Source organism: Heptranchias perlo, chromosome 42, assembly GCF_035084215.1.
Source record: "Heptranchias perlo isolate sHepPer1 chromosome 42, sHepPer1.hap1, whole genome shotgun sequence".
Classification (NCBI taxonomy): domain Eukaryota; kingdom Metazoa; phylum Chordata; class Chondrichthyes; order Hexanchiformes; family Hexanchidae; genus Heptranchias; species Heptranchias perlo.
Genome location: NC_090366.1, coordinates 13,780,319 through 14,015,042, shown reverse-complemented (window position 1 = coordinate 14,015,042; position 234,724 = coordinate 13,780,319). Strand labels below are relative to the sequence as shown.

The window sequence follows — 234,724 nt, the reverse complement described above, 5'->3', positions numbered from 1 at the left end:
TTTATCACCTCGCTGTTTGTGGGATCTTGCTGTGCGCAAATTGGCTGCCGCGTTTCCTACATTACAACAGTGACCACACTTCAAAAAAAAGTACTTCATTGGCTGTAAAGCGCTTTGGGACGTCCTGAGATTGTGAAAGGGCGTGAGAGAAATGGGAGTGTCTCTTTTCTCCTCTCTTTCCCTCTCTTCCTTTCTTTCTTTGTCTCTCTCTTTCTCACTTGTTTTCATTCTTTCTTTCCCGCTCTCTGTGTCTCTGGCCTGCCCTCTCTCGATCTCTGTCTGTCTGTCTCGATCTCTGTCTGTCTGTCTCGATCTCTGTCTGTCTGTCTCGATCTCTGTCTGTCTGTCTCGATCTCTGTCTGTCTGTCTCGATCTCTGTCTGTCTGTCTCGATCTCTGTCTGTCTGTCTCGATCTCTGTCTGTCTGTCTCGATCTCTGTCTGTCTGTCTCGATCTCTGTCTGTCTGTCTCGATCTCTGTCTGTCTGTCTCGATCTCTGTCTGTCTGTCTCGATCTCTGTCTGTCTGTCTCGATCTCTGTCTGTCTGTCTCGATCTCTGTCTGTCTGTCTCGATCTCTGTCTGTCTGTCTCGATCTCTGTCTGTCTGTCTCGATCTCTGTCTGTCTGTCTCGATCTCTGTCTGTCTGTCTCGATCTCTGTCTGTCTGTCTCGATCTCTGTCTGTCTGTCTCGATCTCTGTCTGTCTGTCTCGATCTCTGTCTGTCTGTCTCGATCTCTGTCTGTCTGTCTCGATCTCTGTCTGTCTGTCTCGATCTCTGTCTGTCTGTCTCGATCTCTGTCTGTCTGTCTCGATCTCTGTCTGTCTGTCTCGATCTCTGTCTGTCTGTCTCGATCTCTGTCTGTCTGTCTCGATCTCTGTCTGTCTGTCTCGATCTCTGTCTGTCTGTCTCGATCTCTGTCTGTCTGTCTCGATCTCTGTCTGTCTGTCTCGATCTCTGTCTGTCTGTCTCGATCTCTGTCTGTCTGTCTCGATCTCTGTCTGTCTGTCTCGATCTCTGTCTGTCTGTCTCGATCTCTGTCTGTCTGTCTCGATCTCTGTCTGTCTGTCTCGATCTCTGTCTGTCTGTCTCGATCTCTGTCTGTCTGTCTCGATCTCTGTCTGTCTGTCTCGATCTCTGTCTGTCTGTCTCGATCTCTGTCTGTCTGTCTCGATCTCTGTCTGTCTGTCTCGATCTCTGTCTGTCTGTCTCGATCTCTGTCTGTCTGTCTCGATCTCTGTCTGTCTGTCTCGATCTCTGTCTGTCTGTCTCGATCTCTGTCTGTCTGTCTCGATCTCTGTCTGTCTGTCTCGATCTCTGTCTGTCTGTCTCGATCTCTGTCTGTCTGTCTCGATCTCTGTCTGTCTGTCTCGATCTCTGTCTGTCTGTCTCGATCTCTGTCTGTCTGTCTCGATCTCTGTCTGTCTGTCTCGATCTCTGTCTGTCTGTCTCGATCTCTGTCTGTCTGTCTCGATCTCTGTCTGTCTGTCTCGATCTCTGTCTGTCTGTCTCGATCTCTGTCTGTCTGTCTCGATCTCTGTCTGTCTGTCTCGATCTCTGTCTGTCTGTCTCGATCTCTGTCTGTCTGTCTCGATCTCTGTCTGTCTGTCTCGATCTCTGTCTGTCTGTCTCGATCTCTGTCTGTCTGTCTCGATCTCTGTCTGTCTGTCTCGATCTCTGTCTGTCTGTCTCGATCTCTGTCTGTCTGTCTCGATCTCTGTCTGTCTGCCTCGATCTCTGTCTGTCTGCCTCGATCTCTGTCTGTCTGCCTCGATCTCTGTCTGTCTGCCTCGATCTCTGTCTGTCTGCCTCGATCTCTGTCTGTCTGCCTCGATCTCTGTCTGTCTGCCTCGATCTCTGTCTGTCTGCCTCGATCTCTGTCTGTCTGTCTCGATCTCTGTCTGTCTGTCTCGATCTCTGTCTGTCTGTCTCGATCTCTGTCTGTCTGTCTCGATCTCTGTCTGTCTGTCGTCTCGATCTCGTCTGTCTGTCTGTCTCGATCTCTGTCTGTCTGTCTCGATCTCTGTCTGTCTGTCTCGATCTCTGTCTGTCTGTCTCGATCTCTGTCTGTCTGTCTCGATCTCTGTCTGTCTGTCTCGATCTCTGTCGTCTGTCTCGATCTCTGTGTCTGTCTCGATCTCTGTGTCTGTCTCGATCTCTGTGTCTGTCTCGATCTCTGTGTCTGTCTCGATCTCTGTGTCTGTCTCGATCTCTGTGTCTGTCTCGATCTCTGTGTCTGTCTCGATCTCTGTGTCTGTCTCGATCTCTGTGTCTGTCTCGATCTCTGTGTCTGTCTCGATCTCTGTGTCTGTCTCGATCTCTGTGTCTGTCTGTCTCGATCTCTGTGTCTGTCTGTCTCGATCTCTGTCTGTCTGTCTCGCTCTGTCTGTCTGTCTCGATCTCTGTCTGTCTGTCTCGATCTCTGTCTGTCTGTCTCGATCTCTGTCTGTCTGTCTCGATCTCTGTCTGTCTGTCTCGATCTCTGTCTGTCTGTCTCGATCTCTGTCTGTCTGTCTCGATCTCTGTCTGTCTGTCTCGATCTCTGTCTGTCTGTCTCGATCTCTGTCTGTCTGTCTCGATCTCTGTCTGTCTGTCTCGATCTCTGTCTGTCTGTCTCGATCTCTGTCTGTCTGTCTCGATCTCTGTCTGTCTGTCTCGATCTCTGTCTGTCTGTCTCGATCTCTGTCTGTCTGTCTCGATCTCTGTGTCTGTCTCGATCTCTGTGTCTGTCTCGATCTCTGTGTCTGTCTCGATCTCTGTGTCTGTCTCGATCTCTGTGTCTGTCTCGATCTCTGTGTCTGTCTCGATCTCTGTGTCTGTCTCGATCTCTGTGTCTGTCTCGATCTCTGTGTCTGTCTCGATCTCTGTGTCTGTCTCGATCTCTGTGTCTGTCTCGATCTCTGTGTCTGTCTCGATCTCTGTGTCTGTCTCGATCTCTGTGTCTGTCTCGATCTCTGTGTCTGTCTCGATCTCTGTGTCTGTCTCTGTGTCTGTCTCGATCTCTGTGTCTGTCTCGATCTCTGTGTCTGTCTCGATCTCTGTGTCTGTCTCGATCTCTGTGTCTGTCTCGATCTCTGTGTCTGTCTCGATCTCTGTGTCTGTCTCGATCTCTGTGTCTGTCTCGATCTCTGTGTCTGTCTCGATCTCTGTGTCTGTCTCGATCTCTGTGTCTGTCTCGATCTCTGTGTCTGTCTCGATCTCTGTGTCTGTCTCGATCTCTGTGTCTGTCTCGATCTCTGTGTCTGTCTCGATCTCTGTGTCTGTCTCGATCTCTGTGTCTGTCTCGATCTCGCTGTCTGTCTGTCTCGATCTCGCTGTCTGTCTGTCTCGATCTCGCTGTCTGTCTGTCTCGATCTCGCTGTCTGTCTGTCTCGATCTCGCTGTCTGTCTGTCTCGATCTCGCTGTCTGTCTGTCTCGATCTCGCTGTCTGTCTGTCTCGATCTCGCTGTCTGTCTGTCTCGATCTCGCTGTCTGTCTGTCTGTCTGTCTCGATCTCGCTGTCTGTCTGTCTCGATCTCGCTGTCTGTCTGTCTCGATCTCGCTGTCTGTCTGTCTCGATCTCGCTGTCTGTCTGTCTCGATCTCGCTGTCTGTCTGTCTCGATCTCGCTGTCTGTCTGTCTCGATCTCGCTGTCTGTCTGTCTGTCTCGATCTCGCTGTCTGTCTGTCTGTCTCGATCTCGCTGTCTGTCTGTCTGTCTCGATCTCGCTGTCTGTCTGTCTGTCTCGATCTCTCTGCCTGTCTGTCTGTCTCGATCTCTCTCTCTGCCTGCCTGTCTCTGTCTCGATCTCTCTCTCTGCCTGCCTGTCTCTGTCTCGATCTCTCTCTCTGCCTGCCCGTCTCTGTCTCGATCTCTCTCTCTGCCTGCCCGTCTCTGTCTCGATCTCTCTCTCTGCCTGCCCGTCTCTGTCTCGATCTCTCTCTCTGCCTGCCCGTCTCTGTCTCGATCTCTCTCTCTGCCTGCCCGTCTCTGTCTCGACCTCTCTCTCTGTCTGCCCGTCTCTGTCTCGACCTCTCTCTCTGTCTGCCCGTCTCTGTCTCGACCTCTCTCTCTGTCTGCCCGTCTCTGTCTCGACCTCTCTCTCTCTGTCTGCCCGTCTCTGTCTCGACCTCTCTCTCTCTGTCTGCCCGTCTCTGTCTCGACCTCTCTCTCTCTGTCTGCCCGTCTCTGTCTCGACCTCTCTCTCTCTGTCTGCCCGTCTCTGTCTCGACCTCTCTCTCTCTGTCTGCCCGTCTCTGTCTCGACCTCTCTCTCTCTGTCTGCCCGTCTCTGTCTCGACCTCTCTCTCTCTGTCTGCCCGTCTCTGTCTCGACCTCTCTCTCTCTGTCTGCCCGTCTCTGTCTCGACCTCTCTCTCTCTGTCTGTCTCTCTCTCTCTCTCTGCCTGTCTCTCTCTCTCTCTCTCTCTCTCTCCGTTTGCTGTTTATGAAGTGGCACTGGGCGGTGAATGTGCTGTGGGGCTGGCAGCCAGCTGCTGCTGGATTTGCATAACATCTGTATGCCAGTCACTCTGATACTGGCGCTCGTTCAGTGTGTCGCTGCATCAGATGGCACGCCTGACGGACACAATGCATGGCATTAAGAACCTGGCACGTCATGTGAATGTGGGATTGGCAACAGATCGCGATACGGAAACTCCTGATTTATGGGGGGCGGGGGGGCAAAAAGAGCAGTGAAACTCCACTGGGAGCAGTTTTCAGTTGCTGAGCTCCCTGCGGGGTTGCTCCCTGTGGGGTTCTGTGCTTCAGGTGCAGTCTTGAGAGAGAGGGCGGAGAAGATGAAGCAGAGAGATGGGCGAGCAGGAAATGGAAAAGTTGTAGATTGTATTTCATTTTCGTTCTCATTGAATCATAGAAAATTTACAGCACGAGAGAAGGCCATTTGGCCCATCCTGTCCGTGCTGGCTGAAAATGAGCCACCCAGTGTAATCCCACTTGGTCCGTAGCCCTGTAGGTTATGGCACTTCAGGGGCACATCCAGGTACTTTTTAACTGAGTTGAGGGTTTCTGCCTCTCCCACCCTCTCAGGCAGTGAGTTCCAGACCCCCATCACCCTCTGGGTGAAAAAAATTCTCCTCAACTCCCCTCTAATCCTTCTACCAATTATTTTAAATCTATGCCCCCTGGTTATTGACCCCTCTGCTAAGGGAAATAGGTCCTCCCTATCCACTCTATCTCGGCCCCTCATAATTTTATACACCTCAATTAAATCTCCCCTCAGCCTCCTCTGTTCCAAACAACCCCAGGCCTATCCAATCTTTCCTCATAGCTAAAATTCTCCAGTCCTGGCAACATCCTCGTAAATCTCCTCTGCACCCTCTCTAGTGCAATCACATCCTTCCTGTAATGTGGTGACCAGAACTGTACGCAGTACTCAAGCTGTGGCCTAACTAGTGTTTTATACAGTTCCAGGTGTCTCAGGATGTGGGCGTCGCTGGCCAGGCCGGCATTTATTGCCCCTTGAGAAGGTGGTGGTGAGCCGCCTTCTTGAACCGCTGCAGTCCGTGCGGTGAAGGTTCTCCCACGGTTTGCGTCCCGCAAAGAGAATGGGCAAAGGGTCAAAGGCAGGGTGACGCAGGTCAAAGGGTGACGTGGGGTCAAAGTGGGTCACGGGGTCAAATTGAGCAAAGGGTCAAGGTGGGCATGGGGGGGGCCTCCCAAAGCGCTTTACAGCCAATAAAGTACTTTTGAAGCGTAGTCAAAATTAAAAAGTGTCGTTTTAGAAGGGATTCGGAGGGCGAGGAGGGGCCTGAAAGGTAGGTCGGCCTCTGGTATTGGAGCAGAGGAAGGGCGGGAGACGGGCTCCCAGATGGGAATAGGGTGTCGGCCTTGGCGGGACTCGAGGGCGAGGGTGTTGGAGTTGGTTTGCTGGGGGTGGGTTTGAGGATTGGGGAGTTGGTTTGTGAAGGATTGGTTGGGTGAGGAAGTCATTGGGAGAGCGCTGGAGAATTCACCCTTTTTTTTTTCCCCCCACATCGCTGCTGGCGTGGATGTGGGCAAGTCCAGTACCTAGAGACTGGATCCACCAGACTTAGCGATGGAATAAAACCTGCTTTTCCCATTGTTTGAAGAATGATTGATTTTAAAAAAGAAAGACATGCAAATCAGTCCTAACAATTCAGTTGGCGAGAGGTGGCGATTTATAGGAACTGCCCAGGACAAGTCCCAACATGTCCTCACCTCATCCCTCCCTCCCTCCCTCCACTCCCATTCTTTGTATGGCTCTGGTCAGCTGCCCCGTGTTCTGTACCTGACGGGGGCAGGTCTGTAACTCCCTCCCAGAGCCCTGGCTGCCCTCCCACTGCCTGCTCAGAGTGTCCACTTTCCATCTTTTCATCTCTTCACTTTTTTTTTTTCGTTTTTATATTCTCGCTTGCTCTCCATCTCCCGCTCCCTCCCTCCCTCCTGGGTGTGTCAGGAGCCTGCCAATTGGCCACCTTTGAATTTGGTACATGTTTCGCTTCCCCCTGGCTGCGGCCAGGCCTCCCGAAACCCAAGGCCGGTTAAACCTTGGCGATCCTCGACCTTTCACTTCTCAATTTCTGTTCCACAGAGAAAGGAAACTTCAGAACCTCCGGCCTTGCCCCTCTCAGGACTGCCCTCCCGCAGTGGGTCGGGAGGGCGGAGAGGGGGTGGTGGTGGGGGGGTTGTTAGACAAGAGCCTGTAACTGGAACGCACACAAGAGGGGCTTCTGTAGCACTAATAGAAAGACTTGCATTTCTATCGCGTCTTTCGTGACCTCAGGACGTCCCAAAGCGTTTTACAGCCAATTAATTACTTTAGAAGTGTGCTCACTGTTGTAATGTAGGGAACGTGGCAGCCAATTTGCGCACAGCAAGATCCCACAAACAGCAATGTGATAAATGACCAGATCATCTGTTTTAGTGATGTTGGTTGAGGGATAAATATTGGTCCCAGGACCACCGGGGAGAACTCCCCCTGCTCTTCTCCAAAATAACGGCCGTGTGATCTTTTACGTCCCACCTGAGAGGGGCAGACGGGGCCTCTGTTTAACGTCTCATCCGAAAGACGGTACCTCCGACAGTGCAGCGCTCCCTCAGTACTGACCCTCCGACAGTGCGGCGCTCCCTCAGTACTGACCCTCCGACAGTGCAGCGCTCCCTCGGTACTGACCCTCCGACAGTGCAGCGCTCCCTCAGTACTGACCCTCCGACAGTGCGGCGCTCCCTCAGTACTGACCCTCCGACAGTGCGGCGCTCCCTCGGTACTGGCACTGGGAGTGTCGGGCTGGGATTACGGGGCTCAAGTCTCTGGAGTGGGGGCTCGAACCCACGACCTTCTGACTCAGAGGCGTGAGTGCTCCCCAGTCAGCGATGGTTTGCGTCTATAACACTGGACTGACCTGGTTGGACTGGATTTATGTGTAAATATAGGGTCAGAAATAATCTTTGTCTGTCAGGTTTCCAACTTGTTTAAAAACTCCCAATAAAATGCAAGATACGTGGCAGATGTGGATGATTTGAAGCAGCTGGAGATATTGGCAACTGTAATAAAGTCCGTGGTAAAGCATTCAACGGAGGGGAGGCGTTGGTCAGAGCAGCGTCTGAGGTCGGGGAGCGGCCGACAGCAGTGAGGAGCGGTCGGGGAGTGAGGTCGCGGGGACGAGTCTTCGCAAATGGCCGCTTCAAATCGGCAAGTGTGAAGTGGGCAGTCTCTGCTGTTACCCTTGGAGTCCGAGTGAGTCAGTCGGGGGGGAGGGTGATGCCTATGAGTGAGCCTGTGTGTGTGCCCGACCGCCTGCCTGCGTGCGCCAGCCTGCGGGCTTTGCCCCATTGCGGTCCGGATCACGTGTGGTGACTGAGGTTAGAAGGCGGCGAACTGGAGTTGGTTGGAGACGAGGAGACGTGAATGCGAGGCCCGAGAGTGCCACCACTGGCCGGAGGGTGTAATCACAGCGTGACTGTTTACATAGGGAGTTCCTGTTATAAATGTGGACATTGGAAGATATAATGGGGAAAGTTGACAAAAGGAAAAAGTGAACAATAACTTGCATTTATATAGCGCCTTTAACATAGTAAAACGTCCCAAGGCGTTTCACAGGAATGATTATCAGACAAAATTTGACACTGAGCCGCATAAGGAGATATTAGGACAGGTGACCAAAAGCTTGGTCAAAGAGGTAGGTTTTAAGGAGCGTCTTAAAGGAGGAGAGAGAGAGGCGGAGAGGTTTAGGGAGGGAATTCCAGAGCTCAGGGCCCAGGCAGCTGAAGGCACGGCCGCCAATGGTGGAGCGATGGAAATCGGGGGATGGGCGAGAGGCCAGAGTTGGAGGAGCGCAGAGATCGCGGAGGGTCGGAGGAGGTTACAGAGATAGGGAGGGGGGGGCGAGGAGGCCATGGAGGGATTTGAACACGAGGATGAGGATTTTAAAATCGAGGCGTTCCCGGACCGGGGGCCGATGTAGGTCAGCGAGCACAGGGGGGGTGATGGGTGAACGGGACTTGGCGCGAGTTTAGAGAGTGATGCGAATGCCAAACGGAATCCAGGCAGGAAACTAAACTGAACAACAAAAGATTTAGAAAGAATGCTTCACTGGCTGCTTCACGCGATCGAATGAGAAATGTTTTTTTCCCCCGCAGACTCCAATTTTGGAAATCTATCTGCCGATGATCACAAGCTTTCCCGCATGTGACCTGTCTCCCCGTTAATCCCCCCGCAGCCCTGTAATTAAATCCAGACGCAGCGAGGTCCTGGCTGTGGATAATTCCGAGGCTGAAACTCTTGAACTCTCTGACTTTGCGGACCCCCCCCCCCCGCAAACAGTTCGAACGCTGATCCGAGGCCCCTCATCTCAGCTGGGGTGGAGGTGGAGGAGGTGGAGGATGGCTAAATTCAGCCCCTCGTCACCCCCCACCCCCTGGGTTTGGAACGGTGCCCCTCCCGATCGCTAGCCAGCTCTCCCGAATGGACTGTGCATCTGTGTGGGACCACAGGTCTCCCACCCGCCCCCCTCGGTCGAATATCCCCACGGGTGCCGGGGGGGCGTGGCTCCGTCCCAACTCTTGTGAAGTTGGCAAAAACGGGCGATGGTGATGGAGGGGGGAATCGTCTCACTTCAACCTTGGGATTAAATTTCCACCCTCTCACTAGGTTCCATGTGAATTGTTAAATTCGAGAATGAGAGGAGGGAGGGAGTGAGGGAGTGAGGGAGGGAGGAGGGGAGGGGGGGAGGGGGGAGGGAGGGAGGGGGGGGAGGGGGGGAGGGGGGGGAGGGAAGGAGGGGGAGGAGTTTGTCCTGACCGGCCAAACGAAAAAATAAAGACCAAACTGGAGAGAGCAAAAAATAGTTGCTTCCGACTGTTTGCTGTGTACTCCTCTCTCCCTCCCTCCTCCTTCTTCCCCCCCCCTCCTCCTCCCTTCTTCCCCCCCTCCTCCTCCCTTCTTCCCCCCCTCCTCCTCCCTTCTTCCCCCCCCTCCTCCTCCCTTCTTCCCCCCCCTCCTCCTCCCTTCTCCCCCCCCTCCTCCTCCCTTCTTCCCCACCCTCCTCCTCCCTTCTTCCCCCCCCCTCCTCCTCCCTACTTCCCCCCCCTCCTCCTCCCTTCTTCCCCCCCCTCCTCCTCCCTTCTTCCCCCCCCTCCTCCTCCCTTCTCCCCCCCTCCTCCTCCCTTCTTCCCCCCCTCCTCCTCCCTTCTTCCCCCTCTCCACCTCCCTTCTCCCCCCACCTCCTCCTCCTTCTTCCCCCCCCTCCTCCTCCCTTCTTCCCCCCCTCCTCCTCCTTCTTCCCCCCCCTCCTCCTCCCTCTTCCCCCCCCTCCTCCTCCCTTCTCCCCCCCCACCTCTCCCTTCTTCCCCCCCACCTCCTCCCACTTCCCCCCCTCCTCCTCCCAACTTCCCCCCCCTCCACCTCCCTTCTTCCCCCCCCTCCTCCTCCCTTCTTCCCCCCCCTCCTCTCCCTTCTTCTCCCCCCTCCTCCTCCTTCTTCCCCCCCTCCTCCTCCCTTCTTCCCCCCCCTCCTCCTACCTCTTCCCCCCCTCCTCCTCCCTTCTTCCCCCCCTCCTCCTCCCTTCTTCCCCCCCCTCCTCCTCCCTTCTTCCCCCCCCTCCTCCTCCCTTCTTCCCCCCCCTCCTCCTCCCTTCTTCCCCCCCCTCCTCCTCCCTTCTTCCCCCCCTCCTCCTCCCTTCTTCCCCCCCCTCCTCCTCCCTTCTTCCCCCCCCTCCTCCTCCCTTCTTCCCCCCCTCCTCCTCCCTTCTTCCCCCCCCTCCTCCTCCCTTCTTCCCCCCCTCCTCCTCCCTTCTTCCCCCCTCCTCCTCCCTTCTTCCCCCCCCTCCTCCTCCCTTCTTCCCCCCCTTCCTCCTCCCTTCTTCCCCCCTTCTCCTCCCTTCTTCTCCTCCCCTTCTCCTCCTTCTTCCCCCCCTCCTCCTCCCTTCTTCCCCCCCTCCTCCTCCCTTCTTCCCCCCCTCCTCCTCCCTTCTTCCCCCCCCCCCGTCCTCCTCCCTTCTTCCCCCCCCTCCTCCTCCCTTCTTCCCCCCCCCCTCCTCCCTTCATCCCCCCTCCTCCTCCCTTCTTCCCCCCCTCCTCCTCCCTTCTTCCCCCCCTCCTCCTCCCTTCTTCCCCCCTCCTCCTCCCTTCTTCCCCCCCCCCCGTCCTCCTCCCTTCTTCCCCCCCCTCCTCCTCCCTTCTTCCCCCCCCCTCCTCCTCCTTCATCCCCCCCTCCTCCTCCCTTCTTCCCCCCTCCTCCTCCCTTCTTCCCCCCCCCTCCTCCTCCCTTCTCCCCCCCCTCCTCCACCCTTCTTCCCCCCCCTCCTCCTCCCTTCTTCCCCCCCCCTCCTCCTCCTTCTTCCCCCCCCCTCCTCCTCCCTTCTTCCCCCCCCCTCCTCCTCCTTCTTCCCCCCCCCTCCTCCTCCCTTCTTCCCCCCCCCTCCTCCCTTCTTCCCCCCCCGTCCTCCTCCTTCTTCCCCCCGTCCTCCTCCCTTCTTCCCCCCCTCCTCCTCCCTTCTTCCCCCCCCCCCGTCCTCCTCCCTTCTTCCCCCCCTCCTCCTCCCTTCTTCCCCCCCTCCTCCTCCCTTCTTCCCCCCCCCCTCCTCCTCCCTTCTCCCCCCCCCCCTCCTCCCTTCTTCCCCCCCCTCCTCCTCCCTTCTTCCCCCCCCCTCCTCCTCCCTTCTTCCCCCCCCCTCCTCCTCCTCCTTCCCCCCCCCTCCTCCTCCCTTCTTCCCCCCCCCCTCCTCCTCCCTTCTTCCCCCCCTCCTCCTCCCTTCTTCCCCCCCTCCTCCTCCCTTCTTCCCCCCCTCCTCCTCCCTTCTTCCCCCCCCTCCACCTCCCTTCTTCCCCCCTCCTCCTCCCTTCTTCCCCCCCCGTCCTCCTCCCTTCTTCCCCCCTTCCTCCTCCCTTCTTCCCCCCCTCCTCCTCCCTTCTTCCCCCCCCCCTCCTCCTCCCTCTTCCCCCCCCTCCTCCTCCCTTCATCCCCCCCTCCTCCTCCCTTCTTCCCCCCCTCCTCCTCCCTTCTTCCCCCCCCTCCTCCTCCCTTCTTCCCCCCCCTCCTCCTCCCTTCTTCCCCCCCCTCCTCCTCCCTTCTTCCCCCCCCTCCTCCTCCCTTCTTCCCCCCCCTCCTCCTCCCTTCTTCCCCCCCCTCCTCCTCCCTTCTTCCCCCCCTCCTCCTCCCTTCTTCCCCCCCCTCCTCCTCCCTTCTTCCCCCCCTCCTCCTCCCTTCTTCCCCCCCCTCCTCCTCCCTTCTTCCCCCCCTCCTCCTCCCTTCTTCCCCCCCCCTCCTCCTCCCTTCTTCCCCCCCCTCCTCCTCCCTTCTTCCCCCCCCTCCTCCTCCCTTCTTCCCCCCCTCCTCCTCCCTTCTTCCCCCCCCCCCCTTCCTCCTCCCTTCTTCCCCCCCCCTTCTCCTCCCTTCTCCTCCCTTCTTCCCCCCCCCTCCTCCTCCTTCTTCCCCCCCCCTCCTCCTCCTTCTTCCCCCCCCCTCCTCCTCCTTCTTCCCCCCCCCTCCTCCTCCCTTCTTCCCCCCCCCCTCCTCCTCCTTCTTCCCCCCCTCCTCCTCCCTTCTTCCCCCCCTCCTCCTCCCTTCTTCCCCCCCCTCCTCCTCCCTTCTTCCCCCCCTCCTCCTCCCTTCTTCCCCCCCCGTCCTCCTCCCTTCTTCCCCCCGTCCTCCTCCCTTCTTCCCCCCCTCCTCCTCCCTTCTTCCCCCCCCCCCCGTCCTCCTCCCTTCTTCCCCCCCTCCTCCTCCCTTCTTCCCCCCCCCTCCTCCTCCCTTCTTCCCCCCTCCTCCTCCCTTCTTCCCCCCCTCCTCCTCCCTTCTTCCCCCCCTCCTCCTCCCTTCTTCCCCCCCTCCTCCTCCCTTCTTCCCCCCCCCCCTCCTCCTCCCTTCTTCCCCCCCCTCCTCCTCCCTTCTTCCCCCCCCCTCCTCCTCCCTTCTTCCCCCCCCCTCCTCCTCCCTTCTTCCCCCCCCCTCCTCCTCCCTTCTTCCCCCCCCCCTCCTCCTCCCTTCTTCCCCCCCCTCCTCCTCCCTTCTTCCCCCCCCTCCTCCTCCCTTCTTCCCCCCCCTCCTCCTCCCTTCTTCCCCCCCCTCCACCTCCTTCTTCCCCCCCTCCTCCTCCCTTCTTCCCCCCCCGTCCTCCTCCCTTCTTCCCCCCTTCCTCCTCCCTTCTTCCCCCCCCTCCTCCTCCCTTCTTCCCCCCCCTCCTCCTCCCTTCTTCCCCCCCCTCCTCCTCCCTTCTTCCCCCCCCTCCTCCTCCCTTCTTCCCCCCCCTCCTCCTCCCTTCTTCCCCCCCCTCCTCCTCCCTTCTTCCCCCCCCTCCTCCTCCCTTCTTCCCCCCCCTCCTCCTCCCTTCTTCCCCCCCCCTCCTCCTTCCTTCTTCCCCCCCCCTCCTCCTCCCTTCTTCCCCCCCCTCCTCCTCCCTTCTTCCCCCCCCTCCTCCTCCCTTCTTCCCCCCCCCTCCTCCTCCCTTCTTCCCCCCCCTCCTCCTCCCTTCTTCCCCCCCCTCCTCCTCCCCTTCTTCCCCCCCTCCTCCTCCCTTCTTCCCCCCCTCCTCCTCCCTTCTTCCCCCCCCTCCTCCTCCCTTCTTCCCCCCCTCCTCCTCCCTTCTTCCCCCCCCTCCTCCTCCCTTCTTCCCCCCCCTCCTCCTCCCTTCTTCCCCCCCCTCCTCCTCCCTTCTTCCCCCCCTCCTCCTCCCTTCTTCCCCCCCCTCCTCCTCCCTTCTTCCCCCCCTCCTCCTCCCTTCTTCCCCCCCCCTCCTCCTCCCTTCTTCCCCCCCTCCTCCTCCCTTCTTCCCCCCCCTCCTCCTCCCTTCTTCCCCCCGCTCCTCCTCCCTTCTTCCCCCCCCCTCCTCCTCCCTTCTTCCCCCCCCTCCTCCTCCCTTCTTCCCCCCCCCCCTCCTCCTCCCTTCTTCCCCCCCCCCTTCCTCCTCCCTTCTTCCCCCCCCCCTTCTCCTCCCTTCTTCTCCTCCCCTTCTCCTCCCTTCTTCTCCTCCCCTTCTCCTCCCTTCTTCTCCTCCCCTCCTCCTCCCTTCTTCCCCCCCCACTTCTTCCCCCCCCTTCCTCCTCTCTTCTTCCCCCCCCCCCTTCTCCTCCCTTCTCCTTCCCTTCTCCTCCCTTCTTCCCCCCCCTTCCTCCTCCCTCCCCCCCCGTCCCCTCCCCCTCCCCCCCCACCCCCCCGTTCCCTCCTCCTCGCCCCCGTCCCCTCCCGCCCCCCGCCCCCCCGCTCTCCTCCTGTGGCCAAAATTTATCCCTTAACCAACATCAGTTTTAAAAAAAAAACAGATGATCTGGTCATTTATCACATTGCTTGTTTGTGGGATCTTGCTGTGCGCAAATTGGCTGCCGCGTTTCCTACATTACAACAGTGATTCAATAAAGTGTAGCGCTTTGGGACGTCCTGAGGTGGTGAAGGGTGATTTATATTAACGCAAACTCTTTTCTCTGCCGTACGGCCTGTGTCGAGGGTGCTGACCTTTGGACCGTGTTTGTTTTAAAGTTGTTACTCGGTTTCTGTTGGTTTTTCTGTGGCTGAGCTAGGTTGGAAGAACATGGCGTCGCCCTTTTTAATCAAAACTCCTTGTGCAGGAGTACAGTTTTATTTTTCTGTGGGTAAACGTGGAGGCTCCTGTCAGCCTTTCACTGGGCACTGAGTGATTAAAACGTCGCAGCCTCAGCCCATCTGCTGCTGAAACTCTCGTCCATGCCTTTGTTACCTCCAGACATCGATTTATTCCAAAACCCCCTCCTCCTTCCACCCCCCACCCCCGCGGCCATCGGCTCATCCAAAACTCTGCTGCCCCCCCCGTATCCGAACTCGCACCGAAGTCCCGTTCACCCATCACTCCCTGTGCTCGCTGACCTACCCTGGCTCCCGGTCCGGGAACGCCTCGATTTTAAATCCTCATCCTTGTCTTCAATCCCTCCATCGCCTCGCTCCTCCCCATCTCTGTAACCTCCTACAACCCTCCGAGATCTCTGCGCTCCTCCAATTCTGCCTCTCGCCCATCCCGATTTCCATCGCTCCACCATTGGCGGCCGTGCCTTCAGCTGCCTGGGCCCTGAGCTCTGGAATTCCCTCCCTAAACCTCTCCGCCCTCTCTCTCTCCTCCTTTAAGACGCTCCTTAAAACCTCCCTCTTTGACCAAGCTTTTGCTCACCTGTCCTAATATCTCCTTAAGTGGCTCGGTCTGAAATTTCACTTGATCGCTCCTGTGATGTTGGATATTTCACTAAGTTAATGGCGCTTTATAAATGGGAATTGTTTGTTCTTGTCACGGCTTCCCTAGTTCAGGAATGCTGAGACCAATCGCCAGGAGGTTTCAGGGTGTATCTTGGCAACGTAAGGGAAGTCAGAGTGAAAAAGTCTGCCCGTCTAGACGGACTGCTGTGGTACAGTACCAGCGTTGTGTTGTGGACAGGACCAAGTGAATTTCAAAGTTGAATACCTGGCGGGAGGCAAAGAAGGAGAGGGGGGGGAGAGGCGATGGGGAGCAGAGGGGCATTTATGGTACCGAGTCATAGAAACATGGAAAAATTCACGGGGCAGGAGGAGGCCATTCGGCCCATTGTGTCCGTGCGAGTCGCGAAGGAGCTACCCAGCCGAATCCCACTGTTCCGCCATCCAATTAGATCGCGGCTAATCTGTATCTTAACTCCATCTTCCCGCCTTGGTTCCGTAACCCCCAATATTCTCGCCCCAAAAGAACGCTCTCAACTCAATCTTGGTTTTCTTCTTAAACCCACCAGCCGTTCTTCGTGGCTGTATAATGTCAGACAACATCTTGCATTTATATAGCGCCTTTAACGTAGAAAAATGTCCCCAAGGCGCTTCACAGGAGCGTAAATCAGACAAAATTTGACACCGAGCCACATAAGGAGATATTAGGACAGGCGACCAAAAGCTTGGTCAAAGAGGTAGGTTTTAAGGAGCGTCTTAAAGGAGGAGAGAGAGAGGCGGAGAGGTTTAGGGAGGGAATTCCAGAGCTTAGGGCCCAGGCAGCTGAAGGCACGGCCGCCAATGGTGGAGCGATGGGAATCGGGGGGGATGAGCAAGAGGCCAGAATTGGAGGAGCGTAGAGATCTCGGAGGGTTTATAGGGCTGGGGGAGGTTACAGAGATCGGGAGAGAGGGGGCGAGGGCCATGGAGGGATTTGAACACAAGGATGAGAATTTTAAAACTGAGGCATGGGAGCCAATGTCGGTCAGCGAGCACAGGGGGTGATGGGTGAACGGGACTTGGTGCGAGTTAGGATACGGGGGCAGCAGAGTTTTGGGTGAGCTGGAGTTTACTTGAGAAGGCAAATGGAATATTGGCCTTTATTTCAAGGGGGGATGGGAGTATAAAAGCAGGGAAGTCTCACTACAACTGTACAGGGTGAGGTCACATCTAGAGTACTGCGTACAATTTTGGTCCCCTTATTTAAGGAAGGATATTCTTGCATTGGAGGCAGTTCAGAGAAGGTTCACTAGGTTGATTCCGGGTATGGAAGGGTTGCCTTATGAGGAAAGATTGAACAGGTTGGGTCTATACTCATTAGAGTTTAGGAGAATGAGAGGAGATCTTATTGAAACATACAAGATTCTGAGGGGACTCGATAGGGTAGATGCTGAGAGGATGTTACCCCTCATGGGGGAATCTAAAACTAGGGGGCATAGTCTCAGAATAAGGGGTCGCCCGTTTAAGACGGAAATGAGGAGAAGTTTCTTCTTTGAGGGTTGAGAATCTTTGGAATTCTTTGCCTCAAAGAGCGGTGGAGGTCGAGTCATTGAATACATTCAAGGCCGAGTTAGACGAATTTTTGATCAGCGAGGGAGTCAAAGAACACGGGGAGAGGGCGGAAAAGTGGAGTTGAGGCCAGAATCAGATCAGCCGTTATCTTGTTTGATGGCAGAGCAGGCTCGAAGGGCCAAATGGCCTACTCCTGCTCCTATCTCTTATGTTGACGGAGGGTGGAGGAGGGTTTGGTTCTAACTGGCCTGACCTTGATTCCTTGGGCAGCTGGTTTAGTCAGCCTTTGGTTGAGGGTACGTCCCAGGGACTGGTGAACGCGGTTTGCTCCGGTGGAGATCACTGACCTCTTCCTAGAAAGGAAACCAGACCCGCTTTACAGCCAACGAAGTGCTTTTTTTTTTTGCAAGTGTGGTCACCGTTGTAATGTAGGAAACGCGGCAGCCAATTTGCGCACAGCAAGATCCCACAAACAGCAATGCGATAAATGGCCAGCTGATCAACTGGAGTGGGGCGAGGGCCATGGAGGGATTTGAACAGGAGGATGAGAATTTTACTGGTGAAAGCGGGAGCCAGGGTTTCAGTGAATTAGCGATGGGAAAGGTTGTGACAGAAAGCTAAGCTTTTTCCGTTGGTCATTCCATGCCTGTCATAGCAGCAGGAGCTATTATTTAAGTCTTGCTGTTAGTGTTTATTTCAAAGGCTCCTCTGAGGCGATGATTCAGCAGAAAATGAGTCATCCAACTTTACAATCGCCTGACGTCGTCACATGCTGGCAACTTTTGACCCCCGTTGACTTGGGCAATATCAACAACTTGCAATTATACAGTGCCTTTTTAATGTAGTGAAACGTCCCGAGGCTCTTCACAGGAGCGATTAACGAGCAAAGATTTGAGACCGAGCCACCTAAGGAGATATTAGGACAGGCGAACAAAAGCTTGGTCAAAGAGGTAGGTTTTAAGGAGCGTCTTAAAGGAGGAGAGAGAAAGGCGGAGAGGTTTAGGGAGGGAATTCCAGAGCTTAGGGCCCAGGCAGCTGAAGGCACGGCCGCCAATGGTGGAGCGATGGGAATCGGGGGATGGACAAGAGACCAGAATTGGAGGAGCGCAGAGATCTCGGAGGGTTGTAGGGGCTGGAGGGGGTTACAGAGATAGGGAGGGGAGGTCGAGGGCCATGGAGGGATTTGAACACGAGGAGTCTTGGGGTATCTAATGCTGATACTCCTCGACAAGCACTGATCTCTCTCTCTGCCCCCCTCCCCCACCATGGGGCTTGTGGGGAATAATATGCGCCCCCCCCCAGGGCAGGGGCAGGCAGGATTTTACCTCTTGATCTCATTTATTGCTCGAGTCTCGTTGTGTTCTTGTCGGACTGGAGGAAAAGCTGTTCTGGGGAGTGTATGTACCGTCATGTAATAATAGCTGGGCGATGATGAGCTCTGTCTAGTCTCGCTTGCTCGCTCTCGCTCTCCCCCGGGCCCCCATTCCTCCCTCAACTGACCCCACAAGATGTTCTCACTGTTTGTCTCGTCGCTTGTAATGGGATCTTGCTGTGCGCAAAAAAAAAAGACTAGGCTCTCTCTGTCTCAGTTCATCTGCTGCTGAAACCCTCATCCGTGCCTTTGTTACCTCCAGACTCGACTATTCCAATGCTCTCCTGGCCGGCCTCCCATCTTCCACCCTCTGTAAACATCAGCTCATCCAAAATTCTGCTCCCCCGTATCCTAACTCTCACCGAGTCCCGTTCACCCATCACCCCCTGTGCTCGCTGACCTACATTGGCTCCTGGTCCGGCAACACCTCGATTTTGAAGTTCTCATCCTCATTTTCAAATCCCTCCATGGCCTCCTCGCCCCCCCTCCCTATCTCTGTGACCTCCTCCAGCCCCTACAACCCTCCGAGATCTCTGCGCTCCTCCAGTTCCGGCCTCTTGCGCACCCTTCGATTTCCATCGCTCCACCATTGGCGGCCGTGCCTTCAGCTGCCTGGGCCCCAAACTCTGGAATTCCCTCCCTCAACCTCTCCGCCTCTCTCTCTCCTCCTTTAAGACGCTCCTTAAAAACGACCTCTCTGACCAAGCTTTTGGTCACCTGTCCTAAAATCTCCTTATGTGGCTCGGTGTCTCATTTGGTCTAAATTCATTTTGTCTGTGAAATGCCTTGGGGTGTTTAACCAATGTTAAAAGACCTGTATTAATACAAGTTCTTGTTGCTTTTCAAAGTATGCCAGGGAGATGGATGAGATCTTTTCGTCACCTCCTTGTTACCCTGCATTGTACAAATAATGGCACAAAACTCCTTCAAAACACTTGTACCTTGGCTCAATGTTTCTCTCCACATCTGATCCACAGAACAATGCTCTCTTTGTTTCTGTGTTTCTGCTCTGGATGGGGCGAAGCTTCTCAAGCTACTGGTTGCTCTCTGGAATCTTGTGTCACCAGTCTGTCCTCCTCCTTGCACCTACATGGGGAGATTCTGTCTTCCCCCTCGGGCTGCCCAAGTTTGGAGAACAGTTGGGGGGCCGCTGGCATCGAAAACTTGGCGTCCAGATGCGTCCAGGGCGAGGCCTCGGACACTTGGTTGTAACCCAATCTTACCCTGGCAAGAATCAACGCCCTGTGGGGTAGGAAAAGAGAGAGTCATTCGATAATTTTCAGTCAGATGTTATCAGCATTAACCCTTTGATAACTGCCCACAGCCTGAGCTAAGTAATTTCGGTGGTTGGACCTATATTGGGGGAAGATGAAGACTCTCATTTCTATCGTGCCTTTCATGACCTCAGGACGTCCCAAAGTGCTTTACAGCCAATGAAGTCCTTTTTGAAGTGTGGTCACCGTTGTAATGTAGGAAACGCGGCAGCCAATTTGCGCACAGCAAGATCCCACAAACAGCACTGAGATAAATGTCAAGATCATCTGTTTTTTTTTAGTGATGTTGGTTGAGGGATAAATATTGGCCCCAGGACACCGGGGAGAACTCCCCCCTGCTCTTCTTCGAAATAATGGCTGTGGGATCTTTCATGTACACCTGAGAGTACACCTCCTCCCCCCTCCATAGACCTGAGCCCGATAATCCAGGCCAACGCTCCCAGCGCCGGTACTGAGGGAGCGCCGCACTGTCGGAGGTGCCGTCTTTCGGGTGAGTCGTTAAACCGAGGGCCCCGTCTGCCCCTCTCAGGTGGGACGTAAAAGATCCCACGGCCACTATTTCGAAGAAGAGCAGGGGGGAGTTCTCCCCGGTGTCCTGGGGCCGATATTTATCCCTCAACCAACATCACTAAAACCGATGATCTGGTCATTTATCACATTGCTGTTTGTGGGATCTTGCTGTGCGCAAATTGGCTGCTGCGTTTCCTACATTACAACAGTGACCGCACTTCAAAAACACTTCATTGGCTGTAAAGCGCTTTGGGACGTCCTGAGGTCATGAAAAGCACGATAGAAATGCAAGTTGTTCTTTCTTTCCCACACAAGATGGTAGCTGAGTTGGGTGAAAGACATCAGAAACGTGATCCGCAGTGCTCCCTTCTGGCCGAAGCCTGCAATTGCACCGTTACCGCCAGATGTTTACATACAGGATTCCCATTCTATATGTTCATACGGGCAGGTTCAATGTTAAATGCCAACATGACCAGAAAATCGTGACAGCAGGACGTCGGACGATGTTTTAAGGGAATTGGTTGGCCTGTTCTCACTGGAAAAAGAGAAGGCTGAGCAGTGATATGATTGGGTGTTTTTAGGATTCGAAAGGGACCAAATTTCAACCTTGACCAGTAGAACCAAAGGACACGGCCCGCACTTGAAGGGGAGGAAACTCAAAGCTAATCTGTGGAAGCAATATTTCAGTGAGTGAGTGGTCAATCTCTGGAACAGGCTCCCTGGGAAGAGGGTCAAAACAGTTAGTATTGATTTGATTCAAGTACAAATTAGACCGACTTCTCTCGAATATTTTGGGACACAGTCGATGAGTAATTGGAGCCGTGACGTGGTGAGTGTGACGGGCTCAGGAGGAACAGGTGACTTTGGACCTCTGGCTCCCAAAGCTCTCCACCACTGGGGGGGGGAGGGTTTCCCTTGCCTCATGTCTGGGGCCGTTGTAGACTCATTGATAAGAGATTAATGGCCACAATTAGTCAACGCCTAATTATCATTACATCAGGCGACTAGCAGAATGGTAGAGGGTGGAGAATTCGATGGATCTTGTTCCTTTTGCATCCAGCCGTTCCTCCGTTCCAAAGGGAAATTTCCAGAGTGACTCAGTAAGATATTTAGTCTTCTGTTTCTGGTATTCCCCCCCGTCCAATCTTGGTTAGTCCACTCTTGGAGCACTGTGCACCATTCTGGTCTCCATATACCTTGGTTAGACCACACTTGGAGCACTGTGCACCATTCTGGTCTCCATATACCTTGGTTAGACCACACTTGGAGCACTGTGCACCATTCTGGTCTCCATATACCTTGGTTAGACCACACTTGGAGCACTGTGAACAGTTCTGGTCTCCATATACCATAGTTAGACCACATTTGGAGTATTGTGCATAGTTCTGGTCTCCATATACCTTGGTTAGACCACACTTGGAGCACTGTGAACAGTTCTCGTCTCCATATACCATAGTTAGACCACATTTGGAGCACTGTGCACCATTCTGGTCTCCATATACCTTGGTTAGACCACACTTGGAGCACTGTGAACAGTTCTGGTCTCCATATACCATAGTTAGACCACATTTGGAGTATTGTGCATAGTTCTGGTCTCCATATACCTTGGTTAGACCACACTTGGAGCACTGTGCACAGCTTTGGTCTTCATATTATAAAAAGGATATAGAGGCACTGGAGAAGGTGCAAAAAAGATTCACAAGGATAATATCAGAACTGAGAGGTTATAAACTATCAGGAAAGGCTGAACAGGCTGGGGCTCTTTTCTCTAGAAAAGAGAAGGCTGAGGGGTGACCTGATGGAGGTCTTTAAGATTATGAAAGGGTTTGATAGGGTAGACGTAGAGAAGATGTTTCCACTTGTGGGGGAGACTAGAACTAGGTGCCATAAATATAAGATAGTCACTAATAAATCCAATAGGGAATTCAGGAGAAACTTCTTTACCCAGAGAGTGGTGAGAATGTGGAACTCGCTCCCACAAGGAGTAGTTGAGGTGAATAGTGTAGATGGATTTAAGGGGAAGCTGGATAAACACATGAGGGAGAAAGGAATAGAAGGATATGGTGATAGGGTGAGATGGAGTAGGGAGGGAGGAGGCTCGTGTGGAGCATAAACACCGGGATAGACCAGTTGGGCCTGTTTCTGTGCTGTACATTCCATGTAATTCTGTGTCCAGGTGCAGACGGTACAGCCTCGAGCGAGGAGAGGCCCCCGTTGAGCAAGGTCCTGGAGGGAAGGCCAACTCTCCAGAGGCAGCACGTCATGCAGGAGGATGGGGGCAAAAGAAGCTGGATTGTCCCTTGGGTCAGATGACATGAGCAACATTTGAGCCAAGGTGTAAGTGCAGGCATGAATATTAAGGGGTGATTTGGTCGAAATTTCCAAGGTATTAAGGGGAACTGATAGGGTCGACAGAGAGAGACTATTTCCGCTGGTTGGGGAGTCTCGGACAAGGGGACACGGTCTAAAAATTAGAGCCAGACCTTTCAGGAAGAAACACTTCTACACGCAAAGGGTGGTGGAAGTTTGGAACTCTCTTCCGCCAATGGCGGTTGATGCTCGCTCAATTATTAATTGTAAATCTGAGATTGATAGATTTCTGTGAACCAAAGGGGTATTAAGGGATATGGGGCTAAGGCGGGTATATGGAGTTTGGTCACAGATCAGCCATGATCTCCCTGAATGGCGGAACAGGCACGAGGGGCTGAATGACCTCCTCCTGTTCCTATGGGCATTGTGCCATGATTCATAAGGGCAGCTCGGTGATGCACGTCCAACACAGTTCGACGGGCGTGAGAACATAAAACGAAATCACTCCTCGAGCAAACTTGGCCGAGGAAACTCTCTTTTTCCACTCCGTATATTCCTTTGTCTCAATTCCAAGATGCAGTGGGTGTGACGCCAAGGCCGCAAATGAATTGCTTTTTAGCTAAGCATTACCTTCGAGTGTACCTCTTAGGAACAGGAGGAGGCCATTCAGCCCCTCGAACCTGTTCCCCATTCAATTAGATCGCGTCTGATCTGTATCTTAACTCCATTTACCCGCCTTGGTTCCGTAACCCTTAATCCCCTCACCCAACAAAAATCGATCAATCTCAGTTTTGACATTTTCAATTGACCCCCGGCCTCAGCTTTTTGGGGGGAGAGAGTTCCAGATTCCCACTCCCCTTTGTGTGAAGAAGTGCTTCCCGACATCACCCCTGAACGGCCTGGCTCTAATTTTAAGGTTCTGCCCCCCTTGTTCTGGACTCCCCCCACCAGAGGAAATAGTTTCTCTCTATCGACCCTATCGAAACCTTTAATCATCTTAAACCCCTCGATTAGATCACCCCTTAATCTTCTACACTCGAGGGAATACAAGCCCAGTCTGTGCAACCTGTCCTCGTAATTTAACCCTTTTAGCCCCGGTATCATTCTGGTGAATCTGCGCTGCACCCCCTCCAAGGCATTGGCCTCAGACACAGTGACCAGAACTGAACGAAGTATCTCCAGGTGGTGTCTGACAGGGCATTTGGTTTAACGTCTCTTCGGATGTGCGGTCGCTGCTGAGTAGCAGCGAGTCTGGGAGGGGTTGAATGTTTTGCTTTGAATGAGCTACAAGAACCCATGCGTGCCCAGTAACGACCAAGAGGGGAAAGGTGTGAAGAGCAGATAAGCAGCTGGCCGCATGAGGGAGATGGTTCCTGAAACCACTTCACCTCCTCCCTCCGAGCCTCCTCACAGCTCCCATGGGCGCTGACTCTTGCTTGTGTGAGCGTTTGCTCACAGCCTGGATCGTTGCCGGACTATTTGACTGCAGGAGGCTCAGGGCTAAGTCTGATCCCTTTGTCGATGGGCACCAGCAGCTCTCTGAAACTTTGCCTACAGTGGCCATTTTTCATCTGAGAGTCTGGGCAGGGAGATAATTGACCCTGGAGGGCGACTAGGCCGAGACCTGGTTCATGTCTTCACCCAGCTCTACACGTTGGGAGTGAATGGGAAGGGGTTTGGTCCATTGGGATTCTAGATAATGGGAGTGAATGGGAAGGGGTTTGGTCCATTGGGATTCTAGATAATGGGAGTGAATGGGAAGGGGTTTGGTCCATTGGGATTCTAGATAATGGGAATGAATGGGAAGGGGTTTGGTCCATTGGGATTCTATACAATGGGAGTGAATGGGAAGGGGTTTGGTCCATTGGGATTCTGTACAATGGGAGTGAATGGGAAGGGGTTTGGTCCATTGGGATTCTACACAATGGGAGTGAATGGGAAGGGGTTTGGTCCATTGGGATTCTGGACAATGGGAGTGAGTGGGAAGGGGTTTGGTCCATTGGGATTCTGTACAATGGGAAGGGATTTGGTCCATTGGGATTGTGCACAATGGGAGTGAATGGGAAGGGGTTTGGTCCATTGGGATTCTATACAATGGGAGTGAATGGGAAGGGGTTTGGTCCATTGGGATTCTGTACAATGGGAGTGAATGGAAGGGGTTTGGTCCATTGGGATTCGATACAATGGGAGTGAATGGGAAGGAGTTTGGTCCATTGGGATTCTGTACAATGGGAGTGAATGGGAAGGGGTTTGGTCCATTGGCATTCTGCAAATTGGGAGTGAATGGGAAGGGTTTGGTCCATTGGGATTCTATACAATGGGAGTGAATGGGAAGGGGTTTGGTTCACTGGGATTATGTACAACGGGAGTGAATGGGAAGGGGTTTGGTCCATTGGGATTCTGCACAATGGGAGTGAATGGGAAGGGGTTTGGTCCATTGGGATTGTGTACAATGGGAGTGAATGGGAAGGGGTTTAGTCCATTGGGATTCTGTACAATGGGAGTGAATGGGAAGGGGTTTGGTTCACTGGGATTGTGTACAATGGGAGTGAATGGGAAGGGGTTCGGTCCATTGGGATTCTGTACAATGGGAGTGAATGGGAAGGGGTTTGGTTCACTGGGATTGTGTACAATGGGAGTGAATGGGAAGGGGTTTGGACCATTGGGATTCTATACAATGGGAGTGAATGGGAAGGGGTTTGGACCATTGGGATTCTATACAATGGGAGTGAATGGGAAGGGGTTTGGTCCATTGGGATTCTATACAATGGGAGTGAATGGGAAGGGGTTTGGTTCACTGGGTTTGTGTACAATGGGAGTGAATGGGAAGGCGTTTGGTGCATTGGGATTCTGTACAATGGGAGTGAATGGGAAGGGGTTTGGTTCACTGGGATTCTGTACAATGGGAATGAATGGGAAGGGGTTTGGACCATTGGGATTCTATACAATGGGAGTGAATGGGAAGGGGTTTGATTCACTGGGATTCTGTACAATGGGAGTGAATGGGAAGGGGTTTGGTCCATTGGGATTCTGTACAATGGGAGTGAATGGGAAGGGGTTTGGTCCATTGGGATTCTATACAATGGGAGTGAATGGGAAGGGGTTTGGTCCATTGGGATTCTGTACAATGGGAGTGAGTGGGAAGGGGTTTGGTCCATTGGGATTCTGTACAATGGGAGTGAATGGGAAGGGGTTTGGTCCATTGGGATTGTGTACAATGGGAGTGAATGGGAAGGGGTTTGGTCCATTGGGATTCTATACAATGGGAGTGAATGGGAAGGGGTTTGGTCCATTGGGATTCTGTACAATGGGAGTGAGTGGGAAGGGGTTTGGTCCATTGGGATTCGATACAATGGGAGTGAATGGGAAGGGGTTTGGTCATTGGGATTCTGTACAATGGGATGGTGAATGGGAAGGGGTTTGGTCCATTGGGATTCTGTACAATGGGAGTGAATGGGAAGGGGTTTGGTCCATTGGGATTCTGAACTTATATGTCGGCAGGTGTTCATCAGGGTCTTCAATGTGTTCTTTCTTCTCAGACGAATGCATTTACGGCAGACCTGGTGCCCAGTTGGTTAACCCGTGCCCGAAAGCACCAGATGTACCAGCGATTGCCTCACCCTGTGCCTATCCAGTATGCGCCCACGGACCAGCGCGGCTATTCCTTCGACAGGCCGTGGTAACGCCACGTAGCGACACTTCCTCCTCGACGGCTGCATCAAATCGCTCGCAATCGGAACGCAGGCCCCGAAAAGCCTCACGACCAGAGAGAGGGGAAGGCCGCTGGCGAGCGATTTTTTTTTTTAATATATATATATATATATAAAAAGATAAAACTGGTTCGACCTCGACTCTCGAGATCCAAAGGGATGTTTCGGGGAGCTGTGGTCAGCTGAAGACAGAAGAGGAGACCCACAGCAAAAGCCAACGTGGGGGAAGACTGGTTTATTTATCCACTGTCAAAGCGAGCGGAACGGGACAGGACGGACGGAACATGCTGGCGAAACTCCCGGCCAAAGCACGCTACCTCATGCTCTTCCTCTCTGTGCAGCTGATGGTGATGGTGGTGCTGTACAGGAGGGGTCCCGGCGGAGAGTGGCCCACATCGTGGAGGTGCTGTGGTACGGGGGGAGCTCCCCCTTGGCCAACGCCCACAACACCTCCCGAGTTGGAGACGTTTACTTGAACCTGAGTCTCATCGTGCGGCCCCCTTCTCGGAGAGGACCAGCTGCCGTACTGCCCGAGGGTCTCGCCGTATCTAGGTAACCGAGGGGATGGGAGTGGGGGGGAGGGGCGGGGAGCTTCTTGGTAATGGATGGGAGGAAATGACTGTGTTCCCCTCCTCCTTCCTCCGTCCCCCCCCCTCCCTCCTCCTTCCTCCGCCCCCCTCCCTCCCTCCTCCTTCCTCCGCCCCCCCCCTCCCTCCTCGTTCCTCCGCCCCCCCTCCCTCCTCGTTCCTCCGCCCCCCCCTCTCTCCTCCTTCCTCCGCCCCCCCCTCCCTCATCCTTCCTCCGCCCCCCCTCTCCCTCCTCCTTCCTCCGCCCCCTCCCCTCCACCTCCCTTCCTCCGCCCCCCCTCCCTCCTCCTTCCTCCGCCCCCACCCCTCCCCTCCTCCTTCCTCCGCCTCCCACTCCCTCCTCCTTCCTCCGCCCCCCTCCCTCCTCCCTTCCTCCGCCCCCCCTCCCTCCTCCTTCCTCCGCCCCCCCTCCCTCCTCCTTCCTCCGCCCCCCCTCCCTCCTCCTTCCTCCGCCCCCCCTCCCTCCTCCTTCCTCCGCCCCCCCTCCCTCCTCCTTCCTCCGCCCCCCCTCCCTCCTCCTTCCTCCGCCCCCCCTCCCTCCTCCTTCCTCCGCCCCCCCCTCCCTCCTCCTTCCTCCGCCCCCCCCCTCCCTCCTCCTTCCTCCGCCCCCCCTCCCTCCTCCTTCCTCCGCCCCCCCCTCCCTCCTCCTTCCTCCGCCCCCCCCTCCCTCCTCCTTCCCTCCGCCCCCCCTCCCTCCTCCTCCCCGCCCCCCTCCCTCCTCCTTCCTCGCCCCCCTCCCTCCTCCTTCCTCCGCCCCCCTCCCTCCTCCTTCCTCCGCCCCCCCTCCCTCCTCCTTCCTCCGCCCCCCCTCCCTCCTCCTTCCTCCGCCCCCCCCTCCCTCCTCCTTCCTCCGCCCCCCTCCCTCCTCCTTCCTCCGCCCCCCCTCCCTCCTCCTTCCTCCGCCCCCCCTCCCTCCTCCTCCTCCGCCCCCCCTCCTCCTCCTTCGCCCCTCCTCCTTCCGCCGCCCCCCCTCCCTCCTCCTTCCTCCGCCCCCCCTCCCTCCTCCTTCCTCCGCCCCCCCCTCAAATGGCTAAATATCATGTGCCAGTCTAGAATAGTTGGGCTGTTCGACCAAGACAGAAAAAGAGTATTCCCATTTCTACAGTGTCTTTCACCACCTCAGGACGTCCCAAATGTCTCTCTCTCTCTCTCTCTCTGTCTCTATCTCTCTCTCTCTCTGTCTCTATCTCTCTCTCTCTCTGTCTCTCTCTCTCTCTCTCTCTCTCTGTCTCTCTCTCTCTCTCTCTGTCTCTCTCTCTCTCTCTCTGTCTCTCTCTCTCTCTGTCTCTCTGTCTCTCTCTCTCTCTCTCTGTCTCTCTCTCTCTCTCCCTCCGTCTCTCTCTCTCTATCTCTCTCTCTCTCTGTCTCTCTCTCTCTCATCTCTCTCTCTCTCTGTCTCTCTATCTCTTTGCCCTTGCCTCCGCCCCACCCCACCCGGTCTCTTCCTTTTCTCTCCATCCCTTCATCCATATTTTCGGAGAGAATGTTAATGTGCGTAGCCGCATTTTATCAATTGTGCAAACGATTAATTATTTTGCCAAGGAGCGCTGTGCTGTCGGAGGGTCAGTACTGAGGGAACGCTGCGCTGTCGGAGGGTCAGTACTGAGGGAGCGCTGCGCTGTCGGAGGGTCAGTACTGAGGGAACGCTGCGCCGTCGGAGGGTCAGTACTGAGGGAGCGCCGCACTGTCGGAGAGTCAGTACTGAGGGAGCGCTGCGCTGTCGGAGGGTCGGTACCGAGGGAGCGCTGCACTGTCGGAGGGTCAGGTCTCTGGAGTGGGGACTTGAACCCGCACTCCTTCTGACTTGGAGGCGAGAGAGACACTGCGGAGGACAGGGATAGACTTCAAGAGGATATAGACAGGCTGGTGGAATGGGCGGACATGTGGCAGATGAAATTTAATGCAGGAAGAATGAGGAGAGGCAATATAAACTGAAGGGTACAACTCTAAAGGGGGTGCAGGAACAGAGAGATCTGGGGGTATATGTGCACAAATCGTTGAAGGTGGCAGGACAGCTTGAGAAAGCGGTTAAAAAATCATAAGGGATCCTGGGCTAATTTATAAATAGAGGCATAGAGTACAAAAGCAAGGAAGTCATGACGTCCAGTTCTGGGCACCGCACTTTAGGAAGGTGTGAAGGCCTTGGAGAGGCTGCAGAAGAGATTTACCAGAATGATTCCAGGGATGAGGGACTTCAGTTATGTGGAGAGACTGGAGAAGCTGGATTGTTCTCCTTGAACAGAGACGGTTGAGAGGAGATTTGATCGAGGTGTTCAAAATCATGAGGGGTCGAGACAGAGTAGATAGAGAGAAACTGCTCCCATCGGCGGAAGGGTCAAGAACCAGAGGAATAGATTTAAGGCAATTGGCAAAAGAACCAAAGGTGACATGAGGAAAAACTTTTTTACCCAGCGAGTGGTTAGGATCTGGAATGCACTGCCGAGGGGTTGGTGGAGGCAGATTCAATCATGGCCTTCAAAAGGGAACTGGATAAGTTTTTTAAAATTCGTTCATGGGATGTGGGCGTCGCTGGCGAGGCCGGCATTTATTGCCCGTCCCTAATTGCCCCTTGAGAAGGTGGTGGTGAGCCGCCTTCGTGAACCGTTGCAGTTCGTGTGGTGAAGGTTCTCCCACAGTGCTGTTAGGAAGGGAGTTCCAGGATTTTGACCCAGCGACGATGAAGGAACGGCCGATATATTTCCAAGTCGGGATGGTGTGTGACTTGGAGGGGAACGTGCAGGTGGTGTTGTTCCCATGTACCTGCTGCTCTTGTCCTTCTAGGTGGTAGAGGTCGTGGGTTTGGGAGGTGCTGTCGAAGAAGCCTTGGCGAGTTGCTGCAGTGCATCCTGTGGATGGTACACACTGCAGCACGGTGCGCCAGTGGTGAAGGGAGTGAATGTTTAGTGTGGTGGATGGGGTGCCAATCAAGCGGGCTGCTTGATTGGCACCCCATCCACCACACTGTCGGAGGGTCAGTACTGAGGGAGCGCCGCACTGTCGGAGGGTCAGGTCTCTGGAGTGGGGACTCGAGCCCGCACTCCCTTCTGACTTGGAGGCGAGAGAGAGACTGCGGAGGACAGTGATAGACTTCAAGAGGATATGACAGGCTGGTGGAATGGGCGGACACGTGGCAGATGAAATTTAATGCAGGAAGAATGAGGAGAGGCAATATAAACTGAAGGGTACAACTCTAAAAGGGGTGCAGGAACAGAGAGATCTGGGGGTATATGTGCACAAATCGTTGAGGTGGCAGGACAGCTTGAGAAAGCGGTTAAAAAAGCATACGGGATCCTGGGCTTTATAAATAGAGCATAGAGTACAAAAGCAAGGAAGTCATGACGTCCAGTTCTGGGCACCGCACCTTAGGAAGGATGTGAAGGCCTTGGAGAGGCTGCAAAAGAGATTTACCAGAATGATTCCAGGGATGAGGGACTTCAGTTATGTGGAGAGACTGGAGAAGCTGGATTGTTCTCCTTGGAACAGAGACGGTTGAGAGAGATTTGATCGAGGTGTTCAAAATCATGAGGGGTCAAGACAGAGTAGATAGAGAGAAACTGCTCCCATCGGCGGAAGGGTCAAGAACCAGAGGACACAGATTTAAGGCAATTGCAAAAGAACCAAAGGTGACATGAGGAAAAACTTTTTTACGCAGCGAGTGGTTATGATCTGGAATGCACTGCCCGAGGGGGTGGTGAGGCAGATTCAATCATGGCCTTCAAAAGGGAACTGGATAAGTTTTTTAAAAATTCGTTCATGGGATGTGGGCGTCGCTGGCGAGGCCGGCATTTATTGCCATCCCTAATTGCCCTTGAGAAGGTGGTGGTGAGCCGCCTTCTTGAACCGCTGCAGTCCGTGTGGTGACGGTTCTCCCACAGTGCTGTTAGAGAGGGAGTTCCAGGATTTTGACCCAGCGACGATGAAGGAACGGCCGATATATTTCCAAGTCGGGATGGTGTGTGACTTGGAGGGGAACGTGCAGGTGGTGGTGTTCCCATGTTCCTGCTGCCCTTGTCCTTCTAGGTGGTAGAGGTCGCGGGTTTGGGAGGTGCTGTCGAAGAAGCCTTGGCGAGTTGCTGCAGTGCATCCTGTGGATGGTACACACTGCAGCCACGGTGCACCGGTGGTGAAGGGAGTGAATGTTTAGTGTGGTGGATGGGGTGCCAATCAAGCGGGCTGCTTGATTGGCACCCCATCCACCACACTGTCGGAGGGTCAGTACTGAGGGAGCGCCGCACTGTCGGAGGGTCAGGTCTCTGGAGTGGGCCTGCTGCTCTTGTCCTTCCTAGGTGGTAGAGGTCGCGGGTTTGGGAGGTGCTGTCGAAGAAGCCTTGGCGAGTTGCTGCAGTGCATCCTGTGTACTTGAAAGAAAAAATTTGCAGGGCTGCGGGGGAGCGGGACGAGCCGGATCGCTCTTGCAAAGAGCCGCACGGACTCGACGGGCCGGATGGCCTCCTTCCGTGCTGTAACCTTTCTATGATTCCACCCACTGAGACTTGTGTGTGTTTTTTTTTTGGTGGGGTCGGTGGTGGGGGGGTTACAGATTGCTTTGGCCTAGTGGAAAAGGCTTTGGAGTTTTGAAAGGCTTTCCATTCCCTCATCCCCAGGGGGCCCAATTCGAGTGAGTTTCCCCAAGGAGCTCACGATGGAGGAGGTTGCAGAGAAAGAACCCGTACGTGACGTCGGGCGGCAGGTATAAACCGCCCGATTGCGAGTCGCTCCACAGCACCGCCGTTATAATTCCGCACCGTAACCGTGAGCAACACCTCAAGCACTTGCTGTACTACCTGCACCCGTTCCTACAGCGACAGCAGCTCAATTATGGGATATACGTCATCCACCAGGTACCGAGGGGTTTGAGGCGCAAAGGGTCACGGGTGGGGCTTGCGACCGGAGGGGGCACGCGATGGGAAAGGAGGGGCCGGGGGGGGGTGGTGCGGTGGTGCCTGGGACTGGGCCGCACAGAGTACCCAGGGCCCAGGCTCCAGGGCCCACGTCCCCAGGGCTCCCAGGCCAGTCGGTGTCAAGTTATCTGTTCCAAAATGGGGCAGGGATTTTCTCTTCTCTTCGCCACCCTCCCCCACTTCTTGCATTCTTGTCTCCCCACCCACCCCCACCCTTCTTGCTCTCTTCTCCTTCCCCCCCTTCTTGCTCTCTTCTCTTTCCCCCCCCTTCTTGCTCTCTTCTCTTTCCCCCCCTTCTTGCTCTCTTCTCTTCCCCCCCTTCTTGCTCTCTTCTCTTCCCCCCCTTCTTGCTCTCTTCTCTTCCCCCCCTTCTTGCTCTCTTCTCTTCCCCCCCTTCTTGCTCTCATCTCTTCCCCCCCCCCCCCTTCTTGCTCTCTTCTCTTCCCCCCCCCTTCTTGCTCTCTTCTCTTCCCCCCCCTTCTTGCTCTCTTCTCTTCCCCCCCTTCTTGCTCTCTTCTCTTCCCCCCCCCCCACTTCTTGCTCTCTTCTCTTTCCCCCCTTCTTGCTCTCTTCTCTTCCCCCCCCTTCTTGCTCTCTTCTCTTCCCCCCCCCTTCTTGCTCTCTTCTCTTCCCCCCCTTCTTGCTCTCTTCTCTTCCCCCCCTTCTTGCTCTCTTCTCTTCCCCCCCCTTGCTCTCTTCTCTTCCCCCCCCCCTTCTTGCTCTCTTCTCTTCCCCCCCTTCTTGCTCTCTTCTCTTCCCCCTTCTTGCTCTCTTCTCTTCCCCCCTTCTTGCTCTCTTCTCTTCCCCCTTCTTGCTCTCTTCTCTTCCCCCCTTCTTGCTCTCTTCTCTTCCCCCCTTCTTGCTCTCTTCTCTTCCCCCCCCTTCTTGCTCTCTTCTCTCCCCCCCCCCCCCCACTTCTTGCTCTCTTCTCTTTCCCCCATTTTCTTGCTCTCTTCTCTTCCCCCCCCCTTCTTGCTCTCTTCTCTTTCCCCCCCCTTCTTGCTCTCTTCTCTTCCCCCCCCTTTTTGCTCTCTTCTCTTTCCCCCATTCTTGCTCTCTTCCCCCCCCCTTCTTGCTCTCTTCTCTTCCCCCCCCCCTTCTTGCTCTCTTCTCTTCCCCCCCCCCCCCTTCTTGCTCTCTTCTCTTCCACCCCCCCCCTTCTTGCTCTCTTCTCTTCCCCCCCTTCTTGCTCTCTTCTCTTCCCCCCCTTCTTGCTCTCGTTCTCTTCCCCCCCTTCTTGCTCTCTTCTCTTCCCCCCCCCTTCTTGCTCTCTTCTCTCCCCCCCCCCCTTCTTGCTCTCTTCTCTTCCCCCCCTTCTTGCTCTCTTCTCTTCCCCCCCTTCTTGCTCTCTTCTCTTCCCCCCCTTCTTGCTCTCTTCTCTTCCCCCCCCCCTTCTTGCTCTCTTCTCTTCCCCCCCTTCTTGCTCTCTTCTCTTCCCCCCCTTCTTGCTCTCTTCTCTTCCCCCCCTTCTTGCTCTCTTCTCTTCTCCCCCTTCTTGCTCTCTTCCTCTTCCCCCCCTTCTTGCTCTCTTCTCTTTCCCCCCCTTCTTGCTCTCTTCTCTTTCCCCCCCTTCTTGCTCTCTTCTCTTCTCCCCCCTTCTCTTCCCCCCCTTCTTGCTCTCTTCTCTTCCCCCCCTTCTTGCTCTCTTCTCTTTCCCCCCCCTTCTTGCTCTCTTCTCTTCCCCCCCTTCTTGCTCTCTTCTCTTCCCCCCCCCCTTTCTTGCTCTGTCTTTCCCCACCCCTCTCCACCTTTGGGACAGTTGGGGAGGGGGACCGAGGTGGAGAGGGGTGGGGAAAGACCGACGGTTTGACAGTTGCGACACTGACTCCACACTAACCTCACCATCCCTCTCTCCTCCTCCTCCTCCCCCTCCTCGCTCGGAACAGGCCGGGAATTACACCTTCAACCGAGCCAAGCTTCTCAATGTGGGATTCAAGGAAGCCATGAAGGAGGAGGACTGGGGCTGCCTCTTCTACCACGACGTGGACCTGATCCCCGAGGACGATCGCAATGTGTACGTGTGTGAGAAGAACCCCAAGCATGCGTCCATCGCCATGGACAAATTCGGATACAAGTGAGCAAAGCCTGTTACCCTCGGGGAGCGGGGTCGTTGATTGGATTTTGATTTCTGGCACCAGGAGTTAAGCGAGTCCGCCAATCCATGTCAACTTGTTAATCGACACCCCCCTCCCGCACCACTTCCTGCCTACCCGTTCCGCTGTTTATCACCTTCAGTGCGGCGCTCCCTCAGTGCTGTCGGAGGGTCGGTGCTGAGGGAGCGCCGCGCCGTCGGAGGGTCGGTGCTGGAGGGAGCGTCGCGCTGTCGGAGGGTCGGTGCTGAGGGAGCGCCGCACTGTCGGAGGGTCGGTGCTGAGGGAGCGCTGCACTGTCGGAGGGTCAGTACTGAGGGAGCGCCGCACTGTCGGAGGGTCGGTGCTGAGGGAGCACCGCACTGTCGGAGGGTCAGTACTGAGGGAGCACCGCACTGTCGGAGGGTCGGTGCTGAAGGAGCGCTGCACTGTCGGAGGGTCAGTACTGAGGGAGCGCCGCACTGTCGGAGGGTCAGTACTGAGGGAGCACCGCACTGTCGGAGGGTCGGTGCTGAGGGAGCGCTGCACTGTCGGAGGGTCAGTACTGAGGGAGCACCGCACTGTCGGAGGGTCAGTACTGAGGGAGCGCTGCACTGTCGGAGGGTCAGTACTGAGGAGCACACGCACTGTCGGAGGGTTGGTGCTGAGGGGAGCGCTGCACTGTCGGAGGGTCAGTACTGAGGGAGCGCTGCACTGTCGGAGGGTCAGTACTGAGGGAGCGCTGCGCTGTCGGAAGTGCCGTCTTTCGGATGAGACGTTAAACCGAGGCCCCGTCTGCCCCTCTCAGGTGGATGTAAAAGATCCCACGGCCACTATTGGACGAAGAGCAGGGGGAGTTCTTCCCGGTGCCCTGGGGCCAATGTTTATCCCTCAACCAACATCACTAAAAAAACAGATGATCTGGTCATTGATCACATTGCTGTTTGTGCGCAAATTGGCTGCTGCGTTTCCTAAATTACATCAGTGACCACACTTCACAAAGTACTTCATTGGCTGTAAAGCGCTTTGGGACGTCCTGAGGTTGTGAAAGGCCCGATATAACTTTGGTTGTAAAAACAGAGACAGATTATTATCTGAATGGAGATAGATTGGGAAAAGGGGAGGTGCAACGAGACCTGGGTGTCCTTGTACACCAGTCGCTGAAAGCGAGCATTCAGGTGCAGCAAGCAGTTAGGAAGGCGAATGGTATGTTGGCCTTCATTGCAAGAGGATTTGAGTACAGGAGCAGGGATGTCTTACTGCAGTTATAGGGGGCCATGGTGAGACCACATCTGGAGTATTGTGTGCAGTTTTGGTTTCCTTATCTGAGGAAGGATGTCCTTGCCATGGAGGGAGTGCAACAAAGGTTTACCAGACTGATTCCTGGGATGGCAGGACTGACGTATGAGGAGAGATTGGGTCGACTAGGCCTATATTCACTAGAGTTTAGAAGAATGAGAGGTGATCTCATCGAAACATATAAAATTCTAACAGGACGAGACAGGCTAGATGCAGGGAGGACATTCCCGATGGCTGGGGAGTCCAGAACCAGGGGTCACAGTCTCAGGATACGGGGTCTGCCATTTAGGACTGAGATGAGGAGAAATTTCTTCACTCAGAGGGTGGTGAACCTGTGGAATTCTCTACCACAGAAGGCAGTGGAGGCCAAGTCATTAGATGTATTCAAGAAGGAGATCGATATATTTCTTAATGCTAAAGGGATCAAGCGATATGGGGAGAAAGCGGGAACAGGGTACTGAGTTAGACGATCAGCCATGATCATTTTGAATGGCGGAGCAGGCCCGAAGGGCCGAATGGCCTACTCCTGCTCCTATCTTCCAAGTTTCGATAAATGCAAGACTTTTCCTCCCTCTCTCCCTCTCTCTCTCTCTCTCTCTCTCTCTCTCTCCCTCTCACTCTCACACTCTCTCTCACTCTCTCTCTCTCCCTCTCACTCTCACACTCTCTCTCACTCTCTCTCTCTCCCTCTCTCCCTCTCTCTCACTCTCACACTCTCTCTCTCTCTCCCTCTCCCTCTCACTCTCTCTCTCACACTCTCTCTCTCTCTCTCTCCCTCTCACTCTCTCTCTCTCTCTCTCTCTCTCCCTCTCACTCTCACTCTCTCTCACTCTCACTCTCTCTCTCTCTCTCCCCCTCTCCCTCCCCCTCCCCCTCTCACTCCCTCACTCCCCCCCCCCCCCCCCTCTCCCCCACCCCTGACCCCATGGGTCAGTACACTGCTGTCCCCCTCAATAAAGGAACAGCCACAAACAGCACCCCAGGGCAGCAGGGCGAGAGTGAGGGGGTGGGAGGTTGGGGTTGGGTCGGGAGGGCAGGGCAGGGTAGGGTGGGCGTTGGTGGTGTGTGGGTTCAGGGGGGTGGAGGGTGGAATCAAATTGCCAAAGGGCCTCCATCATCTGAGCGGGCCTTGTGGGTGGTGACCTCTCCTCTTTGCACTCTGCAGGTTACCGTACAGAAGTTACTTTGGCGGAGTTTCAGCCCTCACTCCGGATCAATACATGAAGATCAATGGATTCCCAAATAACTACTGGGGATGGGGGGGTGAGGACGATGACATCGCTTCCAGGTGGGTGAAGGCGCCTCGGGACTTTTTACCACGTTAAAGGCCCTGTATAAATGCACCTTGTTGAGGCAAATGCGAAGCAAGTCTCATCGCACAAAACGTCTAGGATCAGGGGGAGGCCATTCAGCCCCTCGAGCCTGTTCCCCATTCAATCAGATCATGGCTGATCTGTATCTTAACTCCATTTTCCCGCCTTGGTTCTGTAACCCTTAATCCCCTCACCCAACAAAAATCGATCAATCTCTGTTTTGAAATTTCCAATTGACCCCCGGCCTCATCAGCTTTTTTGGGGGAGAGAGTTCCAGATTCCCACTCCCCTTTGTGTGAGGAAGTGCTTCCTGACATCACCCCTGAACGGCCTGGCTCTAATTTTAAGGTTCTGCCCCCTTGTTCTGGACTCCCCCCACCAGAGGAAATAGTTTCTCTCTATCGACCCTATCGAATCCTTTAATCATCCTAAACACCTCGATTAGATCACCCCTTAATCTTCTACACTCGAGGGAATACAAGCCCAGTCTGTGCGACCTGTCCTCGTAATTTAACCCTTTTAGCCCCGGTTATCATTCTGGTGAATCTGCCCTGCCCCCCCTCCAAGGCCAATATATCCTTCCTGAGGTGCGGTGCCCAGAACTGGACGCAGTCTCTCCAGATGGGGGTCTAACCAGAGCTCTCTATTGTGGTATAAGTTCCACCCCTAGCGTCTAGGGTGATGCACTGATGTGGGTGGGATGCATCTTATACACTCTGCAGCAATGTTCGATTATTTTACTGAAGAAATACGATAGCTCGGGAGAAAGTGGAGAAGGTTAGAGCAAATTAAAAGATTCACAATCACTGTCGGGGGGAAAGACGAGAAGCAAAAAGGAAGAGAGGGATAGAATTGAAAAGCAGGGAAGTTATGTTAAACTTGTATAGAACCTTGGTTAGACCACACTTGGAGCACTGTGCACAGTTCTGGTCTCCATATACCTTGGTTAGACCACACTTGGAGCACTGTGCACAGTTCTGGTCTCCATATACCTTGGTTAGACCACACTTGGAGCACTGTGTACAGTTCTGGTCTCCATATACCTTGGTTTAGACCACACTTGGAGCACTGTGCACAGTTCTGGTCTCCATATACCTTGGTTTAGATCACACTTGGAGCACTGTGCACAGTTCTGGTCTCCATATACCTTGGTTTAGACCACACTTGGAGCACTGTGCACAGTTCTGGATTCCAAATACCTTGGTTAGACCACACTTGGAGCACTGTGCACAGTTCTGGTCCCCAGATTACAAAAAGGATATAGAAACACTGGAGAAAGTACAAAAAAGATTTTCAAGGATGATACCAGAACTGAGAGGTTATAACCATCAGGAAAGACTGAACAGGCTGGGGCTCTTTTCTCTAGAAAAGAGAAGGCTGAGGGGTGACCTGATAGAGGTCCTTAAAAATTATGAAAGGGGTTCGATAGGGTAGTCGCAGAGAAGATGTTTCCCCTTGTGGGGGAGACCAGAACTAGGGGTCATAAATATAAGATAGTCACTAATAAATCCAATAGGGAATTCAGGAGAAACTTCTTTACCCAGAGAGTGGTGAGAATGTGGAACTCGCTCCCACAAGGAGTAGTTGAGGTGAATAGTGTAGATGGATTTAAGGGGAAGCTGGATAAACACATGAGGGAGAAAGGAATAGAAGGATATGGTGATAGGGTGAGATGAAGCAGGGAGGGAGGAGGCTCGTGTGGAGCATAAACACCGGGATAGACCTGTGGGCCGAATGGCCTGTTTCTGTGCTGTAAATTCGATGTAATTTTATGTATCTGCTGTTTGCTCTGGGACTAATGCTGTCTCCCGTTGCTGGTTTTCCAGAGTCTATCTGAATGGGATGATGATTGTCAGACCTGCTGTGCAGGTTGGCCGATACAAGATGATCAAACATGACCACGACAAGGGAAACGAGGAGAACCCCAAAAGGTAACCGCCCACCCTCTGCCTCAGTAACCCTGCTCAATGAGGGCGCGATAGGGAAAACGGCGCATTGCCTGAGGGGCCGGGGTTAAGGTTTAGTGAAGACTATCTCACTGGTCAAGGGTTCGGAAGGAGGGATACCCATTGAAGAATGTCCCAGGACTTGAGGGTTAAAGGTGCAGATTAGTGAAGAATGTCTCATTAGTTAAGGGTTGGGGGAATGAAGATTAGTGAAGACTATCCTATTAGTTAAGGGTTGGGGGAATGAAGATTAGTGAAGACTATCCCATTAGTTAAGGGTTGGTGAGGAAGATGAGTGAAGACTATCCTGTTAGTTAAGGGTTGGGGGAATGAAGATTAGCGAAGACTATCCCATTAGTTGAGGGTTGGTGAGGAAGATTAGTGAAGACTATTCCGTTAGTTAAGGGTTGGTGAGGAAGATTAGTGAAGACTATCCCGTTAGTTAAGGGTTGGGCGAATGAAGATTAGTGAAGACTATCCCATTAGTTAAGGGTTGGTGAGGAAGATTAGTGAAGACTATCCCATTAGTTAAGGGTTGGTGAGGAAGATTAGTGTAGACTATCCCGTTAGTTGAGGGTTGGTGAGGAAGATTAGTGAAGACTATCCCATTAGTTAGGGGTTGGTGAGGAAGATTAGTGTAGACTATCCCGTTAGTTGAGGGTTGGTGAGGAAGATTAGTGAAGACTATCCCATTAGTTAGGGGTTGGTGAGGAAGATGAGTGAAGACTATCCCGTTAGTTAAGGGTTGGGTGAATGAAGATTAGTGAAGACTATCCCATTAGTTAGGGGTTGGTGAGGAAGATTAGTGTAGACTATCCCGTTAGTTGAGGGTTGGTGAGGAAGATTAGTGAAGACTATCCCATTAGTTAGGGTTGGTGAGGAAGATGAGTGAAGACTATCCCGTTAGTTAAGGGTTGGGTGAATGAAGATTAGTGAAGACTATCCCATTAGTTAAGGGTTGGTGAGGAAGATTAGTGAAGACTTTCCCATTAGTTAAGGGTTAGGGACACAGACAGAGTCCCATGAAGTCACTTCTCTTTCTTTCTGATCCCGCACCAGGTTCAACCTTCTGGCAAAGACTAAACGGTCCTGGAAGGAGGATGGAATGAACTCCTTGGAGTACCTTGTCCTGTCCAAGGACCACCTGCCACTGTACACCAACATCACCGTGGATATCGGCACCAGAAATGGTCTCCGGCATGGGACGTGAGTGCGGCTCGCCCCTGACCTCGGGCGGGCGGGCGAGGGGTGGGATGGGCGGGCGGGCGGGCATCGGAGAAGGAAGAGGAAGCCGAGAGACTTTCGGAACCTACGAGGCGAGCGAGCGAGCAAGCGCTTAAACACCGAGGTGGTGAAGATCTGGAGAGCGAGAAATTGTTTCTCTTTTTATGCAAACAAAAAAGAAAATCAAGATTTTTTTTTTAACCAAACACTTTATCACTGGACAATTTTGAGGCGAAAATTCACCAAATACCAGCAGCAAGATCTTGTTCACTGCGTTTGGATTTCTTGCGTTTTGATACCATCTGTTACACCTTGACTTGTTCCAGTGAGAATTCACCACAAAGGCCTCCCCTGTGTGGAATTGTGTTTCTCCCTTCCGAACGCAGAAAGGTCGTGCGTTACGGAGATCGGACGGGCCTTTGGGTTTATTTTTTTGTGTGTGTGTGTGTGTGTGTACGATAGCAATTTGTTTCAAAGGAAGAATGATCTGAATGGAGGGGAGGGGAAGGTTTTACCGGTGGTCGGTGGGTATCGTGCGGCAGCTTGACCTGACAGCTCGTCCTCCCTCCCTCCCTCCCTCCCTCCCTCCCTCCCTCCCTCCCTCCTCCTCTTCCCTCCTCCGGGATCCAGTGGGAGAATCGCCCTTTCTTTTGTGTGGCGGAATCTTCGATCTTTAACAATCCCCTTTTTCCAAATTCCGCTGCCGGGTTAAGCAGCGGCCAGTTTCCTCGGATTGAATTTCCAGCCGGGCTCTTCAATTCCGGGCCTGCGCGGCGGACAGAGCGATCTCGGCTCTTAACCACTGGAGCCACGCTCTGTCCGATTTCTCTTCGCCCTCCGATTTCCACCTCCCCACCCACTGCTCCCTAGTTCCCCCAGGCCGAGATAGGGCACTCTGCTGGACTCGGGCCTTCTATCTCCGCTCGCCCTGGTTTTTTTTTTAAAAGGGGCAAATTGCGGGCAAGTTGGGGTGGTGGGTGGGGGCTGGTCTGAGGGGAGAGGAGCCTCGCGTCTGTTCGGACAGCCGCTCGAGCGGAGTGATACAAACCGGTCAGGAACTACTTTTTTTGTTTACAGCTGCGGTTCGGCTCCAGTAGGTGGCGCTGTTGGCGTCGTTTAACGGGGGCAACGTCGCCACCTGCTGGCAGAATGGTTGCATTACACCAACGCCCCACCCCCCCCCCTCAACCCCAGGGCTGTTTCTCCCCCTCAATGTAATGTAGGGTGAGCAGTGGGTTAAACTGAATATCCCCCCCTCCCTCCCCCACTAATTTGCTCCTCGTTGTGCCTTCTCTCGCGATTCCACGTCTATTTAAAAAATGTGTAGATGCAAAGCTTTAGTCATTTGATTATTGAGCGGAATTAATTAAAGAAACACTTTTTTTTTTACAAAAAAGAAAGAGAAAACTCTTAAGTTTGGAAATTCCCGAGGGGAAAGGTTCTTGCAGCCGGGCCGTTCGGAGCTGGAGAGATCACGACGGGGGCAGGCAGTTCAACTTGGAGCTAATGTTTCAGAAGGTGTCCGCGCCCGCCCGCGTCCGCGCCCGCCCGCGTCCGCGCCCGCCCGCGTCCGCGCCCGCCCGTGTCTCCTTGTCGGTCTGTATATCCGTGTCTGACGCCCTCAGTTCCCCCTGGGCAATCTGCACTGCACCCTCACCAGCCAACGCCTGCAGTCCGCGGAGATCCGGAATGTTCTCTGATACAACGCACTTCTGCCGGATGGTGGACGTCTGAAATCAAAATTGTTGGGTGTTGGTCGAGGAATGAACGGGGGGTCCTGGGACCCAGAGATCTTTGAATAGTCCCATGGGGGTCGACCTGAATCATTGGAGTCGAAAGGTGGAAGCTCAGTGTTGGTCTCACTTGAAAGACGGCACCTCCAACAGTGCAGCACTCCCTCGTCGGCCCTTGTCGGCCTAGATCATGTGCTCAAGTCTGTGGCATAAAAGAACGAATTTGCATTTCTATAGCACCTTTCTCGACCTCAGGACGTCCCTAAGCGCTTTACAGCCAATTAAGTACTTTGTGAATTGTGGTCACTGTTGTAATGTAGGCAATGCGGCAGCCAATTTGCGCACAGCAAGATCCCACAAACAGCAATGTGATAAATGACCAGATCATCTGTTTTTTGTGATCTTGGTTGAGGGATAAATATCGGCCCCAGGACACCGGGGAGAACTCCCCCCTGCTCTTCTTCAAAATAGTGGCTATGGGGTTTTTTACGACCGTCTGAGAGGGCAGACGGGGCCTCAGTTTAACGTCTCAGCTGAAAGACGGCCCCTCCGACAGTGCGGCGCTCCCTCAGTACCGGCCCTCCGACAGTGCGGCGCTCCCTCAGTACCGGCCCTCCGACAGTGCGGCGCTCCCTCAGTACCGGCCCTCCGACAGTGCGGCGCTCCCTCAGTACCGGCCCTCCGACAGTGCGGCGCTCCCTCAGTACCGGCCCTCCGACAGTGCGGCGCTCCCTCAGTACCGGCCCTCCGACAGTGCGGCGCTCCCTCAGTACCGGCCCTCCGACAGTGCGGCGCTCCCTCAGTACCGGCCCTCCGACAGTGCGGCGCTCCCTCAGTACCGGCCCTCCGACAGTGCGGCGCTCCCTCAGTACCGGCCCTCCGACAGTGCGGCGCTCCCTCAGTACCGGCCCTCCGACAGTGCGGCGCTCCCTCAGTACCGGCCCTCCGACAGTGCGGCGCTCCCTCAGTACCGGCCCTCCGACAGTGCGGCGCTCCCTCAGTACCGGCCCTCCGACAGTGCGGCGCTCCCTCAGTACCGGCCCTCCGACAGTGCGGCGCTCCCTCAGTACCGCCCTTCCGACAGTGCGGCGCTCCCTCAGTACCGCCCCCCCGACAGTGCGGCGCTCCCTCAGTACCGACCCTCCGACAGTGCGGCGCTCCCTCAGTACCGGCCCTCCGACAGTGCGGCGCTCCCTCAGTACCGGCCCTCCGACAGTGCGGCGCTCCCTCAGTACCGGCCCTCCGACAGTGCGGCGCTCCCTCAGTACCGGCCCTCCGACAGTGCGGCACTCCCTCAGTACCGACCCTCCGACACTCCCTCAGTACTGGCACTGGGGAGTGTCGGCCTGGATTATGGGGTTCAAGTCCCTGGAGTGGGGACTCGAACCTACGACCTTCTGATTCAGAGGCGAGAGAGAGAGAGAGCTACACACTGAGTCACGGCCAACACCACAGTCAGACGTTGAGATGCCAATAGTATTTGGGTTTTAGAAAGAGATGCACAGAACATAAAAGCAATGAAGTAACAACAAATTTGGGCAAAGTTGTTTCATTAAAAGGGGCATCAGCGCGAAGCCTGATCTTGCCCCCTCGTCCCAGTATCCACCACACACTTTGCCAAAGGGATCCCTGGATAAAGATCATAGGAACAGGAGGAGGCCGTTCAGCCCCTCGAGTCTGTTCCATGGGAGCAGGAGGAGGCCATTCAGCCCCTCGAGCCTGTTCCGCCATTCAATTCGATCATGGCTGATCTGTAGATCAGAAGTATAATGTTACATAAATCCTATTTAACAGATTCTCAGACCCATGAGACAGTGCTACATTGTCAGATGTTTATTGATATTTGACAGCATATCGAGATTACTCGGAACTGATGGACCTCTATATACTCACAAGTAGAAGGTCCATCGGGGAAATACAAACGATACATCTCATGGCTATTTGCAGTGCTGGGACTCAACTTGTTCGAAATCAGCTCATGTTTACACAGGTTAACAAACAATCACAATTATTTAACTCTCCGTCTCATTCCCGCTCTGTCCTCGGCCTCTGACTCTGTTCCAATGAAGCTCGAGGATCAGGCACTTTACAACTTTCCAAACTCAACACTGATTTCAATAACTTCAGATCAGAACCACTGCTCCCATTTTCTCAGACAGCGGGTGCTGGTAATGGTTCTGCTGTTGCCTTTTACACCTCCTCTAGACCCATCTCTTGTTTCTCTACTTGTCCCGTTCCCACCCTCCGTGCCTTGCACCATCATCCCCTTTTGTCATTTAATCACTCCTGCCCCCCCACCCGATCTGCAGACCTCTTTCCCCCCCCCCCCTGCCTTTTGTTCTTTCCTTTCTCTGGCTCTGTACTTGCTTATAAACTGCTAAATCACTAACTTCTTCCAATTCTGACGACAGGTCATCGACCTGCAATGTTAACTCTCGTTTCTCTCTCTCTCTCTACAGATGCTGCCCGGGTCTGTAGAGAGAGAGAAACGAGAGTGTTTCTCAGCGTTTTTTTCTTTGCTAGTTCCGATTTCCAGCGTCCGTGTTTGACTCCCTCTCACCTGCTGCCTTTGCCTCTTGCTCTGACCTTCTCTGTTACCTGAGGGTGCCAGCTCCCTCGTCTTAAGGCCATTCTTTAATATGTTCACCATGGACTCATCGTTCTATCTTTTCCGTTACCTTTAAACTAGATTGTCCTGTTGCTAGGCTTTGTGTTGAGAGAATCTTACAGCACAGAAGGAGGGCCGTTCGGCCCATCGAGTCCGTGCCGGCTCTCTGCAAGAGCAATCCAGCTAGTCCCACTCCCCCGCCCTTTCCCCGTAGCACGTTTTTTTCCTTTCAAGTACTTATCCGGTTCCCTTTTAAAGGCCACGATTGAATCTGCCTCCACCCACCCCCTCGGGCAGTGCGCTCCAGATCCTAACCGCTCGCTGTTCGGGGCCCAGGGCCGCTATGTTAAATGTAACGACCTACAGGGGGAGGCGATATAAACTCAATGGTACAATGTTAATGGGAGTGTAGGAACAGAGAGACTTGGGGTCTTGTAAAAAGAACGTAGAGGCACTGGAGAAGGTTAAACGTTGACATCGAGTCTCAAGTCCCTGTCTCTGTCCCTTTAATACATTTTAGAAGTATCGTACACAATGAGTTACTTTTATGGAGGGCAGCCGACTCCCCCTACTCTTCCTCCAGCAGGTCTGGTGGTGTTGCCAACACCTCCTTTAAACAGGGAGCAGCGACGCCACCTCGCGATTACACTTCACGCGGTGAAAGTTGAAGAGGCGCATAGTCGGTGTTTTCGAACCCGTCGCTGACGGGCGGTTTGGAGCAGTCGAGATTGGCGTAAAGTTGGGTTTCCGGCTCGTCCTGCCAGCCGTTCCCCTGTCCAGAGCTTTCCTGAGGATTCTCGTAAACCCAAGCATCTGCCGCGGTGTCCTGCACAATCTGGAAATCGTAGAATCGTAGGATCTTACAGCACAGAAGGAGGACGTTCGGCCCGTCGTGCCCGTGCTGGCTCTTTTCCCCATAACCCTGCAAATTAGTCCTCGTCAGGTACATGTCCAATTGCCTTTTGAAACTTCCCATGGAATCTGCTCCCACCGCCCTTTCAGGGAGCGCGTTCCAGATCATAACGACCCTCCATGTGAAAAAAATGTCTCCTCATCTCCCCCTCTGGTTCTTTTGCCAATTACCTTAAATCTGTGTCCTCTGGTTACCGACCCTCCTGCCACTGGAAACAGTTTCTCCTTATTTACTCCATCAAAACCCCTCATGATTTTGAACCCCTCGATTAAATCTCCCCTTAACCTTCTCTGCTCCAAGGAGAACAATCCCAGCTTCTCCAGTCTCTCCACGTAACTGAAGTCCCTCATCCCTGGTCCCATTCTGGTAAATCTCCCCCGCACCCTCTCCAAGGCCTTGACATCCTTCCTAAAGAGAACGATAAGTTGAATTTGTTCCCATTTTTCCTCTTCTGTCCTGGAGATGTGGAACCACAATCATGATTAGACCACACCCTGGGACATGGGGTATATACCCTCACTGGGGTTTGGACGCTCAATGGGGCGTCTGTACCCCAGGCAGGGTCCGTGAATCCTCGGTCATGTTCAGACACTCGCTGAGTACAGACTGCCACTGGAGAAGATACCCAGTGAGTATTCGATCCTCATTGGGCGACTGATCCTCACTGGGAGACAGATCCCGAGTTTCCAGCCCCTTCCCCCCCCCGTATCTCGCCCATGTGCGAGTCTAGACCGGGTGTGCGTTTGCCTCTGTGGGACCCTCGCCCGAAAGCTGCACGCATCACGAGTAGATCCCCCCTCTGGTACATTCATTCCCTTCCCTATCTCAGAGGAATTAAAGTTAATTGTACTCCCCGTCCCCCCCGGCAACCACAATCCCCAACTAGGTTCCTCAAACTCGGCCATGAGCTGCGACCCTGGTAACTCGCTGCTCTCAATTTCGCTGCAGCTGGCGAGCCATTGAAGGGGCAGCTTGCAGTTTTAAGTAAATACGCAGCCTCTTACTGTGCTTACCTGAGGCACAGGATCGTGTCTGGCTGTGTCCATCGGAGCTCGGTTACACTCCCTCACTCTCCTCTTTCTAGAACACAGGCAGGAGAAGGTGAGCACCAAACTCCCACAGCCCCTGTAAACTCGTTCCCCACCCTCCCACATTTAATCTCCTCCCACAGCCCCTGTACACTCTCCCCTATCACTGACTCTCCCCACCCATTTAATCTCCCCCCACAGCCCCTGTACACTCTCCCCTATCACGGACTCTCCCCACCCATTTAATCTCCTCCCGCAGCCCCTGTACACTCTCCCCTATCACGGACTCTCCCCACCCATTTAATCTCCTCCCGCAGCCCCTGTACACTCTCCCCTATCACGGACTCTCCCCACCCATTTAATCTCCTCCCACTGCCCCTGTACACTCTCCCCTATCACGGACTCTCCCCACCCATTTAATCTCCCCCCACAGCCCCTATACACTCTCCCCTATCACGGACTCTCCCCACCCATTTAATCCCTTCCCACAGCCCCTGTACACTCTCCCCTATCACGGACTCTCCCCACCCATTTAATCCCTTCCCACAGCCCCTGTACACTCTCCCCTATCTACCCACTCTACCCCTCCTCCCCCATATTCTAATGTCAGAAACCCTCGGGAACAATCATTTACTCCCCCTGCCCCATCACACGCCCCATACTCCGTGAATGAAACAATCAGGGTACTTACTGCAGAATGACCATCAGTAGACACAAGCTACACATAATGCCAGCTGTGACCAACCCACCGTACAGTCCTTCTTTAATCATCATCCATAGAGGGTCGCCCACATCTACAAGAAGAAATGGGCAGTGATTGGGATTGTAATATCACCTGGCTCGACACATGTGACAATTTTTCCTTGGTTCCAAAACTTTCTAACCCTGGGAGTGTTTGATGGGACAGTGTAGAGGGAGCTTTACTCTGTATCTAACCCTGTACCTGCCCTGGGAGTGTTTGACGGGACAGTGTAGAGGGAGCTTTACTCTGTATCTAACCCTGTACCTGCCCTGGGAGTGTTTGACGGGACAGTGTAGAGGGAGCTTTACTCTGTATCTAACCCTGTACCTGCCCTGGGAGTGTTTGATGGGACAGTGTAGAGGGAGCTTTACTCTGTATCTAACCCTGTACCTGCCCTGGGAGTGTTTGATGGGACAGTGTAGAGGGAGCTTTACTCTGTATCTAACCCTGTACCTGCCCTGGGAGTGTTTCATGGGACAGTGTAGAGGGAGCTTTACTCTGTATCTAACCCTGTACCTGCCCTGGGAGTGTTTGACGGGACAGTCATAGAGAGTCATAGAGTCATACAGCACGGATAGAGGCCCTTCGGCCCATCGTGTCCGCGCCGGCCATCAGCCCTGTCTACTCTAATCCCATATTCCAGCATTTGGTCCGTAGCCTTGTATGCTATGGCATTTCAAGTGCTCATCCAAATGCTTCTTGAATGTTGTGAGGGTTCCTGCCTCCACAACCCTTTCAGGCAGTGAGTTCCAGACTCCAACCACCCTCTGGGTGAAAAAGTTCTTTCTCAAATCCCCTCTAAACCTCCCGCCTTTTACCTTGAATCTATGTCCCCTTGTTATAGAACCCTCAACGAAGGGAAAAAGCTCCTCAGTATCCATCCTATCTGTGCCCCTCATAATTTTGTACACCTCAATCATGTCCCCCCTCAGCCTCCTCTGCTCCAAGGAAAACAAACCCAATCTTCCCAGTCTCTCTTCATAGCTGAAGCGCTCCAGCCCTGGTAACATCCTGGTGAATCTCCTCTGCACCCTCTCCAAAGCGATCACATCCTTCCTGTAGTGTGGTGACCAGAACTGCACACAGTACTCCAGCTGTGGCCTAACCAGTGTTTTATACAGCTCCATCATAACCTCCTTGCTCTTATATTCTATGCCTCGGCTAATAAAGGCAAGTATCCAATATGCCTTCTTTACCACCTTATCTACCTGTTCCGCCGCCTTCAGGGATCTGTGAACTTGCACACCAAGATCCCTCTGACCCTCTGTCTTGCCTAGGGTCCTCCCATTCATTGTGTATTCCCTTGCCTTGTTAGTCCCTCCAAAGTGCATCACCTCGCACTTTTCCGGGTTAAATTCCATTTGCCACTGTTCCGCCCATCTGACCAACCCATCTATATCGTCCTGCAGACTGAGGCTATCCTCCTCGCTATTTACCAACCTACCAATTTTTGTATCATCAGCGAACTTACTGATCATACCTTTAACATTCATATCCAAGTCATTAATGTAGACCACAAACAGCAAGGGACCCAGCACCGATCCCTGTGGTACCCCACTGGCCACAGGCTTCCAGTCACAAAAACAACCTTCGACCATCACCCTCTGCCTTCTGCCACTAAGCCAGTTTTGTATCCAAAGTGCCAAGGCACCCTGGATTCCATGGGCTCGTACCTTCTTGACCAGTCTCCTGTGCGGGACTTTATCGAAGGCCTTACTGAAATCCATGTAGACCACATCCACTGCGTTACCCTCATCCACACGCCTAGTCACCCCCTCAAAAAATTCAATCAAATTAGTCAGACATGATCTTCCCTTGACAAAGCCATGTTGACTATCCCTGATTAATCCTTGCTTCTCCAAGTGGAGACTAATTTTGTCCTTCAGAATTTTTTCCAATAATTTTCCTACCACTGATGTTAGGCTCACTGGCCTGTAGTTCCCCGGTTTTTCCCTACTCCCCTTCTTGAATAATGGTACTACATTAGCGGTTCTCCAGTCCTCTGGCACATCCCCTGTGGCCAGAGAGGTTCTGAATATATGTGTCAGAGCCCCCGCAATCTCCTCCTTTGCCTCACACAGTGTAGAGGGAGCTTTACTCTGTATCTAACCCTGTACCTGCCCTGGGAGTGTTTGATGGGACAGTGTAGAGGGAGCTTTACTCTGTATCTAACCCTGTACCTGCCCTGGGAGTGTTTGATGGGACAGTGTAGAGGGAGCTTTACTCTGTATCTAACCCTGTAGCTGCCCTGGGAGTATTTGACGGGACAGTGTAGAGGGAGCTTTACTCTGTATCTAACCCTGTACCTGCCCTGGGAGTGTTTGACGGGACAGTGTAGAGGGAGCTTTACTCTGTATCTAACCCTGTACCTGCCCTGGGAGTGTTTGATGGGACAGTGTAGAGGGAGCTTTACTCTGTATCTAACCCTGTACCTGCCCTGGGAGTGTTTGATGGGACAGTGTAGAGGGAGCTTTACTCTGTATCTAACCCTGTACCTGCCCTGGGAGTGTTTGACGGGACAGTGTAGAGGGAGCTTTACTCTGTATCTAACCCTGTACCTGCCCTGGGAGTGTTTGATGGGACAGTGTAGAGGGAGCTTTACTCTGTATCTAACCCTGTACCTGCCCTGGGAGTGTTTGATGGGACAGTGTAGAGGGAGCTTTACTCTGTATCTAACCCCCTGTACCTGCCCTGGGAGTGTTTGATGGGACAGTGTAGAGGGAGCTTTACTCTGTATCTAACCCTGTACCTGCCCTGGGAGTGTTTGACGGGACAGTGTAGAGGGAGCTTTACTCTGTATCTAACCCTGGGGAGTGTTTGATGTTGACACCGGGTGCCTGAAACGGAGACCGTTTGATTCCCAGCAGCGACGTTCCTCACAATCCCAAAATTTGCCCAAAATTCCAAAACACCGCAAAGAAGTCCCGTGTAATCGGACGAAGGTGAAAAAGTATTTCTTACCTTTCGAAAATAAATAGAATTTCAAAGTGTCCTTTCCCTGCCGATTGCTCCCCACACACAAAGCATTAAAGTTCCCGTCGCTCCTTTTCACCGTCAATGTGCTTCTCGCCTCTTGGCCTCTGACCTCTGAAGAAACTTTGAATTCCTTCCCGGTGTAGTTGCCGTGGATGCTCCTCTGGTCAAGAAGCCACCAGGTCCTTGCTGGCGGGTTGGCCCTGACTGAACAGACGCAGGTAACCGCTGCTGCCCGGGTGCAGTTGGAGTGCAGGAGAACCTTGGGTCTGTCTGTGGACAAGTTAAGTCGCAATCGTGATTTCTTACCGGTTGCTATGGCCACTGAATATCGAGGAGATGACTGCACAGCTGCATAGTAACGAGGCCTGTGTCTATACAGCCATGTTATCAGATCCAAACCTCGTGATCTGCATCGTACAACGATATATTGCTGATTCACTCCCACGAGGAGTGGTTGAGGCGAATAGTGTAGATGCAATTCAGCGATAAACACATGAGGGAGAAAGGAATAGAAGGATATGGTGATAGGGTGAGATGGAGTAGGGAGGGAGGAGGCTCGTGTGGAGCATAAACACCGGGATAGACCAGTTGGGCCGAATGGCCTGTTTCCCAGCCAATTTGCGCACAGCAAGGTCCCACAAACAGCAATGAGATAAATGGCCAGTTCATCTGTGACTTTGGTTGAGGGATTAATATTGGCCCCAGGACACCGGGGAGAACTCCCCCCTGCTCTTCTTCGAAATAGTGGCCGTGGGATCTTTTACATCCACCTGAGAGGGGCAGACGGGGCCCTCGGTTTAATATCTCATCTGAAAGACGGCATCTCCGACAGTGCGACGCTCCCTCAGTACTGACCTTCCGACAGCGCGGCGCTCCCTCAGTACCGACCCTCCGACAGTGCAGCGCTCCCTCAGTACTGACCCTCGGACAGCACGGCGCTCCCTCAGTACTGACCCTCCGACAGCACGGCGCTCCCTCAGTGCCGACCCTCCGACAGCGCGGCGCTCCCTCAGTACTGACCCTCCGACAGTGCGGCGCTCCCTCAGTACTGACCCTCCGACAGTGCGGCGCTCCCTCAGTACTGACCCTCCGACAGTGCAGCATTCCCTCAGTACTGACCCTCCGACAGTGCGGCGCTCCCTCAGTACTGACCCTCCGACAGTGCAGCGCTCCCTCAGTACCGACCCTCCGACAGCGCGGCGCTCCCTCAGTACTGACCCTCCGACAGTGCAGCACTCCCTCCGTACTGGGCACTGGGGAGTGTCGGCCTGGGATTATGGGGCTCGAGTCTCTGGAGTGGGGGCTCGAACCCACGACCTTCTGACTCGGGGGCGAGAGAGAGTGAGAGCTACCCATTGAGTCATGGCTGCCACTTCCTGGGCGAGTATTTTCTGTATTTTCGTGACCTTCTGTGAAGATGTTAATTCTGGATTTAGCTCAAGATAAACATCCCCACACAACATTTTGTCTGTGTCTTTACGTTTCTAATTCCACATATCCCATCTTCATTCCACATCCCTGAGCAGAACACTCAAACCCCCAACTTGGGGCCCAATCTGTAAATGTTGATATCTGTACAAACATGTCGGATGATGCCCATAAATGCTTTTATATTCCAACTCACCAGAGGTTGGCCAAAACCTGTACAGGAAGAGGAGATCTATCCTCCTACTGCAATTTGCATTTATATAGTGCCTTTAACCCAGGGCGCTTCACAGGAGCGTAAATCAGACAAAATTTGACACCGAGCCACATAAGGAGATATTAGAACAGGTGATCAAAAGCTTGGTCAAAGAGGTAGGTTTTAAGGAGCGTCTTAAAGGAGGAGAGAGAGAGGCGGAGAGGTTTAGGGAGGGAATTCCAGAGCTTAGGGCCCAGGCAGCTGAAGGCACGGCCGCCAATGGTGGAGCGATGGAAATCGGAGGATGCGCAAGAGGCCAGAATTGGAGGAGCGCAGAGATCTCGGAGGGTTTGTAGGGGCTGGAGGAGGTTACAGGGGTAGGGAGGGGGGCGAGGAGGGATTTGAACACAAGGATGAGAATTTTAAAATCGAGGCGTTCCCGGACCGGGAGCCGATGTCGGTCAGCGAGCACAGGGGGTGATGGGTGAACGGGACTCGGTGCGAGTTAGGATACGGGGGCAGCAGAGTTTTGGATGAGCTGAAGTTTACGGAGGGTGGGAGATGGGAGGCCGGCCAGGAGGACATTGGACTGTGTTAACTTGGGCTGGATTGGATTCAACTTATCTCTCCTGACATTGGATATCCCATCTCCGTTGTGCATAAAACACTTACACTCCACACTGACGAAGAACAGGGTGGAGTTGCTGGAACCCAGTGTGTTTCCCGCCGTGCAGTAGAACCAAGCATCGAGCTCCCGCGTTACAAGACCCAGGTTGATGGACGCTGTCCTTGTGTTTAACTCAGTCCTATTGCTCCCGTCGATCCTGAACCAGCTGTAGTTAGTGGCCGGCGGGTTACTCTTGCTGAAACAGGATAATGTTACGTTGTCCCCCTCTTTTATTCCATGCTCGGCCCCGACGACCCTCACCGCTGTTTCCTTGGGAGGATCTGAAAGAAAATAAAAGCAGTTCGGCTAGAAAGTGGTCTGTTTTAAGCCCCTCCCCTCCTTATGAAGTTCTCAAACGTCTGAAAGAGGGTTGGTGATCAACTTGATCACCAAGATCCTGGATCTTGTTCGGCCCCCGGTGAAGGGCCGAGGTTGAAAAGAGCCAACAAACAACTCGCATTTAAATAGAGCCTTTAACAAAGTAAAAAGGACCCGAGACGCTTCACAGGAGCAATTATCAAAATTTGGCACCGAGCCACATGAGATATTAGGAGAGGTGACCAAAAGCTTGGTCAAAGAGGTAGGTTTTAAGGAGCAGACAGAGGTGGAGAGAGAGAGGCGGAGAGGTTTAGGGAGGGAATTCCAGAGCTTAGGGCCCAGGCAGCTGAAGGCACGGCCGCCAATGGTGGAGCGATGGGAATCGGGGGATGGACAAGAGGCCAGAATTGGAGGAGCGCAGAGATCTCCGGGGGTTTGTAGGGCTGGAGGAGGTTACAGAGATAGGGAGGCGGGGAGAGGGGTTGGTGAGGCACGAGGAGGCCATGGAGGGATTTGAACACGAGGATGAGAACTTTAAAATTGAGGCGTTCCCGGACCGGGAACCAATGTAGGTCAGCGAGCACAGGGGGTGATGGGTGAACGGGACTCGGTGCGAGTTGGGATACGGGGGCAGCAGAGTTTTGGATGAGCTGAAGTTTACGGAGGGTGGGAGAAAGGAGATTGGCCAGGGGGACATTGGACTTGTAACCAACTGTGTTAACTTGGGCTGGATTGGATTCAACTTATCTCTCCTGACATTGGATATCCCATCTCCGTTGTGCATAAAACACTTACACTCCACACTGACGAAGAACGGGATGGAGTTGCTGGAACCCAGTGTGTTTCCCGCCGTGCAGTAGAACCAAGCATCGAGCTCCCGCGTTACAAGACCCAGGTTGATGGACGCTGTCCTTGTGTTTAACTCAGTCCTATTGCTCCCATCGATCCTGAACCAGCTGTAGTTAGTGGCCGGCGGGTTACTCTTGCTGAAACAGGATAATGTTACGTTGTCCCCCTCTTTTATTCCTTGGTCGGCCCCGACGACCCTCACCGCTGTTTCCTTGGGAGAATCTGAAAGAAAATAAAAGCAGTTCGGCTAGAAAGTGGTCTGTTTTAAGCCCCTCCCCTCCTTATGAAGTCCTCAAACGTCTGAAAGAGGGTTGGTGATCAACTTGATCACCAAGATCCTGGATCTTGTTCGGCCCCCGGTGAAGGGCCGAGGTTGAAAAGAGCCAACAAACAACTTGCATTTACATAGAGCCTTTAACAAAGTAAAAACTTCACAGGAGCTTAAATCAGACACAATATGATATGATGAGGGTGGGTTTGAGGGATGTGATGAGATGGTAGGTGGGTTTGAGGGATGTGATGAGATGGTAGGTGGGTTTGAGGGATGTGATGAGATGGTAGGTGGGTTTGAGGGATGTGATGAGATGGGTAGGTGGGTTTGAGGGATGTGATGAGATGGTAGGTGGGTTTGAGGGATGTGATGAAATGGGTGGTTGGGTTTGGGGGATGTGATGAGATGGGTAGGTGGGTTTGAGGGATGTGATGAGATGGTAGGTGGGTTTGAGGGATGTGATGAGATGGTAGGTGGGTTTGAGGGATGTGATGAGATGGTAGGTGGGTTTGAGGGATGTGATGAGATGGTAGGTGGGTTTGAGGGATGTGATGAGATGGTAGGTGGGTTTGAGGGATGTGATGAGATGGGTGGTTGGGTTTGGGGGATGTGATGAGATGGGTAGGTGGGTTTGAGGGATGTGATGAAATGGGTGGTTGGGTTTGGGGGATGTGATGAGATGGGTAGGTGGGTTTGAGGGATGTGATGAGATGGTAGGTGGGTTTGAGGGATGTGATGAGATGGTAGGTGGGTTTGAGGGATGTGATGAGATGGGTGGTTGGGTTTGGGGGATGTGATGAGATGGGTAGGTGGGTTTGAGGGATGTGATGAAATGGGTGGTTGGGTTTGGGGGATGTGATGAGATGGGTAGGTGGGTTTGAGGGATGTGATGAGATGGGTAGGTGGGTTTGAGGGATGTGATGAGATGGGTGGTTGGGTTTGGGGGATGTGATGAGATGGGTAGGTGGGTTTGAGGGATGTGATGAGATGGGTAGGTGGGTTTGGGGGATGTGATGAGATGGGTAGGTGGGTTTGGGGGATGTGATGAGATGGGTAGGTGGGTTTGAGGGATGTGATGAGATGGGTAGGTGGGTTTGAGGGATGTGATGAGATGGGTAGGTGGGTTTGAGGGATGTGATGAGATGGGTAGGTGGGTTTGGGGGATGTGATGAGATGGGTAGGTGGGTTTGAGGGATGTGATGAGACGGGTGGGTGGGTTTGAGGGATGTGATGAGACGGGTAGGTGGGTTTGGGGGATGTGATGAGATGGGTAGGTGGGTTTGAGGGATGTGATGAGATGGGTAGGTGGGTTTGGGGGATGTGATGAGATGGTAGGTGGGTTTGGGGGATGTGATGAGACGGGTGGGTGGGTTTGAGGGATGTGATGAGATGGGTAGGTGGGTTTGAGGGATGTGATGAGATGGGTAGGTGGGTTTGAGGGATGTGATGAGATGGTAGGTGGGTTTGGGGGATGTGATGAGACGGGTGGGTGGGTTTGAGGGATGTGATGAGATGGGTAGGTGGGTTTGAGGGATGTGATGAGATGGGTAGGTGGGTTTGAGGGATGTGATGAGATGGGTAGGTGGGTTTGGGGGTTGTGATGAGATGGGTAGGTGGGTTTGGGGGTTGTGATGAGATGGGTAGGTGGGTTTGGGGGATGTGATGAGATGGTAGGTGGGTTTGAGGGATGTGATGAGATGGGTAGGTGGGTTTGAGGGATGTGATGAGATGGGTAGGTGGGTTTGAGGGATGTGATGAGACGGGTGGGTGGGTTTGAGGGATGTGATGAGATGGTAGGTGGGTTTGAGGGATGTGATGAGATGGGTAGGTGGGTTTGAGGGATGTGATGAGATGGGTAGGTTGGTTTGAGGGATGTGATGAGATGGGTAGGTGGGTTTGAGGGATGTGATGAGATGGGTAGGTGGGTTTGAGGGATGTGATGAGATGGGTGGTTGGGTTTGGGAGATGTGATGAGATGGGTAGGTGGGTTTGAGGGATGTGATGAGATGGTAGGTGGGTTTGAGGGATGTGATGAGATGGGTAGGTGGGTTTGAGGGATGTGATGAGATGGTAGGTGGGTTTGAGGGATGTGATGAGATGGGTAGGTGGGTTTGAGGGATGTGATGAGATGGGTAGGTGGGTTTGAGGGATGTGATGAGATGGGTGGTTGGGTTTGGGGGATGTGATGAGATGGGTAGGTGGGTTTGAGGGATGTGATGAGACGGGTGGGTGGGTTTGAGGGATGTGATGAGATGGGTAGGTGGGTTTGAGGGATGTGATGAGACGGGTGGGTGGGTTTGAGGGATGTGATGAGATGGTAGGTGGGTTTGGGGGATGTGATGAGATGGGTGGTTGGGTTTGGGGGATGTGATGAGATGGTAGGTGGGTTTGGGGGATGTGATGAGATGGGTGGTTGGGTTTGGGGGATGTGATGAGATGGGTAGGTGGGTTTGAGGGATGTGATGAGATGGGTAGGTGGGTTTGGGGGATGTGATGAAATGGGTAGGTGGGTTTGAGGGATGTGATGAGACGGGTGGGTGGGTTTGAGGGATGTGATGAGATGGTAGGTGGGTTTGGGGGATGTGATGAGATGGGTGGTTGGGTTTGGGGGATGTGATGAGATGGTAGGTGGGTTTGGGGGATGTGATGAGATGGGTGGTTGGGTTTGAGGGATGTGATGAGATGGGTAGGTGGGTTTGGGGGATGTGATGAGATGGGTAGGTGGGTTTGAGGGATGTGACGAGATGGGTAGGTGGGTTTGGGGGATGTGATGAGATGGGTAGGTGGGTTTGAGGGATGTGATGAGATGGGTAGGTGGGTTTGAGGGATGTGATGAGATGGGTAGGTGGGTTTGAGTGATGTGATGAGATGGTAGGTGGGTTTGAGGGATGTGATGAGATGGTAGATGGGTTTGAGGGATGTGATGAGATGGGTAGGTGGGTTTGAGGGATGTGATGAGATGGTAGGTGGGTTTGAGGGATGTGATGAGATGGGTAGGTGGGTTTGAGGGATGTGATGAGATGGGTAGGTGGGTTTGAGGGATGTGATGAGATGGTAGGTGGGTTTGAGGGATGTGATGAGATGGGTAGGTGGGTTTGAGGGATGTGATGAGATGGGTAGGTGGGTTTGAGGGATGTGATGAGATGGGTAGGTGGGTTTGAGGGATGTGATGAGATGGGTAGGTGGGTTTGAGGGATGTGATGAGATGGGTAGGTGGGTTTGAGGGATGTGATGAGATGGGTAGGTGGGTTTGAGGGATGTGATGAGATGGGTAGGTGGGTTTGAGGGATGTGATGAGATGGGTAGGTGGGTTTGAGGGATGTGATCAGATGGGTAGGCGGGCTTGAGGACTGTGATGAGGAGATCAGTAGGTGGGGTTTGCCTATCTGAAAGGAACAGAATTCTTAGCCCTGAAGACCTGGCCTAAAGATTCTCCCACCATATTTCATTGAAACACATGTCCCTGATTGGATGAAATTAAACCCAATTCACCTACAGACCAGATTTTCCTTACGTTTAATATTTAAGGTGATGTTTTCATAAGACAAGACACCAGAGTTTTTAACTTTGCACCGAATAACTTTGTTCTGGTGACTGAAGGAGGGAACGAAGGTCAGAATAGTCGAGAACACCCAACTCCTGTTCTGTTGTTCAGTCTTCATTTGTGAGGCTGATCCATGCAAAGCCCCAATCAAATTCCATTTCAGAGTAGGTTGAATCCTATCACAGTTACTGACAAAGGTGCAGCTTATATTCACAGGGTCACCTTCAATTATATCCTCAGAGTGTGAGATGATCGGTTTATCTGGACGATCTAATGAAGAGAAAAACATTCATCACCAAGGGAATATTATTACTTTGCTTAACGTCACAGCTCTTATTTCAGATGAAGCTTTGTCCTGATCAAGGTTTCAATGCTGAGGAATAGAGGAGAGGTCCCTCTGCACTGTCCCATCAAACACTGTCCCATCAAACACTGTCCCATCAAACACTGACCCATCAAACACTGACCCATCAAACACTGACCCATCAAACACTGACCCATCAAACACTAGCCCAACTGACCCATCAAACACTGACCCATCAAACACTGACCCATCAAACACTAGCCCAACTGACCCATCAAACACTGACCCATCAAACACTGACCCATCAAACACTAGCCCAACTGACCCATCAAACACTGTCCCATCAAACACTGACCCATCAAACACTGTCCCATCAAACACTGACCCATGAAACACTGACCCATCAAACACTGACCCATCAAGCACGGACTGGCTTTGGGAAGACCCAGGGTCAGAGGGTCAGCTATTCACTGCATCTTCTGAAACTTGTCGGATTTTCGATTGTAAAAAAGAGGGAAAGACAGGAACAAACCTGAAACCAGTAACTGGACATTACTCGGGTAACTGTACTTGAAAGACGCTCCCAGCTCGATCCTAAAGCGATAGAGACCACGGTCAGACAATTTGATGTCGTTTATGACCAAGGAGCAGTCTCTGCTCCTGAGATCACCTCCCAGCTTGATCCTGTCGTTGACTTGGTGAGTTTTGTTGCTATCGTAAACAGGAGATGGTTGACGATTCTTGTACCAGATACCCACGTATTTTGTTGGTTGCACATTTGAAGGGAAGTGGTACGTGCATGGGATTACCGCGCACAAGCCTCTCTGCGCTGTTACCGTGGTGGGTATTGATGCAGACCAGTCCAGACACCATGCACCTAGGCAGGCAAAAGATGTAACGTTATCTGGTTGACTCCACCCTTCTGTTCTGGCTCACGTTCACATAAAATTACATCGAATTAACCGCACATAAACGGGCCATTCGGCCCAACTGGTCTATCCCGGTGTTTATGCTCCACACGAGCCTCCTCCCTCCCTACTTCATCTCACCCTATCACCATATCCTTCTATTCCTTTCTCCCTCATGTGTTTATCCAGCTTCCCCTTAAATCCATCTACACTATTCACCTCAACTACTCCTTGTGGGAGCGAGTTCCACATTCTCACCACTCTCTGGGTAAAGGAGTTTCTCCTGAATTCCCTATTGGATTTATTAGTGACTATCTTATATTTATGGCCCTTAGTTTTGGTCTTCCCTAAAAGTGGAAACATCTTATCTACGTCTTATAACTTCTCAGTTCTGGTAACATCCTTGTAAATCTTTTTGCACCTTCTCCAGTGCCTCTATATCCTTTTTAAAGTATGGAGACCAGAACTGTGCACAGTGCTCCAAGTGTGGTCCAACCAAGGTATATGGAGTCCAGAACTGTGCACAGTGCTCCGAGTGTGGTCTAACCAAGGTATATGGAGACCAGAACTGTGCACAGTGCTCCAAGTGTGGTCTAACCAAGGTATATGGAGATGAGAGCTGTGCCCAGTTCTCCAAGAGTGGTCTAACCAAGGTATATGGAGACCAGAACTGTGCACAGTTCTCCAAGAGTGGTCTTACCAAGGTATATGGAGACCAGAACTGTGCACAGTGCTCCAAGTGTGGTCTAACCAAGGTATATGGAGTCCAAGTGTGAGATTCCTACTTGACATGGAATTTGCTTGACATACGATTTGCAGCGACAGTAGCGATTCCCCAAAGTCTCTCTGCCGTCTGCAAAGCACAAGTCAGGCGTGTAATGGAATTCGATCCACTTGCCTGGGTGGGTTGCTTTCTGTAATAACACTCGAGAAGCTCGACACTATCCAGGACAAGGCAGTCCGTTTGATCGGCGGCCTGTCCATCACCTTAAACCCCCACTCCCAACCCCACTGGCGCACAGTGGCTGCAGTGTGTACCATCCACAGGATGCACTGCAGCAACTCGCCAAGGCTTCTTCGACAGCACCTCCCAAACCCACGACCTCTACCACCTAGAAGGACAAGGGCAGCAGGCACATGGGAACACCACCACCTGCACGTTCCCCTCCAAGTCACACACCATCCCGACTTGGAAATATATCGTCCGTTCCTTCATCGTCGCTGGGTCAAAATCCTGGAACTCCCTTCCTAACAGCACTGTGGGAGAACCTTCACCACACGGACTGCAGCGGTTCAAGAAGGCGGCTCACCACCACCTTCTCAAGGGGCAATTAGGGATGGGCAATAAATGCCGGCCTCGCCAGCGACGCCCACATCCCTAGCATGAATTTTTTTAAAAGGTGACTGAGAGCGGATCTAACAGAGGTGTACAAGATCTTAATTAGATTGAAACTGATAATTACTTCATCTCTGTGACAGTGGGACAAGTGGGTACAGGATCACATTGGGGAAAGGGGAATTAGGGATATTGGAAGGAAGGTTATTTTCACAAGATGCATGGTGCCCAATCCTTTGAGAAGCAACTGGAATCTGTGACAGCGGTACGACGATATCTTTCCAGATAGCTGAGCAACAATAAATTGACAGGGCTCCCACACCCATGTTTACCTTGTGTCCGCCCCCGCCTCAGCCCATCTGCTGCTGAAACCCTCATCCGTGCCTTTGTCCCCTCCAGGCTCGACTATTCCAACGCTCTCCTGGCCGGCCTCCCATCTCCCACCCTCCGCAAATTTCAGCTCATCCAAAACTCTGCTGCCCCCCCGTATCCTAACTCGCACCGAGTCCCGTTCACCCATCACCCACCTGTGCTCGCTGACCCACATCGACTCCTGGTCCGGCAACACCTCGATTTTAAAATCCTCATCCTCGTGTTCAAATCCCTCCTCGCCACCCCTCCCTATCTCTGTGACCTCCTCCAGCCGTACGAACCCTCCGAGATCTCTGCTCCCCTCCAATTCTGGCCTCTTGCACATCCCCCGATTCCCATCGCTCCACCATTGGCGGCCGTGCCTTCAGCTGCCTGGGCCCTAAGCTCTGGAATTCCCTCCCTAAACCTCTCCGCCTCTCTCTCTCCTCCTTTAAGATGCTCCTTAAAACCTACCTCTTTGACCAGGCTTTTGGTCACCTGTCCTAATATCTCCTTATGTGGCTCGGTGCCAAATTTCAGTCTGATTTACGCTCCTGTGAAGCTCCTTGGGGACGTTTTACTACTTTAAGGGCGCTATATAAATGCAAGGTGTTGTTGTTAGTGTTGACAGGGCAGTTCAGACTCTCAGTCGGATTTGTACAGTGGTGGAAATCAAACCCGAGGAATTGCACATTGATTGCACAACAATTCACAAGCGCAGCCAGTGTGATGGACACATTCTTACCTTGCACTAGTGCCAGGAAACATGCAGCTATTTCTGGTCGGGACATGGTCACATTATCAGAACTGCCCAGAACTTCTGAAAGGGAAATGAAAGTTATTTATGGTGCAATGAAATCAAACATGGTAAATTGACTCACTTTGAGCTGTACGACTGGGGCCCTGCTCGGGGGCTTCAACAAAATATTGAATGCTCATCAAAGAGAGGGACATTAACATTGGACAGTGAAGCACATTGATATTTCAGGCACCCAGTGTCAGCATCAAACACTCCCAGGGCAGGTACAGGGTTAGATACAGAGTAAAGCTCCCTCTACACTGTCCCGTCAAACACTCCCAGGGCAGGTACAGGGTTAGATACAGAGTAAAGCTCCCTCTACACTGTCCCATCAAACACTCCCAGGGCAGGTACAGGGTTAGATACAGAGTAAAGCTCCCTCTGCACTGTCCCGTCAAACACTCCCAGGGCAGGTACAGGGTTAGATACAGAGTAAAGCTCCCTCTACACTGTCCCATCAAACACTCCCAGGGCAGGTACAGGGTTAGATACAGAGTAAAGCTCCCTCGACACTGTCCCATCAAACACTCCCAGGGCAGGTACAGGGTTAGATACAGAGTAAAGCTCCCTCTACACTGTCCCATCAAACACTCCCAGGGCAGGTACAGCACGGGTTAGATACAGAGTAAAGCTCCCTCTACACTGTCCCATCAAACACTCCCAGGGCAGGTACAGCATGGGTTTCAGGCAGTGCATTCCAGATCATAACAACTCGCTGCATAAAAAAATGTCTCCTCATCTCCCCCTCTGGTTCTTTTGCCAATTACTAGAAGTAAAGGGAATTAGGGGTTATGGGGAGCGGGCAGGAAATTGGACATGAAGCTGAGTTCGGATCGGTCAATGCCCTGTGGGTGGCGGAGAGGGCCCAGGGGCTATGTGGCCGGGTCCTGCTCCGACTTCTTGTGCTCTTTAGATTTGTGGTTGGGATCAGATCAGCCATGATCTTATTGAATGGCGGAGCAGGCTCGAGGGGCCGATTGGCCTACTCCTGCTCCAATTTCTTATGTTCTTATGTTCTTATCTTAAATCTGTGTCCTCTGGTTACCGACCCTCCTGCCACTGGAAACAGTTTCTCCTTATTTACTCTATCAAAACCCCTTCATGATTTTGAACACCTCGATTAAATCTCCCCTTAACCTTCTCTGCTCTACGGAGAACAATCCCAGCTTCTCCAGTCTCTCCACATAACTGAAGTCCCTCATCGCTGTTATGGTACCATCTGACACGGGACTTTTACAGAACCTTAGAAGCCACAGTGATTTCCTTCCCCATTGAACACCAAACACAATTGCCACGTAATAATGGGGAGTGTGAGCTCTTACTCAATGTGTAGCCCTTTCGCCTTTGAGTCCCACTCTAGAGACTTGAGCACATAATCTAGGCTGACACTCCAGTGCAGTGCTGAGGGAGTGTCGGAGATGCTGACGTTCGGGTGAGTCGTTAAACCGAGGGCCCCGTCTGCCCCTCTCAGGTGGGACGTAAAAGATCCCACGGCCACTATTTTGAAGAAGAGCAGGGGGGAGTTCTCCCCGGGGTCCTGGGACCGATATTTATCCCTCAATCAACATCGCCTGAACAAATTATGCGGTCGTTATCAAATTGCCGTTTGTGGGATCTTGCTGTGCGCAAATTGGCTGCCGCGTTTCCTGCATTACAACAGTGAGCACACTTCAAAAAAAAAAGTACTTCATTGGCCGTAAAGCGCTTTGGGACGTCCTGAGGTCCTTACTTTCTTTAAATGATTTGCCAGCCGCTCTCCACGGTTACTGGACTGTCCCTGTCAGGAAGAAATACAGGAACTGCTCGCAGGTGAATGCTCAGAATAAAACCCAGTAGAGACGGCCTTCACTCAGATGAAGTTAAGGAAGTGGGGCAGATGGAGAAGGTTCGAGATGTAACAGCAGAGCGCTGGGACCGCAGAGTGAGTAATTGGTTTAGAGAAAAAACGTGCATTTCTCTCGCACCTTTCACCCCCTCAGGACGTCCCAAAACGCTTTACAGCCGATGAAGTACTTTTTTTTTAATGAAATGTAGCCACTGTTGTAATGTAGGAAATGCGGTAGCTGATTGGCGCACAGCAAGATCCCAAAAACAGCAATGTGATAAATGACCCAGATCATCTGTTTTTTTTAGTGATGTTTGTTGAGGGATAAATATCGGCCCCAGGACACCGGGGAGAACTCCCCCTGCTCTTCTTCAAAATAGTGGCCGTGGGATCTTTTACGTCCAACTGAGAGGGGCAGACGGGGCCTCGGTTTAATGTCTCATCTGAAAGACGGCGCCTCCGACAATGCGGCGCTCCCTCAGTACTGACCCTCCGACAGTGCGGCGCTCCCTCAGGACCGACCCTCCGACAGTGCGGCGCTCCCTCAGTACCGACCCTCCGACAGTGCAGCGGTCCCTCAGTACTGACCCTCCGACAGTGCGGCGCTCCCTCAGTACTGACCCTCCGACAGTGCGGCGCTCCCTCAGTACTGACCCTCCGACAGTGCAGCGCTCCCTCAGTACTGACCCTCCGACAGTGCGGCGCTCCCTCAGGACCGACCCTCCGACAGTGCGGCGCTCCCTCAGTACCGACCCTCCGACAGTGCAGCGGTCCCTCAGTACTGACCCTCCGACAGTACGGCGCTCCCTCAGTACTGACCCTCCGACAGTGCGGCGCTCCCTCAGTACTGACCCTCCGACAGTGCAGCGGTCCCTCAGTACTGACCCTCCGACTGTGCGGCCCTCCCTCAGTACTGACCCTCCGACAGTGCAGCGGTCCCTCAGTACTGACCCTCCGACAGTGCGGCGCTCCCTCAGCACTGACCCTCCGACAGTGCGGCGCTCCCTCAGGACCGACCCTCTGACAGTGCAGCGCTCCCTCAGTACCGACCCTCCGACAGTGCGGCGCTCCCTCAGTACCGACCCTCCGACAGTGCAGCGGTCCCTCAGTAATGACCCTCTGACAGTGCGGCGCTCCCTCAGTACTGACCCTCCGACAGTGCGGCGCTCCCTCAGTACTGACCCTCCGACAGTGCGGCGCTCCCTCAGTACTGACCCTCCGACAGTGCAGCGGTCCCTCAGTACTGACCCTCCGACTGTGCGGCCCTCCCTCAGTACTGACCCTCCGACAGTGCAGCGGTCCCTCAGTACTGACCCTCCGACAGTGCGGCGCTCCCTCAGCACTGACCCTCCGACAGTGCAGCGCTCCCTCAGTACTGACCCATCGACAGTGCAGCACTCCCTCAGTACTGACCCTCTGACTGTGCGGCGCTCCCTCAGTACTGACCCTCCGACAGTGAGGCGCTCCCTCAGTACTGACCCTCCGACAGTGCAGCGCTCCCTCAGCACTGACCCTCCGACAGTGCGGCGCTCCCTCAGGACCGACCCTCCGACAGTGCAGCGGTCCCTCAGTACTGACCCTCCGACAGTGCGGCGCTCCCTCAGTACTAACCCTCCGACAGTGCGGCGCTCCCTCAGTACTGACCCTCCGACAGTGCGGCGCTCCCTCAGTACTGACCCTCCGACAGTGCAGCGGTCCCTCAGTACTGACCCTCCGACAGTGCGGTGCTCCCTCAGCACTGACCCATCGACAGTGCAGCACTCCCTCAGTACTGACCCTCCGACTGTGCGGCGCTCCCTCAGTACTGACCCTCCGACAGTGAGGCGCTCCCTCAGTACTGACCCTCCGACAGTGCGGCGCTCCCTCAGTACCGACCCTCCGACAGTGCGGCGCTCCCTCAGTACCGACCCTCCGACAGTGCGGCGCTCCCTCAGTACTGACCCTCCGACAGTGCGGCGCTCCCTCAGTACCGACCATCCGACAGTGCAGCACTCCCTCAGTACCAACCCTCCGACGGTGCGCGCTCCCTCAGTACCAACCCTCCGACAGTGCGGCGCTCCCTCAGTACCGACCCTCCGACAGTGCAGCACTCCCTCAGTACTGACCCTCCGACAGTGCGGCGCTCCCTCAGTACTGACCCTCCGACAGTGCGGCGCTCCCTCAGTACTGACCCTCCGACAGTGCAGCGGTCCCTCAGTACTGACCCTCCGACAGTGCGGTGCTCCCTCAGCACTGACCCATCGACAGTGCAGCACTCCCTCAGTACTGACCCTCCGACTGTGCGGCGCTCCCTCAGTACTGACCCTCCGACAGTGAGGCGCTCCCTCAGTACTGACCCTCCGACAGTGCGGCGCTCCCTCAGTACCGACCCTCCGACAGTGCGGCGCTCCCTCAGTACCGACCCTCCGACAGTGCAGCGCTCCCTCAGTACTGACCCTCCGACAGTGCGGCGCTCCCTCAGTACCGACCATCCGACAGTGCAGCACTCCCTCAGTACCAACCCTCCGACGGTGCGCGCTCCCTCAGTACCAACCCTCCGACAGTGCAGCACTCCCTCAGTACTGACCCTCCGACAGTGCAGCACTCCCTCAGTACTGGCACCGGGGAGTGTCAGCCTGGATTATGGGGCTCGAGTCTCTGGAGTGGGGGCTCGAACCCACGACCTTCTGACCTGCTGCAGGTTGTGCTGAGTCCAAACAGATGTGTCAAAGGGACAGAAAACGCATCGTGTGAGGGAGAAGATTATTGTCTGCTTAAACTTACCCGATCTCGACTGGCTGTTCCTCAAACTGATGGTCCAACAGTGTGAGACTGGATGGGAGACTGCGTTGATACAAAAAAAGGACCTTGCTTGCAACTAGCTGAGATTAGTGCTGAAACAGCCCATTTCGTCGAGTTAAAACGGGAACTGCGGCTGGGTCACAGAGTTCAACACTGGGGCGAACCCTATAGCACTCAGAATCGCCCCGCAGATCAAGACTGGACCTCCTGGAGGATTAATAACTTGCATTTCTATCGGGCCTTTCACCACCTCAGGACCTCCCTAAACGTTTCACAACCAATGAAGTACTTTTTGAAGTGTGCTCACTGTTGTAATGTAGGAAACGCAGCAGCCAATTTGCGCACAGCAAGATCCCACAAACAGCAATGTGATAAATGACCAGATCATCTGCTTTTTTTCGCGATGTTTGTTGAGGGATAAATATTGGCTCCAGGACACCGGGGAGAACTCCCCCCTGCTCTTCTTCGAAATAATGGCCTTGGGATCTGAGAGGGCAGATGGGGGCCCTCGGTTTAATGTCTCAGCTGAAAGACGGCACCTGCGACAGTGCGGCGCTCCCTCAGTACCGACCCTCCGACAGTGCAGCGCTCCCTCAGTACTGACCCTCCGACAGTGCGGCACTCCCTCAGTACTGACCCTCCGACTGTGCGGCGCTCCTTCAGTACTGACCCTCCGACAGTGCGGCGCTCCCTCAGTACTGACCCTCCGACAGTGCGGCGCTCCATCAGTACTGACCCTCCGACAGTGCGGCGCTCCCTCAGTACTGACCCTCCGACAGTGCAGCGCTCCCTCAGTACTGACCCTCCGACAGTTCAGCGCTCCCTCAGTACTGACCCTCCGACAGTTCAGCGCTCCCTCAGTACTGACCCTGCGACAGTGCAGCGCTCCCTCAGTACTGACCCTGCGACAGTGCAGCGCTCCCTCAGTACTGACCCTCCGACAGTGCGGCGCTCCCTGAGTACTGACCCTCCGACAGTGCGGCACTCCCTCAGTACCGACCCTCCGACAGTGCGGCGCTCCCTCAGTACTGACCCTGCGACAGTGCGGCACTCCCTCAGTACCGACCCTCCGACAGTGCGGCGCTCCCTCAGTACTGGGCACCGGGGAGTGCCGCCCTGGATTACGGGGCTCAAGTCTCTGGAGTGGGGGCTCGAACCCACAACCTTCTGACTCAGAGATGAGAAAGAGAGAGCGAGGAGAGAGAGAGAGAGAGAGAGACAGAGAGAGAGAGAGAGAGACAGAGAGACCAACTGGCACCATTTCATTCCTACATTACAACAGTGACTACACTTCAAAAGTACTTCATTGGCTGTAAAGCGCTTTGGGAGCTCCTGAGGTCATTAAAGGCGCTTTATAATTGCACGTCTCTTTTTTAAAAATACCTCGTCTGAAAAACCCAGTCTTGCCAGCAGATGGTGAAGTCACATTACACTCACAGCTATAGACACTCATACTGGGAGCAGGATAGTGGCCCCCAGCTCTTAAAGAGGAATTACCATCTGACTAACGTGCTCAAGAGGCACTTTAAAGGATCTGCAAAGGGGCGAGTGAGATTTTCAATCCTTTGGCTGGCAACTTTTGTTGGGTGAGGGGATTAAGGGTTACGGAACCAAGGCGGGTAGATGGAGTTAAGATACGGATCAGCCATGATCTAATTGAATGGAGGAACAGGCTCGAGGGGCTGAATGGCCTCCTCCTGTTCCTATGTAACTCCAGAGCAATAACTGTCTTGCTGGATGAATGCTTTTTGGAGATTTTGGAGGCCATTCAGCCCCTTGACTCTGTTACATAGGAACAGGAGGAGGCCATTCAGCCCCTCGAGCCTGTTCCGCCATTCACTTAAATCATGGCTGATCTGTATCTTAACCCCATTTACCCGCCTTGGTTCTGTAACCCTTAATCCCCTCACCCAACAAAAATCGATCAATCTCAGTTTTGAAATTTCCAATTGACCCCCGGCCTCAACAGCTTTTTGGGGGAGAGAGTTCCAGATTCCCACTCCCCTTTGTGTGAGGAAGTGCTTCCCGACATCACCCCTGAACGGCCTGGCTCTAATTTTAAGGTTCTGCCCCCTTGTTCTGGAGTCCCCCCACCAGAGGAAATAGTTTCTCTCTATCGACCCTATCGAATCCTTTAATCATCTTAAACCCCTCGATTAGATCACCCCTTAATCTTCTACACTCGAGGGAATACAAGCCCAGTCTGTGCGACCTGTCCTCGGAATTTAACCCCCTTTAGCCCCGGGTATCATTCTGGTGAATCTGCCCTGCACCCCCTCCAAGGCCAATATATCCTTCCTGAGGTGCGGTGCCCAGAACTGAACGCAGTCTCTCCAGGTGGGGGTCTGACCGAGGCTCTGTGCAGCTGAAGCTTAACTTCCCCCTCGAGATAAAGGCCAACATTCCATTCGCCTTTTAAATTATGTTTTGTACCTGTCCAGTCGCTTTTAGTGATTTCTGTACTTGGATCTCCGAATCTCTCCGCTCCTCCACAGTTCCGAGCTTCTCACCATCTAGAAAATGCTCTGATCTATCTTTCTTGGGTACAAAGTGGATGACCTCACACTTTCCCACGTTGAACTCCATCTGCCCCAGTTTTGCCCACTCACTCAGCCTATCCATGCCCCCGTGTAATGGGCTGTTATCTCTCCGTGCGTCGGTGTGAAATCCGTGGCCCAGTGGTTAGTAACTCTCATCTCTGAGTCAGAATGTCGAGGGTTCGAGCCCCCGCACCCAGAGACTTGAGCCCCATAATCCTGGCCCCGTCTAATCTGCAGGTCGCTACATTGGTGTCCCATTGTGGGCGCCAAAAGCTGAGAGAGACGGCCTGGTCCAGGGAGACTAGAATTTCCCCGAGAAATGTTTGGACTGCGCTCGATTCAGTGTGGCTGGGCTCTCTGAAAGAATGATGGTGTAATTCTCATTATAAATTTATCAATAGGATCGTGTAATGCAATCAAAAGGGATGTCAGGGCCTTCGCTTTGTTATGTGGAGAACTTTGCTCTGTTCCAGTACGCACTGTCAAAACCCTCTCGCTTCTCATTTCTGTTTGGGGTTCATCCTTACTCCGTCTCAGCCATGTCTAGACCTCTCCCCTTTGCTGTGACTCAGTGAGTAGCACTGTCTTGCCTCTGAGTCAGAAGGTTGTGTGTTCAAGTCCCACTCCAGAGCCCCATAATCCAGTCCGACACTCCCCCAGTGCCCAGTGCTGAGGGAGCACCGCGCTGTCGGAGGGTCAGTACTGAGGGAGTGCCGCGCTGTCGGAGGGTCAGTGCTGAGGGAGCGCCGCGCTGTCGGAGGGTCAGTGCTGAGGGAGCGCCGCGCTGTCGGAGGGTCAGTACTGAGGGAGCGCTGCGCTGTCGGAGGGTCGGTACTGAGGGAGCGCCGCGCTGTCGGAGGGTCAGTACTGAGGGAGCGCCGCGCTGTCGGAGGGTCAGTACTGAGGGAGCGCCTCACTGTCGGAGGGGCAGTACTGAGGGAGCGCCGCACTGTCGGAGGGTCGGTACTGAGGGAGCGCCGCACTGTCGGAGGGGCAGTCCTGAGGGAGCGCCTCACTGTCAGAGGGGCAGTACTGAGGGAGCGCCTCACTGTCGGAGGGGCAGTACTGAGGGAGCGCCGCACTGTCGGAGGGTCAGTACTGAGGGAGCGCCGCACTGTCGGAGGTGCCGTCTTTCAAATGAGACATTAAACCCAGGCTCCCGTCTGCCCTCTCAGGTGGATGTAAAAGATCCCACGGCCACTATTTCGAAGAAGAGCAGGGGGGAGTTCTCCCCGGTGTCCTGGGGCCGATATTTATCCCTCAACCAACATCACTAAAAAAACAGATGATCTGATCATTATCACATTGCTGTTTGTGGGATCTTGCTGTGCGCAAATCGGCTGCTGCGTTTCCTACATTAAAACAGTGACCACACTTCAAAAAGTACTTCATTGTCTGTAAAGTGCTTTGGGACGTCCTGAGGTGGTGAAAGGTGCTGTAGAAATGGGAGTTCTTTTGCTGCAGTCCAGATGTAAAATTCACCTTTCGATGTGTTTTATTTAAGCAGAAGGGGACAAAAATTTGTTTGAATATGAAACTGAAATAAAAGTCAGTCGCTTCACAGCCTGGGATGGGGGCCCAGTTACTGCTGGTGTGGGGGTGAAACCTTGGTCAGTGAAGGCGGAGGGAAACAACGGGCTCCCGTTCCCAGGCCTTTGCTGTGCAGTTGTGCCGGGGCTGAAATATCCACAATCGAGGAAAGGGAGGCACCGTCTGTGTCTTCCTGCGTTCAGGACGTGACCGGGTCTGTGGAAGTGAGCAGAGAGCAGACAGCATGTCTCACCCACAGTACAATAATCACTGGGGCACTCCTCTCACTCGGTCTCTCTCTCTCTCTCTCTCTCTCTCTCTCACTGTGTCTCTCTCTCTGTATCTCTCTCACTCTTTCACTGTCTCTCTCTCTCTCTCTGTCTCACTCTCAGCCTCTCTGTCTCTCTCTCTCTCTCTCTCTGTCTCACTCTCTGTCTCTCTCTCTCTTTCTCTGTCTCTCTCTGTCTCACTCTCTGCCTCTCTGTCTCTCTCTCTCTTTCTCTGTCTCTCTTTCTCTGTCTCACTCTCTGTCTCTCTCACTCTTTCACTGTTTCTCTCTGTGTCTCTCTCTCTCTGTCTCACTCTCTGCCTCTGTCTCACTCTCTGCCTCTCTCTCTTTCTCTCTGTCTCACTCTCTGTCTCTCTCTCTCTTTCTCTGTCTCTCTCTCTCCCTCTCTCTCTCTCTCTTTCTGTCTCTCTCTCTCCATAAGAGACCATAAGACCATAAAAGATAGGAGCAGGAGTAGGCCATTCGGCCCCTCGAGCCTGCTTCGCCATTCAATGAGATCATGGCTGATCTGATTTTTACCTCAACTCCACTTTCCCGCCCTTTCCCCATATCCTTTGACTCCCTCGCTGATCAAAAATTTGTCTAACTCGGCCTTGAATGTATTCAATGACTCGGCCTCCACAGCTTTTTGGGGTAAAGAATTCCAAAGATTCACGACCCTCTGGGAGAAGAAATTCCTCCTCATTTCCGTCTTAAACGGGTGACCCCTTATTCTGAGACTATGCCCCCTAGTTTTAGATTCCCCCATGAGGGGTAACATCCTCTCAGCATCTCCCCTATCGAGTCCCCTCAGAATCTTGTATGTTTCAATAAGATCTCCTCTCATTCTTCTAAACTCCAATGAGTATAGACCCAACCTGTTCAATCTTTCCTCATAAGGCAACCCCTCCATACCCGGAATCAACCCAGTGAGAGACTGTCTCTCTCACTCTCTCTCACTCTTTCTCTCACTGTCTGTCTCTCTGTCTCTCTCTCGCTGTCTCTCTCATTCTATATCTCTCTCTCTCTCTGTCTCTCATTCTGTCTCTCTCTCACTCTCTCTCTGTCTCTCTCTCTCACTCACTCTTTCTCTCACTCTCTCTCTCACTCTCTCTCTCTGTCTCTCTCTCTCACTCTTTCTCTCACTCTCTCTCACTCTCTCTCTCTCTGTCTCTCTCACTCTGTCTCTGTCTCTCTCTCTCTCTGTGTCTCTCTCTCTCTCTCAATCTGTCTGTCTCTCTCTGTGTCTCTCTCTTTCACTCTGTCTCTCTCTCTCACTCACTCTTTCTCTCACTCTCTCTCTCACTCTCTCTCTGTCTCTCTCTCTCACTCACTCTTTCTCTCACTCTCTCTCTCACTCTCTCTCTCTGTCTCTCTCACTCTCTCTCTCTGTCTCTCTCACTCTCTCTCTCTGTCTCTCTCTCTCACTCTTTCTCTCACTCTCTCTCACTCTCTTTCTCTCACTCTCTCTCTCTCTGTCTCTCTCACTCTGTCTCTCTCTCTCTCTCAATCTGTCTGTCTCTCTCTGTGTCTCTCTCTTTCACTCTGTCTCTCTCTTTCGCTCTCTGTCTCTCTCTCTCACACTGTCTCACTCTGTCTCTCACACAGTGGGGTAGATTTTGACTTTGTGCGATGGTGTAAGGGCAGTGATAGTGAGACAGCAGCCTGTTTTACATCTCTCCCGGTTTTTATTTCTATTGACTCAGATACAGTGTCTGTGTCTCTTTCTCTCACAGGGTCCATGAGACGCACAGTGTCTCTCACTGTCTCAGTCTCTCTCTCACACAGTGTCTCTCAGTCTCTCACAGTCTCAGTCTCTCACTAGCAGTCTCTCTCTCACAGTGTCAGTCTCTCACAGTCTCAGTCTCTCTCTCACAATGTCTCTCTCATGGTCTCTCTCTTTCTTAATCAATCTTTCAGTGTCGCTCTCTCACAGTCTCTCTCTTTCTCAGCCTCTCCCACAGTCTCTCTCACAGTCTCTCTCTTTCTCTCAGTCTCTCTCACATCTCTCTCTCTCAATCTCTCTCTTTCTCTCAGTCTCTCTCACAGTCTCTCTCTCTCTCTCAGTCTCTCTCACATCTCTCTCTCACAGTCTCTCTCTTTCTCACAGTCTCTCTCTCTCTCTCAGTCTCTCTCACAGTCTCTCTCTTTCTCTCAGTCTCTCTCACATCTCTCTCACACAGTCTCTCTTTCTCTCAGTCTCTCTCACATCTCTCTCTCTCAGTCTCTCTCTTTCTCACAGTCTCTCTCTCTCTCTCAGTCTCTCTCACAGTCTCTCTCTTTCTCTCAGTCTCTCTCACATCTCTCTCTCTCAGTCTCTCTCCCACAGTCTCTCTCTCTCCGTCTGTCTGTCTCTCTCTTTCTCTCGGGAGGAGGAGATCTTGAACACTGGTTTTTAAAATGAAGAACATGACTTCATCATTTACAGTCACAGAGCCTGTGATGGAACAAGGAACACCAGAGGAAACCGTTATTTCCTGATCCTGTAGTTTAAACATCGATGCAGGAAATTTCAATGTGTAGCGGAGGGAGATTGTTGGTATGTGAGGGACAACTGGGCTGGCCCATGACAGGACCTTCCGTGCTTGGAGATTCCTGCAGTATGGAGGCTCTGAATAAACCCCACCGTGTCTCACTTAATGCTCCGTTTTCCCAGTGACCCTGGGTCCCTCGCCCTTAGTCTCACACGGTGTGAAGGACCTGAGAACACTGAGACCTTCAACAGTTCCCTCCTGCGGTACAGAAACGCCCGCCATCTCTCTCTCGAGAGAGAGACCAGGGGATTTAGCACGATGAGTTCGACCATCGTGGGCTTCACATCCTTTTAAAGACACGTGAGTATAAAGATTACTCGTTTTCGGGCTCTTACTCTCTGCCTCCCGACCCTTTCCCTCTCCTGCACTCTACCCTCTCCTACCCCCCTCCCACCCCTCTCCTTTCCCTCTCGTCAACCTCTCCTACTCCTCTCCCTCCTGTGCTCTAAACTCTCTCTTCCCTCTCTCCCACCCCACCTCCTTAACATCTCCTTATCCACTCCCTTCTCTGTCTTCTATCCCTCCCTCCTGCACTATAACCTCTGTCCCTTCCCCCAATCTCTTCTCTCTCTTCCCCCTCTTCTGTTCTCTTCCCTCTCTCTTCCCCCTCTCCTGTACTCTTCCCCCTCTCCTGTTCTCTTCCCTCTCTCTTCCCCCTCTCCTGTACTCTTCCCCCTCTCCTGTTCTCTTCCCTCTCTCTTCCCCCTCTCCTGTCCTCTTCCCTCTCTCTTCCCCCTCTCTTGTATTCTTCCCCTCTCCTGTTCTCTTCCCTCTCTCTTCCCCCTCTCCTGTCCTCTTCCCTCTCTCTTCCCCCTCTCCTGTACTCTTCCCCCTCTCCTGTTCTCTTCCCTCTCTCTTCCCCCTCTCCTGTCCTCTTCCCTCTCTCTTCCCCCTCTCCTGTCCTCTTCCCCCTCTCCTGTACTCTTCCCCCCTCCTGTTCTCTTCCCTCTCTCTTCCCCCTCTCCTGTCCTCTTCCCTCTCTCTTCCCCCTCTCCTGTTCTCGTCCCTCTCTCTTCCACCTCTCCTGTACTCTTCCCCCTCTCCTGTTCTCTTCTCTCTCTCCTGTTCTCCACCCTCTCCCTTTTGCATCTCCTGCATCGTACCCTCTCTCTTTATACTTGAAACATAAGGAAACATCCCAGAGTACTTTAGAAACGGAGGGATCTATTGCAAGTCGCAGCAGGGTGGAGAGGGAATGAAGAGATAGCCAGAAAGCCCATTTGAAGAGAGTAGGGGGCGACTTAGCCGGGCAATTTCAGCAAGAGAGCTCTAAACGGTGGGGAGACGGTGTCCGTGTTTGTGTCAGTGGAGATGGGGAGGAGTAAAGTGGGGGTTTGCACAGGGAATCATAATTGGAAGAGCGGAGGAATGGAGATTAATTAATGGCGATGTGTGTGGGGGAATGTGTAAGTGGGAACGTGGGCTGCTGAGGTGAGTCCGGTGTTGTTGGAGTGGCTTTTCAACAATTCATTCTGGGGATGTGGGCGTCGCTGGCGAGGCCGGCATTTATTGCCCATCCCTAGTTGCCCCCTGGGAAGGTGGCGGTGAGCTGCCTTCCTGAACCGCTGCAGTCATAAGAATATAAGAAATAGGAGCAGGAGTCGGCCATTCGGCCCCTCGAGCCTGCTCCGCCATTCAATCAGATCGAGGCTGATCTTCAACCTCAACTCCACTTTCCCGCCCAATCCCCATATCCCTTGATTCCCCAAGAGTCCAAAAATCTATTGATCTCAATCTTGACTATACTCAACGACTGAGCATCCACAGCCCTCTGGGGTAGAGAATTCCAAAGATTCACAACCCTCTGAGTGAAGAAATTCCTCCTCATCTCAGTCTTGAATGGTCGACCCCTTATCCTGAGACTATGCCCCCTAGTTCTAGACTCTCCAGCCAGGGGAAACAGCCTCTCAGCATCTACCCTGTCAAACCCCCTCAGAATCTTATATGTTTCAATGAGATCATCTCTCATTCTTCTAAACTCCAGAGAATATCGGCCCATTCTATTCAATCTCTCCTCATAGGACAACCCTCTCATCCCAGGAATTAATCTAGTGAACCTACGTTGCACTGCCTCTAAGGCAAGTATATCCTCCCTTAGATAAGGAGACCACAACTGTACACAGTACTCCAGGTGAGGTCCCACTAAAGCCCTGTACAATTGTAGTAAGACTTCCTCACTCTTGTACTCCAGCCCCCTTACAATAAAGGCCAACATTCCATTTGCCTTCCTAATTGCTTGCTGTACCTGCATGCTAACTTTCTGTGTTTCTTGTACCAGAACACCTAAGTCTGTCTGGACACCAACATTTAATAGTTTCTCATCATTTAAAAAATATTTTGTTTTTCTATTCTTCCTACCAAAGTGAATAACCTCACATTTCCCCACATTATACTCCATCTGCCACCTTCTTGCCCACTCACTTAACCTGTCTATATCCCTCTGCAGACTCTTTGTGTCCTCCTCACTGCTTACTTTCCCACCTAGCTTTGTATCGTCAGCAAACTTGGATACATTACACTCGGTCCCTTCATCCAAGTCATTAATATAGATTGTAAATAGCTGAGGCCCAAGCACTGATCCTTGCGATACCCCACTAGTTACAGCCTGTCAACCTGAGAATGACCCGTTTATCCCTACTCTCTGTTTTCTGTCCGTTAACCAATCCTCTATCCATGTTAATATGTTACCCCCAACCCCATGAGCCCTTATCTTGTGTAACAACCTTTTATGTGGCACCTTATCGAATGCCTTTTGAAAATCCAAATATACGACATCCACTGGTTCCCCTTTATCTACCCTGCTAGTTACATCCTCAAAAAACTCTAATAAATTTGTCAAACACGATTTCCCTTTCATAAAACCATGTTGACTCTGCCTAATCATATTATGATTTTCTAAGTGCCCTGTTACCACGTCCTTAATAATGGATTCCAGCATTTTCCCTACTATTAATGTCAGGCTAACTGGCCTGTAGTTCCCTGTTTTCTCTCTCCCTCCTTTCTTGAATAGTGGGGTTACATTTGCCACCTTCCAATCCACTGGGACCGCTCTAGAATCTAGGGAATTCTGGAAGATCAAAACCAATGCACCCACTATCTCTGCAGCCACCTCTTATAGAACCCTGGGATGTAGGCCATCAGGTCCAGGGGATTTATTGGCTTTTAGTCCCATTAGTTTCTCCAGTACTTTTTCTCTACTGATAATAATTACTTTAAGTTCCTCGCTCTCATTAGCCCCTTGCTTCCCATCATTTCTGGTATGCTTTTTGTGTCTTCTACTGTGAAGACAGATACAAAATATTTGTTTAACGCATCTGCCATTTCCTTATTCCCCATTATAATTTCTCCCGTGTGGTGAAGGTTCTCCCACAGTGCTGTTAGGAAGGGAGTTCCAGGATTTTGACCCAGCGACGATGAAGGAACGGCCGATATATTTCCAAGTCGGGATGGTGTGTGACTCGGAGGGGAACGTGCAGGTGGTGGTGTTCCCATGTGCCTGCTGCCCTTGTCCTTCTAGGTGGCGGACGACGCGGGTTTGGGAGGTGCTGTCGAAGATATTAAGCCTGAAAGTGACAAAGGCATGGATTAATAAATCTGTTGCGATTGTTTGAGGAAATTTGTCACCAGAATTTATTTGCTTGTTTCTCTGGTGCTCCATTGCTACACTCCACCCTATCTCAGCAATCTCCTGCAGCCCCACCTTCCATCAGACATTCTATGCTCTTCCAACTTGTGTGTCTCTCCCTCCTTCTGCTCAGCGGCAAAGCGTGAGGCAGCAGCACCCAAAGTTTCTTTCTACACCTCTCCCCTTTGGTGCGTCGGCCGTGACTCAGGTGGGTCGCAGCCTCTCTCCTCCGAGTCACAAAGTCTTGGGTTCGAGCCCCCACTCCAGAGACTTGAGCCCCATAATCCAGGCTGACACTCCCCGGTGTCAGAACTGAGGGAGCGCCGCACTGTCGGAGGGGCCGTCTTTCGGATGAGGCGATAAACCGAGGCCCCGTCTGCCCCTCTCGGGTGGGACGTAAAAGATCCCACGGCCGCTATTTCGAAGAAGAGCAGGGGGGAGTTCTCCCCGGTGTCCTGGGGCCGATATTTATCCCTCGACCAACATCACTAAAAAACAGATTATCTGATCATTACTACGTTGCTGTTTGTGGGATCTTGCTGTGCATAAATTGGCTGCCGCGTTTCCTACGTTACAACAGTGAGCACACTTCAAAAGTACTTCATTGGCTGTAAAGCGCTTTGGGACGTCCTGAGGTGGTGAAAGGCACGATAGAAATGGGAGTCTCTTTCTTTACCACACCCTCTTACTTGCTGTGAAAGCCTCCTCTCTGTGGGTGCCCACCACTCAATCGTTCTTCCTGCTCGCAGACCCCGTCCCCGCCCCCTTCCAACTTGTGGGCTGCGATATGGGCGTGAGTGGGCCGTCATTTGCTGCCCCCGTGCGGGCGCCGAAAGCTGAGAGAAATGGCTTGTCCAGAGAGCCTAGGATTTCATCGAATCATGCAACCTGACAGCACAGGAGGAGGCCATTCGGCCCATCGTGCCTGTGCCGGCTCTTTGAAAGCGCTGTCCAATTAGTCCCCACTCCCCGCTCTTTCCCCATAACCCTGCAAATTCGTCCTCGTCAGATACATGTCCAATTGCCTTCTGAAACTTCCCATGCAATCTGCTCCCACCGTCCTTTCAGGGAGCGCGTTCCAGATCATAACTACCCTCTGTGTGAAAAAATGTCTCCCCATCTCCCCCCTCTGGCTCTTTCGCCAATTATCTTAAATCCGTGTCCTCTGGTTACCGACCCTCCTGCCACTGGAAACAGTTTCTCCTTATTTACTCCATCAAAACCCCTCATGATTTTGAACGCCTCGATTAAATCTCCCCTTAACCTTCTCTGCTCTAAGGAGAACAATCCCAGCTTCTCCAGTCTCTCCACATAACTGAAGTCCCTCATCCCTGGTCCCATTCTGGTAAATCTCCTCCGCACCCTCTCCGAGGCCTTGACATCCTTCCTAAAGTGCGGTGCCCAGAATTGGACACAATACTCCAGCTGAGGCCCAACCAGTGTTTTATGAAGGGTTTAGTATGACTTCCCTGCTTTTGTATTCAATGTTCCTATTTACAAAGTCAAGTATCTCATACACTTTCTAAACCACCTTAACAGCTTGCCCTGCCACCTTCAGAGATTTGTGAATATGCCCCCCACTAGCGTCTCTCTGCTCTCGCACCCCCCTCAAAATAGTATCTCTTAAAAGGGTTAATCAAATGTTCAGACTGTGCTAGATTCAGTGTGACTGGGCATTGTGTAAGAATGATGGTGTAACTCTCATTATAAGTAAAATAGGATTGTGTAATGCGATCAGAAGGGATGTGAGGGCCTTTGCCTTGTTGTGTGGAGAAATTCACTTTTTCCAGTACGCACTGTTAAAACCCTTTCACTTCTCATTTCTGTTGGGCATCATCCTTTCTCCGTCTCAACCACGTCTAGACCTCTCCCGCTTTGGTGTGTCGGGCCGTGTCTCAGTGAGTAGCGCTCTCTCTCTCTCTCTCTCTTCCCCCCCTCTGGGTCAGAAGGTCGTGGGTTCGAGCCTCCCAACTCCAGAGACCGGAGCTCCCATAAACCCAGGCCGACGCTCCCCCAGTGCCAGCACTGCACTGTCGGAGGCGCTGACTTTCGGATGAGACGTTAAACCGAGGCTCCCGTCTGCCTTTTCGGGTGGGCGTGAAAGATCCCACGGCCACTGTTTCGAAGAAGAGCAGGGGGAGTCGGAATGGGGGAAACGCGGCAGCCAATTTGCGCACAGCAAGATCCCACAAACAGCGATGTGTTAATGACCGGAAAATCTGTTTTTTTTTTTTCAGTGATGTTGATTGAGGGATAAATATCGGCCCCAGGACACCGGGGGAGAACTCCCTCTTGCTCCTCTTCGAAATAGCGGCCGTGGGATCTTTTACGTCCCACCCGAGAGGGCAGACGGGAGCCTCGGTTTAGCGTCTCATCCGAAAGGTGGCCCCCCCGTGGTTGAATATCTTGTCGACAGTCAGGGTTCAGCGATGAAGAGCGGCCAGTGTGTGGGTGGGGGAGGCGTTGCCTGTCGTGTCCTCTGATGTCTAAGCTGTGATTTTCTTTTCCAGGTTCGTGAATGATTTAGGGTGAAACCCATCTCTGAACATGTGTGGCCCAGGGACGGCTGTGTTGTCCTTTGTGGCTTTTCTCCAAGGTACGAAAAAGGGCGTCATTAACCGGAGAGAGAGAAAGGGATAATGGGGGGTGGGGGGTCTGAATTAAAATCATAGTGGGGCTAAAACACGAAGGAAGGAGGAAGGAAGGGGGGAGGGAGGGAAGGAGGGAGGGAGGGAGAGAGGGAAGAAAGAGGGAGGGAGGGAAGGAGGGAAGAAAGAAGGAGGGAGGGAAGGAGGGAGGGAAGAAAGAGGGAGGGAGGGAAGGAAGGAGGGAAGAAAGAGGGGGGGGAGGGAGGGAGGGAAGGAGGGAAGGAAGAAAGAAAAAGGGAGGGAGGGAAGGACGGAGGGAAGGAAGGAAGAGGGGGGGAGGGAGGGAGGGAACGAGGGAGGGAAGGGGAGGGAAGAAAGAGGGAGGGAGAGAAGGAGGGAAGAAAGAGGGAGGGAGGGTGGGAAGGAGGGAAGAAAGAGGGAGGGAGTGAGGGAAGGAGGGAAGGAAGAGGGAGGGAGGGAGGGAAGGAGGGAAGGAAGAGGGAGGGAGGGTGGGAAGGAGGGAAGAAAGAGGGAGGGAGTGAGGGAAGGAGGGAAGAAAGAGGGAGTGAGGAAAGGAGGGAAGAAAGAAGGAGGGAGGGAAGGAGAGAAGGACGAGGGAGGGAGGGAAGGAGGGAAGAAAGAGGAAGGGAGGGAGGGAAGGAGGGAGGGAAGAAAGGAGGAAAGGAGAGGGAGGGGGAAGGAGGGAGGGAGGGAGGGAGGGAAGGAAGGAAGGAAGAAAGAAGTAAGAGTGAGTGACGGGCCATCTTGAAAGGCTGCGATCCATGTAGTGACATTGAAAAGAAATAGGAAGAAAGAACTCCCATTTCTATCGTGTCTTTCACCACCTCAGGACGTCCCAAAGCGCTTCACAGCCAATGAAGTAATTTTTTTGAAGTGTGGTCACTGTTGTAATGCGGGGAACGGGGCAGCCAATTTGCGCACAGCAAGATCCCACAAACAGCAACAACAACGAGCTTCACAGTGACAATATTTGACACCGAGCCACATAAGGAGATATTAGGACAGGTGACCAAAAGCTTGGTCAAAGAGGTAGATTTTAAGGAGGAGAGAGAGGCGGAGAGGTTTAGGGAGGGAATTCCAGAGCTTAGGGCCCAGGCAGCTGAAGGCACGGCCGCCAATGGTGGAGCGATGGGAATCGGGGGATGGACAAGAGGCCAGAATTGGAGGAGTGCAGAGATCTCGGAGGGTTGTAGGGGCTGGAGGAGGTTACAGAGATAGGGAGGGGGGCGAGGGGCAATGGAGGGATTTGAAAACCAGTTTTTAAGGAGGAGAGAGAGGTGGAGAGGTTTAGGGAGTGAACTCCAGAGCAATGTGATAATGACCAGATATTCTCTTTTAGTGATGTTGGTTGAGGGATAAATATCGTCCCCAGGACACCGGGGAGAACTCCCCCTGCTCTTCTTCAAAATAGTGGGCGGTGGGATCTTTTACACCCACCTGAGAGGGCAGATGGGGCCTCGGTTTAACGTCTCATCCGAAAGATGGCACCTCCGACAGTGCGACGCTCCCTCAGTACTGACCCTCCCACAGTGCAGCGCTCCCTCAGTACTGACCCTCCGACAGTGCGGCGCTCCCTCAGTACTGACCCTCCGACAGTGCAGCGCTCCCTCAGAACTGACCCTCCGACAGTGCAGCGCTCCCTCAGTACTGACCCTCCGACAGTGCAGCACTCCCTCAGTAATGACCCTCCGACAGTGCAGCGCTCCCTCAGTACTGACCCTCCGACAGTGCGGCGCTCCCTCAGTACTGACCCTCCGACAGTGCAGCGCTCCCTCAGTACTGACCCTCCGACAGTGCAGCGCTCCCTCAGTACTGACCCTCCGACAGTGCAGCACTCCCTCAGTAATGACCCTCCGACAGTGCGGCGCTCCCTCAGTACTGACCCTCCGACAGTGCGGCGCTCCCTCAGTACTGACCATCCGACAGTGCAGCACTCCCTCAGTAATGACCCTCCGACAGAGCAGCGCTCCCTCAGTACTGACCCTCCGACAGTGCGGCACTCCCTCAGTACTGACCCTCCGACAGTGCGGCGCTCCCTCAGTACTGGGCACTGGGAAATGTCACTGGCCAGAAGTGTTGGGGAACTCACCGCTGAGTTAGGAGAAGCAGCACTCACCAGGGGCCGCTGATCAGATCCCTTACTGGAAAGTGCATGAGGGGGTGGAGGGGGTGGAATGGCGAATGAGGTCCAGAACTGGTTTTGGGCGCGAGGCATCACACAGTCGAACAGCTGCCAAAATTCGCTGCCACTCCGATGAGGCAGGGTGGGGGAGTCCCGGTGGAGAGATACTTAAACTGAAAAGTATTGAGCCTCTCTCTCAGTGATGTGGAATGTGCTTCCTTCATTTCGCAGGTGTGCTTTCAACAGATTCGAACTGGACTGTGCAGATGCCCAGGGTTCTGACAGCACAGAAAGGCTTGTGTGTGACAATCCCCTGTAACTACAGTTACCCAAATGCTCTGGGTCCTACACAGCTTGTGGCCGTCTGGTACAAGGATTACGAACGTCCCTCACAGACCACAGTTTATCACACAATCCGAAGCAACGTAGACCAGGATTACAAGTCTCGCAGTCAGCTGGTGGGCAATCTGACCGAGATGAGTTGTTCCCTGATGATAAACAGTATCAGGAGTGCAGACAATGGAACATATCATTTCAGGATTGAGCTCGATAAGGAGAATTACACTGACGGAAACACGTATCTTGATTTAAAAATTTCAGGTACGTTTTATTACAACGAGTTTTACACTCAGCAAGGTGAGGGATGTCAGTGCTGGGATTGGAACAGTCTGCCTATCGGAGTCAGCAACAAACTCTCCCAGGGCACGGGTTAGATACAGAGTAAAGCTCCCTCTACACTGTCCCGTCAAACACTCCCAGGGCAGGTACAGGGTTAGATACAGAGTAAAGCTCCCTCTACACTGTCCCGTCAAACACTCCCAGGGCAGGTACAGGGTTAGATACAGAGTAAAGCTCCCTCTACACTGTCCCATCAAACACTCCCAGGGCAGGTACAGGGTTAGATACAGAGTAAAGCTCCCTCTACACTGTCCCGTCAAACACTCCCAGGGCAGGTACAGGGTTAGATACAGAGTAAAGCTCCCTCTACACTGTCCCATCAAACACTCCCAGGGCAGGTACAGGGTTAGATACAGAGTAAAGCTCCCTCTACACTGTCCCATCAAACACTCCCAGGGCAGGTACAGGGTTAGATACAGAGTAAAGCTCCCTGTACACTGTCCCATCAAACACTCCCAGGGCAGATATAGGGTTAGATACAGAGTAAAGCTCCCTCTACACTGTCCCATCAAACACTCCCAGGGAAGGTACAGGGTTAGATACAGAGTAAAGCTCCCTCTACACTGTCCCATCAAACACTCCCAGGGCAGGTACAGGGTTAGATACAGAGTAAAGCTCCCTCTACACTGTCCCATCAAACACTCCCAGGGCAGGTACAGGGTTAGATACAGAGTAAAGCTCCCTCTACACTGTCCCATCAAACACTCCCAGGGCAGGTACAGGGTTAGATACAGAGTAAAGCTCCCTCTACACTGTCCCCATCAAACACTCCCAGGGCAGGTACAGCACGGGATGTAGTGAAATAGTAAACATGTTATTTAATGACCATTTTGTTGGGTGAGGGTATCGAGGGATATGGAGCCAAGGTGGGCAAATGGAGTTAAGATACAGGTCAGCATGATCTAATTGAACGGCGGAACAGTCTCGAGGGGCTGAATAGCCTCCTCCTGTTTCCATGTACCTAAATCTGCTTTCTTCCCCCCCCGCTACAGATCTCGAAGAGAAACCCAACATATCATACTCTCCGCAAATCGTCAGCAATAAAACGACGACACTAACTTGCACGTTTGTGGATAATTGCAGTGGGATGGGACCGAACCTGACCTGGATTAATGAGACCATTCTAACCAATTCCGCCACCGTCACCTTGACCAAAAGGAGCAATTTGACGTCAGTATTTTCCACCTCTCTGACCTTCGTTCCCTCACACAGAGACATGGGTAAACAACTGGGATGCAAGGCCCAATACTCTGTCACCAACGCCGAGTCTCAGCAAACTCTTCTTCTCGATGTTAAATGTGAGTGTGGACTCACCCCGTCAGATGCTGTGAGATTCCCTCGACCGTCACCTCCAGACTCGACTATCCCAACGCTCCCCGGCCGGCCTCTTATCGTCCGCCCCATGTAAACTTCAGCTCCTCTGGAACTCCCCTAACTCACACAATATCCTTTAGGGAAGGAAACCTGCCCTCCTTTCCCGGTCTGGGCCTATTCGTGACTCCAGACCCACAGCAATGTGGTTGATTCGAAACTGCCCTCTGAAATGGCCGAGCAAGCCACTCAGTTGTACAATCCTGCTACGAAAAGTCATAATAAGAATAAAACCGGACGGACCACCCGGCATCGGACATGAAAAAGGCAAACCAAGCCCAGTCGACCCTGCAAAGTCCTCCTCACTAACATCTGGGGACTTGTGCCAAAATTGGGAGAGCTGTCCCACAGGCTAGTCAAGCAACAGCCTGACATAGCCATACTCACAGAATCATACCTTTCAGCCAACGTCCCAGACTCTTCCATCACCATCCCTGGGTATGTCCTGTCCCACCGGCAGGACAGACCCACCAGAGGTGGCGGTACAGTGATATACAGTCAGGAGGGAGTGGCCCTGGGAGTCCTCAACATTGACCCCAGACCCCATGAAATCTTATGGTATCAGGTCAAACATGGGCAAGGAAACCTCCTGCTGATTACCACCTACCGTCCTCCCTCAGCTGATGAATCAGTCCTCCTCCATGTTGAGCACCACTTGGAGGAAGCACTGAGGGTAGCAAGGGCACAGAATGTACTCTGGGTGGGGGACTTCAATGTCCATCACCAAGAGTGGCTCGGTAGCACCACTACTGACCGAGCTGGCCGAGTCCTGAAGGACGTAGATGCCAGACTGGGCCTGCGGCAGGTGGTGAGCGAACCAACACAAGGGAAAAACCTATTTGACCTCGTCCTCACCAATCTATCTGTCAGATGCATCTGTCCATGACAGTATTGGTAGGAGTGACCACCGCACAGTCCTCGTGGAGATGAAGTCCCGTCTTCGCACTGAGGACACCATCCAACGTGTTGTGTGGCACTACCATCGTGCTAAATGGGATAGATTCAGAACAGATCTAGCAGCTCCAAACTGGGCATCCATGAGGCGCTGTGGGCCATCAGCAGCAGCAGAATTGTATTCCAGCACAATCTGTAACCTCATGGCCCGGCATATTCCTCACTCTACCATTACCAACAAGCCAGGGGATCAACCCTGGTTCAATGAGGAGTGTAGAAGAGCATGCCAGGAGCAGCACCAGGCGTACCTAAAAATAAGGTGCCAACCTGGTGAAGCTACAACACAGGACTACTGAGCCACTCTTGGTGATGGACATTGAAGTCCCCCACCCAGAGTACATTCTGTGCCCTTGCTACCCTCAGTGCTCCCTCCAAGTGGTGTTCAACATGGAGGAGGACTGATTCATCAGCTGAGGGAGGGCGGTAGGTGGTAATCAGCAGGAGGTTTCCGTGCCCATGTTTGACCTGATGCCATGAGATTTCATGGGGCCCAGAGTCAATGTTGAGGACTCCCAGGGCCACTCCCTCCTGACTGTATATCACTGTACCGCCACCTCTGGTGGGTCTGTCCTGCCGGTGGGACAGGACATACCCAGGGATGGTGATGGAAGAGTCTGGGACGTTGGCTGAAAGATATGATTCTGTGAGTATGGCTATGTCAGGCTGTTGCTTGACTAGTCTGTGGGACAGCTCTCCCAATTTTGGCACAAGTCCCCAGATGTTAGTGAGGAGGACTTTACAGGGTCGACTGGGCTTGGTTTGCCGTTGTCGTGTCCGTTGCCTGGTGGTCCGATGCCGGGTGGTCCGTCCGGTTTTATTCTTATTATGACTTTTTTTAGCGAGATTTTACAACTGAGTGTCTTGCTAGGCCATATCAGAGGGTGATTAAAAATCAACCACATAAATACTGTGGCTACGAGAGCAGGTCAGAGGCTGGGTATTCTGTGGCGAGTGACTCACCTCCTGACTCCCCAAAGCCTTTCCACCATCTACAAGGCACAAGTCAGGAATGTGATGGAATACTCTCCACTTGCCTGGATGAGTGCAGCTCCAACAACACTCAAGAAGCTCGACACCATCCAGGACAAAGCAGCCCGCTTGATTGGCACCCCATCCACCACCCTAAACATTCACTCCCTTCACCACCGGCGCACTGTGGCTGCAGTGTGTACCATCCACAGGATGCACTGCAGCAACTCGCCAAGGCTTCTTCGATAGCACCTCCCAAACCCGCGACCTCTACCACCTAGAAGGACAAGGGCAGCAGGCATATGGGAACAACACCACCTGCACGTTCCCCTCCAAGTCACACACCATCCCGACTTGGAAATATATCGTCATTCCTTCATCATCGCTGGGTCAAAATCCTGGAACTCCCTTCCTAACAGCACTGTGGGAGAACCTTCACCACACGGACTGCAGCGGTTCAAGAAGGCGGCTCACCACCACCTTCTCGAGGGCAATTAGGGATGGGCAATAAATGCCGGCCTCGCCAGCGACGCCCACATCCCATGAATGAATAAAATAATGGCCTGTTCTTGCCCCCACCCACAACCCCATTCCCCCACTCCACCCCCCTCCCCACCGAGGCTCACATTGTTCTCCCAGTCCAGCAATGCCACGATTTTACAACTTTCAACCTCGTGTTCAAATCCCTCCATGGCCTCACCGCCCCTCCCTATCTCTGTAACCTCCTCCAGCCCCTACGACCCTCCGAGATCTCTGCGCTCCTCCAATTCTGGCCTCTCGCCCATCCCCCGATTTCCATCGCTCCACCATTGGCGGCCGTGCCTTCAGCTGCCTGGGCCCTAAGCTCTGGAATTCCCTCCCTAAACCTCTCCGCCTCTCTCTCTCTCCTCTTGTAAGATGTTCCTTAAAACCTACCTCTTTGACCAAGCTTTTGGTCACCTGTCCTAATATCCCCTCATGTGGCTCGGTGTCACATTTTGTCTGATTTACCCTCCTGTGAATTGCCTTGAGATGTTTTTCTATGTTAAAGGCGCTATATAAATGCAAATTGTTGTTGATCAGCTCTGGAATGTGTTGTGTAAAGTTGGGCTGAGAAAAAGCCTTCGGGCCCAGAAGGCATTTGATAAGGTCCCACATAAGAGACTGTTAGCTAAGATAGAAGCCCTTGGAATCGAGGGAAAAGTACGGACTTGGTTAGGAAGTTGGCTGAGCGAAAGGCGACAGAGAGTAGGGATAATGGGTAGGTACTCACATTGGCAGGATGTGACTAGTGGAGTCCCGCAGGGATCTGTCTTGGGGCCTCAATTATTCACAATATTTATTAACGACTTAGATGAAGGCATAGAAAGTCTCATATCTAAGTTTGCCGATGACACAAAGATTGGTGGGATTGTAAGCAATGTAGATGAAAACATAAAATTACAAAGCGATATTGATAGATTAGGTGAATGGGCAAAACTGTGGCAAATGGAATTCAATGTAGACAAATGTGAGGTCATCCACTTTGGATCAAAAAAGGATAGAACAGGGTACTTTCTAAATGGTAAAAAGTTAAAAACAGTGGATGTCCAAAGGGACTTAGGGATACAGGTACATAGATCATTGAAGTGTCATGAACAGGTGCAGAAAATAATCAAGAAGGCAAATGGAATGCTAGCCTTTATATCCAGAGGACTGGAGTACAAGGGGGCAGAAGTTATGCTGCAGCTATACAAAACCCTGGTTAGACCGCACCTGGAGTACTGTGAGCAGTTCTGGGCACCGCACCTTCGGAAGGACATATTGGCCTTGGAGGGAGTGCAGCGTAGGTTTACTAGAATGATACCCGGACTTCAAGGGTTAAGTTACGAGGAGAGATTACACAAATTGGGGTTGTATTCTCTAGAGTTTCGAAGGTTAAGGGGTGATCTGATCGAAGTTTATAAGATATTAAGGGGAACAGATAGGGTGGATAGAGAGAAACTATTTCCGCTGGTTGGGGATTTTAGGAGTAGGGGGCACAGTCTAAAAATTAGAGCCAGACCTTTCAGGAGTGAGATTAGAAAACATTTCTACACACAAAGGGTGGTAGAAGTTTGGAACTGTCTTCCGCAAATGGCAATTGATACTAGCTCAATTGCTAAATTTAAATCTGAGATAGATAGCTTTTTGGCAACCAAAGGTATTAAGGGATATGGGCCAAAGGCAGGTATATGGAGTTAGATCACAGATCAGCCATGATCTTATCAAATGGCGGAGCAGGCAAGAGGGGCTGAATGGCCTACTCCTGTTCCTATGTTCCTATGTTAAACTTGTACAGAACCTTGGTTAGACCACACTTGGAGCACTGGGCACAGTTCTGGTCTCCATATACCTTAGTTAGACCACACTTGGAGCACTGTGTACAGTTCTGGTCTCCATATACCTTAGTTAGACCACACTTGGAGCACTGTGCACAGTTCTGGTTTCCATATACCTTAGTTAGACCACACTTGGAGCACTGTGTACAGTTCTGCTCTCCATATACCTTGGTTAGACCACACTTGGAGCACCGTGCACAGTTCTGGTCTCCATATACCTTAGTTAGACCACACTTGGAGCACTGTGCACAGTTCTGGTCTCCATATACCTTAGTTAGACCACACTTGGAGCACTGTGCACAGTTCTGGTCTCCATATACCTTGGTTAGACCACACTTGGAGCACCGTGCACAGTTCTGGTCTCCATATACCTTGGTTAGACCACACTTGGAGCACTGTGCACAGTTTTGGTCTCCATATACCTTGGTTAGACCACACTTGGAGCACTGTGCACAGTTCTGGTCTCCATATACCTTGGTTAGACCACACTTGGAGCATTGTTCACAGTTCTGGTCTCCATATACCTTGGTTCGACCACACTTGGAGCACTGTGCACAGTTCTGGTCTCCATATACCTTGGTTAGACCACACTTGGAGCACTGTGCACAGTTCTGGTCTCCATATACCTTGGTTAGACCACACTTGGAGCATTGTTCACAGTTCTGGTCTCCATATACCTTGGTTAGACCACACTTGGAGCACTGTGCACAGTTCTGGTCTCCATATTATAAAAAGGATATGGAGACTTCTATCAGGTCACCCCTCAGCCTTCTGTTTCCTCTGGAATAATAAATCCAAAATCAGGAGAAACTTCTTTACCCAGAGAGCGGTGAGAATGTGGAACTCGCTCCCACAAGGAGTGGTTGAGGTGAATAGTGTAGATGGATTTAAGGGGAAGCTGGATAAACACATGAGGGAGAAAGGAATAGAAGGATATGGTGATAGGGTGAGATGAAGTAGGGAGGGAGGAGACTCGTGTGGAGCATAAACACCGGGATAGACCAGTTGGGCCGAATGGCCTGTTTCTGTGCTGTGGACCCGATGTAATTCTATGTAATTCTATGACTAGACGGCCCAAAGATTGCGAAGATGTCGCCCATTTTGGTTACGGAGGGACATTCGGTCCAGGTCAACTGCAGCGTAACGAGTAATCCATTGTCCAACATAACGTGGTCGACAAGTAATCAAAACATCTTGGCTTCTGTCCTCAACAAAACGCTGGTACTTCAGTTTGATAACATCACGCGGAGAGAGCAGGGTCTTTATCACTGTCGGGCGTGGAATGACTACGGGAAAGCTAAACGAGGCATCAATATCACCGTTAACTGTAAGTACCCAACAGTTACCCTGAGATACACACGGCAGCAGATTGTGTTTCTTCAACAGAACTCTCTTCTTTGATTGAACAAGAGATTGCACCTTCACAAACAATCGGCGTGCACCTGAGAGATTTTAAATTCTTGATGTCGTGGAATATCGTTTTTGTCCTGGCAAAGATTCATGTTCATCAATAAGGGGATGTCGGTTCTGGGGACCAGAAACACTTTTAACAATCAAACGCTCCCAGGGCAGGTACAGGGTTAGATACAGAGTAAAGCTCCCTCTACACTGTCCCATCAAACACTCCCAGGGCAGGTACAGGGTTAGATACAGAGTAAAGCTCCCTCCACACTGTCCCATCAAACACTCCCAGGGCAGGTACAGGGTTAGATACAGAGTAAAGCTCCCTCTACACTGTCCCATCAAACACTCCCAGGGCAGGTACAGGGTTAGATACAGAGTAAAGCTCCCTCCACACTGTCCCATCAAACACTCCCAGGGCAGGTACAGGGTTAGATACAGAGTAACGCTCCCTCTACACTGTCCCATCAAACACTCCCAGGGCAGGTACAGCACGAGTTAGATACAGAGTAAAGCTCCCTCTACACTGTCCCATCAAACACTCCCAGGGCAGGTACAGGGTTAGATACAGAGTAAAGCTCCCTCTACACTGTCCCATCAAACACTCCCAGGGCAGGTACAGGGTTAGATACAGAGTAAAGCTCCCTCTACACTGTCCCATCAAACACTCCCAGTACAGGTACAGGGTTAGATACAGAGTAAAGCTCCCTCTACACTGTCCCATCAAACACTCCCAGGGCAGGTACAGGGTTAGATACAGAGTAAAGCTCCCTCTACACTGTCCCATCAAACACTCCCAGGGCAGGTACTGTGGGAGCACTGCACTGTCGGAGGGTCAGTACTGAGGGAGTGCTGCACTGTCGGAGGGTCAGTACTGAGGGAGTGCTGCACTGTCAGAGGGTCAGTACTGAGGGAGCACTGCACTGTCGGAGGGTCAGTACTGAGGGAGCGCTGCCCTGTCGGAGGGTCAGTACTGAGGCAGTGCTGCAATGTCGGAGGTGCTGTGTTTAGATGAGACATTAAACTGAGGGCCCCCATCTGCCCCTCTCAGGTGGGACGTAAAAGATCCCACGGCCACTATTTCGAAGAAGAGCAGGGGGGAGTTCTCCCCGGTGTCCTGGGGCCGATATTTATCCCTCAACCAACATCACTAAAAAAACAGATGATCTGGTCATTTATCACATTGCTGTTTGTGGGATCTTGCTGTGCGCAAATTGGCTGCCGCGTTTCCTACATTACAACAGTGACCACACTTCAAAAGGTACTTCATCGGCTGTAGAGCGCGAGGTCCTGCGGTCTTGAAAGGCACTGTATTATTGCAAGTTCTTTCTTTCTCTTCCTGTTTTGTAGCACGACGCACAAGGATACTGAACATCTTTTATTTCTCCGCCCTCTTTCCCCCCTTCCTCCTCTCCCTACACCCCCAACTCCTCACCCCCACCCCCCACATCGGCAGATGGACCGAGGATTAAGGCGATAAATGGGTCCGCGGTCGCACTGGAAGGCTTCACGTTTCAACGGGACTGTCTCGTGGACAGTTGGCCACCGTCCAGCATCACCTGGTCTAAAGGCGATACGGTCATCAGTAACGCTACCTCCAACCAATTAACCCTCTCGATCCACAGGGTGACGGACTCAGACTCCGGGTTGTACACCTGTTCAGCCCTGAATTCGTATGGAGCCACAAACTGTTCTCTTTACATCAGTGTGGAATGTAAGTGAATGGTAACAATTATAGAGAGAGCGCAGGAGCAGAGGGACCTGGGGGTGTACGTATACAAACCTTTGAAGGTGGCAGGACAAGCCGATAAGGATCCTGGTCTTTATTAAGTCGAGGCACAAAAGCAAGGAAGTTATCTTAGACCCTTTGCAAACCATTGGTTCGACCTCAGCTGGAGTATTGTGTCCAACTCTGGGCACCGCACTTTAGGAAGGATGTCCAGGCTTCGGAGAGGGTGCGGAGGAGATTTACCAGAATGGGACCAGGGATGAGGGACTTCAGTTACGTGGAGAGACTGGAGAAGCTGGGATTGTTCTCCTTGGAGCAGAGAAGGTTAAGGGGAGATTTAATCGAGGGGTTCAAAATCATGAAGGGGTTTTGACAGAGTAAATAAGGAGAAACTGTTTCCAGTGGCAGGAGGGTCGGTAACCAGAGGACACAGATTTAAAATAATTGGCAAAAGAACCAGAGGGGGAGATGAGGAGAATGTTTTTTACGCAGCGAGTTGTTCTGATCTGGAATGCGCTGCCTGAAAGGGCGGTGGAAGCAGATTCAATAATAACTTTCAAAAGGGGAATTGGATAAATACTTGAAGGGAAGAATTTCCAGGGCTCTGGGGAAAGAGCAGAGGGGGAGTGGGACTGATTGGATAGCTCTTTCAAAGAGCCGGCACAGGCACGATGGGCCGAATGGCCTTTTTCTGTGCTGTATGATTCCCAGTCACTGAGCGAGCAGGGTGATTCCTGTACCAATCGATGAGCGCGTCCAAAGAACAGAAAGCCATTGCTCGTTGCGAATGATTTTGTCCATTTCAGATTCCCCGAGGAACCTGTCCATCAGCTCGCTGGACAGCCGAGTGATCAACTCTTCCATTGAAACAGAAGAAGGGATGTCTGTATGTCTTCGCTGCTCTGTGGATAGTGTCCCAGCGTCTAACTTAACGTGGAGAGTGAACGGGATCGTACGGAATCAGAGCATCGGCAGCAATGAGTTATGGCTGCTGTTTGATAACGTCACGTACAAGGAGGACGGAAAGCATCAGTGTGTGGCAGAGAACGAGCATGGTACCGCTCCAAAATCAGTCACCATCACATTAAAATGTGAGTATTATGAACCCCTTCCCTTGCCAAGGTTCACGATGCAAGGCTGAGTTGCGATACGCACCGTCCAGTGCAAGGAGAAGGCCATTCAGCCCCTTGAATCTGTTACATAGGAGCAGGAGGAGGCCGTTCAGCCCCTCGAGCTTGTTACTAGGAACAGGAGTTGACCATTCAGCCCCTCGAGCCTGTTACATAGGAACAGAAGTTGGCCGTTCAGCCCCTCGAGCCTTTTACATAGGAAGAGGAGGAGGCCGTTCAGCCCCTCTGGTCTATCCCGGTGTTTATGCTCCACGCGAGCCTCCTCCCTCCCTACTTCATCTCACCCTATCACCATATCCTTCTATTCCTTTCTCCCTCATGTGTTTATCCAGCTTCCCCTTAAATCCATCTACACTATTCACCTCAACTACTCCTTGTGGGAGCGAGTTCCACATTCTCACCACTCTCTGGGTAAAGAAATTTCTCCTGAATTCCCGATTGGATTTGTTAGTGACTATCTTATATTTATGGCCCCCTAGTTTTGGACTCCCTCTCAAGAGGAAAAAAGCCTCTCTATTTCTAGCCTATCGAAACCCTTCTTAACTTTAAAGACCTCTATCAGGTCACCCCTCAGCCTTCTCTTTTCTAGAGAAAAGAGCCCCAGCCTGTTCAGTCTTTCCTGATAGTTATAACCTCTTAGTTCTGGGATCATCCTTGTAAATCTTTTTTGCACCTTCTCCAATGCCTCCATATCCTTTTTTATAATATGGAGACCAGAATTGTGCACAGTGCTCCAAGTGTGGTCTAACCAAGGTATATGGAGACCAGAACTGTGCACAGTGCTCCAAGTGTGGTCTAACCAAGGTATATGGAGACCAGAACTGTGCACAGTGCTCCAAGTGTGGTCTAACCAAGGTATATGGAGACCAGAACTGTGCACTGTGCTCCAAGTGTGGTCTAACCAAGGTATATGGAGACCAGAACTGTGCACTGTGCTCCAAGTGTGGTCTAACCAAGGTATATGGAGACCAGAACTGTGCACAGTGCTCCAAGTGTGGTCTAACCAAGGTATACGGAGACCAGAACTGTGCACAGTGCTCCAAGTGTGGTCCAACCAAGGTATATGGAGACCAGAACTGTGCACAGTACTCCTAGTGAGACCTAATCAAGGTTCTATACAAGTTTAACATAACTTCTCTGCTTTTCAATTCTATCCTCTGGAAATGAACCCCAGTGCTTGTTTTGCTATTTTTTGGCCTTATTAACCTGCGTCGCTACTTTCAGTGATTTGTGTATCTGTACCCCCAGATCCCTCTGTTCTCCTACCCCAGTTAGACTCTTATTATCCAAGCAGTATGTGGCCTCCTTTTTCTTCCTACCAAAATGCACCACCTCACACTTGTCTATATTGAAATTTGCTTGCCCATCCTGTAAGTTTATTAACGTCTTAATGTTTTTGGCTGGCTCCTCCGCCTCCTCTCTTTCAGATCCTCCCAAGGAAACAGCGGTGAGGGTCGTCGGGGCCGAGCATGGAATAAAAGAGGGGGACAACGTAACATTATCCTGTTTCAGCAAGAGTAACCCGCCGGCCACTAACTACAGCTGGTTCAGGATCGACGGGAGCAATAGGACTGAGTTAAACGCAAGGACAGCGTCCGTCAATCTGGGTCTTGTAACGCGGGAGCTCGATGCTTGGTTCTACTGCACGGCGGGAAACACAATGGGCTCCAGCAACTCCATCCCGTTCTTCGTCAGTGTGGAGTGTAAGTGTTTTACGTTTCGTGGCTGAACAGATTGGAATTCACTGAGATACAGTTGAGGGCAGGTCCTCACCGTCTCCCGTGAACCTCCCACATCTTCTCCGTGCTGGACGTTGACTCCAAGAAGCTCGGTCTCGCCTCTTGTGTCAAACACTCTTTTCCCCTCGACCACACCTGACTCCCAACTCTGGCCCAGGATTTGAATCCTGCTCCTGGGGAAGGTTCTCTGAACTCTTCTTGTTGAAGGATACAAGGAAAAGTTTCTGGTCTCACAGATCATCCCTCGCTCCCCTCCAACCTAGAACCTTTCCTGTTACTCCACGACTGTCATTTTTTTACCTCATAATTACTCAGCTCTTATCAACGTCCCTCCCAAGCTCCAAATCGCTCGTCCCACATCCCCTTCCTCCTGCCTGCATGACCGAGACATACCACGCTGTCTCCCACTCCAACATATTCTTTACCAGCCCCTCAAAACCAGTGGAATTCTTCCCCTCCCTCAGACTTCCCGTCCTCCTACAATCTGTGGACTTTCTAAACCCAAGATTGGCTTCATCGAATCCCCCAGTGTCCTCATGCTCTTTGCCTTCTCTTCCACTATTGTTTCAGAGAGTCAGCCTTGGCTCAGTGGGCAGTGCTCTCTCTCTCTCTCTCACTTCTGAGGCAGATGGTCATGGATTCAAGTCCAGAGACCTGAGCACATAATCTAGCCTGATGCTCCCAGTGCCAGTACGGAGGGAGGGCTGCACTGTCGGAGGTGTTAGATACAGAGTGACGCTCCCTCTACACTGTCCCATCAAACACTCCCAGGGCAGGTACAGGGTTAGATACAGAGTAAAGCTCCCTCTACACTGTCCCGTCAAACACTCCCAGGGCAGGTACAGGGTTAGATACAGAGTGACGCTCCCTCTACACTGTCCCATCAAACACTCCCAGGGCAGGTACAGGGTTAGATACAGAGTAAAGCTCCCTCTACACTGTCCCATCAAACACTCCCAGGGCAGGTACAGGGTTAGATACAGAGTGACGCTCCCTCTACACTGTCCCATCAAACACTCCCAGGGCAGGTACAGGGTTAGATACAGAGTAAAGCTCCCTCTACACTGTCCCATAGTTTTAGTTAGGGAGCTTTACTCTGTATCTAACCCGTGCTGTACCTGCCCTGGGAGTGTTTGACGGGACAGTGTAGAGGGAGCTTTACTCTGTATCTGACCCTGTACCTGCCCTGGGAGTGTTTGATGGGACAGTGTAGAGGGAGCTTTACTCTGTATCTGACCCTGTACCTGCCCTGGGAGTGTTTGATGGGACAGTGTAGAGGGAGCTTTACTCTGTATCTAACCGTGTACCTGCCCTGGGAGTGTTTGATGGGACAGTGTGGAGGGAGCTTTACTCTGTATCTAACCCCGTGTACCTGCCCTGGGAGTGTTTGATGGGACAGTGTAGAGGGAGCTTTACTCTGTATCTAACCCTGTACCTGCCCTGGGAGTGTTTGATCAATGTGGTGAGTTCTGAGGAGAGGGTTGAACCTTTGAACTCTTGACCCTTGCACCCGGTCACCTCTCCCGCGCTCTCTGGTTTTTTCGTTTCGGTCTTCCAACCTCTACAGCAGTTTTTTTTTTGCAATTCTGTCCCAACATTCTGTTTTACGCCCTTAGATAAGCCGGAGATTTCCGATGTGTCGGAGTGCGCTTGGAGGGACCAGGGCATTACCTGCGTCTGCGCGGCCAGATCCAACCCTCCGGGTAACCTCACGTGGCACCTCCCCCGCGGCAACTTCACCGGCAACCAGACGCACGGCCATCTGGCGACGTCGCGGGTCAGCAACGGGCATCTGGTGACGGGCACACTGACCCTGAGGGGACGAGAGGATGAGAAGGAGGTGAAGGCCATCTGCTCGGTTAGAAACGAACACGGAGAGGCGAGGTTCAAGGTGTATCTGTGGGTCAAAGGTGAGAGAACCTTCTGGAATCACCCTTGTTTCTAAATATCTGGTACAAAAAGAGAGACTCCCATTTCTACAGCGTCTTTCACCACCTCAGGACGTCCCAAAGCGCTTTACAGCCAATTAAGTATTTTTTTGAAGTGTGCTCACTGTTGTAATGTAGGAAACACGACAGCCAATTTACGCACAGCAAGATCCCACAAACAGCAATGTGATAAATGACCAGATCATCTGTTTTTTTAGTGATGTTGGTTGAGGGATAAATATCGGCCCCAGGACACCGGGGAGAACTCCCCCCTGCTCTTCGTCCCACCTGAGAGGGCAGAGGGGGACCTCGGTTTAACGTCTTGTCCGAAAGATGGCACCTGCAACAGTGCAGCGCTCCCTCAGTACTGACCCTCCGACAGTGCGGCACTCCCTCAGTACTGACCCTCCGACAGTGCGGCGCTCCCTCAGTACTGACCCTCCGACAGTGCAGTGCTTCCTCGGTACTGACGCTCTGACAGTGCAGCGCTCCCTCGGTACTGACCCTCCGACAGTGCAGCGCTCCCTCGGTAATGACCCTCCGACAGTGCAGCGCTCCCTCAGTACTGACCCTCCGACAGTGCGGCACTCCCTCAGTACTGACCCTCCGACAGTGCGGCGCTCCCTCAGTACTGACCCTCCGACAGTGCGGCACTCCCTCAGTACTGACCCTCCGACAGTGCGGCGCTCCCTCAGTACTGACCCTCCGACAGTGCAGTGCTCCCTCGGTACTGACGCTCTGACAGTGCAGCGCTCCCTCGGTACTGACCCTCCGACAGTGCAGCGCTCCCTCGGTAATGACCCTCCGACAGTGCAGCGCTCCCTCAGTACTGACCCTCCGACAGTGCAGCGCTCCCTCAGTACTGACCCTCCGACAGTGCAGCGCTCCCTCGGTACTGACGCTCTGACAGTGCAGCGCTCCCTTGGTACTGAACCTCCGACAGTGCGGCGCTCTCTCAGTACTGACCCTCCGACAGTGCGGCGCTCCCTCAGTACTGACCCTCCGACAGTGCGGCGCTCCCTCTGTACTGACCCTCCGACAGTGCGGCGCTCCCTCAGTACTGACCCTCCGACAGTGCAGCGCTCCCTCGGTACTGACCCTCCGACAGTGCAGCGCTCCCTCGGTAATGACCCTCCGACAGTGCAGCGCTCCCTCAGTACTGACCCTCCGACAGTGCAGCGCTCCCTCAGTACTGACCCTCCGACAGTGCAGCGCTCCCTCGGTACTGACCCTCCGACAGTGCGGCGCTCCCTCAGTACTGACCCTCCGACAGTGCGGCGCTCCCTCAGTACTGACCCTCCGACAGTGCGGCGCTCCCTCAGTACTGACCCTCTGACAGTGCGGCGCTCCCTCGGTACTGACCCTCCGACAGTGCAGCGCTCCCTCGGTAATGACCCTCCGACAGTGCAGCGCTCCCTCAGTACTGACCCTCCGACAGTGCAGCGCTCCCTCAGTACTGACCCTCCGACAGTGCAGCGCTCCCTCGGTACTGACGCTCTGACAGTGCAGCGCTCCCTTGGTACTGAACCTCCGACAGTGCGGCGCTCTCTCAGTACTGACCCTCCGACAGTGCGGCGCTCCCTCAGTACTGACCCTCCGACAGTGCGGCGCTCCCTCAGTACTGACCCTCCGACAGTGCGGCGCTCCCTCAGTACTGGGCACTGGGGGAGTGTCGACCTGCAATTATGGGGCTCGAGTCTCTGGAGTGGGGGCTCGAACCCACGACCTTCCGACTCAGAGGCGAGAGAGAGAATGTGCTAACCACTGAGTCACGGCCGACACCGCGGCCATGGCATTTGCGATGATTTGGAGGATCTTCCACATTCATCCTGCGCTGCCTCTCACCTGATGCAATAACTCCTGATTTGTCTTCCCAGGGAGAGGCCCCTATCTATCGGAGATGCTGATCCCAGTGGTGGTTGGTGCTGCTGGAATGCTCATCTTATCCTTAATATTCTGTCAGATTATCGTGTGTTGCAAGAGGTAAGTGAACATTCTGATAAGAACGAAAAGAACTCGCATTTCTACCGCGCCTTTCACAACCTCAGGACGTCCCAAAGCGCTTTACGGCCAGTGAAGTACTTTTTTTTTCGAAGTGTGGTCACTGTTGTAATGCAGGAAACGCGGCAGCCAATTTGCGCACAGCAAGATCCCACAGGCAGCAATGTTGAGAGATAAATATCGGCCCCAGGACACCGGGGAGAACTCCCTCTGCTCTTCTTCCAATTAGTGGCCGTGGGATCTTTTACGTCCCACCTGAGAGGGGCAGACGGGCTGAAAGATATCTCAACCGTCTGTTCCCATGGCACCATTTAAAGGGCAGAGTGTTCTCCCAATACTCTGGCCAACTTTCCCCAAATATTAACTCAGAGTCGGTTTGATCTTGTTCTGCAAACTAGCTGTTGTTTCCTCCTCTGTCCACCCATCCTGTCCACTTCTCCTTCTCCCTTTTTATCCTTTTTTTCAGTCATTTTCCTTCTCATTCTTTCTCTCTCTTTTCCCTCTATTTCGTTCACTTTCATTCATTCTCTCTCTTCCTTTCTCTCCTTTCTCTCTTTAATTATTATAGCGATTAAGCTCTTTTCCAGCCGGCACAGACATGATGGGCCATAACTTTCTATGATTCTATGATTCTCTCTCTTTCATTCGTTCTCTCACTTGCTTTCTCTCCTTTCTCAGTCTCTTGCGTTAATTCTCTCTCTTGCTTCCTCTCCTTTCTCACTCATTCATTCGTTCTCTCTCTTGCTCACCCTCCTTTCTCATTCATTCATTCGTTCTCTCTCTTGCTTTCTCTCCTTTCTCATTCTCTCAATCGTTCTCTCTCTCGCTTCCTCTCCTTTCTCACTCACTCGTTCATTCCCTCTCTTGCTTCCTCTCCTTTCTCACTCTCATGCATTATCTCTCTCGCTCTCTCCCCCTTTTTCACTCTCTCATTCATCCTCTCTTATTTTCTCCCTTTTCGCCCACTCGCTCGATCTCTCTCTGTTACCTTCTCACCTTCCTTCCCTCTCTCCCTCTCTTCCCTCCTCCCCTTCGGCAGAGCCTGAACCCTCTCTCGTTCGTTCTGTCTCTCTATTACCTTCTCTCCCACTCTCTTCTCTCTCTCTCTCTCTCTCTCTCACGCTGGCCGTGCGAGTTTGCCTTTCCGGAATTCATGCAGCACGGTCAAAAGGAACGGGGAAATGGAAGATGGAGATGGTGACTGAGAGAGGACGTGATTCCTGGAAGTGTTTACACTGGCCGGCCAGGGAACGAAAGCTGCACGGCTCTGAAATAACCAGAGTATAAACTTTCCTTTCTTGTCTTCTTCATTTCAGAAAGGTGAAATCGGCAGCAAACAATTCCACAGAGATGCAAGTCCTGACAGCTGAGCCCTCTCCAGTACTGACGGCCAGCATGGTACGGACCCCTTCATTTATTTGTCGGTTACAACATTTCCCTCTTTCTCCTCTGGAAGGTGCCAATTCTCGCTCGTGTAGAGTCGAGAGAGAGAGAGAAACTATTGCCTCTACTTTGGGGTGGGTGGGGTAGTCCAGAACAAGGGGAGGGGCGCGTGGGCATAACCTTCAAATTAGATGCTACCAAAACTGAGAGGATATCCTTATCAAGAAAGGTCGAACAGGCTGGGGCTCTCTTCTCTATGACGCAGGTTAATAAGGCCATAAAAAAAAGCAAACCAAGGACTGGGGGGTCATTTCTAGAGGGACAGAATTAAAAAGCTGAGAAGTTATGTTAAAATTATATAGAACATTGGTTAGACCACACTTGGAGCACAGTGCACAGTTCTGGTCTCCATATACCTTGGTTAGGCCGCACTTGGAGCACTGTGCACAGTTCTGGTCTCCATATACCTTGGTTAGACCACACTTGGAGCACTGTGTACAGTTCTGGTCTCCATATACCTTGGTTAGACCACACTTGGAGCACTGTGCACAGTTCTGGTCTCCATATACCTTGGTTAGGCCACACTTGGAGCACTGTGCACAGTTCTGGTCTCCATGTACCTTGGTTAGACCACACTTGGAGCACTGGGCACAGTTCTGGTCTCCATATACTTTGGTTAGACCACACTTGGGGCACTGTGCACAGTTCTGGTCTCCATATACCTTGGTTAGGCCGCACTTGGAGCACTGTGCACAGTTCTGGTCTCCATATACCTTGGTTAGACCACACTTGGAGCACTGTGCACAGTTCTGGTCTCCATATACCTTGGTTAGGCCACACTTGGAGCACTGTGCACAGTTCTGGTCTCCATGTACCTTGGTTAGACCACACTTGGAGCACTGTGCACAGTTCTGGTCTCCATATACTTTGGTTAGACCACACTTGGGGCACTGTGCACAGTTCTGGTCTCCATATACCTTGGTTAGACCACATTTGGAGCACTGTGCACAGTTCTGGTCTCCATGTACCTTGGTTAGACCACACTTGGAGCACTGTGCACAGTTCTGGTCTCCATATACCTTGGTTAGACCACACTTGGAGCACTGTGCACAGTTCTGGTCTCCATGTACCTTGGTTAGACCACACTTGGAGCACTGTGCACAGTTCTGGTCTCCATATACCTTGGTTAGACCACACTTGGAGCACTGTGTACAGTTCTGGTCTCCATATACCTTGGTTAGACCACACTTGGAGCACTGTGCACAGTTTTGGTCTCCATATACCTTGGTTAGACCACATTTGGAGCACTGTGCACAGTTCTGGTCTCCATGTACCTTGGTTAGACCACACTTGGAGCACTGTGCACAGTTCTGGTCTCCATATACCTTGGTTAGACCACACTTGGAGCACTGTGTACAGTTCTGGTCTCCATATACCTTGGTTAGACCACACTTGGAGCACTGTGCACAGTTCTGGTCTCCATATACCTTGGTTAGACCACACTTGGAGCACTGTGCACAGTTCTGGTCTCCATATACCTTGGTTAGACCACACTTGGAGCACTGTGCACAGTTCTGGTCTCCATGTACCTTGGTTAGACCACACTTGGAGCACTGTGCACAGTTCTGGTCTCCATATACCTTGGTTAGACCACACTTGGAGCACTGTGCACAGTTCTGGTCTCCATGTACCTTGGTTAGACCACACTTGGAGCACTGTGCACAGTTCTGGTCTCCATATTATAAAATGGATATAGAGGCACTGGAGACGGTGCAAAAAAGATTTACAAGGTTGATACCAGAACTGAGAGGTTATAACTATCAGGAAAGACTGAACAGGCTGGGACTCTTTTCTGCAGAAAAGAGAAAGCTGAGGGGTGACCTGATAGAGGTCTTTAAGATAATGATAGGGTAGACGTAGAGAAAATGTTTCCACTTGTCACTAATAAATCCAATAGTGAATTCAGGAGAAACTTCTTTACCCAGAGAGTGGTGAGAATGTGGAACTCGCTCCCACAAGGAGTAGTTGAGGTGAATAGTGTAGATGGATTTAAGGGGAAGCTGGATAAACACATGAGGGAGAAAGGAATAGAAGGATATGGTGATAGGGTGAGATGGAGTAGGGAGGGAGGAGGCTCGTGTGGAGCATAAACACCGGGATAGACCTGTTGGGCTGAATGGCCTGTTTCTGTGCTGTAGTTTCGATGTAACTCAATGTAGCATAGGCCGTTCAGGGGTGATGTCGGGAAGCACTTCTTCACACAAAGGGGAGTGGAAATCTGGAACTCTCTCCCCCAAAAAGCTGTGGAGGCTGGGGGCAAGACTGGGATTGATAGATTTTTGTTGGGTAAGGGGATCATGGGATATAGAGCTAAGGCGGGTAAATGGAGTTAAGGTACAGATCAGCCATGATTTAATTGAATGGCGGAACAGGCTCGAGGGGCTGAATGGCTTCCTCCTGTTCCTATGGTAACAGGCTCGAGGGGCTGAATGTCCTACTGTTCCTATGGTAACAGGCTCAAGGGGGCTGAATGGGCGTCCTCCTGTTCCTATAGTAACAGGCTCAAGGGGGCTGAATGGGCCTCCTCCTGTTCCTATAGTAACAGGCTCGAGGGGCTGAATGTCCTACTGTTCCTATGGTAACAGGCCCGAGGAGGCTGAATGGGCCTCCTCCTGTTCCCACGACACTCGGAGGAGCCTGAACAGTAAATAAACGGTTGAGCGAGAGACCCTCTTTGTTCCCTTTGCAGCCGGAGGAGAACGGAGAGTTGGCCGATGGCAGTGGAGACGAGGAGGGCGGAGAGGCGGGGAGCCTCAAGCAGGTGGAGAACGGGGAGGCTGGACAGGTGGAGGAGCAGGAGGAGCTGGAACTTCACTACGCCTGCATCGACTTCTCCAAGGTCCGTTTGACCGAGGGGATCGTCGGGACTAGAGACAGCACCCAGTACGCCGAGATTAAACAGGAGTGAGCCCAGGGGAAGGAGTCATACAAGGGTTTGACTTCCGATCTCTGAATTTTGGGAACCGTTGTTTTAGAGGCTATGTCTGTGGGTGTCTTTGTTTCTTCTAGCCTCGACTATTCCAATGTTCTCCTGACCGGCCTCCCACCATCCGTGACAAGCAGCTCATCCCAAATTCTGCTGCCCCCGTATCCTACCCCCGCACCGAGTCCCGTTCACCCATCACTCCCTGAGCTCGCTGACCTACATTGGCTCCCGGTCCGGCATCGCCTCGAATTTAAAACTCTCATCCTCCGGTTCAAATCCCTCCATGGCCCTCGCCCTCCCCTCCCTATCTCTGTAACCTCCTCCGAGATCTCTGCGCTCCTCCAATTCTGGCCTCTTGTCCATCCCCCTGATTTCCATCGCTCCACCATTGGCGGCCGTGCCTTCAGCTGCCTGGGCCCTGAGCTCTGGAATTCCCTCCCTAAACCTCTCCGCCTCTCTCTCTCCTCCTTTAAGACGCTCCTTAAAACCTACCTCTTTGACCGAGCTTTTGGTCACCTGTCCTAATATCTCCTTATGTGGCTCGGTGTCAAATTTTGTTTGATAATCGCTCCTGTGAAGCGCCTTGGGACGTTTTACTACGCAAGTTGTTGACTGATGGGCAGTCTTGACTTTAGAAGGTTGTTAATACACTGAAGGGAGACAATTCAGGGATTTCACCATTGTATAGAGAGCTTTGAATGCTATTGGAGGAGTGGAGCTCGACAGGGGACATAAGCCAGGTTTTTTTCAAGCAACAAACAACAACGTGAGCCTCTATAGTGCCTTTAACGTAGTAAAATGACCCAAGGTGCTTCACAGGGAAAAATTTGACCCCAAACCACATAAGGAGATATTAGGACAGGTGACCAAAAGCTTGGTCAAAGAGGTAGGTTTTAAGGAGCGACTTAATGGAGGAGAGAGAGGCGGAGAGGTTTAGGGAGGGAATTCCAGAGCTCAGGGCCCAGGCAGCTGAAGGCACGGCCGCCAATGGTGGAGCGATGGGAATCGGGGGATGGGCAAGAGGCCACCTCGGCTCAGACCAGGTAAGGACGGCAGCTCCCCTTCCCTGAAGGAGATTAGTGAACCAGTTGGGTTTTTAACAACAATGGTGGGATTTGAGTTCGGGGTTCGCTGTCTGACCCCTCCCAGTCTGGAGGTCGCCGTCTGACCCCTCCCAGTCTGGAGGTCGCCATCTGACCCCTCCCAGTCTGGAGGTCGCCATCTGACCCCTCCCAGTCTGGAGGTCGCCGACTGACCCCTCCCAGTCTGGGGGGTCGCCGTCTGACCCCTCCCAGTCTGGGGGTCGCCGTCTGACCCCTCCCAGTCTGGAGGTCGGTGTCTGACCCCTCCCAGTCTGGAGGTCGGTGTCTGACCCCTCCCAGTCTGGGGGGCGACGTCTGACCCCTCCCAGTCTGGAGGTCGGTGTCTGACCCCTCCCAGTCTGGAGGTCGGTGCCTGACCCCTGGCTGCAATTAACGAACTGTTCTAAGTCCTTGGAAACGTGGATTGCTAAATTTAAATGTTAGATTTACGATCTGATGTCTGAACACTCCCGAAATGGCTGTCAGCCCAGGAAGTTGCTTAATATGTACTAGTATTCCCGCACTTACAAATCCGTTACTTCCTTATAACGATACCCACCTTCTCGTTTATAATGTGCGGCGGACACACTGCTGTGGGATGGAGAGGATGATTGCCGCTCTCGTCAGTAATCGCAGCAAATGTTGGCTTTTCCCCAAGGCCCGTCTCTTGATTCTAGTCCACAACTGATGGGTTGCACGTTTAGTTCAAGCAGCCAGTTGAGTTTTCTGCAGCCTCTGCCCAGCTCCTGACCCGGGACTGCTTGACGCTAACTGAGGGTGCCTGAGTCGGGCAGAGCCTCCCCTCCGCCAGCACTAAGAGTTCGATGAATACTTTTAAATAAAGATTCACCGTGGGAGTATAGAATCGTACAGTGCAGGAGGAGGCCGTTCGGCCCATCGTGCCTGTGCCGGCTCTTTGAAAGAGCTATCCAATTAGTCCCACTCCCCCCACTGCTCTTTCCCCCGTAGCCCTGCAAATTTCACCTTCACAAGTATTTATCCAGTTCCCCTTTTGAAAGTTATTATTGAATCTGCTTCCACCGCCCTTTCAGGCAGCGCATTCCAGATCAGAACAACTCGCTGCGTAAAAAACATTCTCATCTCCCCCTCTGGTTCTTTTGCCAATTACCTTAAATCTGTGTCCTCTGGTTACCGACCCTCCTGCCACTAGAAACAGTTTCTCCTTATTTACTCTATCAAAACCCCTCATGATTTTGAACCCCTCGATTAAATCTCCCCTTAACCTTCTCTGCTCTAAGGAGAACAATCCCAGCTTCTCCAGTCTCTCCACATAACTGAAGTCCCTCATCCCTGGGACCATTCTGGTAAATCTCCTCTGCACCCTCTCCAAGGCCTTGACATCCTTCCTAAAGTGCGGTGCCCAGAATTGGACACAATTCTCCAGCTGGGGCCCAACCAGAGTTTTATAAAGGTTTAGTACTCTGCTCCTCTATTTATAAAGCTCAGGATCCCATCTACATTTGTTTTTAACAGCCTTATTGATTTGTTCTGCCACCTTCAAGGATTTGAAGGTTCACTAGATTAATTCCTGGGATGAGAGGGTTGTCCTATGAGGAGAGATTGAGCAGAATGGGCCCACACTCTCTGGAGTTTAGAAGAATGAGAGGTGATCTCATTGAAACATATAAGATTCTGAGGGGGCTTGACAGGGTAGATGCTGAGAGGCTGTTTCCCCTGGCTGGAGAGTCTAGAACCAGGGGGCATAGTCTCAGGATAAGGGGTCGGCCATTTAGGACTGAGATGAGGAGGAATTTCTTCACTCAGAGGGTTGTGAATCTTTGGAATTCTCTACCCCAGAGGGCTGTGGATGCTCAGACGTTGAGTACATTCAAGGCTGAGATCGATAGATTTTTGGGCTCTAGGGGAATCAAGGGGATCGGGCGGGAAAGTGGAGTTGAGGTCGAAGATCAGCCATGATCTGATTGAATGGCGGAGCAGGCTCGAGGGGCCGAATGGCCTACTCCTGCTCCTATCTCTTATGTTCTGATGATTTGTGTCTGTAGACCCTCAGGGAGGAAGCTGTGAGCTCTTAAAATTCAGGCAACCACCTAATGCTTCCTGATATACTTTGTTTCTCGCTCCTCTTTTCAACCTTGCTGGCATCCATTGGCGTTGGCCGCGGGTTGCCAACTCTGGCTGGATGTAATCCTGGAGGTTCGATCACATGCCCTCCTCCCTCCAATGGCGCCCGGCCCCCAAGGCCGCGTCAACGACCAATCGGATGACTCTTCGCTGTTGCTTTCTTCTCTTCCAGCTCCCAACATTTTTTTATAACTCCCAGCGGTGTCCTGGAGATCAATCTTCAGTCCCTGGAGACTCCAGGGCAATTCCTGGAGACTCCAGGGCAATTCCTGGAGAGAGTTGGCAACCCCCCCCCCAACTTCTTTGGCCCCTCAGAGAGCTTTTAATCCCCTCAATTTTAAAAGAGACGGCTCACGGGTTGACATAAGGTTTCACAAAGCTATGATTTTGGCGCGGTTTGCTTAGGATTCCAACATCCTGTTATTGCTCGCTCATGAAAAGCACTTTTAAAAGAATATATTTTAAAGTTGTAAACTCTGGCAAAATTTGTGACAGCTCATATTAAAACGAAACTCGCCCTGTTCTGGTTTTTAAGTTAACAGCTCTGAGTAAATACGAGAAAAAAAACATTTACTGAAAATGCAGTGGCTTCAAATTGTGCAGAGAATCGAACATAAATTTGCGAATTTTGTTTCAAAGTGACAGTTCTCTTTCACCGAGTGTAAATTAATGAGATTTATATAAAGTTACATTGTGACCACAGAACAAAATGCTTGATGGAATTTGTCAGGCAATCACTGTCTTTCAGAAGAATCCTTTCTTTTAATATTCGTTCATGGGATGTGGGCGTCGCTGGCGAGGCCGGCATTTATTGCCCATCCCGAGTTGCCCCTTGAGAAGGTGGTGGTGAGCCGCCTTCTTGAACCGCTGCAGTCCGTGTTCGTGATAATGAAGGAAAGGACTCCCATTTCTACAGCGCCTTTCACCACCTCAGGACGTCCCAAAGCGCTTTACAGCCAAAAAAATACTTTATTTCTGAAGTGCGGTCACTGTTGCAATGTAGGAAACGCGGCAGCCAATTTGCGCACAGCAAGATCCCACAAACAGCAATGTCCGACATGATCAGATAATCTGTTTTAGTGATGTTGGTTGAGGGATAAATATTGGCCCCAGGGCACCGGGGAGAACTCCCCCTGCTCTTCTTCGAAATAGTGGCCGTGGGATCTTTTATGTCCCACCTGAGAGGGCAGACGGGGGCCTCGGTTTAACGTCTCGTGCGAAAGACGGCACCTCCGACAGTGCAGCGCTCCCTCAGTACTGACCCTCCGACAGTGCGGCGCTCCCTCAGTACTGACCCTCCGACAGTGCGGCACTCCCTCAGTACTGACCCTCCGACAGTGCGGCGCTCCCTCAGTACTGACCCTCCGACAGTGCGGCGCTCCCTCAGTACTGACCCTCCGACAGTGCGGCACTCCCTCAGTACTGACCCTCCGACAGTGCGGCGCTCCCTCAGTACTGACCCTCCGACAGTGCGGCGCTCCCTCAGTACTGACCCTCCGACAGTGCGGCGCTCCCTCAGTACTGACCCTCCGACAGTGCGGCGCTCCCTCAGTACTGACCCTCCGACAGTGCAGCGCTCCCTCAGTACTGACCCTCCGACAGTGCGGCGCTCCCTCAGTACTGACCCTCCGACAGTGCGGCGCTCCCTCAGTACTGACCCTCCGACAGTGCAGCGCTCCCTCAGTACTGACCCTCCGACAGTGCGGCGCTCCCTCAGTACTGACCCTCCGACAGTGCGGCGCTCCCTCAGTACTGGCACTGGGGGGTGTCGGCCTGGATTATTTGCTCAGATCTGTTGAGTGTGATTTGAACCCACAACCTCCTGTCTGCAGTGGTGAGAGAGAGCGGCCCACTGAGGCACAACTGGCAGTTGTGTAATGGTGAGTAGCAGTGAGAACTTAGAGAAGTGCCTGAGTTTTATTAGTGTATAAAATGGTGATGAAACTGAGCCAGATCTCCTCTGTTCCTCATTTACAGCAACGTTGTAAACACAAATCGAAACAAGTCACAAATAGCAATCGAAAGAAAGACTCCATTTTGAAGATTGCTATGTCTAATAGTACTTACCTGCATTTATAGATTATTATTTATTCATTGTTACCTCTAGACTCGACTACTCCAATGCTCTCCTGGCCGGCCTCCCATCTCCCACCCTCCGCAAATTTCAGCTCATCCAAAACTCTGCCCCCTCCCGTATCCTAACTCGTACCAAGTCCCGTTCACCCATTACCCTCCTGTGCTCGCTGACCTACATTGGCTCCCGGTCCGGGAACGCCTCAATTGTAAAATTCTCATCCTCGTGTTCAAATCCCTCCCTCGCCTTCTCGCGCCCCCTCCCTATCTCTGTAACCTCCACCAGCCCCTCCGACCCTCCGAGATCTCTGCGCTCCTCCAATTCTGGCCTCTTGCCCATCCCCCGATTCCCATCGCTCCACCATTGGCGGCCGTGCCTTCAGCTGCCTGGGCCCTAAGCTCTGGAATTCCCTCCCTAAACCTCTCCGCCTCTCTCTCTCCTCCTTTAAGACGCTCCTTAAAACCTGCCTCTTTGACCAAGCTTTTGGTCGCCTGTCCTAATATCTCCTTATGTGGCTCGGTGTCAAATTTTGTTTGATAATCGCTCCTGTGAAGCGCCTTGAGATGTTTTACTACGTTTAAGGCTCTGTATTGTTGAAAATCACCTTTTCCCGTTGAACGAGCTCAGAGTGTTCCCTTCAATACCACCATTGGTGGCCATGTCTTCATTCACCTCTGTCCTACTCTCTTGAACTCCTTCCCCAAAACCCCTCTGTCTCTCCATCTCCCTCTTCACCTTTCAAAAACCTTCCCAAAACCCATCATATCGATAAGATGTCAGCTGCGGCTCAGAGTGTAGCATTCTCGCCTCTGAGTCGGAAAGTTGTGCGTTTGACTCTCCGCTCCAAAGACTTGTGCCCCATAATCCAGGCCGACACCCCCAGTGCCCAGTACTGAGGGAGCGCCGCACTGTCGGAGGGTCAGTACTGAGGGAGCGCCGCACTGTCGGAGGGTCAGTACTGAGGGAGCGCCGCACTGTCGGAGGGTCAGTACTGAGGGAGCGCCGCACTGTCGGAGGGTCAGTACTGAGGGAGCGCCGCACTGTCGGAGGGTCAGTACTGAGGGAGCGCCGCACTGTCGGAGGGTCAGTACTGAGGGAGCGCCGCACTGTCGGAGGGTCGGTACTGAGGGAGCACCGCACTGTCGGAGGGTCAGTACTGAGGGAGCGCTGCACTCTCGGAGGGTCAGTACTGAGGGAGCGCTGCACTGTCGGAGGGTCAGTACTGAGGGAGCACCGCACTGTCGGAGGGGCAGTACTGAGGGAGCGCTGCACTGTCGGAGTGTCAGTACAGAGGGAGTGCCGCACTGTCAGAGGGTCAGTGCTGAGGGAGTGCCGCACTGTCGGAGGGTCGGTACTGAGGGAGTGCCGCACTGTCGGAGGGTCAGTGCTGAGGGAGTGCCGCACTGTCGGAGTGTCAGTACTGAGGGAGCGCCGCACTGTCGGAGGGTCAGTACTGAGGGAGCGCCGCACTGTCGGAGGGTCAGTACTGAGGGAGCGCCGCACTGTCGGAGGGTCAGTATTGAGGGAGCGCCGCACTGTCGGAGGGTCAGTACTGAGGGAGCGCCGCACTGTCGGAGGGTCAGTACTGAGGGAGCGCTGCATAGTCAGAGGGTCAGTACTGAGGGAGCGCCGCACTGTCGGAGGGTCAGTGCTGAGGGAGTGCCGCACTGTCGGAGGGTTGGTACTGAGGGAGCGCCGCACTGTCGGAGGGTCAGTACTGAGGGAGCGCCGCACTGTCGGAGGGTCAGTACTGAGGGAGCGCTGCACTGTCGGAGGGTCAGTACTGAGGGAGCGCTGCACTGTCGGAGGGTCAGTACTGAGGGAGCACCGCACTGTCGGAGGGTCAGTATTGAGGGAGCGCCGCACTGTCGGAGGGTCAGTACTGAGGGAGCGCCGCACTGTCGGAGGGTCAGTACTGAGGGAGCGCTGCACTGTCGGAGGGTCAGTACTGAGGGAGCGCTGCACTGTCGGAGGGTCAGTACTGAGGGAGCGCCGCACTGTCGGAGGGTCAGTACTGAGAGAGTGCTGCACTGTCGGAGGGTCAGTACTGAGGGAGCCCCGCACTGTCGGAGGGTCAGTACTGAGGGAGTGCCGCACTGTCGGAGGGTCGGTACTGAGGGAGTGCCGCACTGTCGGAGGGTCAGTGCTGAGGGAGTGCCGCACTGTCGGAGGGTCAGTACTGAGGGAGCGCCGCACTGTCGGAGGGTCAGTACTGAGGGAGCGCCGCACTGTCGGAGGGTCAGTACTGAGGGAGCGCCGCACTGTCGGAGGGTCGGTACTGAGGGAGTGCTGCACTGTTGGAGGGTCAGTACTGAGGGAGCGCTGCATAGTCAGAGGGTCAGTACTGAGGGAGCGCCGCACTGTCGGAGGGTCAGTACTGAGGGAGCGCCGCACTGTCGGAGGGTCAGTACTGAGGGAGTGCTGCACTGTCGGAGGGTCAGTACTGAGGGAGCGCCGCAATGTCGGAGGTGCCGTCTTTTGGATGAGACGTTAAACCGAGGGCCCCCTCTGCCCCTCTCGGGTGGATGCAAAAGATCCCACGGCTGCTATTTTGAAGAAGAGCAGGGGGGAGTTCTCCCCGGTGTCCTGGGGCCGATATTTATCCCTCAACCAACATCACTAAAGAACAGATGATCTGGTCATTATCACATTGCTGTTTGTGGGATCTTGCTGTGCGCAAATTGGCTGCCACGTTTCCTACATTACAACAGTGACCGCACTTCAAAAAAAGTACTTCATTGTCTGAGGTGGTGAAAGGCAGTGTAGAAATGGGAATCTTTCTTTCTTTAAACCCTCTGGTTAAATCTTTGAATCAGAATAATCAGATGACAGATCAGAGAGTGAGACTTCGGCCTGGATTAATCAGATCTTGGGACAAGGTTTTACTTTGGGATATAAAAGGTTTATTACATTCACACAGTATGTCACATTTTTTTTTTGCTTAAATTCACCCAAGCAGCAAACTATTTGTGTTTTGACGTTGGAGAGTCTTGCGTGGAACTGGCCTCGCAGACCGAGAGAGGAGGGGTCGCCAACTCTGGTTGGACGCATTCCTGGAGGTCTCGTCACATGACCCTCCCGCCTCCATCCGCACCCCCACGTCCCCCACTCCCTCCCGCCATTGGTCGCCCAACGCGTCAATCCTCACGAGGATCCGCCTTACCCACGGCCAATTGGAAAGCGAGCGGTCTCTCTGTTGCCCGATTGGACGAATGTTGCGTTGTCGGTCAAACCGCCATTTGCTTTCCCGCTCGCCCAATTCCCGTTAAACGCAAGTGAAGAGTCCTGGAGGTTAATCTTTAATTCCTGGAGACTCCAGGGCAATCCTGGAGGGTTGGCAACCCTATCGAAGTGGGGGGGGGGGGGTAAATAATTTCAGGAGGAAGTTGGGCATCCCCCCTCAATGTGTTGACATCAACAGGCCTCCGTCCAACTCTAACCTCCAACCATCAATCTCGGTCCCAACCTCTGACTTTCCTTGTTCCTCCTCAGTTCCAACCCCCCCCCCACCGTCCTACACACTCTTCCTCCTCCCCGCGTCCCCTCACTGAGTTGAAATCCAGACCCGTTGGGAGCGCCGCACTGTCGGAGGGTCAGTACTGAGGGAGCGCCGCACTGTCGGAGGGTCGGTACTGAGGGAGCGCTGCACTGTCGGAGGGTCAGTACTGAGGGAGCGCCGCACTGTCGGAGGGTCGGTACTGAGGGAGCGCCGCACTGTCGGAGGGTCAGTACTGAGGGAGCGCCGCACTGTCGGAGGGTCAGTACTGAGGGAGCGCCGCACTGTCGGAGGGTCGGTACTGAGGGAGCGCCGCACTGTCGGAGGGTCAGTACTGAGGGAGCGCCGCACTGTCGGAGGGTCAGTACTGAGGGAGCGCCGCACTGTCGGAGGGTCAGTACTGAGGGAGCGCCGCACTGTCGGAGGGTCAGTACTGAGGGAGCGCCGCACTGTCGGAGGGTCAGTACTGAGGGAGCGCCGCACTGTCGGAGGGTCAGTACTGAGGGAGCGCCGCACTGTCGGAGGGTCAGTACTGAGGGAGCGCCGCACTGTCGGAGGGTCAGTACTGAGGGAGCGCCGCACTGTCGGAGGGTCAGTACTGAGGGAGCGCTGCACTGTCGGAGGGTCGGTACTGAGGGAGCGCTGCACTGTCGGAGGGTCAGTACTGAGGGAGCGCCACACTGTCGGAGGGTCGGTACTGAGGGAGCGCCGCACTGTCGGAGGGTCAGTACTGAGGGAGCGCCGCACTGTCGGAGGGTCGGTACTGAGGGAGCGCCGCACTGTCGGAGGGTCAGTACTGAGGGAGCGCCGCACTGTCGGAGGGTCAGTACTGAGGGAGCGCCGCACTGTCGGAGGGTCAGTACTGAGGGAGCGCCGCACTGTCGGAGGTGCCGTCTTTCGGACGAGACCTTAAACCGAGGGCCCCCGTCTGCCCCTCTCGGGTGGATGCAAAAGATCCCACGGCCACTGTTTCGAAGAAGAGCAGGGGGACCGATATTTATCCCTCAACTAACATCAATAAAAAACAGATTAACTGGTCATCTATCACATTGCTGTCTGTGGGATCTTGCTGTGCGTAAATTGGTTGTCAGGCTTCCTACATTACAACAGTGACTACACTTCACGAACCTTCCTCAAAATGTGGAGCTCCTCACCTCCCTCAGACTTCCCTCCCTCCTACGACCTACAGGCTTGGTGTCATCTCACCAATGACTCTTGATTATGGCTTTGCTTTCTCTCCCAGTTGTTTGAGTCTGGGCCTCGGTCCTCCCCACGGTTATGTCAGGAAGGAACATTAGCAGCAGGAGGAGGAGGCCCATTCAGCCCCTCGGGCCTGCTCCGCCATTCCCTCAGATCACGGCTGATCTGTACCTCGACTCCATTTACCCGCCTTTGCTCCGTGTCCCTTGACGACCCTTAACCCAACAGAAATCTGTCGATCTCAGCCTTGAAAGCCCCAGCATCCACACCCCTTTGGGGGGAAGAGAGTTCCAGATTTCCACTCCCCTTTGTGTGAAAAATTGCTCCCCGATTTCATTCCTGAAAAGGCCTAGCTCGAATTTGAAGATTGTATCTCCATATCCAAAGTCACAGAGTCAATCGTACAGCACAGAAGGAGGCCATTCGGCCCCTCGAGCCTGCTCTGCCATTTGATAAGATCATGGCTGACCTGATTGTGACCTCAACCCTACTTTCCAATCTACCTACTATAACCTTTGACTCCCTTGTTAATCAGGAATCTATCTAACTCAGCCTTAAAAATATACAATGACCCTGCCTCCACCGCTCTCTGGGGAAGGGAGTCCCACAGACTCACGACCCTCTGAGAGAAAAAATTTCTCCTCATCTCCGTCTTAAATGGAAGACCCCTTATTTTTAAACTGTGACCCCCTAGTTCTGGTCTCTCCCTCAAGGGGAAACATCCTCTCAGCGTCTACCCCTTCTAGTCCCCTCAGGATCTTATATGTTTCAATAAGATCACCTCTCATTCTTCTAAACTCCAGTGTATACAGGCCCAACTTGTCCAACCTTTCCTCATAAGATAACCCCCTCATCCCAAAACCCTCCTGCCAGAGGAACGAGTTGTAGCGTCCCCTCAGGCTGAGATCAGCAAACTCAGCACAGGGTGCGGAGTGGATACTGAACCTGGATTCCTCCCTGCCCTGAAAAGCTCAGCGTGTACCCATCGGGGAACAACGACAGAACGATATTGCCAGTGCAATCAGTATTCAAGGGGTTAAAGATGAAGTTGAACCTGAGGCGCCTTTAAGTTTACGATTTGACGGTTGAATGACCACAGGGAGAGTCGGGGCTGCCAACTCTGATTGGACGTATTTCTGAAGGTTTCATCCCCGTATCCTAACTCGCACCGAGTCCCGTTCACCCATCGCCCCCTGTGCTCGCTGACCTCCATTGGCTCCCGGTCCGGCAACGCCTCGATTTTAAAATCCTCATCCTCGTTTTCAAATCCCTCCATGGCCTCCTCTCCCCTCCCAATCTCTGTGACCTCCTCCAGCCCCCTACGACCCTCCGAGATCTCTGCGCTCCTCCAATTCTGGCCTCTTGCGTATCCCCCGATTTCCATCGCTCCACCATTGGCGGCCGTGCCTTCAGCTGCCTGGGCGCCAAGCTCCGGAATTCCCTCCCTAAACCTCTCCGCCTCTCTCTCTCCTCCTTTAAGACGCTCCTTAAAACCCACCTCTTTGACCAAGCTTTTGGTCACCTGTCCTAATATCTCCTTATGCGGCTCGGTGTCAAATTTTGTCTGATTTACGCTCCTGTGAAGCGCCTTGGGACGTTTTACTACATTAAAGGCGCTATATAAATGCAATTTGTTGCTATGGACCTCCCTCCCCCTCCCCCCCACACACTCCCGCCATTGGTCGCCCAACACGCCCATCCTCACGAGACTCCGCCAATCGGAAAAGCGAACGGGTTCCACATTAACCCCGATTGGATGATTCTTGACTTTCAGCCAACGAACCATTTTTTATGCCCCCCGCAACCCCAATACAATAAACGAAAGAAAATACTTTTTAAAACATTCAATTTTTCTTTTAACGTCCCCCTTGAGATCTTTCTCTCTCTCTGCCGCTTTCCTTTTGCTCGCGGCAAGCGTCCTGAAGATTAGTCTTTAATTCCCGGAGACTCCAGGACAATCCTGGAGGGTTGGCAACTCTACAGGAGATGGTTGACCTTATCTGGACGTAAATTGGATGCCAGATGGACAGTGGACCTCGGTCAAGCACAGCAGGAACCCGCCCCAATCAAATTCGGTGCCTTTGTCAGCGTGAAGTGTCATGTGTTCAGCAACTTTCTTCGTCGCTGTCTTCTCTGAGGGTGGGGGAGTATTCAGCTAAACCTTTCTTCCCGGTTGAATCCAGTTCATTGCTCCCTCAGAGACCAATGGAGCTGCAGGAAGGAGAAGGTGAGAGAGGCAGAGAGAGAATTAGTTCAGATAAAGACAGAGGATTTGACTCCGAATACCCAATAGTTCATCGAATTACATCGAATGTACAGCACAGAAACAGGCCATTCGGCCCAACTGGTCTATCCCGGTGTTTATGCTCCACACGAGCCTCCTCCCTCCCTACTCCATCTCACCCTATCACCATATCCTTCTATTCCTTTCTCCCTCATGTGTTTATCCAGCTTCCCCTTAAATGTATCTACACTATTCACCTCAACCACTCCTTGTGGGATCGAGTTCCACATTCTCACCACTCTCTGGGTAAAGAAGTTTCTCCTGAATTCCCTATTGGATTTATTAGTGACTATCTTATATTTATGGCCCCCTAGTTCTGGTCTCCCCCACAAGTGGAAACATCTTCTCTACGTCTACCCTATCGAACCCCTTTCATAATCTTAAAGACCTCTATCAGGTCACCCCTCAGCCTTCTCTTTTCTAGAGAAAAGAACTCCAGCCTGTTCAGTCTTTCCTGATGGTTATAACCTCTCAGTTCTGGTATCATCCTTGTAAATCTTTTTTGCACCTTCCCCAGTGCCTCTATATCCTTTTAATAATATGGAGACCAGAACTGTGCACAGTGCTCCAAGTGTGGTCTAACCAAGGTATATGGAGACCAGAACTGTGCACAGTGCTCCAAGTGTGGTCTAACCAAGGTATATGGAGACCAGAACTGTGCACAGTGCTCCAAGTGTGGTCTAACCAAGGTATATGGAGACCAGAACTGTGCACAGTACTCCAAGTGTGGTCTAACCAAGGTATATGGAGGCCAGAACTGTGCACAGTGCTCCAAGTGTGGTCTAACCAAGGTATATGGAGACCAGAACTGTGCACAGTGCTCCAAGTGTGGTCTAACCAAGGTATATGGAGACCAGAACTGTGCACAGTGCTCCAAGTGTGGTCTAACCAAGGTATATGGAGACCAGAACTGTGCACAGTGCTCCAAGTGTGGTCTAACCAAGGTATATGGAGACCAGAACTGTGCACAGTGCTCCAAGTGTGGTCTAACCAAGGTATATGGAGACCAGAACTGTACACAGTATGCATGAGTCAGTTCTAGCTTGCGTCCTCTAGTTGGCTGCCTGGTCTTCCTGGTCTAGCGCCTTTTGTACTGTATCGCGCCCCCTGTCAACAACTGCACTGAAATTGCCAGAAAGAAAGAACTTGCCTTTACATACTTTATATACCAGGCGGATCCCAGCGATGAGGGACTTCAGTTATGTGGAGAGACTGGAGAAGCTGGGATTGTTCTCCTTAGAGCAGAGAAGGTTAAGGGGAGATTTAATAGAGGGGTTCAAAATCATGAGGGGTTTTGATGGAGTAAATAAGGAGAAACTGTTTCCAGTGGCAGGAGGGTCGGTAACCAGAGGACACAGATTTAAGGTAATTGGCAAAAGACCCGGAGGGGGAGATGAGGAGAATGTTTATACACAGAGGGTTGTTATGATCTGGAACGCGCTCCCTGAAAGGGCGGTGGGAGCAGATTCCATGGGAACTTTCAAAATGGCAATTGGACATGTACCTGAAAAGGACTAATTTCCAGGGTTATGGGGGGAAGGGGAGGGGTTGGGGGCGTGGGACTAAATTGGACAGCTCTTTCAAAGAGCCGGCACGGGCACGATGGGCCGAATGGCCTCCTCCTGTGCTGTGAGATTCAATGATTCTACGATAAAGCGCCTTCCATGACCTCAGGACGTCCCAAGCGCTTTACAGCCAATGAAGTACTTTTTGGAGTGTGGTCAATGCAGGAAACTCGGCAGCCAATTTGCGCACAGCAAGATCCCACAACCAGCAATGTGATAAATGGCCAGATCATCTGTTTTTTTTTTAAGTGATGTTGGTTGAGGGATAAATATCGGCCCCGGGACACTGGTGGGGGGGGGCGGTGGGGAGAACCACCCCCCTGCCCTTCTTCGAAATAGTGGCCGTGGGATCTTTCACGTCCACCCCGAGAGGGGCAGACGGGGCCCTCGGTTTAACACAGTGGGAAGGTTGCAGGTTGATTCCCTGGTCCGTGTTGCAATCGCTGGTCTCTGGTGGAGTGTTTGATGGAAGCCTTAAGATTTGGTTTGGTGCATCTCGGCTAAGGAAGAGCATAAGTCAGTCCTGGTTTGTGTGCGTGTAGATATCACATGAGGATGGGGTCAGATACAACTCTGAATCTGGGGTACTCGCTCGCTAGGCTTAACCGCAAAGCAATGGATCTTGCAGAAGATACTCATAACTATGCCCCAATCATATGAGTTTGCAGTGTTGGGGTTCTGGGGAGCAGGGCCAAGTGTGACACATCTCATCGAGTGTCCCGTCCGAAACACGAACACAGAATCATAAAATCAGAGAGAGGCCACTCGGCCCTTTCGAGCCCGTGCCGGCCCCTTGAAAGAACTACCCAATTAGTCCCACTCTTTCCCCACAGCCCTGCAAATTTTTCATAGAGTACAATCATAGAATGGTTGCAGCTCAGAAGGAGGCCATTCGTCCCATCGAGCCTGTGCCGACTCCTTGTACGAGCAATTCGGTTTGTCCCACTCCCCCGCCCTTTCCCCGTACCCCTGCAAATTTTTTCCCTTCAAGTATTTATCCAATTCCTTTTTGAAAGCCACGATTGAATCTGCTCCCACCGCCCTTTCAGGCAGCGCATTCCAGATCAGAACAACTCGCTGCGTAAAAAAACATTCTCCTCATCTCCCCCTCTGGTTCTTTTGCCAATTACCTTAAATCTGTGTCCTCTGGTTACCGACCCTCCTGCCACTGGAAACAGTTTCTCCTTATTTACTCTATCAAAACCCCTCATGATTTTGAACCCCTCGATTAAATCTCCCCTTAACCTTCTCTGCTCTAAGGAGAACAATCCCAGCTTCTCCAGTCTCTCCACATAACTGAAGTCCCTCATCCCTGGTCCCATTCTGGTAAATCTCCTCTGCACCCTCTCCAAGGCCTTGACATCCTTCCTAAAGTGCGGTGCCCAGAATTGGACACAATGCTCCAGCTGGAGCCCTTTCTTGGTGCGTTCCCAGCAGTTTCTGCCGTTACTGCCTGTTGCCTTAACTCCAGGAGTTATTCAGGGAACAGTACCTGAATGGGTTAAAACCTGATGGCGGTGTAGTCGATGCTTTCCTCCGATTCCTGTCGTTGCAAACGGTTCCTGGGCTTGTTTACGTGCACAACTGAGGTGTAATTGATTTCATCCTCACTTGTGTCGTCCCCATTTGAGTATATATGGCCAACATTTTCATAATCATCGGTGGCTTGGTGCTGTAACAGGGGCAAAATCAGAATGAGTTGGTTTGCCACTCCCGAATGGGAAACACGCTCTGGCTGGCTACTTATCTTCCTCTACTTTTGCTTCTTCTGAACTTTTAAGCCGAGGCTCAGTGGGTCTTTCATCCCTCGCCTCTGAGTCAGAAGGTCGTGGGTTCGAGCCCCGACTCCAGAGACTCGAGCCCCGTAATCCCAGCCGGCACTCCCCCAGTGTCAGTACTGAGGGAGCGCCGCACTGTCGGAGGGTCAGTACTGAGGGAGCGCCGCACTGTCGGAGGGTCAGTACTGAGGGAGCGCCGCACTGTCGGAGGGTCAGTACTGAGGGAGCGCCGCACTGTCGGAGGGTCAGTACTGAGGGAGCGCCGCACTGTCGGAGGGTCAGTACTGAGGGAGCGCCGCACTGTCGGAGGGTCAGTACTGAGGGAGCGCTGCACTGTTGGAGGGTCAGTACTGAGGGAGCGCTGCACTGTCGGAGGGTCAGTACTGAGGGAGCGCTGTACTGTTGGAGGGTCAGTACTGAGGGAGCGCTGCACTGTTGGAGGGTCAGTACTGAGGGAGCGCCGCACTGTCGGAGGGTCAGTACTGAGGGAGTGCTGCACTGTCGGAGGGTCAGTACTGAGGGAGTGCTGCACTGTCAGAGGGTCAGTATGAGGGAGTGCTGCCCTGTTGGAGGGTCAGTATCATAGAATCATAGAAGTTACAACATGGAAACAGGCCCTTCGGCCCAACATGTCCATGTCGCCCAGTTTACACCAGTAAGCTTGTCCCAATTGCCTGCACTTGGCCCATATCCCTCTATACCCATCTTACCCATGTAACTGTCCAAATGCTTTTTAAAAGACAAAATTGTACCCGCCTCTACTACTGCCCCTGGCAGCTCGTTCCAGACACTCACCACCCTTTGAGTGAAAAAATTGCCCCTCTGGATCCTTTTGTATCTCTCCCATCTCACCTTAAATCTATGCCCCCTCGTTATAGACTCCCCTACCTTTGGGAAAAGATTTTGACTGTCTACCTTATCTATGCCCCTCATTATTTTATAGACTTCTATAAGATCACCCCTTAACCTCCTACTCTCCAGGGAAAAAAGTCCCAGTCTGTCTAACCTCTCCCTATAAGTCAAACCATCAAGTCCCGGTAGCATCCTAGTAAATCTTTTCTGCACTCTTTCTAGTTTAATAATATCCTTTCTATAATAGGGTGACCAGAACTGTACACAGTATTCCAAGTGTGGCCTCACCAATTCCCTGTACAACTTCAACAAGACATCCCAACTCCTGCATTCAATGTTCTGACCAATGAAACCAAGCATGCTGAATGCCTTCTTCACCACCCTATCCACCTGTGACTCCACTTTCAAGGAGCTATGAACCTGTACTCCTAGATCTCTTTGTTCTATAACTCTCCCCAACGCCCTACCATTAACGGAGTAGGTCCTGGCCCGATTCGATCTATTGGGGGAGTGCTGCCCTGTCGGAGGGTCAGTACTGAGCGAGTGCTGCCCTGTTGGAGGGTCAGTACTGAGGGAGTGCTGCACTGTCGGAGGGTCAGTACTGAGGGAGCGCTGCACTGTCGGAGGGTCAGTACTGAGGGAGTGCTGCACTGTCGGAGGGTCAGTATGAGGGAGTGCCGCACTGTCGGAGGGTCAGTACTGAGGGAGCGCTGCACTGTCGGAGGGTCAGTACTGAGGGAGCGCTATACTGTCGGAGGGTCAGTACTGAGGGAGCGCTGTACTGTTGGAGGGTCAGTACTGAGGGAGCGCTGTACTGTGGGAGGGTCAGTACTGAGGGAGCGCTGCACTGTCGGATGGTCAATACTGAGGGAGCGCCGCACTGTCGGAGGGTCAGTACTGAGGGAGCGCCGCACTGTCGGAGGGTCAGTACTGAGGGAGCGCCTCACTGTCGGAGGGTCAGTACTGAGGGAGCGCCGCACTGTCGGAGGGTCAGTACTGAGGGAGTGCCGCACTGTCGGAGGGTCAGTACTGAGGGAGCGCCTCACTGTCGGAGGGTCAGTACTGAGGGAGCGCCGCACTGTCGGAGGGTCAGTACTGAGGGAGCGCCGCACTGTCGGAGGGTCAGTACTGAGGGAGTGCCGCACTGTCGGAGGGTCAGTACTGAGGGAGCGCTGTACTATCGGAGGGTCAGTACTGAGGGAGCGCCGCACTGTCAGAGCTGCGGAGATGAGACAACTGGCCTGACTCACATAATGATAGAATGCTACAGCACAGCAGGCGGCCATTCGGCCCATCGTGCCTGTGCCGGCTCTTCCAACGAGCAATTAGTCCCGCTCCCCCACCCCCCCTGCTGTTTCCCCACAGCCCTACGAATGTTTCGCCTCCGAGTATTTATGGGAAGTGTGGAGCTGCTTTTCAATCTTACTTCCGTGCGATCTACATCCTGAGTCCAGTCCCCACCAAACGTTTTCTGAACTTTCCGCCTCGATGAAATGTAACAGGAAAAATTACAAAACCCAGCCAGGATTTGCAGATGCAATCAGGCTGGTGTGAGGCAACTCTTCGTTACTGCCTAATTTCCTAACCCACAATGAATATTTTCGTGTCTGAAATCTACCATTTCTTTTTTTTGTGGCTGTTGGTTTCCAGCTCAAGTCGATTCCAAGCGAAACTAAATTGGACTTTTTCACCAAACTCCACCGTAAAATAAAACTGAATAAACCGGGGGCGTTTGTCGAACAAACGTAAACGGAACTGGCCACGTCGGCCGCCGGGTTGTCATAAAAACCCAACTGGTTCACTAAAATCAGGGGTCAATGAACCTTGAACCCTGACCCCAGGGTCTGGGGCCTACACGTGACTCCAGTCCCCACACTGGGTGCTTAAAGATGCCTTCGCGCTGATCGAACAACAGGGAAGCTCTCTCCCCGGGTGTCCCTCTGTCAACACCACCGGGACCATCCATCCGTTTGCAGCTTGCGGGATCCTGCTGTGCGCATATACGGCTGCTGCGTCTCCCCCACGCGGCACGTGCCGCTCAGAAGGTCGCTCGTTGGCCGCGGGACGTCCTGAGGACGTGAAAGGCGCCCTATAAAGGCAAGTTCTTACTTTTACAGGCCTGTGATGCTGCACTATGTTTCACTGATGGCTGGTCTTTGACCATCAGATACAATAAGAAGCATTTATATCGCGGCTTTCACAAACTCAGGACATCCCAAAATGCTTCACAGCCAATGGATTACCTTCATTGTCAAATTCAGCCGAATTGCGCACAGCAAGATCCCGCAAACACCAATGTGATAATGATCAGATCATCTGTTTTTTTCGTGATGTTGGTTGAGGGATAAATATCGGCCCCAGGACACCGGGGAGAACTCCCCCCTGCTCTTCTTCGAAATAGTGGCCGTGGGATCTTTTACATCCACCCGAGAGGGCAGACGGGGCCTCGGTTTAACGTCTCATCCGAAAGACGGCACCTCCAACAGTGCAGCGCTCCCTCAGTACTGACCCTCCGACAGTGCAGCGCTCCCTCGGTACTGACCCTCCGACAGTGCGGCGCTCCCTCAGTACTGACCCTCCGACAGTGCGGCGCTCCCTCAGTACTGACCCTCCGACAGTGCGGCGCTCCCTCAGTACTGACCCTCCGACAGTGCAGCGCTCCCTCAGTACTGACCCTCCGACAGTGCGGCGCTCCCTCAGTACTGAGCCTCCGACAGTGTGGCGCTCCCTCAGTACTGACCCTCCGACAGTGCAGCGCTCCCTCAGTACTGACCCTCCGACGGCGTAGCGATCCCTCAGTACTGACCCTCCGACAGTGCGGCCCTCCCTCAGTACTGACCCTCCGACAGTGCGGCGCTCCCTCAGTACTGACCCTCCGACAGTGCGGCCCTCCCTCAGTACTGACCCTCCGACAGTGCGGCGCTCCCTCAGTACTGACCCTCCGACAGTACAGCACTCCCTCAGTACTGACCCTCCGACTGTGCGGCGCTCCCTCAGTACTGACCCTCCGACAGTGCGGCGCTCCCTCAGTACTGACCCTCCGACAGTACAGCACTCCCTCAGTACTGACCCTCCGACAGTGCGGCGCTCCCTCAGTACTGACCCTCCGACAGTGCGGCGCTCCCTCAGTACTGACCCTCCGACAGTGCGGCGCTCCCTCAGTACTGACCCTCCGACAGTGCGGCGCTCCCTCAGTACTGGGCACTGGGGAGTGTCGGCCTGGATTGTGGGGCTCGAGTCTCTGGAGTGGGGGCTCGAACCCACGACCTTCTGACTCACGGGGTGTGGCCCACTGAGCCGGATCTGACATGCGGCCTGTTCGCTACTCTGCAGTCCACTCACATGTCTGCTGTTAATGAAAACACACACACACACACATATCGGACGAGAGGCCTTCGACCTGAAACATTAACTCCGTTTCTTTCTCCACAGACGCTGCCTCACTCGCTGAGCTGCCGTTGCATTTTCTGTTCTTATTTCAGATTTCCAGTTTCCGCATTATTTTGCTTTTAAAATACACGCGGGCATTTGCTCAGTCGATGCTTTCGGTGTCTCTGTACCTCCGAGTCAATGCATAAACCAGATGATTTAATCCAACAGCTCATATTGCCATCGCATCTCCTGCTGTACCTTGGTTGAAGGAGGTGCTTTGTGTACAAGGCCATAAATTACTTTCTCATCAGCCTGCCGATTCACTCTGGAATTTTCCTTTCCTGTCGGCCTGTGAAATTCAAAAGGAAACGCGAGAGTCAAAAAAAAGGTAAATATTATGACTGTCTCTCCCGGCTGGCCTCCCATCTCCCGCCCTCCGTGAACTCCAGCTCATCCAAAACTCTGCTGCCCCCCCCCACAGTATCCTAACTCGCACCGAGTCCCGTTCCCCCATCACCCACCCTGTGCTCGCTGACCGACACTGGCTCCCGGTCTGGCCGCGCCTCGATTTTAAAACTCTCCATCCTCCTGTTCGAATCCCTCCGTGACCTCCCCATCAGAGCTCAGGGCCCGGGCAGCTGAAAGCACGGCCGCCAATGGCGGAGCGATGGGAATCGGGGGGCTGCGCGGGAGGCCGGGATTGGAGGGGCGCAGAGATCTCGGAGGGCTGGAGGAGGTTACAGAGATAGGGAAAGGGGGGCGCGAGGGATTTGAAAACAAGGATGAGGAATTTAAAATCGAGGCGTTCCCGGAACCGGGAGCCAATGTGGGTCAGCGAGCACAGTGGGTGATGGGTGAACGGGACTCGGTGCGAGTTAGGATACAGCAGGGCAGCAGAGTTTTTGGATGAGCTGGAGTTTACGGAGGGTGGGAGATGGGAGGACGGCCAGGAGACCGTTGGAATAATGGCGTCTGGAGGTAACAAAGGCACCAGCAGCAGATACGAACCAAGCCGTATCCTTTTGGTGACGTCCTCCGATATCTCTGGAACCATGAGTAAAGTTGATCGAGGCGTACTCGATACGGTCTTCAGGCCGGAGAGGACTCTGATTGCAGTTGGAGGCCATCACTTCGGTCATCACCATGTTTTCATACACTGTGTTTTCCTTTGACTGCAAAGCAGAGCGCAGATTATTAATTTCAATTCTCACCTCTCACTTCTCAACAGTGGCAATATCTATACAGCATCTTTAAACATAGTAAAACGTCCCAAGGTGCTTCACAGCAGTGTCAGCAAGCAAAATTTGACACCCAACCACATAAGGTCGCACTCTCACCCCTGAGACAGAAGGTCGGGGGCTCGAGCCCCCACTCCAGAGGCTTGAGATGTATAAAATTCTAACTAACAGGGCTAGACAGGCTGGATGCAGGGAGGATGTTTCCCCTGGCTGGGGGGTCCAGAACGAGGGGTCACAGTCTCAGGATACGGGGTAGGACATTTAGAACTGAGATGAGGAGAAATTTCTTCACTCAGAGGGTGGTGAACCTGTGGAATTCTCTACCACAGAAGGCTGTGGAGGCCAAGTCACTGAGTATATTTAAGAAGGAGCTCGATAGATTTCTAGACACAAAAGGCATCAAGGGGTATGGGGAGAGAGCGGGAATATGGTATTGAGATAGAGGATCAGCCATGATCATATTGAATGGCGGAGCAGGCTTGAAGGGCCGAATGGCCGACTCCTGCTCCTATTTTCTATGTTTCTATGTTTGAGCCCATAATCCAGGCCGACACTCCCCAGTGCTAGTACTGAGGGAGCGCTGCACTGTCGGAGGGTCAGTACTGAGGGAGCGCCGCACTGTCGGAGGGTCAGTACTGAGGGAGCGCTGCACTGTCGGAGGGTCAGTACTGAGGGAGCGCTGCACTGTCGGAGGGTCAGTACTGAGGGAGCGCTGCACTGTCGGAGGGTCAGTACTGAGGGAGCGCTGCACTGTCAGAGGGTCAGTATCGAGGGAGTGCTGCAATGTCGGAGGGTCAGTACTGAGGGAGCGCTGCACTGTCAGAGGGTCAGTATCGAGGGAGTGCTGCAATGTCGGAGGGTCAGTACTGAGGGAGCGCTGCACTGTCAGAGGGTCAGTATCGAGGGAGTGCTGCAATGTCGGAGGGTCAGTACTGAGGGAGCGCTGCACTGTCAGAGGGTCAGTATCGAGGGAGTGCTGCAATGTCGGAGGGTCAGTACTGAGGGAGCGCCGCACTGTCGGAGGGTCAGTACTGAGGGAGCGCTGCACTGTCAGAGGGTCAGTACTGAGGGAGTGCTGCACTGTCGGAGGGTCAGTACTGAGGGAGCGCTGCACTGTCGGAGGGTCAGTACTGAGGGAGTGCTGCACTGTCGGAGGGTCAGTACTGAGGGAGCGCTGCACTGTCGGAGGGTCAGTACTGAGGGAGTGCTGCACTGTCGGAGGGTCAGTACTGAGGGAGCGCTGCACTGTCGGAGGGTCAGTACTGAGGGAGTGCTGCACTGTCGGAGGGTCAGTACTGAGGGAGTGCTGCACTGTCGGAGGGTCAATACCGAGGGAGTGCTGCAATGTCGGAGGGTCAGTACCGAAGGAGTGCCGCACTGTCGGAGGGGCCGTCTTTCGAATGAGACATTAAACCGAAGCCCCCGTCTGCCCTCTCAGGTGGACGTAAAAGATCCCACGGCCACTATTGGAAGAAGAGCAGGGGGGAGTTCTCCCCGGTGTCCTGGGCCGATATTTATCCCTCAACCAACAGATGATCTGGTCATTTATCACATTGCCGTTCGTGGGATCTTGCTGTGCGCAAATTGGCTGCCGCGTTTCCTACATTACAACAGTGACCACACTTCAAAAAGTATTTCATTGTCTGTAAAGGGGCTTTGGGACGTCCTGAGGTGGTGAAAGGCTTGATAGAAATGCAGGTTCTTTCTTTCACGCTGTGGTTTCATTTACCTTATTGTGTTTCATGATCACGCTGTAGACAGTGTGACCGATATCCGTATCTGGTTGGTTGAGAGAATCCGTCTTAGTTTTCTTCCTTAAGGAAACAGCAGTGCACATAAATATTCCAGGGAGGAAATTCAGCCGCTAGCATCAGATATTTTCCTTCGAATGAGCGAGAGGATTTGCAGAATAATCTCTCATGGAATGGGAAGGGTTTGGGGGTCATGGAGTCATAGAATGATACAGCACAGGAGGAGGCCATTCGGCCCATCGTGCCTGTGCTGGCTCTTTGAAAGAGCTATCCAATTAGTCCCACTCCCCCCTGCTCTTTCCCCTGCAAATTTTTCCCCTTCAAGTATTTATCCAATTCCCCCTTTTGAAAGTTATTATTGAATCTGCTTCCACCGCCCTTTCAGGCAGCGCATTCCAGATCAGAACAACTCGCTGCGTAAAAAAAATTCTCCTCATCTCCCCCTCTGGTTCTTTTCCCAATTACCTTAAATCTGTGTCCTCTGGTTACCGACCCTCCTGCCACTGGAAACAGTTTCTCCTTATTTACTCTATCAAAACCCATTCGTGATTTTGAACCCCTCGATTAAATCTCCCCTTAACCTTCTCTGCTCTGAGGAGAACAATCCCAGCTTCTCCAGTCTCTCCACATAACTGAAGTCCCTCATCCCTGGGACCATTCTGGTAAATCTCCTCCGCACCCTCTCCAAGGCCTTGACATCCTTCCTAAAGTGCGGTGCCCAGAGTTGGACACAATACTCCAGCTGAGGTCGAACCAGAGTTTTATAAAGGGTTTAGCGATAACTTCCTTGCTTTTGTACTCTGTGCCTCTATTAATAAAGGCAAGGATCCTGCACACTTTTTTTATCAGCATCCACTGACGTCTGTTGATTGCTTTTGGCTATTGGATCCTTTTGTAAAATGATTATGTTCATCCTGTGATTGGCTGAGCATAGAGGGCAGAAAGATCCCCGGTCCCATCTCTGTTCCCTTACCTATGTCAGCCGTGACCTCATTGAATGGCGGGACGGGCTCGAGGGGCTGAATGGCCTCCTCCTGTTCCTACTGTTAGCACTTTGAGTCCTGAAGTGATCTCCTGGGTTAGGGAAGAGAGAATGAAACACCTTTTTCTAAACCCTGGCCATTATCCCCTCACACGATGGGCGATTTAATGGGCCTTGGAAAAGGTTCAGAGGATATCAATGAGAATGTTGCCTAGTTTAGTACTCTGCTTGGCTTATAGATCTGGGTCTATTCACTCTGCAGCAGCCTGGACTTGGAGGCAACCTGATAGAGGTTTAGAAAATAACGCAAGGGTTAGATTACATGTCTAGAGGGCACAATGTCCAATTCTGGGCACCGCACTTTAGGAAGGATGTGAAGGCCTTGGAGAGGGTGCAGAAGAGATTTACTTGAATGGTTCCAGGGATGAGGGACTTCAGTTATGTGGATGGACTGGAGAAGCTGGGGTTGTTCTCCTTGGAGCAGAGACGGTTGAGAGGAGATTTGATCGAGGTGTTCAAAATCATGACCGGTTTAGATAAAGTAAATAAGGAGAAACTGTTCCCATTGGTGGAAGGGTCGAGAACCAGAGGACACAGATTTAAGGTGATTGGCAAAAGAACCAAAGGTGACATGAGGAAAAACTTTTTTACGCAGCGAGTGGTTTTGACCTGGAATGAGCCTCCCGAGGGGGTGGTGGAGGCAGATTCAATCGTGGCCTTCAAAAGGGAACTGGATAAGTACTTGAAGGGAAAAAATTTGCAGGGCTACGGGGATAGGGCGGGGGAGTGGGACTAACTGGATTGCCCTTACAAAGAGCCAGCACGGGCTCGACAGGCCAAATGGCCTCCTTCTGTGCTGTAACCATTCTATGATTCATTTGAGAGATTATTCCAGTTTGACAGATTGGGACATGAGTTTAAACACCGCAGGAAGTTGGAATAGACCGGGAGTTGGGCTGTTCCTCTTTAACCCAGAGAGTAGTGATCCCCTGGAATGAGTTTCCGGCTGGTGTGATTGACGCTGACTCTCTGTTTGCCTTCGAGAGGGAGCTGGACCGATCCCTGACTGGGGCAGAGATGGCATCGTACAGAAGATAAGTGTCTTTATAGATAACACACGGTCCGTGTGATCTCCTGGAGTGGGGTTCGATCGCCTGAGGGAGTCGGAGAGGGATTTCCCAGAGTATTTTATTGGCCCTGGGAGTTTATCTCTGGTCTTTGTGCCTCTCCCAGGAGATTCCGTGACTGTGGGGAGGGAGGGTTGAAAGTGTCTAGACTCGATGGTCCAGCCTTCATGAGGTGTGGGGCAGGCTTGATGGACCACCTGGTCTTTTCCTGCCCCTCATTTTGGTACGTTTGTATGTCAACGGCCGTTACCTTTGGAGATATCTGGTGGTGACCAGGGTTTGGGCAGTTCTTCCCTCGCCAGCACCCCACCTCGCTAATGATCCGGAAAATCTCTTCGGATGAGATTCCAAGGCTTATGGAATGGACCAAAACCAGGAGGGAAGGGGCAAACAATGGGAAAGCAAAAGACCGAGTTACAGAAATTCCACTGGGAATGTACTTACCACCTGAGAATGAGGAAGACGACAACTACCACAGTGAGGAAGGCCAGCAGAACAATGACAACAATGATTATCAACCTGGTGTGCCTGGCTGAAAGAAAGATAAGAGGAAATTGCAAGAGTATAGAGATACAAATCGGATGCCTGAACCACTAGGCCTCAGGCCTCGTTGGTCCAAAAACGGACACAAGAGGCTGAATTCTAGAGGTGAGGCGAGAGTGACCGCCTGCTACGTCAAGGCAGCGTTTGACCGAGTGTGGCACCAAGGAACCCCTGGTAAAATTGATCAATGGGAATCAGAGGGGGAAACCCTCCAGTGCCTGGAGTCACACCGAGCGCAAAGGGAGATGGTAGCGGTCGTTGGAGGCCGATCATCTCAGCCCCAGGAGTTCCTCAGAGCACCGTCCTAGGCCCAAACTATCTTCAGCTGCTTCATCAATGACCGTCCCTCCATCAGATGTGGGGCTGTTCGCTGGTGATTTTTTTTTGGCTTCATTCTGGGGATGTGGGCGTCGCCAGCAAGGCTGGTGTTTATTGCCCATCCCCTAGATGCCCACGGCGCTATCGAGGGGCGAATCAGTCCGCTCGATCGGCAGTCAGCCCACCTCCTTAAATTCCCTCCACCACCGGCGCACCATGACTGCAGTGTCTACTGTCCACAGGATTAACTTCTTCGACAGCACCTCCCAATCCCGTGACCACCACCACCTAGAAGGACAAGGGCAGCGGGCGCATGGGAACAACGCCACCTCCGAGTTCCCCTCCGAGTCACACGCACCGCCCCGACTTGGAAATACATCGGCCGTTCCTTCGTCGTCGCTGGGTCAAAATCCTGGAACTCCCCCTCCCCGAGCAGCGCTGCGGGAGAACCGTCACCACACGGGCCGCAGTGGTTCAAGAAGGCGGCTCACCACCACCTTCTCAAGGGGCATCTAGGAGCTGGGCAATAAATGCCGGGCCTGGCCAGCGACGCCCACATCCCCGAGGATGAATTAGAAAAAAGTTAACCTCTCACCGGAAGGTGCTGCCCTCCACCGAGAATGTCGGCCTAAACTTTGTGCTTAGGGCCCAGAGTGGGGCTTGAACCCAGAATCTTGCAACTCAAAGGTCAATTTGCTACCAAATGCCCCCCGACCCCCACTTTTATCACGAAACATACAGTGCAAAAGTTCCTCGAAATTTAACAGGAAATAGCAATGGATGTGCTTGCCTCCCATTCTGAAGGCAACAGCTCATAGTATCATAGCACAGGAGAAGGCCATTCGGCCCATCGTGCCTGTGCCGGCTCCCTGAAACGAGCTACCCAATGAGTTCAATCTTTCACTCTGGGATCTGGCCCCCAGGGTGCAATTGGCTTGTTCCTCAATTGTGGAGCCCTGGGCATTGAGTGCCAAGGAGCTATTTGACTGTGGAAGGCACCACGGCCCACCTTGATCTTGCCCTCTGGAGCGTGGGGGGGGGGGACAGGTGGGAGACGGGGCCGTGGCTAAGACCGGCTGACTCAGCACAGACCCGGGATCGGACGTGCGGTTTTCCTGGCCTCACTGGGGGACGTCTAACAAACATTTCCATGTGTTTCTATCACATGGCTCGCAGGCTCCTTTACAACTGGACCAGTGTCTCAGAGTGGGTACAAACCAGTCTGTGATGAAGAGTCAAGGTTTGAGGCGGCACATTTTTGTGGGAAGAACAAGGAGGCCACACACTGCTTGGATAATAAGAGTCTAAACGGGATAGAGGAGCAGAGGGATCTGGGGGGACAGATACACAAATCACTGAAAGTAGCGACAAGGGTTAATAAGGACATAAAAAGGGAAACCAAGCACTGGGATTCATTTCCAGAGGGATAGAATTGTTAAGCAGAGAAGTTATGTTAAACTTGTATCGAACCTTGGTTAGACCACACTTGGAGCACTGGGCACAGTTCTGGTTTCCATATTCCTTGGTTAGACCACACTTGGAGCACTGTGCACAGTTCTGGTCTCCATATACCTTGGTTAGACCACACTTGGAGCACTGGGCACAGTTCTGGTTTCCATATTCCTTGGTTAGACCACACTTGGAGCACTGTGCACAGTTCTGGTCTCCATATACCTTGGTTAGACCACACTTGGAGCACTGGGCACAGTTCTGGTCTCCATATTATAAAAAGGATATAGAGGCACTGGAGAAGGTGCAAAAAAGAGTCACAAGAATGATACCAGAACTGAGAAGATAAACTTGTCAGGAAAGGCCAAACAGGCTGGGGCTCTTTTCTGTAGAAAAGAGAAGACTGAGGGGTGACCTGATCGAGGTCTTTAAAATTATGAAAGGGTTCGATAGGGTAGACGTAGAGAAGATGTTTCCACTTGTGGGGGAGACCAGAACTAGGGGGCCATAAATATAAGATAGTCACTAATAAATCCAATAGGGAATTCAGGAGAAACTTCTTTACCCAGAGAGTGGTGAGAATGTGGAACTCGCTCCCACAAGGAGTAGTTGAGGTGAATAGTGTAGATGGATTTAAGGGGAAGCTGGATAAACATATGAGGGAGAAAGGAATAGAAGGATATGGTGATAGGGTGAGATGGAGTAGGGAGGGAGGAGGCTCGTGTGGTGCATAAACACCGGGATGGACCAGTTGGGCCGAATGGCCTGTTTCTGTGCTGTGGGCTCGATGGAAGTCAATGCATGAAACCCAACAGCGAATAATAATTTGGATTAAGGATACTTACAGAGAACTTCTATCCTTTGTCCCTCTGAGCGTTGAGTTTGGACTCTGTTGCTCGCCTCACAGAAGTACAGACCCTCCTGCTCCCGAGTGATTCCGTATAAGGTCAGGTCTTTGCTGGGTCGCTCTAGGTTAATCGTAGAATCTCCTTGGGTCCTGAACCATCGGTACCTGTTGACTGGAGGATTACCGTCACTGCTACAAGTTAACGTCACATTGTCCCCTTCCATTATCACTTCCATTGGTGATGAGGTCGATACTTTGGCATATCTCGGACCATCTGATACAAGAAGCAAAGATACACAGAAGCATTAGATGGAACGGGCATTTCTACAGCATCTTCAATGAAGTAAAACGTCCCAAGGCGCTTCACAGGAGCGTAAATCAGTCAAAAATTTAACCCTGAGCCACATAAGGAGATATTAGGACAGGTGACCAAAAGCTTGGTCAAAGAGGTAGGTTTTTAGGAGCGTCTTAAAGGAGGAGAGAGAGAGGCGGAGAGGTTTAGGGAGGGAATTCCAGAGCTTAGGGCCCAGGCAGCTGAAGGCACGGCCGCCAATGGTGGAGCGATGGGAATCGGGGGATGGACAAGAGGCCAGAATTGGAGGAGGGCAGAGATCTCGGAGGGTTGTCGGGCTGGAGGAGGTTTCAGAGATAGGGAGTGGGGGGGCGAGGGGGCCATGCAGGGATTTGAAAACGAGGATGAGGATTTTAAAACCGAGGCGTTGCCCGGACCGGGAGCCGATGTAGGTCAGCGAGCGCAGGGGGTGATGGGTGAACGGGACTTGCCGCGAGTTAGGATACGGGGGCAGCAGAGTTTTGGATGAGCCGGAGCTTACGGAGGTTGGGAGGTGGGAGGCCGGTCAGGAGAGCATTGGAATAGTCGAGTCTGGAGGTACCAAAAGCACGGACGGAGATTTCAGCGGCAGATGAGCTGAGGCAGGGGCGGAGACGGGCGACGTCACGGAGGCTGAATTAGGCGGCCTTGGTGACGGAGCGGATATGGGGCCGGGTGGTCATCTCAGGGTCAAATAGGACGCCAAGGTTGCGAACGGTCTGCGGGGAGCTGAGGCCGATTCCTTTAATAAGGGGTGAAGTCTCGTGGACGAGACCAGTTCCTCAATTCCAAATACTCACAGATCACGTCAATGGGGAACTGTTTTGAGTTGGCACTTCCTATCTCGTTCGTCACTTTGCAGTAATACGTCCCAGAATCGTCCCAACGGATCAGATTAAATATGAGTTCTGGGCTGCCCTCTTTTATGGATCGGGTGTCAGGGCTGTCCTTATACCAGTTGTACTGAGGTCGTGGATTGCCTGTTGAGCTACAACTCAAGATAACCTTGTCTCCTTCCTTCACCTCTCCCGTAGGTGACCTACGGGTAACCCTTACGTCTTTCGGAGAATCTGCAAAGTTAAATGAAGCACGATTCAGGCAGGGTGAAGATGCGGCTGAGCATTAGGAACACATCCCCCACACACCCTCGTCCTCTCCTGACACTCCCGCTGTTAATCCCCCTTCCCCTTGTGCAGGAGAGCACCAAGGTTACGTGGAATTAACAGCACAGAAACAGGCCATTCGGCCCAACTGGTCTATCCCGGTGTTTATGCTCCACACGAGCCTCCTCCCTCCCTACTCCATCTCACCCTATCACCATATCCTTCTATTCCTTTCTCCCTCATGTGTTTATCCAGCTTCCCCTTAAATCCATCTACACTATTCACCTCAACTACTCCTTGTGGGAGTGAGTTCCACATTCTCACCACTCTCTGGGTAAAGAAGTTTCTCCTGAATTCCCTATTGGATTTATTAGTGACTATCTTATATTTATGGCCCCCCTAGTTCTGGTCTCCCCCACAAGTGGAAACACCTTCTCTACGTCTACCCTATCGAACCCCTTCATAATCTTAAAGACCTCTATCAGGTCTCTATAGGCTGTGTAGAGGGTATATCACACTCTATAGGCTGGGTGGAAGGTATATCACACTCTATAGGCTGTGTAGAAGGTATATCACACTCTATAGGCTGTGTAGAAGGTATATCACACTCTATAGGCTGGGTGGAAGGTATATCACACTCTATAGGCTGGGTGGAAGGTATATCACATTCTATAGGTTGAGTAGAAGGTATATCACACTCTATAGGCTGGGTGGAAGGTATATCACATTCTATAGGTTGAGTAGAAGGTATATCACACTCTATAGGCTGGGTGGAAGGTATATCACACTCTATAGGATGTGTAGAAGGTATATCACACTCTATAGGCTGGGTGGAAGGTATATCACACTCTATAAGTTGGGTGGAAGGTATATCACACTCTATAGGCTGGGTGGAAGGTATATCACACTCTATAGGCTGTGTAGAAGGTATATCACACTCTATAGGCTGTGTAGAAGGTATATCACACTCTATAGGCTGGGTGGAAGGTATATCACATTCTATAGGTTGAGTAGAAGGTATATCACACTCTATAGGTTGAGTGGATGGTATATCACACTCTATAGGTTGGGTTGAAGGTATATCACACTCTATAGGCTGGGTGGAAGGTATATCACACTCTATAGGATGTGTAGAAGGTATATCACACTCTATAGGCTGGGTGGAAGGTATATCACATTCTATAGGTTGAGTAGAAGGTATATCACACTCTATAGGTTGAGTGGAAGGTATATCACACTCTATAGGTTGAGTGGAAGGTATATCACACTCTATAGGTTGGGTTGAAGGTATATCACACTCTATAGATTGGGTGGAAGGTATATCACATTCTATAGGTTGGTGAAAGGTATATCACATTCTATATGTTGGGTGGAAGGTATATCACATTCTATAGATTGGGTGGAAGGTATATCACACTCTATAGGTTGGGTGGAAGGTATATCACATTCTATAGATTGGGTGGAAGGTATATCATATTCTGCAGGTTGGGTGGAAGGTATATCACATTCTATAGGTTGGGTGGAAGGTATATCACATTCTATAGGTTGGGTGGAAGGTATATCACATTCTATAGGTTGGGTGGAAGGTATATCACACTCTATAGGTTGGGTGGAAGGTATATCACACTCTATAGGTTGGGTTGAAGGTATATCACACTCTATAGATTGGGTGGAAGGTATATCACACTCTATAGGTTGGGTGGAAGGTATATCACATTCTATAGGTTGGTGAAAGGTATATCACATTCTATATGTTGGGTGGAAGGTATATCACATTCTATAGATTGGGTGGAAGGTATATCACACTCTATAGGTTGGGTGGAAGGTATATCATATTCTGCAGGTTGGGTGGAAGGTATATCACATTCTATAGGTTGGGTGTAAGGTATATCACACTCTATAGGTTGGGTGGAAGGTATATCACATTCTATAGATTGGGTGGAAGGTATATCATATTCTGCAGGTTGGGTGGAAGGTATATCACATTCTATAGGTTGGGTGGAAGGTATATCACACTCTATAGGTTGGGTGGAAGGTATATCACACTCGATGGGTTGGGTGGAAGGCATATCACATTCTATAGGTTGGGTGGAAGGCATATCACATTCTATAGGTTGGGTGGAAGGTATATCACACTCTATAGGTTGGGTGGAAGGTATATCACACTCGATAGGTTGGGTGGAAGGTATATCACACTCTATAGGTTGGGTGGAAGGTATATCACATTCTATAGGTTGGGTGGAAGGTATATCACATTCTATAGGTTGAGTGGAAGGTATATCACATTCTATAGGTTGGGTGGAAGGTATATCACATTCTATAGGTTGGGTGGAAGGTATATCACATTCTATAGGTTGGGTGGAAGGTATATCACATTCTATAGGTTGGGTGGAAGGTATATCACATTCTATAGGTTGGGTGGAAGGTATATCACACTCTATAGGTTGGGTGGAAGGTATATCACATTCTATAGGTTGAGTGGAAGGTATATCACACTCGATAGGTTGGGAGGAAGGTATATCACACTCTATAGGTTGGGTGGAAGGTATATCACACTCTATAGGTTGGGTGGAAGGTATATCACACTCTATAGGTTGGGTGGAAGGTATATCACACTCTATAGGTTGGGTAGATGGTATATCACACTCTATATGTTGTGTAGACAGTATATCACACTCTATAGGTTGGGTGGAAGGTATATCACACTCTATATGTTGTGTAGACGGTATATCACACTCTATAGGTTGGGTGGACGGTATATCACACTCTATAGGTTGGGTGGAAGGTATATCACACTCTATAGGTTGGGTGGAAGGTATATCACACTCTATAGGTTGGGTGGAAGGTATATCACACTCTATAGGTTGGGTGGAAGGTATATCACATTGTAGATACTTACACTTCACATTAATGCGTATGTTTGGAGAATCTTGATGTCCAACTGCATTCTTTGCTGTACAGTAATAGTCACAAAGCGCATCATCACTTGTAATTTTGATTGTAATTGAATATTTATATTGCTGTAGATTGTAGGGGATTCTGTTACATCTCTTCATCCAAGTATAGTCATATACTGGAGGATTCGCATTATTTTTACAACTTAAAGAAACTAAAGACTCTTCTCTCTCTGAACCTGAAGAAATGATTTTCACATCTCTGGGCTTATCTGTGAAGAATTAATTTGTTAAAACATTTGTCCAGTTAATCCATCTCCAAAATATCATTGAGAATAGACCAGGCGTTGGCAATTATTTAAAAAAATGATAATGAGAACAATCTGAAATAAAAAGAGTTCCAGAAATACAATGACACCAACAACAATATACAGCAGCTTTAACATAGAAAAACCTTACACAGTGCTTCACAGAGGAATAATCAGACAAAAATGGATACCAAAGCAAGGACGGAGATATTAGGACAGGTGACCAAAAGCTTGGTCAAAGAGGTAGGTTTTAAGGAGCGTCTGAAAGGAGGAGAGAGAGGCGGAGAGGTTTAGGGAGGGAATTCCAGAGCTTAGGGCCCAGGCAGCTGAAGGCACGGCCGCCAATGGTGGAGCGATGGGAATCGGGGGATGCACGAGTGGCCAGAATTGGAGGAGCGCAGAGATCTCGGAGGGTCGTAGGGGCTGGAGGAGGTTACAGAGATAGGGAAGAGGAGGCCATGGAGGGATTTGAACTCAAGGATGAGGTTCTTAAATTGGAGGTGTATAGGTTGTCTAGAAGGTATATCACACTCTATAGGTTGGGTGGAAGGTATATCACACTCGATAGGTTGGGTGGAAGGTATATCACACTCTATGGGTTGGGTGGAAGGTATATCACACTCTATAGGTTGGGTGGAAGGTATATCACACTCTATAGGTTGTCTAGAAGGTATATCACACTCTATAGGTTGGGTGGAAGGTATATCACACTCTATAGGTTGGGTGGAAGGCATATCACATTCTATAGGTTGAGTGGAAGGTATATCACACTCCATAGGTTGGGTGGAAGGTATATCACACTCTATAGGTTGGGTGGAAGGTATATCACACTCTATAGGTTGGGTGGAAGGTATATCACACTCAATAGGTTGGGTGGAAGGTATATCACACTCTATAGGTTGGGTGGAAGGTATATCACACTCTATAGGCTGGGTGGAAGGTATATCACACTCTATAGGTTGGGTGGAAGGTATATCACACTCTATAGGTTGGGTGGAAGGTATATCACACTATTGGTTGGGTGGAAGGTATATCACACTCTATAGGTTGGGTGGAAGGTATATCACGCTCTATACGTTGGGTGGAAGGTATAGCACACTCTATAGGTTGGGTGGAAGGTATATCACATTCTATAGGTTGGGTAGAAGGTATATCACACTCTATAGGCTGGGTGGAAGGTATATCACACTCTATAGGCTGGGTGGATGGTATATCACACTCTATAGGCTGTGTGGAAGGTATATCACTTTCTATAGGCTATGTAGAAGGTATATCACACTGTTGATACTTACACTGTACAGTAAAACGTTTTGGTTGGGACATCTTTTCATCGATTGTATTGCCTGCTGTACAGTAATAGTCACAGGATGCATCACTGACAGAAACTTGGAACGTTAATTGATGGGTAATACTGCCGAGGTTTGTGGAATCACCTTCGCAGGTCTTTCTCCATCTGTACCAACCTGCCTGAGGTTTGGCATCAGATTGACATTGCAATGTAATGAATTTACCATCTATAGCAGAGCCAAAAAGGACTACATTCACGTCTCTGGGAGGATCTGCAAAGGAGAATGTTCTTCAGTTAAAACTGCCTCAAACATATTACAGGGAAAGGCGAGAATTGGGGGACATTTAAAGCGGACGAGATGTTGGGTGTGGAAATGCAGCACTTGAAATATTTCCACCCAACCAAACACTCCCAGGGCAGGTACAGGGTTAGATACAGAGTAAAGCTCCCTCTACACTGTCCCATCAAACACTCCCAGGGCAGGTACAGGGTTAGATACAGAGTAAAGCTCCCTCTACACTGTCCCATCAAACACTCCCAGGGCAGGTACAGGGTTAGATACAGAGTAAAGCTCCCTCTACACTGTCCCATCAAACACTCCCAGGGCAGGTACAGGGTTAGATACAGAGTAAAGCTCCCTCTACACTGTCCCATCAAACACTCCCAGGGCAGGTACAGTGAGAACTTGCATTTCTACAGCACCTTTCACAACCTCAGGACGTCCCAAAGCCAATGAAGTACTTTTTTGAAGTGTGGTCACTGTTGTAAAGTGGGAAACATGCCAGCGAATTTGCGCACAGCAAGATCCCACAAACAGCAATGTGATAAATGACCAGATCATCTGTTTTTTTAGTGACGCTGGTTGAGGGATAAATATCGGCCCCAGGACATCGGGGAGAACTCCCCCCTGCTCTTCTTCGAAATAGTGGCCGTGGGATCTTTTATGTCCACCTGAGAGGGCTGACGGGGCCTCGGTTTAATGTTTCATCTGTAAGACGGCACCTCCGACAGTGCAGCGCTCCCTCAGTACTGACCCTCCGACAGTGCAGCACTCCCTCAGTACTGACCCTCCGACAGTGCGGTGCTCCCTCAGTACTGACCCTCCGACAGTGCGGCACTCCCTCAGTACTGACCCTCCGACAGTGCAGCACTCCCTCAATGCTGACCCTCCGACAGTGCGGTGCTCCCTCAGTACTGACCCTCCGACAGCGCCATGCTCCCTCAGTGCTGACCCTCCGACAGTGCGGCACTCCCTCAGTACTGACCCTCCGACAGCGCCATGCTCCCTCGGTACTGACCCTCCGACAGTGCGGCACTCCCTCAGTACTGACCCTCCAACAGTGCGGCACTCCCTCAGTACTGACCCTCCAACAGTGCAGCGCTCCCTCAGTACTGACCCTCCGACAGTGCAGCACTCCCTCAATGCTGACCCTCCGACAATGCGGCACTCCCTCAGTACTGACCCTCCGACAGTGCAGCGCTCCCTCAGTACTGACCCTCCGACAGTGCGGCACTCCCTCAGTACTGACCCTCCGACAGTGCGGCGCTCCCTCAGTACTGACCCTCCGACAGTGCGGCGCTCCCTCAGTACTGCCCCTCTGACAGTGCAGCGCTCCCTCAGTACTGACCCTCCGACAATGCGGCACTCCCTCAGTACTGACCCTCCGACAGTGCAACGCTCCCTCAGTACTGACCCTCCGACAGTGCAGCGCTCCCTCAGTACTGACCCTCCGACAGTGCAGCACTCCCTCAGTACTGACCCTCCGACAATACAGCGCTCCCTCAGTCCTGAAACTGGGGAGTGTCGGCCTGGATTATGGGGCTCAGGTCGTTGGAGCGGGAGCTCGAAACCACGAACATCTAGAAATTCGTTTAACTGATGAGAGAGACACAAAAGAGCAGATACTCAAGATTCAGAAAGGACGGTGTAGACTACTCACAAAGCACTTCTATGTTGATGGTGCTGGAGATCCCTGTTCCTACTTCATTTGATGCCTGACAGTGGTAACCCCCTCTGTCCTTCTCAGTAATGCTTAGAAACTGAAGTGACGATTGACGAACAATGCTGCGTTCAGAGTTGTACCAGGCGTATCCAGAGACTGCCGGGTCGCTGTTCGCACTCACACACGATATATTTAGCTGGTCGCCTGCTCTAATACCACGTAGGAACTCAACGATCTCACCATTCACAATGTAAGAAATGTGAAAATCCCTTGGCCGATCTGAAACAGAGTTCAATAGTTGGACCGTTTCACTTTTCTGTCGACAGGCCGAATTACCTTGACGTTCATTTTCTAAGAAAGGAACTCCCATTTCTATCGCGCCTTTCACAACCTCAGGACGTCCAAAAGCGCTTTGCAGCCAGTGAAGTACTTTTCGAGCATATGGTCACCGTTGTAATGTAGGAAACGCGGCAGCCAATTTGCGCACAGCGAGATCCCACAAACAGCAATGTGACAAACGACCAGATCGTCTGCTTTTTTTGTGAAGCAAAGATGATTGGCTCCAGGGGGGAATTCCCCCCTGCTCTTCTTCAAAATAGTGGCCGTGGGATCTTTTACGTCCCACCCGAGAGGGGCAGACGGGGCCCTGGGTTTCACGTCTCATCCGAAAGACGGCATCTCCGACAGCGCAGCGCTCCCTCGGCCTGGATTACGGGGCTCAAGTCCCTGGAACAGGGGCTCGAACCCACGACCTTCTGACTCAGAGGCGAGAGTGCGATCCACGGGTGAGATCCAGGGTAACTTGCCAGATTTGTCTGGTCTGATGATTTCTTTTTTTATTCGTTCATGGGATGTGGGCATCGCTGGCAAGGCCGGCATTTATTGCCCATCCCTAATTGCCCTTGAGAAGGTGGTGGTGAGCCGCCTTCTTGAACCGCTGCAGTCCGTGTGGTGAAGGTTCTCCCACATTGCTGTTAGGAAGGGAGTTCCAGGATTTTGACCCAGCGACGATGAAGGAACAGCCGATATATTTCCAAGTCGGGATGGTGTGTGACTTGGAGGGGAACGTGCAGGTGGTGTTGTTCCCATGTGCCTGCTGCTCTTGTCCTTCTAGGTGGTAGAGGTCACGGGTTTGGGAGGTGCTGTCGAAGAAGCCTTGGCGAGTTGCTGCAGTGCATCCTGTGGATGGTACACACTGCAGCCACAGTGCGCCGGTGGTGAAGGGAGTGAATGTTTAGGGTGGTGGAGGCAATTGGTGTTTAAGGTGGCAGAGGTGGTGTTGTACCTGAGCCTTGTGTTGGGCCAGGCTGACTCAGAGAGTTGGTTGCTTTGGTCAGAGTATGGGTTAGAATCATCGAATCATACAGCACAGAAGGAGTCCATTCGGCCCATCGTGCCTATGCTGGCTCTTTGTAAGAGCTATCCAATTAGTCCCATTCCCCTGCTCTTTCCCAATAGCCCTGCAAATTTTTCCTTTCCGAGTATTTATCCGATTCCCCTTTTGAAAGTTATTATTGAATCTGCTTCCACCGCCCTTTCAGGCAGCGCATTCCAGATCAGAACAACTCGATGCGTCAAAAAAACATTCTCCTCATCTCCCCCTCTGGTTCTTTTGCCGATTACCTCAAATCTGTGTCCTCTGGTTACCGACCCTCCTGCCAGTAGGGTCTGGGATACAGACTGTACCCCCAAGGAAAGCCGTCCTTCCCCTGCAGTACATGCGGACAACACACTGGAGAAACCTGCGATATACTCACACTTGCCCCTCAGAGTGAGGTCCTCTGAATTGCCACTCCCCACCTCGTTGTTAGCCTGGCAGGAGTATGCCCCGTAGTCAGTGTAAGTGATTGAACTGAACCGTAGTGTCTTATCGTGGTTTCTGCCGACCTGAATTCCATCCTTGTACCAGTTGTAATCGCTGACTGCTGGGTTACTGCTGTGAGTGGAGCAAATCAAAGTGACAACATCGCTTTCTTTCATACTGTGACCTCCTGTTTTCCCGTTTACCGTCAGTGAGATGGTGATGTTTCTGGGACGATCTGAAAACATACCGGGCGGCAGAGAATTAGTTATATCCAATTACTTAGAATTTACAGCTCAGAAACAGGCCATTCGGCCCAACTGGTCGATCCCGGTGTTTATGCTCCACACGAGCCTCCTCCCTCCCTGCTTCATCTCACCCTATCACCATATCCTTCTATTCCTTTCTCCCTCATGTGTTCATCCAGCTTCCCCTTAAATCCATCTACACTATTCACCTCAACTACTCCTTGTGGGAGCGAGTTCCACATTCTCACCACTCTCTGGGGAAAGAAGTTTCTCCTGAATTCCCGATTGGATTTATTAGTGACTATCTTATATTTATGGCCCCCTAGTTCTGGTCTCCCCCACAAGTGGAAACATCTTCTCTACGTCTACCCTATCGAACCCCTTCATAATTTTAAAGACCTCTGTCAGGTCACCCCTCAGCCTTCTCTTTTCTAGAGAAAGGAGCCCCAGTCTGTTCAATCTTTCCTGATAGTTATAACCTCTCAGTTCTGGTATCATCCTTGTAAATCTTTGATGCATCTTCTCCAGTGCCTCTATATCCTTTTTATAATATGGAGACCAGAACTGTGCCCAGTGCTCCAAGTGTGGTCTAACCCAGGTATATGGAGACCAGAACTGTGCCCAGTGCTCCAAGTGTGGTCTAACCCAGGTATATGGAGACCACGACTATGCACAGTGCTCCAAGTGTGGTCTAACCAAGGTATATGGAGACCAGAACTGTGCACAGTGCTCCAAGTGTGGTCCAACCAAGGTATATGGAGACCAGAACTGTGCACAGTGCTCCAAGTGTGGTCTAACCAACGTTCTATACAAGTTTGACATTACTTCTCTGTTTTTAAAAATTCTATCCCCTTAGAAATGACCTCCTGTGCTTCGCTTGCGTATTTTATGGCCTATTGCTACTTTTAATGATTTGTGAATCTGTCCCCCTCGGTCCCTTTGTCTTTTCTAACCCATTTAGACTCTTATTTTCCCAAGAAGTATTAGCTGAGATTGGCAGAGATATCGCTATTGAGGGGGGACTGGGTAACAATTACTGGAAGAAGCTTGATGTACAAGTGAAGGTGGACTATCAGGAGAGGAGACCACCCCTAACAACAAAGCCAAGGGTGGTTGAAGGGGACGATTACGTCAGCGATCATGTGAGGTCCCTATTGCTAAGGAAGGATAAAGGACAGTGAAACCGAACGTTTGGTGAGAGCTGACGATGAGGTAAGGTGCCGTCCAAGAAGATAGACTTCAGGAGAACTCTCAGGATTGGAAGAGACTGCTCACCTCATAGCAACATAGGAAAAGGAGGAGGCCATTCAGCCCCTCGTGTCTGTTACATAGGAACAGGAGGAGGCCCGTCCAGCCCCTCGAGCCTGTTATATAGGAACTGGAGGAGGCCATTCAGCCCCTCGAGCCTGTTATATAGGAACTGGAGGAGGCCCGTTCAGCCCCTCGAGTCTGTTACACAGGAACAGGAGGGGTCCATTCAGCCCCTCGAGCCTGTTATGTAGGAACAGGAGGAGGCCATTCAGCCCCTCGAGCCTGTTCCGCCATTCTATTAGATCATGGCCGATCTGTACCTCAACTCCATCTACCCGCCTTGGTTCCGTAACCCTTAATCCCCTCACCCAACAAAAATCTGTCGACCTCAGTCTTGAAATTTCCAATTGACCCCCGGCCTCAACGGCTTTTTGGGGGGGAGAGAGTTCCAGATTCCCACTCCCCTTTGTGTGAAGAAGTGCTTCCCGACATCACCCCTGGACGGCCTGGCTCTAATTTTAAGGTTGCGAGTTCAGTTAAAGCCCAGCCCAAGTTGTACATATCCGACCTGTTAGTATTGAGGGATCTGCATCGTGATATTACGCTGACAATTGTATCAAGGCTTGTCCGCCCTCAAACTAAAAAACCAAGAGGGTGTGTGAGAACAATTGAATTTGGTGGAGACTCGTCACACCCGCTCATTATATGAAGACCGAGAGGTGAATATTCTTTGTTGGAAAACGCCAAGAAACATTTGAATTCCAATACTCACGTTTGATGTTTAGTTGGATCTCGCTTGCAGCTGAAGCTGTCGCTTTTCCAAAGACAACCTGACACTTCAGCGTCTGATCCCTTTCCTCGTATGTCGGGATAAATGTGAGGCCGCGGGAGTAAATCCACATGTTATCCCTGTTGTCCCTCTGGGTCTCGGATGAAGTGCTGCTGTTGGGATATGGGAAGAGCCACGCCAAAACAGGAATGTCTTCGGAGCAGAAGCTCTTCACAGTACAGGTCACAGTGGCAGTTTTCCCCTCTGTGATACTCTCCGGAGCTTCGATCTCTGGTTTCTCTGGCTTCTCTGTGGAATAGACCAACGGAATTCAAGGATTGCTCCGGAATATTTTGAAATAGCTCTCTCTCTCTCTCTCTCTCGCCCCAGAGTCAGAAGGTCGTGGGTTCGAGCCCCCACTCCAGAGACTCGAGCCCCATAATCCCAGGCCGACTCTCCCGACGTCCGGTACTGAGGGAGCGCCGCACTTTCGGATGAGACGTTAAACCGGAGGCCCCCGTCTGCCCCTCTCGGGTGGGACGTAAAAGATCCCACGGCCACTATTTCGAAGAAGAGCAAGGGGGGAGTTCTCCCCGGGTGTCCTGGGGCCAATATTTATCCCTCAACCAACATCACTAAAACAGATGATCTGGGTCATTTATCACATTGCTGTTTGTGGGAGCTTGCTGTGCGCAAATTGGCTGCCATGTTTCCGACATTACAATGGTGACCAGATAATCTGTTTTTAGTGATGTCAAAGATTGGTGGCATAGTAAGTCGTGTCGACAGGAGCAAGAAATTACAGAGGCACGTTGAGAGATTGAGTGAGTGGGCAAAACTGTGGCAGATGGAGTTCAAAGTGGGAAAATGTGAGGTCATCCACTTTGGGCCAAAAAAGGATCGATCCCCGAGTATTTTTTAAATGGTGAAAAGGTCGGAACAGTGGAGATCCAAAGAGATTTAGGGGGTCTGTGTACACAGATCACTAAAATGTAGCAGTCAGGGACAAAAAATAATCAAAAAGGCTAATGGAATGTTAGCTTTTATATCTAGAGGGCTAGAATATAAAGGGGAGGAGGTTTTGCTGCAGCTGTACAAAGCCCTGGTTAGAGCACATCTGGAGCACTGTGTACAGCTCTGGGCACCGCACCTTAGAGAGGATATATTGACCTTGGAGGGAATGCAGCGCAGATTCACTCGAATGTTACCAGGACTCCAAGGGTTAAATTATGAGGCGAGAGATTACATAAACCAGGCTTGTATTATCTGGAATATGAAAGATTAAGGGGGGACTTGATTGAGGTTTTTAAGATTTTGAAAGGATGGGTTAGATGGAGAGAAACTTTTTCCGCCTGTGGGGGGAGTCCAGGACAGGGGGACAGAACCTTAAAATCAGAGCCAGGCCGTTCAGGAGAGAAGCTCGGAAACACTTCTTCACGCAAAGGGTGGTAAAAGTGCGGAACTCTCTCCCACAAAAAGCACTAGATGCCAGCTCGGTTAATCATTTTAAATCTTAGCGATCGAGAGATTTTTGCTAGACAAGGGTATTAAGGGATATCAGGCGCTAAATTGGGCCGTGTAACGCCCGTTGTTTCGGCGCTCAGCGGCCTCTTCGACATCCAAGATGGCGTCCTGGGTGCGCACGCACGTTTCCAGAGTGACGTGCGCCAGACGCCATCTTGGTATAGGAGTTAGCGCAGGCGCAGATAACGAACGCTGGAATCATGTAAAGTAGGGAGAAAATGGCTGCAATCAGAGTACAACGCTGATTTAAAGTGATAGACGCCATTTTGGGACTTAACGCTCAACTCAACGCACAGTCTTAACCCCGACCATCTGAACGTGTCTTAGAGTGCCTGGAGGACCCCCCCCACTGGCGCTATTTAAAGGGACCATGCAGGATTTACAGTTTATTGGCTTCTGGCGGTCTCCTACACTTGAATACAAGGACGTGGGGACATAGGCTAACATTTAAAGCCAGGACGTGCAGGAGTGAAGTTAGGAAATGATTCTACACGCAAGGGGTGGGAGAAGTTTGGAACGCTGTTCTGCAGACGGTAGTTGATGCCAGCTCAATTGAGAATTCTGAATCTGAGATTGATAGCTTTCTGTGAACCAAGGGTATTAAGGGATATGGGGCTAAGGCGGGTATATGGAGTTAGGTCACAGGTCCACCCTGATCTGATCGAATGGCGGAACAGGCTCGAGGGGCTAAATGCCACTGCCGCTGTTATGTGCCAGCTTCTCCTGCAAGGAAGCGGGGCGTGTGTCTGGGTGATGTGCCTATCATGGTTGAATAGCTGCCAGTGTGTGTGTGGCCTGTGAGTTGTGCGTGGGCGGCTTGCAACAGTGGTAATGTGTAAGGGTGAGAGGGTTGAGTACTGATGGAAAGGGTTTGTTGGTATGTGGGTGATGGGGGTGTCGTGTGTGGTGCAGTTGGTAGGAGACACCACTTGACAGTTGACCTCACTCACCTTGACCACTCGTGTCAAAGCATTGAACTTCTTCCTGTACTGCATCCATGTTCGTGATGCTGTGCGCCTGGCATTGACTTCGTCCCCTACTGCCTCCCACTACCTTTTGGGTGTATGTCTGGAGGGCCTCTTGCTCTCCCCACCCCCCGTGGATATAGGACGCCCCTCCTTCTGTCCACCTCTTGCACCAAGGCCTCTAGTGCATCAGCAGAGAACCTTGGTGCTCGGAGTCTCAGATTGGCAGATTGGTGAGGTGTGGCATGCAGATTGGAGGATGTGGGATTTATTGGTGCGCAACCTTTATTCAATGTTTTAACATAACTCATCAGTGTGTAAACATAGGGATGGGAGCTGCATCTGTGCTTTACGTGTGCGATGCCTGATCTCCGTTCAGACTCCGTGCAGGCAGCAGGCTGTTATATTCAGCAAATAACAGGTACCAGCTACCTTTAAGAGATTTCTAACAGACAGCCTGCCTTTAAGGGATTGGCGCTCCCCCTGCTGGCGGAAAGTGCGAACTGCATGGAATCCTCGTTCGACGCTGATTTCCAACGCGGATTGCAGGTGAGTCCTCAGGCCTGACGAAAGTCTCGTCCTGCCCGTCACAGGGACCATTGGGTAATAGCAGATCGTGCTACCCCCGCCCAAAAACAGGCCCAATCCAATTTGTCCCCCATGGAGCCAAGGCGGGGTAGATGGAGTTAGGGTACAGATCAGCCATGATCTCGTTGAATGGGGGAACAGGCTCGAGGGGCTGAATGGCCTCCTCCTGTTCCTATGGCCTGCTGTTCTGCTTCAATGACAGCAGATGGCAATGTTGGAGCAACAAACGGTAAGAAATAATATCTTCCCTCTTAAAATGGACTGAAGGTTGAGTGTTTCCAATCCAGACTTTCGTCCGTTTAGAACAAAGGGCGAGTATTTAATCTGTTATTTTTACTACTCATTCTGGGGGATGTGGGCGTCGCTGGCGAGGCCGGCATTTATTGCCCATCCCTCGTCGCCCCTTGAGAAGGTGGTGGTGAGCCGCCTTCTTGAACCGCTGCAGTCCGTGTGGTGACGGTTCTCCCACAGTGCTGTTAGGGAGGGAGTTCCAGGATTTTGACCCAGCGACGATGAAGGAACGGCCGATATATTTCCAATGTGTGTGTGACGTAGAGGGGAACTCGGAGGTGGCGTTGTTCCCGTGCGCCTGCTGCCCTTGTCCTTCTAGGTGGTGGAGGCCGCGGGGTTTGGGAGGGAGGTGCTGTCAGAGGTGTGAGTCGCTGCCATGCCAATGTTCATGGGGAGAGGGAGGAACGTTGGCCAGGACACCAGCGAGATCTCCCCTGCTCCAGTGCTACGGAATCTTTTATGTCCCACCTGAGAGGGCAGACGGGGCCCTCGGTTTAACGTCTCATCCGAAAGACGGCACCTCTGACAGTGCAGCGCTCCCTCAGTACTGACCCTCCGACAGTGCGGCGCTCCCTCAGTACTGACCCTCCGACAGTGCAGCGCTCCCTCAGTACTGACCCTCCGACAGTGCGGCGCTCCCTCGGTACTGACCCTCCGACAGTGCGGCGCTCCCTCAGTACTGACCCTCCGACAGTGCAGCGCTCCCTCAGTACAGACCCTCCGACAGTGCGGCGCTCCCTCAGTACTGACCCTCCGACAGTGCGGCGCTCCCTCGGTACTGACCCTCCGACAGTGCGGCGCTCCCTCAGTACTGACCCTCCGACAGTGCAGCGCTCCCTCGGTACTGACCCTCCGACAGTGCAGCGCTCCCTCAGTACTGACCCTCCGACAGTGCAGCGCTCCCTCAGTACTGACCCTCCGACAGTGCAGCGCTCCCTCAGTACTGACCCTCCGACAGTGCGGCGCTCCCTCAGTGCTGACCCTCCGACAGTGCGGCGCTCCCTCAGTACTGACCCTCCGACAGTGCGGCGCTCCCTCAGTACTGACCCTCCGACAGTGCAGCGCTCCCTCAGTACTGACCCTCCGACAGTGCAGCGCTCCCTCAGTACTGACCCTCCGACAGTGCAGCACTCCCTCAGTACTGACCCTCCGACAGTGCAGCGCTCCCTCAGTACTGACCCTCCGACAGTGCGGCACTCCCTCAGTACTGACCCTCCGCCAGTGCGGCGCTCCCTCAGTACTGACCCTCCAACAGTGCAGCGCTCCCTCAGTACTGACCCTCCGACAGTGCGGCACTCCCTCAGTACCGACCCTCCGACAGTGCAGCGCTCCCTCAGTACCGACCCTCCGACAGTGCGGCGCTCCCTCAGCACTGACCCTCCGACAGTGCGGCGCTCCCTCAGTACTGACCCTCCGACAGTGCGGCGCTCCCTCAGTACTGACCCTCCGACAGCGCAGCGCTCCCTCAGCACTGACCCTCCGACAGCGCAGTGCTCCCTCAGTACTGACCCTCCGACAGCGCAGTGCTCCCTCAGTATTGGCACTGTGGGAGTGTCGTCCTGGATTACGGGGCTCGAGTCTCTGGAAAGGGGGCTCGAACCCACGACTTCCCGACTCAGAGACTGAGTCAAGGCTGACACCGTATAGAAAATAGAAGCTAGAAATGCAGAATTTTATTGACACACTCACCAGATACCAAAAGATTGACACCAGTCGGTGATGACCATTTATTGCTGGCTGTTTCCATTCGGAAATAATATTTCCCGCTGTCTTCCACTGTTAAATTCTTTATCTTCAAGGTACAGCTATTGTCTTCCACACCTCCAAGTATCTCCACGCGGCCTGAATAATTAGCGTTAATCTCTCCGTTGCTTTGATACACTCGAGCTCCATGGTAATTGTGCCCTTTTAACCAAATCGAATTCTTCATTTCACCGCGGTGTCTGTATTGGCAGGGGATTGTCACGCACGAATGTTCCCGGGCTGTCAGTGAGAGCGGGGTCCACACTGCCCAGGTCTTGCCCTCTGTAAGAGACAAGGTCTGAGTGAGGGCCAACAAGAACTTTGAAGCCAGGCACAACATGTGAAGGGTTAGGATGGAAATAATCAATTAAAATCACTTGGGGGATCAATAATGTATTGTCATAACTAGGGGGCCCATCAACATAAGAGAGTCACGAATAAATCCAATAGGGAATTCAGAAGAAACTTCTTTACCCAGAGAGTGGTGAGAATGTGGAACTCGCTCCCACAAGGAGTAGTTGAGGTGAATAGTGTAGATGGATTTAAGGGGAAGCTGGATAAACACATGAGGGAGAAAGGAATAGAAGGATATGGTGATAGGGTGAGAGGAAGTAGGGAGGGAGGAGGCTCGTGTGGAGCATGGACCAGTTGGGCCGAATGGCCTGTTTCTGTGCTGTATCATTCTATGATCTGGTGGGTTGTCCTAGGTATTAATGTCGGCCATGATGTGTCCCTAGGGGAGGGGAAGGAATGCACTGGAGTCCAGGAAAATTAAAAGTCTACAGGAGAGGAGGAAACTGGAGGGAATAAAACATTTTTGTTAAAGATAAATGTGGAACAAGTGCTTAAATATGAGATAGAACAAAACTACTTGCATTTATATAGCACCTTTGACATAGTAAAATCCCAAGGAGCTTCACAGGAGCGTAAATCAGACAAAATTTAACCCCGAGCCACATAAGGAGATATTAGGACAGGTGACCAAAAGCTTGGTCAAAGAGGTAGGTTTTAAGGAGCGTCTTAAAGGAGGAGAGAGAGAGGCGGAGAGGTTTAGGGAGGGAATTCCAGAGCTTAGGGCCCAGGCAGCTGAAGGCACGGCCGCCAATGGTGGAGCGATGGAAATCGGGGGATGGACAAGAGGCCAGAATTGGAGGAGTGCAGAGATCTCGGAGGGTTGTCGGGCTGGAGGAGGTTACAGAGAAAGGGAGGGGTGTGGGGCTGGAGGAGGTTACAGGGATAGGGAGGGGTGTGGGGCTGGAGGTGGTTACAGGGATAGGGAGGGGTGTGGGGCTGGAGGAGGTTACAGAGAAAGGGAGGGGTGTGGGGCTGGAGGAGGTTACAGAGATAGGGAGGGGTGTGGGGCTGGAGGAGGTTACAGGGATAGGGAGGGGTGTGGGGCTGGAGGTGGTTACAGGGATAGGGAGGGGTGTGGGGCTGGAGGTGGTTACAGGGATAGGGAGGGGTGTGGGGCTGGAGGAGGTTACAGAGATAGGGAGGGGTGAGGGGCTGGAGGAGGTTACAGGGATAGGGAGGGGTGAGGGGCTGGAGGAGGTTACAGAGATAGGGAGGGGTGTGGGGCTGGAGGAGGTTACAGAGATAGGGAGGGGTGTGGGGCCGGAGGAGGTTACAGGGATAGGGAGGGGTGTGGGGCTGGAGGAGTTTACAGAGGTGGGGAGGGGTGTGGGGCTGGAGGAGGTTACAGGGATAGGGAGGGGTGTGGGGCTGGAGGAGGTTACAGAGATAGGGAGGGGTGTGGGGCTGGAGGAGGTTACAGGGATAGGGAGGGGTGTGGGGCTGGAGGTGGTTACAGAGATAGGGAGGGGTGTGGGGCTGGAGGAGGTTACAGGGATAGGGAGGGGTGAGGGGCTGGAGGAGGTTACAGGGATAGGGAGGGGTGTGGGGCTGGAGGTGGTTACAGAGATAGGGAGGGGTGAGGGGCTGGAGGAGGTTACAGGGATAGGGAGGGGTGAGGGGCTGGAGGAGGTTACAGAGATAGGGAGGGGTGAGGGGCTGGAGGAGGTTACAGAGATAGGGAGGGGTGAGGGGCTGGAGGAGGTTACAGAGATAGGGAGGGGGGCGGTGAGGGCCATGGAGGGATTTGAACACGAGGATGATGGTTTTAAAATCGAGGCGTTCCCGGATCGGGAGCCGATGTTGGTCAGCGAGCACAGGGGGTGATGGGTGAACGGGACTCGGTGCGAGTTAGGATACGGGGGCAGCAGAGTTTTGAATGAGCTGGAGTTTACGGAGGGTGGGAGATGGAAGGCCTTGATACATACCTAATATTACCAGTTTGATTTTATCGGAGGAGGTTGTTCCAACTGAATTAGATGCTTCACACGTGTATTCTTGATTGCCATGAAATGCAGGAGTCACATATGTTTGTCTTGTTCTAGATCGAGTCCAATGGCTGTTCCCTGTCCATTTGTAGGTAGTTACTGGTGGGTTACTGGTTGAGAACATGCATCTTAATGTGATCGTGACACCCTTAGTGATTGGTGTAAAGCGAGAGGAAGCAATGTAAACATCCTTAGGGGCATCTGAGAGACAAAAAGAATTCAGTAAGCATGTTAACTCGAGGCGATGGACAGGGTCAGTGTTGGGCGCACACCGAGCACAGGAGGAATAGGGAAAAACTGCCTTAGGACCTCCCAATACGCTTCGGAGCCAATGAAGGGAAATTCATAGGAGCAAGGTCGCAGATACAGCAATGAGATAGGACAATAGGAGCAGGAGGAGGCCATTCAGCCCCTCAGGCCTGTTCCGTCATTCAATTAGATCATGGCTGATCTGTATCTTAACCCCATTTACCCGCCTTGGTTCTGTAACCCTTAATCCCCTCACCCAACAAAAATCGATCAATCTCAGTTTTGAAATTTCCAATTGACCCCCGGCCTCAACAGCTTTTTGGGGGAGAGAGTTCCAGATTCCCACTCCCCTTTGTGTGAGGAAGTGCTTCCCGACATCACCCCTGAACGGCCCGGCTCTAATTTTAAGGTTCTGCCCCCTTGTTCTGGACTCCCCCCACCAGAGGAAATAGTTTCTCTCTATCGACCCTATCGAATCCTTTAATCATCTCAAACCCCTCGATTAGATCACCCCTTAATCTTCTACACTCGAGGGAATACAAGCCCAGTCTGTGCGACCTGTCCTCGGAATTTAACCCTCTAAGCCCCGGTATCATTCTGGTGAATCTGCACTGCACCCCCTCCAAGGCCAATATATCCTTCCTGAGGTGCGGTGCCCAGAACTGAACGCAGTAGTCCAATGATAAAAATTATTAACCGACCAATCTGTTTTTTGGTTGAGGGATAAATATCGGCCCCAGGACACCGGGGAGAACTCCCCCCTGCTCTTCCTCGAAATAGTGGCCGTGGGATCTTTTACATCCCACCTGAGAGGGGCAGACGGGGCCTCGGTTTAACGTCTCATCCGAAAGACGGCACCTCCGACAGTGCAGCGCTCCCTCAGTACTGCCCCTCCGACAGTGCGGCGCTCCCTCAGTACTGGGCACTGGGGAGTGTCGGCCTGGGATTATGGGGCTCGAGTCTCTGGAGTGGGGGCTCGAACCCACGACCTCCTGACACCTGCCGCATACCCGCCCCGAGCTCGAACTCGATACGGAAAGTAATCTTTCAGCTGAGCCCAGTTTACTTACATTCCACGTTTAAAGTGATGTTTTTTCTGTGAGACTCGCCCATTGTTGACTGAAGTCCACAGCTCAGCGACTTCCCGTCATCCTTGTAAGAAGGGACAAAACTCAACGTACGGCTGGTAATCCATCCATTTTGAGCTGTGCCTTTGGTTTCGGTCGAAGTCGACCGGTTTAAACCCTCAAAGCTGTACCATCGGAGAAGGTCAGCGCACAGATACTTCACGGAGCAAACTAAACTCACTTCCTCTCCCTCGATCATCCTCGCAGGTGTTGATATGTTTATTAAACTCGGTGCGTCTTTTGGGAAACAGTCAGGAGAGACACAACGTTATTGAATGCAGACTGCGTGCGTGAACAGAGTAAAAATCACCCGGCAACATCGAAACTACAGCTCAGAAACAGGCCATTCGGCCCAACTGGTCTATGCTGGTGTTTATGCTCCACACGAGCCAACATTTGGGCTTTATAAGTAGAGGCATAGAGTACAAAAGCAAGGAAGTTATGCTAAACCCTTTATAAAACACTGGTTAGGCCTCAGCTGGAGTATTGTCTCCAATTCTGGGCACCGCACTTTAGGAAGGATGTCAAGGCCTTGGAGAGGGTGTGGAGGAGATTTACCAGAATGGGACCAGGGATGAGGGACTTCAGTGATGCGGAGAGACTGGAGAAGCTGGGATTGTTCTCCTTAGAGCAGAGAAGGTTAAGGGGAGATTTAATCGAGGGGTTCAAAATCATGAAGGGTTTTGATAGAGTAAATAAGGAGAAACTGTTTCCAGTGGCAGGAGGGTCGGTAACGAGAGGACACAGATTTAAGATAATCGGCGAAAGAACCAGAGGGGGAGATGAGGAGAATGTTTTTTTACGCAGCGAGTTGTTCTGATCTGGAATGCGCTGCCTGAAAGGGCGGTGGAAGCAGATTCAATAATAACTTTCAAAGGGGGAATTGGATAAATACTTGAAAAGGAAAAATTTGCAGGGTTTTGGGGAAAGAGCAGGGGGGGAGTGGGACTAATTGGAGAGCTCTTCCAAAGAGCTGGCACAGGCACGATGGGCCGAATAGCCTCCTTCTGTGCTGTAAGATTCTATCAAAACAAAGCACAGAAATCTCACATCGGGGCTGTAATGAAGTTATCACATTAAGAAATAGGAACATGAGGAGGCCATTCAGCCCCTCGAGCCTGCCCTGCTTTTCATCGTGGCTGATGCAAAATGCAGTTAAACTTACCAGAAAAATCTATCGTGACTCCCTTTGGGTCTGAATACTTAATGTTCCGTTCCATTCGAAAGTAATATGTTCCCTTATCGCTCTTCCTTAGTTTATTTATCTTTAAGGTGCAATCTTTCTCTGTTTTCCAATTAGCAAGGAATTGGGCCCGACCTTCGAAGGCAGAGTCTGGTTTCCCGGTGGAGTTGATCACTTGTATCCCACTGGTCTTGTCTCCCTTCAACCACATGACGGCATTGGGGTTTCCGGGACACTGGAAGGTACAAGGGATCACCACGCAGGAGTCTTCAATCCCAGTGATGTTCCCAGGCGTCTTCACGTCCCAGTCATAGCCAAGGACATCTATAGCAACAAGAACATGCATTTATACAGCACCTCCACTCTCCCCTCACTCCCTGTACCCTTTAATATCCCACCCAGTCTAATCCCACTCTCCCCTCACTCCCCGTACCCTTTAATATCCCATCCAGTCTAATGCCACTCTCCCCTCACTCCCCGTATCCTTTAATATCCCACCCAGTCTAATCCCACTCTCCCCTCACTCCCTGTACCCTTTAATATCCCATCCAGTCTAATCCCACTCTCCCCTCACTCCCTGTACCCTGTAATATCCCACCCAGTCTAATCCCACTCTCCCCTCACTCCCCATACCCCGTAATATCCCACCCAGTCTAATCCCACTCTCCCCTCACTCCCCATACCCCGTAATATCCCACCCAGTCTAATCCCACTCTCCCCTCACTCCCTGTACCCTTTAATATCCCACCCAGTCTAATCCCACTCTCCCCTCATCCCCATACCCTGTAATATCCCACCCAGTCTAATCCCACTCTCCCCTCACTCCCTGTACCCTTTAATATCCCACCCAGTCTAATCCCACTCTCCCCTCATCCCCATACCCTGTAATATCCCACCCAGTCTAATCCCACTCTCCCCTCACTCCCCATACCCCGTAATATCCCACCCAGTCTAATCCCACTCTCCCCTCACTCCCCATACCCCATAATATCCCACCCAGTCTAATCCCACTCTCCCCCTCACTCCCCATACCCTGTAATATCCCACCCAGTCTAATCCCACTCTCCCCCTCACTCCCCATACCCTGTAATATCCCACCCAGTCTAATCCCACTCTCCCCTCACTCCCCGTATTCTTTAATATCCCACCCAGTCTAATCCCACTCTCCCCCTCACTCCCCGTACCCTTTAATATCCCACCCAGTCCAATCCCACTCTCCCCTCACTCCCCATACCCTTTAATATCCCACCCAGTCTAATCCCACTCTCCCACTCACTCCCCCTACCCTTTAATATCCCACCCAGTCTAATCCCACTCTCCCCTCACTCCCCACACCCTTCAATATCCCACACAGTCTAAACCCACTCTCCCCTCACTCCCCACACCCTTTAATATCCCACCCAGTCTAATCCCACTCTCCCCCTCACTCCCCACACCCTTCAATATCCCACACAGTCTAATCCCACTCTCCCCCTCACTCCCCACACCCTTTAATATCCAACCCAGTCTAATCTCACTCTCCCCTCACTCCCCACACCCTTTAATATCCCACCCAGTCTAATCCCACTCTCCCCTCACTCCCCGTACCCTTCAATATCCCACCCAGTCTAATCCCACTCTCCCCGTACCCTTTAATATCCCACCCAGTCTAATCCCACTCTCCTGCTCTCCCTCCCAAAGCCCCTCTATCTTCCTACCTTCCTTCCCACCTTTAAATCCATCTTTTCAGCTAAGCTCTTCCAACCCTCCCTCGCCTCCTCGTCTCCTCTTGGGATGTTTCTCTGCATTAAAGCCACTTTATGATAATTGCTGTGAATGAACAGTCATAAGAGTGCCTACCTTGGAACAAAATCAGCGTCAGGAAAAGCGTTCTTAAGGATGTCATTTGCAAAGGGACTGAAATAAAGTTGGAGACAATTAATGGAGAGGTTTACAATACTCAGCAATTATCAGAAATACCTTTCACCTCTAATCGCAAATGGAGATCACCCATAGCTGAAATCGCCTCCAAAGATTTCACTTCCCCCATTTGATTCCAAACATTCCTTCTCTCTTCATAGTGGAATCATAGTAGGTACAGCACTATAGGAGGCTATTCGGCCCATCGAGCCTGTGCCGGCTCTTTGAAAGAGATATCCAATTAGTCCCACTCCCCCCTGCTCTTTCCCCGTAGCCCCTGCAAATTCTCCCCTTCAAGTATTTATCCAATTCCCCTTTTGAAAGTTATTATTGAATCTGCTTCCACCGCCCTTTCAGGCAGCGCATTCCAGATCAGAACAACTCGCTGCGTAAAAAAAATTCTCCCCATCTCCCCCTTTGGCTCTTTCGCCAATTATTTTAAATCTGTGTCCTCTGGTTACCGACCCTCCTGTCTAATCCCACTCTCCCCCTCACTCCCCGTACCCTTTAATATCCCACCCAGTCTAATCCCACTCTCCCCCTCACTCCCCGTACCCTTTAATATCCCACCCAGTCTAATCCCACTCTCCCCCTCACTCCCCGTACCCTTTAATATCCCACCCAGTCTAATCCCACTCTCCCCCTCACTCCCCGTACCCTTTAATATCCCACCCAGTCTAATCCCACTCTCCTGCTCTCCCTTATTTACTCTATCAAAACCCTTCATGATTTTGAACACCTCGATTAAATCTCCCCTTAACCTTCTCTGCTCTAAGGAGAACAATCCCAGCTTCTCCAGTCTCTCCACATAACTGAAGTCCTTCATCCCTGTGCGGAAATGCATAAAGAGATACCTGACCATATTAACCCTCTAATACACCTAACTCACAAATGTAGAAATGCATGATGGATATTTGACCATATTAACTGACCAGCTAATTCAATTTAAAGCTCACATGATAGTTTCTCACGAAAAACACATAGAAACAGAATTGTGTAATTACTTTGAGCTTTCATGTGCTGATAACTGTCTGACTAACAGAAATGAACGACCATATAGCCTTGAGACTAGCTACAGACTTACTGATAATAAAGACAGTTTCTTAGGGAAAAAGCACTTTCCCAGGCCTGCGTCCAAAATATCGAGACGGCCATGGGAACCAGAGGGTGGGTTCCCTATTTTGATTGACTAACTACCTGAACCAATAAAGAATGTACATGTACGCCCATATTCTATGACAGGTGGGCGTCGTTACTGAACTGTATAAACGTGAGCTGTTTCTTGAACTCAGCGAAGACGTGGCCTCAACCATTGTTTGAGGCACTCTCTTCCACTTGCACAAGTTTCTTAATAAATTCTCACTTGTCTGAATTAAGTGTTTGGGTGTTAATGCATTGTACGGAATAAGTAATATTGAGTTTAAGTTTTCGACAGTTTCTTGGAGGTCCCACCGAGATCGCTTGTGATCCCCGGTAAGTACGGATACAGGTTGTCTGTGCAAGCCGCAGACGCACCGCGATTGGTAAATGTATGCATTAACTGACGTGACTAATTCTTCTGTTTGCCTTTAGGAATTGGAAGGCGATCATAGGAAATGTGTTTCGTATAGACAAGGAGAAAAAAAAAAGGGGAGAAAAAAAAAGAGAGACGCGACAGATCACTCGATATTGTCAGCTGCGGTGTTGTAGTAACGGGCTGAGAGAGAGCAATAACGGAGTAGATCTGTGATACCGGTGATTACTACAGTGACATTGAGGTTGCTGTATGGGGCCGACAGACGGTCAGCTGCTAGTGGAAAAAGGCGCCAGGAAAAGAGAGAGGTGACAAGGCTACAGACTTGAGTAAAATAAAATTTTAACATTCGGAACAGTGTGAAATTGTAATTTACCTCGCATAGTGTTAAGGTATATAAAAATCTTGTGTAAGTCAGCTGATCCAACCAATTGCAGATGTTTCTCTCACGCACCTAGCCTGAGCTGGTTATTAAGAGGGTTTTAACCCCACGTGAAGGCCAGGACCCTAAAGTAGGTGCAGAGAACACATGACGTCTTGTCCAACCGGCTGAATTACCAAGTACAGAATTGCGATCGTTAATCGCTGTGTAATTATAGTGTAAAAATTGTATAAAGCCATGGGCGCCAGCGCAAGCAAAATCCCTCCAAAGGGAACACCTGCTGCTTATATGTACAGAAACTCTGGGAAAGAAACAACTGACGAGTTGATAGTTTGGTCAAAATGGACCAGGACTAGAAAATATCCTTTTCCCGAAGACGGTACATTTAATATGGATAGAATTAAGTGTTTAGAAAAATGTTTAGAAGACAGAGTCCCGAGAAAGAAAGGTTCTTTTGTTTTCAGTGTACTGACTCTTTAAAAAGCCTGTCCTTATTGTGAGTGTTTTATGTCGGTGTTGCGGGCCACACCCCCTTCTTACTGCGTCTTACGTGTTTTCCTCTTTTGTGTAATGTATCTGTTTTGTCTTGTGTTTAATTCTGATATTGCTGAATTAAAATTGGAGTTATTGAGGTTAAGTGACCTATTAAATTCTGGTTCTTATAAAATGTGAGCATGTCAAATTCCAGACATGGGATCTTCACAGAAAAATTGGCATTTTGAATTTCTTAAATGTCGAGTGATTTGAAGTTTAAGTTTTGTTGAGTATTGGTGAGTGTGAATTGATGTGTAAAGAATTAATGTTGTGTGTTACTGCAAATCGAAGATCGACATCTTGTTATCTAGTACAGGGCATCAATTTTGATAATTTTGGGATTAATCTTGGTTGTACTAAAATGTGAAAGCTGTTAGCTCTGACAGCACAGCCCTTTTTATCTTGTGATTGGCTGTGGTTTGAAAAAAAAATGACCCAAAAACGGGGCAGATAAAAAAAAAACTATCTGGTATCACCTTGATAGGAAAAGCTGGAAAGCTGGAACAGCTCGGAGAGTTGGTTACAATCATACCCACAAAAAGTATGTGAAAAATAATGAATTTGAAAGCTATAGTTGTGTATGGCGAGGACAGCAAATTATAAAACTTACAAAGCAATTAGAAATTGAGGGGTCCTAAACAAAAGTTAATCACAACAAGCTGGAAATACTGGACTAACTATGATCTAAAATGTATGATGGGAGATGTTATTTCCCGGTATGAATGTTTTTTTACAAAAAAAAATAATTTATGTGAAAGCTGCGTTGACGTACGCTGCGTGAATCTGATATCTGGCTCCATCGTTTTGTTTCTGCAAAAAAAAATAAAGTTAACCCCTTCTAAGGACACCGACATCTGTTTTCAATTCACCAAGCAACAACCTTTGCATTTATATAAAATAATCGACAAAATGAGGTTTAATTGTAAAAGAAAAGATAAAGTGCAGCTTTAAAGAATTACAAGTTACAGTTGCAGGATGGTCTCTGGTTATAAATTAATTTGATCTTCTTCGAAGCATTTTGTGCTATTGTGATTGATTCCTCCCCCGAGGCAGGTAGAGCAGGAGTCCCCTGGGGGCATCTCCCTCTCAAACAGATATTCTGCTTTAGATACTGTTGGGGGAGATGGCTTATCAGGGGAATGCAGCAAGAGCCAGGTTCGGGGCACCACGGGTGGCTCTGCTGCACAGGAGGGGAGGAAGAAGAGTGGCAGGGCTATAGTGATAGGGGATTCCATTGTAAGGGGAACAGATAGGCGTTTCTGCGGCCGCAAACGTGACTCCAGGATGGTATGTTGCCTCCCTGGTGCTAGGGTCAAGGATGTCACGGAGCGGCTGCAGGGCATTCTGGAGGGGGAGGGTGAACAGCCAGTAGTCGTGGTCCATATTGGTACCATATTTGACAAGCAAGAAGTAACTAACCCTTATTTCCGTTTCGCTGAAGTTAAGTATTTGGACTGCACAAGTTTTTTTTAAGATGTTGGGTCTGATACCTTTGGAGTCACAGCATTCTGAAAGTGGAAAGAGCAGGTACTGTTTAAACAGTTTTATTGTCTCTTGATAAAAACAATGATTTTTGTGAATTTTGAAGGGAGACACCCTCTTTCTTCAGGGTGCATGGTGAGGATCCTTGAATCCTCCTCCCCTGAGGGAATAGATGAAAAAAAAAACACAAAAAAAGACGGCGATAATGATCATATTGGCTTTCAACTGTCTGAGGCTTGCCCAGAACACAGGTGAACATGAGGTAACAATTGGTGTAGGTTATGCTATTAAAATTGACCCAATTACTCGGGAATGCCAAAGGCTACAACTTGACTGAGATATAAGTTTCCACACAGACAATGCTACAGTGGAAAGAAAATTGACAAGAAAGGTGAATGTAAAACAAATCGTATGAAGAGAAAGCATAGGTTGGACAACTGGAAGTCCATTACTTGGGCTATGTACAGACACAGGGTACTAAACGCCTACCAGAAGATAGGAAATTGACAATTTTAAATTTACCCCGCCCACAGTACGATAAGGAAGTTCGACAAGTTCTGGGGCTATTCGATTTTATTTTGAACTATTCACGAATAGTAGCTCCAATACAAGATCTGACCAAAGGGGGGAGACCTTCCCTGACAAATTATATAACTCGCATTGAGAATGTAATGTATGATAACGTGCAACATGAGCTTGTACCGGTCGTACTAGATTTAACCGATACGGCCCTACCCACATGGTGTTCTAAGAAAACTCAACAATTATATCAACACCTCCTAACTCAAGTGTTAAAACAAGGCGCGACATGGAATGGAGGTGGACATCGTAAAAGAGATAGACACATGTGGAGACGTAAATGGTCTGTGATTAACGATATAGCAACTGCCTTTAATACGGGTGCCTCAGTTGTTAACATCATTGATTTGGCAACATTAGATCAAAAGGTCAGAGATTTTGGATCTCGCATTAAAGATATATTTTAAAAAATAAATGAAAATACAGATAAGGAATTGTCTGAGGATCAAATGCTGACCATAGATTTGCAAAAGATAGCTACAGTGCTAGAAACACATGCCCAAACCATTAATAAATTAATAAAAGAGGAATATAACGTATCTTAGCAGGCGGCTGCTAATGATATCTGCAGTACATATGGTAACTGGATTGTGGAACAGACACGAGAGAACCTAGCCCAGATACAGGCAGGGGAAGTACCCTTATGAATAACGAATCAACAAACTGAGGGTGAACCTGACCCGTGGGCATGATGGAGGTGGTACCTCCAAGCGGCTGCTAGCAAACAAGAACATCACCCCTTGCCAATTCAGGGCAATGGTGCGAGTGTACCCCACTCAAGTGGAGTGTAAACCTGACGGAGGAGGGCTCCTAGGGTTGGCACTAGTAATACCGGTGATGGCACCCGAAACCCAGGGACGAGAGGTGTACCAAGTACAGAATATTGGGGTAGTGAAGGACGGAATGCACAGATCCCATCACAATATGTTACCATATGCTGTGAAAAAAATTAAAGGGAATTTGGCTGGAACAAAATTAGAGGGATGAGTTACTAGACATGCTGTCACTGTATGTCCACATAGTGTTGGACACAGCCCAGAACACAGTGTGGGTTTAACAATACCGGTACCAATCAGGATATTAACTGTACCATGGAGGCCCTAGGGCCGGATCTAAAACCCACTCAAGTGGCATATGCCGGAGAGGGCGAATACCGTGTTACAACTAATTTGAAAACATTTAAATATGCCAATCTAACTTGTGATATTTTAAGTCCAGAGTTCTGCTCCATTCCTGAAGTCCCGGTTCGGATTGGACCCGAGGAACTGGTCGAGATACACCGGCATAACCTCACCACCTTACAAGTTCCTGAGGATATCAAAAAGGACTTAAAAGAATATCAGGAACATTTGGGTATCTGACACCCCTGTTGCCTGAATACTTGAAAGCATTGCGAATGGAGATACGACTCTCCCAGAAGGTTTATTATAACCTACAACAGGACAATAAAAACATTAAGCATGACATTGACCAAATTAAAGTCACCACTTGTTGGGATGACCTCTGGAATTGGGGACTGAATATACAGATCCATCCTTAGATTAGATTAATTTCACATGTATTAGTCGTAGTGCAGTTTGTTGTAATGTGCTTCTTGATTTTCATGGCATGTAATAAATGTAAGCAGAGGATGAAGGGTTTGGCAAAGATAGTAAAACAGAGCCTGGGTGAGAATGTCCCCATTGTCTGTGATTTCAACTAAGAACACATCTTAATGGTACCGGGAGTAGCACCCGCTGGGGTAAGGTGCATGTAAAAGGGGAGACAATCATAGTTTGATAGGATTATCAGATGCTCTGCCTCTCTTCCACCCGGACTGGTGGCCAACACGAAGGGAACCTGGTTAAGATGAGGTACAGCATTCAAGAGGATATTATAGGGATAAAATTTGGATTAAGGGATATAAAGGGGAGGGTCCCAATCTCGAGTTCAAAGGTCAGGCCTAGAAGTTAATTGATTAACCCATAAATCCCCATACAAGGACCCCGGCAGTGGCGTACCAGAAAAAAAACTGACTGATTAATTAAACTGTTATAAGAGACTGCTGCAGCATGGCATGTCCTAAACTGTTAGATCATTTGGGAATAGTTGGCTCGGCGTGCCTGATCGTGTGGGTGGTAATTAGCATAGGACCTGCTACAACCCCTGCTGCAAGTCGACTCAATCGCGTTTCAAGGGAACTGCATGTCAATACTTTTTTATACATGTCATATATGTATGCAAAGGGTCAAGGTATCTCTAGTTGCTGGGTGTGCTCACATATCCCAATTCAATCCAAGGGAAGCATTCCCCTCAGACCAGTCCCCCTAACTTCCCAAGAAATAGCGGAGTGGGTAATAAATCAAATTGATATTAACGGGAACAGAATGCGAGATAGTTGGCTGGATGAACGCGAAGACAAGTAAGGCAATGTTTGTGAGAAAGCAATGGAAGGAGAATACAATCACAACAAAATGTGAAACCAAATTTCGGAGGTGGTACCAATCCAATTACGATCAGACCCGTAAACCTCTATTTTTAATCCTTACAAATACACCAAGATCTAATGGAACAATACGTTTGAGTAAGAATTCAGCGGGGGGGTGATACGATGGGATGGAGTAATTGCACTCAGAAGAGTTTGAACGTCTAGCTGGAATAATGCTCTACTAGAATATTGTCCTTTATAAAGGACAAAAGGGGGGAATGTGGAAATGCATAAAGAGATACCTGACCATATCAACTCTCTCTAATACGCCTAACTCACGAATGTAGAAATGCATGATGGATATTTGACCATATTAACTGACCAGCTAATTCAATTTAAAGCTCACATGATAGTTTCTCACGAAAAACACACAGAAGCACAATTGTGTAATTACTTTGAGCTTTCACGTGCTGATAACTGTCTGACTAACAGATATGAACGACCATATAGCCTTGAGACTAGCTACAGACTTACTGATAATAAAGACAGTTTCTTAGGGAAAAAGCACTTTCCCAGGCCTGTGTCCAAAATATCGAGACGGCCATGGGAACCAGAGGGTGGGTTCCCTATTTTGATTGACTAACTACCTGAACCAATAAAGAATGTACGCCCATATTCTGTGACCAGGTGGGCGTCGTTACTGAACTGTATAAATGTGAGCTGTTTCTTGAACTCAGCGAAGACGTAGCCTCAACTATTGTTTGAGGCACTCTCTTCCACTTGCACAAGCTTCTTAATAAATTCGCGCTTGTCTGAATTAAGTGTTTGGGTGTTAATGCATTGTATAGAATAAGTAATATTAAGTTTAAGTTTTTGACACCTGGTCCCATTCTGGTAAATCTCTTCTGCACCCTCTCTGAGGCATGGACATCCTTCCTAAAGTGCGGTGCCCAGAATCAGACACAATGTCCTGGAAACGTCTCATAAACTATTGGCGAGGATAACGGGGCTCACCATGATTTCAGGGCAAATGGCAGAGTCCATGAGCGGTCAAAGGCAGAAATTGGGAATTTGGTCCACCATTGACCCTGCTCGTTTGAAACTTCACGTTAAAGAGATCTCGCTGTCTGAATGAATGGATTAACACAAACTTGCTGCACTGCCCAGCTGGGAACGAATTAACCTCTCCATAAAAAAAGGGTTTTTAGGTCTAAACTGACTTGATAAGTGTTAATGACTGACAATCAGCCTCTCTGGCACTGAAAACTAACTTTTAAAAATGTGGAGTCTCATTCCTCCCGATATTCATTGTTGATGGGCATTTAAAAAAATAAATTAAAAAACTGCAAAGTTGTTATTTTTCTTTACTTATTCTTTCTGTCTCTTTTACCTCTGTCTTTAAGCTCACCCGATCTTTAGTACGCCTTTTCTAACTGATTTTATAGAGAATTTACTGATCTATCCGACACTTCCTGGTTCTTGTGGCTTGCGAGCGGGGCTTTCACGCCTTGGTTCTGACCTGTCAATGATGCTTTCAGCTGATTGGTTGAGGGGAGAGAGAGCGAGATCCTTTCCCCCCCCCCCACCTCTCCTGCCCAATCACTGATCAGGGAAGCCTGGGAAATTTCGCTCAACTCCTTGCAGGCTTCCACTGAAGCAAGTTGGTGTCCAGAAACCCGCAAAAAGTTTGTGGGTGCGCTAGTTACTTAGGAGTGGGGAGTGACGTCTGTTCACTGCCTAGAACAAGTTTAGGGCCAATACTCCAGCTGGAGCCTAACCAGTGTCTTATAAAGGTGTCATAACTTCCTTGCTTTTGTACTCTACGTGTCTGTTTATAAAGCCCTGGATCCCGTATGCTTTTTTAACCTCTTTCTCAACTCGCCCTCCCACCTTAAAAGATTTGTGCACATGCACCCCCAGGTCCCTCTGTTCCTGCGCCCGCTTTAAAATTGTACCCTTTAGTTTATATTGCCTCTCCTCTCCTCGCTCTTCCGACCAAAATGCATCACTTCACACTTCTCTGCGTTAAATTTAATCTGCCATGTGTCTGCCCGTTTCACCAGTCTGTCTACGACCCCCTGAAGTCTGTCACGTGTTTACTACATTTCCGAGTTCCATGTCATCTGCCAACTTTGAAATTATACCCTCTATACCCAAGTCCAGGTCATTAATATCTATCAAAAAGAGCAGTGGTCCTAATACTGACCCCTGGGGAACACCACTGTGTACCTCCCTCCAGTCTGAAAAACAATCGTTCACCACTACTCTCTGCCTTCTGCCCCTGAGCCAATTTCATATCCATGCTGCCACTGTCCCTTTTGCTGACAAGCCTATTATTCGGCACTTTATCAAATGCCTTTTGAAAGTCCACATATACAACATCGACTGCACTGCCCTCATCGACCCTCTCCGTTAATTCATCAAAGAACTCAATCAAGTTAGTCAAACACGATTTTCTTTTAACAAATCCGTGTTGACTCTTTCAACGACCCTTAACTCTATAAAAATCCCAAACGCATCCAAGGATCTTGCCTCCAGGTCGCGAGATGCTTCCACCAGCCGTCTCTGAGGCAGGACATGCTACAGGAGCGTGCTGATAGACTATCTAGCCTCCAATTTCTCTCTCTTTCCATTGTAGCCTTCTTTGTCTGTTTCTCTATTTTATCAAAACGACTATAGAATCATAGAAAATTTACGGCACAGAAGGAGGCCATTCGGCCCATCGTGTCTGTGCCGGCCGAAAATGAGCCACCCGGCCTAATCCCACTTTCCAGCACTTGGTCCGTAGCCCTGTAGGTTACGGCTCTTCAGGTGCACATCCAGGTACTTTTTAAATGAGTTGAGGGTTTCTGCCTCTCTCACCCTCTCAGGCAGTGAGTTCCAGACCCCCACCACCCTCTGGGTGAAAAAAAAAATCCTCGTTCCCCCTCTAATCCTTCTACCAATCACTTTAAATCTATGCCCCCTGGTTATTGACCTCTCTGCTAAGGGAAATAGGTCCTTCCTATCCACTCTATCTCGGCCCCTCATAATTTTATACCTCAATTAAATCTCCCCTCAGCCTCCTCTGTTCCAAAGAAAACAACCCCAGCCTATCCAATCTTTCCTCATAGCTAAAATTCTCCAGCCCTGGCAACATCCTCGTAAATCTCCTCTGCACCCTCTCTAGTGCAATCACATCCTTCCTGTAATGTGGTGACCAGAACTGTACTCAGTACTCAAGCTGTGACCTAACTAGTGTTTTATACAGTTCTAGCATAACCTCCCTGCTCTTATATTCTGTGTCTCGGCTAATAAAGGAAAGTATCCCATATGTCTTCTTAACCACCTTATCTACCTGTCCTGCTACCTTCAGGGATCTGTGGACATGCACTCCAAGGTCCCTCACTTCCTCTACACCTCTCAGTATCCTCCCATTTATTGTGTATTCCCTTGCCTTGTTTGCCCTCCCCAAATGCATTACCTCACACTTCTCCGGATTGAATTCCATTTGCCACTTTTCTGCCCACCTGACCAGTCCATTGATATCTTCCTGCAGTCTACAGCTTTCCTCCTCACTATCAACCACATGGCCAATTTTTGTATCATCTACAAACTTCTTAATCATACCCCCTACGTTTAAGTCCAAATCATTAATATATATCGCAAAAAGCAAGGGACCTGGTACTGAGCCTTGTGGAACCCCACTGGAAACAGCCTGCCAGTCACAAAAACACCCATCGACCATTACCCTTTGCTTCCTGTCACTGAGCCAATTTTGGATCCAATTTGCCACTTTCCCTTGGATCCCATGGGCTTTTACTTTTTTGACCAGTCTGCCATGTGGGACCTTGTCAAAAGCCTTGCTCAAATCCATATAGACCACATCAAACGTGTTACCCTCATCAACCCTCCTTGTTATCTCCACAAAAAATCAATCAAGTTAGTCAGACATGACCTTCCCTTAATAAATCCGTGCTGACTGTCCTTGATTAATCCGTGCCTTTCCAAGTGACGATTTATCCTGTCCCTCAGAATTGATCCAATAATTTGCCCACCACCGAGGTTAGGCTGACTGGCCTGTAATTACTCCGTCTATCCCTCGCTCCCTTTTTAAACAACGGTACAACGTTAGCAGTCCACCAATCCTCTGGCACCGCGCCTGTATCCAGTGAGGATTGGAAAATGATGGTCAGAGCCTCCGCTATTTCCTCCCTTACTTCTTTTAACAGCCTGGGATACATTTCATCCGGGCCTGGCGATTATCCACTTTCAAAGATGCTAATCCCCTTAATACTTCCTCTCTCACTATGTTTATCCCATCGAATATTTCACACTCCTCCTCCTTAACTACAATCTCTGCAATGTCCCCCTGTTTGTGAAGACAGATGCAAAGTATTCATTAAAAACCATCCCCACATCCTCCGCCTCCACACACAGGTTACCTTTTTGGTCTCTAATCGGCCCTACTCTTTCCTTAGTTATCCTCTTGCTCTTTATATATTTATAAAACATCTTTGGGTTTTCCTTGATTTTACTTGCCAGTATTTTTTCATGCCCTCTCTTTGCTTTCCTAATTTCCTGTTTAATTTCACCCCCTGCACTTTCTATACTCCTCTAGGCTTTCTGCCTTATTGAGCTCTCGGTCTCTGACTTAAGCTTCCCTTTTTCGCCTTATCTTACCCCGTGTGCTCCTGGTCATCCAGGGGGCTCTAGATTTGGCAGCCCCTCCCTTTCTCTTTGTGGGAACATGTTTACTCTGCACTCCTTGAATCTCCCCCTTGAATCTCTCCCACTGCTCTGACACTGATTTATCTTCCAGTAGCTGTTTCCAGTCCACTTTTGCTAAATCACTTCTCAGCTGAGTAAAATTGGCCTTTCCCCAATTTAGAACTTTTACTCCTGTTCTATCTTTGTCCTTTTCCATAACTATGGTCAGGCCCCTCTGAATTTCCATCTCTTGTTCCTCCTAAACTCCAATTTCCCTCGTCCGACACACTCAACCTCCTCCCTCCATCCTCACTGGATTGAAACAAAGACTCATCATCCCATTTCCAGCTCGGTCAATCTTAGCCTGGACCCCAAAGCTATCGATCTTTTCACCTCCCTTAGACTCCCCTTCCTCCTACGGCCTTAAGGCTTTTAAATAAAGCCTGTGACTGAATCACTTAATTCGAGTCATCTTGTCTCGTTCGAGCCCCCACTCCAGAGATTTGAGCCCCAGTACTGAGGGAGTGCTGCACTGTCGGAGGGTCAGTACTGAGGGAACGCTGCACTGTCGGAGGGTCAGTACTGAGGGAACGCCGCACTGTCGGAGGGTCAGTACTGAGGGAACGCCGCACTGTCGGAGGGTCAGTACTGAGGGAGTGCCGCACTGTCGGAGGGTCAGTACTGAGGGAACGCTGCACTGTCGGAGGGTCAGTACTGAGGGAACGCCGCACTGTCGGAGGGTCAGTACTGAGGGAACGCCGCACTGTCGGAGGGTCAGTACTGAGGGAGCGCCGCACTGTCGGAGGGTCAGTACTGAGGGAGCGCCGCACTGTCGGAGGGTCAGTACTGAGGGAGTGCTGCACTGTCGGAGGGGCCGCCTTTCGAATGAGATCAAAGGCTAAACCGAGGCCCCCGTCTGCCCCTCTCAGGTGGAGATAAAAGATCCCACGGCCACTATTGGAAGAAGAGCAGGGGGGAGTTCTCCCCGGTGCCCAATATTTATCCCTCAACCAACATCACTAAAAACCGATGATCTGGTCATTATCACAGTGCTGTTTGTGGGATCTTGCTGTGCGCAAATCGACTGCCGCGTTTCTCACATTCCAAGAGTGGTTACACTTGTAAGGTGTTCCATTGGCTGTAAAGTGCTTTGGGACGTCCTGAGGTGGTGAAAGGGCCGATAGAAATGTAAGTTTGTTCTTTTCAATCTTGGCCGTGTTCCACGCTCTTAAGTTTTGACACATCTTTCAGTTTCCTCAATTGAAGAATGAAGCCAATTGGAAGCTTTGAGGTTTCGACAAGTGGAGTCCCTGCTCACCAGAGGAAGAATAAAATGTTAAAATTTGGCTGCTGAGAAGCCGTGTTCTACGTCCAGACTGTGCCGAGTGCTTTGATCACAACTGGGTCCGTCTTGGGGAAGAAATACACGAATCTTTGAAGGTGGTGGGACCAGTTGAGAAGGCTGTTAATAAAGGCATTCAGGATCCTGGGCTTTATTAATGGAGGCATAGAGTGCAAAAGACTAGGAAGTTACTGCAGAATCCTTTATAAATCTCAGCTGGCGAATTGTGAAAGGAGAAAGTGTTCAAAAATTACAGAGAGGGACGAGGCGAGCAAGAGAGAGAGAAGGGGGACCAGGAGAGAGAGAAGCAGGAGCGGGAGAGAAGGAGAAGGGGAGCCTGAGAAAGGGAGAAGGGGAGCAAAAGAGAGAGGGAAGGGGTAAGCAGGAGAGAGAGAGAGGGAGAGATGGGGAGCAGGAGAGAGAGAGGGAGAGATGGGGAGCAGGAGAGAGAAAGAGGGAGAGATGGGGAGCAGGAGAGAGAAAGAGGGAGAGATGGGGAGCGGGAGAGAGAAAGAGGGAGAGATGGGGAGCAGGAGAGAGAGAGAGAGAGAGAGAGGGAGACATGGGGAGAGAGAGGGAGACATGGGGAGCAGGAGAGAGAGAGCGAAAGAGAGGGAGAGATGGGCCATAGGAGAAAGAGAAGGAGAGAGGGAGACGGGGAGCAGGTGAGAAAGAAAGAGAGAAGGGGAGCAGGAGAGAGAGAGAGGGAGAGAGACGGGAAGCAGGAGAGAGAGAGAGGGAGAGAGAAGGGGAGCAGGAGAGAGAGAGAGAGGGAGACATGGGGAGAGAGAGGGAGACATGGGGAGCAGGAGAGAGAGAGAGAGAAAGAGAGGGAGAGATGGGCCATAGGAGAAAGGGAGAGAAGGAGAGAGAGAGACGGGGAGCAGGTGAGAGAGAAAGAGAGAAGGGGAGCAGGAGAGAGAGAGACATGGGGAACAGGAGAGAGAGAGAGAGAGAGAAAGACAGGGAGCAGGAGAGGGAGAGAGGGAGAGAGAAGGGGAGCAGGAGAGAGAGAGGGAGAGATGGGGAGCAGGGGAGAGCGAGCAGGTGAGACGAGGAACAGGAGAGGGAGAGAGATGGGGAGCAGGAGAGAATGAGGGAGAAGGAGAGAGAAGGGGAGCGGGAGAGAGAGAGGGAGAGATGGGGAGCAGGGGAGAGCGAGCAGGAGAGACGAGGAACAGGAGAGGGAGAGAGATGGGGAGCAAGAGAGAATGAGGGAGAAGGAGAGAGAAGGGGAGCGGGAGAGGGAGAGAGACGGGGAGCAGATTCGAAGAGGTGATGAACCTGTAGATCTGTATCTCTCTGTGCCTGTACAGGAAGCTCTACTGGGGCACATCCACCCACTGTGTTAGTGCAGCTGCAAGATAAGATTTAATTTTGGAAACAAACAGAAATGAAGTGGTGATGTTAAACTCGGGACAGGCTTTTGGTCTGACTCAATAATCCAACCACAGAGACGATGTTCTGGAGACGCAGGGGAAGCTTTGGTGAAAGAGGAACACCCGAAACACTCGCTCCACGCCAACCTTTCAATTTCACTTTACACTCGCGTCTCGACCGTTCACTAATTCTGGCTGCATTCACTCTGGTTTCTGGAATGTTCTGTCAAACGTGGCACCTTTGTACCCTACGGGGGTCCTACCGTCGTTAGGGTGTCTTAACTGTGCCAGTCGCATCAGAGAAAATATTTCTGCCTTCTGGTTGTTGCATTTACATCAATAAAGTGCACTAGTATTGTGATGCAGTATAGTGCACTAGTATTGTGAGGCAGTATAGTGCACTAGTATTGTGAGGCAGTATAGTGCACTAGTATTGTGAGGCAGTATAGTGCACTAGTATTATGAGGCAGTATAGTGCACTAGTATTGTGAGGCAGTATAGTGCACTAGTATTATGAGGCAGTATAGCACACTGGTATTGTGATGCAGTATAGTGCACTAGTATTGTGAGGCAATAGAGTTCACTAATATTGTGAGGCAGTAGAGTGCCCTAGTATTGTGCAGCACTATAATGCACTAGTATTTCAATGCAGTATAGTGCACTAATATTGCAATGCAGTATCGTGCACTAGTATTCTGATGCAGTATAGTGCACTAGTATTGTGAAGCAGTAGAGTGCCCTAGCATTGTGCAGCACTATAGTGCACTAGCATTGTGCAGCAGTAGAATGCACTAGCATTGTGCAGCACTATAGTGCACTAGCATTGTGCAGCAGTATAGTGCACTAGCATTGTGCAGCAGTGGAATGCACTAGCATTGTGCACCAGTATAGCGCACTAGCATTGTGCAGCAGTAGAATGCACTAGCATTGTGCAGCAGTATAGCGCACTAGCATTGTGCAGTAGTATAGCGCACTAGCATTGTGCAGCAGCATAGTGCACTAGCATTGTGCAGCAGTAGAATGCACTAGCATTGTGCAGCAGTAGAGTGCCCTAGCATTGTGCAGCACTATGGTGCACTAGCATTGTGCAGCAATATAGTGCACTAGCATTGTGCAGCAGTATAGTGCACTAGCATTGTGCAGCAGTAGAATGCACTAGCATTGTGCAGCACTATAGTGCACTAGCATTGTGCAGCAGTATAGTGCACTAGCATTGTGCAGCAGTAGAATGCACTAGCATTGTGCAGCAGTAGAGTGCACTAGCGTTGTGCAGCACTATAGTGCACTAGCATTGTGCAGCAGTAGAATGCACTAGCATTGTGCAGCAGTATAGCGCACTAGCATTGTGCAGCATTAAGAAAGACCACCAAGACTGATAGTAAACAGGAAGTGTGTGGGTCCACTCACTGAAACAGCAACACTGACAACTGGTAAACCGCACACTGATGCACAGGTAAACTGCTCGCAGAGCTAGGCCTGGGTTAAAATCAGGCTTTGATTAAAGTGGGTTGACAGGAAAAACTATTAGCGAGAAGGTTTTCTTTTTTCAAAACAGCAACTACTTAAATAGACACACGCTCCCATTTTCAAACTTCCCACTTCCTATCCTGAAACCTGTGGCTGGAGCTTGGGGTGTGTTTCCAGGGTTACTGGCCACCTTGGGCCTGACACAAGTGTCCGCCCTATCTGTGTGGATCTAAACTGAGCGTAAATCGGATAATATTTGACACTGAGACAAAGAAAGAGATATTAGGGCAGGTGACCAAAAGCTTGGTCAAAGAGGTAGGTTTTCAGGAGCGTCTTAAAGGAGGAGAGAGAGAGGCGGAGAGGTTTAGGGAGGGAATTCCAGAGCTTAGGGCCCAGGCAGCTGAAGGCACGGCCGCCAATGGTGGAGCAATGGAAATCGGGGGATGGGCGAGAGGCCAGAATTGGAAGAGCGCAGAGATCTTGGAGGGTTACATCGAGTTGCATTGAAACTACATCACAGCAACGGGCCATTCGGCCCAACTGGTCTATCCCGGTGTTTATGCTCCACACGAGCCTCCTCCCTCCCGACTTCATCTCACCCTATCACCATATCCTTCTATTCCTTTCTCCCTCATGTGTTTATCCAGCTTCCCCTTAAATCCATCTACACTATTCACCTCAACTACTCCTTGTGGGAGCGAGTTCCACATTCTCACCACTCTCTGGGTAAAGAAGTTTCTCCTGAATTCCCGATTGGATTTATTAGTGACTATCTTATATTTATGGCTCCCTAGTTCTGGTCTCCCCCACAAGTGGAAACATCTTCTCTACGTCTACCCTATCGAAACCTTTCATAATTTTAAAGACCTCGATCAGGTCACCCCTCAGCCTTCTCTTTTCTTGAGAAAAGAGCCCCAGCCTGTTCAGCCTTTCCTGATAGTTTATAACCTATCAGTTCTGGTATCATCCTTGTGAATCTTTTTTGCACCTTCTCCAGTGCCTCTATATCCTTTTTATAATATGGAGACCAGAACTGTGCACAGTGCTCCAAGTGTGGTCTAACCAAGGTATATGGAGAGCAGAACTGTGCACAGTGCTCCAAGTGTGGTCTAACCAAGGTATATGGAGAGCAGAACTGTGCACAGTGCTCCAAGTGTGGTCTAACCAAGGTATATGGAGAGCAGAACTGTGCACAGTGCTCCAAGTGTGGTCTAACCAAGGTATATGGAGAGCAGAACTGTGCACAGTGCTCCAAGTGTGGTCTAACCAAGGTATATGGAGAGCAGAACTGTGCACAGTGCTCCAAGTGTGGTCTAACCAAGGTATATGGAGACCAGAACTGTGCACGATGCTCCAAGTGTGGTCTAACCAAGGTATATGGAGAGCAGAACTGTGCACAGTGCTCCAAGTGTGGTCTAACCAAGGTATATGGAGACCAGAACTGTGCACAGTGCTCCAAGTGTGGTCTAACCAAGGTATATGGAGACCAGAACTGTGCACAGTGCTCCAGGTGTGGTCCCCTGGAATTTGATTGAGTTTTTTGAAGGGGTAACCAAGAAGATAGATGCGGGCTGTGCAGTAGACGTGGTCTACATGGACTTCAGCAAAGCCTTTGACAAGGTACCGCATGGTAGGTTGTTACATAAGGTTAAATCTCACGGGATCCAAGGTGAGGTAGCCAATTGGATACAAAATTGGATTGACGACAGAAGACAGAGGGTGGTTGTAGAGGGTTGTTTTTCAAACTGGAGGCCTGTGTCCAGCGGTGTGCCTCAGGGATCAGTGCTGGGTCTGCTGTTATTTGTTATTTATATTAATGATTTGGATGAGAATTTAGGAGGCATGGTTAGTAAGTTTGCAGATGACACCAAGATTGGTGGCATCGTGGACAGTGAAGAAGGTTATCTAGGATTGCAGCGGGACCTTGATAAATTGGGCCAGTGGGCCGATGAATGGCAGATGGAGTTTAATTTAGATAAATGTGAGGTGATGCATTTTGGTAGATCGAATCGGGCCAGGACCTACTCCGTTAATGGTAGGGCGTTGGGGAGAGTTATAGAACAAAGAGATCTAGGAGTACAGGTTCATAGCTCCTTGAAAGTGGAGTCACAGGTGGATAGGGTGGTGAAGAAGGCATTCCGCATGCTTGGTTTCATTGGTCAGAACATTAAATACAGGAGTTGGGATGTCTTGTTGAAGTTGTACAAGACATTAGTAAGGCCGCACTTGGAATACTGTGTACAGTTCTGGTCACCCTGTTATAGAAAGGATATTATTAAACTAGAAAGAGTGCAGAAAAGATTTACTAGGATGCTACCGGGACTTGATGGTTTGACTTATAGGGAGAGGTTAGATAGACTGGGACTTTTTTCCCTGGAGAGTAGGAGGTTAAGGGGTGATCTTATAGAAGTCTATAAAATAATGAGGGGCATAGATAAGGTAGACAGTCAAAATCTTTTCCCAAAGGTAGGGGAGTCTATAAGGAGGGGACATAGATTTAAGGTGAGAGGGGAGAGATACAAAAGGGTCCAGAGGGGCAATTTTTTCACTCAAAGGGTGGTGAGTGTCTGGAACAAGCTGCCAGAGGCAGTAGTAGAGGCGGGTACAATTTTGTCTTTTAAAAAGCATTTGGACAGTTACATGGGTAAGATGGGTATAGAGGGATATGGGCCAAGTGCAGGCAATTGGGACTAGCTTAGTGGTATAAACTGGGCGACATGGACATGTTGGGCCGAAGGGCCTGTTTCCATGTTGTAACTTCTATGATTCTATGAACCAAGGTATATGGAGAGCAGAACTGTGCACAGTGCTCCAAGTGTGGTCTAACCAAGGTGTATGGAGAGCAGAACTGTGCACAGTGCTCCAAGTGTGGTCTAACCAAGGTAGATGGAGAGCAGAACTGTGCACAGTGCTCCAAGTGTGGTCTAACCAAGGTATATGGAGAGCAGAACTGTGCACAGAGTTCCAAGTGTGGTCCAACCAAGGTTCGATACAAGTTGAACATAACTTGTCTGCTTTTCAATTCTATCCCGCTAGAAATGAACCCCAGTGCTTGGATTGCCTTTTTTTACGGCCTTATTAACCTGCATCGCTACTTTTAATGATTTGTGTATCTGGACCCCCAGATCCCTCTGCTCCTCTTGTGGGGCTGGTGGAGGTTGCAGAGATTGGGAGGGGGCGAGGCATTGGAGGGATTTCTACCTCATTTAGTTTCGTACCTTACAAGGAATAAAGGGCCTACTTATTTCTCCTACTACTCTACAAGCCTGTTTACGTCATCCTCGCATATATACGAGGCCTTTCATGACCTCAGGATGTCCCAACGTGGTTTAAAGCCACTTTTGAAGTGTGGTCACTCTTGTAATGTAAGAAACACGTCAACTCCCATAAATAGCAATGAGATAATGACCAGTCATCTATTATTGATGATGTTGATTGAGGGATAAATATCGGCCCCAGGACACCGGGGAGAACTCCCCCCCATGTAGCGGCTGTGGAATCTTTTACGTCCCGCCTGAGACGGGCGGACGGGGGCCTCGGTTTAACGTCTCATCCGAAAGGTGGCACCTCCGACAGTGCAGCGCTCCCTCAGTACTGGGCACCGGGGGAGTGTCGGCCAGGACTGTGGGGCTCAAATCTCTGGAGTGGGGGCTCGGACCCACGGCCTTCCGACTCAGAGGCGAGAGAGAGAGAGAGAGAGAGAGAGACCCACTGTGTCACGGCTTGAACACATGCAAGACATCCATACAAACAAAATGCGGGGACGCCATACAGAGTGGGAGGAGTGAGAAATTGAAGATCGGTGGAGAGCTGAACAGAGTGGCATTGGTAAAATAGAGAGAGAGGAGAGAGAGAGAGAGGGAGTCAAGAATGGATAGAAGTTGGAAAGCGACAGTGAAGTGAGAGGATGATCAGAAGATCATAGAATCTTACCGCACAGAAGGAGGCCGTTCGGCCCATCGTGCCTGTGCCGGCTCTTTGAAAGGGCTATCCAATTAGTCCCACTCTCCCCCCCTGCTCTTTCCCCCGTAGCCCCTGCAAATTTTTCCCCTTCAAGTATTTATCCAATTCCCCCTTTTGAAAGTTATTATTGAATCTGCTTCCACCGCCCTTTCAGGCAGCGCATTCCAGATCAGAACAACTCGCCGCGTAAAAAACATTCTCCTCATCTCCCCGCTCTGGTTCTTTTGCCGATCACCTTAAATCTGTGTCCTCTGGTTACCGACCCTCCTGCCACTGGAAACAGTCTCTCCTCATTTACTCCATCAAAACCCCTTCATGATTTTGAACCCCTCGATTAAATGAAGATAAGATTCATTTTGTATCCTACCTCGGGACCCGAGCAATGAAACTATCTTCACCGCTGTGAAACAGTGGCACACCTCAGCCAAATGCCTCAGACGATATCAAGCAAGCAGAAGTATATCTAGAGTCACCTTGTTCTCTGGCAAAGTCTCTCCAACTTCTGAGCAGCAGTTCTTAACTGGGAGGGGCGTGTGAGGAAGGGCAACAGATTAATACAAATATCTGTTTCCATCTGAAAGAGGAAGTTACTTTCATTGGTGGACAGGCAGTATGTAAAAGAGCCAGACTGAAATATTAGAGGCAATCACATTCGTGTAATCGTTCCTTTTCAATTTGTCAATGTGTTTGCCCCATTACCTGCCACCTGGTAAGATTGCGGACAGGAGGAGGCCATTCAATGGCCAATCAGTACCTTCAGCCAAACCTTCTATTGCCGATAAGAGAGAATCATATCTCCCTATCTCTGTAACCTCCTCCAGCCCCTACGACCCTCCGAGATCTCTGCGCTCCTCCAATTCTGGCCTCTTGTCCATCCCCCCGATTTCCATCGCTCCACCATTGGCGGCCGTGCCTTCAGCCGTCTAGGTCCTAAGCTCTGGAATTCCCTCCCTAAACCTCTCCGCCTCTCTCTCTCCTCCTTTAAGACGCTCCTTAAAACCTACCTCTTTGACCGAGCTTTTGGTCACCTGTCCTAATATCTCCTCATGAAGCTCGGTGTCAGATGTTGTCTGATTTACAGTGAAGCGTCTTGGGAGGTTTTACAGTGTTAAAGGCACTATATAAATGCAAGTTGTTATTGTTGTCACATGATGCTTTTGCTGATACCTTGTAGGTATTTGACAGGGAGTGATGATGGACAAGGAGTGCAGACTGTGCTCAGGCAAGGGGATGGGTGGGACACAGGAACAGGGGGAGGCCATTCAGCCCCTCGAGCCTGTTCCATCAATCAATTAGATCATGGCTGATCTGTACCTTAACCCCATCTACCCGCCTTGGTTCTGTAACCCTTAACCCCCTCACCCAACAAAAATCGATCCAGCTCAGTTTTGACATTTCCAATCGACCCCCAGCCTCCACAGCTTTTTGGGGGAGAGAGTTCCAGATTCCCACTCCCCCTTTGTGTGAGGAAGTGCTTCCCGACATCACCCCTGAACGGCCTGGCTCTAATTTTAGGGTTATGCCCCCTTGTTCTGGACTCCCCCCACCAGAGGAAATAGTTTCTCTCTATCGACCCTATCGAATCCTTTAATCATCTTAAACCCCTCGATTAGATCACCCCTTAATCTTCTACACTCGAGGGAATACAAGCCCAGTCTGTGCGACCTGTCCTCGGAATTTAACCCTTTTTAGGGTGGGAGAGGAAGAGCCCAAAATGGGGACAATGTATTATTCAGCTGCGAGCAGGTGTCCCTTAAAGGGTAGGAAGCCTAATTGCTAAGTTGGGTTAGTCCATGGAAAGATGAAAAAGGCTGCAGATATTGTGACATTCCAAACGACTACATCTGCCTCCTGATTCCGTTTTCAAGTATGACACAGAGATGTGTGCTGTCTGACGTGGGTCTCTCTCACTCTCTCTCTCGCCTCTGAGTCAGAAGGTCGTGGGTTCGAGCCCCCACTCCAGAGACTTGAGCCCCGTAATCCAGGCCGACATTCCCAGTGCCAGTACTGAGCGAGCGCTGCACTGTCGGAGGGTCAGTACTGAGGGAGCGCTGCACTGTCGGAGGGTCAGTACTGAGGGAGCGCTGCACTGTCGGAGGGTCAGTACTGAGGGAGCGCTGCACTGTCAGAGGGTCAGTACTGAGGGAGTGCTGCACTGTCGGAGGGTCAGTACTGAGGGAGTGCTGCACTGTCGGAGGGTCAGTACTGAGGGAGCGCTGCACTGTTGGAGGGTCAGTACTGAGGGAGCGCTGCACTGTCGGAATTGCTGTCTTTCGGATGAGATGTTAAACCGAGGCCCCGTCTGCCCTCTCAGGTGGAGGTAAAAGATCCCACAGCCACTATTTCGAAGAAGAGCAGGGGGGAGTTCTCCCCGGTGTCCTGGGGCCGATATTTATCCCTCAACCAACATCACTGAAGATAAAGAACAGATGATCCGCTCGTTATCTCATTGCTGTTTGTGGGATCTTGCTGTGCACAAATCGGCTGCCTCCTTTCTCTGCGTTACAACAGTGACCACACTTCAAAGGGCATAAGCTCTACCAGCTGACGACTCAGTCCAACGGTTACACTTCCCCTGTTACATCCTGTTTTTGCGAACTGAATTTTATATAAATATATATGATCAAAGAAAATATTTTTCTGCCAACAATGAACTCAAGTCAACATTTTCTCTGAAACGTGAAGGATGTGGAAACATCTGGTCGAGGTCCGCTGGGCTAACTTTCTCTCGCTTGCCCCCCTGGCCGTTCTATCGGAGAGCATTTACTCTCCAGTCTTGCTGTTTCCCCCTTGCCCCACCTTGCCAGTGCCAGCCCCAGAAGGACGATTGTGGCCAAAACGAAGCTTTTCAGGGCACTTAATGATGGGCAGCAAATGTCCTCGTCCCAACATGTCAAATGGACACCGAAAATAAAAACAAGTCCCCATCTTGTTGCCCTCTGTGCCCGCGTCAACACTCAAATGGGTGTGGTAATAACAAGCTGCTTTTATCGACGGTCCCTCTAGAGTGTTTCATCGGAGGATAACAAAATCAATAGAACGACTCTTGCAATGTAGGAAATGTGGCAGCCAATTTGCTCACAGGAAGGTCCCACAAACAGCAACAAAATGAATGACCTGGATTATAATTGGCTATATACTTGAAAAGCAGGAATATGGAGGGCTATGGGGAAAGAGCAAGAGAGTGGGACTGAGTGGGTAGCTCTTTGTAAGAGCTGGCACAGGCACAATGGGCCGAATGGCCTCCTTCTATGATCATCTGTTTGAGTGATTTTGGTTGAGGGATAAATATCGGCCCCACGACACCTGGGAGAACTCCCCCTGCTCTTCTTCGAAATAGTGGCCGTGGGATCTTTTACATCCACCCGAGAGGGCAGACGGGGCCCTCGGTTTAACGTCTCATCCGAAAGACGGCACCTCCGACAGTGCGGCGCTCCCTCAGTACCGACCCTCCGACAGTGCGGCGCTCCCTCAGTACTGATCCTCCGACAGTGCAGCGCTCCCTCAGTACTGACCCTCCGACAGTGCAGCGCTCCCTCAGTACTGACCCTCCGACAGTGCAGCGCTCCCTCAGTACTGACCCTCCGACAGTACAGCGCTCCCTCAGTACTGACCCTCCGACAGTGCGGCGCTCCCTCAGTACTGACCCTCCGACAGTGCAGCGCTCCCTCAGTACTGACCCTCCGACAGTGCAGCGCTCCCTCAGTACTGACCCTCCGACAGTGCAGTGCTCCCTCAGTACTGACCCTCCGACAGTGCGGCGCTCCCTCAGTACTGATCCTCCGACAGTGCAGCGCTCCCTCAGTACTGACCCTCCGACAGTGCAGCGCTCCCTCAGTACTGACCCTCCGACAGTGCAGCGCTCCCTCAGTACTGACCCTCCGACAGTACAGCGCTCCCTCAGTACTGACCCTCCGACAGTGCGGCGCTCCCTCAGTACTGACCCTCCGACAGTGCAGCGCTCCCTCAGTACTGATCCTCCGACAGTGCAGCGCTCCCTCAGTACTGACCCTCCGACAGTGCAGCGCTCCCTCAGTACTGACCATCCGACAGTGCGGCGCTCCCTCAGTACTGACCCTCCGACAGTGCAGCGCTCCCTCAGTACTGACCCTCCAACAGTGCAGCGCTCCCTCAGTACTGACTCTCCGACAGTGCAGCGCACCCTCAGTACTGACCCTCCGACAGTGCAGTGCTCCCTCAGTACTGACCCTCCGACAGTGCGGCGCTCCCTCAGTACTGACCCTCCGACAGTGCAGCGCTCCCTCAGTACTGACCCTCCGACAGTGCAGCGCTCCCTCAGTACTGACCCTCCGACAGTGCAGCGCACCCTCAGTACTGACCCTCCGACAGTGCAGTGCTCCCTCAGTACTGACCCTCCGACAGTGCAGCGCTCCCTCAGTACTGACCCTCCGACAGTGCAGTGCTCCCTCAGTACTGACCCTCCGACAGTGCAGCGCTCCCTCAGTACTGACCCTCCAACAGTGCAGCGCTCCCTCAGTACTGACCCTCCGACAGTGCAGCGCTCCCTCAGTACTGACCCTCCGACAGTGCAGCGCTCCCTCAGTACTGACCCTCCGACAGTGCAGCGCTCCCTCAGTACTGACCCTCTGACTGTGCAGCGCTCCCTCAGTACTGACCCTCCGACAGTGCGGCGCTCCCTCAGTACTGACCCTCCGACAGTGCAGCGCTCCCTCAGTACTGGCATTGGGGAATATTGACCTGGATTATGGGGCTCAGGTCTCTGGAGTGGGGGCTCGAACCAACGACCCTCTGTCTCCGAGAGGCAAGAGAGAGAGAGAGAGAGAGAGAGCTACCCACTGAGCCATGCCAGACGTGCTTGGCAGCACAGTTGGCCTCTGGGGCAGGAATGGGTGGGATTGGAGGCTGTGGGAGGGGGGTCCTGAAGCTGCCACTTGAGCGACTGTACTCCAGCCCTACTCTTGCTGCCTCTCAGGGGAGGGTCTCTACAATTTTCCGACTGCAAGTGGTTTCCGATGTATTCACTCGCGACTATCAGTTTTCGCATGTGGGTTTTCTGTGGTTATTGCTACTCGAGAATAATTTCGATCACGTTTCCTGGCACAAAGCTGCTTGTGGGCGTTCGGAGCTGCCAGAGGTAGCAGAGCGCAGCAAAGAAGCCGACTCCTCTCTTCGAATCCTCTCCCCCAAAGGTTCGGTGAGTTTAATCCAACAACTATTACTGGCCCCGCACTTTCGGAAGGATGTCAAGGCCTTGGAGAGGGTGCGGAGGAGATTTACCAGAATGGGACCAGGGATGAGGGACTTCAGTTATGTGGAGAGACTGGAGAAGCTGGGATTGTTCTCCTCAGAGCAGAGAAGGTTAAGGGGAGATTTAATCGAGGGGTTCAAAATCATGAGGGGTTTTGATAGAGTAAATAAGGAGAAACTGTTTCCAGTGGCAGGAGGGTCGGTAACCAGAGGACACAGATTTAAGGTAATTGGCAAAAGAACCAGAGGGGGAGATGAGGAGAATGTTTTTTACGCAGCGAGTTGTGATGATCTGGAATGCGCTGCCTGAATGGGCGGTGGAAGCAGATTCAATAATAACTTTCAAAAGGGGGAATTGGAAAGGAAAAATATGCAGGGCTACGGGGAAAGAGCAGGGGGGGAGTGGGACTAATTGGATCGCTCTTTCAAAGAGCCGGCACAGGCCACGATGGGCCGAATGGCCTCCTCCTGCGCTGTATGATCCTATAACCGACTGGGACACACGGACCACACGCAAAGCTCCGAAGTTTAATGCTCTGCCTTTGCAGATTCTGCTGAGCTGAGAATAACGGTGAGATGTCAAGAGATCTGCTTGAATTATACAAACACTCGAGTAAACAGTTGGAGTCAGTCTTTAATGGAAAATGTAACGTATATCCCAAATTTAATTGCCGTGCGAAGGCACGTCTCTACATGTTTCACCCATCCCGACTTTCATCCAAGCTCCCTTAGAAGTGACAATTCCACAGGCGTTCATTCCTCGGAGGGAGAGTTGGCCAACTGTTGGGTGGCCCAAGGCCTCAGTCCAGCCTCACTTGACACCAGAACCTGTTCCAACTCCTCAACGACCTGAATCATTGGCACTCTTTGACGACAGAAATGTCCAACTCCTGTCCAAGGCAGGAGAGGAGACGGCCGTTAATAAAACTGCAGAAGGAGCGCGCGAATGGTCAATTGGTTTCAACATCGATGAGTGTGAGGTGGAGCATTTTGGTAGGAGGAATAAGGAGGCCGCACACTCCTCGGATAGTAAGAGTCTAAATGGGGTAGAGGAGCAGAGGGATCTAAGGTTGACATCAAGGCAGCATTTGACCGAGTGTGGCACCAAGGAGCCCCAGTAAAATTGATCAATGGGAATCGGGGAAAAATCTCCAGTGGCTGGAGTCATACCTAGCACAAAGGAAGATGGTAGTGGTTGTTGGAGGCCAATCATCTCAGCCCCAGGACATTGCTGCAGGAGTTCCTCAGGGCAGTGTCCTAGGCCTAACCATCTTCAGCTGCTTCATCAATGACCTTCCCTCCATCATAAGGTCAGAAATGGGGATGTTCACTGATGATTGCACAGTGTTCAGTTCCATGCGCAACCCCTCACATAACGAAACAGTCCGAGCCCGCATGCAGCAAGGCCTGGACAACATCCAGGCTTGGGCTGATAAGTGGCAAGTAACATTCGCGCCAGACAAGTGCCAGGCAATGACCATCTCCAACAAGAGAAAGTCTAACCACCTCCCCTTGACATTCAACGGCATTACCATCGCCGAATCCCCCACCATCAACATCCTGGGGGTCACCATTGACCAGAAACTTAACTGGACCAGCCATATAAATACTGTGGCTACAAGAGCAGGTCAGAGGCTGGGTATTCTGCGGCGAGTGACTCACCTCCTGACTCCCCAAAGCCTTTCCACCATCTACAAGGCACAAGTCAGGAGTGTGATGGAATACTCTCCACTTGCCTGGATGAGTGCAGCTCCAACAACACTCAAGAAGCTCGACACCATCCAGGACAAAGCAGCCCGCTTGATTGGCACCCCATCCACCACCCTAAACATTCACTCCCTTCACCACCGGCGCACTGTGGCTGCAGTGTGTACCATCCACAGGATGCACTGCAGCAACTCGCCAAGGCTTCTTCGACAGCACCTCCCAAACCCGCGACCTCTACCACCTAGAAGGACAGGGGCAGCAGGCACATGGGAACAACACCACCTGCACGTTCCCCTCCAAGTCACACACCATCCCGACTTGGAAATATATCGGCCGTTCCTTCATCGTCGCTGGGTCAAAATCCTGGAACTCCCTTCCGAACAGCACTGTGGGAGAACCGTCACCATACGGACTGCAGCGGTTCAAGAAGGCGGCTCACCACCGCCTTCTCAAGGGAAATTAGGGATGGGCAATAAATGCCGGCCTCGCCAGCAACGCCCACATCCCATGAACGAGTAAAAAAAGAATCTAGGGATACAGATACACTAATCATTATAAGTAGTGTTGCAGGTTAATAAGGCCATTAAAAAAAAGCAAATCAAGCACTGGGGTTCATTTCCAGAGGGATAGAATTAAAAAGCAGAGAAGTTATCTTAAACTTATATAGAACCTTGGTTAGACCACACTTGGAGCACTGGGCACAGTTCTGGTCTCCATATTATAAAAAGGATATAGAAGCACTGGAGAAGGTGCAAAAAAGATTTACAAGGATGAACCAGAACTGATAGGTTATAAACTATCAGGAAAGACTGAACAGGCTGGGGCTCTTTTCTCTAGAAAAGAGAAGGCTGAGGGGTGACCTGATAGAGGTCTTTAAAATTATGAAAGGTTTCGATAGGGTAGACATAGAGAAGATGTTTCCACTTGTGGGGGAGACCAGAACTAGGGGGCCATAAATATAAGATAGTCACTAATAAATCCAATAGGGAATTCAGGAGAAACTTCTTTACCCAGAGAGTGGTGAGAATGTGGAACTCGCTCCCACAAGGAGTAGTTGAGGTGAATAGTGTAGATGGATTTAAGGGGAAGCTGGATAAACACATGAGGGAGAAAGGAATAGAAGGATATGGTGATAGGGTGTGATGAAGTAGGGAGGGAGGAGGCTCGTGTGGAGCATAAACACCGGCATAGACCAGATGGGCCGAATGGCCTGTTTCTGAGCTGTAAAATTGTTTGTAATTCCAGGTACTATTGCAGAGGCGGACCCAGGTGAATATAATGAACCAAAGCACATTGGATGATGTCTTCCAGACTTCCTCTACAGATTTGTGTCAAAGGTTCTGACTGCTCCCGAGATATTTCTTGTGTTTAATAAACATTTAATAAACATTTTACCCACCCCAAATTAAAGGTACAGCATGGGTTAGATACAGAGTAAAGCTCCCTCTACACTGTCCCATCAAACACTCCCAGGGCAGGTACAGGGTTAGATACAGAGTAAAGCTCCCTCTACACTGTCCCATCAAACACTCCCAGGGCAGGTACAGGGTTAGATACAGAGTAAAGCTCCCTCTACACTGTCCCATCAAACACTCCCAGGGCAGGTACAGGGTTAGATACAGAGTAAAGCTCCCTCTACACTGTCCCATCAAACACTCCCAGGGCAGGTACAGGGTTAGATACAGAGTAAAGCTCCCTCTACACCGTCCCATCAAACACTCCCAGGGCAGGTACAGGGTTAGATACAGAGTAAAGCTCCCTCTACACTGTCCCATCAAACACTCCCAGGGCAGGTACAGGGTTAGATACAGAGTAAAGCTCCCTCTACACTGTCCCATCAAACACTCCCAGGGCAGGTACAGGGTTAGATACAGAGTAAAGCTCCCTCTACACTGTCCCATCAAACACTCCCAGGGCAGGTACAGGGTTAGATACAGAGTAAAGCTCCCTCTACACTGTCCCATCAAACACTCCCAGGGCAGGTACAGGGTTAGATACAGAGTAAAGCTCCCTCTACACTGTCCCGTCAAACACTCCCAGGGCAGGTACAGGGTTAGATACAGAGTAAAGCTCCCTCTACACTGTCCCGTCAAACACTTCCAGGGCAGGTACAGGGTTAGATACAGAGTAAAGCTCCCTCTACACTGTCCCCATCAAACACTCCCAGGGCAGGTACAGGGTTAGATACAGAGTAAAGCTCCCTCTACACTGTCCCATCAAACACTCCCAGGGCAGGTACAGGGTTAGATACAGAGTAAAGCTCCCTCTACACTGTCCCATCAAACACTCCCAGGGCAGGTACAGGGTTAGATACAGAGTAAAGCTCCCTCTACACTGTCCCATCAAACACTCCCAGGGCAGGTACAGGGTTAGATACAGAGTGAGCCCATGCTGCCCACATCCTGCACCAGCCTCCCCGTGGCTCCCACTGAATGAGATTGACAGTTCAGTGCCTCATTAATCAGAGCTGCCTTCAGCTGGTCGATCTCCACCCATCCAGGCCGCAGGTAGAGAAGACCCTCCAGCCACTGGGCCTAGAATGGAATTCGGGTCTACAGAGGTGAGCGGGCACCGTGCCAACCCAGTGATGCCACTCAGTCCTGGTAGGTTTGCATCGTACCACAAAATCCACGTTATCCCAATGTCCAGCAGCACAGGGCAGAAGTAGGAGACTGTGAGATGTTTGCTCAACAGGAGTGGGTCATTGCGACCCAGAAGGTTCGGTCATAGAGGCACGGGGCGTACTTTCCTTGGCAGGCGGAGTTATGCCTTCTTTGCCCTTCCACTGCTCCTCAAAGGTAAAGGAAAAAGAGAAAGAGATAAAGATTAAACAGTGTCGAAACCATGATGCGTTTTGGTATTTTGACGCTGGGTTTCGATGGAGGGAAGGTCCTGAGGTTGCTTGAAGTTGACGTCTTGAAGATTACGAAGGTTTGTTGGGAGTCGATTAACAACAATTGCTCCCTGTGATGAAGAGTTGACTTCCCAGGGGTTGCATTTCAGAATTAAAGAAGTTCAGTGTGGGAAGGAAAATGAGACATAAACCTTTCACATGAAGGGGAGCAGAGTGTGGAGTAAATTAAGAAGAGATGGCATTGTGTGAATGGGGTCGAGGGGAAATTAGATGTGTTTTTGGAGAGAGAAGGGATTGAGGGATATGGTGTGAAGGTGGGTAAGTGGGATTGAGGGATATGGTGAGAAGGTGGGTGGGTGGGATTGAGGGATATGGTGAGAAGGTGGGTAGGTGGGATTGAGGGATATGGGGAGAAGGTGGGTAGGTGGGATTGAGGGGTATGGTGAGAAGGTGGGGAGGTGGGGTTTAAGGGATATGGGAAGATGGTGGGTGGGTGGGATTGAGGGATATGGTGAGAAGGTGGGGAGGTGGGGTTTAAGGGATATGGGGAGATGGTGGGTGGGTGGGATTGAGGGATATGGGGAGAAGGTGGGTGGGTGGGATTGAGGGATATGGTGTGAAGGTGGGTAGGTGGGATTGAGGGATATGGTGAGAAGGTGGGTGGGTGGGATTGAGGGATATGGTGAGAAGGTGGGGAGGTGGGGTTTAAGGGATATGGGAAGATGGTGGGTGGGTGGGATTGAGGGATATGGTGAGAAGGTGGGGAGGTGGGGTTTAAGGGATATGGGGAGATGGTGGGTGGGTGGGATTGAGGGATATGGGGAGAAGGTGGGTAGGTGGGATTGAGGGATATGGTGAGAAGGTGGGTGGGTGGGATTGAGGGATATGGTGAGAAGGTGGGGAGGTGGGGTTTAAGGGATATGGGGAGATGGTGGGTGGGTGGGATTGAGGGATATGGTGAGAAGGTGGTAGGTGGGATTGTGGGATATGGGGAGAAGGTGGGGAGGTGGGATTGTGGGATATGGGGAGAAGGTGGGTAGGTGGGATTGAGGGATATGGTGAGAAGGTGGGGAGGTGGGATTGTGGTATATGGGGAGAAGGTGGGTAGGTGGGATTGAGGGATATGGTGAGAAGGTGGGGAGGTGGGATTGTGGGATATGGGGAGAAGGTGGGTAGGTGGGATTGAGGGATATGGTGAGAAGGTGGGTGGGTGGGATTGAGGGATATGGTGAGAAGGTGGGGAGGTGGGGTTTAAGGGATATGGGAAGATGGTGGGTGGGTGGGATTGAGGGATATGGTGAGAAGGTGGGGAGGTGGGGTTTAAGGGATATGGGGAGATGGTGGGTGGGTGGGATTGAGGGATATGGGGAGAAGGTGGGTGGGTGGGATTGAGGGATATGGTGTGAAGGTGGGTAGGTGGGATTGAGGGATATGGTGAGAAGGTGGGTGGGTGGGATTGAGGGATATGGTGAGAAGGTGGGGAGGTGGGGTTTAAGGGATATGGGAAGATGGTGGGTGGGTGGGATTGAGGGATATGGTGAGAAGGTGGGGAGGTGGGGTTTAAGGGATATGGGGAGATGGTGGGTGGGTGGGATTGAGGGATATGGGGAGAAGGTGGGTAGGTGGGATTGAGGGATATGGTGAGAAGGTGGGTGGGTGGGATTGAGGGATATGGTGAGAAGGTGGGGAGGTGGGGTTTAAGGGATATGGGGAGATGGTGGGTGGGTGGGATTGAGGGATATGGTGAGAAGGTGGGTAGGTGGGATTGTGGGATATGGGGAGAAGGTGGGGAGGTGGGATTGTGGGATATGGGGAGAAGGTGGGTAGGTGGGATTGAGGGATATGGTGAGAAGGTGGGGAGGTGGGATTGTGGGATATGGGGAGAAGGTGGGTAGGTGGGATTGAGGGATATGGTGAGAAGGTGGGGAGGTGGGATTGTGGGATATGGGGAGAAGGTGGGTAGGTGGGATTGAGGGATATGGTGAGAAGGTGGGTGGGTGGGATTGAGGGATATGGTGAGAAGGTGGGTAGGTGGGATTGTGGGATATGGGGAGAAGGTGGGTAGGTGGGATTGAGGGATATGGTGAGAAGGTGGGTGGGTGGGATTGAGGGATATGGTGAGAAGGTGGGGAGGTGGGGTTTAAGGGATATGGGGAGATGGTGGGTGGGTGGGATTGAGGGATATGGTGAGAAGGTGGGGAGGTGGGGTTTAAGGGATATGGGGAGATGGTGGGTGGGTGGGATTGAGGGATATGGTGAGAAGGTGGGGAGGTGGGGTTTAAGGGATATGGGGAGATGGTGGGTGGGTGGGATTGAGGGATATGGTGAGAAGGTGGGGTTTAAGGGATATGGGGAGATGGTGGGTGGGTGGGATTGAGGGATATGGGGAGAAGGTGGGTAGGTGGGTTTGACGGATATGAGGAGAAGGTAGGTAGGTGGGTTTGAGGGATATGGGGAGATGGTGGGTAGGAGGGATTGAGGGATATAGGGAGAAGGTGGGAAGGTGGGATTGAGGGATATGGGGAGAAGGTGGGTAGGAGGGATTGAGGGATATGGGGAGAAGGTGGGTAGGTGGGATTGAGGGATATAGGGAGAAGGTGGGTAGGTGGGATTGAGGGATATGGTGTGAAGGTAGGTAGGTGGGATTGAGGGATATGGAGAGGTGGTGGGTAGGAGGGATTGAGGGATATGGTGTGAAGATGGGTTGATGTCTATCAAGAGATGTCGGCTGCAGTTGGAACTGTCTCCACCTGCTATGCAAATAAGGAAAGATGGAGAAAAAGATGAATGAGAGAGAAATTGAGGGAGAGAGAGGAGGAGGAGGGAAGGAGGAAGAGAATGAATCATAGAATCATAGAACCTTACAGCACAGAAGGAGGCCATTCGGTCCATCATGCCTGTGCCGGCTCTTTGAACGATCTATCCAAATAGTCCCACTCCCCCCTGCTCTTTCCCAATAGCCCTGCAAATTCTTCCTTTTCAAGTATTTATCCAATTCCCCTTTTGAAAGTTATTATTGAATCTGCTTCCACCGCCCTTTCAGGCAGCGCATTCCAGATCATCACAACTCACTGCGTAAAAAAAATGTCTCCTCATCTCCCCCTCTGGTTCTTTTGCCAATTATCTTCAATCTGTGTCCTCTGGTTACCGACCCTCCTGCCACTGGAAACAGTTTCTCCTTATTTACTCTGTCAAAACCCCTCATGATTTTGAACCCCTCGATTAAATCTCCCCTTAACCTTCTCTGCTCCAAGGAGAACAATCCCAGCTTCTTCAGTCTCTCCACATAACTGAAGTCCCTCGTCCCTGGTCCCACTCTGGTGAATCTCCTCTGCACCCTCTCCAAGAATGTGAGTACCAAAAGTGAAATGAATAGATGAACTTCAGAAATCTCCTGGACAACCTGTAGCGACCAGGCTCCAGATGATCTCCCACACTTCTGACCTCCGATTTTACCAATTTATTGAGATATTCCCTCTCGTGCCACCTCCAATCTCTCACGAGAGACCTCGGTCAGACTGGGCGCGTGTCAGATACAAAACGTGGACTGGATCAGGAAACTACACGGGGTCAGGGAGGAGAGCACGTCAAAGAATTGAGACCCTGGGAAATGTACAGGAGGAGAGAGAGCGATAACATACATAATTACATAGAATGTACAGCACAGAAACAGGCCATTCGGCCCAACAGGTCTATCCCGGTGTTTATGCTCCACACGAGCCTCCTCCCTCCCTACTCCATCACACCCTATCACCATATCCTTCTATTCCTTTCTCCCTCATGTGTTTATCCAGCTTCCCCTTAAATCCATCTACACTATTCACCTCAACTACTGCTTGTGGGAGCGAGTTCCACATTCTCACCACTCTCTGGGTAAAGAAGTTTCTCCTGAATTCCCTATTGGATTTATTAGTGACTATCTTATATGTATGGCCCCTAGTTCTGGTCTCCCCCACAAGTGGAAACATCTTCTCTCCGTCTACCCTATCGAACTCCTTCATAATTTTATCAGGTCACCCCTCAGCCTTCTCTCTTCGAGAGAAAAGAGCCCCAGCCTGTTCAGTCTTTCCTGATAGTTATAACCTCTCAGTTCTGGTAACATCCTTGTAAATCTTTTTTGCACCTTCTCCAGTGCCTCTATATCCTTTTTTTATAATATGGAGACCAGAACTGTACACAGTGCTCTTAGTGTGGTCTAACCAAGGTTCGAGACAAACTGAACATAACTTCTCTGCTCTTCAATTCTATCCTCAAGAAATGAATCCCAGTGCTTGATTTGCTTTTTTTATGGCCTTATTAACCTGCGTCGCTACTTTTAATGATTTGTGTATCTGTCCCCCCAGATCCCTCTGCTCCTCTACCCCATTTAGACTCTTATTATCCGAGCAGTGTGTGGCCTCCTTATTCTTCCTACCAAAATGCACCACTTATCCATATTGAAATTCATTTATCAATTAGACGCAGAGTATCGTGTTGAGAATTTTGCCTCACCTTTCTCATGGCATCCTCGGTTTCTTTGAGTTCTTCGTACCGATCTCTCGACTCCCTCAAAGGCTGAAGCATCACCTCCTCGATCTGTGAGAACAGCTGAAAGCCAAGGGCAACACACGTTCAATCAGGGACCACCAGTCCAGCGGACAGCTCCCAACCCTGGTGGGATTCTAACGTGGCAAGATTCCATCTTGAGTAACTCTGCAATCCACCACAGCAACTTGCATTTATACAGTGTCTTTAACGTAGTAAAAAGGTGACCAAGGTTGGGAGCTAAATATTTAGGGTTATTTAATGTTTCGGAAGGACAGGAGAAAAGGTAAAGGTGGTGGGGTAGCTCTGTTAATAAAGGATGAAATTGGTATAATAGTGAGAAATTATCCTGCCTCAGAAGATCAAGATGTCGAATCAATTTGGGTGGAGGTAAGAAATAGCAAGGGAAAGAAATCACTGGTGGGAGTAGTATATAGGCCGCCTAACAGTAGCTACACTGTAGGGCAAAATATTAATCAGGAAATAAGGGGGGCTTGTAAAAAAGGTAATGCAATAATCATGGGCGATTTTAACTTTCACACAGATTGCACCAATCAAATTGGCAAAAATAGCCCTGAGGAGGAGTTCATAGAATGTATTAGGGACTGTTTCTTAGACCAATACGTCGGGGAACCAACCAGGGAACAGGCCATTTTGGATCTGGTAATGGGTAACGAAACAGGATTAATTAATGATCTCAAAGTAAAGGATCCCTTAGGAAGCAGTGATCATAACATGATAGAATTTCACATCCAGTTTGAGAGCGAGGATCTTGGGTCTGAAACTACTGTATTAAACTTAAATAAGGGCAATTATAAAGGAATGAGGGCGGAATTGGCTAAAGTGGACTGGGTAAACAGATTAGATGGTATGATGGTGGATAAGCAGTGGCAAACATTTAAAAAGGTATTTTATGACTCGCAACAAAAATATATCCCTGTGAGGAGGAAAGACTCCACAAAAAGAGTGAACCAACCATGGCTAACTAAGGAAGTCAAGGATGGTATCAGGTTAAAAGAAAAAGCATACAACATGGCAAAGATTACTGGCCCGAAGATCGGGAAAACTTTAAAAACCAGCAAAGGATGACTAAAAGAATAATAAAGAGGAAGAAAATAAATTATGAGAGTAAACTAGCAAGAAATATAAAAACTAACAGTAAAAGCTTCTGCAAGTATATAAAAAGGAAGAGGATAGCTAAAGTAAACATTGGTCCCTTAGAGGATGAGACTGGGGAAATAATAATGGAAAACAAGGAGATGGCAGAGGAATTGAACAGATATTTTGTATCTGTCTTCACAGTAGAAGACACTGATAACATACCAATAATAGTAGAAAATCAAGGGGCAAAGGGGAGGGAGGAACTAAAAACAATCACTATCACTAGAGAAAAAGTACTCGGTAAACTAATGGGTCTAAAGGCTGACAAGTCCCCTGGACCTGATGGTTTGCATCCAAGGGTCTTAAAGGAAGTGGCTACAGAGATAGTGGATGCATTGGTTGTAATCTTCCAGAATTCACTAGATTCTGGAAAGGTCCCAGCGGATTGGAAAACCGCAAACGTAACACCCCTATTCAAGAAGGGAGTGAGACAGAAAGCAGGTAACTATAGACCAGTTAGCCTAACATCTGTCATTGGGAAAATGCTAGAATCCATTATTAAGGAAGTAGTAGCAGGACATTTGGAGACTCATAATACAATCAAGGAGAGTCAACATGGTTTTATGAAGGGGAAATCATGTCTGACAAATTTATTAGAGTTCTTTGAGGAAGTAACGGACAGGGTGGATAAAGGGGAACCAATGGATGCAGTATATTTGGATTTCCAAAAGGCATTCGATAAGGTGCCACATAAAAGATTACTGCACAAGATAAGAGCTCATGGTGTTGGGGGTAATATACTGGCATGGATAGAGGATTGGCTAACTAACAGAAAACAAAGAGTCGGGATAAAAGGGTCATTTTCAAAAGACTGAGTTAGACAAATTTTTGATCAGCAAGGGAGTCAAGGGACATGGGGAAAGGGCGTGAAAGTGGAGTTGAGGTAAAAATCAGATCAGCCATGATCTCATTAAATGGCAGAGCAGGCTCGAGGGGCCGAATGGCCTTCTCCTGCTCCTATCTCTTATGGTCTTATGGCCTTATAGTAAAATGTCCCAAGGCGCTTCACAGGAGCGTAAATCAGACAAAATTTGACACCGAGCCACATAAGGAGATATTAGGACAGGTGACCAAAAGCTTGGTCAAAGAGGTAGGTTTTAAGGAGCGTCTTAAAGGAGGAGAGAGAGGCGGAGAGGTTTAGCGAGGGAATTCCAGAGCTTAGGGTCCAGGCAGCTGAAGGCACGGCCGCCAATGGTGGAGCGATTAAAATCGGGGGATGCGCAAGAGGCCAGAATTGGAGGAACGTAGAGATCTCGGAGGGTTGTAGGGGCTGGAGGAGGTTACAGAGATAGGGAGGGGGGGAGAGGAGCCCATGGAGGGATTTGAAAATGAGGATGAGAATTTTAAAATCGAGGCGTTCCCGGACCGGGAGCCAATGTAGGTCAGCGAGCACAGGGGGTGATGGGTGAACGGGACTTGGTGCAAGTTAGGAGTTTAAATGCCAACAGGAATGGATAATGCAGAGTTAAATATTGGGCCCAGGACACCGGGGAGAACTCCCCCTGCTCTCCTTCAAAATCGCAGCCGTGGGATCTTTTACATCCACCTGAGAGGGCAGACGGGGCCCTCGGTTTAACATCTCAACCGAAAAACTGCATCTCCGACAGTGCGGCACTCCCTCAGTACTGGCACTGGGGAGTGTCGGCCTGGATTATGGGGCTCGAGTCTCTGCGACCTTCTGATGCAGAGGCGAGAGAGAGAGGGACCCACTGAGTCACAGCTGACTCACAGGCCCCATGTCCTGTTTATATTTATGAATTACCTTCGCTACTGCTTCGAATATGGGTATCAGGACCAATTTGATGAATCCGATTTGTGCGGTAGATCTGGTGACTTTATCTCGGTCCATGAAAGAAGCTACAGGGAGACCTTCGCATTTCTCCCTGTCACTCTGCGGCAAACAGAATAAGTAAACATTTAAGAAGAAGTGAAAGAGTCATCGGCCTGTGTCGTCAACCTTTGAGTGCAGGACAGGGCTCCCGTGCTACAGCTTTTCATTACAGAACCCTTTTACGTCCCACCCGAGAGGGCAGACGGGGGCCTCGGTTTAACGTCTCATCCGAAAGACGGCACCTCCAACAGTGCAGCACTCCCTCAGTACTGACCCTCCAACAGTGCGGCGCTCCCTCAGTACTGACCCTCCGACAGTGCGGCGCTCTCTCAGTACTGACCCTCCGACAGTGCAGCGCTCCCTCAGTACCGACCCTCCGACAGTGCAGCGCTCCCTCAGTACTGACCCTCCGACAGTGCAGCGCTCCCTCAGTACTGACCCTCCGACAGTGCAGCGCTCCCTCAGTACTGACCCTCCGACAGTGCAGCGCTCCCTCAGTACTGACCCTCCGACAGTGCAGCGCTCCCTCAGTACTGACCCTCCGACAGTGCGGCGCTCCCTCAGTACTGACCCTCCGACAGTGCAGCGCTCCCTCAGTACTGACCCTCCGACAGTGCGACGCTCCCTCAGTACTGACCCTCCGACAGTGCGGCGCTCCCTCTGTACTGACCCTCTGACAGTGCGACGCTCCCTCAGTACTGACCCTCCGACAGTGCGACGCTCCCTCAGTGCTGACACTGGGGGAGTGTCGGTCTGGATTATGGGGCTCAAGTCTCTGGAGTGGGGGCTCGAACCCACGACCTTCTGACTCAGAGACGAGGGTGTGACATCCACTGAGCCACAACTTAATGGCCGGTGCCGGGCTTGGCGCCACACTCAAGCTCTTCCAGTGCGCTTCCCAATGCTGACCGGATGAGCCAAACCTGCTTGAATATGGCAGCCATTTTTGTTGATGAAATTCAGGAAGTGCAAACCAACAACAGCTTGCATTTATATAGCGCCTTTAACATAGTAAAACGTCCCAAGGCGCTTCACAGGAGCGTAAATCAGACAAAATTTGACACTGAGCCACATAAGGAGATGTTAGGACAGGTGACCAAAAGCTTGGTCAAAGAGGTAGGTTTTAAGGAGCGTCTTAAAGGAGGAGAGAGAGAGGCGGAGAGGTTTAGGGAGGGAATTCCAGAGCTTAGGGCCCAGGCAGCTGAAGGCACGGCCGCCAATGGTGGAGCGATGGGAATCGGGGGATGGACAAGAGGCCAGAATTGGAGGAGTGCAGAGATCTCGGAGGGTTGTAGCGGCTGGAGGAGGTTACAGAGATAGGGAGGGGGGCGAGGAGGGATTTGAAAACAAGGATGAGAATTTTAAAATCGAGGCGTTCCCGGACCGGGAGCCAATGTAGGTCAGCGAGCACAGGGGGGGTGATGGGTGAACGGGACTCGGTGCGAGTTAGGATACGGGGGCAGCAGAGTTTTGGATGAGCTGAAGTTTTACGGAGGGTGGGAGATGGGAGGACGGCCAGGAGAGCATTGGAATAGTCGAGTCTGGAGGGGACAAAGTGACGGATGAGGGTTTCAGCAGCGGATGAGCTGAGGCGGGGGGCGGAGACGGGCGATGTTACGGAGGTGGAAGTCGGCGGTCTTGGTGATGGTGCGGAGATGTGGCCGGGAGATCAGCACTTAAAGATTTCAGTCAATCTCTGCCTACCTGCATAAAATACTCCTGCAAGAGACAGTCCACCCAGGGTTCAGACACCTCCATTGGTCGCACCTCATTCGAAATGTCACAGCATTTTATCAGGACTTTTTTCAGCTGCAAGAGGAAGTTTAGCCAAAGGGATTGAGTGGTTGTCTTTGTCCTGGGACCTGCGACTGTCCTTTTCTCCCCCAGTTTCCCCCTCTTCTGTCTTTTATCTCATGCAAGTGACCAATCTCACCTTGGGCAGTGAGTGTCAGGGGGTGCGGGGTTAATCCAAGACCAATCCCCACATACCCTCACCCATTCCATTGGTGGGTGAGTTGGAAACGGGAACCCAGGCTGATTTTCACAGAAAGAAAGAACTCCCATTTCTATCGGGCCTTTCACCACCTCAGGACGTCCCAAAGCGCTTTACAGCCAAAGAAGGACTTCTTTTTTTGAAGTGTGCTCACTGTTGTAATGTAGGAAACGCCAATTTGCGCACAGCAAGATCCCACAAACAGTGATGTGATAAATGACCAGATCATCTGTTTTTTAGTGATGTTGGTTGAGGGATAAATATTGGCCCCAGGACACCGGGGAGAACTCCCCCCTGCTCTTCTTCAAAATAATGGCCATGGGATCTTTAATGTCCACCCGAGAGGGCAGACAGGTCCTTGGTTTAACATCTCATACGAAGGATGGCACCTCCGACAGTGTAGCGCTCCCTCGGTACTGACCCTCCGACAGTGCAGCGCTCCCTCAGTACTGACCTCCGACAGTGCAGCGCTCCCTCAGTACTGACCCTCCGACAGTGCAGCGCTCCCTCAGTACTGACCCTCCGACAGTGCGGCGCTCCCTCAGTACTGACCCTCCGACAGTGCAGCGCTCTCTCAGTACTGACCCTCCGACAGTGCAGCACTCCCTCAGTACTGACCCTCCGACAGTGCAGCGCTCTCTCAGTACTGACCCTCCGACAGTGCAGCACTCCCTCAGTACTGACCCTCCGACAGTGCAGCACTCCCTCAGTACTGACCCTCCGACAGTGCAGCGCTCCCTCAGTACTGACCCTCCGACAGTGCGGCGCTCCCTCAGTACTGACCCTCTGACAGTGCAGCGCTCTCTCAGTACTGACCCTCCGACAGTGCAGCACTCCCTCAGTACTGACCCTCCGACAGTGCAGCACTCCCTCAGTACTGACCCTCCGACAGTGCAGCGCTCCCTCAGTACTGACCCTCCGACAGTGCGGCGCTCCCTCAGTACTGACCCTCCGACAGTGCAGCGCTCCCTCAGTATTTACCGATCTGAGATGTTCCTCGTTGTTGAAATTGAAGGTGGGAACACACTGATTGTAGGATTCCATGATGTCTCCATGACTAGCCATGTCTGTGGCCAGGATCAGCTCAGTGATACCCTCGGGATAAAAGAATCAGAACTAGATCAGGACAGAGTCAGGAAATCAGACAGCCCGCTGCATGTGTGCACGCGCACACACACACCCACACACACACCCACCCACACACACACACACACACACACCCACACACACACACACACACACACACACATAGAGTCAGAGTGAGATATGAACTGTTGAATTTGGTGTCCCTACAATTACATAGAATTTTACAGCACAGAAACAGGCCATTCGGCCCACCCGGTCTATCCCGGTGTTTACGCTCCACACGAGCCTCCTCCCTCCCCAATTCATCTCACCCTATCAGCATGATCATTAAGCTGTGTGGCTTTGCCCTGGATTAAGGGGGCTTCCCCTGATATTACTGGGACTCAGTACTAGCCTAGGCATCAGGGGTCAGTGCAACAGCAAGTTACACGACTGGAAAAGGGCAAATCTGTCCAACTCCCAGAGTACAAAAACAGAATCTATCTGTATCTCTCCCTATCTTTAATTTCTATCGATCTATCGTTCTCTCTATATCTCTATCTCTCTCTATCTCCCTCTCTTCATCTTTAACTGTTTCTGCCTATACATTCCTCAGTATATCTATCTGTCTGTCTGTCTATCTCTGTCTGTCTGTCTGTCTATATCTATCTATCTCTCTATCTAGCTCTTTCTCTCTGCCTATCTGTCTGTCTGTCTATCTATCTATCTGTCTGTCAATCTATCTCTCTCTGTCTATGTCTCTCTCTGTCTATCTGTCTCTCTATCTATTGGTCTGTCTGTCTCTCAATGTCTATATCTCTCTCTCTGTCTGTCTATCTATCTCACTGTCTGTCTATCTCTATCTGTCTGTCTATCTCTATCTCTCTCTCCGTCTCTCTGTCTGTCTATCTCTATCTCTCAGTCCGTCTGCCCAGCTCTATCTCTCTCTCCGTCTCTCAGTCTGTCTATCTCTATCTCTCAGTCTGTCTGTCTATCTCTATCTCTCTCTCCATCTCTCTGTCTGTCTATCTCTATCTCTCAGTCCGTCTGTCTAGCTCTATCTCTCTCTCCGTCTCTCTGTCTGTCTATCTCTATCTCTCAGTCTGTCTGTCTATCTCTATCTCTCTCTCCGTCGTTCTGTCTGTCTATCTCTATCTGTCTGTCTGTCTGTCTATCTCTATCTCTCTCTGTCTGTCTATCTCTATCTCTCTCTCCGTCTCTCTGTCTGTCTATCTCTATCTCTCTCTCCATCTCTCTGTCTGTCTATCTCTATCTCTCAGTCCGTCTGTCTAGCTCTATCTCTCTCTCAGTCTCTCTGTCTGTCTATCTCTATCTCTCAGTCTGTCTGTCTATCTCTATCTCTCTCTCCGTCGTTCTGTCTGTCTATCTCTATCTGTCTGTCTGTCTGTCTATCTCTATCTCTCTCTCCGTCTCTCTGTCTGTCTATCTCTATCTCTCTCTCCATCTCTCTGTCTGTCTATCTCTATCTCTCAGTCCGTCTGTCTATCTCTATCTCTCTCTCCGTCGTTCTGTCTGTCTATCTCTATCTGTCTCTCTGTCTGTCTATCTCTATCTCTCAGTCCGTCTGCCTAGCTCTATCTCTCTCTCCGTCTCTCAGTCTGTCTATCTCTATCTCTCAGTCTGTCTGTCTATCTCTATCTCTCTCTCCATCTCTCTGTCTGTCTATCTCTATCTCTCAGTCCGTCTGTCTAGCTCTATCTCTCTCTCCGTCTCTCTGTCTGTCTATCTCTATCTCTCAGTCTGTCTGTCTATCTCTATCTCTCTCTCCGTCGTTCTGTCTGTCTATCTCTATCTGTCTGTCTGTCTGTCTATCTCTATCTCTCTCTCTGTCTGTCTATCTCTATCTCTCTCTCCGTCTCTCTGTCTGTCTATCTCTATCTCTCTCTCCATCTCTCTGTCTGTCTATCTCTATCTCTCAGTCCGTCTGTCTAGCTCTATCTCTCTCTCAGTCTCTCTGTCTGTCTATCTCTATCTCTCAGTCTGTCTGTCTATCTCTATCTCTCTCTCCGTCGTTCTGTCTGTCTATCTCTATCTGTCTGTCTGTCTGTCTATCTCTATCTCTCTCTCTGTCTGTCTATCTCTATCTCTCTCTCCGTCTCTCTGTCTGTCTATCTCTATCTCTCTCTCCGTCTCTCGGTCTGTCTATCTCTATCTCTCAGTCTGTCTGTCTATCTCTATCTCTCTCTCCGTCGTTCTGTCTGTCTATCTCTATCTGTCTGTCTGTCTGTCTATCTCTATCTCTCTCTCTGTCTGTCTATCTCTATCTCTCTCTCCTTCTCTCTGTCTGTCTATCTCTATCTCTCTCTCCGTCTCTCTGTCTGTCTATCTCTATCTCTCTCTCCGTCTCTCTGTCTGTCTATCTCTATCTCTCTCTCCGTCTCTCTGTCTGTCTATCTCTATCTCTCTCTCCGTCTCTCTGTCTGTCTATCTATATCAATCTATCCATCCATCCATCTGGAACTCTCTCCCCCCAAAAAGCTGTTGAGGCTGGGGGTCAATTGGAGCTTTCGAGACTGAGAGCAATAGATTTTTGTTGGGTGAGGGGATCGAGGGATATGGAGCAAAGGCGGGAAAGTGGAGTTAAGATACAGATCATCCCTGATCTAATTGAATGGTGGAACAGGCTCGAGGGGCTGAACGGCCTCCTCCTGTTCCTGTGTAAGAGGCTCGAGGGGCTGAATGGCCTCCTCCTGTTCCTGTGTAAGAGGCTCGAGGGGCTGAATGGCCTCCTCCTGTTCCTGTGTAAGAGGCTCGAGGGGCTGAATGGCCTCCTCCTGTTCCTGTGTGGGAGACTTGGGCCTGTAGATAAACAACGTTGTACGTTGGTGGGACAATTACATGTTCCCCAACACCATCTCCACACCTTGAAAACCCCCCTCCCCCTAATATGCCCCCCACCCTCCCCTACCTTCCGGATCTGTTTGAAGACCTTAGCGTCCGTATTGGCAAAGATGTTACACTCTGGGACAGACAGGATGCGGAACGTGACGGCGCAGTGATGGTTTTCCAGCGGGGAGATGTTGTTGTACCGGACCGCGAGCTCCGTGTGTGCGTTAATCTGGTATCTGTTTGAGGGAGCAAGTGGACAGTTAGACCCTGGCTTAGAATCACTGAATCGTAGAACCACAGGAGGAGGCCGTTCGGCCCATCGTGCCTGTGCCGGCTCTTTGAAAGAGCTGTCCAATTCGTCCCACTCCCCCCTTGTTATAAATTGGATAGCCGAGTGGTGAAGGACAGAATACTGGAGCCTGATCTTCAGTTGCTTCCAAGCCTCTATTCACAGAGACCCCCCCAACTCCTTACACACACACCGGACCCTCGCTAAGTGCTCATATAAAAAATATACAAGAAAATCCCCAATTGATACCCATCAACTTAATACAATTAACACCAATTGATATAAATCACATTATACAATTAAGACCCTTGCTCATTCTGTCTGGAACTCCGGTCTCCACTCCCCGGGACTGTCTGGAGCTCCGGTCTCTGATCCCCGGGACTGTCTGGAGCTCTGGTCTCCACTCCCCGGGACTGTCTGGAGCTCCGGTCTCTGATCCCCGGGACTGTCTGGAGCTCCGGTCTCTGCTCCCCGGGACTGTCTGGAGCTCCGGTCTCTGCTCCCCGGGACTGTCTGGAGCTCCGGTCTCCGCTCCCCGGGACTGTCTGGAGCTCCGGTCTCCACTCCCCGGGACTGTCTGGAGCTCCGGTCTCTGCTCCCCGGGACTGTCTGGAGCTCCGGTCTGCACTCCCCGGGACTGTCTGGAGCTCCGGTCTCCGCTCCCCGGGACTGTCTGGAGCTCCGGTCTGCGCTCCCCGGGACTGTCTGGAGCGGGGATCGAACCCTGCACCTTCTGATCCCCCGAGGCGGGAACGCCACCACTAAAACAACCTGAACTAAACTCACGCGTTGTTGTAACCGGGGTGATCGAGGTCATGGCACACCGCAGAGGTCATCAGGATTACGATGTCAATCAGATTCAGCTTCTCCTGTGTGCAGCAAACGGAAAGTGGGGTTTAGAGCAACCTCTGGACCGTGTGGGTCACTGGGACAAACACTAACCTTTCACCCGGCCGAGGCTCAGTGGGTCTCTCTCTCTCCCTCGCCTCCGAGCTCCGGTCTCCGCTCCCTGGGACTGTCTGGAGCTCCGGTCTCCGCTCCCCGGGACTGTCTGGAGCTCCGGTCTCCGCTCCCCGGGACTGTCTGGAGCTCTGGTCTCCGCTCCCCGGGACAGTCTGGAGCTCCGGTCTCCACTCCCCGGGACTGTCTGGAGCTCCGGTCTCCGCTCCCCGGGACTGGGATCGAGACCCCACTCCAGAGACTCGAGCCCCATAAACCAGTCGGACACTCCCTGGTTCCCAGTACTGAGGGAGTGCTACATTGTCGGAGGTGCCGTCTTTCGGATGAGACGTTAAACCGAGGCCCCCCGTCTGCCCCTCTCAAGTGGGACGTAAAAGATCCCACGGGCCACTATTCCGAAGAAGAGCAGGGGGGAGGTCTCTCTGTCCCTCACCCATCCCCTGGATATTCAAACGCACCTTGAGGTCGCACAAGTGAAGCATTCCATGCATCATCTGGGTTACGCAGAAGCAGTGTCGGAAATTGTGGAACGGGTTGTCTCTGTAATTCTCTTGGACGCACAGCTGCAAGACGGAGAGAGGAAATAATCAAGGTCGCTTCCTTATTCTCGTCCACTGATACAGGGGCAGGACCTCACAAGGAGGAGATGATGAGGGAGGCCATTTAGCCTATCAGTGTGCTCGCTGACCGACATTGGCTCCCGGTCCACCAACGCCTCAAATTCAGAATTCTCATCCTCGTGTTCAAATCCCTCCATGGCCCTCGCCCCCCTCCCTATCTCTGTAACCTCGTCCAGCCCCTACAACCCTCCGAGATCTCTGCGCTCCTCCAACCCTGGCCTCTCGTCCATCCCCCAATTCCCATCGTCCTGCCATTGGCGGCCGTGCCTTCAGCTGCCTGGGCCCTAAGCTCTGGAATTCCCTCCCTAAACCTCTCCCCCTCTCTCTCTCTCCTCCTTTAAGACGCTCCTTAAAACCTACCTCTTTGACCAAGCTTTTGGTCACCTGTCCTAATATCTCCTTATGTGGCTCGGTGTTAGTTTTTTTTGTCTGATCTACGCTCCTGTGAAGCGCCTCGGGATTACTACATTAAAGGCGCTATATGAATGCAAGTTGTTGTTGTTATTATTCCCGTTCATCCATCCTACAATCTCCGCCATCACAACACCCTTAACATCTTAAATTAATCCAGGCATTTTCCCCCTGTTAGCTTACCCTGACTCCATTGGTCACTCTGTGCGATGAACTTCCTTGAACAAGTTGTAAGTTCCCCTCTCCCCAATTGGACCCTGTGACCCCTCCCCACCCCGCCATTGTTCTACCGTCATGGCACATCCTTGAGGTTGGGATCTGGATTTACTGCTTTCGATCCGGAGGAAACGAGTTGGTTTCTTTGCCGTTTCTCACACCCTCTCCTCCCCACAGACCTTCCCAGATCTAGACTGGTGTATTTAAAATAAACAGATTAACACCCAACTTGGCAGAGAACTGGGAAAGAGAGGGAGAAAAGTGGGGGAGAGAGAGAGAGAGAAAAGTGGGGGAGAGAGAGAGAAAAGTGGGAGAGAGAGAGAGAGAAAAGTGGGAGAAAGAGAAAGTGGGTGAGAGAGAGAGAAAAGTGGGAGAGAGAGAAAAGTGGGAGAGAAAAAAGTGGGAGAGAGAGAGAAAAGTGGGGGAGAGAGAGAGAAAAGTGGGAGAGAGAGAGTAAAGTGGGGGAGAGAAAGAGAAGTGGGAGACAGAGAAAAGTGGGAGACAGATAAAAGTGGGGAAGAGAGAGAGAAAAGTGGGGAAGAGAGAGAGAAAAGTGGGGGAGAGAGAGAAAAGTGGGGGAGAGAGAGAAAAGTGGGGGAGAGAGAGAGAAAATTGGGGGAGAGAGAAAAGTGGGTGAGAGAGAGAGAAAAGTGGGGGAGAGAGAGAGAAAAGTGGGTGAGAGAGAGAGAAAAGTGGGGGAGAGAAAAAAGTGGGAGAGAGAATGAAAAGTGGGGGAGAGAGAGAGAAAAGTGGGGGGGAGAGAAAAGTGGGGCTGAGAGAGAAAAAAGTGGGAAAGAGAGAACATAGAACTCATACATAAGAACATAAGAAATAAGAGCAGGAGTAGGCCATTCAGCCCCTCGAGCCTACTCCGCCATTCAATCAGATCATGGCTGATCTTCGACCTCAACTCCACTTTCCCGCCCGATCCCCATATCCATTGACTCTCCTGGAGTCCAAAAATCCATCGATCTCAGTCTTGAATATACTCAATGACTGAGCATCTGCAGCCCTCTCTAGCCATGGGAAACAATCCCTCAGCATCTACCCTGTCAAGCCCCTTCAGAATCTTTTATAAGAACATAAGAAATAGGAGCAGGAGTAGGCCAATCGGCCCCTCGAGCCTGCTCCGCCAATTCAATAAGATCATGGCTGATCTGATCCTAACCTCAAATCTAAAGAACACAAGAAGTAGGAGCAGGACCCGGCCACTCAGCCCCTGGGCCCGCTCCACCACCCACAGGGCCTTGACCGATCCGAACTCAGCTTCATGTCCAATTTCCTGCCCGCTCCCCGTAACCCCTAATTCTTGTTCCTCATTCTTCTGAACTCCAGAGAGTATAGGCCAATTCTACTCAATCTCGCCTCATAGGACAACCCTCTCATCCCAGGAATCAATCTAGTGAACCTTCGTTGCACCGCCTCTAAGGCAAGTATATCCTTCCTTAGGTAAGGAGACCAAAACTGTACACAGTACTCCAGGTGAGGTCTCACCAAAGCCCTATGCAATTGTAGCAAGACTTCCTTACTCTTGTACTCCAGCCCCCTTACAATAAAGGCCAACATACCATTTGCCTTCCTAATTGCTTGCTGTACCTGCATGCTAACTTTTTGTGTTTCTTGTACAAGGACACCCAAATCTCTCTGAACACCAACATTTACGAGTTTCTCACCATTTAAAAATATTCTGTTTTTCTATTCTTCCTACCAAAATGAATAACCTCACATTTCCCCACATTATACTCCATCTGCCCCCTTCTTGCCCTCTCAATTAACCTTTGCAGACTCTTTGTGTCCTCCTCACAGCTTACTTTCCCACCTAGCTTTGTATCACCAGCAAACTTGGATACATTACACTCGGTCCCTTCATCTAAGTCATTAATGTAGATTGTAAATAGCTGAGGCCCGAGCACCGATCCTTGTGATACCCCACTAGTTACAGCCTGCCAACCTGAGAATGACCCGTTTATCACTACTCTCTGTTTTCTGTCCGTTAACCAATCCTCTATCCATGTTAATATATTACCCCCAACCCCATGAGCCATTATCTTGTGTAACAACCTTTTATGTGGCACCTTATCGAATGCCTTTTGAAAATCCAAATATACGACATCCAGTGGTTCCCCTTTATCTACCCTGCTAGTTACTTCCTCAAAAAACTCTAATAAATTTATCAATCACTATTTCCCTTTTCATAAAACCATGTTGACTCTGCCTGATCATATTATGATTTTCTAAGTGCCCTGTTACCACGTCCTTAATAATGGATTCCAGCATTTTCCCTACTATTAATGTCAGGCTAACTGGCCTGTAGTTCCCTGTTTTCTCTCTCCCTCCTTTCTTGAATAGTGGGGTTACATTTGCCACCTTCCAATCCACTGGGACCGTGCTAGAATCTAGGGAATTCTGGAAGATCACAACCAATGCACCCACTATCTCTGCAGCCTCCTCTTTTAGAACCCTGGGATGTCGGCCATCAGGTCCAGGGGATTTATTGGCTTTTAGTCCCATTAGTTTCTCAAATACTTTTTCTCAACTGATAATTACTTTAAGTTCCTCACTCTCATTAGACCCTTGGTTCCCCACTATTTCTGGTCTGCTTTTTGTGTCTTCTACTGTGAAGACAGATACAAAATATTTGTTTAACGCATCTGCCATTTCCTTATTCCCCATTATAATTTCTCCTGTCTCAGCCTCCAAGGGACCAACGTTTACTTTTGTTACTCTCTTCCTTTTTACAGACTTGTAGAGAGGAAAGTGGGAGGGAGAAATGGGAAAGAGAGAAAACTGGGAAAGAGAGGAAATGGAGAGAGAGAAGTGGGAAAGAGAGAGAGGAAATGGAGAGAGAGAAGTGGGAAAGAGAGAGAGGAAATGGAGAGAGAGAAGTGGGAAAGAGAGAGAGGAAATGGAGAGAGAGAAGTGGGAAAGAGAGAGAGGAAATGGAGAGAGAGAAGTGGGAAAGAGAGAGAGGAAATGGAGAGAGAGAAGTGGGAAAGAGAGAGAGGAAATGGAGAGAGAGAACGGGGAAAGAAAGAGAGGAAATGGAGAGAGAGAAGTGGGAAAGAGAGAGAGGAGATGGAGAGAACTGGGAAAGAGAGAGAGGAAATGGAGAGAGAGAACGGGGAAAGAGAGAGAGGAAATGGAGAGAGAGAACGGGGAAAGAGAGAGAGGAAATGGAGTGAGAGAAGTGGGAAAGAGAGAGCGAAAAGAGAGAGAGAGAAGTGGAAAAGAGAGAGAGAAGTGGGAAAGAGAGAGCGAAAAGAGAGAGAGAGAAGTGGGAAAGAGAGAGAGGAAATGGAGAAAGAGAGAAGAGAGAGAGAGGAAATGGAGAGAGAGAGAAAAGAGAGAGAGAGAGAAAGAAAATGGACAAATGTAAGGAATCTTACAACACCAGGTTATAGTCCAACAGTTTTATTTGAAAATCACAAGCTTTCGGAGCTTACCTCCTTCGTCAGGCGAGTGAGTGAAGGGTTCTAAAAACGCACAGCATATATTAGGCTGGGAGACGGTCACAGCAATCAAAGGTGTCGTTGGTGTTCAGACAGGTTAGCCATGGAAAACATTACATCCCAGTATACTGAATACACAATGGGTCAGATTACAAGGACAGAGAGAGAAAGAGACCCGAAAGGCAGAGAGAGAGAGAGAGAGAGAGAATGTCCAGTTGTATTAAAAACAGATAACTTTTTTTTCCGCTGGTGGGGTTATGTGTAGCGTGACATGAACCCTAGATCCCGGTTGAGGCCGTCCTCATGGGTGCGGATCTGTTATCTGTTATCTGTTTTTAATACAACTGGACATTCTCTCTCTCTCTCTCTCTCTGCCTTTCGGGTCTCTTTCTCTCTTTGTCTGTGTAATCTGACCCATTGTGTATTCAGTATACTGGGATGTAATGTTTTCCGTGGCTAACCTGTCTGAACACCAACGACACCTTTGATTGCTGTGACCGTCTCCCAGCCTAATATATGCTGTGCGTTTTTAGAACCCTTCACTCACTCACTCACCTGACGAAGGAGGTAATCTCCGAAAGCTTGTGGTTTTCAAATAAAACTGTTGGACTATAACCTGGTGTTGTAAGATTCCTTACATTTGTCCACCCCAGTCCATCACCGGCATCTCCACGTCAAAGAAAATGGAGAGAGAGAACTGGGAAAAAGGGAGAGAAAACTGGGAGAGAGAAGTGGGCGAGCACGAGAGAGAGAAGTGGGGAAGAGAGAGCGAGACTGAGAGCCTGCTGATATTATGAAGACCAGAGGTAATACGTACAAGCCAGCGTTTCAGCGTAATGGCGTTGATATTGAACTCATTGACCAGTCCAAGTCCATGGTACATGTACTCGATACAGCTCAGCATCTGTAGGAAGAGCAGAACCAAGAGGAGAATGATTTTTTACGCAGCGAGTTGTTCTGATCTGGAATGCGCTGCCTGAAAGGGCGGTGGAGGCAGATTCAATAATAACTTTCAAAAGGGGAATTGGGTAAATACTTGAAGGGGAAAAATTTACAAGACTACGGGGAAAGAGCAGGGGGGGGGGAGTGGGACTAATACTATCAAAATAAGAAGAAAGAAAGAACTTGCATTTCTATCACACCTTTCACCACCTCAGGACGTCCCAAACCACTTTACAGCCAATGAAACACTTTTTTTGAAGTGCGGTCACTGTTGTAATGTAGGAAACGCGGCAGCCAATTTACGCACAGCAAGATCCCACAAACAGCACTGTGATAAATGACCAGATCATCTGTTTTTTTAGTGATGTTAGTTGGGGGGAAAATATTGACCCCTGGACACTGGGGAGAACTCCCCCTGCTCTTCTTTGAAATAGTGGCCGTGGGATCTTTTATGTCCACCTGAGAGGGCAGACAGGGCTTTCGTTTAAGGTCTCGTCTGAAAGACGGCCCCTCCGACAGTGCACTTCCTCAGTACTGGCCCTCCGACAGTGCAGCGCTCCCTCAGTACTGACCCTCCGACAGTGCGGCGCTCCCTCAGTACTGACCCTCCGACAGTGCAGCGCTCCCTCAGTACCGACCCTCCGACAGTGCGGCACTCCCTCAGTACTGACCCTCCGACAGTGCGGCGCTCCCTCAGTACTGACCCTCTGACAGTGCGGCGCTCCCTCAGTACTGACCCTCTGACAGTGCAACGCTCCCTCAGTACTGGGCACTGGGGGAGTGTCAGCCTGGATCATGGGGCTCGAGTCTCTGGAGTGGGGGCTCGAACCCACGACCTTCTGACTCAGAGGGAAGAGAGAGAGAGCTAAACCAACTGAGGCACGGCTGACAATGTGGTAACTGAACTCTACCTGGGATTCTCAACCACCAGGGCAGAGGGGACGAGTATCATTTGTTTTAGTCGTTCCGTACCAATTAGCCGGTAAAAGCAACAGGCACCAGGTTGAGAGGTTCTGTTGTGCTCCAATGGGATCTTTCTCTGCCCAAAGGCTCTACATTACAGATCCCTTCTTGAGAAGTTGCCTTGGTCCTTACCTCATTGGGCTCCCACTGCCAAACATCAAAAGTTGGCTTCTTTAGAGCATCGATGGTCTCCTGCGACAGAGTGTACTGCAGAGGGGGGGGGAAGAAAAGTCCCAGATCAATAGATGGAGAGTCAACTCCAACTGGCCAAAACCCAAGAGCTTCCAACCCTTTGAGAAAGAAAGAACTTGCATTTATATAGCGCCTTTCACATCCTCAGGACAACCCAAAGTGCTTTACAGCCAATGAATTATATTTGAAGTGTTGTCACTGTTACCACGTAGGCAGCCAATTTGTACACAGCAAGATCCCACAAACACTAACGATGGATCTGTTTTTCTGGTCGTGTTGGTTGAGGGGTAAATGTTGGCCCCAGGACACCGGGGAGAACTCCCCCTGCTCGTCTTCCAGTAGTGACCATAGGATCTTTTAAGTCCACCTGAGAGGGCAGGTGGGGCCTTGGTTTAATGTCTCATTCAGACAACGGCACCTCCGACAGTGCAGCACTCCCTCAGTACTGCCCCTCCGACAGAGCAGCGCTCCCTCAGTACTGACCCTCTGACAGTGCAGCGCTCCCTCAGTACTGACCCTCCGACAGTGCAGCACTCTGTCAGTACTGCCCTCCGACAGTGCAGTGCTCCCTCAGTACTGCCCTCCGACAGTGCAGCGCTCCCTCAGTACTGCCCTCCGACAGTGCGGCGCTCCCTCAGTACTGACCCTCCGACAGTGCGGTGCTCCCTCAGTACTGACCCTCCGACAGTGCGGTGCTCCCTCAGTACTGACCCTCCGACAGTGCAGCGCTCCCTCAGTACTGACCCTCCGACAGTGCAGCGCTCCCTCAGTACCGACCCTCCGACGGTGCAGCGCTCCCTCAGTACCGACCCTCCGACAGTGCAGCGCTCCCTCAGTATGGGGCACTGGGGAGTGTCGGCCTGGGATTATGGGCCTCAAGTCTCTGGAGTGGGGGCTCGAACCCACGACCTTCTGATTCAGAGTCGAGAGAGAGAGAGAGAGAGAGGGAGAGAGAGAGACCCACTGAGTCTCGGCCGACACAGATAACATCCTCAGGACGTCCGAAACTCTTCACAGCTAGGTGGTTATGTTTGAAGTGATGTTACGAGGGAAGAGAAACCAAAAGGAGAGAATGGCGAAGACAGGGAGTGGAGTTGGAGAAGTATCTGATGGACTGAATAATGAAGAGTTTGCCCTGTCTCGGTAGTACAGACCTGGTCACACGTCCCATGCTAGCTTGCCTTTGATCTCCGCTCCGTCTCTGTTCCTGTGATTAAGCGATGAAGGTTAGATTCCCTTTGGTCTAGTCACACCTAGAGACGGACGCTTTCAACCAAAAACACGGCTTTGATCTCCATTTGACAGGTTGTTTCTCTTATCCCTTCTCGTTGGCGAGACAGATAATAAATAACCTCGTCACAACACCAAAGGGATTCTCTCCCTCCCCGCCCCATCCCCCGCCTTCCCGGGAATCGTTTTAGGAATGAGTTTCTGCACACTGGCCATTTTGAAGATGGAATCTTCAACGAGGATTAATTTCACATCTCAACGCTTCACAGGAGCGACTTTTCAGACAAAATTTGACACCGAGCCACATAGGTGAAGCTTGGTCAAAAGAGATAGGTTTTAAGGAGAGTCTTAAAGGAGGAGAGAGAGAGGCGGAGAGGTTTAGGGAGGGAATTCCAGAGCTTAGGGCCCAGGCAGCTGAAGGCACGGCCGCCAATGGTGGAGCGATGGGAATCGGGGGGATGGACAAGAGGCCAGAATTGGAGGAGCGCAGAGATCTCGGAGGGTCGTGGGGTTCCAGGAGGCAACAGAGATAGGGAGGGGCGAGGCCATGGAGGGATTTGAACACGAGGATGAGAATTTTAAAATCGAGGCGTTGCTAGACTGGGAGCCGATGTAGGTCAGCGAGCACAGGGGGTGATGGGTGGACAGGATTTGGTGCGAGTTAGGATATGGGGCAGCAGAAGTTTGGAAGGACTGAAGTTTAGGGATGGCGGATAGCCAGGATATAACCTCAAAAGATGCACATGGATGGCAGAAGCAAGGGTCATACATCTCCATTGGTGGAAAGACCCACACAACCAGAGGAGGGAAGTGAGGCTGTTCCCCGGGGAAGAGAAATAACTGCTTCAGCCTCAAAGGGACGTCTCCGAGGGGACCTTCTAAACGTCTACAAGATACATAACAAGGGCGACAAAAGAGCAGAGGGTCAAGATGGGCTTCGATGGGAGAGTTAGGGGACTGGAGGGATGGGCTTCGATGGGGGAGTTAGGGTACTGGAGGGATGGGCTTCGATGGGAGAGTTAGGGGACTGGAGGGATGGGCTTCGATGGGGGAGTTAGGGTACTGGAGGGATGGGCTTCGATGGGAGAGTTAGGGGACTGGAGGGATGGGCTTCGATGGGAGAGTTAGGGTACTGGAGGGATGGGCTTCGATGGGAGAGTTAGGGTACTGGAGGGATGGGCTTCGATGGGAGAGTTAGGGTACTGGAGGGATGGGCTTCGATGGGAGAGTTAGGGTACTGGAGGGATGGGCTTCGATGGGAGAGTTAGGGTACTGGAGGGATGGGCTTCGATGGGAGAGTTAGGGGACTGGAGGGATGGGCTTCGATGGGAGAGTTAGGGGACTGGAGGGATGGGCTTCGATGGGAGAGTTAGGGGACTGGAGGGATGGGCTTCGATGGGAGAGTTAGGGGACTGGAGGGATGGGCTTCGATGGGAGAGTTGGGGGACTGGAGGGATCGGCTTCGATGGGAGAGCTAGGGGACTGGAGGGATGGGCTTCGATGGGAGAGTTAGGGGACTGGAGGGATGGGCTTCGATGGGAGAGTTAGGGGACTGGAGGGATGGGCTTCGATGGGAGAGTTAGGGGACTGGAGGGATGGGCTTCGATGGGAGAGTTAGGGGACTGGAGGGATGGGCTTCGATGGGAGAGTTAGGGTACTGGAGGGATGGGCTTCGATGGGAGAGTTAGGGGACTGGAGGGATGGGCTTCGATGGGAGAGTTAGGGGACTGGAGGGATGGGCTTCGATGGGAGAGTTAGGGGACTGGAGGGATGGGCTTCGATGGGAGAGTTAGGGGACTGGAGGGATGGGCTTCGATGGGAGAGTTGGGGGACTGGAGGGATCGGCTTCGATGGGAGAGCTAGGGTACTGGAGGGATGGACTTCGATGGGAGAGTTAGGGTACTGGAGGGATGGACTTCGATGGGAGAGTTAGGGACTGGAGGGATGGGCTTCGATGGGAGAGTTAGGGGACTGGAGCGATGGGCTTCAATGGGAGAGTTAGGGGACTGGAGGGATGGGCTTCGATGGGAGAGTTAGGGTACTGGAGGGATGGGCTTCGATGGGAGAGTTGGGGTACTGGAGGGATGGACTTCGATGGGAGAGTTAGGGGACTGGAGGGATGGGCTTCGATGGGGGAGTTAGGGTACTGGAGGGATGGGCTTCGATGGGGGAGTTAGGGGACTGGAGGGATGGGCTTCGATGGGGGAGTTAGGGTACTGGAGGGATGGGCTTCGATGGGGGAGTTAGGGGACTGGAGGGATGGGCTTCGATGGGAGAGTTAGGGTACTGGAGGGATGGGCTTCGATGGGAGAGTTAGGGGACTGGAGGGATGGGCTTCGATGGGAGAGTTAGGGGACTGGAGGGATGGGCTTCGATGGGAGAGTTCGGGGACTGGAGGGATGGGCTTCGATGGGAGAGTTAGGGACTGGAGGGATGGGCTTCGATGGGAGAGTTAGGGGACTGGAGGGATGGGCTTTGTTGGGAGAGTTAGGGGACTGGAGGGATGGGCTTCGATGGGGGAGTTAGGGTACTGGAGGGATGGGCTTCGATGGGAGAGTTAGGGTACTGGAGGGATGGGCTTCAATGGGAGAGTTAGGGGACTGGAGGGATGGGCTTCGATGGGAGAGTTAGGGGACTGGAGGGATGGGCTTTGTTGGGAGAGTTAGGGGACTGGAGGGATGGGCTTTGTTGGGAGAGTTAGGGGACTGGAGGGATGGGCTTTGATGGGAGAACACGAGGACCTGCCACAAGGCCGTGCTAGTGACCCGGGACACCTTGCTGGGCTTAAAGCACATCCTGTACCTGTCTAGCGCCCAGTGGGAGCGGGCGGAAGAGTGGGGGGGGGGACGCAGGAGGAGGGAGTGAGGGATGGGGGAAGGGACAGGTTAGTGGAGGAAAACCATCCCTCACAAATCATGACAGGATGAGGCGGACCAATGACAGGTCGATAACCTGCCGGCAATCAGCATCCAAGACGTCCCATGGAAGGTGGCCATGTTGATGAGGTAACGGAGGTCACCCGGAGACCACTGAAACCCCAAAAACTCCACGGCCCTAACAGGAGAGGAACGGGGCAAAGCTCGTTTCGAACAATACAAACCTCCTGCAGCACAAGAGGAAGAAACTCACGTACCTTGGGATACGAGGGGACGTCAAGTCTAGGGGTCAGTCTTCTGGTGGCGGCTGGAGAGGGAGAGCCACACACCAGGCCCAACCTGTGGACAGACAAACAGAGAGCCCTCTGATCTGGACATCAACATAACAGCTTTAAAACACCAGGGTGAACTCACCGATCCCACTCTCACGGGATAGACTCCCATTTCTACACGACCTTTCACCACCTCAGGACGTCCCAAAGCGATTTACAGCCAATGAAGTACTTTTTTTTGAAGTGTGGTCACTGTTGTAATGTAGGAAACGCGGCAGCCAATTTGCGCACAGCAAGATCCCACAAACAGCAATGTGATAAATGACCAGATTATGCATTTTTTTTAGTGATGTTGGTTGAGGGATAAATATCGGCCCCAGGACACTGGGGAGAACTCCCCCCTGCTCTTCTTCAAAATAGTGGCCGTGTGATCTTTTACGTCCCACCTGAGAGGGGCAGATGGGGCCTCAGTTTAACGTCTCATCTGAAAGACGGCACCTCCGACAGTGCAGTGCTCCCTCAGTACTGACCCTCCGACAGTGCAGTGCTCCCTCAGTACTGACCCTCCGACAGTGCAGCGCTCCCTCAGTACTGACCCTCCGACAGTGCAGCGCTCCCTCAGTACTGACCCTCCGACAGTGCAGTGCTCCCTCAGTACTGACCCTCCGACAGTGCAGCGCTCCCTCAGTACTGACCCTCCGACAGTGCAGCGCTCCCTCAGTACTGACCCTCCGACAGTGCAGTGCTCCCTCAGTACTGACCCTCCGACAGTGCAGCGCTCCCTCAGTACTGACCCTCCGACAGTGCAGCACTCTCTCAGTACTGACCCTCCGACAGTGCAGCGCTCCCTCAGAACTGACCCTCCGACAGTGCAGCGCTCCCTCAGAACTGACCCTCCGACAGTGCAGCGCTCCCTCAGTACTGACCCTCCGACAGTGCAGCACTCTCTCAGTACTGACCCTCCGACAGTGCAGCGCTCCCTCAGAACTGACCCTCCGACAGTGCAGCGCTCCCTCAGTACTGACCCTCCGACAGTGCAGCGCTCCCTCAGTACTGGCACTGGGAGGGTCGGCCTGGGATTACGGGGCTCGAGTCTCTGGAGTGGGGGCTCGAACCCACGACCTTCTGACTCAGAGGCGAGAGAGAGAGTGAGAGACCCACTGAGCCACGGCTGACACGTAAAAGTGACCATGAAGCTGTTGGACTGTGGTAAAAACCCAACTGGTTCACTAATGTCTCTTTCGGGAAGGAAACCCGCCGTCCTTACCCGGTCTGGGCCTACACGTGACTCCCGTCCCCGCACCAAAGTGGTTGACTCTCAACCGCCCTATGAAGTGGGTCCCAGCGAGACACTCGGTCGTATCAAACCCGCTACCAGCGGTTCAAGAAGAAGGACCACCAACTTCTCGATGCAACTCGGGACGGGCAATAAATGCCGTCCTTGCCAGCGACGCCCACATCCCCAGAAAAGAACAGATGTTCCACAAACTCCGAAAGCACAAGGTCGTTGGGATTGAGAGTAAGTTGAACGATAGGCATTGGTTTCTCTTACTTGTCTGTCTTCATCATTTCCTCCCTCAGCTTCTTGATGTCACCCTTGCACTTTTCAATCTCCCCTCCCTTCAGGCTCTCAACTGCAAAGGAGAAGAATTTGAAGATTAGCTTTAAGGAAAGGACTTCGACACGCATCAACAGGGCAGATTTTCCTGGGGGGGCAGTACGGTGGGATGGGGGCGTAAATCAGCCGGCTCCCTTACGCGCGAAAATGACCGGCAGAGAAAGGCCAGGTGGTCATCAATCTTGCCCCACACCTCATGATGGCTGGAGCATCAAGTCTAGACATAAGAAATAGGAGCAGGAGTAGGCCATTCAGCCCTTCAAACCTGCTCCGCCATTCAATCAGATCATGGCTGATCTTCGAGCTCAACTCCACTTTCCCGCCCAATCCCCATATCCCTTGATTCCCCCAGTGTCCAAAAATCTATCGATCTCAGCCTTGAATATACTCAATGACTGAGCATCCACAGCCCTCTGGGGCAGAGAATTCCAAAGATTCACAACCCTCTGAGTGAAGAAATTCCTCCTCATCTCAGTCTTAAATGGCCGACCCCTTATCCTGAGACTATGCCCCCTAGTTCTAGACTCTCCAGCCAGGGGGAACAGCCTCTCAGCATCTACCCTGTCAAGCCCCTTCAGAATCTTATATGTTTCAATGAGATCACCTCTCATTCTTCTAAACTCCAGAGAGTACGGGCCCATTCTACTCAATCTCTCCTCAAAGGACAACCCTCTCATCCCAGGAATCAATCGAGTGAACCTTCATTGCACCGCCTCTAAGGCAAGTATATCCTTCCTTAGATAAGGAGACCACAACTGTACGCAGTACTCCAGGTGAGGTCTCACCAGAACCCTGTAAAATTGCAGCAAGACCTCCTTACTCTTGTGCTCCAACCCCCTTGCAATAAAGGCTAACGTACCATCTGCCTTCCTAATTGCTTGCCGTACCTGTAGACCCTTTCTACCTATTGTCCTCGGAGAGGCAAAAATACCAGAGGAAGAAGCTCATTCCACAGGCTCGCTACTCCCTGGGGAGAGGAAGAACGGGAGTGTGCTCACTCCCGCCCGATTTCCCCAATATACGTCGCTCCCAGCATTCCCTTACCTCCAAACCCAAGACCAGGAAAAATCTGCGCCCCCCACCATCCCCCGGCCTCCTCCCTCGGTGCGTAAATGTGGTGCTGAGGAAGGCCCCCAAGACCTGTCAACTCTGCCATTCTCAGCCGGGACAACAGATGGTGTCCACTGGTTAACCCTTGGGGGACGGGTGGGGTCAGGCGGGATTTCCGCTATCCTGTGATTCCTGACGGATATTGTGCGTGCACATCGGATGAGGTCCAGATGGGATTGGGCTGTGATGGTCTCCATGGAAGGAAATATTAGCCCTTGGAGGGGGTGCAGCCCAGATTCACCAGAACGATACCCGGGGCTTAAAAGGGGTTAAATTCCGAGGACAGGTCGCACAGACTGGGCTTGTATTCCCTCGAGTGTAGAAGATTAAGGGGTGATCTAATCGAGGGATAAAAGATGATTAAAGGATTTGATAGGGTAGATAGAGAGAAACTATTTCCTCTGGTGGGGGGAGTCCAGAACAAGGGGGCAGAACCTTAAAATTAGAGCCAGGCCGTTCAGGGGTGATGTCGGGAAGCACTTCTTCACACAAAGGGGAGTGGGAATCTGGAATTCTCTCCCCCCCAGAAAGCTGTTGGGGCCGGGGGTCAATTGGAGCTTTCAAGACTGAGATTGATCGATTTTTGTTGGGTGAGGGGTATCGAGGGATAGGGAGCAAAGGCGGAAAAATGGAGTTGAGGTGCAGATCAGCCGTGGTCTGATTGATCGGCAGAATAGGCTTGATGGGCTGAATGGCCTCCTCCTGCTTCTATGTAACACGGTGGAATAGTCCTCTGATACTTTCAGAGAAGGGGTTGGGGGGAAGGTAGATTGGGTTTTGAAATGGAGATGGTCGTTATTGTATTATTATATTGCGTCCAATTCTGGGCACTGCACTTTAGGAAGGATGTCAAGGCCTTGGAGAGGGTGCAGAGGAGATTTACCAGAATGGGACCAGGGATGAGGGACTTCAGTTATGTGGAGAGACTGGAGAAGCTGGGATTGTTCTCCTTAGAGCAGAGAAGGTTAAGGGGAGATTTAATCGAGGGGTTCAAAATCATGAGGGGTTTTGATGGAGTAAATAAGGAGAAACTGTTTCCAGTGGCAGGAGGGTCGGTGACCAGAGGACACAGATTTAAGGTGAAAGAACCAGAGGGGGAGATGAGGAGAATGTTTTTTTACGCAGCGAGTTGTGATGATCTGGAATGCGCTGCCTGAAAGGGCGGTGGAAGCAGATTCAATAATAACTTTCAAAAGGGGAATCGGATAAATACTTGAAAAGGAAAAATTTGCAGGGGCTACGGGGGAAAGAGCAGGGGGGGAGTGGGACTAATTGGATAGCTCTTTCAAAGAGCCGGCACAGGCACGATGGGCCGAACGGCCTCCTTCTATGCTGTAAGATGCTACGATTCTATTAATGAATATAACAATCCTGTCTGCGAATCACAGCGGGTGACAGAGCTGACACTGAGACAGTGACATCTTACACCAGAGCTTAGATGGGACAAAGATATCGACAAATAAATCCTACTCACTCTGCACCCTGCGCTCCAGTACGTCCAGTTTGGTCGTGAGTTCGGTTTTGATCTCGTTGACTTTGAAAGCTCTGGAAGGATTTTTTTTTAGATAAAGTGAAAAAGAATGAATTTGCATTTCTATCTCAGGACATCCCAAACCACTTTACAGCCAATTAAGTACTTTTTTTTGAAGTGTGGTCACTGTTGTAATGTAGGAAACGCGGCAGCCAATTTGCGCACAGCAAGATCCCACAAACAGCAATGTGATAAATGACCAGATCATCTGTTTTTTTAGTGATGTTGGTTGAGGGATAAATATTGGCCCCAGGACACCGGGGAGAACTCCCCTCTGCTCTTCTTCGAAATAGTGGCCGTGGGATCTTTTACATCCACCTGAGAGGGCAGACGGGGCCTCGGTTTAACATCTCATCCGAAAGACGGCACCTCCGACAGTGCGGCGCTCCCTCAGTACTGACCCTCCGACAGTGCGGCGCTCCCTCAGTACTGACCCTCCGACAGAGCGGCGCTCCCTCAGTACTGAGCCTCCGACAGTGCGGCGCTCCCTCAGTACTGACCCTCCGACAGTGCAGCGCTCCCTCAGTACTGACCCTCCGACAGTGCGGCGCTCCCTCAGTACTGACCCTCCGACAGTGCAGCGCTCCCTCAGTACTGACCCTCCGACAGTGCGGCGCTCCCTCAGTACTGACCCTCCGACAGTGCGGCGCTCCCTCAGTACTGACCCTCCGACAGTGCGGCGCTCCCTCGGTACTGACCCTCCGACAGAGCGGCGCTCCCTCAGTACTGACCCTCCGACAGTGCAGCGCTCCCTCAGTACTGACCCTCCGACAGTGCGGCGCTCCCTCAGTACTGACCCTCCGACAGTGCAGCACTCCCTCAGTATTGGCACTGGGGGAGTGTCGCCCTGGATTATGGGACTCGAGTCTCTGGAGTGGGGGCTCGAACCCACGACCTTCTGAAGGGTTAAGGTGTGACGTAAACGAGGGTGATGGAAATCATTCCAGGGAAGTAGGTGCTGTTGGTTCTGCCTCTATGACACTGGACTTGCATTTAGAGGCGTCCTTGTTCGGAATGAGTCTATTTTAATCCTCGCAAGTGCACTCTGATTTAATGAAAACCTTAATGAGGTGGCTGATCCCTGAGCATCGTGAAGGAAAGCAATCATATCTAGGCCAGCACTAGAATTGAGCTGGGCTGTGATTGCGGTCACTCTTACCCCAAGGGGGAAACATGGGACCAATATACCTCTTCCACTTGACGTATGTGCTCGTCTCGTGACTCCTCATCCCCCCTCTTCTCTCCGGCTCTTGCTGGGTGTGGGGTGGTGTGGCGTGGACGCCAGCGGCCCTCCGGCCAGTCAGCGTCGTTGTGCTATTCGACTAAGGAGGGCATTTCAACTGAGCTGGTCCTTACCCCCTCCCCGACATGCACGGTTCCCAGCAAGATGGTGCTGGGGGGAGGGGCGGGGAGGAGGGGAGGGGACCTGGGAAGAGATCGCGCGCGATCATTTGAGCACAGGATCAAGATCGGCCACGGTGATGCCCCTGCAGTCGAACAGCCCGCTGAGGCTGGCCGTCCGAGGCTGGCACCTGGCTAAAAGGCCAAGTGCGTACGGTCTGACAGCGGGTGCAGCGCAGTTTCACCAGAATGATGTTCCTATGATCCCATGTTCCTATGATCCCATGTTCCTATGATCCCATGTTCCCGTATTCCCATGTTCCTATGTCCCCATGTTCCCGTGTTCCCGTGTTCCTATTATCCCTGTGTTCCCGTGTTCCTGTGTTCCCATGTTCCTATTATCCCCGTGTTCCTGTGTTCCTGTGTTCCCATGTTCCTATGTTCCCGTGTTCCCGTGTTCCTATGTTCCCATGTTCCTATGTTCCCGTGTTCCCGTGTTCCTATACCTCGAAAGATGCTGAGCAACCTCGGCAAAAACATTTTGTAGAAGTTCTTCTTTACCTGCAGAATGAACAAAGCAAGATCGATTAGGATAGTCCACCGTAAAAAGCACATCTTTGTCTTTATCACTTGTCAACCTCCTATGGCTTCACACACAGGAAGTCAGGGCCAAGTATAGCATTGATGTGGTTTATAGGGTTAGATGGTGGTCGATGGGTGTACAGGACAGATCACTCAAAACTTGGAAGGGTAGTGAACAGTGAGGAGGACAGTGATAGACTTCAAGAGGACATAGACAGGCTGGTGGAATGGGCGGACACGTGGCAGATGAAATTTAACTCAGAAAAATGCGAAGTGATATATTTCGGTAGGAAGAATGAGGAGAGGCAAAATAAACTAGAGGGCACAATTCTAAAAGGGGTACAGGAACAGAGAGACCTGGGGGTATATGTGCACAGGTTGTTGAAGGTGGCAGGGCAGGTTGAGAAAGCGGTTAAAAAAGCATACAGGATCCTGGGCTTTATAAATAGAGGCATAGAGTACAAAAGCAAGGAAGTTATGATGAACCTTTATAAAACACTGGTTCGGCCACAACTGGAGTATTGTGTCCAGTTCTGGGCACCGCACTTCAGGAAAGATGAGAAGCCCTTAGAGAGGGTGCAGAAGAGATTTACTAGAATGATTCAAGGGATGAGGGACTTTAGTTACGTGGATAGACTGGAGAAGCTGGGGTTGTTCTCCTTGGAGCAGAGGCGGTCGAGAGGAGATTTGATTGAGGTGTTCAAAATCATGAAGGGTCTAGACAGAGTAGATAGAGAGAAACTGTTCCCATTGGCGGAAGGGTCAAGAACCAGAGGACATAAATTTAAGGTGATTGGCAAAAGAACCAAAGGCGACATGAGGAAAAACTTTTTTACCCAGCGAGTGGTTAGGATCTGGAATGCACTGCCCGAGAGGGTGGTGGAGGCAGATTCAATCATGGCCTTCAAAAGGGAACTGGATAAGTACTTGAAAGGAAAAAATTTACAGGGTTACGGGGAAAGGGTGGGGGAGTGGGACTAGCTGGATTGCTCTTGCAGAGAGCCGGCACGGACTCGACGGGCTGAATGGCTCCTTCCTTTCTATGATTCTATGATTCTACGCCAGTGTTTATGCTCCACACGATCCTGCTCCTACCCCTCCTCATCTCACCCTATCACCATATCCTTCTATTCCTTTCTCCCTCATGTGTTTATCCAGCTTCCCCTTAAATCCATCTACACTATTCACCTCAACTACTCCTTGTGGGAGTGAATTCCACATTCTCACCACTCTCTGGGTAAAGAAGTTTCTCCTGAATTCCCTATTGGATTTATTAGTGACTATCTTATATTTATGGCCCCCTAGTTCTGGTCTCCCCCACAAGTGGAAACATCTTCTCTACGTCTACCCTATCGAACCCCTTTCATAATCTTAAAGACCTCGATCAGGTCACCCCTCAGTCTTCTCTTTTCTAAAGAAAAGAGCCCCAGCCTGTTTAATCTTTCCTGATAGTTATAACCTCTCAGTTCTGTTATCCTTGTAAATTATTTTTGCACCTTCTCCAGTGCTTCTATATCCCTTTTGTAATATGGAGACCAGAACTGTGCACAGTGCTCCAAGTGTGGTCTAACCAAGGTATATGGAGACCAGAGCTGTGCACCGTGCTCCAAGTGTGGTCTAACCAAGGTATATGGAGACCAGAACTGTGCACAGTGCTCCAGATGTGGTCTAACCAAGGTATATGGAGACCAGAACTGTGCACAGTGCTCCAGGTGTGGTCTAACCAAGGTATATGGAGACAAGAACTGTACACAGTGCTCCAAGTGTGGTCTAACCAAGGTATATGGAGAGCAGAACTGTGCACAGTGCTCCAGGTGTGGTCTAACCAAGGTATATGGAGACCAGAACTGTGCCCAGTGCTCCAAGTGTGGTCTAACCAAGGTATATGGAGACCAGAACTGTGCCCAGTGCTCCAAGTGTGGTCTAACCAAGGTATATGGAGACCAGAACTGTGCCCAGTGCTCCAAGTGTGGTCTAACCAAGGTTCTATACAAGTTTAACATAACTTCTCTGCTTTTCAATTCTATCCTTCTAGAAATAAAACCACAAAAATAATTCAGTCCCAATTTTAAAATGTTGACATATTTCCATTGTGAATTCCAACGTCCAATCCCCAAACTTGTCATCAGATTAATGGGCAGTTATCGATTAATTCTGAAATAAGCCCTTCCTGAGAATGCAGCTCTGTAAATGTTATCAAGAAACTAACAGCCAATTACAAAGAAATCTGTGATAATCATGTAATCGACAAAGGGGACATCGGAAAGAGAGAACAAACTTAAGTTTATATCAGACCTTTCACCACCTCAGGACGTCCCAAAGCACTTTACAGCCAATGAGGTACTTTTTCAAATGTGGTCACTATTGTAATGTAGGAAACACGGCAGCCAATTTGTGCACAGCAAGATCCCACAAACAGCAATGTGATGAATGACCAGATCATCTGTTTTTTTAGTGATGTTGGGTTGAGGGATAAATATTGGGCCCCAGGACACCGGGGAGAACTCCCCCCTGCTCTTCTTCGAAGCAGTGGCCGTGGGATCTTTTACATCCACCTGAGAGGGGCAGACGGGGCCCTCGGTTTAACGTCTCATCCGAAAGACGGCACCTCTGACAGTGCAGCGCTCCCTCAGTACTGACCCTCCGACAGTGCGGCGCTCCCTCAGTACTGACGCTCCGACAGTGCGGCGCTCCCTCAGTACTGACCCTCCGACAGTGCAGCGCTCCCTCAGTACTGACCCTCCGACAGTGCGGAGCTCCCTCAGTACTGACCCTCTGACAGTGCAGCGCTCCCTCAGTACTGACCCATCAACAGTGCAGCGCTCCCTCAGTACTGACCCTCCGACAGTGCGGTGCTCCCTCAGTACTGACCCTCCGACAGTGCGGCGCTCCCTCAGTACTGACCCTCCGACAGTGCGGCGCTCCCTCAGTACTGACCCTCCGACAGTGCAGCGCTCCCTCAGTACTGACCCTCCGACAGTGCAGCGCTCCCTCAGTACTGACCCTCCGACAGTGCGGCGCTCCCTCAGTACTGACCCTCCGACAGTGCGGCGCTCCCTCAGTACTGACCCTCCGACAGTGCAGCGCTCCCTCAGTACTGACCCTCCGACAGTGCGGCGCTCCCTCAGTACTGACCCTCCGACAGTGCGGCACTCCCTCAGTACTGACCCTCCGACAGTGCGGCGCTCCCTCAGTACTGACCCTCCGACAGTGCGGCACTCCCTCAGTACTGACCCTCCGACAGTGCGGCGCTCCCTCAGTACTGACCCTCCGACAGTGCGGCGCTCCCTCAGTACTGGCACTGGGGAGTGTCGGCCTTGATTATGGGATTAAATCCTGATTAGAGGCTCAAATTCAACCCCAGGCCTCAATTTACAATCTAGGCCAGATTCCTTTTCGTGCCTCCGTCACTGATACATCGTAACACACCATACCAGGTATGTGCTACAGTAAAAGTCTCTTACCAGGGGGCTGTCCAGACACAGCAATAATCTTGTATGGAAAACTGCAAAAAAGGAAGAATTAATGTATCTTCTAAAATGCAATTTATTAACTTTCTGGGTGTATTGAATTATTGCTTTTGAGTTAATTTTAAACACGGACTCTCCCCACCCATTTAATCTCCTCCCACACCCCCTGTACACTCTCCCCTATCACGGACTCTCCCCACCCATTTAATCTCCCCCCACAGCCCCTGTACACTCTCCCCTATCATGGACTCTCCCCACCCGTTTAATCTCCCCCCACACCCCCTGTACACTCTCCCCTATCACGGACTCTCCCCACCCATTTAATCTCCCCCCACAGCCCCTGTGCACTCTCCCCTATCACGGACTCTCCCCACCCATTTAATCTCCCCCCACACCCCCTGTACACTCTCCCCTATCGTAGACTCTCCCCACCCATTTAATCTCCCCCCACACCCCCTGTACACTCTCCCCTATCGTAGACTCTCCCCACCCATTTAATCTCCCCCCACAGCCCCTGTACACTCTCCCCTATCACGGACTCTCCCCACCCATTTAATCCTCTCCCACAGCCCCTGTACACTCTCCCCTATCACGGACTCTCCCCACCCATTTAATCTCCCCCCACAGCCCCTGTACACTCTCCCCTATCACGGACTCTCCCCACCCATTTAATCTCCCCCCACACCCCCTGTACACTCTCCCCTATCGTAGACTCTCCCCACCCATTTAATCTCCCCCCACAGCCCCTGTACACTCTCCCCTATCCATTGGACTCTCCCCACCCATTTAATCTCCCCCCACAGCCCCTGTACACTCTCCCCTATCACGGACTCTCCCCACCCATTTAATCCTCTCCCACAGCCCCTGTACACTCTCCCCTATCACGGACTCTCCCCACCTATTTAATCTCCCCCCACAGCCCCTGTATACTCTCCCCTATCGTAGACTCTCCCCACCCATTTAATCTCCCCCCACACCCCCTGTACACTCTCCCCTATCGTAGACTCTCCCCACCCATTTAATCTCCCCCCACACCCCCTGTACACTCTCCCCTATCGTAGACTCTCCCCACCCATTTAATCTCCCCCCACACCCCCTGTACACTCTCCCCTATCACGGACTCTCCCCACCCATTTAATCTCCCCCCACAGCCCCTGTACACTCTCCCCTATCACGGACTCTCCCCACCCATTTAATCTCCCCCCACAGCCCCTGTACACTCTCCCCTATCGTAGACTCTCCCCACCCATTTAATCCCCTCCCACAGGCCCTGTGCACTCTCCCCTATCACGGACTCTGAAGGGAAGTTCTCTACAAACACCCACTGATTCTCGAAGGAAATCAAACAAAAATTCAGAATATTCGCCCACACCTCTGTCCTTCCATCCATCCTCACCTCTCCACGATCCAACCATGGCCTGCTGCCTTAGTGCAGACAATATCCCCTTTATCCAAGCAACACAGGACCCATTGACCATCGAAATCGATGACTCAACACTTGTCTGGACCTTTGACCGTCCCAATGCTGTGACTAACCTCTCGGAGTTGGCGGGCATCTGTGGGTCGATGCCAATCGGGGTGCCTCTTCGGTCCACCAACGCCACCACCTCCCCTCTGGAAGTGAAAGCAAAGTATCTCAGAAGGGGCATCGCGGTCCATGCTCCCTGCCCCTGCCTCTCAGTCACCCCCCCACCGCCCCAGTCACTGTGTTTTAAACCATGCAGCTGTTCCACCGTGAGACGAGGCTCCGTCTTGCCTTAATGACGTGAAGCTGGGCTTGAGTAGCAGCATCAGGGAGCTGGGACACCCGCAATGCACGGAGGCTCTTCCTGGTGACACTGGATTGAAAATGCATCATCAGGAAGAGTGAAAACAGACGGGTTTCAACAGCAACAACACTAACCTGCATTTATATAGCGCCTTTAACATAGTAAAACGTCCCCAAGGCCCTTCACGGGAGCGTCGATCAAACGAAATTTGACACCGAGCCACATCAGGAGATATTAGGACAGGTGACCAAAAGCTTGGTCAAAGAGGTGGGTTTTAAGGAGCGTCTTAAAGGAGGAGAGAGAGAGGCGGAGAGGTTTAGGGAGGGAATTCCAGAGCAGCTGAGGGCACGGCTGCCAATGGTGGAGCGATTAAAATCGGGGGATGCGCAAGAGGCCAGAGTTGGAGGAGCGCAGAGATCTCGGAGGGTCGTAAGGGCTGGAGGAGGGTGACAGAGATAGGGAGGGGGACGAGGAGCCCATGGAGGGATTAGAACACAAGGGTGAGAGTTTTAAAATCGAGGCGTTCCCGGACCGGGAGCCAGTGTTGGTCAGCGAGCACAGGAGGGTAATGGGTGAACGGGACTCGGTGCGAGCTAGGATACGGATACGTCAGCGACGAGAATCATCACAGTTCCGGAAGCTTCTTTACGCCGACGCAATCTATTCGAGCGGAGAGGGGTACCGACCTCAGGACACCAGCTGCTGTACACAAGAGCTCTCGGACATCGCTAGGGCTGGAGTGACAACTGAAGATCACCTGCAACAAACACAAACCATAAAGGAACGATTGACAGAAGAGGAGGGACGCAGTTAATCGTTCTAGAGCTGTCTGCATGGCTCGATTGTGGAACTGCACTGCCCCACCTGAGACTGAGCTGTACTGGGACAGGAGGAAGTTATATTCCAGTTGTTTGAAGCTCTGGTCAGACCCCCATCTGGAGAGACTGGGTTCAGTTCTGGGCACCGCACCTCAGGAAGGATATATTGGCCTTGGAGGGGGTGCAGCGCAGATTCACCAGAATGATAACCGGGGCTAAAAGGGTTAAATTCCGAGGACAGGTCGCACAGACTGGGCTTGTATTCCCTCGAGTGTAGAAGATTAAGGGGTGATCTAATCGAGGGGTTTAAGATGATTAAAGGATTCGATAGGGTCGACAGAGAGAAACTATTTCCTCTGGTGGGGGGAGTCCAGAACAAGGGGGCAGAACCTTAAAATTAGAGCCAGGCCGTTCAGGGGTGATGTCGGGAAGCACTTCCTCACACAAAGGGGAGTGGGAATCTGGAACTCTCTCCCCCCAAAAAGCTGTTGAGGCCGGGGGTCAATTGAAAATTTCAAGAATGAGATCGATCGATTTTTGTTGGGTGAGGGGGATTAAGGGTTACGGAACCAAGGCGGGTAGATGGGGTTAAGATACAGATCAGCCTTGATCTGATTGAATGGCGGAATAGGCTCGAGGGGCTGAATGGCCTCCTCCTGTTTCCGTGCTGCGAGAGGCCCAGTTTCAATCTCTTGCTCTGTGCTGCAGCAGGTGTGTGTGATGGATGGAGCAGTGCAGAGAGACACTGCTTTCAATACTCATCTTCAAAGGCTGTTTATAAAAGGAGGGAGGATGCTATTAGTTCGACAGATAAGAACGACCTGCAGTGGAAAGTTGTTCTAATTCAGATCTCTGTATTTTCGATTTGAGATAAGGTTTCAACCACTCCTGGCTCAGATTGTGACTGACTCATATCAGCACTGGTTTCAGGCAGCTAATTAAAAAAATCTGCATTTCAAAAGCATGAAGAGGATGAACAAATGATTGGAGATTGAGAGGCAGGGGACGTGCAATCTTTGCTCATCACCGTCACCGCAATTAATCTGATTGTAGAACAATCATCTCCTCGATACACAAGCTTTCACTTTTTCCATCGGTTGGGGCCCATATTGGCATCAAACACTCCCAGGGCAGGTACAGGGGGTGAGATACAGAGTAAAGCTCCCTCTACACTGTCCCGTCAAACACTCCCCGAGCAGGTACAGCACGGCTTAGATACAGAGTAAAGCTCCCTCCACACTGTCCCGTCAAACACTCCCAGGGCAGGTACAGGGTTAGATACAGAGTAAAGCTCCCTCTACACTGTCCCGTCAAACACTCCCAGGGCAGGTACAGGGTTAGATACAGAGTAAAGCTCCCTCTACACTGTCCCATCAAACACTCCCAGGGCAGGTACAGGGTTAGATAAAGAGTAAAGCTCCCTCTACACTGTCCCGTCAAACACTCCCCGAGCAGGTACAGCACGGCTTAGATACAGAGTAAAGCTCCCTCCACACTGTCCCGTCAAACACTCCCAGGGCAGGTACAGGGTTAGATACAGAGTAAAGCTCCCTCTACACTGTCCCATCAAACAATCCCAGGGCAGGTACAGGGTTAGATACAGAGTAAAGCTCCCTGTACACTGTCCCATCTAACACTCCCAGGGCAGATACAGTGATAGATATAGAGTAAAGCTCCCTCTACACTGTCCCATCAAAACACTCCCAGGGCAGGTACAGGGTTAGATACAGAGTAAAGCTCCCTCTACACTGTCCCATCAAACACTCCCAGGGCAGGTACAGGGTTCGATACAGAGTAAAGCTCCCTCTACACTGTCCCATCAAACACTCCCAGGGTAGGTACAGGGTTAGATACAGAGTAAAGCTCCCTCTACACTGACCCATCAAACACTCCCAGGGCAGGTACAGGGTTAGATACAGAGTAAAGCTCCCTCTACACTGTCCCATCAAACACTCCCAGGGCAGGTACAGTACAGGAGACCACTGTTTCACTCTGCCTTATAATATCTTTCTGGTGATGAGGGGACCAGACGACAGACGCGGTCCTCGGTTGGCTGAAAATGATGAACCGCATGTTGGAATAATGAAAGCATTAATTACCATCCCTCCGGCTGATTAACCGTTGATTTGGTTAATCTGTGAAACCGGGTCCCTCCGAGAGAGCCATGAGGAGATCGCAGCGGAGCAAACTCACCTTCTGGATCCTTCCGTCAACGTCCAGGTGGACGACCTTGGGACGTGAAGCCGAGGGGGCTGACCCCATGGCCCCCTTAAAAACCCGGCGGAGGGAGACGGGTGCAAGCGCAAAGCTGATTTCAATTTACGGAGCGAGAGAGAGAGCAGAGCCTGTGTTGCACTCCACTCACCGTGAGTGTGTGTGCGCGAGTGTGTGTGTGTGTGTGTGATTGTGGGTGGCTCTCGCACGTTCATCAGCACCCGAGCCATGCTAAACATGGGATTGGCTGGGACTGGTTTCCGTGGTGACGTCACCTTTGCAGGGACGGAGCGATGAAGAGGGAGGAATTAATCTGCTTGTCAAATATAACTGGAGTGCTCATGTCTCCTGTTTGGGTTGGGGATGTATTTGTGCCCGAGAAAGTGTTCAACAAATATCGAATAATGCAAAGCCGTTTAACCCACAATTAGTTTATAAGCCGTTGCAAGGCAGCAAACTCCAGTTGGTTTTTCACGAACAATGTTATTTTATTCATTCTCGGGATGTGGGCGTCGCTGGCGAGGCCGGCATTTATTGCCCATCCCTAATTGCCCCTTGAGAAGGTGGTGGTGAGCCGCCTTCTTGAACCGCTGCAGTCCGTGTGGTGACGGTTCTCCCACAGTGCTGTTAGGGAGGGAGTTCCAGGATTTTGACCCAGCGACGATGAAGGAACGGCCGATATATTTCCAAGTCGGGATGGTGTGTGACTCGGAGGGGAACGTGCAGTTGGTGGTGTTCCTGTTCCTCTGATTCAGAGGAGAGAGTGTTACCACCAGAGTAAAGCTCCCTCTACACTGTCCCATCAAACACTCCCAGGGCAGGTACAGGGTTAGATACAGAGTAAAGCTCCCTCTACACTGTCCCATCAAACACTCCCAGGGCAGGTACAGGGTTAGATACAGAGTAAAGCTCCCTCTACACTGTCCCATCAAACACTCCCAGGGCAGGTACAGGGGGTTAGATACTGAGTAAAGCTCCCTCTACACTGTCCCATCAAACACTCCCAGGGCAGGTACAGGGTTAGATACAGAGTAAAGCTCCCTCTACACTGTCCCATCAAACACTCCCAGGGCAGGTACAGGGGGTTAGATAAAGAGTAAAGCTCCCTCTACACTGTCCCATCAAATAATCCCAGGGCAGGTACAGGGTTAGATACAGAGTAAAGCTCCCTCCACACTGTCCCATCAAACACTCCCAGGGCAGGTACAGGGTTAGATACAGAGTAAAGCTCCCTCTACACTGTCCCATCAAACACTCCCAGGGCAGGTACAGGGTTAGATACAGAGTAAAGCTCCCTCTACACTGTCCCATCAAACACTCCCAGGGCAGGTACAGGGTTAGATACAGAGTAAAGCTCCCTCTACACTGTCCCATCAAATATTCCCAGGGCAGGTACAGGGTTAGATACAGAGTAAAGCTCCCTCCACACTGTCCCATCAAACACTCCCAGGGCAGGTACAGGGTTAGATACAGAGTAAAGCTCCCTCTACACTGTCCCATCAAACACTCCCAGGGCAGGTACAGGGTTAGATACAGAGTAAAGCTCCCTCTACACTGTCCCATCAAACACTCCCAGGGCAGGTACAGGGTTAGATACAGAGTAAAGCTCCCTCTACACTGTCCCATCAAACACTCCCAGGGCAGGTACAGGGTTAGATACAGAGTAAAGCTCCCTCTACACTGTCCCATCTAACACTCCCGGGGCAGGTACAGGGGGTTAGATACAGAGTAAAGCTCCCTCTACACTGTCCCATGAAACACTCCCATGGCAGGTACAGGGTTAGATACAGAGTAAAGCTCCCTCTACACTGTCCCATCAAATATTCCCAGGGCAGGTACAGGGTTAGATACAGAGTAAAGCTCCCTCTACACTGTCCCATCAAACACTCCCAGGGCAGGTACAGGGTTAGATACAGAGTAAAGCTCCCTCTACACTGTCCCATCAAACAATCCCAGGGCAGGTACAGGGTTAGATACAGAGTAAAGCTCCCTCTACACTGTCCCATCAAACACTCCCAGGGCAGGTACAGGGGGTTAGATACAGAGTAAAGCTCCCTCTACACTGTCCCGTCAAACACTCCCAGGGCAGGTACAGGGTTAGATACAGAGTAAAGCTCCCTCGACACTGTCCCATCAAACACTCCCAGGGCAGATACAGGGGGTTAGATACAGAGTAAAGCTCCCTCTACACTGTCCCATCAAATATTCCCAGGGCAGGTACAGGGTTAGATACAGAGTAAAGCTCCCTTCACACTGTCCCATCAAACACTCCCAGGGCAGGTACAGGGTTAGATACAGAGTAAAGCTCCCTCTACACTGTCCCATCAAACACTCCCAGGGCAGGTACAGGGTTAGATACAGAGTAAAGCTCCCTCTACACTGTCCCATCAAACACTCCCAGGGCAGGTACAGGGTTAGATACAGAGTAAAGCTCCCTCTACACTGTCCCATCTAACACTCCCAGGGCAGGTACAGGGGGTTAGATACAGAGTAAAGCTCCCTCTACACTGTCCCATGAAACACTCCCAGGGCAGGTACAGGGGGTTAGATACAGAGTAAAGCTCCCTCTACACCGTCCCATCAAACAATCCCAGGGCAGGTACAGGGTTAGATACAGAGTAAAGCTCCCTCTACACTGTCCCATCAAACAATCCCAGGGCAGGTACAGGGTTAGATACAGAGTAAAGCTCCCTGTACACTGTCCCATCTAACACTCCCAGGGCAGATACAGTGATAGATACAGAGTAAAGCTCCCTCCACACTGTCCCATCAAAACACTCCCAGGGCAGGTACAGGGTTAGATACAGAGTAAAGCTCCCTCTACACTGTCCCATCAAACACTCACAGGGCAGGTACAGGGTTAGATACAGAGTAAAGCTCCCTCTACAGTGTCCCGTCAAACACTCCCAGGGCAGGTACAGGGTTAGATACAGAGTAAAGCTCCCTTTACACTGTCCCATCAAACACTCCCAGGGCAGGTACAGGGTTAGATACAGAGTAAAGCTCCCTCTACACTGTCCCATCAAACACTCCCAGGGCAGATACAGGGGGTTAGATACAGAGTAAAGCTCCCTCTACACTGTCCCATCAAACACTCCCAGGGCAGGTACAGGGTTAGATACAGAGTAAAGCTCCCTCCACACTGTCCCATCAAACACTCCCAGGGCAGGTACAGGGTTAGATACAGAGTAAAGCTCCCTCTACACTGTCCCATCAAACACTCCCAGGGCAGGTACAGGGTTAGATACAGAGTAAAGCTCCCTCTACACTGTCCCATCAAACACTCCCAGGGCAGGTACAGGGTTAGATACAGAGTAAAGCTCCCTCTACACTGTCCCATCTAACACTCCCAGGGCAGGTACAGGGGGTTAGATACAGAGTAAAGCTCCCTCTGCACCGTCCCATCAAACAATCCCAGGGCAGGTACAGGGTTAGATACAGAGTAAAGCTCCCTCTACACTGTCCCATCAGAAAATCCCAGGGCAGGTACAGGGTTAGATACAGAGTAAAGCTCCCTGTACACTGTCCCATCTAACACTCCCAGGGCAGATACAGTGATAGATACAGAGTAAAGCTCCCTCTACACTGTCCCATCAAAACACTCCCAGGGCAGGTACAGGGTGAGATACAGAGTAAAGCTCCCTCTACACTGTCCCATCAAACACTCCCAGGGCAGGTACAGGGTTAGATACAGAGTAAAGCTCCCTCGACACTGTCCCATCAAACACTCCCAGGGCAGGTACAGGGTTAGATACAGAGTAAAGCTCCCTCTACACTGTCCCATCAAACACTCCCAGGGCAGGTACAGGGTTAGATACAGAGTAAAGCTCCCTCTACACTGTCCCATCAAACACTCCCAGGGCAGGTACAGGGTTAGATACAGAGTAAAGCTCCCTCCACACTGTCCCATCAAACACTCCCAGGGCAGGTACAGGGTTAGATACAGAGTAAAGCTCCCTCTACACTGTCCCATCAAACACTTCCAGGGCAGGTACAGGGTTAGATACAGAGTAAAGCTCCCTCTACACTGTCCCATCAAACACTCCCAGGGCAGGTACAGGGTTAGATACAGAGTAAAGCTCCCTCTACACTGTCCCATCAAACACTCCCAGGGCAGGTACAGGGTTAGATACAGAGTAAAGCTCCCTCTACACTGTCCCATCTAACACTCCCAGGGCAGGTACAGGGGGTTAGATACAGAGTAAAGCTCCCTCTACACTGTCCCATGAAACACTCCCAGGGCAGGTACAGGGGGTTAGATACAGAGTAAAGCTCCCTCTACACTGTCCCGTCAAACACTCCCAGGGCAGGTACAGGGTTAGATACAGAGTAAAGCTCCCTCGACACTGTCCCATCAAACACTCCCAGGGCAGATACAGGGGGTTAGATACAGAGTAAAGCTCCCTCCACACTGTCCCATCAAACACTCCCAGGGCAGGTACAGGGTTAGATACAGAGTAAAGCTCCCTCTACACTGTCCCATCAAACACTCCCAGGGCAGGTACAGGGTTAGATACAGAGTAAAGCTCCCTCTACACTGTCCCATCAAACACTCCCTGGGCAGGTACAGGGTTAGATACAGAGTAAAGCTCCCTCTACACTGTCCCATCTAACACTCCCAGGGCAGGTACAGGGGGTTAGATACAGAGTAAAGCTCCCTCTACACTGTCCCATGAAACACTCCCAGGGCAGGTACAGGGGGTTAGATACAGAGTAAAGCTCCCTCTACACCGTCCCATCAAACAATCCCAGGGCAGGTACAGGGTTAGATACAGAGTAAAGCTCCCTCTACACTGTCCCATCAAACAATCCCAGGGCAGGTACAGGGTTAGATACAGAGTAAAGCTCCCTGTACACTGTCCCATCAAACACTCCCAGGGCAGATACAGTGATAGATACAGAGTAAAGCTCCCTCTACACTGTCCCATCAAAACACTCCCAGGGCAGGTACAGGGTTAGATACAGAGTAAAGCTCCCTCTACACTGTCCCATCAAACACTCCCAGGGCAGGTACAGGGTTAGATACAGAGTAAAGCTCCCTCTACACTGTCCCGTCAAACACTCCCAGGGCAGGTACAGGGTTAGATACAGAGTAAAGCTCCCTCTACACTGTCCCATCAAACACTCCCAGGGCAGGTACAGGGTTAGATACAGAGTAAAGCTCCCTCTACACTGTCCCATCAAACACTCCCAGGGCAGGTACAGGGGGTTAGATACAGAGTAAAGCTCCCTCTACACTGTCCCATCAAACACTCCCAGGGCAGGTACAGGGTTAGATACAGAGTAAAGCTCCCTCCACACTGTCCCATCAAACACTCCCAGGGCAGGTACAGGGTTAGATACAGAGTAAAGCTCCCTCTACACTGTCCCATCAAACACTCCCAGGGCAGGTACAGGGTTAGATACAGAGTAAAGCTCCCTCTACACTGTCCCATCAAACACTTCCAGGGCAGGTACAGGGTTAGATACAGAGTAAAGCTCCCTCTACACTGTCCCATCAAACACTCCCAGGGCAGGTACAGGGTTAGATACAGAGTAAAGCTCCCTCTACACTGTCCCATCAAACACTCCCAGGGCAGGTACAGGGTTAGATACAGAGTAAAGCTCCCTCTACACTGTCCCATCTAACACTCCCAGGGCAGGTACAGGGGGTTAGATACAGAGTAAAGCTCCCTCTACACTGTCCCATGAAACACTCCCAGGGCAGGTACAGGGTTAGATACAGAGTAAAGCTCCCTCTACACTGTCCCGTCAAACACTCCCAGGGCAGGTACAGGGTTAGATACAGAGTAAAGCTCCCTCTACACTGTCCCATCAAACACTCCCAGGGCAGGTACAGGGTTAGATACAGAGTAAAGCTCCCTCTACACTGTCCCATCAAACAATCCCAGGGCAGGTACAGGGTTAGATACAGAGTAAAGCTCCCTCTACACTGTCCCATCAAACACTCCCAGGGCAGGTACAGGGGGTTAGATACAGAGTAAAGCTCCCTCTACACTGTCCCGTCAAACACTCCCAGGGCAGGTACAGGGTTAGATACAGAGTAAAGCTCCCTCGACACTGTCCCATCAAACACTCCCAGGGCAGATACAGGGGGTTAGATACAGAGTAAAGCTCCCTCCACACTGTCCCATCAAACACTCCCAGGGCAGGTACAGGGTTAGATACAGAGTAAAGCTCCCTCTACACTGTCCCATCAAACACTCCCAGGGCAGGTACAGGGTTAGATACAGAGTAAAGCTCCCTCTACACTGTCCCATCAAACACTCCCTGGGCAGGTACAGGGTTAGATACAGAGTAAAGCTCCCTCTACACTGTCCCATCTAACACTCCCAGGGCAGGTACAGGGGGTTAGATACAGAGTAAAGCTCCCTCTACACTGTCCCATGAAACACTCCCAGGGCAGGTACAGGGGGTTAGATACAGAGTAAAGCTCCCTCTACACCGTCCCATCAAACAATCCCAGGGCAGGTACAGGGTTAGATACAGAGTAAAGCTCCCTCTACACTGTCCCATCAAACAATCCCAGGGCAGGTACAGGGTTAGATACAGAGTAAAGCTCCCTGTACACTGTCCCATCAAACACTCCCAGGGCAGATACAGTGATAGATACAGAGTAAAGCTCCCTCTACACTGTCCCATCAAAACACTCCCAGGGCAGGTACAGGGTTAGATACAGAGTAAAGCTCCCTCTACACTGTCCCATCAAACACTCCCAGGGCAGGTACAGGGTTAGATACAGAGTAAAGCTCCCTCTACACTGTCCCGTCAAACACTCCCAGGGCAGGTACAGGGTTAGATACAGAGTAAAGCTCCCTCTACACTGTCCCATCAAACACTCCCAGGGCAGGTACAGGGTTAGATACAGAGTAAAGCTCCCTCTACACTGTCCCATCAAACACTCCCAGGGCAGGTACAGGGGGTTAGATACAGAGTAAAGCTCCCTCTACACTGTCCCATCAAACACTCCCAGGGCAGGTACAGGGTTAGATACAGAGTAAAGCTCCCTCCACACTGTCCCATCAAACACTCCCAGGGCAGGTACAGGGTTAGATACAGAGTAAAGCTCCCTCTACACTGTCCCATCAAACACTCCCAGGGCAGGTACAGGGTTAGATACAGAGTAAAGCTCCCTCTACACTGTCCCATCAAACACTCCCAGGGCAGGTACAGGGTTAGATACAGATTAAAGCTCCCTCTACACTGACCCATCTAACACTCCCAGGGCAGTTACAGGGGGTTAGATACAGAGTAAAGCTCCCTCTGCACTGTCCATTGAAACACTCCCAGGGCAGGTACAGGGGGTTAGATACAGAGTAAAGCTCCCTCTACACCGTCCCATCAAACAATCCCAGGGCAGGTACAGGGTTAGATACAGAGTAAAGCTCCCTCTACACTGTCCCATCAGAAAATCCCAGGGCAGGTACAGGGTTAGATACAGAGTAAAGCTCCCTCTACACTGTCCCATCTAACACTCCCAGGGCAGATACAGTGATAGATACAGAGTAAAGCTCCCTCTACACTGTCCCATCAAAACACTCCCAGGGCAGGTACAGGGTTAGATACAGAGTAAAGCTCCCTCTACACTGTCCCATCAAACACTCCCAGGGCAGGTACAGGGTTAGATACAGAGTAAAGCTCCCTCTACACTGTCCCATCAAACACTCCCAGGGCAGGTACAGTACAGGAGACCACTGTTTCACTCTGCCTTATAATATCTTTCTGGTGATGAGGGGACCAGACGACAGACGCGGTCCTCGGTTGGCTGAAAATGATGAACCGCATGTTGGAATAATGAAAGCATTAATTACCATCCCTCCGGCTGATTAACCGTTGATTTGGTTAATCTGTGAAACCGGGTCCCTCCGAGAGAGCCATGAGGAGATCGCAGCGGAGCAAACTCACCTTCTGGATCCTTCCGTCAATGTCCAGGTGGACGACCTTGGGACGTGAAGCCGAGGGGGCTGACCCCATGGCCCCCTTAAAAACCCGGCGGAGGGAGACGGGTGCAAGCGCAAAGCTGATTTCAATTTACGGAGCGAGAGAGAGAGCAGAGCCTGTGTTGCACTCCACTCACCGTGAGTGTGTGTGCGCGAGTGTGTGTGTGTGTGTGTGATTGTGAGTGGCTCTCGCACGTTCATCAGCACCCGAGCCATGCTAAACATGGGATTGGCTGGGACTGGTTTCCGTGGTGACGTCACCTTTGCAGGGACGGAGCGATGAAGAGGGAGGAATTAATCTGCTTGTCAAATATAACTGGAGTGCTCATGTCTCCTGTTTGGGTTGGGGATGTATTTGTGCCCGAGAAAGTGTTCAACAAATATCGAATAATGCAAAGCCGTTTAACCCACAATTAGTTTATAAGCCGTTGCTAGGCAGCAAACTCCAGTTGGTTTTTCAAGAACAATGTTATTTTATTCATTCTCGGGATGTGGGCGTCGCTGGCGAGGCCGGCATTTATTGCCCATCCCTAATTGCCCCTTGAGAAGGTGGTGGTGAGCCGCCTTCTTGAACCGCTGCAGTCCGTGTGGTGAAGGTTCTCCCACAGTGCTGTTAGGGAGGGAGTTCCAGGATTTTGACCCAGCGACGATGAAGGAACGGCCGATATATTTCCAAGTCGGGATGGTGTGTGACTCGGAGGGGAACGTGCAGGTGGTGGTGTTCCTGTTCCTCTGATTCAGAGGAGAGAGTGTTACCACCAGAGTAAAGCTCCCTCTACACTGTCCCATCAAACACTCCCAGGGCAGGTACAGGGTTAGATACAGAGTAAAGCTCCCTCTACACTGTCCCATCAAACACTCCCAGGGGCAGGTACAGGGTTAGATACAGAGTAAAGCCCCCTCTACACTGTCCCATCAAACACTCCCAGGGGCAGGTACAGGGTTAGATACAGAGTAAAGCTCCCTCTACACTGTCCCATCAAACACTCCCAGGGGCAGGTACAGGGTTAGATACAGAGTAAAGCTCCCTCTACACTGTCCCATCAAACACTCCCAGGGGCAGGTACAGGGTTAGATACAGAGTAAAGCTCCCTCTACACTGTCCCATCAAACACTCCCAGGGCAGGTACAGGGTTAGATACAGAGTAAAGCTCCCTCTACACTGTCCCATCAAACACTCCCAGGGCAGGTACAGGGTTAGATACAGAGTAAAGCTCCCTCTACACTGTCCCATCAAACACTCCCAGGGCAGGTACAGGGTTAGATACAGAGTAAAGCTCCCTCTACACTGTCCCATCAAACACTCCCAGGGCAGGTACAGGGTTAGATACAGAGTAAAGCTCACTCTACACTGTCCCATCAAACACTCCCAGGGCAGGTACAGGGTTAGATACAGAGTAAAGCTCCCTCTACACTGTCCCGTCAAACACTCCCAGGGCAGGTACAGGGTTAGATACAGAGTAAAGCTCCCTCTACACTGTCCCGTCAAACACTCCCAGGGCAGGTACAGGGTTAGATACAGAGTAAAGCTCCCTCTACACTGTCCCATCAAACACTCCCAGGGCAGGTACAGCACGGGTTAGATTGAGTCGAAGTCTCTCTGCTTTCTCGTGTGTCATACATTATTTGTTGGGGAATTAAAAGACATTTACATCTTGAGTCTTGGAAGATCAACAGATGAAGCTAATTAAAGCTGTGCTTGAAATTGTAGCTCGTCAGCTCAGGGGACATTTAATTAAAATCCTTCCCGTCTGTTTTCCATCGCTCTTTGAAGTCGACAGAGAGGGGAATTAGATTTGCATCGGAAAAACGAGCTGCTGAGCTCCGAGAATGACTAATTAAGAAAGGTCGGCCTCTCTCCTTCATGTTGACTTTGCTCCAACTTGTCTCAGTTTCCTTGGGCCGAGCTTGTTTATTTTCCAGCCACCTCCTCACCTGTTACATAGCAACAGGAGAAGGCCATTCAGCCCCTCCAGCCTGTTCCGCCATTCAATTAGATCCTGGCTGATCTGTACCTTAACTCCATCTACCCGCCTTGGTTCTGTAACCCTTAATCCCCTCACCCAACAAAAATCCATCAATCTCAGTTTTGAAATTTCCAATTGACCCCCGGCCTCAACAGCTTTTTGGAGGAGAGAGTTCCAGATTCCCACTCCCCTTTGTGTGAGGAAGTGCTTCCCGACATCACCCCTGAACGGCCTGGCTCTAATTTTAAGGTTCTGCCCCCTCGTCCTGGACTCCCCCCACCAGAGGAAATAGTTTCTCTCTATCGACCCTATCGAATCCTTTAATCATCTTAAACCCCTCGATTAGATCACCCCTTAATCTTCTACACTCGAGGGAATACAAGCCCAGTCTGTGCGACCTGTCCTCGGAATTTAACCCTTTTAGCCCCGGGTATCATAGAATCATAGAATCATAGAAGTTACAACATGGAAACAGGCCCTTCGGCCCAACATGTCCATGTCGCCCAGTTTATACCACTAAGCTCGTCCCAATTGCCTGCACTTGGCCCATATCCCTCGATACCCATCTTCCCCATGTAACTGTCCAAATGCTTTTTAAAAGACAAAATTGTACCCGCCTCTACTACTGCCTCTGGCAGCTCGTTCCAGACACTCACCACCCTTTGAGTGAAAAAATTGCCCCTCTGGATCCTTTTGTATCTCTCCCCTCTCACCTTAAATCTGTGCCCCCTCGTTATAGACTCCCCTACCTTTGGGAAAAGATTTTGACTATCGACCTTATCTATGCCCCTCATTATTTTATAGACTTCTATAAGATCACCCCTTAACCTCCTACTCTCCAGGGAATAAAGTCCCAGTCTGTCTAACCTCTCCCTGTAAGTCAAACCATCAAGTCCCGGTAGCATCCTAGTAAATCTTTTCTGCACTCTTTCTAGTTTAATAATATCCTTTCTATAATAGGGTGACCAGAACTGTACACAGTACTCCAAGTGTGGCCTCACCAATGCCCTGTACAACTTCAACAAGACATCCCAACTCCTGCATTCAATGTTCTGACCAATGAAACCAAGCATGCTGAATGCCTTCTTCACCACCCTATCCACCTGTGACTCCACTTTCAAGGAGCTATGAATCTGTACTCCTAGATCTCTTTGTTCTATAACTCTCCCCAACGCCCTACCATTAACGGAGTAGGTCCTGGCCCGATTCGATCTACCAAAATGCATCACCTCACATTTATCTAAATTAAACTCCATCTGCCATTCATCGGCCCACTGGCCCAATTTATCAAGATCCCGTTGCAATCCTAGATAACCTTCTTCACTGTCCACAATGCCACCAATCTTGGTGTCGTCTGCAAACTTACTAACCATGCCTCCTAAATTCTCATCCAAATCATTAATATAAATAACAAATAACAGCGGACCCAGCACCGATCCCTGAGGCACACCGCTGGACACAGGCATCCAGTTTGAAAAACAACCCTCGACAACCACCCTCTGTCTTCTGTCGTCAATCCAATTTTGTATCCAATTGGCTACCTCACCTTGGATCCCATGAGATTTAACCTTATGTAACAACCTACCATGCGGTACCTTGTCAAATGCTTTGCTGAAGTCCATGTAGACCACGTCTACTGCACAGCCCTCATCTATCTTCTTGGTTACCCCTTCAAAAAACTCAATCAAATTCGTGAGACATGATTTTCCTCTCACAAAACCATGCTGACTGTTCCTAATTAGTCCCTGCCTCTCCAAATGCCTGTAGATCCTGTCCCTCAGAATACCCTCTAACAACTTACCCACTACAGATGTCAGGCTCACTGGTCTGTAGTTCCCAGGCTTTTCCCTGCCGCCCTTCTTAAACAAAGGCACAACATTTGCTACCCTCCAATCTTCAGGCACCTCACCTGTCGCGGTGGATGATTCAAATATCTCTGCTAGGGGACCCGCAATTTCCTCCCTAACCTCCCATAACGTCCTGGGATACATTTCATCAGGTCCCGGAGATTTATCTACCTTGATGCGCGTTAAGACTTCCAGCACCTCCCTCTCTGTAATATGTACACTCCTCAAGACATCACTATTTATTTCCCCAAGTTCCCTAACATCCATGCCTTTCTCAACCGTAAATACCGATGTGAAATATTCATTCAGGATCTCACCCATCTCTTGTGGTTCCGCACTTAGATGACCTTGTTGATCCTTAAGAGGCCCTACTCTCTCCCTAGTTACCCTTTTGCCCTTTATGTATCATTCTGGTGAATCTGAGCTGCACCCCCTCCAAGGCCAATACATCCTTCCTGAGGTGCTGACACTTGCTGGGGGTTGTGTGTTTGTGGGTGCTGAACCCACTCATTCCTTATCGAGTTATTCTCGGGATGTGGGTGTTGCTGCTCAGTCTGGCATTTATTGACCCAGTGTGTTAAGTGTTAATAAAGAAATGTTGGTGTTCAGAGGGATTTGGGTGTCCTTGTACATGAAACAGTTAACAACAAGCAATTATGAAGGCACATGGTATGTTGGCCTTTATTGCAAGGGGGTTGGAGTACAAGAGTAAGGAAGCCTTGATGCAATTGTACAGGGCTTTGGTGAGACCTCACCTGGAGTACTGTGTACAGTTTTGGTCTCCTTATCTAAGGAAGGATATACTTGCCTTGGAGGCAGTGCAACGAAGGTTCACTAGATTAATTCCTGGGATGAGAGGGTTGTCCTATGAGGAGAGATTGAGTAGAATGGGCCTATTCTCTCTGGAGTTTGGAAGAATGAGAGGTGATCTCATTGAAACATATAAGATTCTGAGGGGGCTTGACAGGGTAGATGCTGAGAGGCTGTTTCCCCTGGCTGGAGAGTCTAGAACCAGGGAGCATAGTCTCAGGATAAGGGGTCGGCTGAGATGAGGAGGAATTTCTTCACTCAGAGGATTGTGAATCTTTGGAATTCTCTACCCCAGAGGGCTGTGGATGCTCAGTCGTTGAGTATATTCAAGGCTGAGATCGATA

The 234,724-nt window shown here is 51.4% G+C and overlaps 4 protein-coding genes and 1 pseudogene across 8 annotated transcripts; 2 read left to right on the top strand and 3 right to left on the bottom strand.

The window, feature by feature from the left end:
* Positions 1 to 16,957: 16,957 nt before the first annotated feature.
* Positions 16,958 to 38,699, top strand: LOC137306234 (beta-1,4-galactosyltransferase 3-like; annotated as a pseudogene).
* A 1,558-nt stretch (positions 38,700 to 40,257) lies between these two features.
* On the bottom strand, positions 40,258 to 64,294 carry LOC137306233 (myelin-associated glycoprotein-like). 3 transcript variants are annotated; one of them, XM_067975362.1, is made up of 10 exons: positions 64,234 to 64,294; positions 59,592 to 59,666; positions 56,784 to 57,128; positions 55,918 to 56,217; positions 52,079 to 52,354; positions 50,971 to 51,246; positions 48,663 to 48,947; positions 45,651 to 45,753; positions 44,945 to 45,011; positions 40,258 to 40,612 (listed from the first exon to the last, which is right to left on the bottom strand). In XM_067975362.1, the coding sequence occupies exons 2-10, from the start codon at positions 59,635 to 59,637 to the stop codon at positions 40,607 to 40,609; spliced, it is 1,704 nt and encodes a 567-aa protein (XP_067831463.1). In that variant the 5' UTR covers positions 59,638 to 59,666; positions 64,234 to 64,294; the 3' UTR covers positions 40,258 to 40,606. The 3 variants fall into 3 exon arrangements, with proteins under 3 accessions (XP_067831463.1, XP_067831461.1, XP_067831462.1); XM_067975360.1 differs by lacking the exon at positions 40,258 to 40,612 and adding an exon at positions 42,743 to 43,940; XM_067975361.1 differs by lacking the exon at positions 40,258 to 40,612 and adding an exon at positions 42,743 to 43,853.
* A 6,755-nt stretch (positions 64,295 to 71,049) lies between these two features.
* Positions 71,050 to 100,465, top strand: LOC137306232 (Schwann cell myelin protein-like). Its single transcript, XM_067975359.1, has 12 exons — positions 71,050 to 71,423; positions 77,259 to 77,344; positions 79,711 to 80,079; positions 81,150 to 81,455; positions 86,860 to 87,117; positions 88,648 to 88,905; positions 89,727 to 90,011; positions 91,478 to 91,753; positions 93,406 to 93,699; positions 95,595 to 95,700; positions 97,035 to 97,116; positions 99,851 to 100,465. The coding sequence occupies exons 2-12, from the start codon at positions 77,296 to 77,298 to the stop codon at positions 100,067 to 100,069; spliced, it is 2,502 nt and encodes an 833-aa protein (XP_067831460.1). The 5' UTR covers positions 71,050 to 71,423; positions 77,259 to 77,295; the 3' UTR covers positions 100,070 to 100,465.
* Positions 100,466 to 109,428: 8,963 nt separating this feature from the next.
* LOC137306229 (B-cell receptor CD22-like) lies at positions 109,429 to 172,245 on the bottom strand. Of its 3 annotated transcripts, none has more exons than XM_067975356.1 (19): positions 172,203 to 172,245; positions 151,933 to 151,989; positions 150,076 to 150,417; positions 148,854 to 149,147; positions 147,475 to 147,735; positions 145,142 to 145,477; positions 140,088 to 140,393; positions 137,773 to 138,054; positions 136,013 to 136,294; positions 134,077 to 134,343; positions 132,482 to 132,748; positions 129,280 to 129,549; positions 128,147 to 128,422; positions 125,436 to 125,523; positions 122,861 to 122,945; positions 120,902 to 121,065; positions 120,152 to 120,242; positions 115,384 to 115,563; positions 109,429 to 112,253 (listed from the first exon to the last, which is right to left on the bottom strand). In XM_067975356.1, the coding sequence occupies exons 2-18, from the start codon at positions 151,976 to 151,978 to the stop codon at positions 115,393 to 115,395; spliced, it is 3,828 nt and encodes a 1,275-aa protein (XP_067831457.1). In that variant the 5' UTR covers positions 151,979 to 151,989; positions 172,203 to 172,245; the 3' UTR covers positions 109,429 to 112,253; positions 115,384 to 115,392. The 3 variants fall into 3 exon arrangements, with proteins under 3 accessions (XP_067831457.1, XP_067831456.1, XP_067831458.1); XM_067975355.1 differs by having other exon boundaries at positions 172,097 to 172,242; XM_067975357.1 differs by lacking the exon at positions 109,429 to 112,253 and having other exon boundaries at positions 115,489 to 115,563; positions 120,082 to 120,242; positions 172,097 to 172,242.
* An 8,878-nt stretch (positions 172,246 to 181,123) lies between these two features.
* LOC137306154 (high affinity cGMP-specific 3',5'-cyclic phosphodiesterase 9A-like) lies at positions 181,124 to 219,619 on the bottom strand. The gene is made up of 17 exons (XM_067975213.1): positions 219,471 to 219,619; positions 218,552 to 218,629; positions 217,010 to 217,050; positions 213,470 to 213,524; positions 211,566 to 211,636; positions 208,916 to 208,997; positions 207,349 to 207,430; positions 202,926 to 203,000; positions 201,706 to 201,792; positions 196,651 to 196,755; positions 196,019 to 196,101; positions 195,023 to 195,179; positions 192,010 to 192,123; positions 190,740 to 190,844; positions 188,967 to 189,095; positions 186,011 to 186,106; positions 181,124 to 181,450 (listed from the first exon to the last, which is right to left on the bottom strand). Exons 1-17 carry the CDS (start codon positions 219,617 to 219,619, stop codon positions 181,367 to 181,369), a joined length of 1,593 nt encoding a protein of 530 aa, XP_067831314.1. The 3' UTR covers positions 181,124 to 181,366.
* Between the last annotated feature and the right edge of the window lie 15,105 nt (positions 219,620 to 234,724).

Excerpts from the sequence above, each read along its gene's own strand:
- LOC137306233 (XM_067975360.1), bottom strand. The coding sequence starts at position 59,637 with ATGTCCCGACCAGAAATAGCTGCATGTTTCCTGGCACTAGTGCAAG. Across the intron at positions 52,355-55,917 it reads CATCACCTTAAATATTAAAC|ATTCTCCCAAGGAAACAGCG; the intron begins GTAAGGAAAATC and ends ATTTTCTTTCAG. Across the intron at positions 43,941-44,944 it reads GACACGATCCTGTGCCTCAG|GGTTATGGGGAAAAGAGCCA; the intron begins GTAAGCACAGTA and ends ACTAATTTGCAG.
- LOC137306229 (XM_067975356.1), bottom strand. The coding sequence starts at position 151,978 with ATGACATCCTTAAGAACGCTTTTCCTGACGCTGATTTTGTTCCAAG. Across the intron at positions 121,066-122,860 it reads TGATCATGAAACACAATAAG|TCAAAGGAAAACACAGTGTA; the intron begins GTAAATGAAACC and ends TCTGCTTTGCAG. Across the intron at positions 115,564-120,151 it reads AAGCACCTCCTTCAACCAAG|CACCAAGCCACCGATGATTA; the intron begins GTACAGCAGGAG and ends CCCCTGTTACAG.
- LOC137306154 (XM_067975213.1), bottom strand. The coding sequence starts at position 219,619 with ATGCAGACAGCTCTAGAACGATTAACTGCGTCCCTCCTCTTCTGTCAA. Across the intron at positions 211,637-213,469 it reads GTTGCTCAGCATCTTTCGAG|AGCTTTCAAAGTCAACGAGA; the intron begins GTATAGGAACAC and ends AAATCCTTCCAG. Across the intron at positions 189,096-190,739 it reads TGCAGGAGTATTTTATGCAG|AGTGACAGGGAGAAATGCGA; the intron begins GTAGGCAGAGAT and ends TGTTTGCCGCAG.
- LOC137306232 (XM_067975359.1), top strand. The coding sequence starts at position 77,296 with ATGTGTGGCCCAGGGACGGCTGTGTTGTCCTTTGTGGCTTTTCTCCAA. Across the intron at positions 77,345-79,710 it reads CTTTGTGGCTTTTCTCCAAG|GTGTGCTTTCAACAGATTCG; the intron begins GTACGAAAAAGG and ends TTCATTTCGCAG. Across the intron at positions 97,117-99,850 it reads CAGTACTGACGGCCAGCATG|CCGGAGGAGAACGGAGAGTT; the intron begins GTACGGACCCCT and ends TTCCCTTTGCAG.